This window comes from Colias eurytheme, chromosome 15, assembly GCF_061535395.1.
Source record: "Colias eurytheme isolate Ceu_HAF_F1 chromosome 15, ilColEury1 Martin Lab GWU primary, whole genome shotgun sequence".
In the NCBI taxonomy this organism is placed as follows: domain Eukaryota; kingdom Metazoa; phylum Arthropoda; class Insecta; order Lepidoptera; family Pieridae; genus Colias; species Colias eurytheme.
This window is the reverse complement of record NC_142994.1, coordinates 2994753-3238284: the sequence shown is the minus strand read 5'-3', so window position 1 is coordinate 3238284 and position 243532 is coordinate 2994753. Positions and strand designations below refer to the sequence as shown.

Here is a 243532-nt window from a genome sequence, read left to right as displayed (position 1 = left end):
ACCTCGCTGACCTGCTAACCGAGCAACAAGTGTATTGAGTGGCTGTTTGACATTTAACTGAGCGCACCTATGTTCCAGAACCTTCCTGTTATCCTTATTATGTATTATCTACAGTATCTATGCATTGGTAATATACATATTTTCATCTTGCTATTACAACAAGTGTATTGAGTGGCTGTTTGACATTTAACTGAGCGCACCTATGTTCCAGAACCTTCCTGTTATCCTTATTATGTACTACCTACAATCTACATTATTTTATATCTATCTATTGGTAGTTAATATTGATAATGACAGTATTTATGTATTGGTAGTGCATTTTCGTCTTGCTATTCGTGATGGATTAGACACAAACCTTTATATCTGAGCGCACCTATGTTCCAGAACTTTCCTGTTATCCTTATTATGTACTATCTACAATGTACATTATCTAAAATTGGTAGGTAATATTGATAATGACAGTATTTATGTATTGGTAGTGCATTTTCGTCTTGCTATTCGTGATGGATTAGACACAAACCTTTATATCTGAGCGCACCTATGTTCCAGAACTAACCTATTATCCTTATTATGTACTATCTACAATCTAAGTACATATCTATTGGTAGAATGAATTTCCATCTTGCTATTAGACTTGTGGTATGATGGGTTAGATAACTACTTCTTTATCTGTTGTGCTTTGTTTTGTAAAATTATCCTTTGTTGTGTTTCTTTGTAAAGCTCATAATAATCGGTTTTCAAAATTATTAGATATTATTCTGGATGAGGTTTTTAACAATATTTTTAATTTGATATTTAGTTCTACAGCATTCAAGTGCTTAAAATCAAGAAATCTTTAATGAATAAACTTTTTTTTTATTCAATCACAAGGCAAATCCACATGATCGAAATTTTTCCTATTTATAATTTTATGGAAAAAGTAATTAAAACTGTTATAAAGTTATTTTAAAAGGCTGACAAAATCAAATTTCTCTCTCTCATGCAAGCAATATATGAAGGATACTAATATACTTCATAATTTAATATTTTCAAAATTAAATGAACACACCCTTTGTTTTACTTTTACACTAGGTTCTGTAATCATGTATTAAAATGTCCTCTTATCATAAGAATAACAATAAATAAAGATTTTATTAGTAATTAAATATACTTTTTAAAGATTCTCCGAAGTATTAATAGTTGGAGGACTAATATCTTATAATTTATATTAAACTAGCTTTCCGCCAGCAGCTCCGACCGCGTTTTCAAAGAAAAACCCGCATAGTTCCCGTTCCCTTGGGATTTCCGGGATAAAACCTATCCTATGTGTTAATCCAAGTGACCCTCTATATGTGTGCTAAATTTCATTGTAATCGGTTTAGTAGTATTTGCGTGAAAGAGTAACAAACACACACACATCCTCACAAACTTTCGCATTTATACATGGTTGGGTTTAAAATAGGATGTTATAAAATGCAACTTGATAAAAAAATAATATACAGAAGCAGGTCTGTTTATTAGTTATAAACTATTACTGTATGCTTCTATATTTAACATTTATTTTTCTTTATTTTTAAATTAACATAATATTATAAAGACCGCTTCCTTGGTATTACAGGTGTTTACGCGTGTGCGTAGAACCGAGGGGCCTGGCCCCTGGGTTCGATTCCTGATGGAGGAAAAAAATTTATCGGTCTGGCAGGAACAGAAAGCTACTTGTCACTAAAGGAAATCGATCACTGAAACAGGTGTATGAATATTGCGTCTGCCCCTTACCTCTATAGGGGACACGGGACTTCAATATTTTTGTAAAAAGATCAGTTTCTTTAGGAAGTGTACAGCGGTTTACTAGCTATTCTGTGAGAATAATTGCATGTAGAAAAAGCCTTACGGTGTGTTCATTCACAGCTTCAAGGCGGCGGTGTGCGTCAGGCTGCCAAGGACACGGCCTCCGCTACAACCTTACATTGTAGTTTGGGAGCTACGCTCAATTGTTATACGGAAATCGGTAAAACGGTCTTTTACTAAAAAATTGTTTAAATTAAGTAATATCTAGGGGTAATATTCATTTAACAAAGATAAAAATATTAACATAAGGATAAATTAAACCTTTATAAACAAGGAAAAAATAAAAAAGCTTCTCAAATTAATCTTAAGTATTTATAAGATAATCCAACATGAGAGCCAATTATTATTAATCGTTTAAAATTTTAATTTGTTTTACCTTCAGTTATTCTGAAGCGATCCTTATCTGCTGTGTGTTTCCATAGAAACTTGTGTATGGAAAATACGAGTATTTTAAGTCATATTTTCTTGATTTTTTAATTTTTTGATAATTCATTGATTATTATTAAAACTTAAGGACACTACAATAGCTCTTACACTACAAAGCTAACGTTTCACTATTTGAGCGCCCTGTTTTCGGCTACAGCGTGTAACGTTTTATGTTACGACAAAAATAGCTTCAGGGCTAAAAATTTTATCTATCCTCTATCGTTTTTTGGACCTGCCTAATTTCCTTAGTTTTTACTTTTCCGCCTTTAATGACGTCAAACCTTTATAATATACTGCTGGCGTTAGGTGCTTAGAGTAAATTGGAGTTCGTGATGTTGTATTTTAAGACGTTACGTCTGATGTAAAAACAAAAATAGTTTTAATAATATTTATTAAGGTTGAAAAATAACAAACCTTAACTTAGAAACCAGGACATTTCGTTATAATAGTACCTACCTTTAATTTTTTATGTGTGAACATAAGCGTGAGTATATGTATGAAAGCTATGAAGAGCTTTTTTTTCTAGCCTTTTCAGAAAATCACAATCATCCTATGTAGTTAAATCCTTAAGGGATAAATATTGTATTGATTAAATATATTAACTGAGGCATGAAAAAAATGTAGGTTTCTCCCTAATTGCATTTACTGTAGTGGTTGCATTTATATAAAGTACGCGTATATTACATGTCTATTTATATAATATAAACCAGCTGTGGGTTGGCTTAGCTTAATTGAATTATCAGCAAAGTACGCAGGCTATTCTAAAATATATTTTATAATTTTAGTTACGTGGAGATTTGTATGTTAAGTTAATTATACGTAATTGGTATTCTATTAACGTTACGAGACATATAACATGCAATCCATACTAATCCATACTAATATTAAAAATGCGAAAGTAACTCTGTCTGTCTGTCTGTTACTCAATCACGCCTTAACTACTGAACCAATTTGCATGAAATTTGGTATAGAGATATTTTGATACCCGAGAAAGGACATAGGATGGGTTTTATCCCGGAAATACGGGAACGGGTTTTTTTTTGAAAACGCGGGTGAAGCCGCGGGCGGAAAGCTAGTTATTAATATATTGTCTTTTTAAATTAACTCAAAGAATTACGACCGTCTATGCCATAGACTCTATGGTAACATAAATGTTCATTCAGAAAGTGTTTTTAATTCAGATATCAGCCTATCAGGTATGTGGCTGGAGCTCACTCTTAACCTATAAACAAGTAGAATAAATCACCAATAATGAAACGTTTTTCTTTGTTAATTAATTAACCCTATTTTCTCGTCAACATCATTGTCATTAGTTTTAGTTGCTATTGAAATAAATTGAAACAAATGAATTAAATCAGAATAAGAAGAAAATACGTGAAAATTCAACTGATTCATGCGTGCAAGGCAGATGGCCTCGGCTGCGATGAGCAAGGCTGGCTAAGAATGAACGAGCGCGCGTCACCCTGCGTGTTTCGATTCATGAAAGGGGCTTGCAACCCGGGATGACCCAGTTTTGGATTCCATACCGATTTACCTCAAATGCGAAACGTCGTAACCACCAGTGTTACTGCCAGCGCACTACCATAGGTAAACCCGTTGTATAGACACCATAATGGGCTGATTTTGAAAACTAGGATATGCACTTTTTCTTTTGAAACATACTGCTATGACGTCAGGCGGTGCGGAGAGGGGTTGCAGTGCAGGAATCAGGTCAGTTTCATTCTGAAACAAGTTCGGGAGAAATGGGATGTGGTAGGGGGCATTAGTTGCTATTAATGATTAGGAGTCATGGCTGTTGCTAAGAGATCGCTGGAAATATTTAATCGATGGCTTGTAAAAAAAACAAAATCGCTCCTTAATTCTAAAAATTTTCCTGTTGGATGCTCATTAATCTAAAATTGATTATATGAAATTTGTGAGTTACTTCTGTAAAATGTAGAATAGATTTTTGTAAATAGGTACTTCTTACCTATAGTAAAAGGTACTTGCTACTTAGATATTAATTAGATATATAACAATTAAATTTATATCACATAGAGTTGTTGGAAAATCAAGTAGTTCTTGCAAGCAAGCATTAACAGTTTAGCACTATTAAAACAATGCATGCATGCAAGTCATGCATGCTATCGCGTTTCCTATGGATCTTCATACCTTTTCAAACAACATTTCTTCGTTGCTTACTTATAATATATCGTCGCGATCTTATTTTTTTAATTACGTGTTTTACTTTTCTTTAAGTTAAAGTACCTTCTATTACTTGTTGTACTTTGCTGTATCTATATTTCTTTGAAAAATTAGTTATGAAAATGTGTTTATTAATAGAGACATGTTAAAGTACATCAATTTTTTCATTTAACTTTGCTCTTAATTTTATGTTTTTATTTTATCAAAAAAATATTTCTAAATCTTTTTGTAACTATCTTAATAAGTTTTAATATGTAACGTTCAAAATGAGTTTATTTTTATACTAGATGTCTGTATTTTTTCGGAACGTTGAGGATGTGTTATAATTATGATCAGAAGAATATCCGATTTGTGTCCAACCGGAAAAATATTACAACTTAATTAGCTGGGAGCCTTTGTTGAAAATCAATGGAAGTAAGCGAAATGGTGAAAGGCTAGTGATAGCCAGTGTTTCAAAGAAAATCCAGAGATGTTGTCTTACTTATACTATCTTAATACTGCTTACATTAGGTATTTTTATAACTTATGTTGTATTTGATATGATGCTATGTTGAATTTCATCCGTGCTTTGAAAAATTTTCACTGAAAAATTAAAATATATTATTTATTTTAATAAGTTAATTAAGGTTACGGAAATGCTTCGAATTTGTATTCAATCACATGCTGGTATACTATGTAAGTTAAAGTACTACTAGTATACTTAAATTATTATTTAATGTTGCCAATTAACATATGATGCCGTTCTTTGGAAGGCAATCGAGAGCAGAAAGCTTATTCTATGGAATTTAACCTAATGCATTCTTGAAAAGGTATAAGTGAGATGTTTTCTTAGAAACTATTTATATAATGATGACAAGAAAAAATAATTTTATAACGTTTATATAAGCCAAAATACTTATCGATTACTTACTTTTGAAAATATATTTCTTAATATGGAAATAATACTTAATCCTAATAGCTCATATACCTACCTGAATATCATTATACTAGGGCTTAAAGAAAAAAAAAAACATTTTATTAATAGCCAATAATATAAAATAAACTCCTATATCCGCAAGGAATAATCGAGTCTATTTTTAGATCCTATCATTGACGCTGTGCATCCTAAAATAGGTGACCCGGCCGGCGCGGGATGTTCTGTGCACGCACGCTGTGACGTCATTCACCCGGCCACACCCCCTGCACCGGCCCCTTTGGAACCTTTTAACCGTTTATTGAATGAATATCTTTTATTGATGAAATTATCTAAGCGTAGCAGAAGTGATAAATGTTTTATGAAAAGTGGTAATGATTTGGCTTAGAAAATATATGCCATGTTGTGTCTCGAAAAACTTTTAATTAACGTCGGATTGGTAGGTTTTTAGTTTTGAACTTTACCTTTTATAATATATTATTTACCTTATTATTTATTTTTTAATAACTGATAAATGTTTATATAAATCTTTCTAGTTTTTATTAATTATGAGTGTAGCTTAAAAGTAAAGCGAGAGGACCCCTCTTCAGTCACTTGCATTTTATATAATTCACCTTCTGTGGCTTGCCAGACGGAGAATTTCCTTATTGTAGCGGCCAATTTATCGAAGATAAGTAGGTATGTAGAGCTTTACTAACCAGAGATTTACCATCCAAGAGAACGCTATTTTTTGACGAAAATGGAATGAAAATCGGTGCATTCGTTGTTCAGTTTATCATGAACAGATAGACAGACAAATAGATCACTGAGGACTAGTAAATAATGTTCAGTGATAATATTTAGTGATTGTCGAACAATCTTCAACGTGACTCTTATTATAAAACTCATGATGCAGTATTGTAATACAAGAAGTAAATGAATCTGAGACCAACCTCAAAAAATAATCTTTCTTAAAACTGCATTTCTATATAAATTACTAAATTTAGGATATAATATAATAGTAACTTTAACTTGAAAATATTTATTGTAACGCCATCTATGAAACCTTACTGCTTTCAGGATGCGAGAGCTTTTAGCGCTATTTGTAGAAATGAAGCAGCGCCATCTATCCGATTTTTCCTGTACTAAGATTAGTTTCACTCAAGTATGCCTGCAAGAAAATGTATTCTATACTTTCAGTTTTCAGGATAATTTAACGATTTTTACTTAGATGTCACTGTACGATACACCTAGACACCTACATATTTTTTAACAATCTTTGAATATTATTAAAACTTGTGTGAAACAAATAGTAAAAGGAGACGAGAAACTGATTAAATAATAGTTATGCATATTTAGGATAAAATATGTTCCTATGGGCAGTTTATGCGCTTTTTTATTTCATTAAAATATATTGTACAGATGAACAGGGACAATATTTTGCTGGTCCACTGATGTAAACGTTAGATCGGGGCCCCTATTTATATTAACTTTCTAAACGAAAAGGGATTTCGTTCCCGATTAAAGTTACAGAAGCCAAATGATAGGTACCTTTACATATTTTATGTTAAATTTGGTTGGTGGTTCAATTGTATTATTAATTATAAAGAGTGTATTTCATAAAACGTAGTAAGTTTATTTTAGAAGTTTAATCGTATGAACTTTGCAACAAAAAGTTCCGTACAATATGTAAATCAGGACTTATCTTTATTTTATTATCAAGTATTGCAGTCTATGTCCCTTTAAGTCCAAGGTCCAATCTGTGAAGTTCGGACTTATCGGTTTATGAGAGTCAATGAATACAGAGAGCATTCGCACACACTGGGGAAATAGATGTCGTTGAGACCATCGTGATCGAATTCCATCTCACTTGATGTAGCTACGAAATTCATTCATTTAAGTAATCGGATAGATACATAGCATAACAACACATGCGTAATTAATTCAATTACCATCTATACTTCTATACTAATATTATAAAGAGGAAAGGTTTGTAATTATGTATGGTTTTCACGCATAAACTACTGGACCGATTTTGATGAAAGGCACAGATAATCTTTAGACCCTGAGAAAGAACATAGGCTACCTTTTATTGCGAAATATGTACCACGGGCGAAACCGGGGCTGACCGCTAGTCTACAATAAAGTAAAGGATTTATTATTGTTATAGTTAACTAAAGTATGCTTTTTTTTATAAGAATTTTAATATTCTTTCTAGACTGACTAGAAAAAAATAATTCAATTTAACAAAGTTTTGAAATAACTAACCTAACGTGATAACAATTAGTTTTGCAAAGAAATATTGCCAAATAATATGGAACATATCAGTCAATGATGCGAAATATAAACTCTAAGAGCACAGATGTTTCGTGAAAATTAAATTCCACTTTATTACAAATGTTTGTTGAAGTTATAATTGGATTCCAAAGCTAATATTAACTGTTTATCTGACACTTAAACATTTTCACGTTGTTATCTTTCAAATATTTTAAATTACGGCCAGATGTGTTTTATTATTTGATCTAGAATATTAATAAGCAAAAATATCTCAATTGTATACCATTTTTGTTTCTATAATAATCTCTGTTCACTAACTAGATGTAGCTTACCGTGTCAAAATATTAAACGAAATAAAGAAATGCTTTTCCAGTGTATATGCACTGATACATAATTATAATATTAGCTGTATACACTGTCTGTAAATTTTTGGCACTGAAGAATACGTTGAAATATGAGGTGCTACGATCGTCTTAATCTACGACCCGTTGTTAAAATCCGATGTTCACACCTATTTATCAACATATACCTACACATACACATTTCCTTACCGTTATTATTATATTATTATAATGTTAATACTTAGGTACTTATACACAAGCGCGGATCCAGGGGGGGGGTCACGGGGTCATGACCCCCCCCTGGGCTAGGTCCACGACCTAAGTGGACCACTAATTTAATATTAACTTTTTTAAATTAACAAATTAATACTGTTCAACATGATGTTTTTATTGAATTTTGAGACATAAAAGTAATATAGAACAATGAAATCAATTACAAACGGTAACGGAAGAGAATATAACAAAAATTATAGAAAAAGTTTATTAGGGTCGACCTGTGGTCGTAATTAAAGGACAAAAAACAGGTTTTTCGATTTTTGAAAAAATCTATAACTGCGGAATAGTGTAATGGTAAAGTTGTAGGTATGTAATTAATTTTTTTTTTACAACTTTTGCTGTTACACTTTTCACACAAAACCTCAAATATCGAAATATCCCAGTTCGTGGATAAGACATAAAATAGCAATTTTTTTTTTAAATGAACAATAGAAAATACAGTCAAATTACAAAAAAAATGCGCGTCGGACTCGCGCACCGAAGACTCCGAGCAAACATATTATACATATTATTTTCATTATGTTGTATCTTACAATTTTGTTTACTTAAAGGATTTTTTTCTTTATCTGTGCTTACAAGTAAGTGCTTAAGTCGTTGCTTTTAACTAAATTTCAAGACTGTGTTCACGGGAAATACCTTGTAGGTTTTGATTGATGGTTGCGAATTACAGAATATGCGGCTCTAATTGCTTTTTCTTCAGATTGCGTTGACATAGAATTTGAATTAAATAACAGATTTAAGTTATTATAGACCTGAGTTCTGATGTGAATATCAATTAAATACATGCATATTTTTATTTAATTTAATTAAATAATTAGGGTTTTCGCAGTTATTACTACATCTGTGCTATAACACGATACTTTTTACTCAATTTCAAGACTGTGTTTACGGGACAGGGTGCTCCCTGCAGGTATTGATTCCCTTGCTAATGTCAAAATCCTACGGTCTACGGTCCCTTGATGCTGTGAAAAATTCAAACGTTTTAGCCAACGCAATCAAAAGATGCAGCTGTAAATGCTGAAATTTTTCGCAAAATTCGACACTCCCTAAGAAATCAAAACCTACAGGGTAGTTCCCGAGTACACAGAGTCATGAAATTTAGTACAATCAAACGTCTTATAACGCAGACTAGCTTACCACCCGCTTCGCCCGCTTTCTCTAAATCCTTATAAATTATATACTATTCCCCTTGAATCACTCTATCTTTAAAAAAAAACTGCATCGAAATTCGTTGCGTAGTTTTAAAGATTTAATCATACATAGGGACATAGGCACAGAGACAATGACTTTGTTTACTAATTGCGAAAAGCATGAATTTTTCCTTAGATTATAATATAAAAAAATATTTATAAATTTTTTAACTTAGGTACAACCCTGTTACTCATGAACGCCGTATTAACTGACATGTATTAACTTGATATTCATACCAAAAACTCAAGTCTATAATACCTTTACGCTATAATAAAACTTCTATGTCAACGAATCAGAATATACAGCCGTAAATGCCGAAAAATTTCGCAAATTTCGACATTCGCAAGGGAATCAAAACTCAAAACCTACAGGGTACTTTCCGTAAACTCAGAATCTTGAAATTCGGTACAAAGCAACATCTTATAGTACAGATACAGGAATTATTGCAAAAAATATATATTTTTCAAGTTTGTCTGCCTGTCAAGACCCTTTTTCTCAGGAACACGTGGAGGTATCAATCTGAAATTCATACCGAATACTCAAATCTACGGTTCCTTAAAGCTGTGAAAAAATCAAACTTATAAGCCAACGCAATCAAAAGATACAGACGTTTATGCTGTAAATTATCGCAAATTTCGACATTATCGCAAGGGAATCAAAATCTATAGGTATTGTACTAAGCTTCCCGTGAACACAGAGTTCTGAAATTTGGTTATAAGCAATGTCAGCACAGATGGAGGAAAAATTGCTAAAACATACATTTCATGCTTTTCAACATTCGCAAGTGTTGCCAGGAATCAAAACCTAGAGGGTACTTCCCGTGAACACAGAATCTTGATATTTAATCTTTATTTAATAGAAACTTACGTCTTATAGCACAGATAAAGGAAAAATTGCAAAGAGCATAAATTTAATATTAAAACATATAAAAATGTGTACGGGGGTCAATCAATTTTTAAAGGTCCCGATCATCATTTTCTCGTATTTTTTTTTTTACTTAATTTTCAGCATTTTACTATTTCATTTAGAAGATAATTCTTCGTAGATTAAGATTATATAAGCAGCAGTGATGTTGATTAAATACATTTGTGGATTTAACTTCACGAACCAATCTACTCACGGGAAATAATGTTCTTTGGACAACTTAAACAATAGTACTTTTTTAAATGTTAAATTCCCTTAAGAATTAAAACAAATTCTTCTAATATTAAATAATAAATAATATTTTGATATTTGTTCTATTTACACCCAAAATACGAAATATTTTTATTAAAATTGAAACGAATGATGTCTTTTGAACAACCAGATAATGTTTCATATATAAAAAAGTTTCAGTAAAGCGGAAATAGTGATATTTTTTACAAAAAAAATATTAAGGCGAGGTTGTTACGTATCGTATTATTGATTTTACTTAATTAAAATGAACTGATTCTCGAAATAACTGAATGAATGAAGTATAATGTGATTTTCATATGGGGACATCTTAGTTGTAGTAGTAGCGTCTTGATTTTTGAAATGTTAAAATTACAATTAAACTAGACATAAAATCGCGTAATAAAAATGTGTTCCCGAAACAGCCGAGTAATAAACAAAACATGAACTATTTAACTGTTAAAGTATAAGTTTTATATAATTATTGTCCTAGGGAGTTAGGGACAACCAAATTGTCCATGGTACAACCACTTTGGTTGGCCAAGTGACTGGTTGTCCGCGGGACATTTTTAAAATTTTGAGCCGCTAAGCAAATACTATTGTTATTTTATATATTAATCTCAGCTCACACTAAATTATAGACGAAAGCGCATCTCGTGTAGTATAATTGATAACAATGCATCAAGTACTTATGTTTTAATCACAGTTGTCTGACGGACTGACAATAAAGCCACCCCACACTCACCAACGTCGCTCTGACGACTGTTGCCGTGATTTTATACAAATCAAAATGGCGTTTGAGCCCGACAGTTAATTATTGTGTTTAGCTTGTTGTTTAGGAATCTACCGCGCCATTTGTGTTTTGTTTCCATAACTAAATTACGGTTGTCTGTGAGACCTGTGCCATGTAGATGATTTATGGGGACAAAAGTAAAATGCCTGAAAATCGTATTATATCCAATAAAAAAAAAATTATTTGTATGTTTATATGTCAATTAACATGAACTGAAACAAGAAGTGTATTTGGTATTTATGGTCGTGATAGTATGTGTTCGTGATGCGAAGTTTGTTAATGCATTGTAGCTTGGGGACAAATGTGATAGTACTGGAAAATTGCATTTAGTCTCTGGACAACCATGAAACTACGCACAAATTAATAAAACAAGTAAAATATTGTTCACAATAATGTTAGAAAATATTAAAAGGAATATAATTAAAACCAATTTAACTCTTTATGATTTAATGTTTATTAATTATCGTTCAGGGACATGATGCGTGTACCGTCGGACCATTAAAAGTTGATCGACCCACGGAACTCTTGGTTCGCGAATCCGACTCGCACTTGACCAATTTTTTTTAAATCTACGTATCAATTAAATTACCAAAATATAGCTTTTGAAAATTGCCCACGTCTATGTGACCCCCCCCTGGCACTAAGGCTGGATCCGCCCTTGCTTATACACATAATAAGATGTTTAAACAATCGTGACTTGATAAATCGCTGAGACTGCCAGACAGATATTCTCAAATTTTATTTCAAACGTTCCGATTACTCAAGGGTTTAAAGCTATTTCACTGAAATACGTAGAAAATGAAGCCTGGAAGGAAAATTACATTTTCGCGAAAGTCTTGCAAAATAAATATGTACCTTTAAACGCAGGCGGTAGGCATCTTGTAACACTCAATTTAGGTTTAATACATTTTGTTTAAGAAACAATAAGCGAAAAAGACTTTTTTCTTACAGAAAATATTATTTGAAAGCTAATGGAATTGGATTAGGTAAATGTGTGGGAAATTATTTTTTATTGCTTTTACTTTTGGTTAAAATGTTTTGGGCGTTATCTTAAAGTAAATAAAAGTGTCGTAATGGTAAGTGACATTAGACTAACTAAATAATGGTTGAGACAATTGGAAATAAAGGATTGGGGTTCAACAAAGTTGTAGGATAGGAAGAAATATATTAGCTAGTGATAAAAGTAAATTTCCTTTACCTTCGTGGGGAATGGGGAAGATAGGTATATTTAACACGTACTTTATAGATCTTTATTTTATGGGAAACTGCGTGATCTGATTTTTTTAACACATCGAGAATTATCAGTCTCTCCAAAAAAATAAATCAAACTTAAACCTCATTCTTAATACAAAGTTACAGTTCGATTTAGACAAAATCAAAAAGAATACAAACCTGATGCTTTTATTAGAATTTTATATAATCTACTAGATTTCCGCCCGCGGCTTCGCCCGCGCAGTCAAAGAAAAACACACATAGTTCCCGTTCCCGTGGGATTTCCGGGATTGCGTCATTTTCCCGGGATAAAAAGTAGCCTATGTCCTTTCTCGGGTATCAAAATATCTCCATACCAAATTTCATGAAAATTGGTTCAGTAGTTTAGGCGTGATTGAGTAACAGACAGACAGACAGAGTTACTTTCGCATTGTTGATAAAGTCAATGATAGATATACTTTAACCAACTTCAACACATATTAATTTGTCATATTCAACAGAACATAATATCTAGAATGAGTGAACTCTATCTATATATAGTAGTCACGAATTCACTTGTCGTATTGTGTGTGTTATCGATAAAAAACATACATAGAAATACAAACTACAATACACTTACCCTGGATTTTCACGAAACATTGTTTTATAACAAAGATTGTTCAATCCAATTAAAATGTAGTCTTCAGCGGTACTAAAATGTACTTAAAAGGCAGTTAAAAATTTACGAGCGGATCCTTCGATGAGGGGACTTTATCTGATCGTCGACAAGAACCCTATAAAATTGTCTAATAGGCCATAATTTTAAATCTATTTACTTCATTCCATAACCGAAATATATACTCATACATATTATATTTACCAAATTGATGACATTGTACTTACACACTACAAAGTTACGTACCTATAAAGTTTTGTATAATTTATCTTTATCGTTGAAATATTATTATGTATGTGATATGTCTGGATAAAGGTATTAATTTATAGCTGACTAGTATATTATAATATACCTATTACATTGTTTTATTTTATTTCAGTACTACTACTGACTTGCTTTTAAAAAGCTTAGGCAAATGATTCATAGTATAACAATGCTTGAAAATTGTCGTCTTCATTTAGAGTATTTTATATTACCGAATTTGTTACCTTTTTTCATAAGTATATAGAGGATATAAAGTTCAGCTGTCCTCGATAGTGTCATAAATTATATTTTTAATTTTATTATTATATATTTTTTATATTTTTAAAAATGGTTTTATTGCACTACAAGATTAAAGTTATGACTATAATAATAACAACTTCAATATTAATTTATAAACATGTCAAATGAAATTGGCAAGGCCTCAAATCTGTACTGCGTTCAATTAAATATTATTTTAGTATAGAAAGTCTCGAACAATTAATATTTAAAGCTGGTGAAAGATATATAATACGAGCTATAATGTGCTATAACGACCTCATTCTTTCTGCCGCTATTTTTGGCGCGCTCTGTGTAAACCAATTTTATTACTCACTTTTGACAAACGAGGCATCTTTAACTCGATTAGAATGATGTAAACGACGTTATTGTAGATTATGTATCCAAAAATACTTATTATTAGCAATATATTTTCATACTAACCTGCTATTTAGAACTTCCCGCTATATAAATCCAGAGCAAGTATTAAAATGAACCCAGGAGGGCTTTTAAAATGAACCCTGAATGGATTTAGCTAAATAATAGGGATTACATCCATAATTCTACGGGTTTAGGGTAAGCTCATAGTTATGGACTTTGAGTGTTACCTACCTGAGTAATGAATGCAATATCGTATAGTTTATGCGTATTAATAAAACATTTCCGTAAACTGAAAAATAAACGTAGGTACATTAAAATATCTATAATAATTTAAATTAATTACTTATTAAAAAATATACATGGATGATTCACATGTGTATGGAATTTAGGTTGTCTGGAAGAGCCTTAGCGACAAGACCGCCTGTTATGCTCTTCTGTGTGAATATGTATTTAACTTACTTTTATTTTTTTTATCTTTTGCACAATAAATAAACTTTATTTGTTTGTTTGTAGTTAATGATCCTTAACTTAAAAAAAAAACCTTTAAATTAGCAACCATTTAGTTCGAAGACTAAACATCAGAAAAACAACTAAAATTATCGTAATAAAATACTTTAGTTTTAATGAAATATTTTTGAGATTTAATATATTTAATGTTTACGGATTTACGTGACACCCTATACCCCTTTAATCCTTTATTACGTCACATGGTAAAAAATACATTTTGTATTTTTTTTAAGACCTGTTCGTTAAAAAGGGACCTCTTTGTAAATAAATGTTAATTGACTCGGGATATTTCATCAAAGAGAATTAATTTAAATTCAAATTACGCTCACGTTTTATAATTGCTATTTATTGATACGCTATAATTTATTTATTCCAAACAAAATGGAGTTTATTGAAAAATACGTTTTTATACAATATTCGTTAAGTCAGATGTTTTAATATTTTCTGCAATAAATTTATAAAGCGAAATCAGGTAGGTACCAAGCTTTTAACTGTTGTTCATTTTAATTTTACACAAAAAAATGGCATGCTTACAATATAATCGTGTTAATAAATATAACTATAAATAGAGATATACAGGCCTCATAATATAACTATAAACAACCAACCAAACAAAAATATTCTTCAGTTTTATAATAATATTATTAGTAATGATTGTTCTTCATTACGTTTAACATACTTCCAATTAAGCTTTTATTCACCTTATGATACTTATTGCCTAATTTATATTTGAACTTGAAAATTCGTCTTAAATAATAGACAAGTATAAAAGTAGTTTTCTACAGAAAGGCAAGTTTAATTAAAGCTGTGGAACTCATTCGAGCGGTAAGGTCTCGGTTTCCAAGGCGATCGATTTTTCGTTCAGTATTCTCTTGAGTGAGATTTAGTACTATCCAGATATCCTTAAATTGCTTACAGATTGTAAAAGTCCATTGAAAGTTGATCATTGTTTGCTTTGGTGGTATAATTTATGAGGGATAACAAGGGCGATTACTTTGTCAGCTCATGGTTTGTTTGGTCGGTAACCGATTATATTAAAGTATAGAAATGTTTTTATTAACATTGTAGTGTTATAATATGATAAAATAACATGCCGATTTTCGTAGGATCAATGTTCAGAAACTATGCAACCAATGATTCCAATCTTACTTTTCTTTCCAAGTAATCCTTAATCCCATAAAATATAGGCAACATATTTCAAACCAAGTGTTACAGATAGCCAGCTCTATTGTAAATACCATTATGAGTGCATATTGCGTTGTCTACAATATATAAATAAAAAATAATTACTTACAAAATAAGTCGCATTCGTAACAGCACTTAAAATTAAAAAAATACTGAACTGATTTTAATGATTTTTATTTTTTGTAGGATCTAAATGTGAATTTCATTTAAACTGTTAAAATTTTGAAAAGATTATAAAATAAAGTGAACCTAGACGGTGCTAGGTCGTTTATTTTGTATTTGTACCCTTTCTTGATAGAATATATAAAAACAACGTTAAACTTTTTACATCATATTTTCAAGCAAGGACAAAGTGTAATATTTTACATTGTATAATATTAGCACACACAAGCTTGAGATATTCCCTGAAAGAGTGTATTCTCAGCTAAATTACGTCATCGTAGTAATTATTGTTTTAACGACTACGCTCGGTTATTTTTAAAGTTTAAAACAGAAAAAATTTAAAACGGTGTTAGCCTAAATATATTAGGTATATTTCATTTATCTACATTCGTTATAGAAATTATTCTGCCTATTAGAATGGACTATTGCCAGTAAAACATAAATACGTTGAACCAAAATAAATTGAATTGCACGAATAACTATTGCATACGTCGCTAGCTATTTAAAATTCCATTCGTCGTGTGCATAGTAATGCCTCTCTGACTTAATAATATCTGTTCTACGTTACAATGTAGTAATAAGGACATACATAATTACTTGTGTTGTTATATGAAGAAACCGACTACCTACTAATAAGCTTATTTTACTTTTGTTTTTAACGGTCTTTGAAAGTCTAACAAGTTTAGTCGAACAAAATAAACGTTAAGTATCTTTGTAAATAACAAGTACTAGCCTACCGCCCGCGGCTTCGCCCGCTTTGTCTAAATCTAATAAATTATATACTAAAACCTTTCTCGTGAATCACTCTATTTATTAAAAAAAACCGCATCAAAATCCGTTGCGTAATTTTAAAGATTTAAGCATACAAAGGGACATAGGAACAGAGAAAGCGACTTTGTTTTACACTATGTAGTGATGTCTTTTAATTTTCTTTAAATCGTTTTTTCTGGATATTTGTGGCCAGTTTGTCTTTTAATTTAATTCAAATTAATGTATTTTTAAATTCGGCGCGGAGTGATCAAAGCTCTTATTATATTAATTACGACCTGAAATTGAGGTCAATGCAAGCTGCATACCTATAGTTACATTAATTTTTGTTTGAAAGTTCATGTAGAGTTTTCGTAAAGAAAAATGTTGCTCATAATTATTTCTCTTACGTAAAGAGAGTAAAAAAATTGGCTTAATATACCATGATACAATAAAAAAAAGACGGTTTGCACTCCGGGAGTGCCGGCAGAAGTGAAAACTTGATTATTAACGTTCAGCATGTTTGATATTTTGGAATGGTATCCGTCTTACGCATGGAATATAAGGGCTAAAAAAAAAAAACATCCGTCTTACGCTTTTTCGATCAGGCCACGTGTCCTGACGCGAGTTTAAGATTTTATACCCAACGCCGCTAAAGAAGTTTTCACTCCAACAAGTACTTTTAAATATAACAACCATTAAACATATAAATATCTGAACTGCCCTTTTTTAACACTGAAGTGTCCATCCAAACTAAGAAAACATACTGTCTAAAAGCAAAATTTCGTTTCATTTCTACCAAAGAACCCTTTCTGTGAAATTTAAAGTAAACGAAGTTGGTACTAAACTAACTTTTTTGAAGTTAACAAAGTGAAATTGGCCAGCGGCAGGAAGGGCCTCCTTGGGAATCGCAAATTGTTCATGCTAGTTTAGGGTTAATAGTTTACACTGAACTCGACAGGGGTGACCCTTTACATTAATAAATTTATGCTGAATGATTTACAACATCGATAAAGAATTGGTTCCGTAAATTAAATGATGTATAATGTTGATACGATTAGCAGGAAAGAGTTCAGAATTGTATATTTTCAAGATATTTTGATGGAATGCGTTCGTAACGCGTAATTTGGACTACTTAATTATTATCCGTACGTAATGATTATTAGTTAAGTCGGCTTAGAGCATTTTCGGTTGTCCCACATTTTTTTGTATCCAGTACCAGTGAATTTGGATTGCATTAATGAATAAATATAATACATTATTGATTTTACGTTTAAAATTATAAGAAATTACAGAGTGATATGCTCATTAAGTGAATAAGCCCGCAGTTAATAAAATTGATAAAAATTCTTGAAAACCAACTGCTTTCTTTCCAAAAGCTCTTATTAAAACGAAAACGTAACTTGGTATATTATAACCATTACAGATACTTAATTTTGGCATGGAAATAATAAATTAAATCTTTAATAAGTCGCTAACAGAGCTCACATAATATGAAAAATAAAAATAATCTTTTTGAAACAGACTAAATTATAAGGTGGCAATAAATTATGATGACTTAAGTCTAAATATTTTTATAAAAGATTTAAACAACAACGATTTATAATGGTGTGTTCATTTCTTATTCAAAAAAAGGTATGTTTTTATTTCATTAAAGAAAATAAACAATAGTTTCTTTTCTGTAATAAGTTTTTACAAGTTACCTACCTGAAAGGTACACTAAACTTAATGATATGTTAAGACCTGGTTTATATCTCAATGATAATGTAATAAGTATATTTATCGCATATATCTATGTTAATAATTATTATTTAAAGTTTTCCATGTGGTAACAAGCGTTCTCACGAAGTTTACCTCATCAGCGGCAGCAATGTTTACGAGATATCTCAGTTTCAGACTAGAGCTTGAATGTTATTTCGGTGTTGGTGTCAAAACGACACTGCTCTAAAAATGTCTGTGCGGAAAGCGCGTAGGGTTGTCACTTCATGAAAATATAGTATTTCACTGACACGTGTGCTCGCCATTTGTATAATGAAATTAAATCCCTTTGGAATACCTTCGTTAGATAATAATTTAATATTCGGAATATATTGCTCTACAATATTCTGTACTTCTATAAGCTTATAAGTTATTATCTATTGATAATCAGATTTCCTACTTTTACTACATTACATTGAGTGTAATATTTTTAATACATACATGCTTCTTATAATTTTTAATACTTTTATCGAGGTAATTATTATTAGACCCATATAACGCATACATAGAGTTCTTAATATAACCAGGAAAAGACCGAAAAATAAAATCATAACTCTTTCAATTTTGTAGAACCTAAGCACATTAGTGTATGAAGTGATGAGTGAATTCTTCTTATCTTATTTAATTATATGGTTGGCAGCCCTAGCACAGGTAGCTGAAGGGGCGCGGGGCGCTGCGCCCACGCACGGCCCGCCGCGCCTTGCCGCCCGCCTCGCGCCAGTCAGCAGTTGTGGCTCGTGTTGGCTGAACCATCTTAGGGCCATCTCCTTTTTCCTATCGTAGGTGAGTTCCAGTGAAATTATTCTTACCAAAATTCACGTTTAACAGTGCATTAGTGAAGTGATTTGTCAATGTCAGCGTAAAGGATCGTGATGCATCGCTCGGAGCGCTCGGAAGATTATTGGAAATAAATGTGGCTAAAGTTTAAGTTTTTGACTTGGATATAAGATTACATACGTGACGTCACAGCATGTTTTTGCCGTTCCGCTAAATCGGTAACTGACATTGAAAGGGAATGACTTTATCAATGCAACTGATCGATTTGTTAAAACTTGATTTTATAGCTCATGTGTTTAAAATTAATATATCTAAAAAGAAGAGCTACGATATAAATTAAAACAGTTATACACGTTGACATACTACCCACATTAACTTCTAAATTATATAACCACTTTTACAATGTGCTATACCAACTTTCCTAAATAATATAAATCGTAAGATATACAAATTACAAAAAGTTAATATTACTTAAGTTAACGTTATCGTCATACATTCCATGTTACTTCAGTACTGTGACGTCACAGCTGAAATAGTTTCTTAACCGCGACGTCCGTTACGTATGATGTCGAAAACTCATGTAACCGAAGAAGCGTGGTCGCGACCAAATTAGGATGCGCGGGAGTGGCTCCGGGCCTATTTCAGTCGCGCTCGCTCTGGACGAAGCGAACCGAATACTCGACTCTCTGCGATGCTTTTTGTATAGCTACAGCTATCGTTTCTAATGGAAAATGACTTTTTCCCGCCAGCCGATGTAATATAATTTTAAACGTGACCTAATTTAGGCCGGGAGTGCACTCCGCTACGAAAATATTCAATTTGTAACGTGTCGCTTTAAATCCCATTAAATTTCACTGATAAATTATACATTTTTTGGGACACATTTTACGTAGATTTTTTTAAGGGTATCAAATATCAGTTGTACATAAAATGGCATCATGCCAAATAGGCATGTTGGATAATTTCAAAGGACACGTTGATTGATCAGTTTAAATATTTTTTATATTGAAAGATATAAAATATAAGATGATAAATAAAAACTGATAATGTAGTTAATATGAAGTAAATAGGGTGGAACATTTTTATCGATAATCTTATAACGAGGGCCATGAAAAACGGATGAAACGTGATTGATTAAATTGACCTTGATCGGTTGATAAATGAAAAAGGTATTGTTTATGAAATTGAGATTTAGCTGAAGTTACTTTCATATCTTATTACGGGATACATAAATATAACGGTCGTAGGCGTAGCCGTGAACCAGGTTTTTACAGCTAATATTAAACTTTAGTGCTTTTTAAATAAGTTTTACATTATCAATGGATGTTTTCTGGTAATTCGAATTAATATACTAATGTATACTTATTATAAAGATCGAAGATTGCCAGTTTCCCATGTTACCTATCGAAATAATTAATGGAATAAGCGTTTTTCCATAGAAATAATAAATACATACGGCTAGATCCTTCTTTTTCTTAGATATTTATCGTTTAGAAACTTTATAATAAACATGTTTTCTTTATTACAGACACCGAAAAGAACTAAATCACAATGGCGGATGATGAAGTAAGGTAATGTATAAACCAAATGAAATACATTAAATTTCTCACAAATTTTGGTATAGAAAATGAAAATGAAAATAAATTAGAATTTGTATTTCGTATTCTGAATTTATAAATAAAAGTAAATTTATAATAGAACAAATGAAGAGGCAGCTTGCTTGAACATAAATTTAATCAAATAAACTATTCGAAGTCGGAAGTGTTGTTTAAAATAAATGTAAGATTTCACACAAACAGGTTTGTATGGAATTTAAAGTTAAATAAAACTAGTTTATATATTTTAGTTTTAATTTAAAAAGGATGCAGATACCACCTCGTTTTAAAAACATTAAATAAGACGAGACTCATTTAGTTTTAACTTGACAGCGTTGTATGAAGTCATATTAAAACCACGGCTTAGTAAACAAACTTGTTTATTACTGAAAGCTAGTATTCATTAAATTCTGTAGTGTTCATTTAGCTTAATTATTTTATTAAGGAACAGAATATATTCTTTTTAAAGCTGGTTCATAATAGTTATTCTCAATCTTGGAGTTTTTAAGCTTTGTTGTTTCTTGTTTTCATCACAATTTGTGTAGGTACATTTGTGTTAGTTTTAAAATACATATTAAAATGTTTAAATAAATTAAAATTCCATATAATTTTATACAGCATTCATTATTGTTATTTATAATGTTTTTTAATAAATAATTAGAGATTTATAAAAGTGAATTAATAAGGATATTCGTTACCATTTTTTTTTATTATAGACTTACTAGCGGGGCATTAAACTAATTTACGCTTTTTCTCTATATTCCATGTTCTGATTCCTGGGGTTATCTTCAACATCGTGGCTTCAATTGAACATCAACAGTATTAGATACGATACCTCCTTGAGACTAAGGTAACTATACTAATGATCTAACATACAAACACACAATTAAGGCGAGTGCACATTACGATCATCCCAAATGTGAAACGATAAACGTGTGGACGTGTGTTTTCAGATCACTCCTGATACACTTTAAAATTTCATTTTATTAAGATATTGCATAGCTTCTATCGCGGGCCTTGAGCGAATCGAGAAATTCGGTAACGAAAAAACCTCACGCTCCCCACTCCGACGGGCTCGGAGGTGTGGCTTGAAGGCATGCTATGCAATAGCTTTACCGCGGCAGTCTCCGAGTGCCACACGTCTTTTTTTTATTTCTTTTGCAATTTTATCATCGTCAATATAAATTGCAAAATAATCATCATGTGTTATAGAGATGGATGGGTACCACTGTAGCCGCACCAGTGGAAACTGAAACCAGTTTTTTAGTTAAAAAAACAGGGTTTGCGATTTTTAAATTTCTGACGATTTTTCATTAATGACGAGATATAACGATCGTCACAATGATACATAAAAGATTTTCCATTTTACAGAAACACATTCTGTTAATGTGCACTCACCTTAATTTCACATTTTAATACTTCCAGTAAACAACACGAAAAAACAAAAACACAAAATAATTACTTTGATTCAAAGGAAAGCCGAAAGGTTTCTTGTTTCATTACACTCATTATGAAAAATATTCCATTTAGAAAATATATTTTCATGTATGGAATATAATATGAGTAGGTATTTGAATAGGAACAAAGCAAATCCAAAGGTGGGATTTCTTGAATAAATTGAGAATTGTAAGTTCAAACCATTTGCCTTTAAAGAAGTATATTTGAATTAATAATAATAATTAATTAATTAAAATAAAAATATTTAGCCAGCATTTGCGTAAAATCTCCATATTACTCATACATATTTACAAAACTTTATACACAATTTTAAGTATATGAAATAAAATAAAAAAACTATAACAACATGCTGATACTATAACACACTACCACAAAAGGCTTACACTTACGCCAATCTAAACATAATATAATATTATAATAGCAGCTATAAAAATATTAATATTTTGAATATAAAATTAAGCCATTGTATCTCCTGCCTATAATGCAGAAACGTAACTGCTTCAATGTTGTATTAATAAATAACTGCCAGTGTTTTTGTTTATTTGTACTATATCATGTTGTTTTTTATTTTTACAGAAAAAGCGTCTCGAGGAGGTAAAGTAGAGAAGAAGGCGACCGGACACACACTAAATATAAAACACACATACATACATATTACATAATATTAATAACATACATATAAACAAACAGCACTTTTGGTTTATTAAAATAATGCATTATTTGAACTCTATTACAAAAACATATATTAAAAAAGTCTTTCGTTTTTATACACACACAGACAACTTAATAAATGCACATGATTACGAAGTATTATGTCTTTAGGCGAAGAAGGCCAAACAGGCCGAGATCGACCGCAAGCGCGCTGAGGTGCGCAAGCGCATGGAGGAAGCCTCCAAGGCCAAGAAGGCTAAGAAGGGTTTCATGACACCTGAGAGGAAGAAGAAGCTTAGGGTGAGTATTTAGAAAATGGCCCTAATGTTCTATAAATAAAATCTGAACAATTAAACTTATAGTCAATTCTCGATACAGTTGCTCCTGCGTAAGAAAGCCGCCGAGGAATTAAAGAAAGAACAGGAACGCAAAGCAGCGGAAAGGAGGCGTATCATTGAAGAGAGGTGCGGTAAACCCAAAAACGTTGACGATGCAAACGAAGGTAAATATTACGTATTCTGATTCATTGTAAGATTATTCAATACGAGATCCCCACACAATTGGCAATGAAGATTCATCACTCCATAGTGGCTGCAGAATCTAAATTTCACTTTCATTAACTGGACACTCGTCCTCACTACACTCTACAGCAATCGCGTGGTTCGTGATTGCTTATTATTTGTACCCATATAAATTGTTTGTGTCGCGTTATAGATACTATTTCGAGGGTTTGCAAAGACTACCACACCCGCATCGGCCAGCTCGAGGACCAAAAATTCGATCTGGAATACATCGTTAAGCGAAAAGATATGGAGGTAGCGAAACCAGCCACGATGGGGGCGCTGTCCTTTGATAAACTCACAAAACTTACATATCTTCTATCCTTGAATTTTTGTATGATGTCGAAGTGGCGTGATCTCTCTATTCATCTTTTAACAACGATTAAGCCACTACCTTCAACCGGCCTTATAATTTCTAATGCGTCTCTTCTAAGCTACAAATAAAATATTTAACATACGTGCAAACTTACCTTCTTGAATTGTTTGAAACTGTTACTTGACTCACACTCTCGCTGTTGATACTATTTCTTCAGATCTATTCACGTGTCGATGTTGGTGACTAGGGGTAGGAACGTAGGCAGTAACCATTCGTTAATGTTGTAGCCGCTCTCACGAGCATCATTACCGGTTATCATCAGCGTATCGCCAAGCTAGAAGAGGAGAAGTACGATCACGAGATGGAAGTTACCCGTAGAGAACTTGAGGTCTGAACTGCTTTGGGTACTTCGCAATTTACACAACACTCTTTGTTTGCGTAGATCATGCAAGCGCCGATAATGTAACTAGTAAAAATTATTGTTTTGTTTTCGCAGTCAACTCATTTTTATCATATGACGGAGCTGAAAATTACATTTACCAACATACCTTAACTTATGTGGATAACCAATTTTAATCGCTGCAATAACAACGTTCCAATTTGCAACCGCCGGAGCTGCAACGATATGACTATTGTAGATAGCATCGCGTTAGATAAAAGTTACACGAAATGCCAAGTAGTAACATTGGTTACATACTGATATCATGTAGCTTCGCTTTCGCTTCTGTTCCCATTAGACGAGAAACAGTCTCGTGCAAACGTACACTATCCACATAAAGCTAGGCCGAGAACGCTACGACGATAATAAAACATTTCCTTAAATGCAATTGTGTTTTTCTTTAGCGGAACTGCAGACGATTTGTCAAATGTACTGGCACAGAATATACAACCTTGAGGGGGATAAATGGGAAGTAGAACGAGCAATCCAAATTAGGAAAATGGAGGTAATCTGCATATTAGGATTGGAAATGCATATGACGTGATATGATTTTGATATTGATATATAGATGTGACAACATGACATAATAGTTGTATGGCTCACAGCACACATGCACACGTCGCTCCCATCGACAGACCAGGTCACAAACACAGATGTCCATGCACATTTTGCAGGCTAAATAATCTGTCTTTCCTTTTTCTCTAGAAATGCTCAAGAGAATTATCCAGGAGTATCATGACCGCGTATATGTGTGTGAGGGCCAGAAGTGGGATTTGGAACACGAAGTCAGGAAAAGAGATTTTGAGGTATTGACCAGTAATGTAAGACCACTGTGAATATCACAATCATCGATATGTTATAACCGTGCCCGTGAAAAAGTTCGTGTTTATACATATTATGTATAATGCTTTGGAAGTTTTCGGCTGTTTGCTGTTGATATTGTAAATAATGTCGAGACGCGGATAACTAGTGTACTCGTAGCAGATCTGTGCATAGGTTGTCGCGTCGCGTGCGAGCTCGGCCAGGGTTGCCATCCAGTAAGACGGTGCAAAATCGAGGCGTCATCCGCCATGGAGCTTACACGTTAACTACACTAACGGCTATAACAGCAACTGCCATCGGCGTAAACACTGCAATCACTTGAACGGGTCGAGCCCGATGCATGAATACGTAACAACCATCAATTCATTAGAGTTTTTATGTCGAATCTTTCTCACCATCCATTGCGCTATCGATATCACTAACGGGCACTTAGTCGGCAGAATAATCGGTATTGAGCTTCTTGGCGGTATATGTAAAGGCTCTTAATATGTCGTAAAAGCTTAATCATTGCATGGTGTAACCGAATAGTAACAATGCTTCAGATCCCTTATTAATATATCCCTGATAGTATGGCACTTTAATATCCGAGGATGATGCGAGCGACAACAATGACCGAGTACCTGCCAACAATCGCCGCAATGGCATTTGTGTGACGCTTATTGTGTGGTGGCGATTAGTGGTATTACTTTACTTTCTCTCTCTTATGTAGCGAGTAGATTTACCGAAAATTATTAATTGGAACGTCAGACTGGTTCCTTTATTAGCACACACAAGTGCTAAGCTTATGAAACTTCTTGTTCCAAATCTCAACCATTCATGAATGAAACAGAGTGATTGTTTGCGAGTTCGATTGCTGTACCTCATACCTTTGATATCCGACACTTGGACAACGAGTTAAAGAAATAAAAGTGCCATGCTCCGGTCGATACCTAAATCCTTTCCCGATGATTCCAAGATAGAGGATCCCTCACCACACCACATTGTCCACAAGATAGGATACAATTCACATGTTATATTTTACCTTTACACTACAACAGACACAAGTACAAACTTGGATGAGTAGATCGATCGATTTTGCACCGCCACTTTGTTAATCTACACATTTGCGACAGCGTTCTTTATATATTCTTGAAAAATTGGATGTCAAAGTGTAGTGGATGTAGTAGGGTCTTTTACAACACAAATTTTATTTGTACAATATAGTACAACTTCGAACTGGTACCCTGTCGATATTTGTAATTACTCATAATACATAGGTTCCTTTGTATATATTGTTTGATTGTTAGCAAATAACTGTACATATACGGCATTAGGTACCAGATGAAATCGGGGATGTAAGATATTGTCCCCGCTGAATATATATGTATATTGCACATGTATTATATCCTGCACTGTATAGAATGGACAGGTGCTGCGAAAGACCAGTTACCGATACGAAGCACAGAGGTTTGCACGTGTATATCGCACAGATATTTTGGATGTTACGATATTGTACATACATTTAGACTAGAACAAAGGCTACGCAAGTATAGGTATTTGGACATCTCTTCGATTTCCACAGAGAATTATCACCACAGATTATTACTTCAGCTCGCAAATAACACTGCCTAATCTATGTCTAGATGCTCATTTCTATTATATTTCCGCTTTAGTTTTACTGCTTTGTGTCTTAATCTTATATGCTTCTTTTCTGAATTCTTACTGCTTTATATGTTCTTCATTTTCTTTTTATGCATGCGTTTTATCTTACGTAGTATATATATGTTTTTAGTATATATTTTTTCATGTTTTCTGTAGAACGCTATGAACTTGGTTTACAAGTATCGTTGTAAGTTTGAACATTCTAATTAGATTTTTCTAATTTTCTTGTCATTATAAAATGTAGAAACTGTGAGCATTGATTTTAAAGTTGAACTATCTATACAATATGTTTCTCTACATTCTATAAATATTTTCAACTTGACTTTATTTCATTATAATATTGGAGTAAAATAACACTATGTACAAAATCTAATTAATTTCCAAATATGTTAATAGATCGCCGACCTGAACTCTCAAGTCAATGACCTCAGAGGAAAGTTGTAAGTATGATATTTAATTTCGTTTATAAAAAATATTCGAGTATAATATAATTAATTAAACATTTCTCGTGAGATCGCTATATTTGCGAATAGCAAAGAAAGCCCTCTTGTGCGTCTATTATTATTATTTATAAAATTTAATTTATTTAATGTGAACACATTTCATTTTACTATTAACTTGATTCCTAAAAATATGACGAAGTAAGAAACCTTATAAGTCATCCAAATTGTTCATACGCGATATTGCATATTCAAGTAAATTCTCTTTAAAATTCGTATTATAAGAGAATGTGACTGTGAATATCACAAAATAATGACTTCCCGGCGCCGAGCGCACTTAACTGCACTTCACTAAAGAGCCTTGTTGTATTCCGAATCGATTTTTTAATTACACCCACGCAACACTCTAATATTGTAAAGGGTCTCTTAGTTTTGTTTATTACAACGAGTGTCGTAAATAATTTAGTGCTTTTGTAATTTCAAGTGTGAATAGAGTTTTTTCCATTCCAAAATGATCTCATTCAATAATAGCACTCTTAATTTATTATTCAGAATTCTTTATTCTATACCTATAAGGTTTATATTTTTAATATTCAAATAAGGGCCCGAGTATCTATCATATCTCTTATATCTCCATTTTGAGATATAAAACATTTTCCATAAAGCAAATTAAAATTTCCTTGAAGTGGAACATTGCGATTTTGTATCAGTTTTACAATATTAAACTGTCAAAATTTATGGTATATTGCACCTTATTCTACATATCGTAACGTTCATTTTCCAGCGTCAAACCTACATTGAAGAAGGTGTCCAAATACGAAAACAAATTCGCCAAGCTCCAAAAGAAGGCTGCCGAATTCAACTTCCGTAACCAACTCAAGGTTGTCAAGAAGAAGGAATTCACCCTTGAAGAAGAAGACAAAGAGGTAAATATTATTAATTTATTCAATAGTTAAAGGTCTTACTATCTCTTTCAAAAAGTAACAACAAATTTTAATCAAAATTTTAACTCATTAAACAATTATTAATTGAACTATTCTTGACGTCTTTCGACTAAAAAAAGTTTTACAAAGACATTTTGTGCGTTGCTGTAATAGCGAAAGTTGGAATGAAAGTGTGGGAACACTTTACAATTTTATTATTTTTTAACCTGAAAAAATGAAATACATGATTTTACCAAATCTCGCAATTACTCCGAAGCACCCTTTTTACTATTATTTGATATAAAATAATTATAAGAAATACAATTAGAGCTAACATTCCGACAGGCTAAGAAGGCAGAGAAAGCTGATTGGGCTATCGGGAAGAAGTGATCCCTACCCCAGTTTCATTCATACAATTCCTTTTACACCAAGATGATTTAATTTTAATTCTCGATTAAATTTTAATAAAATATATTTCTTAACTATACAACGGTTCTTTATTATATGAATGAGAACAAACCATAATAAAGCCAACGAGGTGAGATAGTGTGGGACGCGTATATAGCTTAACTTTTGGCAGTTCCAATGTTCTGTACATAACTCACAATAATCTACACAAGCTTCGGTTTTATTTGGAAGTATATTGGAGTTCACCTGCAAAGCTTTGATCGCCGCAAAAGTCCACAACTGCTATGTTTGACCAGTGACTAACTATATAAATATTTTCGACACTGTTCTCTTACTTTGAAGGCTCCATAAAAATTGACAATCCGATAATACTAAGTAATAGGAATAACTTTTAATCCTTAACTATTACTGACAACATGCCTACATAAGACTAAATTTTCTGCTAATTTTATTAACTTTTAACAATAAAACGTGTTTCACAGGGTCCCGCTGCGAGTAAGGTAAAATATGGGCACAAATAAGATATTTGATAGTGATTTCTTTAGGCATGTAATATACGTCCTAATTCCTTAGCTCAGCGACTACACACCATTGGTGAAATGGTTTTGTTGCCTATGGCAAATTGAATATCTTTTTCGTTATTTCTACAAAAAGTAGAATAATTCGTTCGACTGATTGTACATATATCGCTTATATTTACGAAAGTTGTGCCATAGTGCCACACTTGCATACGATACAATATATTTCCATACTCTTGGAAACTTTATGAAATCCTCTTTTAGTCTGGATGCCTTATTCAACTGAGAACGTTGGCGTTTTACACACGGCTTCGGGACACGGCTTTCCATGTTAGATTTTATTGTCTGCTTTTGATTTATGACATGCTTAATAATTTTGCTATTTCAGTCAAAAGGTAACTGTCGTATGATTTCAGTCCTTGTTTTGGGTTAAGAAATAAAGAGAAAAAGCAAATCCTTAGTATATCCTTAGTATAGATGGCTATCGCTAGATCCCTGGCACCTGCTTATTGCCTTGTACAGCAAGGTTGGCACACGTGAGACTGTTAGAATTAGAAAAATGCGAACAAATGACTACAGATTCAAAAATATTCACACAGAAATAAAGTTGGCATATCTCCAATACCTATAAATAAATGCTATCTCTGGGTACCGAAATTGTTTTAAAGAATGATCATTGTCCACTTTTTTGTGTATGAAAATATTGATTTCTTCTATTCATTTGTTATCGAAATATAATTTTATACCTCGAAATATTGATAGCTTTCATCAATATAACGACAATATATAGCTAATGACGTACAGGCTCGCGAGGTGGGCACCGGTCGTTAGTTAGAGCCGGACGTGTATTGATGATCGAGCTGCAAATAGCTCAAGTTGCCTCAGTCATTTGTTCTCATGCCGCCTATGCATCTGCAACTCACAAAATTACTCTCAACTTTATCTCGGGAAAAAATTGGTCAAAGTTTCAGCAAATTCCAACCGTAATTATGGTGATTAGAGTCGAAATGAGTTTGGCTAATGGCCAGATTGCAGATTCATATAATTAGAAATACACAATGTATAAAATGTTTATACATTGTGAATATTTTAAGCATGCTTTCAATATTTAACACGGACGGAAACTAATGCTCTATATTTTTTACAGAAAAAACCAGACTGGTCCAAGGGCAAGCCTGGCGATCAGAAGGTAAAGGAGGAGGAAGTCGAAGCATGAAGTGTGAATCTTCCCCCCATTGGCCTTTATTTATAAGAACTGTTGCCATAGAAACCACGGTCCATCCTAAAGCATGTGGTTTCACATCCCTTGGCATATTCCTTCATATATATGTAAAAAATTGACCACACACCAACGTCAATATCATTTTATATTATTTATTTATTAAATAAAGTTTTTGTAAGTTAATAAATTAATAAAAATAATTTCTGTATTATGTTATATGTGAGAATGTCATTTCCTACCCTGACCCTGCCCCAACCGAGACCCATGTGTTAAAAACCACTATGATAAATAATCAATCCGTATTTTAATTAATGATCCTTATTTTTGTTCATATCAGTATATTGAAAATTTCACTATAACTGTGCTAAACATTTTATTGTATAGGTAATGAGGTTGACCAATGACCATGTTATAGGTATCTGGTACATATTAGCTGAAGAGTAAGTGTAATGAGTATATAAGAAATTGAAATAATAAGTGGGTGAATAAGAAGGTAAATTAAAATTACGTAATTGTTCAGTTTTACATTAATATTTGGAGAGACAAAAAAAAATTTCACACTTCAAAGGCAAAAAATAGAAAAGAAAAGAAGTACAGAAACAGTTGTAATTTTTTTCATATTATACATAATATTAGATTCTATTGCAGACCACTAAAAATCAGGTACCTACTTATTCTTTAAAATCACCAAAATTTTATAGAAATAAGATTAATCAGCATAGTATAAATACAAATTGAATGCTTATTTATTCATTTTGATGATAATTCAACAGTTAGTGAGTATACAGGGTGTAATCGTTAAGTGTGCACAGGCGATTATTCCGTAACTATTGCAGATATCAAAAAACTTTAAACTGATATCGAAAGCCTAATGAGTAAAATGACAATAATAACATTTTAAAAATAAAACGGGAAATATCCAAAAAAATTACATCAAACCCGCCCATACATTTAATTTGCCATACATTTTGTATTCAAAGCAAATGTTCGGAGTGACATCCTCGATTTGGAATGACATTGTATTCCACATCGAGCTCTATCTACAGTTTCAAAATGAATTTTTAATATAATTTTCGAAGTAATTTAAGCACAAAACCAAAAAAATAACCAATACCTTTCATATTACTTGTTGGGGATAGTCGTATTTCATACTAAATGTGTTTGATGTAAATTTTTTGGATATTTCCCGTTTTACTTTTAAAAAGTTATTATTGTCATTTTACTCATTAGGTAAAGGGCTTTCGATATCAGTTTAAAGTTTTTTGATATCTGCAATAGCTACGGAATAATCGCCTGTGCACACTTAACGATTACACCCTGTATAAATATTATTATTATTGTCATAAGAGTAGGTTAACGATTATAGAAACAGATAATATACCAGATAATACGAAAGGACATTTTGTCCAAACTTGTAATAAACATTGAACTACAAATATATAACGAATCGGCACGCCACGGTTGTGCCACGGTTGCGCCGCCTTTCCAAAGTTCTTTGATACAAAATGTAGAAGAAAGACGTGGTCCAATACAGATTGAAGAGGTGCGCTTATGGCACGCCCGCGCCCGCACCGCTTGTGTTTGACCCGCGCCTAATGAGATATAAGTCATATTTTAAAATGCGAGCGGGCATATAGAGGCGCTGAATGTTTTTACCAATGCTAGATAAATAAATAATACTTTCAAAAAAGCCATTTTCACCACTGAAATGCTTAATTTTAAAATTAAAATCGTTAATTAATATTCGGCTTTATGTAAATTAATGATTTTACAAGCCGTACACGTCGTTGACTTAATGGAAAGGTATTTAATTATTGATGATAAATGTGCTAAATATTAAATGAAAAACGATTTAATTAAAATATCATTCATGTATGAAATTATGCGTTGTTAATTAATTTTAAAAGGTAAGACGTTTTCAGTATAAATAGGTAGGTATGGCAAGCAAATGATGGCTTATTAAAAAGGCTTATTTTAAGATAATACAAAAGCTGTTTATCAAAGCTTTTAGCTCTTAATAACACTTCTCTTCGTTTTAGTGGTTAGTCTATTGTCTTTCTAACCAGCTATTTAAAAATATTGGCTGTTCTGCTTGTTATTTGCATAAAGGGACAACAATTTTTATGTCAATATAGTCTAAGAGATAACTATATTTTTTGCTTAATTGGAAAGTGGATCTTTTTATGCAAATACTCTTCAGCTTATTAATTACTGTAATATTTTAAAATATTAAATATTTTACAGACGGAGGCAGAATCGACGCCTGCAACACCTGCAGGTGAGTTATTGATGAGATTTTTCTGAAAATATTTACTAAAAGTGTATTCTGTAAAATCATATAATAATTCCACTAAATCATATGTACGACATAAATTTTCAGTTCGCCATTTTCGAACAACAAACTTTTTGGAATTAGAAATACAATACAATGAATTGACCACAGATAATATATACATTTTATTAATAGTTTTGACATAGTGTATTTAAAATAAATGAAATGTAGGTATATGCAGTCCATCCAGACTAATTATTAGATTTTATTAATTTATTTTTTATTTTATAGCATCGGCTCCTGCACCAGCTGGTAAGTGTTATTGATTTTACTATGCAACGAAGAAATTTTTTTATGAGCTATTGACATTCGAAGAGACTTGATCATATTAATGCTTTGAACAATTTAGAAAATAATCCTTTTTCAAAGATTGACTTGAAAAATAAAAAAAAAGACATATTGAAACAAAACGAAAAGTAGGTAGGGTAACGGCACCAGTGGTCAGCCAGGCACCAGTGATCAGCCTATTGCGTTGTTTATTGGCCATAAATATCGCTGCAATCAAAATAACCAAATCACGCGCACTTAAATAGAAGCTCTGTTTCGTTATTGGTTCATGCATCACGCGATAGGAGCGACAGGGGGTCAGGGGAGAGAAGTAAACACGTTCGTACAGGTGCTGTCCGCTGACAAGAGCAGAAGTGTCATTTCCGCAATATTTTTTGTTTCACGTGGTGCTCTTTTGAAAGGTGAGAAATAACATATTTTAGTATGAAATGTGATTGTGTTTTATAGATAATAACTTTATAGATTACTTAGAGCATTTAATTTTATGAAATTTGATAAAAAATATTGTATTTTTACTTAAAAATTTGAGGGGCTGACCATTGGATACTGATTTTTTATGAAAGATCCAATGGACAGCCCCTAGGGCTGATTACTGGGATTATTTCCTAATTGTTAGAAAACCAGTATTCAGCCACGATGTTATTGAAATAATATTTTAATTATAAATGCGAATGTTTGTGTTTAAATCTATAAGTAATACTTCATGTTAGTTAAGTTTTACCTGAAATAATGGTATTATGTGTATTCATATCCAAAAGTTATTATTGTTCCCTTTTTTTTAGCTAAAAATGCCGCCAATACAACAGTATCCTCCAGAGAAATCCTCCGAAAGAGATCCTCCTGTGGTTGATTATAATTATATCCATACTAATATTATAAATGCGAAAGTAACTCTGTCTGTCTGTCTGTCTGTTACTCAATCACGCCTTAACTATTGAACCAATTTGCATGAAATTTGGTATAGAGATATTTTGATACCCGAGAAAGGACATAGGATAGGTTTTATCCCGAAATCCCACGGGAACGGGAACTATGCGGGTTTTTCTTTGACTGCGCGGGCGGAAAGCTAGTACCTATATATATATATTGTGGATTATAGATACATCAATAGGACATATTATAAACTAATATCGCTAATTTTTTAAAACAGAATGATTGCTGTTTTTATTATAAGTATTAAGAAGTTCCTAGAAAACAAGAAGACACAAAGAGATTGTAATAGTATGTTTAAAATAATATTTGTATTATGTGCGATACACATTTTTTTGTGCTAAGTGTATCGTTGCTATAAAAATGTGATTAATATAGTTGATTTTGATATAACATTGTTTATTTTGATCTCATTATTAGTTATACTTACTAAAGGCTGAACACTGGGTTCAACATGGCTGTTTATTGGTTTTTAGAGGCTGTTCACTGGGACACTGGGCCATTTTTTGTTTAAAATTAATTATATATTTTACTAAGAGAATTATTGTTTTTGATAAACGTTGATTCGAAACTACAATAAACAATAAATCCAAACATGTTGTACGTTTTTTTATTCGACGATTGTTGTAGAAATGGCAATTGTCAAAACTTCAAAAAGCTGTTATGAGGCTGACCACTGGTGCCGTTACCCTACGTTAAATATTCTTAGCTAAAGAAATACACGTTAAATTGAAGATCCATGTCCCTTGTGTGTTGTGGGGCAGATTTCACATCTGTTTCACTGACATTTTATTCGTTTCCACCGGGAATTGAAGCCGGGACCTCTCTTGTGTTTCGCTAACCACCTTCGTAGAGACCTGCAAAATATTTTGTATTTTATTTATTGTACCCTTATTTAAAATTTTCTTTTCATTACATCTAGTGGTATGTACATACTACATAATTTAAAATGAGCAGCAAACAATTTTACATACAAATAAATATTCCTAACTAATGTTTCTATTATATTTTAAAATTTATTTTTGTTACAGCAACTTCGTAAACAGTTATTACTTTATAAGTTTTATTTTATAACGACTTCAGCATGACTCCGGCGGACAGCGTCTCTCTAAATATATTTTTAATTTAAATAGTTTTATTTCATTTTAATTTGTTAATTTTTTATTATAATGTCAAATAAAATTTATTATTCTTTATTGTTGTTTTATTTAACGAAATTTTCGATAAAATTAATACAAAACATAAATACAATATGACAAGGAATTTATTAAAAACTATTTGATACATAATATAGTATATTGGATTTTTTTATGAAATTCTTACGACTTTTTCATCTTCAAACGATTTCACGTTCAAACATTTTTAAGTCATTTATGTGCTACTAGGTTATGGGTAGGGCGTGTGAATTGCTTTCAGGTGACGCCAGCGTATACATTATGATCATTACCTTACATTTTATTCAAATAACATTTTTCAATTTACCGTTTTTTATGTAAATTAAGAATATTACGTTACCATTGTATTAAAACATTTATGTTTTATGTATAAAAAGAAATCGAATGTTATGCTATCTCTTGAATTAAATTTCTATTCCTGAAAAGAACCACTTTCCACTAAAAAAGTTTTTTAGTGGAAAATTAACTACATCTTCTTCTTATATATAAAAATGAACCGATTTCGATAATTCTTTTTTTATTATATTCCTTGAAGTACGAGGATGGTTCTTATGTAGAGAAAACGTAAATATGTACCACGGGCGAAGCCGGGGCGGACCGCTAGTTATTAATAAAAGTTTAATAACATGTCATGTTGGCTGAGATATGAGAGCTGATAAAATTTGATCGTTCCAACAAACAGTGGTGAGATACCTGAGTGCCTTATTGGCAATACACTTAGCCGAGTTCATTACGTAAATGGAAATCCTAAATTCCTAAGGATTTATCACAATTATCGGAAAAAGCTTAAATGGCTTATTGGGTGTGAGCAGAGGGTTTCCGAATTGTCTATAGGAGGTAAGGACTAAGGATTGTAGCGATTATTTCGGACCTAAATGTCGAATGTACTGACACCACTGGTCGTTTTTATTGCTTAGGCCTTTCTGGGTCTTTTATAGTTATACGCTTAGTCGTATAACTATAAAGATAGGCGGTACACTTTATAAGGAATTATGGCAGATATATTTTGGCTTTCGTTGGTAGGAAACTATCTATGTTAATAGGTTATGTTGAAGGTTAGAAAAAAGAGACTCTGATACAAACTAGGCTAACTGTATTTCCAGGTCACAGGCATTTACATTTCAAATTCCAAGTGAAAAATCTGTATCAATATATTTGCATTCAAATAAATAACTTTTCAAAATGTAAAGATTATTCATTGGCTTCGATCCCTTTCAGAAATATAGTTATTTTAACGAATGAAAACCAATTTACAGCCCATACGATATAAAATTATTTCCAACCTTAATTGGAAGGCCTATTAACGATTGAAATAAAGTCAAGCGGTTTAAATATAAAATTTACGATTAAAGAATAATCTTAAGCCCCTTAATTATTGTACCAGCTTTGTCATATTGTTCTGATGGACATTAAAAATAAATTATCCTTTCAAAACCTTTGAAACAATAATGCGGAAACGACTCTGAATGGGTGATTTAAGTGAGCCACGAAACAAATGTACCTTGTTGTTTATAACGACATTGGGTCTACGAAAACGTAATTAATTTGTGTTAATATAATATTCATGTAGTATTATTTATTAAGGATACAAATGGAATGGCTGTGAGAAACTTGTATTCAGAAGTTGTCGTTGGGGAGGCAATAATTTGTTTGAATAATAAATAAGAAGAAATTAATTATTTATTAATCTCAATTGATTTTATCGCATCATAAATGTGATCTTTCATTTTGCAAAGATATTTCAACTAAATTAGTTTAAGTCCTAGGTCTGTGGAGTAAGGACTGGCCGAAAATGAACACTGGACACACCAACTAGGCTGGAATTCGTTACAAAAGTCTTTTGTAACAGGTCTTCTTTATAATTCATCTGTTATCTTAAATATGAATTTTAGATCAAATACATGAATATTGTTATTATATGTTTGGTGTGGTACTAAAGTTTTATATTACTATATAGCCTATAGGTACAGGTATTTAATAATTTCGTCACTTTTCTCCCTCAATGACCGCAGTCTTCCTGGCTCTTTACAGGGGTTTTAATTCAGGTCAAATATCAAGCTTGTAGAGTGTATAATTGCGTCAGGATCCTTAAATACGGTTGCCACTTTATCGCTATAATAAAAGTACATTCAGTATTTAGGGTTGGAGTAGAAATTTTTAACTCATACCTAATTGTACCCGAAGAAAAAGTATATAGGACGTCAGAGTAGGTACATATATTTTATCGTTCATTGAAAAATGTGTGCTGTATTTGTATTGAGTTTCATTGTATTGTAATTTAAATATTCAGAATACCAGTTTTGGTTTGTGGTGTATCGTAAGCTGTCAACACAATATGTAATAGGATACACAATTAATTATTTAATTTTACAACGAAATATTACTGTCGTAGTATTGTTGTGTTGGAAAAGATCATAAAAAAAAGCAAAATAAAATATTAAACCGTAATATTAAATGCAGCGCCTAGTAAAAAAATCAGTATATGACAATTGACAACCCTACAATGAAAGGATAACAATGATTCTAGAAATTTCGTCAAGTGTGCAAACGTGAAACTGCTTTGACATTAAATTCAAAGATTTTAAAGCGTAGTAGCATAGTGAAGAGCAGTCGTGTGCAGCACATTAACCACGGCAGGGACCGTCCCAGCTTCCGAATGAAATCTCGGGGATAAAATTGCCTTAATCACCCACCATTCTCTTTATCTAAAACCCTACGTTTGTAACTAATGGACGGCATTAGGTTTAATTAAAATCTTCGTGCTTTTTAATCCCGTAATTGTCTGTTTTCTCTTTTTGCGAAGTGATGAAATAAATTAATTCAATTTTTATTGTGTTAAATAGCTTACGGGAATTATCTTTATTTCGTTTTTAGATTTAAAGCCGAGTTTGTTAAAAGCTCCGTGGATCGTCGTTTTGCACAAAATTTAAAACGCATGGTTACTGATATTATTTTGTTGATATTAAAAGATACCAAAACCGTCGCCTTACTCTATGACGTGACGGTATTGCAATGACGCGACATTGAAATTTTACTCTCAACGCGCCTAAAGATGTTTGCTTCACTTTAAAAGAGACAAACAATTTCTTTTAATTTATAAAATAACATAAAATATATTATTTTCAACTCATGAGTAAACAAACTTCCTCATATAGTATTCACGGGAAAGTTAATTAATATCCTAAATGAATATTTAATGTTCGAATAGTCAAAGGAAACCTTCATTTGTATGTAACTTAATTACATATAACGGGTAAAACCACACGACTCTAAGAAAACATAATGAATATTATTTTATAGTTTTTGGTTTCCTGGAATAAGATAAGGAACATATAATATTTCATGCTGAATTTCATTGCGTAAAATGTAATACCTACATTAGATTTTCATTTGTACCTCTATATGTTATTCTTCTATAGGTATCTTTTGATCACAAATAAATTCTCAAAATTCACGATAATATTCACCTTACCTTTAATGTTCTTTTTTTCACTTCAGTGCGAGTTAAGGTGCTTTCCGTAAAAACTTATATCAATAAATACTGTTGCTTTGTATTCGGTTTTTGGCGAACCAGGGTATTGAGAGTTCTCTTTGTAGCTTGCTTTTGATGAGTCTTGGTGACGGTAGTCGATGGACGACTAATAGTATTAAAACGTTTATACTGCTAATTGTAAAGCTCTCTTTGAATAGAGGTGAATTTTAGAAAGCTTCATACGTTTTTAGATAGGCTTTGACCTATACAAAGTTGCAAAAATTTCTGGAAAATAATTTATAAAAAACACAACATGTAAGGAGATTAATTATCTTTAGAAAATTTTTTGAAATGACTTTGTTATTGAGCACGTAGTACCTACCTGAGCCAATAAAAAGCATTTAGGTACCTATTTATGGAAAGAGAAGTTATGTACGTATTATGAATCTAAATGAGTTTTTGGCTTTAGAATCCAGATGAAATTATTTCCATTTATAAATTACTAGAGGTCCGCCCCGGCTTCGCCCGTGGTACATATTTCGCAATAAAAGGTAGCCTTTGTCCTTTCTCGGGTATCAAAATATCTCCATACCAAATTTCATGCAAATTGGTTCAGTAGTTTAGGCGTAATTGAGTAACAGACAGACAGACAGAGTTACTTTCGCATTTATAATATTAGTATGGATTTCTATACAGATAAATGTGTGAATCGTATATAAAATGACTACTTGTGGTGAAATACTTTATACTCCTTAATTTCTACTAGCTCCATCTCGGACTCTTGTATATAAATTGCTTATTATAAGGTCTTTTGAGGTGTTCTTCTGAAAATTTAAAAAAATAATGAGATCTTCATTTCGTAGATATTCCCAAAGATTTGTTTGCACGATTCACATACGCTTTATACAAATGCATTTTATGCTATTTAGCATTCATATTATGACGACGAATTACTTCGATCTGTAGCTTTCTTCATTCATCTTCCTTCACCTGTGAATATAAAATAGGTAAACCCAGTACAAATTAAAAACAAAAACACATAAGTACATTTCACATAAATTATACTTAAATCTAACCGTATTTTCCAGTGCAACAGATCATGCTAGAAACTAGTGCTGATTTTGACAGGTCTTTACAATCCACATACGTACTGCCCGGTCATCCGTTCCTTCGACAATTCTGTGTGATTCGAAATATTTGGAGTTGAAAATTCTGAATCACAGAAATAAAAAAATAAAAAAGAAAATGTGGAGTAGGTCAAATTTTGAATAGTATTGTTATTATATTATCTGTAGAGCATAGAAATCTTATTCTGATGCTATCTGGATAAGACAGATTTCAGATCTAAACAACATTCCAAAAGTTTTGAATGGATTCCGATAGAATTTAAAAAATGATCAAACTTTATACCGGTTACGAGAGAATCGTGGAAAATATAAGCTTATGGAAAATTTTCTAAAATTTTCATCAAGAGCAACACAGCGGGAAGCAGTAATAAATATTTATCAAATTAAGCTCTGAAACTTCAGAGGGTCAAATATCTATGGAATATTTGTGCCTCTCTCAGTTTCTATATACGAGCTATATACCCTACCTATAGTGTTTCCAAATGCATCACTAATAAACCCTAATCCCAAAGGCAACATTTAACTAAAAAAGTCCTTGCACTTCGTGTTCAGAAACGACCCATACATTAAAATATGAGAATAAATTAAACACCAACATTATTGAAAAAGTTCAATAGTTAATTTTAGAACGTAGTATTATTAATCAAAAGTCGCAAAGCAGCAAATTTACATGATTACGCTTCCCAAAAGCGGATTGGTACTGCCACGTCATAATTTCACCGTGAGCTTGCATTTAAATTGAAAATTTGCGTTAGACAAGTCATTGCTTCATATACGAGTCCCGGTACATGAAATATGGGGAAAATGTATACAATTTTTGGATTGTCATATGTAAGTGTGGACATGAGATATGAGATAATATTATACTATACTGTTTTGATGTAGATTCTGTTTTAAACAACTCATTTGTTGATATATTTACATGTTAACTTTATAGCATGAGGAAACAATTTGATATACTTCCGTATAGAAAATAAACTAAGACTGATTAAAGTTAACAGAGATATTTACCTGTAAATTAATAGTTCAGTTTTTCTTTTTCCTGAGCTCAAATTATTTTCATAATCAGTAACATATTTTTCAAAAGTACCTTTGTCAAAGAATCATTTAAGATTAACTGAATATCTATATACATATATAAAACTCAAAGGTGACTGATATAGTGATCTATCAACGCACAGCCCAAACCACTGGGCGTATCGGGCTGAAATATGGCATGCAGGTAGATGTTAGGACGTAGGCATCCGCTAAGAAAGGATTTCCCGAAATTCTTGCGGGAACGGGGGAAAACGGGGATGCACGTACAAAGTCGTGGGCGGAAGCTAGTTTACATATAGGAATACAACCAATTACATTATGAATTCCCAAATATCAATATAAATAAGGCGTCAGAAAACTCAAATAAAACTAGTTACTCTCGCATCCAAGTTAGTGGTAAGTGCTTACCTAATCTAAACTAATGTGATGAGATCGAAGTAACTCTGTTACGCTAAGAGCTAAGCTTAGAATATATTATAAAGGTTAAGAAATGAATTCCGTGAAATATCATGAACAAATATAGTATAAATAAAAGCCAACCAACCAACATCTGCTTAAAAAAGTATCGTTTGAAATCAATCGATTTAGTATCTAATTGTTTTGACCAGAACAATCCCAAATCACAGGAGTATAATATCTGCCAATTTACAATTCAAAATAACAACCAAGATTGCGTAGAAGTCCAATAATTTTTGGCCGTCCCTAGCGGTTTTTTATAATTATAAAAATTTAAGCATTCCAAACATGTATTAAGGGGCATTTTGATGACAGTTCAATATGTATGAATGTCTCTACCTCATCACGTGTGTCACGGCTCATTATACCGCAAACATCCAAATAATCCATCATCCAAATATATTATGATCACTTCTTCCCTCTCGTGACCTATAAAATAAATGTAGCTTCAAATGTCTGACGTAGTTACCAGCTGCGTTTTTACGTATCGATCTGAAGGATATTAAAATTATTGTTTTGTTTACAAATATTCAAAATATTTGGATATTTATGGTAAGCTTTTGACGAATAAGCACTAGATAGAGCAATATTTTAGGTAATTTTTTCTGTGCTTCGAATTTATCAATAAACAATGTATTTTTAAATTGGTAGATTGGTAGAATTGAGAGATTGGACACAAAATTTAAATGATACCTTTCTAAAAAATAATCTTTTTTAAACATTTATTAACGTCATTTTGGGAAAGCGGAAAATCGTTTTTAGCACAATTACTTTCGAACGACTCGAGAAAACTATCATATATACATGATAATTATTTTTGGGTTAGTTACTTGTTTGCATTAAAAAAAACTCATTTCATATCTCGAAGGCACAGGGTGCGGTTATAATAATTAATATACCACACTTAATCCTAATCTTACAAATTCCAATGTAAATTTGCGAAATGTAAGGCTCATTTTTAGTAGGAATAAGATCTCTGTAAAATAAGATACGGTCTCATGTCACAATTTATATTTGCGTCGATTTATCACGCCAAAAAACTGCTCAGACGGGTCCGCTCAAATGTGCGAATCTTATGACACGAAAACGTAATGTTTGATTTTATGATTTAGATATTTTTTTTAGTCTATATCTATAAAAAATATTTCCAAGGTTACATTTTTATTATTATGTACATTTCTGTTGAATTTAATTTGTACTCTGCGCTCGCTAATTGTTAAATGCATTATATTTTAAGTACGCATATAATATGAAGTCCATTGGATAAAATAATTATTTGCAGCTAATCAGATGATCAGTTTAATGTATTCTATGCCCTACAAACTATCGAACCCAGGACCTATTGGTTCAATGCTCACTAGTTTACCAGTCATTCGAATTTCGAGGTTATCGTCTAGAAATAATTAGTTATTAAAAAGCAATCATGAAAGATACTTACAAGGGACTGGTGTTGATTTACAAAAAGTATCGACGTCGTATAGTTGATGGATGAATCTAATCAAGGAACTGCTCTATTTCCTATTTGTGAGTGGATGAAGTTATACCCGAGGGTATTCCGATGTTTGCAAGGATGTTGCTTTTATCATGCTCGCTTTATATTGCCCTTAAATAAAAATAAACCACGTAAAACATCTGTTGCAATTGCTTGACGTTTGTTTGGTACATAATTGAACGAATTATCTAAACACATGCACATATAAATGTAGATATATCTTAATAGATGGTACTAGCGTACTAGCGTAGATGGACTACTTCCTCGAGAATCACTCTATCTATTAAAAAAATTGCATCAAAATCCGTTGTGTAGTTTTAAAGATTTAAGCATACAGGGATATAGGGACAGAAAAAGCGACTTTGTTTTATGCTATTTTAGTGAAATAGAATTTTCCAAATAATGTTGTTGTTTAATAGGACAAAAACATTGTTCTATAGGCATAGCAGTTTTGCCTCCAAATTAACCCCATTTTCGACCTCTGTAAATTGGAACCGATGCAAAACGCAGATAACCTATTTGTACGACAACCTAACTTCACATGGCAAATATTTTGAAACCATGCTCCTATACAGTACGTCAAACACTCGCGTTAGTACGTTGCCTTTTCATGCGGGAAGCTAGCAAACATTCGCCGTATTTCAGTAAGGTTACATGATACGTATCAACATGAATATACATAAATTGCTTACGTAACAAGCCCTTATACGCGAGTTTATTAAAAGGACAATTAGGAAAAGTTGTCTAGAAACTTCGCCTCCGAGAGCTGTACCTCATCACTAATATTATAGAGAAATGATTTGTATTTCTGTTTGTAACAAATAAGTGAAAAACTACTCCATTTAAAAAATCCTTTCATTATAGAACAACACATCTGCACCATAGATTTTTATTACATTGTGTCAACGCGGAGTAGCCGGGACAAGCAGCTAGTTCACTTTACACATATTATACAAAAACTGATTCTGTCAAACAAAGAAAAAGTTGATTCTAACTCAAATAGAAACGGTTTAAATGTTTTTTTAGCTACACCCGTAATTGATCTTAGGTTTCTAAGAACTCTGTCCCCTCTTAAGCCTTAATGTCTGTTCTTAGAAGAAATATACATTATCCTAAATATACAGGACTCATCCTGTAAAACGAGAACATGTTTGAAATAATAATAGCATCCATATCAATTTCCCGTAGGTACATTTAATATTTCCTCCGAAGTGAATATGCGGGCACAATCTAGTTTATTTACTAGCTAAGATAACGCAAAAATATATCGCTTGCTGTTCTTTGAAGCTTTTCAAATTAAAATGCAGTCTATTTTCTTTAATGATATATCTTTATATTGTATTGTCTATTGTCTCTATTTTGCAGGCGCTCGGGTGAGGCAAACGAATATAAGTATTTTATCGTTAGCAAAACTGCATGAAACAAAAAAAAACTTTTTAAAATTAATTTAACGGAAGTGGATAAAAGTAGTGTTAACAGACATTGCGATGTGAGCACTTGACCACAATCTCCATCAGGCGAGATTGATTGAGCTTAGATGCCCTAATTATAATAATACATAATGCAATATGACGAATTGAACACGTTACCAATTGCATGCTTGTACAAATACAAAAAATAAATACTAACAAGTTACACACTTTCTGTATTGAAGTGTTTCTGTAGCCTGAGTTATTTTCTTTTGGTTTTCTGTTTCACACTTGCATTGACCTTTTCTTTTGAAGTCGGTTAAAAGTAATTTAACTGGCGTACAATATCGTATTGTTAGAACACAATACATAATATGGGCATGAATACACGAACAATAGAAAGAAAGTATTAAAAATTTCAAGGCAAAACCTTGACATATTTTTGTTACATCTATAAACTTTGAGGCAAGATCATTTGGGCCTATGTTGTATCGCAACTTGTCACTGATTACAATCAGATATTCGAGTATGATACTTGAATATCTGATTCTAAATATTATATTAGTTAATTATTAATACATTTTTATTTACATAGAGTTACTTAAAGAGCTTTAATTTACCTTTGAGTACCTTTAATACTTGCCTTTAATACTTTAATACACCTGCCTTTAATACTTTTAGGCAATATTTTAATTACATTAGATAATTTCGGTTTGCAATCGTTCATTTTATTACTAAACCTAAATGTAAATAGAACAATTACTAACTATTTAATTTTGAAGTAGGTACGGAGTAGTGTGAAGTAGGTGATAAAATATAATAATTAAAATTGAAGTTAATACAGTTTATACCTAACTATATTAGGAGCCTGGGTCATTAACACATAATGGTGTTAAATAAATGTATTATTTATTGATTCATTCAATTAATAATCTTCAAATTTACATTATAAATAACATAAAATTGTGTTGGCATGGATATAAAGTCTTTTCATTCTGGAATACATACTAAAATTAACAATATGTATCAGATACAAAATTGTGTACTTGAACATCGCACGAAAAGAGCCCTTTCGTCTATTCCACGCTCAACAAAATAGTGAATTTTATTACGTACATAATGCTTTACTGTCAGGATTCTTGACACGAGATCCATTCTACATGTTTAATTTTGTCAATATACGACAAGAATGAATATTCTTCGCGAATCTAGCAAAAACATTCGCGAAAAAGTAAAGCCACGCTTTGTTTTGGTTTCAATTCGTCATTGTTATATACAGGTTACCGTAAAACAAACAAATATATAACTAAAATAAAGCCTAAAATATATTTTTTGAGGAAATAATGTAGGTATGTTTTTTGTTGAATAAGATGATAATAAGACATTTTATTAAATCATAAAATTGATATTTTACGTTAAAATATCAGACTATAAACTTGTTCTTTATAAACAATAAATTATTAAAAGTTTCCTTAAACACTTTTTAAATGGCTCTTTCTTTGGAAACAAGAAGTCGCTAGGAATATAATACAAGAACTACCTCTTAAGATTGTATTTCCATACCTAAGTTAACAAAGAGACAACTTTCTCGAGCTTCGCACGTCTTGTTTTTCAGTAAGACTAACAACTTACACATTCACACTATTTCCTTTGTATTTATTATAAGTGTATGAAAAGAATTTTCTTTTTGAATAAAAAAATGAATTCTACTTTCGTTATACTTTTTAAAATTATTTTTTGAATTGATCCACATACAGAAGAAATCTTTGAGTTTAAGAAAACAGTGGAACATAGAAACTTTAATTAAATCGGTTCATTATTAGAATGCTTAATTATTACGTTTAGGTGTATAGTGGACGTGGTCTTCATATTCAACAGTATGCCGTCATTAAAACGTATAATTTAATAATAACATAAAAATTATTCAATCATCTATAATAAAAGAAAATTCCAAAAATGTAGAGTATAGCGAATATTTGACATAAACAAATGAAGCAGAAAATGATAGCTTTAAAAACAAAGATTTTGAATTTACTTGCGAATACAATAAAAAGAACAATATATACCAGTTAGGTGCAAAACTTTTCTACCAATTACCATGCAAGCAATAAGAACTCATTACACGCAACATTTTCTCTAGTTTTCCTGCCCTTATCTATACAGAGGTTGAGTCTAAATGTTTGATGATAAGGCAACTCCTTGCAATGCAATGAATAGAAATGGGATTCAATGGGTTTTATATCTTGCCAAATAGGATATAGTGCGATTGGAATCAAGCCGACTGTGTAACTATATTTCGTTTGTTTTTTCTTGGGCTTTTGGCGAGTCTTTGAGTAATTTCCTTTGCGGAAGGAAGGGTCAGGTGTAGAATAATCCTCACACGCTACCGTTTGTATAGAATAAACTTGGGATACTTAATCTCAAAATGTTTTCTGTGTACTAGAGAAGTGTTTAGCCAGCTTTGAATAAAATGTTTTATTCCCAAAGGCGCTAGAGTGCAACAGGCATCATAGAATTATTTGTATCTAAATCTTTTAGATTTTTATTGTTGATTTGTTTCTGATTACAAATAATATGTACTATAACTGTATGACGGAAGAAGGGCCCCAAAGGCTATTTTTAAAAAGAGTGACGTCAGCAATTCTGACGTCACCATCATCAGAGCAGGCGCTCATACTCGAAGTAGAACGTCCGTAGGTATTTTACTGCCTTTTTAATCTACGTCGAAATTATAGAGAGAGCTCCGTACGCTCCGACGGCCGGCGAGTGAAGTGAATGTGCTCTGTGCCGTCGGGCGATCGCATTTAAAGCGAACCATGACTCACAAGAATTAGTTTGAGTGTTGCCACTCGAATTTTTACAATGAATTTTCATCAGTTTTAACAAACGTTAATTATTTCGTTAATTTAATTATTTCATTAGTGGTTGATTAATGAATCAACCACTTATTTAAAAAGATCAAAGTAAACTTTAGCTAGTTATAATTATTTAGTAGTTTGAGGGTAGTCGGTTATCGTCGTTGCGCCGACACGGCCATACTGACAGGCGGTGCGCGCTCTGCACCAGCCTCGTTGTAAAAGTCTGTAACAATGTCAAGTTATAATCTTGGCGTGTTTTGTGTCGGTTCTCGGAGAGTCTCGAAGGTTCTCGTAGATTTCCCGGAGGGTCTCGTAGTTTCTCGGAGGTTCTCGAAGATTTTAAGTCTAACACGCCCATACTGACAATCGTACGTCCTCGTACGCCTTTTCTCGTATTACAACACTACGGTAGTTCATCTCGGGATTTCAAAAACACACTGCCTCGGCCACACTGACCTTTCAGAATACTGAACACTCCACATGACAGACACAGTCCGTTCGCGTATCATGTGATCAACACCTACTCATTTGTGATATAGGCAGATTCTCGAAGGTTCTCGTAGATTTCTCGGAGGTTCTCGTAGATTTATGCTTATCACAAAGAGAGGCGCAGCTCACATAACACACACAATTCCTTCGATGAACTACACTCCCGTTACAATTATCCACGTAACAAACTTTTACTTTACACAACGCACGAAAAAACACAAACGCCAGTATGCCGTTACAAAACTACGTTAACGTTTACATTTAAAAATAGAGAGCTTGAATTCTATCCAACTTCTGATGACGGAAGAAGGGCCCCAAAGGCTATTTTTAAAAAGAGTGACGTCAGCAATTCTGACGTCACCATCATCAGAGCAGGCGCTCATACTCGAAGTAGAACGCCCGTAGGTATTTTACTGCCTTTTTAATCTGCGTCGAAATTATAGAGAGAGCTCCGAACGCTCCGACGGCCGGCGAGTGAATGTGCTCTGTGCCGTCGGGCGATCGCATTTAAAGCGAACCATGACTCACAAGAATTAGTTTGAGTGTTGCCACTCGAATTTTTACAATGAATTTTCATCAGTTTTAACAAACGTTAATTATTTCGTTAATTTAATTATTTCATTAGTGGTTGATTAATGAATCAACCACTTATTTAAAAAGATCAAAGTAAACTTTAGCTAGTTATAATTATTTAGTAGTTTGAGGGTAGTCGGTTATCGTCGTTGCGCCGACATGTATATAATGATTAAAATAACCTTATTTATGTGGAATAAAAGTTACAGTTATGGCTTTCCATCACAACACATTGTTGCAGAGTAGAAAATCACATGTTTTATACGTGTGACTCGTCCGTCACACTTAAACATACTATTATCTACCTACTGTCTGAAACTTGTGTAGCCTGTTTTCACTTGATAGCCTATACCTTTTTTAACTCTTATCCAAAATGCATATAAGGTACGTTAATCGGCTGCCATAATATTATAATATGATGAACTAGCTGTGCTCCGCGGTTTTACATATAGTTTTTATATATAGCCTTCCTCGATAAATGGGCTATCTAGCACCGAAATAATTTTTCAAATCGGACCTGTAGCTCCTGAGATTATCGCGTTCAAACAAATAAACGCTCTATAATATTAAGTATCGATAAAGACTTGCAAACAAACCCACATTCACGATTATAATACGCGCAAGGTTCATTTCTTTACTAAGACAATAATATTGGCTGAGTGGTTTGCTTTTACGAATTTACGTAGAATATCAGTTAAGTATCATATGAACCATATTACGAACGTAGCATTCAATAAATTTATACGTGTAATAAGGAAAATGTTTAGAGTACGCACTGCAGAGGATGTCTATCACGTTTGTGGAATTTGTCACAACTAATTTTGGGAGGAAGCTTTGATTTTTGCTTTTCCAAGTCAATTTAGAAGCTGTTTGACTGAATCTTATTATGATATAAAGGTAAGTAGAATATGATGATGTATTTATTTAGGTTTTATTATCGTGATGTTTTTTAACAAGTGTTATGGCTAATCTAAAAAAATAATACATACTTTTTTGTTTATCGCTATAATTACAATAAGATAGATGTTTTCAATTTTGCACATTTGATTTTAATAACTTCTGAAAATGAATAAATTAGTACGAGTTTATTTTACAAAATATCATAACAGTTAGTATTTAGTGCTGTTTGCTCTGTGGTTTGCTCTTACAAAACCAAACAAACTCAGGGCATGCTAAAATCAAATGAGGTTTTAATGTGACATCCACGCTTACATAATTAGAAGGTCCCAAGCACCAAGCAAATGGTAAAGGTCACTGAACTGCAACCAACACATAATAGACAAATGTTTAAACACTTACAAGTAATAATACAAGGTTGTTCATTAATAAAGTTGGATTATAAATACTTAAGAAAATGACGTCGAAAAATGCGTGATTGTTCATTGCTAGTGATTTAGTGAAGCCAATTTACATATATTTTCAGGAATTGCATAAAATTTATATTAACCGTCATTCAATAAATGTTTATTTCTTTCAATGAGGGATTGTATTGCCTATAAGTATATACTTACCTATTAAGCTTTTCAAACATGGCAAAATAAGTAAACAATTCCGACGAATATTAACTACTTGTATTTAACACACTAAACTCATAAGACTTATAACTTATAGCAACAGCATACCGCCATCCTTCGCTAATCTCCAAAACTTTTGACAGCTATCACACGACTGACAGCCTAATGCGCGCAACGTTCATAAATTCACATCGAGAGCCGTAAATAAGAGCACCTGAATACAATTAAATCATACAATTATAACAAAAAGCGACATTACAATTTACAAACGTACACTTCAACACAAAGCAAGCGCCGTGCCTCTCAAACTACTTAACATTCTTTGCGCTTGAGAGAAGAATTGTTACTACGTGTTTTTAAATAAAATATAATTTAATATAGGATTAGTGAAAATTGACGGGAATAACATACTAAAATATTATTTACGAGTTTTCTTTCCCACTAATACATTGTGTTATTAATAATACATATTTATAATTTTATTTTATATTCATAGGGTGGGTTTCACATAGAGATTTTTAAAAATGAATTAATTTAAAACAGTACATAAAATTTCAACGTCTATTTAAATCACTCATATTAATTTGTTTAGTTAACGTATCATACAAAATTTGATGAGAGAAATCCATATCGATATAGGTAGTCAATTCAATAAATAAATAATTAGGCTTTTAGATTATAAATTATGTATTTATAATATTATTTTATGTAATAAATTGCATGTAAACAAAATGTAGAGTTTTAAATACGATCTCTACTTAATAGTATACAATAAAAATATTGCTGGCCACAAAGCGGTCTTATAACTGATTCCGTCTTCAGTAAAAGAAAAATTGTTTTTATTCCTTTGCCATAAATAAATAATTCTAAATTGCGTATACGAACAAGCGCTGCCGGTGACTTTGATTAAGTAGCTTTGTTTTCTTCGCTTTTCAATGTAAATGCGTTGGCTTAAGGGTATTTGGAACAAAAATGAATGCAATCCAATCCAATTCAATTTAATTTTTACTTTTTAAAGAAAACAAAACAAGGGTATAGCCTTGTTGATGTCAATTACTCTCGCGTTGATACATAATATTATTATTGGTATCATAGATATTACTTTTTGGTTATTTTAAATTAAATTTTACTTAAATGAACAATGACAACTTACTGTACCTTACTTTTTAATGAGTCAATTTCAATTAGTTTATGGACATGTTTTTATAACTTTCTATTTTCATTGCATTCCGTTATGTAAATATTTTTCATAAAATGCAATATAAAAAATCTGTAATAAGTAAGTAAATACGTAGATTTGTAATCAAATGTGATCAAAGCCGCAGGCTTACGCTTGTACAATATTAATAATAGGCATCAAAGTTTCAACTAAAGGCCTAAAAATATAGAGAACAAAATTTTATGACTTTGACAATATACGAAAACCTTACGAAAACATTCTTAATAAAGAGCAAAATAAAAATGATAAACGTGTATATTTGTTATTTTATCCATGAAAGTCGTAAACTTAACCGCGCGTACATCACATATTTTTCTTCTAAGAAAAAAAGATTTATCAACCGACTCCAGCTATGAGTGATAGGAAAATCGTTCTCATTTGAATTTCTCCAAAGATGTGTATTTGAGGAAAACGCTTCATAGTACCTTAAAAGGGAAATCCTTTGTATTTGCGTTATTGTTCCTTAATACATTCAAGACTTATATGTATGGAATTCTTGATTTCACAAATGATCTCACAAGGTTTTACGATGGAGACAAAGCGACTCCTGGCATTTTATGTTTTTGTCCCTTCTTCAATATTATCTTTTACAAATTCTTTAAGAAAATTTATAATAAACTTTAATAAATATTTAAAAATAACTGTATATTACCTAAGATATTTGCGAACCTTAATTTTCTTTTTGTATAAAATATCCTGTTAGATCTAAAATTGTTAGTACGCCTATATTAATAAAGGTAGGTATATGTTTTAACTTTTATATAAAACTACACTTCATTTACGAATATTTGCAACATAATTATTAATTAATATACCTACTATTCATATGCTTATAAGCCGTAATTGATACCATTACAGCAGCCCTGACAATTAACGGCCCTCCGAATGTCGCCAATAGGCTATTTCGAAGTCGTTAGTAAACTTGGCATCAAATTCAAATAGAATTAATGAAACAAGTGACCAGAGAGATGGAACTTCCCACAGTCGCATTTTCATGCCGTTGACAGAGAGATAACCCCATACCAATGCACCAATTTTCCAAGACGCTACCACTTTTATAAACAAGACGTTTTCCAATGCGGCATCTTAAACCAACACTTTCAAAGAATGTTACTCTAAGCAGCAATGTAAGTTGAACTCCGTGAAGAATTTGTTTTGTAAAGTATTTAAGGTCGTGATATTGTGCCAGAGCCGTTACTCAGTACGTCCACTCAGTACGTTGGTATCTTTGATAGGGAGTTCACGTGTTTTCGGTGAATGGAAATGAAAATACGATGACTTCGTTTCGTAATGAAAATATCGGGATGTAATTCAATGTTGTATGTGTTGATGTTGGATGGTATATTGTAAAAGTGAAGTTCTCTGGTGTATGAACTTTTGAACTTTGAACTTTTTGTTTGATAGCGATTATAGTTGAGATAAACAGTTGATAACATTTGACATCACTATTGTATACCAGGTAAGCGGTTACAATACCATTCGATGAATCTATTCTATACGTAATGTTTTATTGAATGTTCGTGCAATTAATAATTAAGGTTAAAACGCATTTATTTTCTAAGAAACGAAAAATAGGCATATATTTGCTTTCATACAAGAAAATGTAGAGCAGTAGATTAATTCGCAAAAATATAGATTCGATAATTTTTTACTGGTTATTTATTGGCTTTCTTGGGTTAAAATATTAAAACATATTGAGTAGAGAATAGAGAATTTAAAAAAATATTTTATTACAAAACATAATGACTGATATTTTGTATAAACACAATAAGTATTGCATTTAAATAATTCTCAAGTCAGTATCTAGTGCTCTTATAATCGTCAATACGTAGGATGAAACCTTGAATAATTTGACGCCTAGTTTTTATATTTTCAAGGTTTATTAACAAATATTTTATACATTCATTGCAATTGTAATTTATTTGAAATTATTTTAATATTGTTTTTTCGATGCACTTTATCATAGAATTAAGAAAAAAAACAAGGCTGTTAAAATTTTATTTATTTAAACTTTATTGTCAACGTATTTTAAAAACACTTGGATTCGGTATTGAAATTTGTTATTCACTTTAAATATTACGCGGTAACTTTTTGTTACAATATCAGAATGACGTGATAGAAAAGATGTGCTTTATTTATTAAATTTGTATTCCAATGTTTTGCTATTGGCTTTAAAAAGATCCTAATTTTGTTTTAGTAATTAAGTGACGTTACGAAACAAATTATTTAAGTAATGATGCTTCTATTAGTATGTCAGTAATGTTTAAAAGCAGAGCACGTAAGAATTTACATTGCTTGTGTACATCTGATGGCCTTGAGCTGTTGAACTAAGAGTAAATATGTTTATCGATAAGCTAATTTGAATACCTACTTATAGGACTAGCAAAATGTTAAGATAAGGTATTAATGGTTTATTTAAAATGTTTAAAAAGTAAAGAGAAGTGTATTTAAATTGTGTAACCTTCTAAAATAGCAGTTCTAGCTGACACAAATTGTATTATTTTTAAATTTCGAAGTATTTATTGCAATAAAAATTACCTAGTATAAAAATCAAAAAATAATTTACTAGAAAAGTCAATACTTATACATCTAATATGAACGTGCAAAATATATTGTGTGGTACCTAAATAATTTCCGATCTCCATAATTTTAAAATTTCCCACAGTCCTAATTTTAAAACATTTGTTATTTAGATTAAACGCACAAAACTAGTTGATTGTATTTAATAAATAAATATAGAACTATTAAAGATGCCAGAAATACAACTAAATTTATAGTTTTTATAGCATGTTTAATTATCCGTCTCTTACGCTACATTAGGTCACATACGCGAAGTGCCGTCATGCTCTGCCTATAAACGGCTTGACAGCTCACGAGTAAACAAATTACGATTAACACTAATAGTTTTTTGTTCGATTATCTGATATTTATTTATTTTGCAATGATTTTGACGTAACTTGTCATGTTTTGATCATATTATGACGAATGATACATGATTACAAATATTATACAAAGAGTATCATGCGCCGACTCTTGATTAAATCAATAGTACTATTAGTTTATAGTACTTATCACTACTAGTACTAAAAATTAGTGATTTATATTATGAAAAATCTGATTTTTTAATCATCAAATCAATTTTTTTATTACCTATAACACGTAGTATATTATTATTAGTCTGTGCTATAACTAACGGTTAAACATCAAAAACAGTCCGAATTCAACGTTAAATCTAGATTTTCCCTTCTATACTACCTATATACCTAAACCTCTTTGCGAAACATTTAATAAATAGACCGGGAGATACTGACACAAAATTTCGAGTCATTTGTAACAGGATGGCGGTTCTACAGGGTTCTTAGTACGCAATGACAAAAAGAAAAATGATGGTGTGAACGCTGGTACCGGCGGCTTAGTCGCGTGGGCGTTAGTCGAACTCGTCGGAAAATAGCGAAAGTCAAACGATTTGTAACAGTATGGCACTTATTTTTCCTGTAAGTTTGAGGATCAACGAATATAAATACAAAATTTCAAAGATCTAGGTGTTGGAAATCTTCACTTATATAAATTAATAATAAATTTATTTTTCAAGTATGACAGCACTTTTTCCCCCTACTAGAAGTATGGCAAATATAATAATGCTCACATTTTATCAAATACTCTCCAAAAAGCCAAATGCAATACTGGTACAAAAAGATAGGCGAAATAAAAAAATTTTGCAGATTTTCGGCGGTATGGCGACCATTTGGAATCGTCCGAAAAGTATGGCATGGCGATTTTCGTAAATGGCTGCACGACGATGGTTACCTGTGCAAAAGTTAGCTTGGTACAAATGGCTGAATAATTGTTTTTTTTTAAATCAACACATTCGCGTCGGTATGGCGGGCTGTAAGTCATACCGGAAAAGTATGGCATGACACTACCGCCTACTTCTTTTTTATGGGCTATCGGTAAATTCTAAAATTTTTGTGTTACAAATCGTTTGACTTTCGCTATTTTTCCGACGAGTTCGACTAACGCCCACGCGACTAACCCACCGGTACCAGCGTTCACACCATCATTTTTCTTTTTGTCATTGCGTACTAAGACCCCTGTAGAACCGCCATCCTGTTACAAATGACTCGAAATTTTGTGTCAGTATCTCCCGGTCTAAAAGAGCTATCAAATGTTATATGGTTGATAAGAAATCGCTTTGTTCCCAACAAATGGCACGTGTTAATGGAAGTTTTTTAAGCTCCTAAATAAAATACGTGTTCACGATAGAAACGAGCAGAAGTTAATTATTTAAGAAATTTTGTTCTGCCCTAGAATATAGAGGCAGTACAAAATATAAAGTTTTAAAGGTCAACATTTCTCCACGGGGGCATTCGTTTCGCAGATAATCTTTTGTTATAAATGTTTGTGTAAAATCTCACTGAAAAACCTTTTAATAGCGTCTTCTTACTAACAAACCCTGGATATTTCGTGTACTGGCAATCTAGATCCAATTTAGCTGTTTTAGCATTTATAGTGGGTAACTCGTTCCTTACCGACCTTTAATGTTTATAAAATTTATTTTTCGGACCTATTTCTACCTACTATTGTTATTTGTTATCAAACAATATTATTTAAGTATTTAACGTCTCTTTTTATTCAATCTAGATATAATATTTTCAAGCCTAACAGACATTTATTTTGCAGGATTGATTTCAACAGTTACATTTCTTTACATTGCATCAATATGAAATCAGAAAGATAACAACACTATATAATGAATTCACTTAGATACGTCCATTCTCATACGCATTCAGCGTCTCTAAACAAAAAATCGTAATAAAACCTTATCTATAAAACCTTAACCCAGTGACCGCGTAAACGTCAGCCGGCATCATAGTTGACTATATGTGACTATATTATTCATTGTCATTGTCTCAGACATACGTCGCTTTGAGATACTCAGCCCCTGTAGCCGTAGGCGTATACTGTATACATATATGTATCATATAGTGTACAGTATACAGAATTACCGCAGGAAATATTTTCCCCTTTGGCACAACCACTGGGTTTCCGTAACAAGTCTTTATATAAAAATACAAGCTGGTAATATACAAGGTCATCGAGAGGAGCAATTGTATAAATATCAAGATTCATCCCCTTATGATAATATGCGAATGTATTATGAGATGAGGGCAATGTTTATATATTTTACATTTGTTAATGGTTAAGTGCTTTTTGTAAAACAAATCTTACAAATATTTAAATGAAGAGATAATTGTGACGAGAAAATTAAATATAAGAAGGTACTTATTCTTCAAAACAAAGAAATTCAATGAATTAAAAAAAAAACTAGAACAATCTTTAACAAAAGTTTAAATGAGTTTCCATGTAAAGGTTTCGAGCATCGAACTTTCTTTTTACCAAAGTTTTTTTTAACAGAAACTTGACTAAACTAACAACCTGGCGAATTGAAAACATGCTCGATCTCTTAAAATGTATGAATAATGAGCAAAAAAGTACAAAAGGTCTGTTTTTATCGAAACAACGGTAGAAGTTTAATCCATGAAGCGTAACTTTGTTCCTCGAAAGAATTTTATCGTTCCAATGATCAATAGGTTGGGTTTAATATTATTTTAAAGTACTTATAAATAGATCTGACGGTTTTGGCCGGCCATGTGGCTATTTGAGTGGCGTTATTGGAAATGATGACTAATTTTGTACCTTTTAATATGAAATTTATTAATAGAATCAGGATCATAGCTCTGGAAGGGTTAAATACTTCAACTAAACCATAGTGTTTATTTGAGTATTTACGTGTGTCTAGCCAACTTCAAATAGCTGGCGCCGCCGCCCGGAAGATGTATTTCTATAAATAATATTGAAATACATTATAATTCATTAACTGATGTACACTCTGTATAAATCTCTCTAATACCATGGACTAATAAAATACATATGACATGATTCCCATTGCATGTAATAAATAGCAAGATATATAATGAAACTGAAGAGATACTTACAGGAAAAATTGGTTATATTATGTACTTACGTACATGTTTTCTCAATATAAACAATGCCTTGTGCATATGCAAATATCATTAATTGTATGTTTTCTTTAATAATTTAAACACACGTAAATGAATTCATACGTCATAACAATAATTTCCAATACACTTAGAAGAGCCATAATAATAATTATTTGCAGGTGTTATTAATAATAGAGGGATTATCATTACTTAAATTGAATTTGGCATGCGTAGGGAATTGTGGGACAGAAAGATAAAGATTGAGTCAGTATTTGACCCTTGGATTATTTCGATATGAATTTATATCAATTACCGAATTGAAATAATTGTTTTGAACATGTTTATAAAATTTATAACAATTATTATTATCATTATGAATTAAATAAATTTGTCCGTGTATTTATTTATTAATTGATCCATGTAAAGCAAAAACTTTGTACGTACCTCTTTTTATGAAAGCAGACGGAGCAGTATATTTTTTCACACTTATATCTAGTAGCGAAGCAGTGCAGATTGCCGATATTTTTTTTGTTATATCCATATATTAAATTATTTAAAAACAAACATAATACACACTACCATAATTTGACATGCACGTGTTAAGATTATATTCAAAACATAGACTAAAAAGAATGCAACATTCGAAATTTTTGAATAAAGAATGTTGACCACTGCGGGTCTACTATCTGGTATTATTATTTTAGTTTATGGTATGTATGGTATTGCAACATGAAAAATACCTAACAAAATACATCGTGAAATATAATAGCAAAAAAATAACCGCCATATCAATTTCCAATTATTAGAACACAAAAAGATAAGGAAGTGAATTTGCGTAGGCATGTATGCTATTCATTAGCGACTATATCATATCGAATTGTGTAATTTCAACGAATTTCTTGTTAAAATTATAAGGAAAAATCGATGATAGATCCATTCATGTGGTTTAATAACTTAAAGAATATATGCATTTACATAGAATATGTTACTTAATTCGAACCAAACCTATTGTGTTATTGAAAAGAAACGGCGCGTTTTTTTAAACATCAGCTATTTTAAGCGCATTCATTATACGCGGTTTTGAAACTGCCATAAACAATGCTGTCTCCAGATTGAGTCGTTAAGACAACATCATAGCGCACACTTCTTATTGGAGCAAATCCAAGTGAATCCATAAACGGACAACTCTAGGATTTCATTTGCTCTATGGATGTGACATTTGGCAATTTAGTTGCAATTTCAACAGACTATCCTACTCTTGGCGGCTACATTAAGTAATGCAAGTGCTTTTGACAGAATTTCAGAATTTGGAGCGAGTTTGCTGATCGTTGAATTACCTAAATTGAGCCTCTAAAACTTTATTGTACAGAAAATTCAACAATCTTTTTAGATAAGTTTTAGATATTGTTTTGAAAATGTAATATAAATACTCATTAAAGTTGTTTGATTTATAATAGGAAAGAATATGTAGTTATGGTAGTTACGTTACTTTTTAAGTGTCTTTGTATTCCTTACAACGTTCGCACATTTGTTAAAGATGAAATGTGCATATTTCATGATAACTCTGGAAGATCGGAATAGTAGCTTCTATTGCGCACGTTTTCAGGAAAGTAATAATTGACTTATTATTTCTTTAGTAAAATCGAAGCGAAGCGCCAGTTGATAGTAGAATATAAATTTGATAATTTCGTATTCTACCGTAATTTTATGCCTTCGTTATATTATATTATTGTATAGTCTTTGTTATAGGCGGTATTACATACGACAAAGACGTTACAAATTCGCTTAGTAATTAATGATCCTTACTATTGTATCAGATAATGTAGACTAGAAACTCTAGGTGTAGGATTATCAGTTTATCAATAGGTTAGATTCCATAGCTTACGTAGTTTGTAACTAAATTACACTTTGAAATAAGTCCCTAGTTTAATAATTTATTGATAAATTAATTTACAGGTTAAGAGGATTCAAAGTAAGTTTTTAATAAGAATAAAACAAATATTTTGTGAAGTGAAAAGATTGTAAGTTTCAATATGTTCCGATGAAGACAGGCAAAGTTACAGAAAGTTCGTTCGGCACACGAACAACACGTACCGTCAATATTTATCCGTTTGCACAGCATTTTGTTATGAAATTGTGCTTTTAATTTCAAAGAGTTCTTGTAAAATAACGAAGATTGAATTTCTTACAGTTGATAAAGAGAAAATAAAAAGCTTATGGTTGAATTGTTTATTTCAAAATTGAGTTTTGCTGAGCACGACAGCAGCGAAATGATTTTTTCATATACTGGAAAAAGAAAGTGATTTCATTTCCTAGAATGCTGAGACTATTCACTGATCATATGGATAACCGTTTATGTCAAATATAATTATTTAACAAAACATTCATTATATTTACCTATATCAATTTGATGTTGTACGCAACAAACTATCGGATATACCTATCTACCTTTTCTCATTTTCGTATATGTGGAATAGATCGACAAGGTAATTTATTTTTGTTAATGAGTTATGGTTAATTATTTTTCTCATAGTTTTTAAAGTTAACAAATTCATTCTCTTAACGATAAAATTTATTACGAATAATAATAATACCTAACATAGATCGAAGAAAATATTATATCGTTTATCCTTTTAAAATTAAATCCTGTAACCCAGAATTTGAATTGCCAATAAACTAAAAGTACACCTAGAATTTCAGGACCTAATAATATCTGAAGCCCGATTATTATATTTTATGATAAAGCTTCTGAACGACAAAATTAAATTGCTTAGTTGTGTAAACATAGCCAAAGTTTTGCCTGATATGAATATTTTAGAAAATCCTTTGTGACATTTTGCTTAAAACAATTTTGGAGCACTAAATTGGGCGTCTATAAACTAGACGAGACTAAAGTTATTCTTAATATAAAATCAATTTGTGAAATAATGATATCAACCCACTTTGAACATTAAAGGTCCATAATGGCTATTAGTTAATGTTTTTAATTAAAAATAATATAGAATAATATTAATTATTAATGATGTGGGAATCGATCAGTTTTAACAGGCTTTAGTACGAGTTGGGCCAGCTCACATAGTTGGTCTGCGGACGCGGTTCTACCGAATACCCGCGGCCCCGTCAATAAAGCGGCACGGCGGAACACAGTGGAGTTTAGTCGGTAGGACCCTGCACTCAGCAGGGTGAGTCCGACATAACCCAGGGCTCTTCCCCCGAGTGCCCTGGGTATGCCTAAATGCATTCTCCACTATAAAAAAAAAAGCTCACGTAGTTGAAGATACCACAGAAGATTATCGTGACATTCATTGTCGCATGTGAATGTTTCTGTATTTCGTGAGATGAGTGGGAAAGCTGTAGGCCTGTTTCCTTTTCATCGCACTTCCCAGTCCATTCTTTAATTCATGTTGTATTCCCATACTTTATTCTCGCTGTTAATCCTTAAAAGCGGGCATCACATTTGCAGAGCTCTACTTTGAAAATATTCAGGGGTTATCAGGGGAAACATCAGCACGGTTGCACGCTGTAGTATATAAAAGTGATTTTGATTCTGTTGAATTAAACTAGTACGTAATAATGATGGACGAAAATGTATTATACGACATAGCAAAAACAAAACAGATTGATTATTATTCAATTTATTACGAATTACTTAGATATCGATGGTATACGAATAAAAATCTAACAGCTTTTGTTGTGTACTATAACGAAGTTATGTTGATTTCAGTATACAAAACTTACTTTATAAATATTCGCAAAATTTTCTTCTAACCATATTAGCTACTGGTATTCGTATGCAGGCTTTACTATGGACGCAATAAAGTAGAAAAATCTCATAAACGTTATCGCGTTCTTATACCAAAGAACATAAAACCACATGCAAATGTCGGCATAAAAAATTCAAATTCGTACGTATAAACGTGCTGACCCGTATGAGTACATTTTGTTTACTTCTCCGCGGTCAGAGACGGACATTTCAGTATTTATATTGAGAAAAAATATACAGTATTCATTGAGGTACTATTACTATAGAGAGGTCCCAACGAACAAAATCTGTGTAACAAACGCGGCGGCGCCGACTGGCTTGTGAGTAGACACTTTGTAGATATTCTGCCTTTTATTACTTATAAATTAAAACCAATCAATGTAACAAATAAATATTGTTTATCGTATTAAAAAATTTGAATAAAATTACTTATCAATTAAAACCAATCAATGTAACAAAAAAAATGGCTTGAGACGATTGACTCTAACTCGTGTTAGAAATAGTTTAGTAGAGATGCCCTCTCTAGTACGTAGTATGTACATGGTAACTCAATGACAGTATTTTGTATAAAGCCCTGTTATAAAGCTGATATGGGTTGTCATAACAATATCCCTTTCAAGAAAAACAACAAAAGCATATGATATGCCAACACCACTGCAACAATAGTAATTAATTATTTAATCGACAGATATAATAATATGCCAACGAGTATTAATACAATGAAAAATATTACGTTACAACATGTTTGTATTTTTGTTTAAAATAAGAATTTTCCTCTAAAAAGGCCGGTATAGAGTTTTTCTTAGAGCTACTATTTTTAGTAAGATTAATAAAAAATATTTTCTTCATTGCTTTTTTTTCATATTCGTTCGTTATTCGATAAAATTTATTTAATTAAAGCAAAATCTAACCAATTACCATCCGTAATCAAATAGCAGAGAAATCAGTCTACACAATATATCTACTATTATATTTCTAGAATTCCAACATTCCCGGTACAGCTTCGAAATAGAATTATTAGTGAGCTCTATAACTTGCGAAATGCATTAATAGAATCACATTAGCTCAAGACGGAGTTAAATTTGCACGTTACTCAAATACACTTTTCATATTGACTGCTACCGTTTATTTGCGTGATCGTGGAATCTTTGTAGTTTTCATAAATGTATGAAGGTTATAGAAGCTTAAAATACAGCATAGAGAAGATAAACGTGAAATAAACGATGTAATTATCAAAGAAGAATATAGGTACCTGTAAATAACTAACATTACAAACAACGCTTTAAATTTTTAATAAAAAGGTAAGCTATTTGAATTCATTTATAATAAAGAAACAATATAGGTAATATTCAGGATTTCTATGGAATGCTGTCTTAAATTTTCTAATCAATTAAAAAATGTTTCCACTCACTCTACCTTCAACATGACTATTCTAAGCTTTTGGTGCGGTAACATGACGCATAAAAAAGCGTGTGTGCCTTACTCCATGAGTGCCTTAAAATTGCCTTACTCCATGAGGTGACGGTATTGCCATGACGCGACCTTGAAATTTTACTCTTAACGCGCCTAAAGAAGTTTCACTTCAATATACTTGCAATTTCTACTAAAGGGCATAAGTACATAATATTTTATACGTACATAAGTAGTAACATTATATATCTATCACATTTTACACGCCGTCCGCACCACACTCAACGCTCGTTACCCCAATTTATTGGCCTTAAGTGGAAATTTATACTATTCGCGGTTTCCGTCTTCACACGTGACCGAGAATTATTGTAGCTAAGCTGTGGAGAAAATATTTTAACGTCGTATTATATATAGAGAGTATGCGTGGTTTTCAAAGTAAGAACAAAGATTCAGAGCTTTTATACGTGAAGTTTTTGTTTTCTACGAATTACTATCACGTTTGGTGTCTGTTAAGAATAAGGAGATTATAAAAAAGAACTATAATGATTCGAAAACTTTTTATTAAAAGTTAAGTTTCGATTAGTTGCGATTAACAAGGTCTTACCAAAGAAGATATAATACTATACGTGTCTATTACTTACTGACCAGTAATAATTATTTATATAGCCAATTGTTAAAATATCTGTCCCTTTAACACAATTTTATATGATTTGCAGATTGTAAAGCTGAGTGGACAAACTTTATTCATGTACAGTTCAGAACATTAACTGGCTGGAAGCCTACCCCGGACTTTATTTGCGATTTAATTTACGACCTAAAGAGAAACGCTTCACTGTTTCAGACTATAACATCGTTAAACCAGTTTAGGTAGTTACGGTAATAGAACTTTAACTGAGCCGCAAATATTTTCGTTCGTCCAGTTTGAATAGAATTTCATATGCATCATACTTTTACTTTAATGTGTAGATAGAGACATAAATATTATATTTAACTAGCTGGAACCCACGTTGCCACTCAAGTAGCAAGTTCAAGCGGTTCGGATCGACATTCTTCATCCGAACCGCGAGGGACTGGAACATGCTTCCTGAGTATGTGTTCCCCGACGAGTACAATATGGGATTCTTCAAGCGAAGAGTGAACGGGAACCTTCTAGGGAAGCGCGCTCCATCATAGGCCACATCTCAGCTTACCATCAGACGAGATCGTGGTCAAGCGCTTCCCTATCACACAATAAAATAAAAAAAATCTATTTTATTATTTGCTTTATTTAGTAACATGCTCACGTAAATAGCCAATGTACAAATCCAGACTATAATCTCTGTACGAATTTTCATATTGTCCCGGTCAGTTGTTTTTGCGTGAAAGAGTAACAAACATCCATACTTTCTTACAAAATTTCGTAGTATTTAGTTTGAAGTTTGAATTACGTAGGATATTTATTCAGTTAAGTTTTCAAGTGACATTTTTATCCGAAAAGCATTTGGTAAAGTGTTAACTTCTAAAATACATTTAAATATAATATTGAAAAATATATTCAAGATATTTAAATCTTATTTGAATATGAATGTTACAGAAATACTCAAAGGGAAACACTTAAAATGCCCTATTTCTTGAGTCACAAGTGCTTAGTGTTATTACGATAAGTTTGAGATTCGATCATTTGATAAAAGATCAAAGGTAGGTATCTACATAAAATATAAGTCGAACATAAAAGCACTCTTCGAATTATTTTTATATTTAAGTACATTTACAAGTTACAACCCTCCTGTAAATAATATTATCATGACTGAAAAATGTATAACCAGCAAAAAAAAATAATAATAGTTAAAAAAAACTAAAAAACACGCTTTTAGTTCGGTTTTCTATAAAACGCGTGTTTTTTATTTTTTTTAACTATTATTTATTTTATCAAATTAGTGTATTGTCATCGGTCCTAAATAAATCTACAAAGTTTGAACGAAATCTGGCCGTTTAAAGTGGGTCAAAATCGCGCCCAAAGAAGTTGGTTACAAACATACAGGTGAAGCTAATATAAAGCGTGTAAAAAATATTCACACCACTTCTTTGTTCATGATTGTAATTGTTTCTTTGCAATTTCAATCAGATTACAAAATATTTATGAAATTAAAACTGTTCTTATTATTTATTTTTTCTATTATTAGATTTGCATGATAAACATGCTCTTTTCTTCTTGCTTTTTGTTTCTTGAATCATGCGATCAACGCATTTATTTTTATTTGAAACTAGCGGTCCGCCCCGGCTTCGCCCGTGGTACATGTTTACGTTTTCTCTACATAAGAACCATCCTCGTACTTCAAGGAATATAATAAAAAAAGAATTATCGAAATCGGTTCAGCCGTTCTCGAGTTATGCGCTTACCAACACATTTTGCGATTCATTTTTTACATATAAGATTTCACATTTGAAACGCCGCGCCGTGAACACTTATGTATAATAGGTAACTCGCATTTAATAGTTATTTTTTTTTATTTTAAAACGTGATATTAAAATTATTCAATAACATATTGATTTTTGTTAACACACTCTCGTAATTGAGGCAAAACTCACGCCATAACAATCCAATTTATAAGCAATTAATTTTATTTTTGTTTTGACAACTGCCAATTTATTTCGAATTTTATGCAAACAAAATATAGTACAAGAGTAACCTAAAATACGTTTGTTTACGCTCGATATGATTGTTTAAATATCACTATTTTTATGTTCACAGTGCGTTGGTAATTAAACTTTTTAAATTTTCAAATTTAAATATAAATTAATATAATATGTCTACGATGTACCTACACGTAGTAATCAGTGTAGGCTGATTACAAGGAGTCAAAGGAAAGGAAATATTTTAGATAACTTCTTTATATGAAAAAATGTACATAAGACATGTGAATGCACTTTATGTTTTTAAATTTTATTTTTAATTATTATTATATAAAATAGCTATCTTTTAGATGTCTGTCTCAAATATTAGCATAATTGGTTTCAAAGTAAATACGAGTTTCATTCAAATTCGACGAATTCACTCAGAATAAGATAGTCTATCATTAGTAGTTAGTATTTAGTGATGATGGAGGGTCGTAAGGGTTCAATTTAACAATAGTTAGTTAACATCTGTTTATTTAACATTAAAGTTCGAGCTCAGAACTATTTGCTTAATAAATATTTGTTGTATGATGTATCTATATAAACATTATATGTGGGTGTAGCTATTAGACGTACATATTATGATAGTTAATGTTTCATGAAATATAAAATCAGAATAAGGTTTTCCTATTTTTACATGTTATTAATCAACATACAATAGTTATTAAAAAAATATAAAGGTTGAATAGCTTAAGAGCATGTAAAATTTCATATAATTTTTCATCACATAATTTTTCCTACATATAATTATTATTAGCAGCATTCGCTAAGACTTCCATCACTGCAAGTAATAGAGCCTTACGTCGCTTACCATTAATGCAAAATAGTGTTCAGTTAAGCGACTTTGAGTGAAGAAATTTATGCAAATACGCCGCATCTATGTTCGCTGAAAAGTAGTTTCTTAACAAGTCGAACCTTCCGTTTTATAGTTTTAAAAATATATTTTATGCGCCCAACTTGTCAGGATTAAAGCGCTTGCCTTAAATATGGTACCGTAGTTGGGCAAACTTTGGTATTTTATAGGTTATAGAGTCGTTTGGTGGTGGGATTACTTTCAAATTTGATTTTTTTTTAATGGAAAATATTAGGAAATATGAGTTTTGAAGCTCTTTTTAATATTTTAATACACCAAATTAATTATTTTAACATTTTCACATTGAGTGTAGCAACATTAATTTTATCGCTTACGGGAATTATGGAGCAATTACATCAATAATGGGCTTAAAATGATGTCATTTAAATTATTCCAGATGCCTAGCAAATCCAATATCATTTTCAGCATTCCCACGGGGTGCTAAATAATTATCAAAATGGCAACACTCGCTCAAAAAGGCGGGAAAATTTTCAGCTGCGTTCAATAAGATTTGAAATGTCAAACTTTGCGCTTGTTATGTTGGCAATGCTCCACTGTAACCCGCATCTCTATTCCTCACAAAATAGCACCAAGAACGTGTAGAGAATCGAGTTATCTTTTGAAAGGTATCACATTTTCCACTAGGATTTTTCTTCACTTGTTCAATACTGTCGAGATCGTTTACTTTTAGGTATCGTGTCTATTTTATATCGCGTAGTATTCGTTTTGACATAGTTCGTATTGTTTCCTTTATGGTATGCGCATACGTGACTGAACATATTGATTTAAATAATTTTATTCTATTGAAAGGAAACCTTTTAGAGCCTTCTTTCTTATTGATATTTTTTCATCAATATTGATAATTATTAGTACTGAAAATAGTAACATTTACGAAAATACGCAAGAGAATAAAAGCAGATTTGTACAACTTTCACAACGTTCATGTGTACAATGAGTACCTATTTTAAACCAAATACTTACTTTTATTAAGTGAGTTGCTAACTTAATACTTTTACAAAATAAAAATAGCAGCGTTCACAATCCTATGTAGTTATTAAATTAAGCGCACTAGAGCTCAAAATAAGGAACATTTTATTTCAAATACACGCTATAGTATTACCTCAGTTTCCAGTAAGAAGTAATAGAACAATAGACCACGGGTGCAGTCAATAAATCGTCGTGGCGAACGCTTGGCCACACTTGGGAAGTCGGTGCATCGATCGAGACCACATTATTTTCAAATGTCAAGCCAGCCGAGTAAAACTATAGTGTTAAAGTGTTGATTGGAAATATTACCAGCCTTTTAATCCAGAATGATGTAATGTTATTATGATCGTGACATTTCCAAAACTAAGATGAATGTAGAATTTGAACGTGAATAGGCTTTTCAGTAAAAACGTATTGACAAGTTGTAAGGAAGTTTGATCAACTAATCGTGAATCGTACTTTTATATTAGATAGGTCAAAATGCGACTTACTTAATCGTAGTAACTATAAATGAGAACTTCTAACATGAATAATATAGAACAAAACTAATGCATTTTATTTGAAAGATACACACTACCAGATGAATGGAGATTCAAATATACTATTTTTCAACCAAAGCGGCTGCTGGCCTTTAGATGAACGATGTCACAGTCAAGACAGTTGTTTAATGCTAACTCCGCGATATAAAAATTCTTTTTACTTTGTACTTGTATAAAATCGAGCGCAGATCAAGAACAGCTTGTCTGCCCTATAATTTTGCATAGTCGTTCTATTATTGCTTTGAAGTTCGCTCAACCTTTACTTCTCGTTAGTGCAATGCTTTCTGTACCCATATTATTATTGGAGCGAGATTTATTTTAAATTATAATAAAGGATTGTATAGAAATCTGTAATGAAATAAATAATTTGACTGTTTTCTCTGATTTTAAAACACAGACCATGCCCATTTTAAGATAACACGTACAATATATAAAGAATACTTAATATCTTATGTATGATACAGAGATTGTGTTATCAGTATTCAGTTTTAATAATTATTTTGTGACAAAAGCGCAACTTAAATATCATAGTAGGTACATTTTTACAAAATAATTTCTTAAAAATTTCTCGATTAATTAAACGGGAATTCAGATACCGGCTTGCGATCGAATTCTTTGTCTCGTAGTTTCGAAAATGTCGAGGAAAATGTGATTAAATGCTGCAGTTACGACGTCAGGTTACGGTATGCAATTTTACACTGAACTAAGAACAGATTTTATGCTGTCAATCAAATTTACTTTCATCCCGACAGATCATAGATTGGTTGTGTGAACAGTGTAATGGGTTTCAACATGACAGCTTTAATTAAAACATTTCAATAGCTTGTACATGAACTTGATAAACGCTGTAGTAAAGCGTTTCGCAGGTTTAGTATTAGTAGTGATTGAGTGAGAATGTTATGTCATAACGTAAATTAAAATAAGTAAATGAATCTTATTTTGTATGATGGAGCCAGCAATAACGTAACTAAATTAATATTGTTTTTTTTATACCTTCGCCCGTGGTACATGTTTACGTTTTCTCTACATAACAACCATCCTCGTACTTCAAGGAATATAATAAAAAAAGAATTATCGAAATCGGTTTAGCCGTTCTCGAGTTATGCGCTTACCAACACATTTTGCGATTCATAGTTATTACCTAAAAAAATCACGTGTCGTCTTTATAAAATAGCAAAACATGGGGTCCATCAAAATGGCTCTTCTGCGAAAAATTACATAGGAGATGCATCATACGTGGCACTGTCAGCTTATCATAAAACAATCATAGTTCAGTTCATAAGAGTGATATGTAACTCAATTTTTATTACAATTGTTCTCTTTTGGTAGGTACATTTTATTCCTTTGTAAATCGTTGTTTTATGATGTATTCTCCTAATAAAACAATGCCTCTATGTATTTTCCTTTTTACGAAAATAAGATAATTATGTTAAATAAAGTAACATAATATATGACTAATATACATACGTCATACGGGTTGGGTATAAAATAACATGTAATATTATGTTCGTTATTTATCGCCGAGGTAGGGCGCTTCGACCTTTACATATTTTGCGCATATTATAAAGTTCGTGTTTTCGTGTTTATTTAATATAAGGCTAAGTAATTAATAATAAAATATTTGCACGAAAGTTACAGTGAGTGATATCATTTCTCATTTCGCTGTAAAATTATTTCAAAATGCAGGCGAGGTTTAAATAATTGACCATTTTTTGTATTATGGAAAATGGTATGTTTTATATATAAATAAATCATGTTGGCAATAAAATATGTGCTTGCATATTGATATATTTTATATTAAAGAGTCAATTTACTAAGCGTCAGTTACCACATTTAATAACTGTCCAGTTTTATTTTTTTTTACTTCACGCACAAGGTAGGTAGGTATGTGTTGACTTATGACTACAATTTTTATATTTTGGTTCACAATAATTAATCTATTGTTAGACGTAACTTTTGATTTAATATTTTTGTGGATGAGTAGTTGTCAATATAGTTGTCACTGTTTCCTGTCCGAACATGCTTAGCTATCGCATACTATAAATTGCCGCGTTCCTTTGACTCGTGGCGCATTCGTACGAATCGTGCCTAGGGGCTCGGACGCTGTTTATACGACGTTCGACCCAACTACCCTCACTTTACTAATAGTCGTTGACTAGCTGCGTTTTGTTATCAACTACCTACATCAATTAGGTAGCTGTGTAGAATCGCAGTACATTCTTATTACATTCAAACTAATATTAAACTAACTTCGCATCTTTTTTTCTTATATCAGAAGTGGGATAGAATTCAAGCCCATACTTTTTAAATGTGTTTTAGTTTACGTAGTTTTGTAACGGCATACTGGCGTTTGTGGTTTTTCGTGCGTTGTGTAAAATAAAAGTTTGTTACGTGGATTATTGCAACGGGAATGTAGTTCATCGAAGGAGTTGTGTGTAGTGATCCAAATCGCTAGTCGAACCCTGGCGTTGAGGTATTGTCTAGTCGCTGACGTATCGTAGTGATGTATTTCACTAGTCGAACGAGCGTAGATATACCAAGATACGCGAAGGGAGTGTAGGCACTGTCATGTGGATGTGGTTATTGTTCTGTTAGGTCAGTCTGGCCGAGGCAGGATGGTTGTGTAATCCCAAGATGAACTACCGTAGTGTTTTAATACGAGAAAAGGCGTACGAGGACGTACGATTGTCAGTATGGCCGTGTTAGACGTAACTTTTGATTTAATATTTTTGTGGATGAGTAGTTGTCAATATAGTTGTCACTGTTTCCTGTCCGAACATGCTTAGCTATCGCATACTATAAATTGCCGCGTTCCTTTGACTCGTGGCGCATTCGTACGAATCGTGCCTAGGGGCTCGGACGCTGTTTATACGACGTTCGACCCAACTACCCTCACTTTACTAATAGTCGTTGACTAGCTGCGTTTTGTTATCAACTACCTACATCAATTAGGTAGCTGTGTAGAATCGCAGTACATTCTTATTACATTCAAACTAATATTAAACTAACTTCGCATCTTTTTTTCTTATACTATACTTAATATTATAAAGCTAAAGAGTTTGTTTGTTTGAATGCGCTAATCTCAGGAACTACTGGTCCGATTTGAAAAATTTTTTCGGTGTTAGATAGCCCATTTATCGAGGAAGGAACACTGCGGGTAAAATCGCGGAACACAGTTAATGTTAAATATACTAATATGCGATTCAAAATACAAAATGAAAGGCATGATTCATCCCTAGCCAAACTACGTGTAATTTAGATAACTACGTTATACGTAATGGCAAGAGATTTACTAGCGAAGGTAAACTATCGGTCAGGTGACAGAGAATGTCACACGTCGAATTAACATTCCTCGCATCAGCATCTTGGACCCAATTTACAGTAATTATACCACATAACTATGTAATAGACAAGCCTATATTCTCTTGGTAATTGGGTTTAGGATTGACTGTACTATTTTCAGCCACTATTATCATTTCTTTGATTATTTTTAGCCGTGTTTTCTGGACATCAAAAGAGTCTGTTAACGAATTTCTCGGATATCTTATGGATAAAATGACAGTAGTTTATTAAGGGGCGATTTTTCAATGCTTGGTTAAAACTTATATTATCCGTCCAATAAAGTATTACACGATAATATTAAAATGTCACGTAAACTGTCAAGTACGGGCAATTAGAATACGTTTATTTAAAATGGTAGTTCTATACATTATTCGAAGAATAAGTTTTAACCAAGGATTGAAAAATCAGCCCTAAATGAAAACTCTTCACTTTTTGGAATATAATATAAATATGCTTCTTTTCCGTAATATACTATTAGGCTTCTATTGGGTCATAAAATATTTAACAATAGAGAATAAGGAGAGTTCAATACAATGCATGCTTGATTTTTATGTATTCTTATTTGAGTTTAATAATGGAGAAAAATAAAATCGAACAATAGAATTCTAATATTTCCTGTACTAACTGGGAACTGCTTGAGCTACATTTGTCCGTGTACGTAAGCAATGACTTACCAACACGGTTTAATGTTATTTACGCAAACTTCAACATGTAAAAGTTCCGTGTCACAGACGGGGGTTAACTTCACCCCGGGGTCCAACTTAATTTTTTCTTGCGGCGACAACTTTTCAAAGAAACCAAGGAAAAGCGTACAACTTAACTGCTATTTATTATGATAAGTTTTTTCATCTGATTTTGCTGTATTTACCAAAGGTATATTTTTTAATTGGTGAAAATAGTTTCTATAAAATTGAAGTACTTACATGGTGTGTAAATGGCCTAATGTAGTGGATGTTACACGCCATTGTACTTTTTTATTTTTGCGGGAGCTTATCGTTTTCATTACAATATTTCAAACTGTAAATACTTCGTCTAGTCGAAAAAAAATGTTCGTTAATTTTAGTCTAGTCTAAGCCTCCTTCTCTTATTCTCATCTTTATACTATAACTTCGAAATGAAACTTATTAATCTTAAAGGTGATGACTGATGACATGAATAATTAAAACGTAAAATGATTAGAATCAGACCTTGATAGCTTTTTAATGTTGTCTCGAAAGTAAATTTAATTTAACAACGCCTGGAGCGCCTTTTAAGCTTAACACTGAAAGTAAAGCTGTTTTTATAAATGTTATTATTTTTAAATCAGTAAAAAAGTTTAAAAGCTTAAGGAAAATATGGGTCAAAATTTGTTAATTAATCGTAGTAATGTGTTTTATACGACAAAAATAGAGCTTAGTGTACATTTACCAAAGTGCCTGAGTTATAAATTTAGAAAACAAAAGCCTTTACGTACGTTATTTTAAGTCGCCAGAGCTGGAAAATAGCACAAAAGCAAAGTAGAAAGAGAACCTTGGCTTAAGACTCACACATTATCTGAGTGCATTTAAGCTTCATACGAACTACGAACCTAAGAAAATACTTTTTCACGTCATTTCTGTTATTTATCACAGGGTAGGTTTAATATTGTTTAACGCAGTAACATATAATTAAAATGACATTGCTCTCTATTTATTTATACTTACTTATTTTGCCAAAATAATAATAAAGTATTTATTACCAAAAGAAGTAGCGACAGCGCGGCGTAAATAAAATAAAATTAAATAAATATATAACTACAAGGTATATTTATTTTAATGAAAAGAATTTGAGGCTATTTTGGTTGCATAATGAAACTTATAGTGTGAATTTTGTTTGTCTGTATGTTCAATGATTTAACGGATTACAAGGAACGATATTTTTAAAATTCCGCAGAGAATCTGCAGACCTGAATGGAATATTGGCAACAATAGAGTCTGGAGAGCAATAGTGGCTGAGGAAAAGATATCAAAATCAATACCATAATAAAATTCAACCTATGCAACGCTTAACAAACCGTGCAAAACTAACTTAATGTTTATGAATTTCATATCGTTATCTTTCCATTAAAACTATGAACCTACCCATTTACATAATGAGTTTAATGAATTAAAAACATTAGGGACAAACGCGATACATTTAATGTTAGTAATAAAGATAACAGTAATAGCATAGATACCTTCAATTTGGGATTTTGCAAGATTGCCGTAACAAAATGCAGAGTTTGTTTATCTAACCCAACACTTTTTTGCGAGCCCGATCACGTAGGAGATTGGGAACATCGTTGTCATGATGCTAAATCCAATTAGATTTTTATACTTCCAATTTCAACCCAGTTACAATAGTCTTACGATTCAAAGCTGTTTGCAATGTTTCGGATGTCTCTTAAACAATTAAGGGTAGCTATTAATTAATAGGAGAGGGAGAATAAAACGAAATAAAGAAGATTGTTAAGAATGCTTAATAACATCGTATTTATTATTAGCGATGCGATCTGCCTAAGAATTACAATGGCATGAAGTTTGAGTTATACTCAAACTCAAACGTTTATTTATTCAATTAGACTTCTTCTAGAAGCACTTTTGAAACGTCATTAGATACACATTTTTAACATTTACCACCGATTCGGAAAGCAGTATCTACGGAGAAGAATCGGCAAGAAACTTCATAGTTGCTCTTTTTAATCATGTCAGTTTTACAATTTTACAAATTACATAAGAAATATCATATATTATAGTAATATGCCAAAGAACTGTCCTGTGGTTTTTACGCGACAACCCTCCATGGGTTTTTATCGTCCATAACTACTTCAATACAATTCGTGTGATTTTCATTTTAAAAAAGCCTGTGTAGAATTAGATTTGCAAAATGCCAATAAAAACAGGTTTAAAAGAATAGGAGAAGCTTACACAATCACATTCTTTAAGAATCGAAACGAAACAGAAACTTTTTTATTATAATATGTAAAATTCATAGTTTATTTCTAGCCAGTAAATAATTGTAATTTTTAATTGTTCCATCAATAGCTCTCCATGTATCAAATTTGATATGTTTCATACAAATCTCAAATAATTTGATTTATATTTAATTTATTTAGTACTGTAATCAAATTAAATGTTCTATGAATATTAACAATCTCGTTAAATTAGTTTATCAAATATGATATGACATTAATTAAATCTACGTCTACTAAAGTTGACTAATTAAGTTATATAATATAGTGTCTCATGTACAATGTATATTCGTTGTTTATGTGTGTGCTGTACACATATGTGAGTTCCAGTGATTATTTGCATTGTTTTACATGAAATTTTTAATAATGTATCGTTGTAAATGTGTGCGTGCGTAGTACAGCTATTCATGTGTGTGTTCGAGTAATATTTTGTATCAGTTTTGCATCAAAGTTTAAATCTTGTTAGAGCATATTGGTAGACCATAAAGGCAGAATGGATCCGCAACTCCACGTAATATATTCCGTTCTGTCTCAGGGCTGGCTTTGTTTTACGGTCTGAACATCTGTTGCCGACTGACCGCCTGATAATGTTCGAGATTTACACTATTATTACATTTTGCGAATGTTCTTGGTGTTTTGTGTGATTCAATATAAATAGTGTATCCTTCCAATATTATTAAATGTAGCGAAAGTTTATAAGCGGGTTCGCCCATGGCCTAAATCTGCACGGCCTAGTTAGTGAATTAGTGAGATTTTTAAATTGATACAATACCTACTTTTTTCTTATATACATATTTATTAGAGGCTAAATGTAACTGTTACTACGTCGCCCACGTTTTCATTGTGCTAAAGCCATTTTTAGAGTCGGTATTATTGCATTTTAGAAGCTCTATTTCCTTTTTTACTATAAACGTTTTACTAAAATGGTTTTAAGATAATATGCAAATATCTTCCTTACTATATTTTCTTTCACACAACAAATCTTTTTTTTTTTTGTATTCAAATGAAAGAACATTAGAATAAACATTTAATCGTAACTTCATTTTAATTAGGCCAAATAAAATTCAATCAATCCACCGACATTTTTATGTACAATTAAAATAATATAATTATTATTTGAATATTATTTAAAGTTCGGTTGTAGGATAATTTTCGAAAATCATGAATCGGATTCTTCAGAGGATCGTTTTATTGTTAGAATATTGTGAAGGTAATGTTTGAAAATATATAAGTTTGATAAAAGTAGCATTCATATTTTTACAATTTTGTTACGTAATTAATGCGCCCTAAACTTCTTTAGCCGTTATATTAGCAATACAAAAGTTTATACAGAGTGTCCCACTGTTGGTATACTAAGCTCAAAGGAGTTTTGCATACGCTGAGTACGTAAAAAATACTTATAAAATTCCAGACGCATTTTTTTTTTCAAATAAATGATTTCTTAAAACTTTATGCGTATACCTTCCCATAACAAGCAACCCGCCCAACTTTGCCACCCGCACGTGAGCTAGCTATCGTTTTTTCGTGATCAGTGTATGTAAAACTTTAAGTCCCTTCGCGCTTAGTATACCAATAGTGGGATACCCTGTATATTAATTAATAACAGTTGTATTAAAAACCGTATTATAATGCGCGGTTTTTCATTAAAGCATTGTCGCTGCGTCATGCTGTTTCAAATTTAATGTGACTGTAAATTGTAATATTGTTTAGTTTTGTGGACCCGTACGTGACTTTCATTGTAAATTCGGTTACGCACGTCGTGTTCGCAGTTCGCTATGAAATAATAACAGTTGCTGTTTTAATTTACTCCCATTTATTAATTGCGCTTTGTGATGTATTATATTAAACAAACTCTAGGGTGACTAATTGTTTCTTAAACTTAAACTTTTATAGAACTTTATAGGGGCAAATAACATATAAATCTTTGACTGTATTTATTTTTTCAATATTATTCTCAAGTGATATCGCCTAACGATACCAATAAAAAACAAGCTAAACCCCTGTAAGAGCAATTCCCCTAAATTCACAGTAATTCCTTCCGAATCCTGCCTCATAGAAACACATCCGAAAGTTATAAATATAATAGGATCCCGCAATTATGTAAAGCGCCGTAGAAAGATACAACAATTACATTTCAAGAGGGCTTAACTATTGTTAGCTTTATTATCAAGTTTGTTCTAAAATGGTTACGTGAGATTCCATTATATTGTTATGTACTATAGGCCACTGAGCGCGTATAGTTTGAAAGTCAATGGAAATTAATCTCGATTCTGCGAATTTATACCGTTATTTGTTAAGCTTTTATTCGATACATTCAGTTTACGTTAATCCAAACAAGTTTTTTCAACAACAAACGATTGGACGACAATATAAGTAATCTATAATTATTTCTATACAAAAGCTAACACAAAGGTAAAGCAATATATTGAGGTTATTTTTAATATGTTTTTCTCTATCTATGAAACTATATTATGTTTTATATATCTACATTATAATGATTAATTATTTCGTCCCGACAACATCGACGCAATGCGGGATTATATTGAAGCAAGTTGCCAATGCATTGAGATTTGTTGAAAATTCAATAAACTTTGAAAATTATTGCAATAGTTCGTTACTAACTCCAAACAAACTTTTTTCTTTTCCACAATAAATAAAATATCTGTATATTTTTACCTACTGTATGCCTTTGGCGATGGTTGAATATTTTTTGTCGAAAGCGCTTATTCATTTTAGATCAAAACGAATTCAGCCTAAGGCTGGATAGCTGACGGAATATCGTATGACCATAAAAATATGTTCAAAGCCAGTTAAAAGGTAAACATGCCTTGCGAACGTTATATCAGACAACTAGTATTATATTACCATAAAATTTTGTGAAAATTCTCTATTGAAATAATGCGGATACCAATATTGTGTCCATTCGCGAGACCCAATCTTCATTTTATTTCTTGCAATATCTTTTATAGTATTTTTACGATTCAGTGTGTCTATAAAATTTTATATTTAAATAATCGGCCGTCAAACTTAGCCCCGATATGAAAATGAAACGTTTTTTATGAAAACCATGTAACGTAATTTCAGGATAAAATTTTGTTCATTTATAACCCAAAACTGTATACCTACATGTATTTACTATTGGAATAAAAAATACACACAAACCAAACACTACTACAAAAGCTTTGAAAATGACACTCCAATTTGGTCACGTAAAAACTCTGTTAAGATCGTCAGGATTTTTTCTGAAATCCTTTCATGCATAATATTGTGTATGTGCAGTAAAGTGTAATCAGTATGGAACAGCGGGTAAAAATGCGAAAAACTCTTTATATGGAAGTTAATCGAGCTAATGTATTGGAAACCAACTCATCAGGATGTGAAGGGAGCTCAACAAATTAAGCCCGCTATCAATCGGACCATATTTTTTTATAATCAATATTATTTATTCGAGACACGAGTACCCTTTACTTATCTTGCGGGTCTTCATTATGATTTATTTTTTTTTAATTATGGTAATTACGGTTATCCAAATATACAAATATTTTCTTTCGTTTTTATTTTCTATGTAAACAATTGAAAATTGAATAATAAACGTACTATTTTTACATTAAATGCATCCCATATATACCTTTTAAAACTCCATACATTTAAATTAAACAAGAGAATTGTCATTCAATGGGGTAATGTAAAACAAACAAGGCAATAACCAAATATAACAAAGATTCGCATGAAATGAATTGCCAATTTGAATTACCGAAACTTCATTTGCAGAAGTATTTAAACCGGCGATACAATCAGTTTGGAATTGCTTATAGCACGTGTTGCCAGTAATGGCATATTATTTACTGGTAAGTTTTGTCCACAATTGGCTACAAATTGTCTCTACTGTTTGTTCTGTTGAAGTTTATAATTCAACCTATCCGTTATTCATTTAAGCCTGGTTCCATTAATGATTTTCAAATATATAGGAATTAGGAACTAAATTCTAAGTCTCTCGTGTGACTATATTTATAAGTAAAGCATTGTGGAATAAAACACACTTGATCCTATAGTACCAAGGCAGGTTAAGTATGAATATAATAATAAAATATGTTGTAATATCCTTTTAAAAACTTCATCAACGCTTATTCGCGAAACAATTTTCGACACTTAATTGTTTTATCGCTCTTTTAAATCGTACCATTCTTTTTTAACAAAATAAAAGACTGTCGAGCCTACTTTTAACGAGCTGTTAAATATGATTTACGTAAAGTTAGAAATGTAAACGACGGAAAGAAAGTATTTATTTCCGCGTTTCGTTAAAATTATTTCGCGCCGTGTAATTTCACCAAAGTGTCGAGCTCTAGGTACTTTAAAATGGGCCAATTTGAAAAATTAAATAATTTTCCGTATATATGGTGCTATATAGCTTTATGAAAATGTTACGTAATTTACGAAAAGTGTGAAATTGTTCGCGATATCTGATTTTTGTTCGCGTTTCGATTATTCATCCGTGCGGTTATGATGCTCGTAGTGTGACGATTAAACTCTCTCGTTTTATTTTTATTAATGCATTATGATCTTTATTTCCTTTAATAAAATGCTATGTGAGGTTTTAAATGTGCTATAAAATTCAGAGTTCAATTTTTATGAATTACTTAATTGTGGGCAGAATACGTCGAGTTAAAAAAAAGTCTGAAAAAATATTGTGGGGTAAACAAATCATTTCTTTTTTGGTCTCTGATATATCGTTAACTTATAAAGATTTTTATTACACAACATAAAGACATGAAACACCGAATTGAAAACCGATACGAATTGAATGATGACATTAAAAAAAAATTCATCGCGTGATACTTGTTTTCTTTCCATTTCTCATACTACATACACTCAAAACGTTCACTAAGCGAAAACGATATAACGATTGAGACAAAACAAAGTTGGCAGCGTTGACACGTTTTCTCAGTTAATTAGAACTAATTAATTAAGCTGGAGGTCGCAGATTCTTGTTACAACTCTCACGAGGATTCCGATTCTCTCTAATGATCTCGCACCATTTGTCTCAGTTTTCCTACGAGCCGATTAACACAAATGTAGGCAATTATGGCCAGACTACTTGTACTTTTTGCTATCACAATAGTAACTAGATAGTTGGATACGTTGCTTTGTTCGCCACATGTCCTCTCAGATTACGAAAGGCGGCAAAGCTTTATTACTTTTATGTATTTTGCTTGTGACGATTTTCTACTAATCTATAAGATTGTATATAGGTCACTTTACATGAATAGAATAGCTACTTTATGTGGTCTTGATTCTTTCAAATATTTTTCAGTCCATGTGAAAAATGGTTACCATTTAAATTGTCATGTTATTGCGCAATTTAAACATTACTAATTTGTTTTGAAAATTTTACTTCGGAGTATTTTTAAATACAAAACGAATATCATCAATGTTTTAAATGCAATATTACTTATCCCTACTGTAATTGAAATATTTTCACGGTCAAGTTTACGTCGTGCATATACTAACCTTGCGGTAAGTCTGATAGACGGACAGAACATAGCAATGTCAATGCGATGCCTGCCTTGGAACCGCGATAACCGCAAGCGTGTTGTAAGTTAATTAGCGAATTGCAATAGGTATTAACATCAATCCATTGTATGCTATTTTATTATTGCTTACAATAAAACAAATTTGTTCCCCCGTCCCCGACGAGTACAATATGGGGGTCTTCAAGCGTAAAGTGAACAGCCCCCCTAGTCAAGTGGCTTTCTGTTAGCGTAGCGTTCAATGGAATAGACTACGAATGTATGAGATTGACGTAGGCTGTAGATAAACGTAGCTACAGGTTACGTCAATCTCATACATTCGTAGTCTACTCTATTGAACGCTACGCTAACAGAAAGCCACTTAACTAGGGGGGCAGGTACCTTCTAGGAAGGCGCGTACCATCTTAGACCATCTTAGCTTAACATCAGGCGAGATTATGATCAAACGCTTCCCTATTCTCAATAAAAAAAAAAATGTATCTTTAAAGTACGTGTAATATTATTAATTTTGCACTATATTTGATAAAATAGCACAGGATTTTGTTTGTTAAATAAAAATGAAACCAATTTTTCTTTTACTGCACCGCGACATGCAATAGCGGACATCAATTTATAGATGCTGCGATGCTGCGTAGGACGTTAGTTATAAAAAAAGATTCTTATGAATATGAGTCTGTATTTGAAATAGCATTATCTGTAGTTTAAGTAAACACAGACTCAAATTCATAAAATACGGCAACGTTTTGACTTGTACTTTCAACTAGGCCGTATGCCGTAGTACCTATCCTTTCCATAATTAAGGAACCTCAAGGAACATATTCATGTTGAATGCTTCTGAATTACTGTATTTGTAAATAATTTGTCGTCGTTATCTTATGAAAACTTTATTATGCATTATATAAAATATAAAATAGCTATATATCTACATCCTCAATTTAACTACGTAAAATATACGTGAATTCGTTACAAAATTGTACACAGTAATTTACTACAAATTTCCCGACAAAGGATATATTTCACGGGAACAGTTTTCAGCTCCTTATCTTCGTCTAAAAGCGGTTAATGCTCGAAGAAAACATAAAGCGGTTTCTATTTGCTGTTTGTCGAACTTACTGAAGTCTAAAATTGCATTTGGAGTATACATTTTGTGATGAATCAATTTTATTTTGCTTGTACTGCGAATGTAATGAATTTAAACTCTGTTCATCAAATCGAAATGTTATTTGTATGATGGATAGGTTTTCATTGCCAAGTAGAAAAAGAAACAGGTTTTCGTTATTCTGCATAGGTATTCATAGTCTGTTAAAGATTAATTATTTGCAAAAAAGATAATTCAATATTCTCAGGTGTATTTATATATATATTGATTGCTTAAACTTTAATATATAGTTTTAAACCATTCAAATGCTTGATAAATGATAATTATTTATAGCATAGAGCTTTGCTTAAACTTTGTTTAAAACTAAATTTTCTATAAAATGGTACGAAAAATATTTATATTTAATTCCCACTATTATATGTAAAAATGAATATTTTGTAAGAGAGATGCTCTGATTAATGGTTAGCATGCTTTAGCACGATGTGGGTCACGTCGAGGTTACCTTTACAAAATACCAACGTTAAGTTTAATAAACATGATGCAAATAACTTTGAAAACCTCATATTAATTCTATAACGTGTGAATGTTGCTTTCGCTGTTGAACTGATGGACCGAATTTTATGATATTCGACATTCAGTTGATTGTAGAGCCTTAGTGTAGAGCCATGATAAAATGTGTGTCTTTCAAATTCTAAATATGATTTTTTTTTTGCCAGAATGTGTGTTTATGTGAAAAATTTCTATGAGAATTATATATTTTATTGGGGGTAAATGTGCAAGAAGATCATGAAACAAGAACTACTTACACTTTACTGCGATGTTTAAATGAGTCTCCATTTTAATTACTCGTGCGTACATAATCTTTTATATTCGCAATGTATCTGCTTGTATCGATTTAATTATAACGTATTGATTACTTTCTATCCTATCATTTCATTAAGACTTTCGCCTTATATATAATGTAAGGAGAGTAGTATCAGAAATTGTCATATTTATTAAAATAAATAAAATTATTTTTGCAGAATATCTATATCTACTTATAACACATCCTTCATTTTTGAATTATTAACTTGTTTTGAACGTAAACCGAATCATAGTATCCTATCTTATCTCACAAAATAGTAATTATTGTAATAGTACAAACGTTTTATCGATATATTTCATTTTATTGCTCAGTGAATGCTTTATGATGACTCATTAACGAAAATAATTATAAATAAAAATAAATAAAATAAATATTTCAGGACAATTTTCACACACGGCACAATCTGATCCCATACTAAGCATTCGCTTGTGTTATGGAAACCAGATGGCTGATAAACATACTATTTTATATACTATATAATTTTTAAATAAATACTTATATAGATAATTAACATCCAGATACAGAGCAAACATCTATGTTCATCACACAAATATTTGCCCCGGGTGGGAATCGAACCCACGACCTCTGGCTAGGAAGGCAGGGCCACTACCAACCAAGCCAACCGGTCAGTCAGATTGATAGCGTTGTTTACACTTAACAGTATAGTAATGAGAACGTTTGTTACAATATCAAAGTATCATATTGTAGGTAATTTCCTCCGTTTTTCCTCATCCTTAATAATAAAGGAAAACAACGTCCAGAGTCAACCTTTTATATAAAAATATGTAACATTGATATTAAGCACATATATAACGAATATTGTATTTAGTAGTATTCTGTGTTAGTTATGGTTGTACACGTGTAATAAATATATAATTAAGTGACGAACATGATATAAAATAAATGTACTAAAAATTCAGTTGTAATTAGCTACATATTTATCATATCATAATAAGACATAATAAGACCTTCTGGCTCCTATCAATTCCTATTTCCTACTTCATATTTCATACTTTAGTATTTATTTTAAAGATGAAAATACTAAAGGACTTTTGTAGTGGCATGTATAATATTAGTAAGAATTGCTTTAGCCCCTACTCTATATTCAATCTAGTCGTTTTTAGTCATCGCTACATATTCCAATTTTCTTCGTTCGGTTTCTAATAAAACCTTAGTGACCTTATGTAACAGATTCATGTCATAGCTTCGCAATACTGTCAACTTGACTAACGACTCTTTAATCCGGTGCCACATATGGCACGCATTATGAAACACTAGCATTTTGCCCCACTATACCTCTAGTGATTAAGTGTTTGTTCTTGTTGGTGATATTGTTTATTTTGCGGTGCCTAAAATGTATGTCATGTCACTTAGTAGATTCCATAAATTGTATGATAAGAAAGAAAAAAGAAAGTTTGGATGCAGGAAAGAGAACATTTGTTATTTCAATTGTTTACTATGCTTACAATTAAATACGTCTGTTCACTAATACAGGGAACTTTTTAGGCTGTTAGATATATGTAGCGCATAATATATCGCTGATTAATAAAGGATATGGTGTTAAAATAATAAAAAAGTAATTCTTATTAAATAATTTAAAAAATAACCCGTTACTATTTATTTTTTTATATTTTTCACCGATTAAACCTTCCTCAGGAAATGATTTTTAAATGATCATGAACCAAAATTACCTAAATCGACCCAGCGTATCTCGAGATTTAGCGTGACTGACGAACAGCAATTGATTTTTATATATACAGGATTGTCCCAGCGTCGTTGTATGAATGATAGATGATAATAATCAAAACAAAGAATACACATTAATTATCACTACACACAAATCAAATAAACAATTTTTTAGCTTAATAATTAATAGGCTCGAGTACAAGACAAAATAATTGCGTCGACATTTGGTCAGGAGGTCTTAATTATTTCCTTTGTTCAAACTATCTCTTGAGACGGTGCTGTTAATGAAGTAGGTTCTGTAGAAAGTACAGACATACATACCCACGAGCTATTTCCTTATGCTTTTATTTTATAAAATAATAATAAATAATAATAATAATTCCTTTATTTAACAAGACAGGATTATTACAATATGGTGTATAAGAATATTTCCTTTTACAAATAAATATACCTACGTCAAAATCCATACTAATATTATAAATGCGAAAGTAACTCTGTCTGTCTGTCTGTTACTCAATCATGCCTAAACTACTGAATCAATTTGCATGAAATTTGGTATGGAGATATTTTGATACCCGAGAAAGGACATAGGTTACCTTTTATTGCGAAATATGTACCACGGGCGAAGCCGGGGCGGACCTCTAGTAATTTTATAAAAGAAAGAAACTTGACGTGTTTTTTATTGAATGGTTTTACTCCATAAGTAACCATTAATAAAACTATCCAGAAAGGTGCTGACGACATCGAAGTCATAATATTTTTACGCAATAATTTTTTAGATATACCTAGGTATTTTTTGCCATTCTTGAAAAATATCATACGTTTCGTCACGTCACACTGATTTCGATATGATGCCCTTCAGAGAGCCTAATTTCAAACTTTTTGCGCAAATTCTTTATAGTAGCTTTTTAGGTTTTGGCCTTATTTATCTTGTCATCTATTATAACACAATGAGGCATTAACATTCCGAACTTGCGAATATAAAGCTCTCATAAATCAAAGTGTCGAGTCTGCCCTTGTTTTTCATAATTTCAGCTAGATAGCCGTAAATTTTCTTTGTAAGTTATACCTAAATAGTTTTGGAAGCTTTGTAGATTATTTTATGATATGCATAGGTAATATCGTAAAAAAGTTTGTTAGCTAAATACATTTTCTCTGAGATCTAAATAAATGAAATGAATAGCTAGATTTATACTTTCATAGTTTAATTAAAGCCGTAGACCAATTTACGTGAACTTTGCTTTGGTGCCAACATTGCCGAGAAATAGTCATCGCCATCACCACAAAAGTATTAGGAAATAGGACCCAAATTCAAAGTTATTGCTAAGAATTTATCAAAGCAACACAACATACCGAACCAAATCTTAACCTAACTGAACAGTAGTGTTCATACAATTATATTTGTGACGATACAATTTCTATAATAATTGCTATAATAATCAAATTATTTCTAACAATCAATTTCGAAGCATACGTCTCGCGGGACTGGATTGCTCTCAAATTATGCAAGAGTTTAGGAAATGCGATGAGGAATTTTTCGATTAAGCTCGCCACTTCAGCCATCTTCAATCTATCTCGATGACTCAACACATCTCAGATATTTACGTTCTTATTCGGATATATTCGATTGTACTTATATTGGAGAAATTTATTTTAATTTTCTTATTAATAAAGTTTTTTTTCGTTTAATTTAAGAAGCTGTGGTCTATTTAATATTTCCTAAAGACGTCAAATATGTAACATTTAATAAGTCAAAAATGGCAACATTTCGTTAAGTTTCACTCAATTTTATAAGCACACAGGCACATACAGTCATACAGCCTACAGGTATTCATATTAAAATTGTCAGACTGGAAAGATATCTTTTTATTCCGTGAGTAATACAAACTAGTAAGCGTTCCCGTAGTAAGCCCTTTATCTGCCTGTAGGTTGGCTGCATGCCAAACAAATGCTTTTTTATGTTGGTACACCAGTAGTTGGTTAAAAGCTGCGTGTTCGGCAAAAAAATATTAAAACACTTTTATACAAATTCAAGTTTTTCGTGCGAACAGCACTGATTAAAAGTTGCGAATGCTTTACTGTCTGTGTATGTTTATTATATTGTAAAAATATATATTTTCATGGACCGAAAATTATGAGGCAAATTTTTTAATTCATTTTTAAGATTGATTTGCTACAACGAATTTTTGCTCCTTACTACGTGGAACTGTAAATGAAATAGTACACCTACATATAAATTAATAGAAATGCCTACTTCAAAACAACAATTATTACTTATTGTGTTAATTACTTAATTTTCGTGTTTGTTTTTCCAGGTACTTACCACAAATGCCATACAATCAGGTTTGATGAAAAGACTTATTTTGAAAAACATCTGAAAGGCCCGTAACATTAAAATGAAATTTATATTTTATAGCCTTTTCTTTTGTTATTTATAAAGCATTTCTCTGTATATCTGAGACCAGATAGTATTGTAGGAGACTCATTAGTAAAATATGAAACTTCAAAATATCTACATGAGTGCCGCTAATGAGTTTCAGTTGATTCAATGAAAAATTAACAAACGAGTCGAGCGACTGAAAGAGCGATGAAAGTTTGGTGACTATTACGCTACCTAATGCGTAGAAACAATCAGAACGAACTATATGAAGAAAAATTAAGATAAGTTTTAAAGAGTATTATTGTGTAAAAAAATAACATTGTTAGAGTAGTAACGTGTAATAATTGTCAAAATGGCCAAACTACCATTTCTTATTAAACTCTACTACGATTGAATTTAACATTATTAAATTTTATATAGGTAATTAAATATTTTACCTTCGTCTTCTCTTTAATAGGGACTCCAAAAATAATTAAATATAAATACATAAATTGTGACTTGAATTTTAAACATTCGATGTTAAATCTTCCTGAATAAGTTACCAAGATAAGGAACAACCCGGAACGAAAGGCTTATATACTATTTTTAGAACTCGCAAAGAGATGCAAAGTCACGTCTTATCATTGAATTGTCAAAGTATTTTGGTAATAATTTATGAAATTTCCCTTTCCGTTTAATTAAAGTAAACAAAAAAGTTAATAATCATTATATTGCCTTTATACTTTAATCACGATCGTTAATTTGTTTCTTAAACGCGCACAACCATTAATATCCAGTTTTCTACTTTATATGGAAAACATAGAGAAGAGTGAAAAGCCTTATCCGTTGAACTTGTTCGCAATGTAAGTATTCCCTTTTTCGTATTTCGGTCTGGTGTGAAATCGGAGTCCGCTTTCTACATGATTTCATTAACAAAATGAAACACGCATCTCTTGTGAATACGACAGAAAAGTACGGGATCATAGTGGAATGATATTGATTTGTAAATGTTAGTTTTAATCCTGAGCCATCGCGTCATGCTATGGTTAACATTCTTCTGATTATTATTATTTTACAAATTATATCATACTAGCTTTCCACCCGCAGCTTCGCCCGCGCATTCAAAGAAAAACCCGCATAGTTCCCGTTCCCGTGGGATTTCTGGGATAAAACCTATCCTATTTCCCGGGGTAAAAAGTAGCCTATGTCCTTTCTCGGGTATCAAAATATCACAAAACCAAATTTCATGCAAATTGGTTCAGTAGTTAAGGCGTGATTGAGTAACAGACAGACAGACAGAGTTACTTTCGCATTTATAATATTAGTATGGATTATAATACTCGCCATTTCTTACGAATTTCTCGGATTAAGCTGTGACAAAAAACAATCAAGCTTATCCTAATACGATTGAAATCAAATCTTTAAAACAGATTTAGTTTTTAGTTAAGATTTAGGACGAAATGCGTTGCAGATTTACTTTCTTAACGTTCTGTTCATAATATCCAACATAATATACTGCGATATTATATCTATAAGTTATTACTTACAACTACACCCTTGACTCTACAGCAACAAGGAATTTACGATCTCCATTCCATTTTGAATAGCCATAAATGAAGCGTTCATCTTAAAAGCCAATCTTGCGGTGTAACGATGAAACTCAAGTTCGGTATAGAAAAGGGTTAGTCATATATTTTAATGGTTTCAATCTAGTGAAAAATATTATGGGAAAAATAAGTGTATCTTGGAGTAAAAGCTTCCGTAAAAATGGCATGGACAGAATTTTTATATATAAGTAATAATAATATTTCAGGACAATTTTCACACACGGCATGATCTGATCTTATCTAGATACCTAATTGACACCCAGACACAGAGCAAACATCTATGTTCATCACACAAATTTTTGACATGGTAGGAATCGAACCCACGACCTCTGGCATGGGAGGCAGGACCACTACCCACCAAGCCAACCGGTTAGTCAAAAAAATAAAAATAAATGAATTAAAGACTTTTATTTGATTAAAATTAAAAGCTGTTTAATTTGTCTTTATGCTTTTGAATGTATCCCTTAGTTACTACACTAGCTTAAAAATAATATTTATAAAAATCTGATAACGTATACCTTCTGAATACATTGCTTTTTGTGTCTAATTGCTAATTGAAAATATCTGATATTTAAAGGGATGAAAGTACTTAAAATATATTATACAATATTTTGTCATCATGATGTATTCAGAGAGTTATATAAACGACCCCAGGTGGCACAAAGAATATTTCCTAGAAGTACAAAATGGGTCGTTGCTTTGGGAAAATGAAAAACAGGGTTCATGAAAATTAAAACATTTTTTGCATACTTTTAATTTAAGGACAACCGCCTCCTCGGTACAGTGGTTGACGCGTAAGCGTAACACCGAGGGGTCCTGGGTTCGATTCCCGGTGGAGACGAGGAAAAAAAATGTCTTGGTCTGGTAGGACACAGAAGGCTATTCACCTACTTGTCCCTAAAGAAAAATCGATCAGTGAAACAGATGTATAATGCATCTGCCCCTTACCCCACTAGGGGACATGGGACTTCACTTTAATTTAAGGATAGAAATGTAGAATATATATCCAAATAAAGGTACAGAGTCAAATATTTCACACAAATTCTGAGTAGAATCAAATATCAAAGAGAATATAACTAGTAACGTATTATCTGTGGTATTATTATGGACAATGTTCGCCGCCCACGATATAGCAGTAACCATAATTTTAGGTATACAAAGGTCTAACTGAACATTGTTCATAACATGACCTAATAAATATTGATATATATATACGTTTAAAATTATACGTATAGATAGAAAATAAATTATAAATCGAAAATAATTACAAAGTGAATTACACACAATATAACATGATGAATATGCAATTATAATAATATATTGAAAATTTTGAAATAACTACGGATTTAACTTAAATACGTGGAACGGAGTTAATTTAGCGACTTAATTCTCATGGACTCCCATTGCAATTAAAATATGGAAAATTCAATTTACTCTCCCTATTACATCATATCTGTTAGCAAAATTAATATGAAAGGACATGCTAGCTCCATCAGTAGGTATACAGGGTGTAATCGTTAAGTGTGCACAGGCGATTTTTCCGTAAGTATTACGTTAAGTATTCTATTCTATTCTATTCTAAAATGGCCGTAATAAATTTTTAAAAATAAATCGAGAAATATCAAAAAGATTATCTTTAAACCCTCACATACATTAAGTATGAAATATGAATATCCCATATACATTTAATATGAAAGATTTTAGCTTTCTTTTTCTTTTTTGGTTTTCTGCTTTAATTACTTCGCAAATTTGAAGTGGCATTTTCCACACTTTTTCCGGACATTTTCACGCATTTTCCGGATATTTTCCGGGGATTTTCCGAGCATTTTCCGGGGATTTTCCGAGCATTTCCCGGGGATTTTCCGAGCATTTCCCGGATATTTTCCGGAAATATTCACGCATTTTCCAGGCGTTTTCCAGGGATTTTCCCACGGTTTTTCCGGAAATTTCCACGCATTTTCCGAGCATTTCCCAGGCATTTTCCGGTTATTTTCCGGGAATTTCCCTGGCATTTTCCGGGAATTTTCCAGACATTTTCCGGGGATTTTCCGAGCATTTCCCGGGGTTTTTCCGAATGTTTTCCAGACATTTTCCGGACATTTCCCTGGCATTTTCCGGGGATTTTCCAGACATTTTCCGGGGACTTTCCCACGGTTTTTCCGGAAATTTCCACGCATTTTCGGAGCATTTCCCAGGCATTTTCCGGGAATTTCCCAGGCTTTTCCGGGGATTTTCCGAGCATTTTCCGGGGATTTCCCGAGCATTTCCCGGGGATTTTCCGGATGTTTTCCAGACATTTTCCCGACATTTAAGAAAGAAAGAAAGAAAGAAAGCATTTCCCTGGCATTTCCCTGGCAACATTTCCCTGGCATTTTCCGGGGATTTTCCGAGCATTTCCCGGGGATTTTCCAGATGTTTTCCAGACATTTTCCGGACATTTCCCTGGCATTTTCCGGGGATTTTCCAGACATTTTCCGGGGACTTTCCGAGCATTTCCCGGGGATTTTCCAGACATTTACAGGCTATGTCAGGGAAATGTCCGGAAGATGCCTGGAAAATTCCCGGAAAATATCCGGAAAATGCGTGAAAATGTCCGGAAAAACGTGAAAAATGTCACTTCAAATTTGCGAAGTAATTAAAGCAGAAAACCAAAAAAAGAAAAAGAAAGCTAAAATCTTTCATATTAAATGTAGGTATATGGGATATAGACTAGAGTAGATAATTTTTGAAACAAAAAAAAATCGCAGTCGGATGAAACCCATAAGAAAAGGAGGGGAATATGATAAAAATGTAAGGAAAAATAAATTACGGTCAATCCGAGTTCGGGAAGCGGGAGGGGGGAGCTTTTAAGAGAAAAAAATGGTTTCTCTCGATTTCCGACAAAACTACAAGTCCTATAGAAAAAAATTCAATGGCAAAGTTGTAGGTAATTAAAAGTTCTACAAATTTTTGTATTCACAATTTTTTCACATAACCTAAAAATTTAGGTGAAAAATTCAAAAAACCAAGTTTTTGGTCTTTTATTTCTATCTACATCACAGAAGTGTGTCTGATTTAGTAAAAACTAATTTTCAGACTGTTTGTATGCATTTCCTGAGAACATTTACTATGGTGGTGTTTATTTTTTTTACACCATATGAAAGTAGAGATTTCAATGAATAAAAGGCACCCCAAGTTTTTGAAAAAAGCTGATATTTTGACGGGTGACTTTTCGATTGAAAATTAGGTTGTTTTTTTGGTATTAATTCAAAATAAGGCTAAAAAATAAATATTTTCAATCAAATAAATTACAGTGTATTTGGGACAAAATAAAGTAAGTTTCCACCAAATTTCGTAGAAAAAAAATAAATTTTGAAGTAGATAGAAATAAAAGACCAAAAACTTGGTTTTTTGAATTTTTCACCTAAATTTTTAGGATATGTGAAAAAATTGTGAATACAAAAGTTGTAGAACTTTTAATTACCTACAACTTTGCCATTGAACTTTTTTCTATAGGACTTGTAGTTTTGTCGGAAATCGAGAGAAACCATTTTTTTCTCTTTAAAGCTCCCCCCTCCCGCTTCCCGAACTCGGATTGACCGTAATTTATTTTTCCTTACATTTTTATCATATTCCCCTCCTTTTCTAATGGGTTTCATCCGACTGCGATTTTTTTTATCTTTTCATTATTTTCAAAGGCTTCTACCCCAGTCTAATATTCATATTTCATATTTCATGTATGGGAGGGTTTAAAGATAATTTTTTTGATATTTCTCGATTTATTTTTAAAAATTTATTACCGCCATTTTACTCATTAGGTTAAGTACTTTCGATATCAGTTTAAAGTTTTTTGTTATCTGTGATACTTACGGAAAAATCGCCTGTGCACACTTAACGATTACACCCTGTATATTCTGAGTTCATATTTTGTTCATTTGCGGTTTTTCTTTAACAAATATAACTAAGTCTATACTATACTTATAATAATGGTGAAGAGTTGTTTGATTACATGTTTGTTTGTACGCGCTTATCTCAGAAACTACTGGTTCGTATGGAAAAAAAAACATTTTACTTCCTACTGGATAGACATTTATCGAGAAAGGCAAACATTACGCTCCGACCAATAGCAGTAGAACAGCAATGAAAAATGATGCAATAACGGAAAAAGTATCCCTTTTGAGAGCAGACACATGGGTCAGCTAGTCATTTATAAAATAAACTATAATATTAACTTTCATGCAATATCCCATCTAAGTTTGTAGTATGGAAACTCTAATCTGTTTGTCCACTGCAAGCTGAGCCTGAAATGTGTACTAACCACAGATTATCACAGTTATTACTTTGCCGTTATTATGAGCAAATTAAGCTTAAGACGTGTAATTAGGTTTGGTGTTCATGTTATAATAAATGTTTTTATTCGAAACTAGCTTTCCGCCCGCGGCTTCGCCCGCGTTTTCAAAGAAAAACCCGTTCCCGTAGGATTTCCGGGATAAAACCTATCCTATGTCCTTTCTCGGGTATCAAAATATCTCTATACCAAATTTCATGCAAATTGGTTCAGTAGTTAAGGCGTGATTGAGTAACAGACAGACAGACAGAGTTACTTTCGCATTTATAATATTAGTATGGATGTGTGATGTAGATGATAGACTACAAGCCGGCATATGAAGAAAATATGGGTCAATTGAACCACCAGGGGACATATCTAGAACGATGGAAGAGCATAAAATAATAAGATTCATCACTATGCCGTCACTTGTAAGCTGTCCAACTGAGTGCAGATGAGAATTCAAAAGTACAGGTAGACTCGGTAAATTTTGGTCATATATTTTTGTACGGCATTCTTAACCATCGATAGATCCATTAAAAATAATAAGAAATCGCTCAGTGCCGTACAAAAATGGTGGTCCACAAAGTCCGAATTTTTATTTAATTTCCGAGAGTTACCGGGGGTAAATTTGGTCATTTGACCATGTACGGCATCTGTGTCATACTATTGCTATACTGCTTTTAATCCATTATTCCGCAACGCCGTACAAAAATCATGGGGACAAGGGGAAAAAATCGAGAGTTGCAATCCCCTCTCTTTTACCACTCCAGGGGGTCATTTGACTAAGTACGGCTTCGGTTCCAAAACATTATCTAGCACTCAAAAGTACTTTTAGAAGCAATGCCGTCAAAAAATAATTGTTCTTTTGACCCATATTTTTTTCCTATGCCGGCCTGTAGTCTATGAGAAAAACCTATAAATTTTATTAATGACTAAGTAAGTCTTTTATTATAATATGTTTGTAATATTTTTTGTAGCAAAACTTCTTGAGTAAAATTTCAAGGATACGTCATGGCCATGGAGTAAGGCGTAGATTTTGGTATTTTTGAAACTTGACAAGAAGTTTCACTTCTGACACGTGAGCTTGGCAGACCCTTTTCTTAATCTTAAACGGAGCATCCAAGATTAACGAAATGCATACTTGATGTATATATATATGTTGTATGTATCTCGTTAATTTTGGAATATGAAACACAACATTAATAAGTATAGACCGCCTACTGTAATATGCATTATTAAATATTCAAAAATGATTCCAGATTTCCAAAGAAAATTGTAACTTATATGCATTAACATTAGGTCGAAAAGCAGGTGCATGAAACAAACACATAAATATTTATCACGAATATATTTCTTATTAATGAGGAAAGGCCCGTCTTGTATAAAAGAAAAATGTTATGGTCACAGAACACCGCAAGGCTTTATTCACAAAGAAAATATATTATTATGCCTCGGGAAAATGTTTCCGTGACGAATATGTAACATTTCCGTGCTTTATTTTCATAATTTTCTACGATTAAAATATACAAATACACAGAGAATCATAATATGTACATTAGACCGTACAAAAAAAAGCGTCAATATTAAACTATTTTTTGCCATGTATTAGTTTCTTACATGTTACAAATAAGAGCGTGAGCTTAAACCTCGAAAAGGAATAGAACAGCATAACAAGAAAAAAATTATATCAAAACAAGACATCGCTATAATCACTCGTTTAATTAATAGCAATCGTAATCTCGTACTCACATTGATTTGTCAATCAACGTTTGTCTCACTAAATAAATTATAATTATTATTGTACAGTAATCATTGTACGCAAGTTCAAGGATTTTATAGCATGTATTAGATCTTGACTAACCTAGTACATGTATTACTCTAACAGAGAATAGTCGTGTACTTAGTCATATCGATATCGAAAAAGTTTGAGATTTTTTTTTACTTTTAAATAGGTTAGTGAAATATTTATGAGTGTTTAGTGATAGTTTCATATTGCGAGACGTAAGTAATTTAACAAGTACCTAATGTAGAAGTTTTCAATTGAATATTATTTTGTTAATCTGATAAATAGAGACAAATGGCAGGAGATCGAGACAAATGGCGTAAAATAACTAAGAAATCACAACTCCAAAATGATCACGACCCTCAGCAGTGAGGATTTCGACTTAAGGAGGAGGAGGGAATCTGATATTATGAACCATTTATGTCTACTCTCCCTTTATTATTGTTAAAATAATGACTTTTAAACTGATCTCGTGTTTATAAATTAACGCAGTGTAGCGGCATTACCGATAACACACACATCTGCGAAAACTAACCATAAGCAATTACCATAGAGTAGAAATTTAGCTAAACCTCGAAGGAACATGTGCAGTTAGCCAATAGTTATAAACATTGACCTTGTTTATACTATGGTATAACATGCGTGTGATAATAGAAACTATTGGTTTATGTGTGTCAAATTATACTTTAAATATCGACTACTTGATAATAAAATATTGTAGTAGGTAAATATTTGTTCGCAAAAATACGCTCAGCATCTTAATATCACGTTTTACACGACTGGAGAAAGATTATTCGGTACTTTTTTAATAATGGATGTAGAGTCCCTTAGAAATGGCCTATAATTTCTGTGTCTGCGGAGCAAAAATATTAGGGTCCAAGGTAGGGTCCAGCTCATAATTCATGCAATTAAATTTAATGTTCGCAGGCATTTTTCGCGAGTTGCGTAGGTACTTATATTTCGGTATAAAGTATGAAAAATAAATTGGAGAGGCGGTGAACGGTGTAGTCCTTAATTTCTTAACTTTGGTAAAGAATTGAGTTGTCTCATACAATTTGTATTTAAGATATTATTTCCATGACGAGCCTTTATTCATCTTTAAATATTTTTCCATCGTGACTTATTTTAACTGCTATGAATCTAATGTTATTTTTAAATAGGTACCTCCAATGTTTTTCTTTATGTTTTAAGTAATTAAAAAGAACTATTTGACCATTCTGTAGAGACCTCAATAACCTTAGAATAAGGGCAGCCGAGCATTATCTCGTGAATGCGAAGGAATTCCACACAAACCCTTGAGGGTTTCCCATGTCCCCAACATACCTTAGCTTTGAATTAATTAAGGTCTCAACTTTACCTACACTTCACCATTATGTGTATGACTGGCTTTTGTAACTTCAACGATGGATTGAAGTGTATGTTTTTAACTTTATACTTAGATTTTGTTCCAAGGACTAATTTTAAGAATTATTATTTATTTTGAATCGTCATTTAGTGTAGATAGTAGATATTATGTCAATTAAGCTTATTATCTTTAAAAGTTCATTTTATTTTATTTTGCTCAATTTTTAACAGTTTAAAGTTTGAAACGGAAAGCTGCCGGAAAAGTCTTTTGTGCATAAAAGACCAAGCCTTCAGAAACGAACCTAAAGGATTTATCCAACGCTATGATTCATTTGAAAATAACACAAATCCGTTTATGAACAATCATTTAATTGCATCTGGCTGAACACGTGTGTTCCTGAAATAGCTGATCAAGGCGGAACTATGGTTGACGTTACTTTAAATAAATAGGTTTGAATCGGATTAATTCTTTAATGTACCATGACGGTTTAAATGGATTATTGTTTATTAAATTGCTAATGTGATTGTTAACGCTTACCTAGAAACAAAATATATGAATGTTAGTAGTTGGTACATATATATCTAGCTGGATTGAGAGTAAAATATTATAACTACTTATGTTGAAAATAACAAAGGTAGAAATAAAAATCGCTCGTTAAAATTTCTTTGATCTGACTCCTGCAAGCGAGCCTACACAATTTCACGCACAATTCAAATTACGCATATTTACCAATTCATTAATAACATGTCTTGCACAACGGTTTAATTATCATCATTAAGAGCCAATTTCGTGCTATAAATAAAGCTCCTGTTCCAAATAATGAATCGAAACAGAACACTCGTTTATTACCGTATTTTCATTTCGACGCTGTCTCACGAATTATGTGCATTGCTCACTGAAAACGCGGATAGTCATTACGTTGGCTATACGAACTCGACATGAATGCTTCGTAATTTAAAAATACTTCAGACATGATAAATGGCATTTGATATTTGCTGTGTATCTGCTGTTGTTATTTTACAATGTCCAGCGCGCCGTAAAATCTGGTAAACTTGTTTTATTTATGTGGGAAAAATTACTTTGACTATGACGTTTTAAAAAAGAGGCAATCGCAAAAATCGGATTTGTTTGTATATTGGATATCTAATTGTTATAAGTAAAACTTATACATAACTGACTTTAATATTCCTAACGAGTCAAATCTTGCGATTCATTTGACACAAAACATATTTATGTAATTTAACAATATTTTAATTATTTTATAAACAACTAGCTGCTCCGCGCGGTTTCACCCCCGTGGCTCCACTCCTGGTGCCCGTAGCGTGATGAAATATAGCCTATAACCTTCCTCGATAAATGGGCTATCTAACACCGAAAGAATTTTTCAAATCGGATCAGTAGTTCCCGAGATTAGTGCGTTCAAACAAACAAACAAACACACAAACAAACAAACTCTTCAGCTTTATAATATTAGTATAGATAACCAATTATGATAATACATGTATTTCATAGATATTAATCTGACCTTCCAGGTGAATGAACTTACTGCTTGGAGGCTGGTATAATTCGGCTAACAATATTACGTCGCGTCGCCCGAGCAGCATGTAATGACATTGAATGTCTATTACAATGTCAATCCAAGCCCATCACGTACATTTACGCGTACATTAGAATTATAAGTACCATACATTATAACGTTTATATCTCGTAAAATTTGTTTTATCATATTATTTGCGTGAACTAAAATCCATACTAATACATATTATAAATGCGAAAGTAACTCTGTCTGTCTGTCTGTTACTCAATCACGCCTAAACTACTGAACCAATTTACATGAAATTTGGTACGGAGATATTTTGATACCCGAGAAAGGACATAGGCTACCTTTTATTGCGAAATATGTACCACGGGCAAAGCCGGGGCGGACCTCTAGTAACCTATAAGTTTTCTAACTTAAAGCTCGAAATTTTACTCCTTTTAGTGTTTTTCACAATATTTCTTATGTTGAAGTCAATCTTGAATACTGTTTACATTGACATTTAACTACGTTAAATTCAACCCATCATCTAAATACTTATACATATATATTTATAGATTATTTAAAATACACATAAACATAACATTAAAGACATTTCTATTTTGGGAAATTCCGTAAATTGGCAACACTCAACACCCGGAAAGTTGCGTGTATTTCACTTCATTCATTACATTCCGTGATTCGAGCTCGCCTCTTTGAGCAATCTACATCGGCCTTAATTTCCGGAGAAAAAATCTTCGAGAATCTTCTTTGAAAATTAGGTGAGATATTTCGCGGGATAAAAGTTCCTAAGGCATGAACAATGGGAGATAAATACCTATACTGCGGTGAAAAGTTCTTGAATAAATTTTAATTTTATTATAAGTTCAAGATTTTAACATACATTGTGGGAAAAACACAAATAATTAGAAAAAAATACTGAAAAAATGTTTAGGTATAATGGCTTGAAACCTTAACTTGAAACAACTGTACTATTAGGATTATTATAGGTACGTTATATCCGAGTGTGATTTATTCTATATTCATGGTTATAGGCGCATAATAGCAGCTTAGAAGCAATTGCTTCAAGAAGCTGCTCACTCTATGGGGACCAACTTATGACATTTTATTCTGTATAGTTTACAGAAACACCCATATTTAACTGACATAAGAGAAAATAATAAATCATTTAATAAAGCTAAAAATATTATTTTTCAAAATTACACAGTCAAAGAAAAATATCGACATTGAAATAAAATTTCCAAACTCCGTATAAAATACATAGAAAATTGTGTTTCCATTGTTATTTGAACACTTAAAGGCCGTCTATCTAGCCCATTATTTTCAAGATAACACTTTTGCGTTGCAAAAACACTTAAAATAATTGCAGCGTGGAATATTTTATTTTTGAATGCGTTCGCTGTTTTTAATATTATTTTCATTTTCACTTTTATTATGTTCAAATTATAAATTTCAATAAACAAAAACGAGATACAGACTTTTAAGCGTAATCGCATAGATTTTAATAAGCTCTTACTTTATGGTACCAAATTGGGTATACGAGCTTTAATATTTTTTGATTTATTTTCTTATTTATACGTCGAAGTCATAAACAAGTTTACACTAAATTATATCAACACGGGTCTCAATTTTCCAAGTGCCTCTCAAGGATCTATCGCTCAATTCAGTTATTATTGTAATAAAAGTATTCGTTAATAAATTTACTATGTTTACGGAGACTTCTTCAAGAGTGTAGGAGACGCTCGTAAATTGTTATTTTATTAGACATGTTTACTTTACATTGTGTATTCGTTTGATAAAGCGTTGTCCAGGGTATTTTCAAGGTCTACATGTTTACAATTGAAAAAGAATAAGTATTACGTAAATATAATGTGCGACCGCCCCTTTGGTACAGTGGTTAACGCGTTACCGTAGAACCAAGAATTCCTGGGTTCAATACATGGTGTAGACTAAGAAAAAAAAATGACTCGGTCTGGCTACTTGTTCCTAAAGAAAATCGATCAGTGAAACAGATGTATGCATAATGCATCTGCTCCTTACCCCACTAGACGACATGGGACTTCACTAAGGTATAATCTTATATTTTCTCTCCTATAATAAACACTGTTCACAAGCAATAATCAACAACTGAAAATTAGTGGTGTCAAATATTCATTGAATATTGCGAATTTAATGAATCATCGGAATATTTTATCGTATCCATAATCCATTTCAATAGGAAATTACGAGGAAATATTAATGGAAAATATAATTCGAGGATCAGTTTGATATATATACCTATAGTACATACAGTACTCGAAAAAAGTATGAACTGTTCTTTATATGTTGCTTTGATGAAATCGATCATCCACACCTCTTGAATCACCTTGAATGGCAGATGTTCTTAAAAAATCGTTTGATATTTAAATATCACGCTACATTATACGAATATATAAAGAAGACAATACAAAATGTACATGAACTAGAAAATTCCGATGATACATCGCCCCCGCTAAGCTCATAAGAACGTCTTCCAAAGAATAAATCAAGGGTTACAATAAATAGTCTTAATAAGCCAAACTCTGAATTCGGGGAAGGCTATAAAAAGGTCATAGCTTCTTCACACTGCCTTGAGTTCATCAAATCTCCCGGATAAAGGTTCAACTAATACATATCTCGGAAGGGATTGGTTAATGTCGTGTATGACAAAGTTTACCGTTAAGCCCGTGTTTATAGGCATCACTAGATAAACGAACAAGGAATTTTCGTGTGCTAAATGGATCTTAAATTTGTGGATGTCGGCCATGAAATCTCTGGCGTTCATATCTCTATAGAAAACGGGTTGAACAAATTTAAAAAACATTATAAAATTTATTGTAAGTATAAAATATTTTTATAAATGTATTGGCATATTTTATAACTGTATCTTCTATCTTCTTCTATCTTCTATCTTCTATCTTCTATCTTCTATCTTCTATCTTCTATCTTCTATCTTCTATCTTCTATATACTATATTAAGAGGAAAGGTTTGTAATTATGTATGTATGTATGTATGGTTTTCACGCATAAACTACTGGACCAATTTCAAAAATTCTTTCACCATTAGAAAGCTGCATCTTCACTGAGCAACTGAGGCTATTTCAAAAAAATTAGAGATCCTTACCAAAAATGCAATAATGTAACAAAAGGTGTAAAAAATTCATTAATAAAACTTCTGTCATCGCGTGCGCTGTGGAATCCATTCCTTGAAGTACGAGGATGGTTCTTATGAAAAAAAACATAAACATGTACCATGTGGTACCACGGGCGAAGCCGGGGCGGACCACTAGTCTGTTATAAATTGGACACCTTTAGGTTATTTGAACCGTCTAAATAGAATATTAAAAAGTACATCATTCAATTGAAAACATTTTACGAAAAAAGCAAGAAAAGATTTATTCAGCGTAACATTAATAAAATCCAGAGGGTGGAAATCAAATAATGTTTCATATTTGATTTCCAAATATTTACAATGTCATTTTATTAAATATGGGATAGGTATTACGGGTTCTGAAAGCTAAAATTCAACGGACTGTGAAACATCGAGTTAACTATTGTTAATATCCATTATTGTATACCCTGAATTGGTTATTCAAAATACGCCAAAATCCATTTTCTAACAACGTCACGTTAACAATTCGAAAAACTTTCATCAAAAACTACTTTACTTGAACTGTCCAAAATACTTGGAGTGTGAATTGAAAACGAGTTTTATAGAAAACTAATATTTCTTTCGGCTTACTTTGTAATATACTGTGAAATTGCAATGTGAGTGATTTAGTACCACTTTGTTCTATCCAAGTTCTATCATAGAATCTTCTCTGTTTGGACAAATTTTATTATAACTGACATAAGTTTTTCAGGAGTGGATAAACTTTGATTCCCGTATCTTAGTCTTGTACCGTAGTCAGTCATTTGGAAACTTTTATGGAGAACGAATAGATCAAGTACGACGTACGTTCGACGTTTGAGGTACATTAAGGTATTTTGTAGTGAGATATTAAAATTAATCACACTTAATATTAGTATAATTCACTATAACTTCATAAGCTTCTATATAAGTTTTATTCCATTTATGATTCAATAGCTCTGGATACTTTCTATCTCCGCTTACGCAGCTCCCAAAGTTATAGGAAGGATTTGGATTTCCAGTCCCCAACTTTCATCTTCAAACAAAACGCTGCTTTCACAAAACTATGTCAAATTATACGGTTCTTGATTCTCGTTTAATAACTGAACAATTTAATGTATAGAATACTGAATATTATGTAACTTTGTATCGGAACATGTAGTTTTAATAATCAATTAAGTGCCTTTACAAAATTGGTTGTTCTTTGAGTTGATCCAATATTGACAAAACCTTAGATAATAAGTCTCTATAAAAAATATTAGAATATAATTTTTAAGGTATCCAGTAACACGAAATCTTACAATGAAAACTATTCCCTCTCTCCAACATAGTCGAGTCACTGGGAAATTCTCTACAAAGAATGATTTTCGTTTATAACAAAGATTATTTCCAGGAAAGTTCTTCAAAAGCTCGCAACATAGTTTTTCAACTGTAAAACCAACTATCAGGTGTTTCCTTCAGCAAGATCTCTTAAAACTGGAACGTCAATGAAACAACGAGTGTGGAGTCTGACTGGTTTATTAAAAACTGTTAGAACTACCGACAGTGAATTATTACCAAACCACCCTCCATTTTTCCCCTCTTTAAAATACATACATATTTGCATACAAAATACAACTTTAAATAACAAGAACTTAACAAACTTAACATTTTAATTTTTTTTTTACTCGTTACTAAACAACTTACGAGAACGCTCGTAAGCTCGTACAGCTCGAGCGGATGCACCGTCAGGAGGAGGGGTGGGGGAGCGCGTGACTGAATTTGCGGTCGATTTACCTGTATCCTTATCGGTCGCGTCCTGGTCCGCCTCCTCCTCCTCCGCCACATCAGCACATGTCCCGTCAGCACCATAGCTTGCGGGGGCACAATCAGTCGATTTATTCAAATTCGGCCGGGATAAAGAGAATCGACTTTTACGGTTCCCGCTATCCAGTGAAATAATTTGATCTTGATGCCTACGCCATTCGACCCCGTCATCAACCTTCACCTTATAAGAAACCGGGCCGGTCTTTTGCGTCACATTACCCTCGACCCATTTAGGCGACTTACTGGAATAACTACGTACAAGTACGGGATCCCCGTTCTCGAAATTCCTATCCTGACCTCCCTTGTTAGCCATCTGCCGCTGCTGTGCCGTGCGCACCTCTGCAGCGACGTCCGGACGTAACGCGTCTAAGCGACCGCGCAGACGGTGGCCTAAAAGCGCTACGGCCGGCGAAACTTTAGTCGTGGCGTGCTCCACGTTACGATATTGAAATAAAAACTTCGACAGTGCTTTAGAAATATTTTCGCCTTCATAAATAGCCCTTTTAATTACCTTCTTTACCGTCTTAACCGCATTCTCCGCGGCCCCATTACCTTGTGGTCTGTACGGTGCTGACGTTACATGTTGTATACAATTTTTATTACAGTAAGTTTTAAAATCTATAGACGAGAACGGGGGGCCATTATCAGTAACTAGCTGTGACGGTAATCCGAATCTAGCAAAGATAGACCTCAACACTGACACCGTGGATTCAGTGTCTGTTCGTTTCATTGCAATTACCTCAATCCATTTCGAGAAAGCGTCAACTAATATAAAATATTTTACACCCCCACATTCAGCAAAATCCGCATGAACCCTTTGCCAGGGCCCTAGGGGAAACTCCCAAGGATGTAAAGTGGCGTGTGGCGGAGCGTCCCGAACCACTCGACATGCCTCACAAGATCGACACAAATTCTCTATATCTGCATCCAAAGCAGGCCAATAAACGTAATTACGAGCCAGACTTTTCATTTTGTTCACTCCTAAATGCCCTTGGTGAATTTCCTCCAGGACCCTCGCGCGTAGCGGAGGTGGAACAACAAGCCTGTATTTAAAGATCAGACACCCCAATTCGTGTATGATTTCGTCCTTACGTGCGAAATAAGCCTGCTCCTCCTCACAGCTGGCGCGAGCCGGCCATCCAAACAAAACATATCCTTTGATTTTACATAATAATTTATCTTTATATGTCTTCGCCGCAATATCTTTAAAACTTACAGGCAATGAATCTTTAACTAAATCTACATAACTTAACGCTTCCGTGGGGCTCCGCTCACACGGAAGGGGCAGACGAGACAACGCATCCGCGGGACCGTTCTCACAAGATCTCACAAATTCTACCTTGAAGTCATAGGCTGATAAACGCACGGCCCACCTTTGTAAGCGGCTTGCAGCTGTTTGTGGTATTCCACCCTTTTTACCGAAAATATGTGATAAGGGTTGATGATCGGTACGCAATATGAACGATCTCCCATACAAGTATTGATGGTGTTTAATTACCCCAAAATAAATCGCGAGCGCCTCCTTGTCTAACTGACTATAATTCCGCTCCGCCGAATTGAGCGACCGTGAAACACAGCTGATAGGGCGCTCACTCCCGTCTGAGTAGCGATGCGCCAGGACCGCGCCCACCCCATACGCACTGCTGTCCACTGACAACATGAGTTCCCGACCGTCTTCATAATGCGCTAATACTTTATCACAGGTGAGAGCATTTTTAGCTGCAATAAAAGCCTCCTCACATCTCGAATCCCATGTCCAATCGATGTCTTTTTTTAAAAGTGCATGCAAGGGTTGTAACATAATGCTTAAATTTGCAATGAATTTCCCATAATAATTTAACATTCCTAAAAAACTTTTTAATTGTGTAATATTCTGGGGCCTCGGGGCCTCTGTAATAGCGGCTAGTTTATTTGGATCGGGACGTAATCCTGTTTTATCGATGATAAAACCTAAATATTTTACACTTTTTTGTAAAAAACTGCATTTTTCAAATTTAACAGTAAAACCCATAGCCCGTAACCGTTCTAATACTGTACGTAAATTTCTTAAATGACTTTTCCTATCCACCCCGGTAACACAGACGTCGTCCAAGAATACAACGGTATTTGGAACACCCCGAAGGGTTTCCTCCATGATCTTTTGAAACTTCTCCGGGATACACGACAAACCGAATGGCGTGCGACGATATACAAATGTACCGACGTGCGTAGTTATAGCCGTATAACGCTGTGAATCATTCGATAACAAGCATTGTTGATAACTATGTTTTAAATCAATTTTTGAATACTCTTCTCCCCCACTCAGTGAAGCGAACAACTCCTCGATCCGAGGAAGTGGATATGGATCACGCTTAAGAATCGGATTTATAGTAATTTTATAATCACCGCAAATTCTTATATCGCCGCATTCTTTAACCACGGGTACTATCGGCGTCCCATAATCGGATGACTCAACACGGTAAATAATTCCCTCTCGCTCTAACCGCGCCAGCTCGCTCTCAACGCGAGCGCGCAGTGCTAACGGCACGGGTCGCGCGCGCACGTATACGGGCTTCTCATCCTTTACATATAACGTTATTGTTTTTTTACAAGTTCCTAACTTATCCGTAAACACCTCCGGAAATTCACACATTAATTGACTCACAAATGGATCGCTCTTTACATCCACATTAATTTCCTGTAAATCTATGGCTATATTTTTAACTCCAAGAGCGCGTACCCACTCTCTGCCTAACAAAGGACGTCCCCCGTTCTTAATTACATAAAGTTTACAATTATACACGGAGACCTTACCGAGGGTTACATTTACATTAATAAATCCAAGCGAGTTTATCGTCGAACCGACATAACTGCGTATGTTTATATTATTAGGTAATACAGTTTTATTACAAAAATTACGCCTAAAAAAATCTTCGCTTATGGTCGAAATTCGGCTGCCGGTATCGACTTCGAACTCGATTGGACGTCCATCCACTTTAACCATAACTAAATAAGGTTGGTCACCTGTACCGTCCACTTGGATGTTGAAAAATTCCTCGTCTCGCTCATCGTCACTCACGTAATTATGTCGGGCGTTCGCCCGCCCTTTGCCACTCACTGATTTACACATATTTTTTAAATGGCCACGCACACCACACTCATCACAATTATAATTAGCAAACCGGCACTTATCCGGCCGGTGCGGCCTCCCACACCGCCAGCAGCGGCCGGTGCCGCCGGCCCCGCCGCCCGCGCCGCTCCCACCGCCGCCGTGCTGCGCGGGCGGGCGCGCGGCCCCGCGAAGCTGCGAGCGCCGTACGCTCGCCTGGTGCAGGCCTTCGCCCGCCGCCGACCCGCTGCCGCCGCCCACGCCTGCTGCGCTCGGGGCTGCGCTCACCTCTGCGTGTCGTTCCGCCGCCTCCAAGGCCAGAGCCAGCTCCACGGCCTGTTTATAATTTATGTCTTTTTCGGCAAAAATTCGCGATCGCATCGCCTCACTCGCCAATCCAGAAACGAACTGGTCACGTAAATTCTCTTCTAAATTGCTGCCGAAATTGCACGTAGTCGCCAAATGTTTTAAATTATGTAAATATTCTGTGAGCGGCTCGCCGACGAGTTGTCGACGTAAGCGAAAAACATGGCGCTCGGCTATCTCAGAACGCTGTGGTTCTAGGTGTTGTCTCACGAGGTCAACGAGCTCTTCAAACGACTTTGATTCGGGATGCTCCGGCGAACATAAATCGCACATTAGTGCATATGTTGTCTCTCCCACAACAGTAATTAGTAATGGCACTTGCAATTCATTTCTGATTTCGTTCAACAATAAGAATTGTCTCACACGGCGAATATACGCTGGCCATTGTTTGGAGTTAACATCAAACGGCTCCAATTTCCCTATAGGCATGTTCACAACACTTTACTCACGTCACGCGTAGTTCCGACTCGTCGCCAATGGAACGTCAATGAAACAACGAGTGTGGAGTCTGACTGGTTTATTAAAAACTGTTAGAACTACCGACAGTGAATTATTACCAAACCACCCTCCAAAAACTAATTGAGACTGCAACTTGAGAGTTCTTACACTAAACTAACTGACCCAGATGTATATCTTTATAATGGGAAACATTTATCAACAGTTTGTATGAAAAACAAACGCTAAATGACTTTTAATTTCATTGCCTTTTAGTTTTAAATATTCTTTTGAGAAACCTGCTAAGGGTAGGTAATCATTCATTTCATAGGGTACACAGAATTTTTTTCTAAATCCTATATTATAAATTATATTATAGACATATTGTATACATTTACTAAAATTGCTAATTAGTAATAAAACATTTTTAATTCATTTTTACTTTATCAAACATACAATATCCTATTCATTATTATGATATATTAAAAAAAAACTTGATTCCCAACTATCTATTCAGTGCAATTATTTCATCTCTCATAAACCCTAACCATTTACGAGGTCCTTCTGATTAATATACAACATACGTATAGGCTAAAGCACTTCCGGCCGTCATTAACGGAAGTCGAACATTAATTGAGGGTGTAACGAGGTTCCGCTCAAATGAGACCCAATTTAATTAAAATGACCAGAAGCACATGTTGCTTGAAATATCATGTTTAAGTGTACCGCTTTCTAATTAGTGGAGTGTTTCGCTCTTTGTAGGCTGTTTACAGTTTCAACAACACGGCATCAGGGTTTGTTATTAGTTGAATTAATGTAAATACTTCATTTTACAGGAATGGCATAAAACATCACTAATAAAAACACACAGGAAATGTAATTTATATATTATTTCTTACTTTTTTTACACCCTTTTATCGTTACCCATTAAATTGTTATTTTGAAATCGGTTAAAAACACGCTAGTTAATAATTTAAACATCGCATATACGTACGTTTGATTGTTATTTGTTATAATATTTTTGGTTTATATGGGATAGTTATACAATATACACACGACACCAAGTTCTAAATTTACACTACAAATATTTACTTACACAGCAAATTAAAATTATAAAACTCTAACTTGATTCAGACGAAGAGATTCGCTATACTTCCAATCCGACAGCGTCTGTAAGATCTCAAAAGTTGTATGACAAACGCAGTTAAGGTAAAAGCATACATTAGCGGGTAACCGTTTCCAAACTGCTCGGAATATGGAAAAGTTTGTTGCCAAAGTACGTACCATTTGAACAGCATTCACCTGCAAATGCTATTGCTTTGCGCTAATGTAAATTTCGTTGGAAAATTTCATCTATTTACTCGCACAACTCCGGTCTAACTGTAGTCTGTGTAAGTAAATTATGAATATGATATGAAAGTCTTTTTAAACTAGTTTTTACTTGCAGATAGAGATGTCTATAATATATCCAATAGAATGTTGAGTTTGCTTTTGAGCTCTACATAACACATAATATATTACTCAGAAGAATTTCAACTTCACATCGCTCATAAGCATTTTATATATTACTAGCTGTTGCCCGCGACTTCGTCCGCGATTAGGTCGTTTTTCGTCATTCGTCGTTTAAAAAAAATACGTGACACTTTATTTTTGAATGTTCTTAATTATTGTCTCTTATAAAATTTAACTACTTGCATTAAAATTGAACACTCTGATAAGAAAATCTTAAAATCTGAAGAAAACATGAATGAATGTGATTTAAATTCTACATTACTGATGGTTGCCTGGAAGAAATGGCTTATAGCCATAAGGCCGCCCACTGTATGCCGATTGTATCTTTTATTTTGTGTCGTCTTAATCTTGTATTTCCTATACAGTGAAGAATAAATAAATAAATAAATTACTTAGTATCAAAATATAATAATCTAAATTAAATGTAGATTAACAGTTTGAGCACACCATTATAGAATATGTACTTAAGTATTAAATTACGTTAGTTAACATAGTAACTTTACTAAAAACACGATGACTTTCTTTCGCGCTCGGTACCACAAACTAAGCATGTTTGTGGTAAGTGGCCCGCGTGACGCGTCACTTGACCCCCCGCGAGTTCCCCTCCGTTGCTATGCGAAAATACATTCGTTGCTCTATTTTAGGAAAAATTTGTAATACTGTGGCCTGGGCGTTATAACACGTCCAGGGAGTTCCTGAGTGCCGATATCACCATCTTGAGGAAAAGCTTCTAATGTCGATTTAAAACTGCATACATACGAATTAACCTGTTCTAAAATTGTGAAATGAGTTCAGTTTTAAATTTGAGAAATATTGATTTCTTGTATTCCACTATTCGTTGTAGTCGAATACAAAATATACCTATTTAAACAAACTTAGGTTGGCCTACAGGCAAAAGGGATCCTATCAAATGGTAAACTTGACCTTGTATCTTAAAAAAAAGCATGAACGGACCTTCTGATAATTATTGAGCACCAAAGGATCATTTGAAACGCGCTACTATAAGAGCGAATATTGTCTAATAACAGTTTACATTGCACAGTATGTTCCTCTAAAAGTAGTGATTTCAAAGGTTCCGGTGTATCTTCAAATGAAAGCCGGCTCCTTACTACACTTTAAAGCATTACAAAAAGAACATACTACGCCTTTACAGAAGATGATCTGTAATCAATTGTGAGGTTATAAGCAAATCTATATTTGTCAGACCACACCACCGAATTCGTAGATTGTTTACCTCAAGTCATTAAGACTATGACGAAATCTGTCTGCAGTAAGACGGGCCTCTCGCTATTCGTCCGTTTCCAGAGACCGAATAGTTTCAATTCTTAATCTTTCATTAAACAAACTTATTAATCGTTCTTGTCTCATATAATTGTAATATTCGCGTCCTTACTCTAGTCATTGCTTATACTCATGTTCATCTTCAAGAGATCGAATAATATTATGATGCACCCTATCATTTGTCAAACGGTCTTCATATTGAGTAAAGTTTCAGATTCTCGAGATAAAATATGACTGTCGTGATCAGTAGTGAGACGTAATTCCCTCTCAGTGAGGGTTTCGGTCTCACGGGATAGTACAATATGCCGTTTGCGATCAGCTGTGAGACGTCAAACCCTCTCAGTGAAGGTTTCGGTCTCACGGGATAGTAGGGGAGACCGGGTTTGGTTGTCTCACGGGTTGGTTGTCACAGCGGTCTTAACACAAAACTGAACTATCGAATAAGTCTGTTGAACAGCGTGGCAAGAGCGATACAGTGACAACGCTTTCCCCACTTCGCGTCAGACCGCCCCGATCTGCCGTGAGGGCCTCACACGTGTTTATTGTTTTCGCACAGATTTTTTATGATATGAGGACCGAATATGCTCCTCATAACATCACTTTTTGTGAACGAAACGACAGCGCGGTTTAATTTAATGCCAACACCATTAGAAAAAAGGATTATTATTAATTGTGAAAAAATATCATGATTTACACTATTAACACTCTTTTAACATAAAATATAAGTCTGTGAGTGTGTAAAAATAAATCCAGCTAATCACACATCAAACTTATGTTTATAATTAGGTATACGACATGAAAATATATTAATTACCAAGCAATAATAATACAGATAAGCAGTGGTGGCTCAGTGGTGAGACCTCGGACTTCGAATCGATAAGTCCGGGGTTCGAGACCAGGCGAGCGCGCAGGAAATAAATTGATTTTTCAATTTATCTGCGCATGTTGTAACTTCCCCACTGCTCGGACGGTGAAGGAAAACGTCGTGAGGAAATCGACATGTCGAAGAATTAAAAAGTTCGATGACATGTGTCATCCGCCAACACGCACTTGGCCAGCGTGGTGGATTATGGCCTGTACCCTCATAGGAGGCCCGTGTCCCAGCAGTGGGAACGTATATGGGCTGATGATGATGAATAATACAGATAAATACTGAACATAAGTAGGTATAATAGATATTAAGTAGTATTAGTTAAAATATACTTTGACTGTTAGTCAAAGTTTATTTTTACTAACAACATGTAAATGAAGAAGAAATAATAATTACCAACGAACTAACCTTTTCTATAATACTTAACACGGCACATTTTTCAAATTATCTTGCTCAACCCTGCTCAAAAATTTGAGGGTTTTGTTGGAACTTTAATATGTCAAAACTATGATATATCTAAACTACTATACAACTTGCTTGCGGAAATGCTCATTACAATTGTGAATCTAAAGAATAACTAACAACATACTATTCAATTTTATTGAGCTGATGAATATCTTTTGCCTGGAAGAAATCACCGTCGCCTAATAAATATACTGTGTTTTCTTATAAAACCGTTACATAATTTATTTTATCTACTTAAATAATGAAAATGATATTATAATATTTATAAAATATAAAACATATTATGTAAAATGATTAAAAATAAATAAACGAAGCAACTACGATTCAAAGAAAACATCTTTTAGTGTTAAAATGCTCTTAGCAATCCTGGATGATGAACTGTATCATGTACTCTGATCCCAGTACAGTCGGTACCTCGATAGCCATAACGATAAATATTATAATCAGATAACCGCAAAGTCAAAATAAAAACATTACTTGTACAGTTGTGAGTGCAAAATTTACGTTTCATTTGGATTAACATTTTTTTCGGTACTAAAACGTAGTCGTTTGATATGTGGTTGGCTGCCCCTCCTCTCCTTCCTGAAAAATATCCTCCAAAATTTCCCGAGATACTTCCAATGATTGAACCATTGGACGTTGGACATTAACTTCAGTCAAAAATTGACGAAGCGGATGATTACTAATTTCCACTTAATCCTCGCTGCTTACTATCTTTACCATCAAATCATCAATTTTCAAGTGGTGTTGTAAAAATATCAGCAGAAATCGTCTTCCAAAGGCGATATAATTTTATGAGCATTGAATCAGTAAATAACAAAATCAAAAGTTAACTGTAAATCTATAAAAAAAGCTACTTACAAATAAAATTTTATCAAAAACTACTGTTCCCAATGCACCTCAAAATAATAAAAGAATTCATCATTTTATTATTTCATTCTAAAAGTGTAATATAATACCTACCAACAAAAAACATGAATTGCTATCATTATAAAAAATAAATACCTTTAAGTAACAACTTACTTCTTGTGGGAACGCATGATGGTGAAAATTTACAAATCACGAAGATTGCATTTGATATTTTTGGTTTTATGGCATTCAATTGCTTTATAAATATCACTACATAGTATAAAAAAGTCGCTTTCTCTGTCCCAATGTCCCTTTGTATGCTTAAATCTTTAAAACTTCGCAACGGATTTTGATGCGGTTTTTTTAATAGATAGACTGATTCAAGAGGAAGGTTTTAGTATATAATTTATTAGGTTTTAGACAAAGCGGACGAACCCGCGGGCGGTAAGCTAGTAAATTTATAAAATACGAAGATTTTTAAAATTGTAACTAATGAACGCAATCAATATTAGATTAACTGTAGATAATGGTGTCTAGTTTTACTTAAAATAATAAACATCTACCCTCACTTTAAAAAAATGTAGTATATTTATTATTTACACGAAATATACCTTATAGGGAAGGGAAGATATGGGCTAAAGAGTTAAATAGATAACATTATACATATTTAAATTATTAATTTCCAACTGTGTATTCAGTAGTGTTAACATCTAAATTGATTTGATTTTTACGAAATCTCATAGATGGCGCTGTTACAAAATTAACATTATACAACTTACATTCTTTAAACTACGTTTCTCTTCCCAAGTTACTTAAATGGCATAATTAATAGTGTCAATCTAGATATTGTCAAACAACATTTATATATGCGTCATTTGATTATTAATTTCCAATAGTTAACGTGTGTTTGATTTTTCTAACACTTCATAGATGGCGCTGTTTCAAATTTGTCTTTATACTGCTAAGATTCATTTAACTGTTTCTCTGTCCAAATTACGTAAATGACATAGTTTTTATTTTGTAAAGCTAGATAATAGCATGGCTTACTCGAAACCAACATTCAAACATGAGTCTTTAGATTGTACGCTGTCGTAGTACACGGAATATGTAAGAAAAATAAAGGCTCACAGCTCCTCCCCCGAAGATGATATCATGATAATATGTTTAAACTATCCTCACCCGACCTCTTAGGAATATTCATGCAAAATTTGAAGTAAATCTATGCAGTACTTTTCGAGATTAGCTCGGTCAAACATACAGACAAACAGACAAACAGACAAACAGACAAACAGACAAAAATTCTAAAAACTATATTTTTGGCTTCTATATCGATTATAGATCATGGATTATGTATTCTTTTAAAAAAATATTCAATGTACAGTTTTGACTTTCCTACGATTTTATTATATGTATAGATAATACATACTAACTTTTATTTAATTACAATCATAGGTGATTTTCAGATATTTGACATGGCAACTAATTGAATAAAACCTAATAAAACCATTAAACATTGTCTGTATATTAGGGGTCGTAAATTTTGTATTGTAAGTGTAATAAACGAATTGTACAAGGTACCAAACACAGCAGAAAATAAAGAAAAAATACAGACTTAATTAATTGATTACAATAAGGGCATATAACAGACATCTGTGCGCCCGCAGCGAACGGTGAGGAGCGGTCAACTGCACCAGTGCTAATTGCTTGCACTTGCGTGAAACTAAATCTTATTAAGTTGCGAAGATCTTCGTGAATGCAGTTAAATTATAGTATAAACGTTGTCTGAAATATATATTTGATTAGTATTAAGAAGTAATATTGTTCTAGACATTATAAAGAGATATTTTGGTTTCTACGCGAATTTGGTATCATGTTACACTATGAAATTTAAGATATCATAGTTTAGTTTAATTTTTCCTATGTTGTAATTAGGTATTATTTTATTATTCAGAATGTGATAAATTAGTAATATACTAATAATTTATTAGTATTGCGATTATACAGTAATAAAAACATCGAACGTTGTTTATTTTCAGAGTCCTACTATTTTATAGATGTTAGTGAACTTAGCAGATCATTTTTAGCAGATCAAAAAAAAATGTGAGTTCTTATCGCGTGCAGTTGAGTTCTACAGTTCCTGATACTTTTTAGAAATAGTTCTGGCGTTTTTACCTTAAAAAACGACATTTGAAAAAATGATCTGCCAACTTCCCGTAGCAGATCATTTTTAGCAGATCAAAAAAAAAATGTGAGTTCTTATCGCGTGCAGTTGAGTTCTACAGTTCCTGATACTTTTTAGAAATACTCGCGTAAAATGAAACACTAGAAAATTTATTTATGTCATATTTCATCACGCCGTAGCACCATGCCGTAGCAGCATGCCGTAGCATCATGCCGTAGCTTCATGCCGTAGCATCATGCCGTAGCATCATGCCGTAGCATCATGCCGTAGCATCATGCCATAGCATTACGCCGTAGCAACACGCCGTAGCATCATGCCGTAGCATCATGCCGTAGCATCATGCCGTAGCATCATGCCGTAGCATCATGCCGTAGCATCATGCCGTAGCATTACGCCGTAGCATCACGCCGTAGCATCATGCCGTAGCATCACAGCGTAGCATCACGCCGTAGCATCACGTCGTAGCATCGCGTCGTAGCATCACGTCGTAGCATTACGTCTTAGCATCACGTTAAGCCGGGTCCAGGTCGGGTTTTTTCAAATGTCGTTTGTTAAGGTAAAAACGCCAGAACTATTTCTAAAAAGTATCAGGAACTGTAGAACTCAACTGCACGCGATAAGAACTCACATTTTTTTTTGATCTGCTAAAAATGATCTGTTACGGGAAGTTGGCAGATCATTTTTTCAAATGTCGTTTTTTAAGGTAAAAACGCAAGAACTATTTCTAAAAAGTATCAGGAACTGTAGAACTCAACTGCACGCGATAAGAACTCACATTTTTTTTTGATCTGCTAAAAATGATCTGCTAAGTTCACTAACATATTTTATAGCACCAATTTGTAAACTAGAATAACGGTTCCAGTGAAAATTTTCCTAAAAAAAAAACAAAAATATCTTGTCTTTAAAATAATAGGTAACATTTTTAAGTCCTTATTCTTTATTTGGTAGGAGATGCATCCGTTTTTCCACCCGAAGATACTAAAATTAAAGAGATAAATAAAAAAAATACGATACTGATGTTCGAACTAAAAGCTTTCGTTTAAATATGGAAAAATTGCCGAGACAGAAATACTGGATACTGGATAATATCATAACTCGGGATTTCTCAGTACCTAAAGTATAAACTGATTGGATTTAAATTCTAGATCTTATGCTTGACATTTTCATTCCTCCAATTATAGGATGTAGATTTTTAATACACATTTGAACCAATTTTTGTGTCCAGTATGTATGTATGTATGTATTTAGTGAAGAGTCAAAGATTCGCGCTATCTTCTGAGCAAATAGGGCATTTACAGGAAAAAAATATTTAATAGATAGCTCGTATAAATATACAATTATGAGCCATTTTCCGTTATCAGGTATTTGTACTATTACGACGATGGATGTACCTTAGTAACAGGCGATGCTATGAATACCCTACCGAAATTCAAATGATAATTTTCGAAGTTATAGCGCGTCTCATACTGTACTCACACACAATTTAAATTACACGTGCTTTAAGTATCATCTACCGCGGAAATTAATTTAAATAAATTGTCTAACCGGAGATTCCACAAATATTTGTGTTTAACCTAACCCTAATTGCAAATTTACTCGCGGCTCAGCCTATAAGCTTGTCCACACAGAGAGAAAAGCCTCGCGAAGCATTTTCCGCGTGAAGCAGTTCAGTCCAAGTATTATATTATACTAGCTTTCCGCCCGCGGCTTCGCCCGCGTTTTCAAAGAAAAACCCGTTCCCGTAGGATTTCCGGGATAAAACCTATCCTATGTCCTTTCTCGGGTATCAAAATATCTCCATACCAAATTTCATGCAAATTGGTTCAGTAGTTTAGGCGTGATTGAGTAACAGACAGACAGACAGAGTTACTTTCGCATTTATAATATTAGTAGGGATTAGTCTACCTATGGTTCATTCTGTGTGGACGTGCCTTCACAGCACACGCGTTTTCATCGCCGAGTCACGGCACGCAAACAATTTCTTCGCGCGATTTCTTTATGTGGACCCGCTTATCTCAGATTAATTTTGTAACATAGCACATTACGCTCCCATCTCGCATTTGTTTCGTAAAACAAAATTGTATTTAATCATGAATATTTCTACTGACAGGTTTAAGGCTAAAGGCGCGTCAAACCAAATTATCCCCTAAATAAAATTGCCAGCTAGCTCCGGGCTACCAATTTGTCATGGAATAAGAAAATTAATTTTGTTTACACAATACAATAGCTTATTTTAGCAATCAGTGCCTATTTATGTTACATAAAGTACATTTTCATATATAGATAAAGAAAAATAATATAATGTTAAACGCATTCTCATCTCCATAAGTTTGCTTCAGGAATTTTGGCTTGGTGAATTACACAAAACGTAATAGACCTTTATCTGAGTAGGAGAGCGCTCTCAATTAGATATAATATACTAGTAGTTGAAATTATCCGTTTTAATAGATATCCATTACATTCGAATCAGTGATAGCGTAAGTGGAAATTAGTGTTCAAAATCCAATACTATTTAATCGTTATGTAACATTTGATTACATTTGTTATTAGGATATTCTGTGGTTTTAAACAGATTTATTGAAATAATGTAATACAAAATAACAGATACTCATTCTTTATAGAATTTACTAACGTTACAATGAGTGTAATTTTACTACATCTTTCATTTCATGGGACTGATTATCATAATACATTATTAAGGGAAAGATCGTAGTAGAGATATTAGGCTTGCGGCAAACTCGCCAAACTTCTGTGAAATTTCTTATCATCAATTTTCTTGTCTTATTGTTCTTTTAAAGTATCGTAACTTTTCGAATAACTCCAGCGCAAAAAGAACTTTTATCATTAATATTAAAAATGGAAATCAATATTATGCATTCGGACAGGAATTTTAATAAATTTGCTTCAAGAATTTGTGCATTCAGTTCAGTTCTCAACTTATTAGGGATTGTTTCAGTTCATTGAATTCACAGAAAATAGTTCTTGTTGGACTGAGCAATTTGTACAGTTTATTGGATTTCATAATTTGTTAATTTCGTTAGTTAGCTTTGAAAATTTAGAAAGTTTCAATACAGTCTAGATTGTAGAACATCAACTTCAATGTTATAATTTGAAAATTACTGAAGTATTATTACATTTACAGTTAAATATATAAGTTGCTTGTTGCTAGTTTAAAATTTATTTCCTCTAACTGTATTGATTTAGAACTAGAATTTAGTTTCGAATTGATTTAATGTATATGTTATGAATAAATGAATAAAATCAACCATTATTAAACACGTCGAAGTCCCCACAACTTTTCGCGTAGTTTCCGAGAAAACCGATGTCAGTGAGTCAGTGGTAGTGTAGCTTTATATAATAAAGAATATAGAAAAAAATATACCGGCCGAATTGAAAACCTCCTCCTTTTTTCTTTGAAGTCGGTTGAAAAGTATAGATTTATTTTTCTTCTCAGTACACCACCGACCGAACTTTGGTATTAAATTTCCATAAAAAGAACCACAAACAAATACCTTATGCAAATGCATTCAAACTGGAAATTCAAAAAACTTAAATCAGTACATAGCAATATTTAATATTCTTTGCCTGATTCCCGCTCCCGTTTTATAGAAATTTATTTTTCAGAGTCGTAAATGATGAAAAAACAAAGCTTGTTCTACGAAGCGAAAACATGAACCAATAATAGTGTGATATGAAAAGATAATTTAAAATCACATCCATTTAACATTACCCGATTTTGTCCGAACATGAAAACTCTTTTAAAAGCTCAAGCTTTTAATGTGATGAATTCGTTTTACGGAAAGCCTTTTACGATTTTATCCCAAAGTCAGAGCATTAGGAATTTGAAATCGAACCGAAGCGTGTTAAGTGCTAAAACCTCAAGCCATAACTCAAGAACATTAGAATAATTAATATCTTTATTCAAATAAACATATTTTGCCTTTAAAAGTTTCCGCCGAAAACGAATACCTTCGTTCTTAGCGATAGTAAATATGTCCGAAGTTGGGAAGGAATCTAATTTAAATCGTCCCTTATTTTACAAAGGAAACTAATTAAAGTCCAACCTTTGTGGAAATTTGAAGTAAGAGGGAGATGCCTGACTGGTATTCAGTACTCAGAACGAGTACTCGAGGGATCGGAAAGGTTAAAAATATTATTTTTGAAAGTTGTTTAAAAGGGGTAACTTAGAAATAAATTTATTCTGTAATATTATAATTTCGGAATTAATGCTAATACTGAAAATCAGAGTTTATTAATTTGTCCTGAGAATTTATCAATTTTAGGTTTGATAATGTTATTTTCTTGGTATTAATTATATTATTAATCTCATAGAACAGTCCCTTAGTCATCTATTAGATGACCTCGAGCTGTGCCTTGACTGATTCATAATAATTTTAATTCTTAGAAATCGACACATAGTTTATTATACGAAATAGATTTATATCTATTTCCTTGTAATATTATATCCTCTTTAAACTATTTATGTAGTCGTTAATTTAGATGGATTTCATTAGTTTTACATATAACTGTGACTTTATCGTGCATTGTAGTCAAAATTTCTATAATATTCCTACTTATTTTTTCCTATTTCGCAAATACAAAGACGCCTTGATTAAAACATTTCAATTGGCGATTAATCAATTATAGCCTCTCTATCAATCAGAAGCCTAACGAACAGAGGAAAACCGATATAAAACGTCGAGAAAACGTTCATACATTCGTTTCCCAACTAAACGTTTAACGTGCCATTGACACGTGCATTACCCAAACAAATGAGGCCTTAAAGCCGACGCCGTCGATCGTAAACCACATGTTGAATGCCAATACTATAATAAATAGCCTCTGTATCGGACGCAAAAGCCGAATTGCGTCTCGCTAATCCATATATGGGTTCACTGCGGTACAATTGTATGCTTGGCTTGCATGTTAATTATTTGGTTATCATAGATCGACGAACTTAAACAATAAAACTTCCAGCAAAAATAACTGCTTATTTACGTAGAAATTGCCTTCGGAGGCAAAACATCTAAAAATTTATCCGTTTTATGCCCAGTAAAAGTGAACGCACTGACCCAGCAAGTTTTTCAATAAACTTTCAATAAATTTTTCAATAAATTTTCCGAACCGCGAGGGACTGGAACGCGCTTCCTGAATCTGTGTTCCCCGACGAGTACAATATGGGGGTCTTCAAGCGAAGAGTGAACCGGTACCTACTAGGGAAGCGCGTACCATCTTAGACCGCATCTAGCTTTCCATCAGGCGAGATTGTGGTCAAGCGCTTCCCTATCTAGAGTAAAAAAAAAAAAAAAAAAAAAAACTAGGCATTATTGAAGTCATTTAAGACGAAAGTTGTATAATCGTATAAGGCAAGTAGTTTGTGAACTTTCGATGCGAGTTTGTTTGTAAATAGTCGCTTTCGGTGGCCGGTCCAGTATTATCCACCGCCATCATACATATAAGTGTACTTTCTTTGATTTTCTCCGAGTTTTATTATCATATAAACTTTTTTATTTGCAAACTCTTAAAAGGTTTTGCAGAATATATTGTGGACGCAACACTTATATGCTGATCTTAACTGTAATAATATATTCAATACTTACATGATACACTTCTATATTTTTTTGTTATTTTTCCTGTTAACCCTCGTTACTCTTTCGTTATAGGTAGTAGGTAATAAATAGTCTGTATACTTTTATATCCATAATATCAAATTGTCCGTATTATGTCATCATTATCAGCCAATAAAGGGACATAATATAAAACCTTCTATCCTCACAAAGTTAATCATTTTTCTCTACATACATATTATATTTTAGTAACTTAACTGAAAAGGTTATTTAAAGTTTATCACATAATAGTGTGCTATTCTTATGTTACAGTTATTTATAATATAAGTACATTAACAGTAAATACAAAGCAAAAAATACAATCTAAATCTAAATTTATTCGAAAATAAATGAACATTTAAAAGGCGATAGCGAGTACTGATAATTTAAATTAAACTCAGTAAAGATAATAAAGAGTTTCATTTATTCGCTCGTCATCGTTTCCTTTTGGTTTAATTGAAAAATAAAAAGTTTTGTCAAACATAAATGAAAGTGTGTACTTAAATATAAATTTACTTAAAATTTGATTGTATATTTTAAACTCTGCAGTCAAGAAACGTTTTTTTTTATATTTCTAATAAACAAAGAAGTATTTATATGCCCCAGAATTTGAATTAAGTATCCTAAATTAACTATATAGAAAAAATTGTTCCAAACATAAACAAACATTTGTAGAGAGATCGTGAAAGCTGATAGCTTCGATTCGACTGAAAAGAAAATTAAAACACTCCATTCACAAAGCTCGAAAAACAAAATTCATTGCCCCTTCAACATTTAGCCTACAAAAACAATTGTTCCGCTCGAAACTCGAACAGAAATCAATCTGAGATCGAATTTCTATCTGCATATTTTTGTTGACAAACACCAATTTATTTAAAAAGAATATCAAGAATATAGAATAGGTATAGAATATCAAGAGTAATTTAGAAACTTAATATATTTGTTTCCTAAGAACTAAATTATAATATTATATGTATTATTCCATGTATAAAAGTAATTTAAAAGTAATTATATTCCTTTTTATATTATGATATAATTTATTTTCATAACCCGTTATCAACTGTTATTTAATAAACATGTGACGCTAGGATCAACCGCAAAAATCCGTCCGCTGAAAAGCGGTTCATTACCCGCTTCCAATACACAAAGCCATAAAAACATAATTAACAAAGAATTCAAAAACAACAAAGGCGCATAAATTATTAACGTACGTAATCTACAAAGCGTACGCGAACAGACTGCGGAAGGTTTTCCCTACAAATGTGCAGGATTTCCCCTTTGATAGAGCGTTGTTCCGCGAGGCTGCCGCGTTTAAACAGCACTCGAATATCTGTTGTTTTGGGCCTCGAATATTTGCTACACAACTATTTAGTACACGCGTGGGGAATGAGAAAAATCGAATTGGTTACAGTGTTTTCAGCAGAGAATACATAGACTTCCTAAAACGACCATTTAAATGTTGAAATGTAGAAAAATAATAATGAAGCAAGAATCTTCACAAAAATATTTAATATTTGTTTTTTATTAACAGATTAACGACGTAGATTTTATTACTGTTTGAAAAGGTACGTTTATGTAACACAAGATCTATTGTTTAGTCCTAAATTTATCGAAACACTTAATTTCTAAGTGTAAGTATCTATGATTTAGGTATACATCATAAGTCTATTTTTGTTTTATTAACACAGAAATTGTACTTCTTCTACTATAGGTACATATATACTGTATTTTTACAACTTTACTACTTTGCTACAGTTCTGTAGATCCTAATTGGTAAAGCTTCGAAACAAGTCTAACGAATAAATGTTTGAGTTTGAGCTTTAATAAGGTATGCATTTATATTTCCTAGCGTTATAGGTTTGTTAGAACACGTTCATCTTTATACAATACCTTGTATAACGAATGTTCGGAACAACCACTACTACATTTAGTTTTATAATAAGGTTAGTTTCTTAAGAGCCCGGGTTTTAAACTATGTATCTGCTTTAACAAACATTTCTACATCTTGCTTAAAATGTAACTTTAGTGCTTTACATTCTTTGCGAGAGGCTCTTTTATCACATTTAATTTGTTTCTAATGAAATGTTAAAGTTATGATAATAATTTCATTGTATTCTCCTGTTGAGTGTTGTCTCTATAAAGACGAAATTTCTGCATCATATAATTGATATTAATTAATTATCAAACAAAATTTTGCACAAATAATTTAGAAGCATAATCTTATAATCAAACATACATAATACCTATTACCGAAAATTTCATAAAAATGAAAAGTTAATTAAGGAAATACAGCTGGCTCACGGGAAATATTTTTTATTAACAAATAGAAACAGGAATCATATTGTCAACAGGGACGGCTATTGAAATTTTATTAAACATCAGACAAAATATTTTTTTTGTCATATTTATTGAAAACAACTTTATTAATTTGCTGGAGTCATGGTATATTTAATTTAGTGTGAATGTATATATGTACCCGCCGCTTCGCTGTTGCAAACAAAGTAAAACTATCGAAGAAATTTCTAGATATAAACTATCCTATGTCATTTCTCAGTTCTTAAATTACCTTTGTACCAAATATCATCCGAATCGGTTCGGTTGCTGGTATTAAGAAGATTCAGAAAGACAGACAGATGGACCGACAAATATACAAACATTTCGCATCTATAATATACTAGCGGTCCGCCCCGGCTTCCCCCGTGGTACATATTTACGTTTTCTCTACATAAGAACCATCCTCGTACTTCAAGGAACATAATAAAATAAGAATTATCGAAATCGGTCAACCCGTTCACGCGTGATGCCCTGACCAAGGAAAACGGGTTTCATTTTTATAAATATAGAAGTAGATATTGCATTACATTTTTCAATTACCACGTAAAATGTACGCCGAAACATCATAAAAATTAAATATTAATGCGATACAATCGTCTCTCAGACGTTGCAGGTTACATGCAATAATCCTATGCAGTGAATATTTTAGTCTCGCCTGTACGTTAACCTCACAAAAAGAATCTGTTTTTACAGAAATGATTAACGAGCTCACTTTTTGGTACCTTTGTAGCAATGAAATTACGTCCTTTTTCCGATTTCAGTGTTTAACTCATTTATTCTAATAAAAAGTAAGGAATATTAAAATTCTTTCTGATTAACAAATTTATTATTTACATGTTCTATGCTAATTTTGAGTTATAGGTGTATAAGGTCTTTTGGAGAACCTATCAAAACATTTACGTAGGAGCAAAAATAATTATGTAGGTACCTATATCATATTCATGAAACGTTTAATTAAATAGAGAATCCTATGTCTTTGTTTTGTTTGGTTTTCGTGTTATTATTGTATTTCATATGCATAGAGTTTCTACAATTTCACTATTTAGTACGAGAAGTTTTAGAAAACCTTTGATAATATCTACCTAAAAATATATCCAAATACCATTTCAGATTTATCTCTCAACAAAATAATAATCGTTGTATTTGTTCCAATTGACTATCTGTAACAATATTGATGTTTGAACATTTACTCAGGTGATTTATTGAATATATATTGATATTATAATATTGAGTAAATAAGAATAATAATGATTGTTTGCACAAAGCCAGAAAGAATTTAAACTATAGACTAGCAAATTGAAGCCCCATCAATATATTCTAGTAGGTAAGTTTTTAAAGGCTACACCAAATTTTATAAAATTTAAAATATTCATGTATTAAACTTTACACTAATTTCCCTCTCTGGAAAAGTATTAAGTAGGTACTTTTATCAATCTTGAAACTTGAAAATCGTTGCTCTGAAATTCAAATATCAAAAAGACCAAAACGTACACAGGCCGAAAATATATTCATTTTATAACATAGATTTAACAAAATCACATATTTTTTTTGTTTTTAAACAATTAGTATGTAAATATGGTTCAGGATCTTCATCACACCTATTTACTTTGCGTGGAAACACGATTTAACCTTCCTAAAAAAATTAAACGAGGTGCTAAAGACGTTGCTAAGCAACGAGGTCCTCAGGTTCGGTAAACAAATCCCAAGTTTGCATATAAACAGATTTACAAAGGTACACAATAAAGTTGAAGACCTATGCATCCTTGAAAGACCCTTTTAAAAGTAAATAAAGCCTGAAAGAAATTCGCTCGGAAGTTTATTCGTGAAAGAGCCTTTGCAAATAGTTAAGCTACTTAGATGGTCTTAACAGAACGCTGATTTACCTTTTTTCTTGCAAAGTTGGAGGTTAAAAACAACTTCCATAAACCGTATAAGTATAGGAAATACGCTTCGTAAAGAAGATTGTTTATTTTTATTTGATGTGCTATTTATTGATTGTACAATGGTTATCTAATAAACTTCTAATAAATATACATATAATTAAAAAGAACTTTACAGTAAAAGTGTATTTACTCAGATGGTATTAAAATTCATAATATAAGGAGAAGGCTTATAAATTATTTGAATCTTGTTTTTTTTTTTTGTATATTTATATTAAAAATCTTAATATTAGATTTAAATATTTAAATGCAATACGGACAAAAAATGTATGTAAAAAAGAAAACATTCTAAAAAAAATAAAAGCACAACAATTTTATTCAACACTACGGAATGTACAAAGGGTAGTATTAATGAGAGAAAGCATGCAGATACTTTATTTATCGTGCACTGCGGTGTATTCGCGAATTATTCGACGATAAGCAACCAAAAATAATAGTTCAAACAGATACCAAAATATTGTACTATGTATATTTTTAATTCAACTAATGACTTGTCGGTGACTTGTGGCTGCCATTAGTAATTATAAGCCAAGATAATATTTTTAAGGAACGAATCTAAACATTTCGTAGTTATTATTTACAACTACTAAGGGCCGATTTTTCAATCCCGAGATAAACAGTCTAATAACTACCCCTCGAATAGATTTATTCAATTATTTATCTAACTCATAACGGCTCGCCTATTTTTCAATCGTGATTTATTTGATGAATAACTATCTGACCAAATATTTCCATATTGGCAGCTCTGCTCTCGGAGTCGCGAAACAAACATATTAAATTAGTCAGGTTAGAGCGGGATAGAGTCAACTCTTGCAATTTGTCAACAACCGTCATTATGACTCAAGTCAGGAGTGCATTTGTTTTGCTCTTGTCTTCTATGATTGTTGATTGTTGTTTTGATTCGAGTAAAGAGTTTGGTTAAATTTGTGTTTCAATTTATATATTTTACGATGGAAACGACATACTTAAAGGCAGCGTTCGGCAAATTTTCAATGGCATGGTCATCAGTACTATCAAAAACATCAATTTCAATATGATTTTAATTGATAATAATTATATAGAAAGAGGTTTAATTGTTAATAATTCTACGCTCTATGTTATGACATACGAAAATATCCCAAATTTGACGCGTCAGTTGTCAACTCAAACGCCTAACCGTCGAATAGCGCGCTATCTGGCCGTTGGAGCGGCAAATAGATTTATTCCTCAAATAACGTAGTTATTCGATAGATAAGTCCTATTCGTCTATTGAAAAATTGAATATTTTGTTAACTGAAGAATAAAGTCTATCTAGCTGTTTATCTGGGCATTGAAAAATCGGCCCTAAATGTTTAATCTTCACAAATAACGATGTATGATATTATTCTTTAATATTAACGGTATATACAAGAAAAAAAATTAAGTATTTGAATTCATGTTGTTTTGCTTTATATTTATGATAGCAACGCTATTTTCTGAACTTTAGTTGATTATCAATCTCTTAAGATAGACATTTGTATTATATGCTTCATCTTCGATATTTTTCCTGGGTTTAATTCAATATTACAGTTCCTTTCTATAACATAATGAAATTATACTGATAATAAACAATTTCAATGCAGCGGAGAAAAGTTTTCTTTAAGATAACGCCTCTAGCACTCTATCTTGACAAACAATCTGTTTTTCCTTCCTTACTTTAAAGAAAGAACCTTCTTTATTTAACACTTTTAAAGATAGGAGTGAATTAAATTAAAATATAAAACACATTTGGATGTTTTAAATTGTAAAATTTGAATTAGTTGAAATTAAACCTTCTTTCAGGCTATTTATTAATTATCTCTATGAAAATATATCTAATCTTAAAAACATGGGATCTCAGTATTGTTTTATAAGTTCAATTGTATGTTTATCATTGCGACTTAGAAGAGATGTTGATAAAATTGATTATGAAAAAACTTTTTGTCTTTATGATTCCTCTTTTCATACGTAATGCTGATTTATGATGTTTATCTAACTAAGTACAATACCCAATTTGTCTTAAACCGTTACAACTATGGTTACAACGCAGCCTGAACCCTACTAAAAAAAGAAGAGATTATCTACACCTCATTTTGCACGCCTCATAAGCGAAGCGTTGAGGTGGGTACTACTGTCACTTCGCGCAAAACATCTGATTTTTCAAACTTAAAATGTCTTTATGTATCATACATTGCACTTGTAAGATAATACATACACACACATATTAAGAAAAAAAACTATTTTTAACGTTCATGATATTTTTGATGTCATTTTTGTTATTTAAACTAGTTAAAAAACAGTTTAAAAAAGTTCTGTCTTGGACGTCCGTGTGTCTGTATGTGCGGATCCTTTTTCTTGTTAACACGATAGCGACCGAAATACTTTACTAATCGAGTCTTTTTTTTTCTCTTACGCTTGAGTATGCTCAGGAATAGAACCCTTTCATTTTTCAGGGTCTGATTCGACGTGGTTTAATTGTTATTAAATAAACAAAAATAATAATTAATAAATATTTATTAAAAAAAAATTATGAGGCGTGCACTTTTGGATTTTCCAAATTATTTTCTAGATATTCCCGCTCCAAGATCAGCTAATATTTGTAACGGGAAAGGGGTAAAATTTGTTTGGGCATCACTTTTTCACTCAAAGGTTTAATGAGTGTGACCCAGGCCCTTTCCCGGCTTCAACAAAAGCTTCAGTGACAAATAACGACCTTAGTAAAAGGCGGTAAACTAGCGACCCTGTCCACAAAGAATGTGCGGAAATATATTTAAATATAAGAACGGTTGAGGTAATCGATTTAAGTTTTTGTTGTGACAATGTAGGACTATGCAATGGAGTGTTAAAATTACAGTGGTTATTGAAACTACATTATAAAATACAAAATTTTTAAATACCTATTTCATGGAGTATTTCATTAGTTACGAATGATTAAATTAATCAGTGTTAAACGAATGAAAAATAAAAAGACGTGTGGCACTCGGGGACTGCCGCGGTAAAGCTATAGCATGATATAGCATGCCTTCAAGCCACATCTCCGAGCCCGTCGGAGTGGGGAGCGTGAGGTTTTTTCGTTACGGAATTTCTCAATTTGGTCCCCGCGCTCAAGGCCCGCGATAGAAGCTATGCAATAGCTTAAAACCATAATGCTATTCCCACAGATGTGTATCTCTTATTTTATTTTTCGCGAAAAAACTATCCATTTTTCATCCCAATGTCCACTCTAGCCATCTAAGTAGAAACGAACGAATTTGAGTTGAATTGATTTCTAGTATAGTCTTAAAAACGTAAAAGACACACACGTAACAGAGTAACTTTAAGTTTTATAATATCAGCTGGCCTAAAAATAGATCTTAAATACTTCAAACTCTACATAATTGTGGAAAGTTTAAATTTTACTTTTTGTTTACATTTTTACAGGTTACAATTGCAATCTTATAAATATTAACGGTCCGTGTAGAGAAAATACAGAGTCCCCTAGCAATAGATTCACTAGAAAAAATAAAGTTCATTTTGCTTTTTCCTCAATTGTACTGAGGACTAAAGAATACCTCTATATTGAATTATTTATGAAGATAATTCGGATTAGTTATTCCTTTAACACTGCTTTCCTTTGTCTGAATAAAAGTTGCTGCTTTAGAAAAAATGGAATCGATCGTGGAAAAGATTAACAATTTTTCTTATAGTGGTAGACAACTTATTGTATTGCCTTCTTTTTAAGATCCTCATTATTATTATAATCATATTTTTAAACCCTGTTTCATTATATGTTGCTATTTTATTTACAAGCCCACTACCAACAAGGCAGAACTCAACGAATAAATTAACAACTACCTCCGTCTCTCCGTACCTCCGGAATTCGAAGTACTTTAATCATAATTAATTTCGATTGACACTGCACGTTTCCAATAAAGTGAAGTGCCGACAAGAAACCAGCTTTAAAGTTTCAACTGTATCCCCTATGTGGCTCCTACACTCACGGTTAAATGTTTGTGCACTGAGTTCGATCCACATTCGAGCCGTTGACTGTAAACAGCATCGCATTTTATTGGACGGTCTCAATACTGCACTTGGAATCTCCTTTGAACAGTTCGTGTTGAGAGGAATTCAATTTTGACGTAAGGCGCTAGCGGATTACGATAAAACACGAGTGTGAACTTAGCATTTGTTGTAAGTAACAAATGTACCGATATAGCACAAAGAAGGAATAAATAAAACGACAAAATGTTATTTATAAAATATTTAATACCAAAGGAAATAAAACACATCGAACTTCATATATGATTTATTCAAAAAATAAATACCAAGATGGTTTACTTATAACTATTTATTAATACACAAATTGAATACATAGGTTTGACCTGAAAAGAACATTTGCTTCAATATATCAAGTGATATCAAGATAGATGTGACTGTTGCTATGGGTTAGTTATGGTGACGTTTCGCACCCTTGGCAACCAGCCACTAGGTCATCTGTAAATAAAAAAAATAAAAGTAAGTTATTAATTTGGTAAGTATTATTGTGGTACTATACTGGACCACACGAAATTACTACTATTATAAGTATTATAAGTAATAGTAGTAATTTCGTGTGGTCCAAAATCTATCAAAACTTAATAATATCTGACATGATATACAATATTGATATAATATAAACACAAGAGATTTCTTAAATATCAACATTATGTTTTTATATTACAAAAAATAAAACCCAAAAAGATATTCTCAACGTTTTTCATCTTTCCATGATAAAAAATGCTGCCTCCCCGGTCTGGACAGTAAAAATTTATCCAAAGACAAATAACATATCTTAATATATTCTGACAAAAATAAATTTCAGCTGAGTCGCAAGACAGTCTGTACTCGTGAGTTCTTTTATGGGTAAAGACAAATTCAGATTACATAATTTATCTCTTACGCAAATGGCTGTGATATATAAAAGTGAGCGAAATTGTTAGGTCGATGTCAAGGTAAAGATAACTAAAGAAACGTTTTTATTTTTCTTTTATTACATATTGCTGTTAGTATAATATTCGGTGGTTACACTTGAAGTGATATTTTGTTTAATTTAGAATATTTATTTATAATAATAAATCTACGTAATAAATTAAATTAATAAATTAGTTTGATTGGAATAAAATAAATTGTAAGTTCGATCGATCTGCAGTCAATCATCCTAGAACGTTATTATCGATATAAAACACAAGAGAGTTTAACGAAAATGTGTAATTATAAAAATACATTCATCAAGTAAAGTGTAAAATATTGATATTGTGCAATATTTCTACATCTGTTTCATTTCTATGTTACATTTGGAATAAAAACATGAAGTGTTGAATGTATGTAATTTAAAGTACAGGGCCATGCGGTTTATTTTCAATTTCAAATAAAACTAACCATTTAATAGAACAAGAAATAGGTGAGTTGATTTTTCTTAACTAGAGTTTTCTGTAACGATATAGGACGTAAATATTTTATAAGATCTTGAGTAATGATGAAAACTTTTTCTATAAATAGTTACTACATAAATTGTATCTAGTATATCAACACAAGGCACACAGTTCAAATACGTTACATAAAATAAATGAAGATTACGTTTATTTATTTATTTATTTATATAACAAAATATTCTTCATCAACTCCTTGTCTATGCTGAAGTGAGTGGAAAGCAATAAGAACGAATTCATTTCAGATCACGCGTCCGTTGTACCTATCGTACACATATAAATTACCAGTGCTCCTCGAGGACTCAAATTTAATATATCTTTCACGGTAACAAAATAGAAGATTATTTGCAGAAAAGCTTAATATCTGTTCTCGAAGTTTTTGCTAGATTTACGTGTTGTAAATATAAATAAATGAAGCTGATAGTAAACGATCCAGTGTTTTCATAACCTTGTTTTTATACATCATTTAGCCCATTTATCAACTGAGCCTTTACAAGCTATCAAAAAATCGAACTCTTCGTTCTGGAATCATAATAGATCCGTTTTTTTATCACTTGCGCATCAGGTTATAAAAAGTCACGTTTAAATTTTCATTTTAAAGTAGATAATATAATTTCAATGACGAACGCTAGAAATATAAAGTCATCTTTTTAATTTCATTCAATGAATATTAGTAAAAAATACCAAATAAAGGGACTTATTTGGTATTTTATTCACTTGGAAGGCTTACCTACATGAACTTAAACATTTATCCCACGTCGCGATGATACATTTTCTGAGAAAAAACAAAGGACGGAATAAAACATTTTTGTGTTCTAATAATGACAATGTCAAATACAGCAATATGTTAACAAAACAAATAAAGCCTCTTCGAAAGTATACTAAAAGCCTTGTACATAATGCCTCGGAGTCTCGCGTATTATTTACGAAAATTTGAAAATAAACGTAATATAATGACGAGATTGTCTTACCCTACTTTGTTGTTTTACGCAACTTTGTAATTATTATACGTATTTGGAATAAATTCAATTAGAAAATTCCTGTGAGATTTTAATTATATTACATTGAATTTCTAAAGACGCAATTTTTAATAATTAGTAAAGTTATAACCGGTGATTTTTGGAACCAAGGTGTTGTTTATGTCCGAAAGAGCTTAACTGAAGTAACATATTGAAGTGATTTAAAATCCTTTTTTTCTATTTTCAGGTACTTTCACAAATCATACTGCTAGTACAAGAAAAAGGTTTGTAAAATGGGTATTTAATGACTACATGACAGCGTCTTCACGGCAGCTCTTCTGTCCAATAACTTTATCACGCAACACCTAAAAAATGAAATGACCTTTGAAGTCCAAAGAACTGTAAATTTATACATCCATTATTATAGAAATGTGTAAATGATAATATGTATAACTTTTATCACGGTCACCCATAGCCCATAGACAACAGATGCTGAAACCATAAAGTATATCCAGAGACACCGGAATACAGATTAAGTAGCCGTTCCGAAATTCGGAAAACATAACTCATCTTTATGGCCTACCAATCTGCTGCTTCTAAACGCATAGTGACATCGTTAGCTGAATACGATAGGTTATCACACGACTCACTATTTTTGAACGGACATTTATCATGAAGCTCTCGTGGATTTGGGTTACGTAGGGAAATTTGATATACTCTCTAAGGTTGCGTTGTAAGTAAATGTTTGGTATTTATAATGCTTAGGATAAAATACACTTTATTTCACGAATGAACTTATGAAAACGTTTCAAATAACCAATTTGATAATTATATTTTATCAAGCTCTACATTTTTAGATATAGTTTTTCATTAAACTCATGAAAATATACTCTTTCAAGACACTATAATAAAACTTTTTATTAGTATACAATTTCTGAACAACGCTCTTCTAATTGCACACACAACAAGAAATAATAATAAAACACATTCTAAGATAAAGAGCATACTTTTAATCAAAACGTTATACCTTCGGGGCATGAGCACGCCACGATTAAAATAAAGAAAACCTGACTGTACCTTTTTATCAATTAAATTGCGTCTCTTCTTTAATTACCTGCGATAATAATGCTTTGCAAATATATTTTCGTATGTTGTATATTTTGTCGTATGTGTAAATGTATTTGAAATTTACTAGACTTTTAGAGACATTACTAGCAAATAGTCTCTATAGATAAAAATGTATGCTTGTACTAGAGTACACACGTAAGAAGTGAAACTTCTTTATGACCTTAAAAATGTCACGAGTATGGCGTAACGCAAAAATGTCACGCGTACGGCGTAACGCAAAAATGTTACACTAAATTTTTGTCCAACCCCGATAAAGAAGTTTCACTTCAATAACAGATTTAATATAAATCTGCTATCTATTACCTAGAGAGACTATTTGCTAACGTCACAAATTACGAAATAATACTCCGCAATCAATTGGCTTAATTATAACTAACAAAATTTTATAAAAGTGCCAGACGCAGTCGTTTCGATCACGTCAAATTCTTCCATTATATAAATATAAACAATTAATTTAAGGCGGCAATAACTGCCCATAACCGGTTAAAGGCGGTCATAACTGCCCATTACAGGTGTTGCTCTATAACAAAGAAAATACGGTAATATCATTACCTTTATGAGATCGTAAAGTTCAAACCAAGCGGGCTTACTTTTGATGGATGCTAGCTGTACGCGATATTATCTCATTCCAGACGTAAATGGCAGCGAGCCAACTTGAAAAATAACCGAACCCTTACCGTTGTAAGTTTTGTAACGCATCAGTGTTGCTATCGTTGAACAATTTGCAGAAATGTTTATGAAATATGGCTTAATTTATAGAGTGAAAGCTCTGTGCGAATCCGACAATCTAATTTAAATAAATGATGAAGTCATAATTTTATTAAGAAGTCTAGAACAAGCGAATACGCATTGTATAGGAATATATCACTTAAAGCAACTATTTTCCATAACCCTGAAGCTTCTCTAATAAAGTTAGTTCAAATATAGCTCTACTGATAACAACGACAGCTTAGCAGAAGTAGGTATAATATACATTAGGTATAGAAGGAACCCGCAGTCCTCTATGACATTAACTTCAAAAAGTTTAGTACTAAAATTTCATCATTCTAAAATGTAAGGTAAAATTTACATTGCACTAACATGAGAAATCTATACATATAATAAAATCGTAGGAAAGTCAAAACTGTACATTGAATATTTTTTTAAAAGAATACATAATCCATGATCTATAATCGATATAGAAGCCAAAAACATAGTTTTTAGAATTTTTGTCTGTTTGTCTGTTTGTCGGTTTGTCTGTTTGTCTGTTTGTCTGTTTGTCTGTATGTTTGTCCAGGCTAATCTCAGAAAGTACTGCACAGATTTACTTCAAATTTTGCATGAATATTACTAACAGGTCGGGTCAGGCTGTTATATACATATTATCATGCTATCACCTTCGGGGGAGGAGCTGTGAACCTTTATTTTTCTTACGTATTCCGTGTACTACGACAGCGTACAATATAAAGACTCATGTTTAAATGTTGTTTTTGAGTAAGCCATGCTATTGTCTACCTTTACACTATAAAAACTACATCATTTAAGTAATTTTGGCAGAGAAACAGTATAATGAATCTTAGTAGTATAAAGACAAATTTAAAACAGCGCCATCTATGAGATTTCATCTATACATATAATAAAATCGTAGGAAAGTCAAAACTGTACATTGAATATTTTTTTAAAAGAATACATAATCCATGATCTATAATCGATATAGAAGCCAAAAACATAGTTTTTAGAATTTTTGTCTGTTTGTCTGTTTGTCGGTTTGTCTGTTTGTCTGTTTGTCTGTTTGTCTGTATGTTTGTCCAGGCTAATCTCAGAAAGTACTGCACAGATTTACTTCAAATTTTGCATGAATATTACTAACAGGTCGGGTCAGGCTGTTATATACATATTATCATGCTATCACCTTCGGGGGAGGAGCTGTGAACCTTTATTTTTCTTACGTATTCCGTGTACTACGACAGCGTACAATATAAAGACTCATGTTTAAATGTTGTTTTTGAGTAAGCCATGCTATTGTCTACCTTTACACTATAAAAACTACATCATTTAAGTAATTTTGGCAGAGAAACAGTATAATGAATCTTAGTAGTATAAAGACAAATTTAAAACAGCGCCATCTATGAGATTTCATTAAAATTAAATCAATTTACATAATATTAACGCTCCTTGGAAATTCATAATTTAAATATTATGAATTATGATGTTGGTGAGGTTGTTTTTTTTTTAAAGTTAAATAAATAATTCATATCTTCCCAGAGTCCATTTCAGGTGCGCTTATATTTCATGTGAATATACTAAATTTTTATAAGTGAGGGTAGATGTTTATTATTTGATGTCAAACAAGACACCATTACAGTTATATAGGTAATAGACGTAGTATTTGTATTCTCTTTGGGTAATAGTAGATAACAGTGATTGTGTTCATTCGTTACATTTTTAAAAATCTTCGGCTATTTTTTAATTTTCGCCTTCTTGCGTTCCCACAAAAGGTAAGTTGTAGCTTTTATATTTATTGTTTATTATAATTATATAGTTATACTCATGTTTTTAATTAGTTAAAGTTATGACAAAATAAGAAAATGATGAAATTTTATTTTTATGTATAACTTTTACAAGACTATATTATACGCCCAAAGAAGGTCACTTTAGTTCTTGATAAAACTTTATTTGTTAGTAGCTTTTTAATAAAATTAGGTACTTATCTTTTGATTTTTTTTTATTTACAGATTCAATGTTCATAAAAATTGACGATTTGCATGAGGATGTAGTGGAAATTAGTAACCTTGCGCGTGGTCAATCAATACATATAATAAAATTCTAGAAAAGTGATGTCTGTACAATAAAAATATGTAAAAAAAAATAGCAGGGGTTATTATTAAATCGATCCCAAACCCAAAACTGTAGTTATAAATTTTTTTGTCTGTTTGTCTGTATGTTTGTGCACGCTAATCTCAGAAACGGCTTATCCGATTTAGATGCGATTTTCATTAATATATTGTGGTAATCTTCATTTAACATTTAGTGTTTACTAGGTTTCCGCCCGCGGCTTCGCCCGCGCAGTCAAAGAAAAACCCGCATAGTTCCCGTTCCCGTGGGATTTCCGGGATTTCATTTTCCCGGGATAAAAAGTAGCCTATGTCCTTTTTCGGTTATCAAAATATCTCCATACCAAATTTCATGAAAATTGGTTCAGTAGTTTAGGCGTGATTGAGTAACAGACAGACAGACAGACAGAGTTACTTTCGCATTTATAATATTAAGTATGGATTTCATGTTAATCGGTTCGTAAATAAAAAAGTTATTACCATTTAAGTATTCACGGCGAACATTTGCTAAGGCATTCTATTGTACACTATACAGTGTACGATAAAACGTAAGTTATCTGTTATACGCTACAGTTTTTCCTTATAAATGTCCAGGTGATCATATCGAAAGTCCCCAAGGGTGGGGGGGGTAAGCTGAGGTAGTAGGGGGGGAAGGGGTCAAATTAGAATTATGCTTACTTCTAGGTAAATTTTATACATAAAATGTCCTTTAAATTATGTCGTATTATATTTTTAACCCCCGACGCAAAAAGATGGGTGATAAGTGTTTGACCGCTATGTGTGTCTGTTTGTGCCACCGTAGCTCGCTAACAGGTAATACGAATTAGATGCGTGTTAGGCAGCATATTTTCCGACGCTGGTTCTTAGATAAAGTGTATCAAAATCGGTTCATCCATTTATTATACCTAGGTATATAGAGGTAAAAGTGGGAATGTGGGAAAAAATATTAGTTATATTTTTATCCAATTCGGTTTATCCATTTATTAGATTACAGCGGTAAAAGTGGGAATGAACAATAATCGAATGTGATCAAATAATATACTCAAGCGGCATATCAAAATATAAAAGAGCAACGTGTTTTATCGAAATCGGTTCATCCGTTTATTACATTTAGGGGTGACAGTTGTTAGATAAATAAACCAAATGGAGCATCAAACGACAGGATATGACGTGTACATAATACATATAGGTATAATTAGATAATATGGTTTACATCAAAATCGGTTCTGCCATTTACTAGGTGTGGAAAGAGAAGGGTTGAAAGTCTGTTAAAGAAGAGGGGGATATGGGAGCGGGAGGATAGCCACACCCTGGAAATTTTGAATTCTACTCAAAGCCACATAGGCCTGGCTCTTGGCAATTTTTTTTTCCTAAAGATACCAAAAAGATGTCAAGGAGCAACAAACTTATAGATATCAATATGATGTAGGAATGTAATGTAAGTATGTAACCGCAATCGCCGGTACAGCCTGAAAATCAGCGCTGCTTTTGTGCAGCATTTTGCTGAGGCTGTCTCCGTTTGCCCAATTGTAAGATAAATTTTATAATGTGTTTGGCTGTGTTTTTTTTTGGCTAAAAAAAAACACAGCCAAACACAATAATAATAATAATTTCTTTTCTTTCTTTCTTTTTCTTTCTAATATGAAGGTAGAGGTCAAAAACTCACTTGAAAATATCACATGAAATAAGAAACATGAATAAGAAACCGAAGTTAAAAATTTAAAAATTAAAAAGAAAAACCCAACGCAACGAAGGAAAAGGAATAAATAATAATTTTACAAACTTCCCGACGATCTTTAAAATTAAGTACCATTATAAAAAAAATATAATTGTATATGATATTATGATAATGATGGTATGGCAGCCCCGATGACTTTGTTTTTTTAAAGTGAAACTTTTATTACATCGTCTCAAACTTTTTGGTCTGTGTAGCGCATGTCGCGTGACGGTCGGCTGCCGAGTAGGTATAAAGCAGTGTTCGGAACCGTACGATAATTATTATCGTACAAATACGATAATTTTGTGCCTAAGTTTCACTTTTACCGTGGTTTCATAAAACCACACAACATTTTTATTTTTATAAATATTTAAAATGGTATTTATTTTTAAAGATCTTCGGGAAGTTTGTAAAATTATTTATTCCTTTTTCTATGCACTTTTCTTCGTTGCGTTAGTTTTTTTTTAAACGGTAAAATTATCTATAAAAAACTTCAAATACATTGTTTTCTAGGAGCCACCGTTTCTACGAAAAATCTATTTTTTCATTCGTTGATCTCAAAAATAAAAATTCCAATCACCAGAACGACAGGAAATTTTAATAATTTATTTTTAATTGTGTTTAGCACAATTTTGTTAAATTACGACTGGATGAAAATTTTGTTCGTGGTCGTCGTCGTCGTTGGTAAGGTGAACAAATCCTTAGCAAAACATCATACGCTTATGACAATAATTAGTATCGATAGCGGATTCTATTCCTTTGCGTTTTGAAGTTTTTCTCGGCGCTCAGTTGCTGCATGATATATTGTCAAAAACATCCATACAAGGAAGGAAGAAAAATAAATTTGCTCCCTTCCCTCCTGGTGCCTAAAAATAATATGACATAATTTAAAATAAATTTTACGTAGAAAATTAACTAGGCATTTATTTTTTATTTTTTAGCTCAGTTTAGTAATAAATTTTACTAACAGTTCTTTTAATTACTTATGGTAGTACGTGTTTATTCAATAAAAGTTAAGTAGTCACCTACTATGCAGTCACTATTCCACGCGGACGAAGTCGCGGGCACAGCTAGTCTCATATACAATGATTAATTTAAAAAGTGTACTAAAACCGTAATTACACATAAATTTAACATAATTTATTATATTGATAAAACAAGCATGTTTATACATTGAAATAAATTGATATAACGAGGCGTGGGAAATCCTTTTAAGGTCACGAAAGTCTCTCCGGGAAATACAAGATCTGTTACTGTCGTCGCGATGTTCACTATTTTATAGTGATACAAGGCTTCAGAGATTTTCTTTTTAATGTTTATTAGGCGTAGAATTGTGTGAAAAGATTTACTTTGTTATAAAAATGATGTGAATTGAAACAAAGCACACAAATATTTCTGAATTTTGTTTTTATTTATTACATGAATACCAGCTTAATAACTATGTTTTTTCTTCTTTAAAACGATTTGCCAAAGTCTCGATAAATAAGAGCACGTCCTTGATTTTATCATTATTGTTATTAGGCCATTTTACGGAAGAAAATCTATGAGTGTAACAGCTGCGGAATGCGTTCTCTCAATATCCTGAAAAAGGAACGGGACTTTACAAAAGATTTTCTTTATAAACTATGACGACGAATAATTAATTATTGGTATTATGGAGCGGTAGAGATGTGACATCCTATTAAAATTTATTTATCGTAAACAGTATTGCAATTGTCCACATCCAACTTTGTATGCGTTTAATCAAACAATTGAAATTGTAACATCATTCGAAAGGTTTATAGCTTTATTTAACGAATTTCATGTTTCTTTTATTAGGTAATTCGTAATCTATACATGGTTACATATTGCGTTTAATTCGAAGAATTACCAACATTGCACAAATCAGTTTACGAACATTCCAACAGTGAATGAACCGTATTAGTTACGTCAAGTTCTTTCTATTGAGTTAGGATTGAAAGCTGGCAAAATAAATAACGCTCGCTGAGTTTTATTCGCTGTAAGTTTCACCAAAGAGGTTCGAAACTCGGAACTCACTCGATGTGGAATAAAAAATTAAGTTGGACCCCTTGGGTGAACGTGTATAAATTGCTTAAACGCTGGACGAACTTTACGGCGCTTTGATGTAATGATATATTGAAATTTTCATGCTTTCACACGTCTTGCCCTGAAATTAAACACAATTGTACTTCAAACTAAATATTACTAACGACTCTCACCTGCATTGGGAAGTATTTTGATGAAACACATTCCTTTGAAAGAAAACACACACACAATTCTACAAGAAAACCTTTGGAAACAATTACAATTCTTTTGACGTGACAACGTCTTATAATTCGATAGAGCCGGCTGCACGCACGAAAAAACATGACTCATGAGGCGTTACCTCGCTCTGAGGCGTTCCATGTAAGGCTTGAAGTGCAAGCGAGAGCGCGGAACGAACGACAAAGAAGCACAATCGGACGTTGTCACGTTCAACTATCGTCAGTAAACCGACTTTACAGACAACCAATTTTTTTGAATTAAATTACACTTCTACAAAATATTAATTTAATGCTAAAAATAAGCAATGACCTACATAAACTTTATTCCGTTTAACCCTTTGCGAATTAAAAATTAAATTAAAACTTCCTAAACGCCAATAAAAAAGGTCTAAATCACAAAAAGTTTTATCCCAAGGGTACCAAAATCTTACATTTCCTTATCCTTAAACGGCTATCAATTTAATATATTTACGGTTTTTCATTAGTAAGTTCGAAGTTTCATATAATCTTCAATAAAATTATTTGGAAAATACAAACAAATACATGAACTAATATAATGTATTATAAATTTTATCTTAAACAGGATTTCCCGTGTTATTGAGACATATTACTTATCGAAACTGACCAATATAATAGCTATTTCCTGACCAACGGCCCACCTGTGTCCGTAAATCTCGTACAAACTGCTAATAATTTATAGCTCACAATTATAGCCTGGTATTGTGATATCGAAGCTTGATACGCATAATAACATTCATATTTAATACGCTGTAATGAATATTTGCCTGCTTTACGATATTGTTACGATATGTATTTGGAAATAGTGTTCAGAATATTAATACCTAATTAATTTTAAAATTTTCTAGGTTTCTTTGTATAAAACCTAATAAATTATATACTCAAACGTTCCTCTACAATCACTAGAGTGATTAAAAAAACGCAATAAAATTCGTTGCGTACTTTTAAATAGTTTGGAAAATCCAAAAGTGCACGCCTCATAATTTTTTTTTAATTATTATTTTTGTTTATTTAATAACAATTAAACCACATCGAATCAGACCCTGAAAAATGAAAGGGTTCTATTCCTGAGCATACTCAAGCGTAAGAGAAAAAAAAAGACTCGATTAGTAAAGTATTTCGGTCGCTATCGTGTTAACAAGAAAATCCTCCGCACATACAGACACACGGACGTCCAAGACAGAACTTTTTTAAACTGTTTTTTAACTAGTTTAAATAACAAAAATGACATCAAAAATATCATGAATGTTAAAAATAGTGTTTTTTCTTAATATGTGTGTGTATGTATTATCTTACAAGTGCAATGTATGATACATAAAGACATTTTAAGTTTGAAAAATCAGATGTTTTGCGCGAAGTGACAGTAGTACCCACCTCAACGCTTCGCTTATGAGGCGTGCAATATAGGGACAGAGAAAGCGACTTTGTTAAATCAAACACAAATAAAGCAAAGCTTATATTCTCACTGGAAACTAATGTATCAGTGTACAGGTAAAATACCAAATAAAAATTAAATGTTTCCTCGTATAATATTAATGTAAAAGGCTACTTTCTTTACTTAGAATTACTGTCAATATAGAAAGATAGTTCGGTATAAATAAAAATCCTTTTCCAAGAAAATATTTCCCTACAACGCTCACTCGACGTCAACCGATGGCTCCGGAACTTCTGATAAAAGTTACGGTCATATAGTATGTCCAGATTTAAAAATATCCCATAAAACGAGCGTCATGAATAATAAGTTCGATTTATCATCTATACCTAAATGACTATAAAGCACTGGTGGCTATATCAAAACAGTGGATATAATAAAGCAGTGGGCGTTTATCGAATTTCATATCGTGTTCAATGGATAGAGTTTGTTTTAGAACTCAATTAACCTATTGGCCTTTACGCCTACTATTTGACATGATACTTATCTATTGATAAATCAGTATTGTTTTAATTGCTGACCTATGATTTGTAAGAATTTGACTTATGAGTACAATACATCTTAATTTTCATATTGCGCTTGTTAACGTTGATTTAAATATACTCGTTCATATTATTTTTTTTCTATGATTTAAAGCCAGTTTTAACACAATTGATTACTTATTAAATAAGAACAATGCAGTATTAATTGCGATAAATATAAATAGCCAACATATTATATATATTATCCCTCATCATCAATTTGTTCATATAATATCATACAAGATTAATAAAATATTGTGCAAAATATTCTCATTTTAATATACAGTTGTTTTTCCACATTGCTTAATAAATGTAGGTACTGCCGGCGAACAAATTTTCATCAACGCTTCACCACTTTCACACATTACTCTGAAATCATGAATATTTCATGAATTCTTATACAAATAGTCAGTCCACGCGTAGAAACTCATTATACTGAATCACTCAATGACAAATAACTATTTGATGAGAAAACCTTTAAAAGTTTTGTAGAACTAACAAACCATTAATTCGAAGAAATGATGTACTTTTCAGACGTCAAAAAACAAAAATTCTATTGAAAAAAGTACCTTTTGTTTCAAGAATATTCTAGAACTCGGCCAACTTATTCCATTAACAAAAAAGCCGATTCGGCCTTGTCTTATCTATTACATCTACACAAAGACTTTATTTTAAAGCCTTCTAATGATATATTAAAAGACGTAATTATGGGACCGTCTTAGCTCGGTTACACCTGGGACTTGGACTGGTAAATAATTAAAGTAAAACGGCATTAAATTTAGTATTTTCTTGTGTTTGATTTTAAGTAGGTATTAAAGTTCGATTTATTCAGTACTAGCTTTCCGCCCGCAGCTTCGCCTGCTTTGTCTACCTACCTAAATTATATACTAAAACCTTCCTCGAGAATCACACTATTTAAAAAAAACCTCAAAGGCCGGCATCACATTCGCGGTGGCCCTAACATCGCGAATACTTGGGCGGCGGGCATCACTTTCCATCAGGTGACCCGCCAGCTCGTGTGCCTGCTTAAGCGATTTAAAAAAAAAAACCGCATCAAAATCCGATGCACAGTTTTCTCTCGTTATTAAATTAAATTATTATTATACAATATAAAATTTCCACATAGCATATCTCTAGTAAAGAATGTGAGTACAACTCAACTACGTTATCATAATCAGACGCGAACTTTGTTTTACTTTGCTCCTTCCGGGACTGCTAGAAGACAGTGCGAAAGTGGAAACACACTAGAAAGGTAAATAATATCTTGTAACAACGTCACATACTCGCGTTCCTATGTTTGGTTTCTTAAGAATACGATGAGAGAAAATTTTATTTAAATTTGTAATTTTAATTCGACATCAATGAATGCAATTCATAAATTATTGATAGTGTAATGAAAAAATAGGCGCATTATCAGGTTATTAGGCGGTTTGGAATTTGCGTCACCTTTATAAAAAAGTGTTACTGAGACACAATTATTTACGATACAAAACTTTAATAAATTACATCACGAGAATACATTCGAGAATATAAGTAGGTAATTCTAAATTTCATCTTTACCCGCAAAAACGATTGGCGAAGGCGAACACAATCAACCTTTTATCATTCACTTAGTCGAAATGTAATTGGGACTGAAATTTGATCGCATCAATTATCAGTTAATTAATTATTGACTTCATCGTCGCATTTTCAGTAATGAAATACGCTATTAATGGTAATTAATTGATGGTCTGTAATGTGATGCTTCTTATCGCGCCTTCGCACTGGTCAATTATCATGCCATGACGAAATAAACTATAGAATAATATATTGAAGGCATTAATTTAAAGTAGCTATAAAAATTAATTTGTAATATTAGAACATTTTTTTATATTATTTATTATATAGGAATACTACATATTATTTAGGAATACCATTATGGATATCTTTGGTATTTTTCTTCACTTTACTAAAAATAGCGTTTGGTATAGGGTTTTGAAAGCAATGGGAAATATCCGCACGTCCACGTACTTAGAATGAAAACCTGTACCTATATGTGGTGACATAAATATGAATGTACGTATGTCCCAAAATGCTTTACAAAATTCCTACATAAATCTTTCACTCAACAATGTTCAAAAGTTCAATGTTTCATTTTTGTGTTAGTTTTCGTAACTTCATTAAAGCTCTGCAAATCTTGTTATCTCCAAGTAACAACTATTCGGACGAAGTTTTAGTGGACAGACGAAGTTTGCTAATTGCTGCCAACTGAGAATAAACCACTTGTATGTCCGACAGAATCTTGGCCGCCTATTAAATATTATGCAGAACAAAACCCTTAAAAATAAATTGCATGCAAAACTGTCTGCTTCCTACGCCTATGTTACCTTTTTCTCGTTCCGTTCTACGTTCTTCAGGTAATGTGAGTTATTATGCGGAACTATAATATATTCAGTGGAAATTGAAATTAATGTATTGAATCGTTTAATTTGTGTATATTGGAAAGATTAATGATTATTATCAATATATCCTTAAAATATTAGTATGAAATAGATAACCACAAATACGACGGATATAAATTTCATTGAAATTATACATATTTTCATTCAACAAAATTAAGTAGATATTTATTAAAGAGATCAAATTTTTGTCATCATCATCATTATCATCAGCCCACATAAGTTCCCACTGCTGGGATGCATCATTGCATATCATTGAAATCAGCTTATTCTGAAATAAATAATTTTGCAATTAAAACGAACGCACTCAACACAAGTCAACCAATTTATTGGAGAGTACCTGAATTCGGTTCAAGCTATTTTCAATCAACAATTTCAAACCACAGTTTCATTAAATTGACACCGCGAAACCGCATTTCCTCTATGGATGGAATAATGTGTTTCTATGTGTAAATTGTACATTGATATTGGAACGATCTATCACCTCATTTCATATCGTATATCTATTAAAATTGTGAATCAAATTTTAAATCGGTACATAAAGTGAAGTCCGGAAGTCCCTAAGTGAGGTAAGGGGCAGATGCATTATTCATACATCTGTTTCACTGATCGATTTTCTTTAGGGACAAGTAGGTGATCAGCCTTCTGTGTCCTGCCAGACCAAGACATTTTTTTTTCTTCGTCTCCACCGGGAATCGAACCCAGGACCCCTCAGTTCTACGCTCACGCGTCAACCACTGTACCAAGGAGGCGGTCAAATCGGTACATATAAACTACTAAAACTATATCGGCAAACAACTAAAAATATACATACTTTCAAATAAATATATCACGAAATTAAAGCAAGCCTCAAAGTTCGTTAATGGAAGTAAAATTATCCCGCGTCTTAATGATTTTTCAAACTATTTCCTTTTGCTTTTCATCGTTATGAATTATTACTAATTATATTCCGTTATTTTAGCGTCTCGCTTTGACTTTGAAGATCATATATATATAAATTTATAAAACTGAAAGAATAGAATAAATTAGATTGCTCTGGCGGGTCACGAGTGGCTGAATTGGTCAGGCATCCGCCTCGGAATGGCGCGAAAGGATGCGGGTTCGAGTCCCGCCTCGTGATCGAATTTTTTTTTCTATTCTTTATAAATTTATATTTATAAAGCATTTAAATGCCATATAAAATAATAAATATCAATTTCGATCATATATATTTTAATAATTGTGAATACGTAAACCTTTACATTGGAATTACATTGTTTGTATTTTACCTACTCCTCTACGAAACCTACTCAGCCACGGACAAAGACTTATTATAAGTGCTGTTGCTCAATTAAGTAAGATTTAAAATATGCATACACTTTCTATACACAAAACAATTATACAGAAATAAAGCGTATTCCGTATAAATCAAAGTGGTAAATTAACATTATACAATAGAGAAGCCCCAGCCGCGCTAATTGGAACTTAATTCTTGATTAACGCAGTTTGCTCTTTAGGATCATTTATACTTGCTGTTAGTAAGAGCAATACATTTTTAATTATGCGCCGGAATCTACGTAATTTTAATGACTTTTTATTCTATAAAATGATTTACATTTAAACCTACAAAGCTTAGCATTCATAAGAATCCTTTTAAAAATCATTCACAACTATAGAATATCGCTCTAGAACGAAACCAAAAATCATGTTAAATACAAACAACAAGACGTGACAAAAAGGTTTTTTAAAATTAAAATAATGTACGTGGGTTCGATTCCCACCCGGGGCAAATATTTGTGTGATGAATATAGATGTTTGCTCTGTGTCTGGGTGTTAAATATCTATAGTACTTATAAGTATTTATTTAAAAATTATATATGTATGTTTATCAGCCATCTGGTTTCCATAACACAAGCGAAAGTTTAGTATGGGATCAGATCGTGCCGTGTGTTTATTTATAAAATTATTAATCCTGAATTGCCAATTCATTCTTGCAGATCTAATCACCATTCGCAAATTATTTGAGTGCTCGTTCAATAACAAAGGTATTTAATCATAATAAATCGATACTGCATATTCCAAAGTCATTCTTTTCTTTGGTATATAGTATACGTATATTGAACGGCTCCACTAACGAGATTTTCCGCAGAAGTTATTAATAAAATATCCATATTTATAAAGCAAATAGGTAGCTTTGTACAGATTTCTGCGTAATTTATTTCATAAAATGCCTATTAAGCGGGCGAACGTGCATCCCATACTCAATGCCTTTGATGTAAATCTGATTACATTAACTCGAGCAGGTAGACTCGAATGCTGCTTACTTAAATGGCTGGTGTAAATTGCATTAAAATTCTAAGTGAATAAGTGGGAAGAATTATAATCAAGGTACTTGTCTCGAAATTCATTTATACAGTGAATTTAACACAAAACTTCTGCATATTGTTGTTTATAGATAAAAAAAATTCAGTTCCATACAGTGATTTAATTATGACTACCACGCTTTTGCAGCCTGAAGGCTTTTTTAACCAAAGATGATGTATAATGACTTATCATTTCTTCCTTAGAAATATTCTTCGCTTACATATTATGTGATAATCATTGTTGTACAGTATTTAACGTTCAATAGAAACCAAGAAGTTCTTAATTTAATCCCAAGTGTACAAAATCTGTTTCGAGCGGAAGCCGAACAAAAAAGCAAAAGGACATAAGCAAAATAGATATAAAATAAATCAGCCCCAAACCTCTCAAGGGACAAAAGAACTTCCTTTTTACTAAGTGTGATTAATTCCTTCCAAAAATCGATGAAGATTAATTAGTTTCCGTTAAAAGCATTGCTTTCAGAAGAGCTGATGCAATCTAAAACGATGCACGCGTGCTCGGCACAGCCTATTCACTCCTCTCTCGATAATTGGCCCTGCATTAGAACCGTGAATACGTGCTAGTTGTAATCGGAACGATCGATTTAGATTTTCATTAAGCTGTGAGTCTATTCAGTTAACGAAATTTCGAGAAACTCAACAGATGAACGCGACGTTTGGGTTACCAAACTAGTCACAAGCGGTCCATTTTGCCTATAACTTTTCGCAGTATAGACCGTTGTTATAAAGTTTTACGGATTGTCGTAGTTCGGTAGACCGACACTTTCGTAGATCGATACACGTCTGAATACGAAGTTATGTGCCTTATAAATATACCTCATGCTTTTAGTAAATCTCGATGGTAATTTGGAACAAAAATGTGTTCACTTTATAACGATTAACGGCTTAATCTTGCCTTACCTGGCATTTCTTCATACTCCACATTCTAAACTGCTCTAATCTGTACGCTTTACAACCTCTCATGTTTGCCGATATCACACCCTAATTGCTCTCAATGGGTTTTATCTCGGCGCGTCTACGCAAATGACTCTCATCGCGGAATAATGGATTCATGAGCGTCTTAACTGATTTCTCAGAACAACTTTAATACATCCGTATGTTAATATGTCCGAATAATATAAAATGATATTAACATTTCAATTTATGTATCTATATTTCAGTCTTGGTTCATTAGAACCATCTCCTATTAACTTTTACGAAGACATTTCATTTTACTATTCGTATTCTTTAGAAGTATAATTACAACTGTCTGCAGATATATTTTGTTTTATAACGTGCACCTTAAACAGTTTGCATTCTCCAATTTATTTGGATGTGCTATTGTTTCATAGAAATATCTTCTCTCGTAATTTCTTAAGTTTATGTCTCAAAATCAGATAATATTTACGACTGAAAGTTTTCCCACTCCGTTATCGCTATCAAGTATTAAAGTTGGAAACTAAATTACAAAAGAGACGCGTTTTGTGTATCAAAGAACCCTTTGAAATTATTTAAATGCTCTTCGTGCAGACGCCATAGATATGATTTTAAACAAAATAAACATAAAATTATAAGACTCTATTCGAATATATTATAACTTTATTCAAGATATTTTGAAGCTAGACATTTATTGAATAGTACTATCTGGAAGGAAAGTCGATATTAAGTAAAACCGCCATTTACTCCAACGATATAAAAAATCCTTCAGGCAGCATTTCGACGATTATAATATATTGTATAGTCAGTTGAAGATTCATATCGTTATTAATATTATTATGTTCTATACAGGTAAAATATCTACAACAGACCAGGCGATGGCTGCACATTTATACCACTAACTTCACTAACAACACCGGTGACCGTAGCAATTATTTTAGCGTTGCCGTGGTTACGTGAAAGACAGACCGCTACATCGTTGAATACGACTATAATAATGCTATAATCATGGACGTATAAAAAAAGACGGACGGTATATCGCCTAAACATTGAGTGAAGCCTAGTAATGGCGGCGAAACATCCATGTGTGTGTGCCATGTTGCCATGGCAACAGCTGTGTTGATGACAATGGCGGCTGTATTTTTTTCTATAAATTTTGCCGTAATAATTTTGTCATTAAAACATAAAAGGAATAACTTGCTTCCCAGTGGAATGTAATCCCTTGTGTTTTGTTATTTAAAATTGTACTGTTGCGACACCATTTACCACGCAAGACGGCATTTTAAATATTTTTTGTGAAACAGTGACGCAGTTAATCAGTCGGTGGTTCACGACGTAATGGCGGCCGACTAGCTTACTATGGTGAGAGTGTGTGCGTGTTTATTGTCTTTACACGATCGCTAGCTTACTATGGTGGCTTCACGTTGTTTGTTCGTAATACGGTGTCCGTCTTTTTTTATACGTCCATGGCTATAATATTATTCATTTATTGAGCCCCTTTTGGGCCCAAATACATATTTAATCGATATTTTAGGTGTTCGTAACTATCATTGCTATCTTTCGCCACTGTTAAAAAAATAAGCAAACTTTATTGAGTTCACCACAGATTTGTTTTCTTTAACATATTATATAAGCTTGGTGTTATCTATGATTAGTATATAAATATAGTCACAATTAATGAAATCGTCATTAATTATGTAATATTAATATTTTAGTACCTATGCTAGTTCATTTCTGATTCATTGTATCCACAATTATTGTTGTTTACCATTAATATATTAAGATTATCTTATTTCCAATCAAATTTATATAATACTAGCTTTCCACCCGCAGCTTCGCCCGCACAGTCAAAGAAAAACCCGCATAGTTCCCGTTCCCGTGGGATTTCCGGGATAAAATCTATCCTATTTCCCGGGATAAAAAGTAGCCTATGTCCTTTCTCGGGTATCAAAATATCTCTATACCAAATTTCATGCAAATTGGTTCAGTAGTAAAGGCGTGATTGAGTAACAGACAGACAGACAGAGTTACTTTCGCATTTATAATATTAGTATGGATAATTAAACGCGTATAATTTCCAACTTCAATTGATATTGGAACGGTGATAGGAAATTCATTAAGCGTAATTTAAATTGAACAGAGTCAATTAGGATTTGATTTGAATTAAAACCAAAACCCAATATTAATTTGAATACTGCCGAATATTTTTACTGCTAATGTAAGAATTGTTAATTATAAGGGTTTTGAGTGACTGTTAACATATTATTTATGTACATAAATTGAACAAAATAAATTTTAAAACTTAACGAATTATTATTATTGCACAGGGGTACATAGGTTTAATTAACTACAGTTTTTTAATTATATTAAAATGATTAATTCGTTAGTTCATTTGAAGGAAGTAGAGCCTTTGGAATTAATCAAGCATGTTTTTATTCGGCTTATGCCTATAAAACGGCTAATTGTTCTGGCCACAAGTTTCATTGCAATTTGGAAACAAGCCAAATAATAATGCCTACTTAAATCGCCAACTTACTTTATTGGACTAAAGTATCGTAGATAAACTATTTGACTTCAAAAATATATGAAAATAGCGGTCCGCCCCGGCTTCGCCCGTGGTACATATTTACATTTTCTCTACATAAAAACCATTCTCGTACTTCAAGGAATATAATAATAAAAGAATTATCGAAATCGGTTCAGCCGTTCTCGAGTTATGCGCTTACCAACACATTTTGCGATTCATTTTTATATATAAGAAGATAAAACCATAGAATAAATAATGTATCCCTACTAATTTACTAAATGTGAAAGTAACTCTGTCTCTTCTTCACAGCTAAATAATTTAATTGATTAAGATGCAATTTGGTAAAAAGGAATGAAGGATGATATAGGATTTTATATTATGATAGGTCTCATCCTGGAAATGCTGAAATTTCCACGAATTCTTCTGTGACTACTCCAGCAAAGCCACGGGCGGAAAGCTAGTTTTGTATAAATGCTTCTGATTAAAGGGGTTACTAAAAGTTTTCTATTATTATAAGCTTGTGACTAATAACCAACATTTGTGAACTTCTTCAGTCGTAATTTAATTCTGTTTTGCAAGAGTTAATTTGTGACGAAATTTCCATTTGAATCTCCTACAAATATAAGACAGGAAATGAAGGAATTAGAGAAATGTTTGTCAAACTTGATAAGAATGAGACTGTAAAATAACTTTTAATAAAGTATTGCTTTTACTAATTAAAAAGTTGATAAAATGATGAACTTTCCACTCCACTTGTTCTTCACTTCACTTCACTTGTTTTATAATAAGTTATAATATTATAATAGCTATAACCGCTACTAAAATAATTATCTATTTACTAACATGATACTCCATACTCAATGTACACTGTACAGTGCAATAACAATTTCAAAACTGTAGTTCAATTCAAACAAATTCGGCTATTCCATAAATGTTACAAACACCAAAATATCATAACTTTACAAACTTTCTATACATTATATAAATCAAATCTCTAGCCTTCCAACTCCTAACTATCCTCCGTTTACTTTTACTCAATTTGCCGTTGGTGATGTTAAGAAGATTATCTTGTCCATAACTTCGAAGGCCGTTGGCACTGACCGCATTTGCCGTAACATGATCATCCCAATCCTTGATATAATTGTTTCCATCATTACTCACATCCTCAACTTTTCCATTACGTCCCACAGCTTCCCGTCCATCTGGAAAGATGCTCATGTCATCCCCCTACCTAAAAAAAACAATCCAACATCCTTCAATGAGTATCGTCCTATCTCTATCCTACCTTTTCTGTCCAAAGTACTGGAACGCTTAATTCATAAACAGTTGAGCCAGTTCTTGTACAGTCACAACATCCTAAGTCCTTACCAGTCCGGTTTCCGCCCTGGTCATAGCACGGTAACTGCCCTAGTCAAAGTCGCCGATGATATTCGTTTAAGTATGGACAAGCAGCATCTCACAGTTCTAACATTGTTAGACTTCAGTCAAGCTTTTAACTCCGTTGACTTTGAAATCCTGTTGAGTTTGCTAAAATCTATTAATATCTCTCCTCCGGCAATTGATTGGTTTCGTAGTTACCTGATTGGTCGTCGGCAGCGTATTATGAATGATGATCAATATTCATCGTGGTGTAATCTCGTTGCTGGTGTACCACAGGGTGGCGTGTTGTCTCCACTCCTTTTTGCCATTTTCATAAATTCTTTGACTCCTCATATAACGTCTCTCTACCATATGTATGCAGATGATCTTCAAATTTACACTCACTCAGACGCAGGGTCTCTGCCGGAGGCTATCAGAGCGACCAACACTGATTTAGCTTCCATCAGTAAGTGGAGTACACTTTTTGGAATTCAGATCAACCCACGCAAAAGTCAAGTCATTATAATTGGAAGTCCACAACTCCGCTCAAAAATAAGCTGGGCCGATTTACCCCCTGTGCACTTGAATGGAATTGTCATACCCTATAGTTCTGAAGTAAAAAATCTAGGCATAACTTTCGACGAGGTGTTATCATGGGTGCCTCAAGTCAAAGCAGTTAGTAAAAGAGTATTTGCTGCCGCAAACTCTTTGAAGCGCTTGAGTCGTTTCTTGCCTATACCCACCAAAGTTATGCTAGCTCAATCCCTTCTCCTTCCCCTTTTAGACTACGCGGACTCTTGTTACACGAACCTGAGCGAAGATCAGCTCAATAAACTTGAACGATTGCAAAATTTCTGCATCAGATTTATATATGGTCTACGTAAATTTGATCACGTGTCAGAATTTCGCAAGAAGCTCAAGTGGCTACCTATACGCCTGCGTCGGAATGCTCACACTCTCCATCTCCTCTATTCCATTCTTTTTCATCCCAGTACTCCCTCCTACTTGAAATCCAATTTCCATTACCTTGCTTCTGAATCCTATACTCTCCGATCCTCTAATAACTTTCTACTCCGTTTTCCTGTGCATGGTAGTAAATTATTCGGTACATCGTTTACTGTATCGGGTATCCGTTTATGGAATGCCCTTCCTGAAACGATTCGTGGCGCCCAGACGATAAGATCCTTTAAAAAAATGCTTAAAGACTACTATCTATCTATATAAATATTGTATGTATATTGTATATTATATGTATATTGTATATTTTGTATAGTATGTATATATAGTATGTATGTTATCTATTTATAGTGAAGTATTTATATATTGTAATCTTATGTATAATTATGTTTATGCATTTTATATGTATATAAATATAAGTAATTTTTATATATAAATTTATGTAGTATTTATAAATTATGTGTGACGTTGTGCTTTATATTTATTTTATTATTATTATTTTTTTTTTTCTTCAAATTAATTATTTTAAATTTATTAGTTATTTGGCTTCCTAGCCTTTGGTATAATATTATGCTCTGTCCTTTACCTGAAGGTTGCCTGGCAGAGATGGCTTAGAGCCATAAGGCCGCCTTTTGTACATTTAAATCCATTAAGATATTATAAAATAAGATTAAACCTAATGTACAATAAAGAATAAATAAATAAATAAATAAATTATAAGCGGTATATTTCACCGTTAAACATGAATCGTGTAATTATGAATAAGTGAAAGTACTAACTGAAACACGAAACAGTTACCGGAGTTTTATAAATAAAGTGCTTTGGACATAAAATTTCAGTGCAGTTTCGGATTTCACAAAACTTTCTCCGTTTCATAAACTGCGACAACGATTTTGCACTTTGCGCTTGTTTAAACCAGAACTTGTTAAATTATAGGTAATTGACTAAGAATAAATATAATGTTTAGTGTAAATTACAATCAGAAAGTTTAGAGAAGTTAAATAAGAAACCAAATGATAGGTAAAGTTCCACGGATATTAAAACTATTGATAGTTGATACCAAAGAAAACTGATTCAGAATGTTCAAACATCAGTAGAAAATATTCAACTTTTTTTTCATTTATAAATTTAATATCATATGTATGTACCACAATCTCCTACAACAAAGAACCTACCATAACACTCGTAGTCACTACAAAATAAATACGCACAGTATAAAATCTTACAGTTACATAACATTGAATAAAAAGTGTGCTATAATTATAATATGCTAATGCTGAGTGATAGCACTCATAAGTACAAGTCGAGCGGCCAATAAATTGCACTGTTTCCGAGACTCATCTTGTAGAACTTAAAGTCTGAGTGTTACATTTAGTTGGAGTAAGTACTCTAGCTACACTTGCTTTAATTTAAATGGAAAATCTTAGGTATTCTTAAGGTTTATGCTTCATAAATTTGTTCAGGTTCACGGAGAAATCTACGGTATTCAGCTATCAAATTAATTATCTAAAGGAACGGATATGTTAAATTTTGTAAATTAAACAAATACATAATAAAAAATCAGAAACAATAGAAACGTTTTTAAAATTGTATTTTGTGATAATGGCGTTATTTAAGCCTTTATGAGTATAAATTAAATCCATGAAAACCAAAACAAAACGTGTTAATGTTCATCTGTTGTTTATGTATTCTGTGGTATAATTTTTGGCGGGTCCACAGCGTGATACAGATAAAATTCGCATGGAATATAGATAAAATATTTATATATTTTTTTAATAATTTAATTTACATATTATTTGTATTTGACAGATCCATAAGTTAAAACAATTAAAGTGAGTAATTAAATATTTTTCAAAATCTGTAAAATGAACGTCTTTGCCTAAAATACCAGCTTTCTTCAATAGATAGATTCGAAAATAACATTTTTAAAGAGCAATTCTTCTCAATATTTTACTCATCACCTTCAGTATTATAATATCGCATTTCAAGTGTCAAAGATTTCCGATCAATTGCGTCCATTCAATCCAATTCACGGTTAACTGCCCAAGAAATTAAATCAGCTCTTGAGATTATTTTACCTTTAAATATAGTATTTATTCAGCAAAATCTAAGTATCTATTGTATTTATTTAAAGTATCATTAATTACATAAATTGTAGAAACGTTTTTCTTTCAACGAATAAAAAATAATAACATTGCCAATAGTTGAGCGTAGACTTTAGAGCTTAAGAGGATTCCATTGTCATACCAAGGCTTGTTCATCTAAGCGAAAAGCATTACTGGATCCCACTAAAATTATACGCCAGTTGTAGAAAGATTACGTTTCGCTTTTATATCCTTCTTCACAGACATAAAAGGTTTCATTGGCGTGAATCCAGTGTATAGTAAAATTTATGACTATTGTGTGTGATTCGTCGATATAACGTAAGACTAGCTTATATTAAAAACTTTTAAACGGCATAAGTCGTAATAATTTACATAGATACTCAAACTTTAAAGCCCAAAATTTTTATTGTAATTCAAATTCAAATTTCAATATCACATACGTAAATTAAGTGGGAAAGGTAAAGTAAGGTAAGATAAGAAACGTACACATCACTTAAAAACAAAATAATACATAGATATAAATACCTAACAACACTCTCCACTTAACAAACCATGACCACGTGACAGCGCCAACAAAAACTTGGATATTCAAAAAGCCATCCTTTCTGCCGGCTTTAAAAAGGGATGCCCGCGTAAAATATTCGCCAAACCATAACCCTATAATGCTCTCCTTCTTTATTTACGCCAACACATGGTCCCGTCGTGTCACGTACATCTGTGTGACTTAAGAGACATTGTCCTCGGTCACGTATATGCCAGAATCGCCACGAAAATACTACAAATTCAAAGTTACGGGCAATAAATTAACGTAAAAAGCGTTGAGGGTTAGCATTCGAGGCAGAACGGTATTTGTATTTGATAATGTTACGCGAAAATGACGGTATATGATAGGCCTTTTCGATATTCACAGATTTTATTGTTACGGTCTTTGGGTCGAATGTTTTTTTATTATTGTTTCTTTCATATGGCATCGTAGATTCGTATTTTAATATTTTCTCGAATCTCATAAATTGTCCCCTCTTAGCATACTGTAATGTATGATTTCTGAATAACTTATAACACTAATATTATCGAATTTATTATTATTTGACGTTAACACGTGTATCAACAAGCGACGCAATTATAAAACTCGGGGTAAAGGTAAATATGCCATGTTTTCACCTTAATAATGTTTAAACCTGTTTCATAGGTCAAGATGTTTCTTTTTGTATAATATTATATCGTAATATGAAGCTTAGTACTTATCGTAGTCTTTATAAAATTGATTTTACTGATATAAAATAAATTCCATTTTTTTATTTTATTTTATTTACGTAAATTGGTATTTCTCGAATATAATAATCATAGAGTTTATTCATTACATAAAAAAATACTATTCCTAGACACTTGTTAAATAAATACAGAGTTATACAGAGACTCTCTGGAAATGTAACAGCACATTTTATATCATCAAGTACATATATTCATAATTAATTTAATATATCTGAAACGCCAACAAGTGTAACTTTAAAAGTAGGCCAACATCTGACCGTGCCTGACTTCAAGTGTGACACGATCTTGAAGCACCCTTGTTTTAAAGAAGCCTACTCACTGTTATTCAACTCACATAGAAATTATTTAGCTCTGTATTTGATAAATGACTACTTGTCCCTACTTAATTTTCTCAAGAATATGCTATGTTTTGCCCTATTGAAGTGACCAAGAGATTTAAATTATTATTTGTTATCGGTATGTAGGTAGTAAATTACTTATTTTCTTTTAAAACACACAAAAATTTTACTTTTCAAAATATTTTCAATTAAGCTGATGAGCCCCCGATTTTGTTTTGTTGCATATTTTATCCAAAATTAATACTTTACCCAAAACCACCGCAAAGGCTCCTAATGGATTTTTAAAATTCGTTAGCGTTTATTATTACATTATGGGTTTAACATCGAAAATCTGAATTTAATTTCCTTTCCATTTTTGTGTTGGACAAGTATTTGTAATATTTAATATTGACATTACTTTGCAGTGGTTTGTCCGGTGGAATTTACAATATAAGTTCCCGATTCAAAATAGTCTACAACTATTCAAGTCACCAATGGAACTCGGATGCCTTGGCTACCGATTTCAATTACGAATTTTCAGACAGTAAATATATAATTTGACCTCCTTCTTTATGGAAGTAAAAATGGAGATGTAAATCGGTACAAGGGACATCTGAAAATTCAGCTATTCAGTGTTGGTAATAGTACCTACACCAAACTATGCAATGAACTGAAAATTTAATTCCTCCGAAAACAAAGAAAGATTTCTGAATCATGATGAAACATCTGATATAAAAGTTAGCATTCACAAAAACTACAAACCTACACAAAAGTTAGGTACCTGTCAAAAGGTTTTCTCCGAAAAAGCATGATATTTTGTGCGTTTGTTTTTCGAATTCACTTTTATCTTTGCGCATCTGAAATGTCCTAAAAGCTTTGGTATATCGTAAGTTCTCTCGGAAAATGGACCTTTGTAAGCGTTTACTAACAATATCGTAAAGCGTTATTGACAATTCAACGTATAGGTTTATTGTGCTTACACATAAAATAGTATAAACGTCAAACGGTACAAATTTATAGGGCATTTTGACTATTGTACTTATACATGAATCGCCTAGAAACATTTGTTACAGATAAGGATCTGAATATTCGAATATTTCAGGTTACAGGAACGAAACATGCATGAAGTAATGTTATGCGAATTACGCTCTTTATAAGCACCATACACAAATGAAAATATGAATATTAAAAAGTTCATTTATAACATTAGTAAAGTGAATAACGAGGTCATTTCACCAACAAGACCTGGTATATTCGGCCGTTGCCTGATACTTTTTTACCGCAAATTAAAGACGTTTACACCAGCAATTAGAAGATTAATTCAGTTGGAGGTCGCACAGATTCTTGTTAACATTCTCCCGGGGATTCCAATTGCCTCTAACGAGCTTGCACAATTTGTCTCAGTTTTCCTACGAGACTATTAACGGAAATGTAAGCAATTTAAACCCTAAGAATGTGCAAATAGCAAAAGTGCTAGAACGATGTCGTTACTTCTGTACAAAGCTTTTACTTTTAACTGCTTATAATAAGAATTATACAGTCAGCTAAGCGCAAATTTATCCATTTACACCAACGTATAATTATTGTAGTCGTATATAATAACTATAGCTGAAGCAAATCTCGACGGATACTTGCTAACTGCGCAAGAGATGTTATAATACAAGCAAACACGAGTGTATTCCCCATTCAATCATTTTCATTGTCCTCTCCGATGGAAGATCCGAGTTCGACACAACGGAGGGGTCATCGGACGGAGAGCCGACAACTTTACATGCCCTGAAATCTCTGTCTCAACGTTTATAATATAGTACATAGGACTTGACATACGAATAACGGTTGATTTTGATACGTGGAGCTATTAAACAATTAGGTAGTTATTTAATACTAGCCGCTCGTCCCGGCTTCGCTCGGGTTGCGCGGTGATAAAAAAAAAGACGGGTTGCACTCCGGCAGAAGTGAAAACTTGATTATTAACGTTGAGCATGTTTGATATTTTGGAATGGTATCCGTCTTACGCTTTTTCGATCAGGTCACGTGTCCTGACGCGAGTTTAAGATTACCATTACATTACCATTACCCATTACAGAAAAAGTGCTCAACGCCGCTAAAGAAGTTTTCACTTCAAAAATATTATAGCCTAAGAGATAACGAGGATAAAATAATTTTTTAAATCGGCTCTGTAAATCCAGAGATTATCCCCTACAACGTCACCGTATCACAAATTCACAAACTAGCCTTTTATAATATTAGTACCTACATAACTATTAATTCCACTAGTTTAATTTACATGTTTGTCTCTTAAAAGTTGTTCGGATCTGATCGTGCGTAAAATAGGATTTACAATAAAGGGACGGAACATAACTATTTAACCAATTCTCATCACGCTTGTTTACCATGAACAAATTGGGCCTTAAACTTTATATTGGATTGGTTGAATAGAGGGTTGATAACTGCTTCATATAAGTCTGCGATTAAATTAATAGCTCATAACTTTCCTTTTATATCGACATTAATTTGGCGATTCCCGAGAAATATTGTTGACGGCGTATAGTTGTGTGTTTTGTTATGTGATATTGTAATTGATATTGACTTTGTGACTTATGTAAAGGATAAAATACTCTGAAAAAAATATTTTGTTTGAAATAAACGTGTTTTTATATCCATGGCACGCTTTTGCCTTGTTACAACCCAAAATGTGAATACAATATTGATAAAACAATAGTATTCATAAAATAAACATGATATATCATATGAGAAGTTAATTTAAAATAACAAATACTACGAAGCGATATCTTTAATATCTTATTTTAAGATTGAAAGGCAATTTTCCATACTTACCTCTGTCAAATAAAGATATCTTTAATATGAAATGTTTGAACATTGAAATGAAAACCAAATAATAATCTCGTACTCGTTGTTCAAGCAATAATATTGCTCATACGAATGGGGATTTTAACTTGTAGATTGTACATTTCTATATGAAAATAGAATAATTACTTTTGTATTAAAAACCTCGACCATTAATAAATTACTTTTTGCTCCCCAACATTCTCTTTGTGATTTATCTCAGCTTATACATTCAGAATTTCCATATAAATAATATTACTGGACAGACCAATATTACAAACTTCTTTTTAAACAGGCGCCGTTGTTCGCCGTATGTTCAATATCCTGCAAGATTCAGAAGGTTTTTTACGTTGATTCAACACCATTCTAGCACATTCTAGTGAATTCTGTCTTTCGCCACTGTTTCGCGTTGTGATAGCAGATGAAAATCTTTGCATTGTGTATGTAAAATGCAAATTAATGTAAGCGTAACGGTTGGTATAGACCTTTATCGGGTTGTTAGCCTGGCAGCTTGCCAAACGTATTCCGCCTTTATGCGGTTATATCGGGAATAAAATCCTGTTAAATTGAAACTTTAAATATTGGAAATAAATAGAGTACGGACATGTGTTTTAGGAGTATATTTACATGAATTAATTTCACTAAATGCCTTGAAAATAGAATATTTTATTGAAATAGTGTGACAAGAAGGATGACCTGTTTAGTTAAGTTCTACAAGATATGATTAAGATGGGTGTTCCCATTAAATATACCATTCAAATAAACTCGAATAAAAAACGTGTGATAAATTCTAAATTAAGACTAACGAACCAAACCAATTCAAAATATCAGCGGAGAATGAATACCACCATTTCTCAGAAGATTACAATATAAAGAAGCATTTCATGTTTCATCATTCACCTCATAGCGTATGAAAAGAAGAAAAGGATGCCTGATAAAGCACGTTCTAATAATGAACAAATATTACTTGGATTTTATAAGCTATCAGCACATATAAGATATATGAATGTACTTCGAGTGTTAGTTGATATTAACGCGCTACGACCTAAACAAAAGTGAAAAATTGTAACTATATATATAATACTAGCTGTGCCCGCGACTTCGTCCGCGTGGAATAGTGACTGCATAGTAGGTGACTACTTAACTTTTATTGAATAAACACGTACTACCATAAGTAATTAAAAGAACTGTTAGTAAAATTTATTACTAAACTGAGCTAAAAAATAAAAAATAAATGCCTAGTTAATTTTCTACGTAAAATTTATTTTAAATTATGTCATATTATTTTTAGGCACCAGGAGGGAAGGGAGCAAATTTATTTTTCTTCCTTCCTTGTATGGATGTTTTTGACAATATATCATGCAGCAACTGAGCGCCGAGAAAAACTTCAAAACGCAAAGGAATAGAATCCGCTATCGATACTAATTATTGTCATAAGCGTATGATGTTTTGCTAAGGATTTGTTCACCTTACCAACGACGACGACGACCACGAACAAAATTTTCATCCAGTCGTAATTTAACAAAATTGTGCTAAACACAATTAAAAATAAATTATTAAAATTTCCTGTCGTTCTGGTGATTGGAATTTTTATTTTTGAGATCAACGAATGAAAAAATAGATTTTTCGTAGAAACGGTGGCTCCTAGAAAACAATGTATTTGAAGTTTTTTATAGATAATTTTACCGTTTAAAAAAAAACTAACGCAACGAAGAAAAGTGCATAGAAAAAGGAATAAATAATTTTACAAACTTCCCGAAGATCTTTAAAAATAAATACCATTTTAAATATTTATAAAAATAAAAATGTTGTGTGGTTTTATGAAACCACGGTAAAAGTGAAACTTAGGCACAAAATTATCGTATTTGTACGATAATAATTATCGTACGGTTCCGAACACTGCTTTATACCTACTCGGCAGCCGACCGTCACGCGACATGCGCTACACAGACCAAAAAGTTTGAGACGATGTAATAAAAGTTTCACTTTAAAAAAACAAAGTCATCGGGGCTGCCATACCATCATTATCATAATATCATATACAATTATATTTTTTTTATAATGGTACTTAATTTTAAAGATCGTCGGGAAGTTTGTAAAATTATTATTTATTCCTTTTCCTTCGTTGCGTTGGGTTTTTCTTTTTAATTTTTAAATTTTTAACTTCGGTTTCTTATTCATGTTTCTTATTTCATGTGATATTTTCAAGTGAGTTTTTGACCTCTACCTTCATATTAGAAAGAAAAAGAAAGAAAGAAAAGAAATTATTATTATTATTGTGTTTGGCTGTGTTTTTTTTTAGCCAAAAAAAAACACAGCCAAACACATTATAAAATTTATCTTACAATTGGGCAAACGGAGACAGCCTCAGCAAAATGCTGCACAAAAGCAGCGCTGATTTTCAGGCTGTACCGGCGATTGCGGTTACATACTTACATTACATTCCTACATCATATTGATATCTATAAGTTTGTTGCTCCTTGACATCTTTTTGGTATCTTTAGGAAAAAAAAATTGCCAAGAGCCAGGCCTATGTGGCTTTGAGTAGAATTCAAAATTTCCAGGGTGTGGCTATCCTCCCGCTCCCATATCCCCCTCTTCTTTAACAGACTTTCAACCCTTCTCTTTCCACACCTAGTAAATGGCAGAACCGATTTTGATGTAAACCATATTATCTAATTATACCTATATGTATTATGTACACGTCATATCCTGTCGTTTGATGCTCCATTTGGTTTATTTATCTAACAACTGTCACCCCTAAATGTAATAAACGGATGAACCGATTTCGATAAAACACGTTGCTCTTTTATATTTTGATATGCCGCTTGAGTATATTATTTGATCACATTCGATTATTGTTCATTCCCACTTTTACCGCTGTAATCTAATAAATGGATAAACCGAATTGGATAAAAATATAACTAATATTTTTTCCCACATTCCCACTTTTACCTCTATATACCTAGGTATAATAAATGGATGAACCGATTTTGATACACTTTATCTAAGAACCAGCGTCGGAAAATATGCTGCCTAACACGCATCTAATTCGTATTACCTGTTAGCGAGCTACGGTGGCACAAACAGACACACATAGCGGTCAAACACTTATCACCCATCTTTTTGCGTCGGGGGTTAAAAATATAATACGACATAATTTAAAGGACATTTTATGTATAAAATTTACCTAGAAGTAAGCATAATTCTAATTTGACCCCTTCCCCCCCTACTACCTCAGCTTACCCCCCCCACCCTTGGGGACTTTCGATATGATCACCTGGACATTTATAAGGAAAAACTGTAGCGTATAACAGATAACTTACGTTTTATCGTACACTGTATAGTGTACAATAGAATGCCTTAGCAAATGTTCGCCGTGAATACTTAAATGGTAATAACTTTTTTATTTACGAACCGATTAACATGAAATCCATACTTAATATTATAAATGCGAAAGTAACTCTGTCTGTCTGTCTGTCTGTTACTCAATCACGCCTAAACTACTGAACCAATTTTCATGAAATTTGGTATGGAGATATTTTGATAACCGAAAAAGGACATAGGCTACTTTTTATCCCGGGAAAATGAAATCCCGGAAATCCCACGGGAACGGGAACTATGCGGGTTTTTCTTTGACTGCGCGGGCGAAGCCGCGGGCGGAAACCTAGTAAACACTAAATGTTAAATGAAGATTACCACAATATATTAATGAAAATCGCATCTAAATCGGATAAGCCGTTTCTGAGATTAGCGTGCACAAACATACAGACAAACAGACAAAAAAATTTATAACTACAGTTTTGGGTTTGGGATCGATTTAATAATAACCCCTGCTATTTTTTTTTACATATTTTTATTGTACAGACATCACTTTTCTAGAATTTTATTATATGTATTGATTGACCACGCGCAAGGTTACTAATTTCCACTACATCCTCATGCAAATCGTCAATTTTTATGAACATTGAATCTGTAAATAAAAAAAAATCAAAAGATAAGTACCTAATTTTATTAAAAAGCTACTAACAAATAAAGTTTTATCAAGAACTAAAGTGACCTTCTTTGGGCGTATAATATAGTCTTGTAAAAGTTATACATAAAAATAAAATTTCATCATTTTCTTATTTTGTCATAACTTTAACTAATTAAAAACATGAGTATAACTATATAATTATAATAAACAATAAATATAAAAGCTACAACTTACCTTTTGTGGGAACGCAAGAAGGCGAAAATTAAAAAATAGCCGAAGATTTTTAAAAATGTAACGAATGAACACAATCACTGTTATCTACTATTACCCAAAGAGAATACAAATACTACGTCTATTACCTATATAACTGTAATGGTGTCTTGTTTGACATCAAATAATAAACATCTACCCTCACTTATAAAAATTTAGTATATTCACATGAAATATAAGCGCACCTGAAATGGACTCTGGGAAGATATGAATTATTTATTTAACTTTAAAAAAAAAACAACCTCACCAACATCATAATTCATAATATTTAAATTATGAATTTCCAAGGAGCGTTAATATTATGTAAATTGATTTAATTTTAATGAAATCTCATAGATGGCGCTGTTTTAAATTTGTCTTTATACTACTAAGATTCATTATACTGTTTCTCTGCCAAAATTACTTAAATGATGTAGTTTTTATAGTGTAAAGGTAGACAATAGCATGGCTTACTCAAAAACAACATTTAAACATGAGTCTTTATATTGTACGCTGTCGTAGTACACGGAATACGTAAGAAAAATAAAGGTTCACAGCTCCTCCCCCGAAGGTGATAGCATGATAATATGTATATAACAGCCTGACCCGACCTGTTAGTAATATTCATGCAAAATTTGAAGTAAATCTGTGCAGTACTTTCTGAGATTAGCCTGGACAAACATACAGACAAACAGACAAACAGACAAACAGACAAACCGACAAACAGACAAACAGACAAAAATTCTAAAAACTATGTTTTTGGCTTCTATATCGATTATAGATCATGGATTATGTATTCTTTTAAAAAAATATTCAATGTACAGTTTTGACTTTCCTACGATTTTATTATATGTATAGATTTAAATTTAAAACAAACATACACAGCAACATCTCGAAGAAATACATACAATATTTTATTGAACTCTTTGATTCTTTTCCAATTTCGTTCAGACAAATATCTACAGATTATGCTCTGCTATACGAAATTCTGATCAAGTTGCTTCTGACAGCTTTGAGCAAGATTTCCGTTGAACCAAGACTAACCCGATCCTCAGACAATACCTATTTCCCCAATAATATTGAATCCCTTTACAATATGGTTTAGTGCATTATGCAGGATCCTCTTTTGCATTGACATATAAGATAATGCCTTCTATTGTTAACGGATTATTCTATCGACAGTGTATATTTAAGTTAATATTTTTTCATCGCACACTTTCTCTTTTCTTGTCGAGCTCGATATGATTCTTTTGATAGGGAAATGATATGGTGATATTGTTTCTTATTAAATAGAAGATAAAACATTACTTTTGCATATTATTAGTTTCACAACCTTGTCGTCGTCGTCGTCGACATAAATTCTTGTAATAAATACGGACACTATGGAATTTGTGGCCATCTAGCTACAAATCAATCATTATAGGTAGCTAAAAACCATTTAAACTTCATAGAAATTAACATATTCTTATAACGCGGTTAGTGACTGCATCAAGGCCAAATCATGCAGAATATCGATGAGAGAGTGTTGGTTCGATGAATATTGTATTAAGCATACTTATTGGTTCTTGTTCCTGCATACTAAACTGCTGAATAAATGAGCAGACAATCTGAAATTATATAAAGGAATTTATTTATCACAATATTATGAAATAAAATGCGTGAAATGAACATAGGAATAAATACATTATGCTATGTTTACTTTTTGGTATTTTTTTACACTGAGATAAAAGCACCTTCCTTTGCCAAGTCTACTTAAATTCACGTACTTAATTAAGGTACTTGGCTAGTGTAAATAGGTCATAATAAAAGTTACATGAATTTTATTTTTATTTCCAAAACTAAGACAACAAGAAATGTATGTTACGAGAATCGATAAATCATTAATGCGGCTGAAAATCTAATTTTGAAGAATGCCTCTTTCTTTATTTTTCATTTGGCTTCACTACATAGTATAAAACAAAGTCGCTTTCCCTGTCCCTATGTCCCTATGTCCCTATGTCCCTTTGTACGCTTAAATCTTTGAAACTACGCAACGGATTTTGATGCAGTTTTTTTTAATAGATAGAGTGATTCAAGAGGAAGGTTTATATGTATAATAACATCCATTAAATAGCGGAGAAGTACTGTTATTTTTGAGGTTTCTAATGTGATGTAGTAAAAAATTACATTATTTCCGCTTCCATTGCAAACGCAGGCTGAACCCTACGAGTTTTATCAAAATAATGTACTAAGTATTATACACATTGAAAAGGTCTACAGAAAAGTCCGCGATGGTATATGTCTATCTCTTATGGATAACCCACAATAACTTTTTTTTGTCATTTACTTTTTACGACAAATAATGGCTAATTTTCGATGCGATTTTAACCAATACAGCATTAATCCTTAACCAATTAAATACCTTGAATACAATGTTCATTTAATATTGATCTATATGGCCCTTTACACCGAATGATTTAAGTGAATATTTTCGAAGATATTACAGATTTAAAAATTGCGGCACGTAGCGTTTGCGGCGGTACCGGCAGGCCGCCTGGCTATCTATTTTATACCCGTGCGAAGCCGGGGCGGGTCGCTAGTTATATATAAAAGAAACACCAAAAACATCTTAATGTAGCTCGGTTTCTAGGAAGAGACTTAATTTTCTTAAATAATGGTTTGTAAAGATATTTTTCACCCGCATACGCCAAAGGTTGATTTTAGCATTTCCATGACACGGAAGTCTGTAGGTGTAGTAATTGACAATTCTTATCATCATGTTTGACCCTTGTCATTTTGTCTTTGAGGTAAATCGCTTCTGTAATTGTATCAGCTTAGATTATCGTGTTATAATGGTTAGATTAATGCGTATTTCTTAGAATAGAAGGTATTCAGGCTTACGTTTACCAACTTCTTTTACAAATATCCTCCTCCTGCCAGCTTACAATGTGCATATTCAATCGATTTATTCAAGATATATGTATCTTGTAGGATAAGGAGTCTCTTATGAAAAGATGTCTTTGGATAACGAAACAACTTTTTAATAAGCAGAACCACTTCCTTTCAGACACTTCACACAATCTAAGAATGATGAATATGTTTCATTCCTTTGTTGTTCCATAGATGTTTGCTCTGTGTCTGGGTGTTAATTATCTATTATCTATATAAGTATTTATTTAAAAATTATATATGTATGTTTATCAGCCATCTGATTTCCATAACACAAGCGAAAGCTTAGTATGGGATCAGATCGTGCCGTGTGTGAAAATTGTCCTGAAATATTTATAATATTAATTTATTTATTCCTATATTTTTGTTATACGCTTCCGTTCCATTCTTATTAACTCTATATTTACAAAAATAGCATCATTTTGTTTATTGTTTACCCGTTGAATGAAAGCCCGGAAGTATTTATTTATGTTATTTCTAAGTTTGTTATGATCGCAAAAAAAATATTCGACATTATTTCTCCAAACTTCGGCAATGTTAATGCCAAAGGAAAAAACTTTCTATTTCGTCTCAATGTTTGTAAATTGGCAACACTCAAAGCCCACAGGACGTCGTGTTTCCAAACTTTGCGTGTATTTCCAACTTGATTCATTTCATTTCACGATTTCACTTGGTTCTTTGAGCAATCTACATCGACCCTAATTTCCTTTAAAATATCCTTCTGTGAGAATTTTATTTTTTGTACTTTTTTACTATCAGCTTTTCCCTTTCAAATATGGATGATGAATTTCCTTAACCTGTTTTTGTTAGTGTATTTAACTTATTGATTGCCAGAAATAATATCTGTGTTCAACATGAATTAAAAACAAAACATTCTAAATAACAAGATTAAAAATGTTAATGAATGGGTTTTACGATATTGAGCAATTTAAACTTACTAAGTACTTTACAATAATTATAGTATTCATCAGTATAAATACGTTAAATATTAATTTGATAATACTGTACTAATTTCTGAACTGTGTCAGCTTGATAATCAGCAATTCGCATAAATAACCAATTACTATAATTCAGACAATATAACTTTAGATAACCAATGAATTGTTAATGTGATCTGATTGAGCACCTAATATTGGAATAATTAAATAGGTTATTATTTGTCTGTTGTATTGATAGTTAATTATAGACAATTTATACGTTTATGCGTGATTGCGATATCGTATTCGTAATTATTGCAACAAAATTATAACCCTTTATAATAATGATCGCAATCTTTTTGTAAATATTAACAATGATTATTAATACGGTAGTTTATGCAAAAATGAATTGTATCCAAAGAAATAAATAAAATTCAATTCAATAAATAAATTGAAACATCGTAAAATATTTTTAAGCCTACTATTATTAGATAGTATATTTTTTAGCTGCTATTTTCAACAAATATACTTATGTCGTTTGATCGATAAGCGACTTACATATATGTTAAGAATTCATAGACATACCTACTCATAAATAGTTTAGTTCTTCAGAATACAACGGGTAGTGTTAATTGATTATTATTATAAGACTTTCTCACGAAAACTTCCGATAACATGCTTTGATTGGAGGTAGAAAAACTAATAAATACACAAAGCAAACCCACACATGCAAAGCACTTACACCTACATCAAGCGTGAAAAAATTACACCCCTTTTAAGGGCAAGTAAAATACTCTATTATGTAGTCTTTTATGTATCCGTTTATCCTCAATAAATCCTTTAGAACGCTTCAAGATCCACGCTTTATCTTCCTGAAAGTATAGAGGTCTTGAAGATTCTTGAAGCAAGTATGGCTTGTGATGCCATTTTTAGATAATGCCATGAAAGAAAAAAGAAATCTTGTGATATAGCCTGTGAATAAATTTGTAAATTTTTATATTGTATTTTTATATACTTACAAACAAAAAAATTTTTGTAAAACTATACAGCGTAATTGAATAGATAGTCATAAATACATTTCTAGAAATATATATTCAAATTCAAAGTAGGTACTTTTTTGAGCTTCAAACTTCATTTTAAAAACCTGAAAACGGTATCCCGTTTCACAAACTGTAAATAAACTTTTTACATCACCCGTAGGCCATGTATGTTTTAACGAACTAGATATTTGATATATTTTAATGTAATTTTCCATGTTTTAGAAAAAATGCTAACACAAAATTTGTTTTGTCTCATTTACACTTTGAAACTTGAAAGTCACTACATAGTATAAAATATTTTTTATTTAAATTGTTTTTTTAATAGATAGAGTGATTCAAGAGGAAGGTTTTAGTATATAATTAATTAGGTTTTAGATAAAGCAGGCGAAGCTGTGGGCGGTAAGCTAGTTATATATAAATTTTTGTTTTATAAATTAATATGTACTATAGATACCTATATTTACATGAAATAACGAAAAGTGTTGTTGCTTATTAAAAAAATTTGATCTTCGATCTTCTCAGCTCAGATAATAATTATTCTAAGGCCTCTATACAATCATTAAACTAAGTCACAAATCACAATCTTTTTTTATCTAATCGAGCAATTACTTATTATTTTATAACTGAAAGAAAGTCAAGTAACCTATTGACATAATTAATGAAGGCAAATATTCTGAAAACACAAGTTTCGGTATAAAATTATCCCAAATTATAATAATTCTATAGCCTTTATAGGTTTGTTTTGAGTATCTGTAATTAGTATTAGATATCTTAATTATCTAAGCTACAATAACTTACAATACCAACAAAGAATGTGGATCCTACCATATAATTAATTAAAAATTTTCAAACCCTACAAATAAAAAACAAAATCGTAATTCTGCTAAAATCCATCCATCAAACATTTGAAAAGTTAATTGACTATAAATTCAGTAAAATTTTTGTTCTATTAAAATGCAAATGTTCCAAACGAATCACATTTAGAATCGAACTCTTTTAGGTTCACTTACAGGCACCGCTATTCAGATTACTTCGAGTGCGAATTGAATCAAATCTCATTCAATAGAAGAGTTATATTTCAATCCTTTCAGTTTTATCCATAGCGTGGAAACACGCGAAAATGGTTCACTGTAAATGAACAATTTCTAGAAATAGTTTCGGGAAAATATTCGAATTGATTGCGATACTTTCAAATTGATCGTATTTAGTTAATAGAGGAGAAACATTGCAATTATATTGTTAAAATTCACTTTGGTTTATATCAATTGCAATCTGTTATGAATACTCCACATTTAATAATTCTTTCTACGAATATAACAGCTAACAAATCATAAATGATACCTACAAAGATCAAATATAAACAATTCAAGCTTCAGCTTACACATATCCAAACCAGCAAAAAATACCCAACAAAATTACAGCGTTTTCAATAAAACATCAGAATAAGCTGCGCGTTCAAGAATTTTTAAAATCACTTAAAAATGTTGAGATTACGGGCTTTATTCGGTGGTATTAAAAGTCGTGGAGTAAACCCTTGTTAGCTACATCCGCAGCGCTAATACAGCTTTGCATACTTTCGACAATCTCCGCTTAAACAGCTGACTCGCCGAACTCATAAAGCGAGGATTTGCTGACTTGCACAATATCGCGGCCATTGTCGGGCTACGTGTTACTTAATTTATATTGTTTGAGTGCCTTCTGTATACAATTTTTGACACGCTTTTCGTTAGAGTGGATTGATACACGGGTTTTACATTATAGTGAAATATACCTACCTTCCCATGTAGGTTTTTTCGTTAGGTAATAATAACTTTAGACTAATTTCCGTATTAAAATAAAATGTTCGATCATAACATGCACCTACATATAGTTGATCTACATATAAAACATAAACATATAATTTAAATAACATATAAATATAAGTTTCAGTAAAGCTCGCGTTTATTTAACTGTTGCTTCGATATTAATATTTCAATTCAGAAAAAGTATAAAAAGTTTAATATAAAAACAAAACAATTTACTGAATAAATATGTAAGATTAACCAATTAATTTAATTTTGGAGGGTCCTTTCTATCCCAGATGTCAACGGGACGTAGATTGGACTTGAGGGTTAAAATAATACAAAATAGCATTCCATATCCTTATTTATAAATTGTATTAGGTATATATTATAAGAAATATATATATACTTAAATATACCTATTTAAAACTGAGTACCTATAGCTAAAAGTATTTAATATACTTATCTGCGAATGATTTCGTTCATATTAAAATTATAATTACATACTATTCATGTTCAACCAAAGTTTATTTAAGGTTCTTGAATGTAATAAAACGCGTAATACCCTACAGAACCCACAAATATGTGGTATGTTTAGATTCATACATTACTAAAGAGCTATTAGCAAATATTAACGTACACGTGTAGAGGGTCTGTTCCAAAATTTGCGAAATCATAATTTAACTAACATTTCATGAATATGTGTGAATACTTGTCTGAACCACCAATAAATAATAACTTAACCTGTTTCATTCACATGTAAATTGAGGTACTCTTAATATGTTATTCAGGATTATACTTCAAGATAAGTAATACTCTAATCTAGAATTCACCTTGAAATTCATCTAATCTTTCTTATAAGGGCATATTATGCAGAATACCAAATGAAAACTTATATTTTTTATATTCTAAGGACACTTTATAGTACTAGATATTTTATTGTTTTGTTGTACGACGGTAAATGTTATTTATTTACTTACAGCTTTTTCATGCCTATCTGTAATTTATACTTTTTTTACCACTAGTTTTATTATAATTGTATTAAAATATTTTTGATGTACCTACTTCTAAATTACAACAATAATAATTTACTGATGGATTTTTTTTCTGAGATAAATGAAAATTGCCTCAACGCAATTACAATAAAAGATAATAAATGTGGCAGCGAAGCGAAATTCTATTTTCTAAGGACATTCTGTTTACTTTGAAGAAATTCTTTTAAATGTAATAAACTTCTAAGGACCACAATAATGTCAATCTATATGACTCTAAAAGGGGACGTGAAAGCCTTTAATAAATGATCACAGCTTAAAAGAGTTTCTGTGTAAGTACCAAATGCAATAAAATATTTACACACATGAAACGAAATATATTATATTGTATGTTTGATGTCTTTTATTGTTTATCTTTTGTATAAATTATTTTGACAAATTAAAACTGCAGTAAATTGCGTCTGTTGTAATCTGAATCTTCAATATTAAGAATATGTTAAAATTGCGGTGTTATTTATATTACACATATACATACAGGCTATATTTCTTGCCCATAAACAAACAAAATACGTTGAAAACAAAAAGCTAACGTAATAAAGAATATATCTACAAAGATATGGCCGTAAAGCCTAAAGCACGCGTAACTTCATTAAAATATGTTGAATATGGAAAAGTTTTTGCATGGATATGAAACTGTGCCTCATTTTAGCTGAAATTGTAATTCTCCTTTAAAATATTACTTTCGTGACTAAAAGCGTTTTCCTACTTAATATTTATTTATGCGAAAATTAAGGTATATTTCTTTATAAAAAAAGTAGGAAATCTAAACGAATAGTAATTAAAAAATCAATCCTATTCTTATTAATTTATAGTTTAATAGATAATGTTTTTTTTTAATTTACGATTAATATAATTTGCTTTCAAAAAATAAGTCGTAAGATCTACATCGATTCAAGTACCTCATATCTTCAAGTCTCATTTTATTCAATGCAGCATATTGATACAAAAGATGAGTCCCTAATAACAGAAAAGTTTCGCGTTAAATCTGGGTCAAAACTGTTTTTAATTCATAAATATTTTCTTTACTGACAGACAAGGGTGAGGGCGCGTCGGGACAAATTATTCTCTTAATAAGTCTTCCCGAACACTTAAAGCGGACCATTTATCAAAGTTAAGAAGTGAAAACATGAAAATCTTAATATTCCTTATTTCGTATAGAAGTTAATCAACAAATGAACAAGTTTTTTATAAAATTTCACCATAAAAGCAGCGATTAATAAAGCGAGTCTATAGTACATACATAAGGACATAGGGACAGAGAAAGCGACTTTGTTTTATAACATTTGTTTTGCGACTTTGTTTTAAGTGATAACAATATTCTGAAACTACGAAAACGACAATATCGAATAGAAAACTTCTTATTTTAAAGTTACGAAAAGGCTGGACTTTAATTAGTTTCCTTTGTGATGAAGAGACGAATCTATTCCTGTAAAAGTTTCACCATATTTTCTATGGAAGTACGCAAATCGTAAGCGAAAAGTTTTTGATTGTTTTATCGCATTGGGAGTATTTATTGCTTTTGGCTTTCAATAACCAGATGGTTTTGAGTTTTATTTACTCTTTAAAAAACAATTAACAAATGCTACGTATTCCATTATTCAATAGCTTTTGTGATTTATTTTTTAGCATGAAGTAGATGAATTCAAAGCCATTTCTTCCTGTTGAATATGAACATATTGAGGTGACATAATCAGTGATTCATTACTGTCAGCTTTTGTTTTTCGTAATGTATTAAAGGCAGATACCGTGATCATGTCACATTAATAAAATATACAGCAATAAGAGTTCCTACACACCTAAATGCCATGCCTTCACATAAGTATTTTATAATAAGGAAAAGATACTATGTTCGTCATTATTTTTTATCGTATATATTTTATTGTAGATATAGATGCTATATTATTGTATAGCTCTAAATAATGTCACTCGTCCTAAAGTGTACTAAATTACATTGCTTGTCAAATAAACAAGACAAGCGTATAGTTAGCGTGTATATTACACGAAAAGGAATTTGTAATATGTAACAGACATGCAGAAAAGTGCAGCTGACGCTACGTTATGAACTTCTTATTGTATGCCTTAAATCTTCGCAAGTTATTCTCAAGAAAGGAACATTTGCGATGAAGTTTGGTTATTGCCGCTCAAAACTTTAAACTGTAAAAATATTATGCTTTCAAAGATACCAATTTTCTTAGGCTATCAATCAAAAGTTTGGAACTAAAAGGGTTGTAATATTGACTCAAAACTTATAAATTTTTTCGTAAAAATATTTTGTTTCGCTAAAACTAGCCTTGAGAATGATCGTAAACTGAAACAGTCCTTCAGTAAATATTTAAGAATATAATTCTTGGTTAATTTTCATTATTTTTCATTCTTCAACATTTAGATATTGATTTATAAATAGGTAGATTTTAAACGTGCCTTCCGAAGCACTCAACTAAAATAACGCTAACAACTTAGTGGCCATCCATCAAAACGTTGACCGCGCCTTAAAGTGCTTAACCAGTTGATAGTTTATCGATCAGGAAAATGCAACTAACCATATGCAAGTAAATTGCTTAAAAAATCGAGAGGTTTCCGTCTTTTTTTTATGCTATAGGATAGCAAACGAGCAGACGCGTCTCCTGGTGTTAAGCGATACACGCCGCCCATAAGCATCCACTCCACTGGGAGAGGATGTGTTGCTGTCCTCAAAAAGGGAAGAGAGGGATATAACGGGAATTGATTTAATTTTTTTTCCGTCTTTCGTTCGAGAAATAGTCAATGAACATTATTTTTAGAAAATCTTCTTCTTAGCGTGATGGTATATAGCCTATTATAGCTTTTTTCGATAAATGGACTATCTAACACCGAAATAATTTTTCAAACCGGACCTTTAGTTCCTGAGATTAGCGCGTTCAAACAAACAAACTCTTTAGCTTTATAATATTTATTAGTATACATTTATTCAATAGCTTGTTACGTTGAAATAAAAATATATTCTATAGAACTGATATAAAATATTTTCGAGTACATTTCGACATTTGAGGGAATATGCACAATTCGTAATGGCTCATGACTGAAATACACTAACGAGCCCACTTTTCACAAAATGTTACTTCTGTGCCAAAAAATAGTCTGTGAATTTAAAACTAAAGTCAACATTTACCTTTGTTCGGTAAGTAATCAGCTAACATTTGCTGTGCAAGAATTTTAAGATTTGGGATTTCATCAAGATTCCTTTTTATAAAGAATTCAACCGCAAAATTTCTAACGAAATTAGTTCTTTCTTTAAATAATTGCATAAATTTTCTGATGAATATTAAAAAAGAAACTCGAGATAATGTGTATTTTATACGTGTTTTACAGCATATGAAATATATTTTATAATGTAATATTTATACGTCCTCTGTCTCGTTTCAAACTTAATTAGCGTTGTGAAAATACCGCCCTTGGTCTTTTGTGTTATTATTTATTATACCTCAATTTTAATTTTATATACCTCCCTATATTTTATTACGTGAAAATTAATTATTTACTTTATTATTACCTTGTTTAAAAATATTATATACTAGCTTTCCGCCCGCGGCTTCGCCCGCGATTTCAAAGAAAAGCCCGCCTAGTTCCCGTTCCCGTTCCCGTGGGATATCCGGAAATAAAATCTATCCTATATGTTAATCCAAGTTACCCTCTATATGTGTGCTAAATTTCGCTGTTTCAGTAGTATTTGCGTGAAAGAGTAACAAACACACATATACACATCCTCACAAACTTTCGCATTTATAATATTAGTAGGATCAATGACTGAATTAATTGTTGTTGCGTAAAGTTATTGAACGAAAGTTTAAACTATTTTTTATAATAAATATATGCTACATTATAAATGTGATTTTGTAATTAGCAATAGGATTTTCTATATATAAATGAATATACATACCGTAATGCAAGTCTCCTCATAGAATAATAATTGAAGCTCAGGCAAGTTGCATACTGCGGTTATATCCTACTTTACATCCTAAAGTTTGGCACCAACTTATCGGTGGCGTACCTACTAATGTAGGTATACAGAATAAGTTTTCGGTATAATTAAACAAGCGAATAAACAAACAAATAACAACAACTGCTAATAACAAAATTTGCAGTAATATAAAGTGGTAGGTACTGCATAAATTGGTTTTGTGTTTGAAGTTTTTAAGGGTTTTAGTGAGCATATTTTGATGCGATATTGAATTAAAGTTTTACGAGGTACTCTACGTCGGCAAACGCGATAGGTAATCCAATTTAAAAACGTTAATGTGTATGTGCAAATTGCAATATCCATGTTTCAAATCATAATTATCAGCCCATATTGAAAGCCACTGCAGGACACAGGTCATCTATGAACTTTTTGCCATAATCCACCTCACTTGTTTCGTTTGACGGCAGATGTAGAATGTCGTCTAGCTTTTTCGTCTAGGATATGCCGGTTTTCAATTCCAACTGCGTCAACCTTGAAAGTTCATATTGTGAATAAAAATAACAAATACTATATACTTACATTATTAACCCTATATAAAACCTCATATCTTATTATTGTAATAACGTTGAAATAGTCACTTAGGTTGGTTGTTGAGAAGCTTTGGCGTAGTTGCTACGAATGCTACAGTAACGCTACGTTTCCTAGCTAGCGTTTGTATACGACTTGCAATTTTTTCACAATTATAATATATCTTATATTATAATTTACTAATTATATACCCATGACTACTTTCACTTGGAATTTGATAAGATGATTTTATTTCTCGTAATTCTTTAATCCTATTTTTAACGAAAACGTAGGATTGCGCTTTATTATGGTGTAAATAACCATTACTAGAAAAAATAAAATTACAGTGAAATCTCAGATAGACTTCACCTTTAACATCTTCTCTCAATATTTTTCGTCGTTCATTGTTAAGAACAAAATTCTGATATATTAAAAATTCAACCGTATTCATACTTTTTCCAAAAAGTGTTTAAGCATTCTCGATTTAAGAGATTGTTTTCAAGTCGAGAACATTCGCACTCAATAGGTAATTCAATAAATAGTGGTTGCGAACTTTGCGAAAATTTTTAAAATAAATTTCAGCAACGCGATGAAAACTTTAAATTCGACAATCCGATTAGAAAAGCCTTTCAGTTTTATAAATAAATATCTTATTCAAATTCACATTTGACACAAAAATAAGGAACTTCGTTCCAACAAAGGGAAAAAGCTTGCAGGGAAACATAGACACGTCTTATAAATTTTGTTTTTTTTTTCCTTATATGAAGCAATTATGGTTTTATATGAGGAACATGCTCAGTAAAAATAAACTGCATTTACAAATAATGACGAAGAACTAAGGTATCGTAGACAAAGGAATACCGTCTATACTTTCTTAATAATTTTCCTTGTCTTTCGAAATCAAATAGGAAAAGAAAAATCGTTGCAGGGCAAGGAATAAAGAGAATCTATACGTAATGCAATGTTAAACTCAAATACAAAACTGAAGTTTTTTCTGAGAGAATTTGATTCTCATAAATTCCAGGAATTGATTAATTTCGATACTTCGCTCCAGGAATATTGGCAATGTTTGGTTTGTCTTGTTGCGGTATTTAATGTGGCGAGCCTTGCAGGATATTGCTGTTCTGTATTGGGGTAACTGAACTAACTGCATCACCTGGTTTGAAGCTGTATCATAGATACAGCAATTAGTTAGGTACAGAGTTGTTGCTTACCAACATCAATCTACATAGCAAAAGCTTTATATATATAAATCTCGTGTCAAAATGTTTGTCTTCAATGGACTCCTAAACCACTTAACCGATTATAATAAAATTCGCACACCATGTGCAGTTCGATCCAACTTGAGAGATAGGATAGTTTAAAGTTTAAACATGTAGGTACCACGGGCGAAGCCGGGGCGGACCACTAGTAGCTTAATATAGATGCAATGCAATTCTCTACTAAACATATTTTTTTTATTGGTAGTCTTTAATCAGAGAAAATTTAATTTATTTCAATTATGTAAGTAATCACTGCATTAAATAAAACAAAGTCACTTCTCGCTGTCTGTCTGTCCCTATGTCTGCTTAGATCATTAAATTTACGCAGCGGATTATGATGCGGATTGTATTAATAGATAGACTGATTTAACAGGAAAATTTTAGTGTATTAAGCTATTGCATAGCTTCTATCGCGGACCATGAGCGCGCTTTACCGCGGCAGTCCCCGAGTGCCACACGTCTTTTTATTTTTAAAGTTTTAGACAACCCGGGTAGAAAGCTGACATAAAATAAAATAATAATAAATTACAAAATACAATACATACTAAAGCTTAAAAAAGAATAATAAAGAAAATGTACTCTAAAAGTGTTGTGCCCGTTGCGAACGTGACCCATTTCAAAGCATGCACAACTCCCATGTGACGAAAACAATATTGTTGGACATTTCCTGGACGTTCCTTATTTTAAGACATGTTAACCGTCACTTTGATACAATTGCCACTTGTAACAACGGGCTACCCTCTGTAAACTTGCCATCCCTTGTTTGGGGGTTGTCAAAGCTATGTCGGATACTCCACTCAAATTATAAATTTATAAACGTATAGGTTAAGATATTATTATTTTATGGTGGTATTGGATCATTTAGGATGTTAGATTAATAAACTACACTACAATCACTTAACTAATTTCGTTTGTTAATAAATAACTAACTGTTCGGATGATAAATACCCAAGAAGTATGAAATGACCACAAATATTTAATTTGTACTAAAAATTTAAATGTTATATTTTATTATGTTCTAATGGATATCCTTTATTTACAGATTCCTTGCAAATATTCGAATCAGGCACCATTCATACACCTTTATGTAAGTTTATATCCATAATTTTAACGCATATTATATTTTAAGTATACTGTTCTTCTCTAGTCAAATTAATAAAACCGTACAAAATGTTTACATTTCAAAATAATAAAAACCTCAGCGCATTAAAAACATACGCTTTTAATTCTTTAATTGTATAGAATATGGCGCTCAGATTTGCATCAAAATTGCAGTATAAGCCAAATGTGTGGTGCATGCGAATAATAGTTAAAATAAAACACAATATTTATATTGTTGTATGAAAAAGAGGGTTCACCGTCCGCATGCAAGTTTCATGCTATAATCCTTACACTGTGAATATTTTAGCCCGTCTCGTCTACCTACGTTTTAACCTCGCTGGATGCTTTTTGTAATTTTGCACGTTGATTTAATGTAAGTACATACGTTTCAATGCTAATAGTATTGCAGAATAGAGTCCTGTGACAGCCTTTATGATATAGGATAGGGTATTTTGTCTCTCAGATTGATCTTCATTAGATTGTGACTTTTTTGGTTTATCTCCACTGAGAATCAAATCCAGGTACCCTCAGTTCGATATTCAGACATCAATATCACGTAATATCATGTAGGCTAGAAAAAGGGCCATTCTTGTAAATTATCTTATATTATCTTCTATATATGTATATTACACAAGTTATTTCATAAAATAATTATAAAAATTATCAACAAAAATAAAATACACACACGAATTAAACTAATCTTTATGTATTTGGAGGAATGTAGGTATGTAATGTGTAGTAATGCTTATACGTGTTTGACGAACAATTTCTGCGTTGAATCCAATTCCACTACTTCTCAACTTTAAAAAAATCGCACGCGAAACTAGAAAAACTGGTACATATTTTAATTGAATGTCCATCAAAAAGTGGAATCCATCAACTTGCTGCACCAACAATTATTTATGATGGATTGTAGTACATAAATAAATAAGGAAGGAAAACTATCGTCTATCATCGTGTTAAATACATTTCATGTCTTTTTTAATAATCCTATTTTTACAAAATAAATATCGATGCACTTCATTTAATATTTTGATACGTATAATGAAACAGATATACAGACGTTCATATTTTTTCATGACTCATCTCTTAGTGGACATAGTTCTAGAGAAATCTAGGTTTAGGTGTGTATTGAAAGAACCTTTCAAACGGACTTATATAAAAGTACATGTTAGGATTAATTACGTGTGTTGTTTCAAGCCCTAATAAAGGCGTAATTAATTCTTAGTGTTCTAACTGTAGCTATAAATCATCTTCAAACATAACGAATTACTTCTAACTGGGGTCCTATGTAATTAATATCCAAATAAGAGGAAAATATAAAAGGGATATAGGCTCAGATTTATTGCATACTAAATACGGATGGTTCGTTACGAAAACAAAAACCAAATTTATGCAATAGATATTTTACTCTCATAGATTCTTTCCTTTTTCTTTAATATTTAAATGCAAAATTACAATAAACATCCTATTTTATTTAAAGATGGCTGTGTCAGGGTATGAATTAATTTTACATACATTACTCAAAGTATGAACTCTATCCTATATTTTGTTTTTTATTATTAAACTAGCAGTCCGCCCCGGCTTCGCCCGTGGTACATGTTTACGTTTTCTCTTCAAAAGCGAACCATCCTCGTACTTCAAGCAATATATATAAGTTAACAAAATCGGTAAAGCCGTTCTCGAATTATGCGCATACCAACACAGTATTGCGATTCATTTTTATTTATTAAATAATTCCACTCAGTAAAATGAAACTACAAAATATAATTAAAATTCCCAAACAGTTACTCGTTGACTTGTCTTTATATTAACAAATCTTATAGTAGAGTTCAAACGATTAAAATAACAATTAAACGAAGCACAGTTTTATCTTGTGCTAAATAACACTCGTGAGAGCTTTTGGTGTCAAGAGAAATAAAAATAGTTCACACAATTTAGAACTATACTTACTTACTACTATGGTAACAATTTATGATACCGCTAATAATGTATGTTGTTAGACAATCTTGCTTCAAGGAATAATTAAACGTTAAATAGATAATAAACACAGTTAATAACTGTTGTACCTACTAGTAATAACAAACCTTTATAAAATATTAAATAATCCAAATACTGAACTTTAACATTGTAACAATGTGTCATTTACAAAAAAAGTGTGATTTACAAAACATTGCACGAATTTTGGTGTTTGTCATTGCTCACAATAAGAAATATCCCAATGTTTTACGAAAGCCATACACTGATTTACCTAGAAAAATAAAACCGCAAAAGTAGGCTAAGATCGGGCTCGTGTCGAAGTTTTCAAGGCCGTTTCGCTTTGTTTTACATCTATCGCCAAAAGCTATATCAAAACAAAGGAGAATGCGGGTCACTTAAAGAGGCGACATAGACCTTTTGTAGAACATTATACAGTATCTTTGTGCGTCTAGGACTATGATCTCGGAAAGTTCTTTCTGTTTCTACTTACAATGTATTCAGCGTCTGTAAACTATACTCTTTGTTGTTTGCCTTTTTCAGTACCGTACGTAACAATAATTATAATATGACTTCCTTGCTATTCAAATACACAAATAATTGTGGGAATACCTACAAATTACTGTTTGAATAGAGTATAAAAATCATATTTAAATGAATTCCTTCTCTTCACCGAATTCATAAGGATTACCGTCAATGGCTTTCTAATTATTTTCGATACCCCCGTTACGTACACGTTACCCATCTTTATCCGCATTGTTAAACACCATAAAATTAAACACTGCTCTTTTGTAATAAAACCCCTTCATTGATCCCAAATCAAAAGGGTATCAAAATCAGAAACAAAGTTTTCTTCGAACCGAATGAAAGGATTCCGTTACATTCTCAGTTCAAATTGTCAAACTTTATCAATAAGGTTTTAAAATAATTATTGCTAAGATTAATTTTGTCTAAAGTACACGAAGATTGTTAAGAACAATGGGTTATATCTATAAAATAAAGGTTCATCCTTTTATCCTAAATGTTTCCTTTTTAAATACACAATTATCAACGGTATTGTTATCTTCATAAACTTTTATAAATTTGCAGTTAGATTTTATGAAATAGAAAATCAATGATAGTCACTAATCAGTTTGTAATTTAGTTGGTAACAAAATCAAACGTTTATCTCGAGAAAAAAAGAGCGCCAAAAGTGGTTTATCGCAGATAAAACCAAAACTAAAAGTAATTACACAAAATGCTCTGACAAATATCTTGCAAATGTTTTAATATAATTGTTTATGAAAAAAAAATCATAATAAGTATTACCATGTCAAGTAGAAAACGTAAAAGTGTGAAAATTAGAGCTAACTTGGTGATTTTTTTTTATCGAGTAAATTTTAATATTTTATGTTTTTGATTAAACAGAATCGTTGAACATATCATCTAGTTTGATATATATTTTATTTTTTAGATTTGGTTTTGCATATTACACGTATCATCTAATAGAAGATTGGTTACTTTGCTTTATGCGCCCCCTTAAAGGAAACAAAGAGCTGTAATTACCTACTGCAGCAAATCGCTTCATGCAACTCGCCTTACTATAACGTAAATAATTTCTAGTTTCAGATATTTCAAGTGGCTTACAATATTCTATTTCCACCAAGTGGACCAACCATTACCGTTTGGCGTATCCATAATCGAATTTAGAAATTGAATTCAGTTGAAAAATAATTTGGAAAATCCAAAAGTGCACGCCTCATAATTTTTTTAAATAATTATTTATTAATTATTATTTTTGTTTATTTATTGTATTATGTATTATCTTACAAGTGCAATGTATGATACATAAAGACATTTTAAGTTTGAAAAATCAGATGTTTTGCGCGAAGTGACAGTAGTACCCACCTCAACGCTTCGCTTATGAGGCGTGCAATACGCAGAATATAAAGAAGTAGCTACAAAATAAAATTCTAAAACCTTGTCGTTATTTAACGAATATAAATTTATCAATACACCTTTTATTATAGATTACGGTTTTTTGGGACCTATTAAAGACGAACAATAAGCACACGAAATATTTCAATGTAAATTTAATTAATTACCAACAAATTAACAACCGCGTTGAGACACGACCTATTTTCTCGACTCAGGCAGGAGATATTACATGTCACATACTCGTATCTTAATAAGACTGTGTAATCTAACAAGATCAGTGAGTTCGAGCTGAAAAAAGCAAATGATTCTACCAAAACATTCGTAACCCTAACACGTTTCTAAAAGATGTTTTCAAGTTTCGTCTAAATACTCCCATCATTGCCGATGATTAGGGACGACGTACTACCGTACTTACCCAAACATAGTTTACGGCCCCATTAACTTCTGCCTCCTAAATCGTATTATATAAATTATAGCCTGAATAGTGGTCGAACCACTGGGCGTTAGTAATCAAATGTACCATTGTTCTGAACACGCTTGATCCGAATCCCTTTTAGTGAACATAGTGTGGGAGGTACATTGCATTGCAAATAGGGGATTATTTAAATTGCTACAGCACTCTACTCTGAAATCATGAAGTCCTATAAGCACTAAAAATGTTTGTGTTTACTTTTAAAAGTGGATTTTCAGTAAGCGGATGTTTTAATATAAATTGCTTTGATGTTTCTTTGGGGTTGGTATATTAGTATTGAACTGTTGCACTGTAACACAGAGACTAGTAACACTTTCATACTTTTAAAAAAAGATAAAAATAATTATAAATATTTATTTATTCCAGAAAGCAATGTGTTAAATTACCTAATGTTACATTCATATCATGCGTCTTTTTAAAAAATATAGAACGCGTAGATTTCGTGATTATAATTCAACCAAAAACATAAAGTACCAACATAATATTATATAAGTAATACGTAAATATTAATTCGAAACTAACTTATACGCATATTTTATGTTTGCAAATACACGTCAACGTAATTATGCAGATACTGCTTGAACAAAATTCGTTTCATGTTTCGCTTTGCAAACCATATTAACAAATGATGTCTGCTCAGTTATGAGACACATTTGAGCAGCATTTTCCGGAAAATTCCTTCAACGAAAGGGCTTGCCATCTCCCATAAAAGCTGCTTTGTGAACAAGTCGCTTTGAAATCCCAACTAACAAAACTCTCACATCACTTTCACAAATTCAGATATAAGTATATATTATCTTACCAGCTTTCCGCCCCCGGCTTCAAATTCTTTGTCTAAAACTAAACAATTAACTTACCTCAAGAACCACTCTATTTAAAAAAATTACGTGTTGTTTAAAGATATAAACATACACAGGGACAGATAGAAAGACTTTGTTTTATACCGTGTTAAATGAAGGATTAACAATTCTTTTATTTTATAATTAATGAACTAAGTAAAAATTTTCAAGTGAATTAACTCGAAAAGATTTGTAAATAATAAATACCATAATTCTTGCTTCTTCAGATTACGGTCGACTCAAACTTAATTACCTTAGCGAGAGAAAGAATTACCCTAATTATTAATTAACCACCAAGTAGGTAGGTACTTACATAAATAGCATAATTTATTGCTTTCGGGATATTTTATATAAATATATTATTGCAAATAAATATAATTAGAATTATAATATAGACTTTAACAGGGTCATCTCTGCTCAGCCTTCATAGACCAATTTTTTTATTAATTATTCTGACATTGGTCATAAGCTAAAAAGCTTATATGTAGTAGAATAGTCCTTTTAATAATTTATTAATATTTATTGAATATGGATATCATGTAGATAACTAAATAAGTAGGTACATTCAAATTTATTTTGTAGGAAGTGTCAAGAAAAAGTGACTTATTGCTACACATTCACGGAGAAAGTGAACAATACAATAATATTAACATACGAACAATTGGTACAATAGATTTCCTAGCCCAAAAGTGTTGTAACAAATGGCTGGTTATTTTCCGAGCGGTTTCAATTGCGATCTCAATAAATATTGGTTCGGAGTCGGTGCAGGTGTTACACTGCCCCCTGGTGGGAGATTTGAGAAATTCCTCTTCGCTTTGTTTGCTCGCCAATTGGAAAATAAATTGTGTATGCGCGTGTTTTGCTAAATCATAAAGGTATTACAGTTCAATATTACTGAATTTACTTTTGAGGAATTCGTTGAAAACATGCTTTATATTTTATACGAACAATTCTAATGTGGTAAACTTTCTAACTTTGCATGTGTGTAGGGATAATCTTTGTAAGTACTTATGTGGTAGGTACTGAGCTCATCAAGAAAATTCGTTGAGTATTAGAACACTAATACTACTTCAATTGAAAAATAGCCTATGTCATTTCCCAATTTAAAAGTGACACAGGCTAGTGTAAATTAATATATCTGTATGAAACTATATTCATATTCATATGTATGGCAATATAAATACTATAAAAATACTTTCTTTTACAAACTAAAATCTGCAACCAAACATATCTTAAACCCTATTTACTTAATCTAAAAGCTACATTCAAGAATAGTTCGAATGTATTATGTAATATTGAAATATGGAATGTAAGTAATATTATTCCGCCTTTCCCATGATTATAATTCAGTTCAAATATCCTCGGATCAGTAAATTCCAAAAAATATTATGATTTGTTCAATTGATATTCATGAACGAACGGACCGTAAAAAGTAATATCGAATTATCCCTAAAATGACAATTTTCATCTCATATTCGTTGAAAAGTATTCATTTCATACAAATATAAATGGAGAGAGGCTGGGGGATATATTGAAATATTCATTGTTACTTTGTAAGGAACAACTTGATAAGGGTAGTCTACTAGCTGATAGTACAGGCATCGCTGATATGAGCCTGGTTAACTAAACTGAATACGCTTTGAATATATTATTTAAGTTGATGTTACCTTACAGAATCTTTTACAACTTTGCTTTTAAATCATTTTTTATATTTTTCTCACATCATTAATTAATTATCTATAGTATAATTTTATTAATACTTAAAAAAAATCAGGTAGTCATTTCTTAACGTCGTGTATTTAACAAATTGTAATATTTTGATTGATTTAATTTACTTACACAAAAAAGTCGGATGTTGAAGGCTATTAGTATAGACAAGTGACTTTCATTAAACTTTAATTAAGACAGCTTATTGCACGCCTCATAAGCGAAGCGTTGAGGTGGGTACTACTGTCACTTCGCGCAAAACATCTGATTTTTCAAACTTAAAATGTCTTTATGTATCATACATTGCACTTGTAAGATAATACATACACACACATATTAAGAAAAACACTATTTTTAACGTTCATGATATTTTTGATGTCATTTTTGTTATTTAAACTAGTTAAAAAACAGTTTAAAAAAGTTCTGTCTTGGACGTCCGTGTGTCTGTATGTGCGGATCCTTTTTCTTGTTAACACGATAGCAACCGAAATACTTTACTAATCGAGTCTTTTTTTTTCTCTTACGCTTGAGTATGCTCAGGAATAGAACCCTTTCATTTTTCAGGGTCTGATTCGATGTGGTTTAATTGTTATTAAATAAACAAAAATAATAATTAATAAATATTTATTAAAAAAAAATTATGAGGCGTGCACTTTTGGATTTTCCAAATTATTTCATTTAATGAATAATTATTATTCATTATTAGCAATCAGTTATATTAATTATAATTTATATTCGAACATATTCGACGAATATGACCAATATCTATACTCCAATCAAGTTCTAATAACAGCATAATATACCGAGAAACTGCAATCATATACACGGATTTTGTTAGAAGCTATGAAGCAAACTATTCCCTTCAACATACGAGTGTACCAAGTGGAATTCAATTTCGAGCTAAGGCTCACAGCATCGAATGCCACCGCATTACGAGCTACTGACGAGAATGTCTACTTACAGATACAAAAGGCTTTTACAGTGGTACCGGAATGTTCTAGCACGTTCTAGGCTCTTGCAAATGTCTGAGATTGTTTATAAAAAACTTACAATACTTGTTATTAAAGTATGTTGACTGTAAAGCGCAGTGTTTTTATCTTTATTTTCATAATGTTGATGAAAAAGTATTATTTTTCAAGACAATATTAAAATTTTAATTACCTATCACATAAGCGACCTATTTATAGTATTACTTACCAATTTTACTATCGATCAAATTGTCATTTGCTTCAGAAAGAATTATCCCTTTAAATGCGAAATTATTTAAATAACTACTAGGTACCTACTTATTAAAAGTAGCAGTATTAAATCGCTAGAATATGAATCATATTGAAAAACTGCTCCATTTAATTGCATACAACAGACCTGTTTCCAATATCCAAGTAAAATATCTCAATATATGAAGCGTTATGTAAGGCACTCGAGTTTAATGGAGCAGAGTGTACGCCGTGCACGCTGCATCACAATGTCTATGCGTTTGTCACAAAGCTTTGCTTCGAGAGACACTCGATTTCCTTACATGGAAGCCGCAGTGTTGAATAAAATGGCTCGTAGATTAATAGGACATTGTTGGGGATATAGGGATATAGGTACTACACTATTATTGCGGCTTTGTTAGACCAAAATTTAATAAGTAAAAAGCAGCCAATAATGTAGTTCTGTGAATGAAATGATAGTAATAAAAAGTGCAGTTCTATTCTATCAACGAAAATCTAATTAACTTATAAAGTATCTGTTTCAGATTTCAATATTCATAATATTGTGTTGGTTGCCCAAAAAAAAACAAGCTCCTTTTTCGCAAAATATTTTCAGTAGCAAAATTGATAAGTCCCAATTAAGATAACAAGTTTAAAATCATGAGAATGTTTGAATATCTACGCGTACTTGTTAAAAGTTTGCATTGTTCTATATTTTCACTTTCAGCGTTAATATTTCACAACTGTAGCTTCCGCCCATACAATAGCCCGCATTGTAAAGCATCGTTTATTATTCATCCACTAAATTTTCAGTACGATTATACATTTCAACAGTTGTTCCGCGAATTTTTTTACTGTACAGAAGAATATTTCACTGAGAATAGCAGACGAAGATTTTGTTCTAATGACATTTAAATTTTAATAAGTTTGCACATTGCGGTATTATTTGCAGTTTTAAAAATGTTAACCATAACATTTATTTCGTATTTAGAAAAAACATTTCTTCAATATAGAAACCCAGTAATAATTTTGCTTTACGTACATATTTAGATTTACATATGTATTTCAAATGAGATGCGACATATTAGGTACTATTCTATGTTAGATAAACTTCAGTCTTCCATAATACCAATAAATTCCCTTCCCAAACTGTGCCATCAACGCTTATAGCAGGAAGGCTTACTGGAGCCTAAAACAATCCTTGCGTAGGCAAAGGATTAATGTGTGGACTCCGGACAAATAGACAAAATGGATAGAGCAGTATTTTATACTGGCAATTCTGAATATCAAGTTGAATTTGGAATAACGAATAGAGCAAAAGCATTGTGTAACTAAAAAGTTTGCGAAGAGAAAAGGTTAGATTCAAAGTTGTCTTTATTTAGGTTTAGGGTTTAACGTTAACTAGTAACATAAAAAATATTGTAGGTTTGTGGCAGACATATTGTACGAGTAATTTTTATAACCGTTACAATGTTCAGAATTAATGATCGATAGCCAAACATTGTTCGGATATTTTACACAATATTTCTTGAATATTTCCCTCGGCATTTCTATGTACTAATTTGTCATTGTCACCGAAAATCGTTCGAGAATAGAATGGAACAATGAATACGCCATTTTGAGTTTTGGGCACGCAATTAAACAACTGCTCACATTGTTGATCAAATATATTGAAAACATTGTTTGCCGAGCTTGGAAGATTTTGTATAAAATATAATGTCTACACAAATTAAGCACCTGGGTACATTGAAACATTGTTGGTAAGCAATAAGGTTTTGTTCCTATTTACTTTTTCTGTAGTTCTTTTTTTTTTTGTAAAAATAACGAAAAATAAATTATCTATAATAATCTGTAATAATAATATTATACCTATATTTTCGTGTGATTGGGAAATACCAACCATAAACTGGTAAAAAGATACATTAAATAGAAATTCAAAAATGTGTTGAAAGATTTTGCAGTAGTAGCGATTTTGTAGCTTTCTAACGCCTTGAGCATTCAGCTGTTTTCACCTTACATTTTTATCAGATCGTCCACCCCACCCGCTCGAGATAAGAGGAAATCCTTAACACTAGAAAATACAAAAATATATTTATATCTTTCACTTACAAAGATTATGGTGATTTTCCTAAGTGGATTGCTGTTGTGCTCAAAATATGTTTTAAGAAATAATTTACCTTAAGTTAATTTTGTTAAAGATGAAGTGTAGGTACATTAAAATAAGGATTATCTATTGAATAAAAAATATTTAAGTGTTTCGGTTGCTATTTTGGGACTATAAAATAACCTATTGTTTCATCTTAAAATACATTGCCATTAAAATTATGGAATTAAAGAAATTTCCAGTTTAAGTAAACAATGGTAAAAAGGCAGATACCTAGGTACTACTTTCGTAAAATTTTGTAAATTACACGTATATTCATATTCCTTACGCAAATTTTATTTTACATTCAAACTTTTATCGTATTTGCTCAGTAAATTTCGTAATTTGTCTTTGCTTTGGTTTCCGGCTATGAAGATTAAATCTTGGCCCTCGAGATAATTAAATTAAACATGAAAAAAAATCTGAAATATAAAGAGAAATGGCTGTTATAATAACTAAACGCTCAATTTTTATACCTACTTGTATTACATTACAGTACCTACTATAGTCTTTTATTTAGTGTAGGTACTTACTTATATTTTGAAAGTAGCTTTTCTGATTAATTAATTATCAAGAAGCACTTAAGTTTTCCGATTTTTAAACATAAAATAAAAAAGCTTCAAATCAGTGACGTAATTTCACTAACCATAAACAAGGAAACGTATCTTTCTAAAATAGTAATATAATCTGTGTAGGTACCCCGGAAATGGGAGAAAGGAAAATCCTTCACATCTCACCGAAAAGCACGTTTGTAGAGATAATAGTTTAGTTGTTTACAAAAAACACGGAACGAGGAAAACAGTAATATTCAGGCTAATAATTTATCAAATCATACGTAGACAGACCTATCAATTTTGATCCTTTTAATGCTTTCATGAAAACTAGTTGACTCCATAAAGTATCTAGGTACCTACTTCCTATTCTAATATTGTGCGACAAGAAAATAAAATTGGGTCTCTACTCTCTATATTTCAGTCATAACAATTTTGGACATAAAATAAGACAATTTAATTAGGTTAAGTAAACATAAGCTACCGTAGATAGTTAAAATAAACAAGAGTTGAAAATTTCGTGGATATCAAAATAAATAGCTCGACTACCGACTCCATTTGATAATTGGGTACCCAGGCTATTCTCTCTAGATAATTACGACGATTTAATCACATTTACAATTTAACATGTTTACAAGAAAACTATATAAGTACTTCGCTAATTATTTACTTAATTAATTTTGGAAAGATAATTCGTCTTAACTCGCCAAAAATCCGCCTGAGTTGTTAAGTAATTTCTTCCAGTTATTTTTTGCAATATAATAGATAATTCAACGCTACGTGCACATAAATAATAAAAATAAAAATGTGCTCTTATCGAGGGAACCAATGTGTCATCGTCATTGTTCGGAATATGAGCGTAAAACAATAGGGGTAATTGAGATCGCTGCCTACGACTCAGCGAAACTTGTGTACTGCCTGCGCAATATATCACCCATTGCTGACAGTGTGAAAAGACCAAGTGCATAATATTTATTATATTAAAAAAAACATTGTCTCTCTTGCCAGCTCTTTGAATTAACGACGAGCGTCCTTTCGCCTGACGGACATGGATAATAATTAATTAATTGCTATTGCTAATTATTAAAAGATGAACTAGAGATCACCATTTCCTAAACTTATAACTTTGATTCCTCCAATTTGTCTTAAAATTTGAAGACAAACTAAAACGATGTTGTTAACAGATCCGATATCATCAAAGACTGTCCCAAGTCCCAACTCATAACAAAGTTAAACTGCACTTAAGACGGACTCAAATCACCGTCTTACTTCGACCATAACTATACAGGGATTTGAAATAAAAAAGCTATACAAGATCCACTTACCTATATATTGAACAGGACGAATAAAGCAGCAAAAGCGCTTATATAATTCTTATATTGCAAAATTATAATTACAGAGCTACGCAGTGAGTTAGACGAATAAAAAGAATACCAATTTTATTCATGTCGGATATTTTATTTACATACATTTTACTTGTCCTTATCTTTCATTGTTCCTAATTAAATAAACTGACAGTACTAATTTCAAGGGGACTTCTTACAATCTTTTTTCGAGCAATTTGACAGTATATTTTTTTTATAATATAGCGTTATTGAATGTTCTTCCCAGAAATCTCAAGTAAGTATTTATTAACCTGAACACGCCTCAACATATTAGGTATAAACAGAAAGAAATAGCCTTACAAAAATCAAAAAATCTCAATCAATAAACGGAAGTCATTATAACTTGTGAATAAAACGGGAATTAAAATACCAGATATTAAATAGATATCTCGACTGGCTTCGAATTAGTAATTAAAAAGACTAATGAGAATGAACTCAGTCTGTGGAATGATAAAAATTAATCCGGACGGAATATTAAAATGGGAATTAAAACGCCGAGGGTTGAATTATTTTGTACGCGATCGGCTAATAAGAGAGAAAATATTTTTCTCACACAATTTTATTAAGTACCTAGGTATCCTTTAAAATGTTTGAGTCATAGAAATTATGAGTATAATAATTATTATAAAAAGTGCAGGTGAATTATGTAACTTTTAATAAGTATCTATACCTACTAACAATGTAAAGCTAAAGAATTTGTGTTTGTATGAACGACTAACGAGAATGACTATTGGACAGACCAAAAAAAACTATCACCGTCGGATGTGTTCGTGATCTCTCAATCCCTGAAAGGCTATACAGTGAAACTTGGTTAAGTGGGACCTGGATAAGTGAGAAACCTCCATAACTGGAACTCATGCTGAGGTCCCAACACTTTGGCACTGAATTACCTCTGTTAGTGGGACGAGGTAAACCTCTATATCTGGGATTTGTTCTTTCGATTTATCATAGCTACCTCTATAACTGAGACAGCGAGTAAATTTTATATGCATAAACCTCTGTAACTGAGATAACATTGTTTATTTACTCATTCTTATTCTACCCACAAATTCCACACGTAATTCCAAGTACGTAAGTACAAATTTTGAGCTTCAATTACCTTCAGTTTTAGTTTCGCTTTACTATCATACAGATGTTTATTTGAAAAATGTCAAAACGAAAGCTACAATAGTTATCACCCCTCTGTAAATGAGACAGATATTTATTTATACCTGTATATCTGAGACACTGGGTAAGTGGAATACCTCTATAAGTGAAACGACATTGCAGGTCCCTTGATGTCTCACTTAACGGTTGCACTGTATATGTCGTGGCCATATCGTAGATTTGCTCATTTCATGATATGATCGATCATTTCGTGAAATGGTCGCATTTCATGAAATGCTCGAATGTCTATTGGCCACATCATGATGTGGTTTGGGCAGATCAATGATAAGAAATCGTTTCTCGATATGGCCAACTAAACGCGCGGTTTTTTCATGAAATGATCAAAATTATTTGATCATATCGTAAAATAGTTACATTAATTATTGGTAGAGGCGCTGCAAGCGCTGTGTTTATGTGATACTAGCTGTTGCCCGCGACTTCGTCCGCGATTACGTCGTTTTAGGTCATTCGTCGTTTAAAAAAAATACGTGACACTTTATTTTTGAATGTTCTTAATTGTCTCTTATAAAATTTAACTACATTAAAATTGAACACTCTGAAAATCTTAAAATCGGAGAAAATTGAAAATCTGAGGAAAACATGAAGGAATGTGATTTAAATTCTACATTACTTAGCATTTCAAATAATAATCTAAATTAAATGTAGATTAACAGTTTGAGCGCACCGTTATAGAATATGTACCTAAGTATTAAATTACGTTAGTTTACATAGTAACAAAACAAAAACACGATGACTTTCTTTCGCGCTCGGTACCACAAACTAAGCATGTTAATGGTACGTGGCCCGCGTCACTTGACCCCCCGCGAGTTCCCCTGCTTTGCTATGCGAAAATACATTCGTCGCCCTGCTGTAGGAAAAATTGTAATACTGTGGCCTGGGCGTTATACACGCCCAGGGAGTTCCTGAGTGCCGATAGACGTCCGTCTATCGGCATTTATAACAATCTTATATTAATATCACCATCTTGAGGAAAAGCTTCTAATGTCGATTTAAAACTGCATACATACGAATTAACCTGATGAAACATGTTCTAAAATTGTGAAATGAGTTCAGTTTTAAATTCGAGAAATATTGATAATTCTTGTATTCGACTATTCGTTGTAGTCGAATACAAAATATATTTAAAGAAACTTAGGTTGGCCTTCAGGCAAAAGGGATCCTATCAAATGGTAAACTTGACCTTGTATCTTAAAAGTAAGCATGAAAGGACCTTCTGATAATTGTTGAGCACCAAAGGATCATTTGAAACGCACTACTATAAGAGCGAATATTGTCTAAGAACTGTTTAGATTGCACGTCATGTTCCTCTAAAAGTAGTGATTTCAAAGGTTCCGGTGTATCTTCAAACGAAAGCCGACTCCTTACTCCACTTTAAAGCATTACAAAAATAACATACTACGTTAATATCGCCTATACAGAAGATGATCTGTAATCAATTGTGAGGTTATAAGAAAACCCACTTTTATATTTGTCGGACCCCACCACCGAATTCGAAGATTGATCTTCTATGTTTACCTCTAAGTCATTAAGACTATGCGAAATCTGTCTGCAGTAAGAGGGGCCTCTCGCTATTCGTCCGTTTCCAGAGACCGAATAGTTTCAATTCTTAATCTTTCATTAAACAAACTTAATAATCGTTTTTGTCTCAATTAATTGTAATATTCGCGTCCCTACTCTAGTCATTGCTTATGCTCATGTTCATCTTCAAGAGATCGAATAATATTATGGTGCACCCTATCATTTGTCAAACGGTCTTCATATTGAGTAAAAGTTTCAGATTCTCGAGATAAAATGTGACGGCCGTGATCAGCTGTGAGACGTTATACCCTCTCAGTGAAGGTTTCGGTCTCACGGGATAGTACATGCCGTTCGCGGTCAGCTGTGAGCCGCAATTCTCGTTGTGAAGCGGTTTCAGGTTCTCGGCATAACACGTGTTGTTTTCGGCCTAGAGTATACCTCTAACGATTCTTGAGAACTCTTATTTCTCATTTTCTTAGCTTTGCTCGAATTTCGAGATAAAGATTTTTTAGGTGGCACTGATGCATGAAAATAAAAATTGAGTTAAAACGGACTGAGAGTGTTATAGACAAATATAATCAGAAAGCTTCGAACTCCTAAGCTATCGGAAGTTACACGTGTTATTGTGAGTCAACCATAAAAGATAGACATTTATGATGTCGGGAGATATTTTTTATATAATAAGGAGAACATTTCTTTCATACATGATTTCTGTGTAGCTTTAACCATTAAGGTTGCACACGCGACGAAAGCTTAAAAATGGAGTTACTGCTCTGCTCAGGAATATGAAAAATAATTGTACCAAGTTTCGTTTAAATCCGTCGAGTAGTTTTTGTTTCTATACCGGTTATACGGACAAAAATTTTACTGTTTGCTTCTTTGGCATCAGTGTCGATCCCTAATCACCCCGTGATAGTTATTTAGGAAATATATTTCATGTACAGATTTAATATACCTAAGTATACATAATATATTTAGATTCCAATTTCCATGTAACGTTAAATTCGACTATACAATAACTAACAGACAACGCAGGTTACTCTCGTTTCCGTAAGTTGAGGCGGCTACATATTCGGTCCTCATAACATCACTTTTAGTGAACGAAACGACAGCGCGGTTTAATTCGATGCCAACACCATCAGAAAAAAGGAAATATTTTTAATTGTGAAAAAATATTATGATTTACACTATTTTAATATAAAATATATGGCTGTGAGTGTGTAAAAATAAATCCAGCTAGTTTCACATCACACTTATGTTTATAATTAGCTATACGACATGAAAATATACATATTAATTACCAAGCAATAATCATACAGGTAAATACTGAACAAAAGTACCTATTAACAGTCAAAGTTTATTTTTACTAACATTTAACAACACCCATGTAAATGATGAAGAAATGATAATTATCAACGAACTAACCTTTTCTATAATACTTAACACAGCACATTTTTTAAATTATCTTGATCAACTCTGCTCAAAAATTTGAGGGTTTTGTTGGAACTGTAATGTGTCAAAACTATGATATATCATCTAAACTACGATACAACTTGCATGCGGAAATGCTCATTACAATCAGTGAATTTAAAGAATAACTAACAACAACTATTCAATTTTATTGAGCTGATGAATATCTTTTGCCTGGAAGAGATCACCGCCGCCTAATAAATATACTGTGTTTTCTTATAAAATCGTAACATAATTTCTTTTATCTACTAAATTTTAATAAATAAGTTCTTTTTGTTATTTTTATCTAAAAATGATCTTGAGCTTATATTAGGCAAAAGTATACATTAACTTTTTATAATTTCAGGACCGCACCTTAAATGGGGTGCTCGGAAAATATGCCTACGGATTATTAATAGAGAAATGATACCTACACAACAAAGTTATGTTGGTTCCATTTTATTTATAAAATATAATGAAAATGGGCAAATATAAAACATATTATGTAAAATGATTAAAAATAAATAAATGAAGCAACTACGATTCAAAGAAAACATCTTTTTCAGTGTGAAAATGCTCTAAGCAATCCTGGATGATGAGTAGGTATAATATCATGTACTCTCATCCCAGTACGGTCGGTACCTCGATAGCCATAACGATAAATATTATAATCAGATAACAGCAAAGTCAGAATAAAAATCAAAACGTAGTAGTTTGATATGTGGTTGGCTGCCCCTCCTCTCCTTCCTGAAAAATATCCTCCAAAATTACCCGAGATACTTCCAATGATTGAACCATACGTTGGACATTAACTTCAGTCAAAAATTGACGAAACGGATGATTACTAATTTCCACTTAATCCTTGCTGCCACTATCTTCATCATCAAATCATCAATTTCCAAGTGGTGTTGTAAAATTGTCAGCAGAAATAGTCTTCCAAAGGCGATATAATTTTATGAACATTGAATCTGTAAATAAAAAATCAAACGTTAATAATTGTAAATCAATAAAAAAAGCTACTTACAAATAAAATTTTATCAACAAACTACTGTTCCCAACGCACCTCAAAATCTTGTAAAAGTCAAAAACAATTCATCATTTTATTATTTCATTCTAAAAGTGTAATATAAAACCATTATAAAACCAATAAAAAACATGAATTGCTATCATTATAAAAATAAATACCTATAAAAGTAACAACTTACCTTTTGTGGGAACGCATGGTGAAAATTCACAAAACACGAAGATTGAATTTGATATTTTTGGTTTTATGACATTTATTTTAATTTTATTTATTTATTTATTTATTTATTCAAATGCTTTATAAATATAAATTTATAAATAATAAATTTATAAAGAATAGAAACATTCGATCACGAAATTATGTGGGTTCGAGTCCCGCCTCGTGATCGAATTTTTTCTATTCTTTATAAATTTATAAAACACGAAGATTAAAAATGTAACCAATGAACACAATCAATATTAGATTAATTGTAATGGTGTCTAGTTTGACTTAAAATAATAAACATCTACCCTCACTTTTAAAAATGTAGTATATTCACACGAAATATAAGCGCACCTTATAGGGAAGGGAAGATATGGGTTAAAGAGTTAAATAAATAACATGATTATATTTAAATTATTAATTTTCAACAGTTGTTCAGTAGTGATAACATGTAAATTGATTTGATTTTTACGAAATCTCATAGATGGCGCTGTTTCAAATTTGTCTTTATACTACTAAATTCATTAAACTGTTTCTCTGCCCAAATTACGTAAATGACATAGTTTTTATTTTGTAAAGCTAGATAATAGCATGGCTTACTCGAAACCAACATTTAAACATGAGTCTTTAGATTGTACGCTGTCGTAGTACACGGAATATGTAAGAAAAATATAGGTTCACAGCTCCTCCCGCGAAGGTGATATCATGATAATATGTTTAAACTATCCTCACCCGACCTCTTAGGAATATTCATGCAAAATTTGAAGTAAATCTATGCAGTACTTTCTGAGATTAGCCCGGAAATACATACAGACAAACAGACAAACAGACAAACCGACAAACAGACAAAAATTCTAAAAACTATATTTTTGGCTTCTATATCGATTATAGATCATGGATCAAGTATTCTTTTAAAAAAATATTCAATGTACAGTTTTGACTTTCCTACGATTTTATTATATGTATAGAAGATGGCGGCCGCTGGCAAAAATTTAATTATTTGCAATTTAAAACTTCATAGTTCGTTTTATTACAATATGAAGAAAGTCATAGCAAATAATTTACGATGAAGAGGTTCGAGTACTATGGAAAATGCGGATATCTTATATTGAGGAAAAAATGCGTCTAAAATCCTTTACATAAATATATGTATATATCCTATGTTATTATAATTGTTCCTTTTTTTAAAAAGCGATTCGCTTCTGGCACTCGCCGGCCGCTACCGCGGCACGCTCGCTTTGCTCGCTCGACTCGTGCGTTCTTTATTAAAGTCTAACCTAACCTAACCTAAATGTTTTCTATTGCAAAAACCATTCGCTTCTGGCATTCGCCGGCCACTGCCGTGGCACTAACTTATATGACAATAAACAAGTTCTAAAAATATTCAGAATTTTTTAATGTTTTATGAACTTTATATATTTTATACGATCTGGCCAAATGTGGATGACCATATCGTGAAACGTTGACGATTTAACGATCTGATCAAACCATGTTGGCCATTTCATGAAATGCGACCATTTCGTGAAATGGCCACTCATATCATGAAATGATCAAATCTACGATATGACCACGACATATATACCATCTATATACTTACTTAGAGTTTATATTACAGTATGGTATACGTCCCTGTATATGTCCCTGGGTGTGCGCCCTGGCTTCCCCCGTTGTATATACATATTAGTATGTTTAAACAACGGGGGAAGCCAGGGCGCACAGCTAATATCACATAATAATATATAAAGAAATCTTCCGATGAGGTACCTCGATATGTTAATAAAGTGTGTAATAATTGGTGTTTGGTATCAGCGCCATCTGTTTTATGTCAATTGTACTAAAACAGTTTCCTTGTGCCAACACGTAACGATTAAAAAGTCGCAGCTATGTGTCATTCTTGACTTCTTGTAATTCGCTGTTTGCTATATCATTTATCCATTTACGACCCGGCCATTGGTTAATAGCTGTTTGTTTTATATTACAAAATCTTATAACCAATTAAAAATCGCCATTGATTTTACTGCTGCCACGTTATGTAGACTTCTGTTGTAAATGAAAACAAATTCTTTAGTTTCAAACTGTCATTCAAATGACTGTGTGAGGAGTGTATCCGCCTTTTGATTGTGTTTTTGTGAACAAAGTAAGTAAAAATGTACTCTTATTATTTATTTATAACTCTCTTTGTGTCTTAATAATAGACATATATGTGCTTTATGTTTTAATGATTTAAACTTATACTCAACCCAAGTTGACGTCATTGATTTCCATCACAAAACAAGGTTCGCCCGAGCTATATTTTTCTATAATCAAAAATAATGGGCACATATTTCCTTTATTTTGCAAGAAAATATTGAACTTCCAAATGTAATATAATCATTTTGTAGTGTATCAATAAAATCACTGTATAAATTATCATTAATGTCCAATTTTATCCCGAATATCATATCATATTTAACATTTGCGTTTCAATAACAAGGTTCTATGAAAAACCAGCTTTATGATAAATTTTAAATTAACCTTAAAGTCTGTGTAAGATCTGCTATACCTACATCGATCCAATTTTGTCAATTACCACACATGCTTAATTGGTTTGATTACGAAAATGTGTCAGCTTCTTACAGTGAATAACGCCCTAAATGATATACATAAAACTACTTGCAATTCAAGTTTCACACAAATATAATATTTATCGTGTTATGTGCATAGTCCTTACTTTTCTAGATAACACTGATAAGATAGTGCTTGATGTATCTCTAATACATTTCTACAAAATTAATAATCTGTTTTTTAATATTGTTGTAGGTAAAGGGTCCACCATGACGGCCCAAGTGCAAGCTTTGTATGACTTCACAGGTGAGCCTGGCACCACCGAAATGTCAATAACATGCGGAGAAATCTTAACATTAATAAATACAGAAATAGGTGAAGGATGGTGGGAGGGAAGGAATTCCAAAGGTGAAACAGGCCTATTTCCTGCTGCTTATGTAAGGAAATTAACCCAGGAGGAGTCTGCACCAACAAAAATGGCTCCAGCTGCACCAAGATATGACCAAGCTGCAGATGAATGGGGTGAACAACAGTATAGTGCTGGGGACAACAACTACCAAAGAGGTACATCCCAAGATGACGGCTGGGATGATGATTGGGATGACGACACCTACTCAGAAATTGGGCCAGCATCGCAGCAGAAAACACAATACAATCAGCAGCCATTAGCACCATTACCAGGCATGCCCATTAATGATTATAACCAACATATTGATGATACTGTATCTACATTTGGGTCGTCTGTTGGAACAGTTAGGAAAAATAAATTTGCACCATCTTCTAAAGTTAGCGGAGAGAGCTACCTGTTGGGTACACTGAATGTTGAGGTCTCTGACTCGGAGAAAGTTTATATTGTTCAAGATGAAGATGGTTACATCTGGTCTCCAATCACACAGCCATACAATGTTACCGTAGCTTCACCGAAGAAAGAATCGAAATTCAAGGGGATCAAAAGTTTTATTGCATATCAATTGACACCATCCTTCAATAACATTCAAGTCTCTAGAAGGTACAAGCACTTTGACTGGTTGCATGAGAGGTTACAAGAAAAGTTTACACTCATACCTATACCACCTCTACCTGATAAACAGATATCTGGCCGCTATGATGAGCAATTGATTGAGCGCAGGCGGGTGCAACTGCAGGAATTTGTTGATTGGATGTGTAAGCATCCTGTCCTGTCCAAATGTGAGGTATGGCAGCATTTTCTCACTTGCACTGATGAGAAACGCTGGAAAGCTGGTAAAAGGCAAGCTGAAAGAGACAACCTGCTAGGCTTAAATTATTGTGTATCTCTAGTTGTACCTGAAAAAGCTTTACTTCAATCACAAGTAGATCACATCACAGAGCAATGCCACACTTTCATTGGTAGCATGGATTCATCAGTCAAATCAGTTACCAATATGTGTCTCGCACAAACAAAGAGATTCCAAGGCCCATACAAAATTGACTGTCAAAAGACAGGTGAAGCATTTTATAGTTTAGGGAATGCATTAAGTTTGGATGAAGGTACAATAGTTTCTACATCCAAGCTGACGTCAGCTATCAAAATGACAGGAGGAGCTTATATTGAAATAGGAAGAATGTATGAGGAGCAGCCTAAATATGATTGGGAGCCGCTAGGAGACAAATTTCATCTATACAAAGGCATTGTTGGGTCCTTCCCTGATTGCCTCGGGAACCACAAAGCGGCGGTTCAGAAGAAAAAGGAGTGCGAGAGATTAACAGCTGAGCACAAAATGGAAGTTGCACAATTAAATGAAGTTTTACGACGAACCGACGTCATATCGTATGCCCTTCTTGCCGAAGTTAACCATTTTAAGAGTGAGAGAACTATAGATTTGAAGGCCACTATGCAGAAATTTTTAAGGCAACAAATCACTTTTTATAAAAAAATTGTTGAGAAGCTAGAAATAACACTTCAACAATATGATGAATAGATTGTATTGAGTAAACAAATGTGCTATATTCAAGCTATGAGTACACTGAAAAGTATTCAAAATGGACTTTATGAAATTTAATTTTTATATGTGTAACAAAATTAGGAATTTTAATAATCCAAAGGATTTGTAGAAGATATATAATCAATACAATGTATATGTGATGGAAATTGACTGAAGGTCATTATAAAATACACAATTATAATTTTTTATACGCTGATAAAATCTGTACATATACAAACTTGCGCTTTTCGCCATTTCTACAACATATTTTTATTTTTTGTTATGGATAGTTTTAAAGTTGTACTAATTTTCAAATATTTTGAGACATTGTATGTTTATAGGTTAATAATAATTGTTGTAATATTCCATTTTATAAATAAGGTTGCTATAATAAATGATGAATATGTTCCTGAGTGTTTTTAATACAATTTTATACACAATAAACCTGTATTATTTATGTGAAGACCTTGACCTTATGAAATTGTAAGTATGATGAAATAAATATTACAACCATCCACTTGTACAAAGTCTAATCCAATTCTTTTTTTTTTTCAGGATCTGTGTTAGCATCAGACCGTGCAAGATGAGATAGCCAATAACACCAATTACTAGTTTAAGGCAAACATAAGGCTAAGAAATAATAATAGTATAAAAAATAATGGCAACTGAAAAGAAAGATGGTAATGCACTCTTAGCAAAGAAAAAGAAAGTGAAACCACGAAAATCAAGGGATGCCGATTGTTGCAGTGTTAACTTCCTCAAATGTGTTCTACATATTTTTAATGTGATATTTCTGGTGAGTATATTTACTTATTTTTTTCTGCACCATAATATTATAGATATCTCGATCGACTAAACTGGCCGAGAGTTTCTTGACCTAGGGGTCAGCACAAGGCAATTTATTACTTACAATTCCCGACTATAATTGGTAAAATTTGCTCAAGCCTACCTAGTTCATATCCTCTATTTATATTCAAAAACAGATTGACATCTTCGCCTGTTAAGAATCTATACGGTTATTAATTTATTTCCCTGGTGTTAATAGAATATATATTTTTACCTGGTTACTATCATAAAAATGTAAAGTTTAAATTGGGCGTACGTTTGTTTGGGGAAGAAATAAATTAATATATTTAGCAATAACTATTTGAAAAATAAACTTATAAAACCGGTTGTGGCAATCTAAACTCAATAAATAAAATGTTTATTATTTTTGTATGACAAATAATAAGCTTTCCTTTTAAAATGTGTGTCTATTGGTAAATATTCGACCATATGTTACTTTATATATACAGGTACCTACCAATAAAGTACATAAGGGCATAAGATTAGAGAGGATTATGAGTTTTACCACAAGGTCACTGTATACTTCTCCAACTCTCGTTCAAAAATGAATTTACAAGTTTTGTATCATGATACATGTTATACACAATAGTCATGTATGATGATTTGTAATAATTAGCAGGAAGTAAGGGTGTAATAATAATGCTCATTAGACTAATTATTAAGAAGAATTATTTAGTAGACTCGCGCTAATAAACAACTGCATCTTTTAAAAACCATTTTTTTTCCTGTTATAATATACCGTAATTAGCTTTCATGAACATGTTTAATTTAATAAATTTAACACACAATAAAGTATTTAGCTAATTAAAATTAATTGCCAGATTATGAGTCCCGCTCACATTATAAAATGACGCATGTAAAAACATATAATATAAACGATAGTAATATCTCACGATATGACAAAAAAATATCAGATCCTACAATTACAAAACTAAAAAATCATTCAATCTATCTTCGTTCGTATTGTGACATATCTAAAAACACTATCAAACAATCACAGCATATGAATGCTTTATTTTCATCGAAGCATCCGGCCGTCTACACTCTACAATAATATAATAAGTTGTCTTGACCCCTCGTCGACACTGCACTATTCTAAACAGGCCTACTCCAGATCTTACTCAGTTTCATCCTTTATTATAAATGCGAAAGTTTATGTGTGTGTGTTATGCAATTTTATGATATGATTTCTGTGTCTGGAAATAGTAGTCCAGACTAACAAAGGCTACTTTTTACCAGGGTGAAATATTTTTATTTTATTAATTTTCTAAATATCTCAGTGTTCCCCTTTTTTCCCGTGATACCTCGGGCGATAAGCTTGTTCAAAAATCAAAAGTAACGATTCTCTAGCAACTAGTCAAATTGCCTGTCTAGAATATTATGAAGTAGCAGTAGAGGAAGAATAGACGCTGGATCTCAATATTTTTTTTGTATTCCAATTAGTTAGAACCATATCTTCAGTTTGCAGGTGCCGGAGTGTTCATAGTAGGCGCTTGGACGATCGCAACTAGACACCGATTCGTACCACTTCTGCCAACATTTACTTACCCAGCCATTTCCTACTTATTATGTATTGCTGGAGCTCTAGGCTTACCGCTCTGTGGTCTCGGCTGCTGTGGACTGAAGACTGAAAACAGGACTAGCTTGTTGTGCGTAAGTACTCCTTAAATTATAAAAAAAATCTGTTATTCCACGTAATTCATAATAAAATGTGCCCGCGTTGGTTAAATGGAATTAAAACTGCAAGTTTCATTCTAAAATTAACCAATTTACTTAAAAAAAGGCGCTCAATATTCTTGTATTGTGAATAAACACTTCCATTTTAAAATATTTTTAATCTTTAAATTATATAGATATTGTAGACGGAAGATGGCTCGAGACATGTTTTTATACACAAAAACTTTGCTAAATAAATGACCTTGAAAACACGTTATAATTAGATTTCTAGCAACAGAAAGTAATATAACTTTGCATGACATTGACCCATAGTTATATAAAAATGTTCATTTCTAATGTATTTTTCTCCATAAAACACCGATAATATATTAGTTTTATGAAGCAAAGCTCTGCAATATTTTACTTAATAATAAAAAAAAATTATTATATAAACATAAAACGTAATTTTTCACGATACTTACCTTAATTTCATAATATCGTAAAGAAATCATATTTACGATCATACCTAGTCTGTGAAACTATTTCCTAATCTAATGATATACCTTTCCAGTACACATATTTCCTACTAATAACTTTCATCCTGGAGGTGGGTGCCGGCGGTCTAGCGTATTACTATGAAGTAGCAATAGAGGAGGAATTACGCAATGAACTCAATTCCACATTTATCACAAACTATGCGCTGGACACCGTTGTTACTGATGCAGTTGATACTATGCAAGAAGAGGTAAGAATTTCATTATTTTAGTAAATTTGGAAAAAACAATTTTCTTTGTAAATCTAGTTATTTATCCCGTATGACTAAAGATTGATAACTAAAAAAGAAAATTGTTTTTTCCTAAAATAATGACTAAAGATTATCGTTAAAATGGCAACATTCTCTATGTTGAATTAATTTTTTTTTTGTTGCACCGGAATCACTTAAGATTGTAATAATAGTGGTGTCATTCTATTTTCTAAAAATATATTATCGTTTAAGCATTTTTATTAAAGTAAATATGTTTGTAGACCTTTCACACTTGTAGTGAAATACATTATTTATATCTACTTCCTATTTAATTTAGATAACAGTATTTCAGAATATTTTTTCTCAATCTTGATATACAAATATTGCTAGCCCAATATTGACTATTCTCCTGTTTGTCTTTCCGCAAGCAACCTGTCACTGACTTGTTTCATTTACCAGTTAACTGGATTCCGGAATATTTTAGAAATATACACTCAAATTGAACTTAATATTTGTAAAGTCAGCAAGCAAGCAGTCAAGGTTATCTAGCAGGTGACCTTATTATAATTGCTCAAGATCATAAGCCTAAATTATTTTTATCGACTAGGATTAAAAGTCGTTTTTATAAAAATATTTGTGGGATGCAAATGAAACGCCCATGTCGCCCTATCAAACAAAATTTAATTTTTTAGTTAAGATATATTATTATATTGTACATTGATTCCTAAGATGAAAATCGTTACACAAAATTATTACCATATAAAGAAATTGAAACATAAACACATTAGCAGTTTCTCAACATAGCAACCCCATATTTACAGTTCAAATGCTGTGGAGCGGGTCGGTATTCAGATTGGCGTAAAAGCGCCTGGCATGAACACGACCCCCGACTGCTCGTACCTGACTCATGCTGCAAAACTGTTATACCTCGATGTGGCATGAGAGACCATCCCTCTAATATATACTATCATGTAAGTGTAAATCTATATATATAAAACTCAAAGGTGACTGATATAGTGATCTATCAACGCACAGCCCAAACCACTGGACGGATCGGGCTGAAATTTGGCATGCAGGTAGATGTTAGGACGGAGGCGTCCCCTAAGAAAGGGTTTTGATCAATTCTACCCCCAAGGGGATAAAATAGGGGATGAAAATATGTATCATGTTTATTTATCTTTTCCACGCAGGCGAAGCTGCGGGCAAAAATAAATATTACAGCTAGTAATATTTAGGACTCTTTTCACAGCTTTTGTAAGCTGTCCATTAAAATAGTAATGTAGGAAAATTTACGTCAAAAAGTATCAAATAGGCTATCAGAGATTGTGATGGTTATGATATACATATATTAGATGTGAAACTAGTCCAAAAATGCAATATTTTGAAAGCTACTTAGTATAACAATTAATAGATTTCCTGCTGCTTTTGATGGTAGCTGAAGTAATAAGAACTATTGTTTTCATTCATAAATACGACAGGGATATTTTGTCCTTTTTGTGCACACTATAGTAAAAATAAGAATATGATTTTTTTATGTATGTTCAGTACGATTTGTATAATATTATTATAATCATTATGATAATCCAACAAGTTTAGACTTTAGACTTAATAATTTTCAAGACTATCCAGTATCTTTAGAAATTTATTAAGCAGTTGTATCCTTTTTTCAAACACAATATTTGTTTATATACTTCATATAATGATTACATTTGTAATTACAGGGTTGCGTCCACGAGTTCACAAAGCACATCCGAGACCATCTCGTCATACTAGCGGCCGTGGGGGTCGGAATGTCAGTCATACCAATATTCGGTTTCTTCTTCTCATGTGTTTTGTACGTTAAAATAAAACATGTGATTGACTGACCCCGGCCTAAGGCTGCCGCCGCAAAAAATCGCAAGGTTTTCGACAAATCGGCGTCCGCCGGTGACTTGTCAAAACCGACCAATCGGAGCTCGTACCGCGCGACGAAGTTTCCAGAAAGTTCTCGAACCAAACGAACTGTCAGACGCACGCCATGCCCGTTACACTCAAATTCAGAAAAAAGTAACATACCCATATCGACTATTAGCGATAATGTTAGTATATAAAATACAAACCAAAAAACAGTTTTATACATTCGGTTGGTTCGGTTCGGTTTTTGTATCTATATTTTTCTATTGTAAAAAATGTGTTAACTAAACTTAGCATGCGGTAATCCCACAGACATAGATAGACTACGCAAGTACCGCGATCTGTATGAAAACCAAGCGTGTCATATTTTTTGTACTGACCTTGACGCGTTATGACGTCACGAGCGCTTTTTAGTGATGGTAATTTCATTTTACGCTAAATCGATTAGGACGCCACTCCCGCGGCGATTCTAGTATCGTCCTATCCCATCGAAGTAAATCGAAAGAAATCAGATCAAACTAGATCTATGTCTAAGAGGTAATTAAATAAATGAATCGTAATCGATTACTAAATCGATTCAAGACAGAAAAATGATAATTACCATAGACAGAGGAATGATAAAATAAATTTATAAACCTTTTAATATTCTAACAAGTAAACTAATGTGTTTTAGCTTTTTCTTACATATGCCCATTGAGTTACCGTGTACTACGTACTAGAGAGGCCATCGAAAGAAAGTAATGAAACTGTCAATCAATCAATCTTTATGTCCCGTTGCATCAATCCATTTTTCTTTTATGTTCGGGTTACTTGGAAAACTGAAAAAACAAACATAGTCTAAGCAATAAGGAGTTTTCTTAAAAAACTCCCAAGATGACACTTTAACTAATGGCGTCCATGTCATAATATTTATTTTTAGTACCTTTGTATTAAAATACTTAAAAGTTCTAGGTCAAGTCGTATTAAATGACAAAAAAAATCTATGCCTTTTTTTCTGAAAAATTGCTCCTTCAAATTATCATTTTTCTGTTCGATTATAAAATCGATTAGAATCGAGAACTGTTGCATCAAATGAACATCACTAACCACAAAATTGGACAGAAAAATGAGAACAGAAAAATGAGAAGACGCTATTCATTGCTTGTTATCATACGACTCGATCTTTACCGTGCCAAGTAAAAGCCGCAATGTATTCCGAATCATTTCGTATGATTTGGTATCCGTGTTTGTCACGATCGTTTTCCACAAATATTCTTTATTTGATTTTAAAATAAATAGTGCATATTCTGATTAGAAAATTACTTACCGGTGGAAGGAAACATCTCTGCTAACTCGGCCACTCACAGCTGTGGAGTTTCTACAGTTTATAACGGCGTAATTCGGCATTTTACTTTATTCAGCTTCACGTCTTTCCTTGGCGAACTGCAAGCGCGGACTGAGTGTAGGCCAGCGTCAAGTAAGTTTCATAATCTTAGTTTGGACACGGGAAGTACATACACTCGCTTAGTCTATCTTGATACATGTCTGTGGGTAATCCTATTTAAAATTGAATGTTTAATGCTTGCAAAGTAATAATAATGTACGTGTAGATGTTAGGAACAATGCAATCGAAATCATAATAGATTTAGGTGTAAGAGATGACGGGAATCTCATGAAATATCATTAATTCATACCTTGTGTTCAATGAATGTTATAATGTCATAGATATAAAGTTGTTTGTGGTGTAGTGAACTAAAGAGTAAGTAGTAACTGTGAACGAATTTATATTTTAATATATAAGCAGGAGATGTTACACTGAAAATGTCATATAAATGTAAATGCAAAGGCTTTTTATTAATTAAAACGAATAAATAACAGGTCTATTTTAATTAAAAATAACTAGCTATCTTATGACCGGTGAATCAAAAACACGACCACGAAAATAAACAACAAAACGTAGAGAAAGAATAATTTTGGAAAAAAACTTGTATACTCATCTACATAAAAATATGTGTAACACGTACAATAAATTATGTTGTAGCCAATTAATGTTAGTCATACTATATTATCTTATTTATTTGAATGTGATTACATCTATATGACATTGAATATATACAAAGGTGCTATATTGTTATCAATACCGTTTAATTGTGTACTTAAGTCTAGATTGTATTTGATAAGACTTTGGTGATAGTCAATGTATTATGTTTTATACAGGTATTCGTTAGTAGCTACGAATAATAAAATGTGCTTTTAAAAATTACTGTTATTTCGAAATTAGTACTTATTTCATTTTTAAAACACTTCAATTTATTCATATTTTATCTTTAAATTAACATACTAATTACTATGACGCGATTTTGAATCGTCTTTAACCTAAAACTCAATTCCACTGAATTTAGTTTTTAAAATTCGGACATTCACATGCTCAACCAAAGATTTAAAAAATACAAATTGATTGTGTAAATTTATTCAAAAGCCCCATTATTTGTGACCTTCTACCATTTACTTTTTTAAAATCCTAACACGTATGCTAATTCGAACATCTGTATAAAAAGTCGACGGAACCATCACACTGTTATTGTTACCAAAGCTAATGTGCCTTACATTAAATTAAGAAACGTAATCTGTTATAATTAATTAATTATTATTATTTGTATGTCATTTAAAATGTTTATAATCTCGTTAAAGATCTGTTCTTACTGTGTGTTAGTCATTTTTATTTATTGTGAATTTGTATAGTCAAGTCGTAAAACATTTTTGTGCTTTGTTGTTTTACTAAATATTTTAATTGATGCAAAGGCAATATGTTCAGCCAAATATATTTATAATTTTAGTTTTACGGGTATTTGTACTTATTAAAAAATAATTGTCACAAGATATTAAAATATATTGGTTCTATTTGTTGTTTAATATAATTTTTAACTAAAAACTTGTTTTTATTTCTACATATTTTATTCTTATCTTCTTGTATGAGTGAATTCCATTTACATAGTTAATAAAAAAACATACTCAGTATTCAGGATTTCCCCAAAAGGTTTTAACCTTATTCGTTTAAATAAAAGGTTTTAACCTTATTCGAGTAAGTAAATAATTGTGTGTTTTTTACATTTATAGTCGAGTGTTATTTTACAAATTTATATTTGACATGAATTAAAAGGTAAATGACTATTTGAAGGCTATTCTAAGAATCAGCATTACAGCCGTCATTGAGTCATTATTCCCTCAAACTCAAACACTGCAATCAACCAAAACTGAAACCACTCCAACTTTTTTAGAGTTTTGACTCAACGTTTGATTTTCTAATTAGTCCATATCAGTTTTGACTGGGCACGTCGGTCAAAACCTATATTGACTAAATGTCTAGACTTTAAATCAGTCAATAAGGTTATTGACTGAGGGTGTCGGTCAATAACCTTATTAACTGATTTTGTCAGATAAATAAGGATTTAGACCGACGCCCTTACTTTGATTTGATTGACTAATTTTACCGGTCAATAAGGTTTTGGACTGGTTAAGGGTTTTGACTGTAACATAATATGTAACATATGTATAATATTTATGTCTACACAGGCAAGTTCTCTTGAACTTAGCCTAAAACGGGTGCTACTTGTAAAAGAAACAAACATTAACTTAATTTCTTATTTTTTTTTCATTCATCGTCTTATGTGGTTTGTACAAAGCGATTGAATACGAATCTAATAATTATAATGTCAATTAAGTAATGATCTTGAACATGAGATCATCGCAGAAGATTCTCCGTACAATAACATTTTACGACGTAAATTAACTACTGCGCTTGTAAGTCATTAATTAAAAACATAATATGTAATTACCTATCGTTCTTTACGATTGCATATTTCATAATTTTTCCCTATATTTTATCCATTGAAATAGTAACTAATTGTAATACAATTATACTATAAGTTTTCACAACGAATGTAAAAAGGCCTGTTTTTATGTGAGGATGTGTAGTATGTAACTATTTCCGCGGAAAATTTTGCATTTCGCGCACGTGCAGTCCCGTCTAAGTAGCGTGACGGATCATGGTGCAGTGGGGCATAAGAAAGATTTCTATTTTTCTTTTGACTAAAACATTTGGTTACAAATTATTGCTCTCAACCAAACACAATAGGTGTTTTGTAGCTCTACATTAGAGAAACAAGTAAAAGTTTACCAACTGCACTTTTTTTTTAACTTGTCATCGTAACCGGTGAAATACTGAGTCTTTTGTCCTTCGTTGCCTGGTAGAAATGGCCGTACAGCCATAAACCCGCTAGTTGTATGCGTAATATCATAACTTACTTTAATGCGTGCAATGCATTAAGGGATTAATACAAAAGTAAATAAACTAATTAAATAACAATGGAATTTATTTTGAGTTAAACGATTTTTTTATTTAGTAATTAAATGTTTGCCTATATTAACTAACCTAATTTTATAATTATGCTTACAATATATTCACTAATTAGGTATCTAATTTTTTGTTAATATTTGTTAAATATAAGTGGATGGCAAAGAACTATTATCCCAGTGTAAAGAAAACTATAATATGGTGAAGTGATCTGTAAACGTTCGTTATATTTTGTAACATAGCGAAATAATGACGAAAGTATTTTACGTTTTTATTTTCTTCATCATTTTTATCAATACTGTGCAACCTAAAGAAACTATCGTGGTTTTCCGTCGTGGGCCCGTGCAGCAAAGATGTCTTGAAAACAGAAATTACAACAAGTTAAATAATGTAAGATTGAGAATACCAATAACATCAAGTTACACAACGAACATTGTAAGAAATCCCATACCGCGACACCAAAACATTTTATTATTACCTCATTCAAATCGTATCAGTGAAATTACGGTCATGCGACATGAGCAGGCTTCTGTTAAAAATGTCATGAGGCTAGTGCCAATGCAAAAACGAGTTAGACCACCTCCAACTTTCACGACATATTCTGTTCGGTCAACGAATCGCCCTCGATATGACAGTCTAGGTCAAGTTTCCAGCAAAATCCTACCTAGTCCTGCGGCATACACTAGGCTGTCAACGAATCGTCCCGAATATGACAGACTAGGTCAAGTTTCAAGCCAAACCCTATCCTCCAGTACTCCTACATATTCTGGTATGTCAACGAATCACCCTCATTATACCAGCCCGGGTCAAATTTTAAGCAAAACCCTACCCAATACATATTCTAGTCTGTCAACGGATCCGTCTCAAGACAGACAAGTTTCAAATAATAGTCCGCAAAGTTCTAATAACCCTGGACTTCGCAACATTGACACGACTACAATGCCATACTATTCACCGGCATCAACTGTAGAACCAGTTAGAAGCGATGACCCCAACGACAAAGAATATGGTGAATATAAAATAGACATCCGCGGTGATTTAATATATTGATATTTGAAATGTAAGTAATTAAATCGTGTCTTTTTAAGGACATTCAACTAACTAGTAAATTAGTAAAGTTATATTATTTTTTAATATAAATCTGTTTCACAAATATCGTTGGTGTTAGTTATTTGTTTTTTATATTTTTGATATAGTGAGATTGTGGTTACGTGCATTATCCTCTTCACTTTATTTAAGCAAAATAATGAATAATAGAACAGGTTTGTTCAAATACGAATCTGCTTGGACCGCGTCAGTCGACCGGGAGTCACTTTGCTTCGCAGAACGTGTCGGTCTTTACATAAATAGTGCTTGAAAATATTCATAATGAAAATTAAATCGACAATATTTATTTTTTTAATTGCTGTTTGGAGTTGCAATGGCCATCTGCGGCTCCTTGGTGATATCTTGACAGGTGCGCATGACAGGATACATTCTGGAATTCAAAATGTGGCGGGTGCAGTATTAGGGAATGTACACCATGGACTGGATTTTAACATTGGAGGCCATGTTGGCGCAAATGGTCAAAGACGATCGGATAACCAGGGTAATTCAAACAGACCGGGAGATACGGTGGTAGTAGTAATAAAAGAAGAAGATAATAATAATGACAACTATAGGCCTCCGGATAATAACTTTCAACGCCCCAATGGACCTCCACATAATAATCATCACCATGGGCCCCCACATAATAATCATCACCATGGGCCCCCACATAATCAAAATAACCAGTTTGGACAAAATAACCAGAGACCTAATTACAATAATCCAAATAACTTTATAAACAGACCGCCCAATAGACCCAACTATGGAAATGACTATCCTAATAATGATTATCAAAATCAAGGAAATGGAAACTTCAATAACCGCCCAAACAATCAACAACATGGTAATGGCTATGGACAGAATAACTACCCAAATCAACAGCAAGGTAATGGCTATGGACAGAATAACTACCCAAATAATCAACAACAAGGTAATAATGGCTATGGACAGAATAACTACCCAAATAATCAACAACAAGGTAATAATGGCTATGGACAGAATAACTACCCAAATAATCAACAACAAGGCAATGACAATGGACAAAATAATAATGGATATCCTAACAATCAAAACAATAACTTTAATCGCCCTAATTTTAACAATGACAGACCCGATATTACTGGAAACCCTAACCAACAAGTTGGTCTAACGATACCATTCGATAAAACAACACAAAACCCTGAGAGGCCGTCGACGGAGTTTATTTCGAAACCAGACTATCAGCATAAAGAGGAGTCGACAAAAAAACCAGTTGACAATGATGCACCCTTCTTGGTTCCCCTCAATCCTAATGAGTACTCGTATGGTGGAAATAAAATCAACATAACAGACCCGAAAAGGGATACAAATAATAAAGCAGAATCCGAAGATGAAGATTTTAATATTGACATAAGAATTAAAGATGAATAAACTATAAGTTTTATATTATATATGTAAGTATACAAATGGCATTTGTATTTTCAACTCAAATAAATATATTTTTTTTATAAAAACCAGTTGCTTTTAATGTGTTTTACTAATTAGCTCGATCAATGTAAAATCTAGAGACCATTCGTGTAAAGATATACACTTAGATAGTCCTATTAAAATAACAATGTGCTTCTTTATTATTTAGATTAATTGCTGTAACCATTTCTAAAAAAAAATCTTAAGTACTTTGCTTTAGGTAATACATATAAAAAATATTGGAACATTTTATGAAGAAGTACCTAGGTACTTATAAAAGCATTTGAATGCCATAAAACCAAAAACTTAAATTAAAGTACCTACTTATAAATAAATTTATGTACCTACCTAATCAAAGGAAAAATACTTACCTACACAGTAAAAAGTACCAAATAAATTAAATATCAGTACTAAATAATCCACAAAAGAAGTTATCCTTTAAAAATATATGTATCGTCTCGAGTGCAAGTTTTTGTAATACATATTTGTAATACCATTAACAAACAAAAGAATTACGAACTTAAACTTACTTGATTCAATTAAACATGACGTGTAAGGTATTTTTTCCATCTTAGTTACGTCGGAACTAAAAAGATGAGTAATAAAAATATCCAAGGAATGTCCGCAATATAAACTACATACGTCAGTATAACAATGATAATAATAGAAATAGTTGATACCCATAATCTACTTTATCTTTCTAACCCTTAAAAATCAAAGTGTTGATAATGTTCATTCAATATTTCGGATGACTAATCTAATTAGAATATCCCAATATTTATAGTAGTATGACATTTACGAAACAGACAAACTGATGTACATCTGTATTGTGTTTACGTACAAGGTCAATGTTTTATGTACCTCATAAGACTTCCTTTTTTATTGTACCTATTCACGAAGTAAATTATGAACGTTAGTTCTCGTGGCCTTAAGAGCAAAAAGTGTAAAACAAGTAAACCTAGCGTAACTACTTATTACGCGATTGACAGTCCCTCGATGTACACATTTTGTTGCTTGTTTTTAGAAGGCATTACTTAGTTCATACCATGAACGTACTTGCCAACTATACACATAATTAATTTATGAAGTGTACAGGAAAACCGTCAGTCATGTTGAATCTAGTTATTTTCCTGTGGTCACTGTTAGTGAACTATATTAATAGCCAGGATATCGTTGTCACTCACGTTATAAGGACAGAAACATTGTACGTCCTACAACCGTCTCGAGGTAGCGGTTCAGTGCTCCGTGACAATTCTGACCAGAACGTTTACAACGCAGATAATCGGAATATATCTAATACTGAACAGTCGATAATATCCAGTACGGATCATACAATACAGCGTGAACATAACGCGAATCATCATCGCTCCAATACAACGGAAAACAACAATAAAACAATGGCATCAAAGAAAACTGAGACGACACAAGATAAAGCAAAAGATACCGTTCTAGTTAAAAATCCATTTAAAGTACCCCATGAAGCATCTACAAAGAAGCCCACCACTGCAAGTGACGGAATCGACGAAAAAAAGAAAGCTAAGATACCTTCGCATCCTAATAATATAACTGATGTTGACAACATATCTTTTGAAGACCGATCAGTATTCAATGGTGATCCGTGCCCTACAGGATATACAAGAGTGAATGACAAATGTGTGAAAATTGATACCTAACAAAATTTATTTATATATGTGAATTAAATATAACAAACAAAAGCATTTAGTGGTATAAATGGTATATTAAATTAGATATCGTATTTATTAAAAGAAGATTTTTTTAACTAGTACCTTTATTGGTTTTATTCAACAGGCCAAGTTATTCAAAAAAACACATCTTGTTTAGATAGGTAACTATGCGTACAGGATATAAGTCACGAGCTGAACGCCTGGGTTTTTACCAGATTGTATAAAATTGCATTTGATAGAAGTTTATGATGTGGTGTAATGGATAATGTATAATAACTTTCCAAATTTTAATACCACGTCAAATAGGTAAAACACACACACTCTCAAACTTAAATATGTAATAGGAAATAGGAATGCAGGGCCTGAAATACTTTAACTGTCAATTTTTACAACAAAATAATAATAAAAAAGCAATAAATTTACGTCAGTTAAATAATAATTCCTAAAAAGCCTAAATATTTTTTATTGTTGTAATAACTCAGGCCCCGGAATCACAGACACAATCTAGAAAATCTATTGTGTCGTGGACCGATCGGGCCGTTCGGTAGCAAGAAATAATGCACAATTGATTTCTACAAAATGCTAAATCACCTTCAAATTGTCAAAAATAGACAAAATCTCAATAGAATCAACCGGAAGCTTTCCAATAAACAAAATTAAATCATTAAAATCCGTTCATCTGATAAAAACCTGTATAGTAATAGCACAGTAATAGGTATGTTATATGATGATTTAATGCATTTTAAATAACACCAAATTATAGTCGATCCAGTATGCTGTAATCAGCTCAAAAAGTGGCTCGAATAAATTCCATCAATAGGAAAAAATAAATAGTTAATGTTTCAATCAGTAATTTTTTTTCGGATTCATTCGTTAGTAGGTACCCTTAGTGTTAGTAACTACCCATTATTTTTAGTACCTAAGTATATTATGTATTACAAAACAAGAGTTGATCCCCGGCATGTTAAAAGTGTGTAAGTAATTATTAGCCATGAAGACGATGAGACCTCCATTCATTTTTATAATCACGTAGATAAATGTCACTGTAGATTTAAGTAAAGTCTACTTAAATAGATAACTATCTACCTTCATAATATCATATCTTAGACATCTCTTAAGTAAATGCATTTTTTTTTCTAATATCCAGAAATCAGAAATTCGGCTATAAAAATAATAATGGGTAAGTAGAAGCAATGGGACCGCCCGAGCCCGACCCGAACTACAACATCTCTGCTGGTCTATACATAGGTATATAGGCATAAAATATTTTCGAATGCATAATATATTTAATTAAGTAGGTTTAAAAATAATATTAATAATTATTAATTAACATTAACTACTGATTTATTCAAATACAGATAATGCCATCAAGACTAAAACCGCTACTAGACTAGAGTAGATAATTTTTGAAACAAAAAAAAATCGCAGTCGGATGAAACCCATTAGAAAAGGAGGGGAATATGATAAAAATGTAAGGAAAAATAAATTACGGTCAATCCGAGTTCGGGAAGCGGGAGGGGGGAGCTTTTAAGAGAAAAAAATGGTTTCTCTCGATTTCCGACAAAACTACAAGTCCTATAGAAAAAAGTGCAATGGCAAAGTTGTAGGTAATTAAAAGTTCTACAACTTTTGTATTCACAATTTTTTCACATAACCTAAAAATTTAGGTGAAAAATTCAAAAAACCAAGTTTTTGGTCTTTTATTTCTATCTACTTCAAAATTTATTTTTTTTCTACGAAATTTGGTGGAAACTTACTTTATTATGTCCCAAATACACTGTAATTTATTTGATTGAAAATATTTATTTTTTCGCCTTATTTTGAATTAATACCAAAAAAACAACCCAATTTTCAATCGAAAAGTCACCCGTCAAAATATCAGCTTTTTTCAAAAACTTGGCGTGCCTTTTATTCATTGAAATCTCTACTTTCATATGGTGTAAAAAAAATAAACACCACCATAGTAAATGTTCTCAGGAAATGCATACAAACAGTCTGAAAATTAGCTTTTACTAAATCAGGCACACTTCTCAATGCGAAAGTTTGTGAGGATGTGTGTGTGTGTTTATTACTGTTTCACGCAAATTCTACTGAACCGATTACAATGAAATTTAGCACACATATAGAGGGTAACTTGGATTAGCACATAGGTTTTATCCCGGTTATCCCACGGGAACGGGATCTATGCGGGTTTTCCTTTGAAAACGCGGGCGAATCCGCGGGCGGAAATCTAGTGTAATATAATATGTATAAACTTTATGTTTGTTAATATTTATTATTATTGGTAGTCGGTAATTAGTACATAGCATAGATAGATGCTAAGTAGTTACTATCTAAAGTTGCGGTTAACCATAGAGAGAATACGCGTAAATAAAATTAATTATGTTTAATAAGTCAATTATGTACACGACAAACAGGATATCATATAATATAACATTACAACAGTCAACATATTCATAATAATTATGAAAAGTATGAAAAATCATTGTCAAACAATTAACTAAATTACTAACAACAAGCTTAGGTAAATAAGATACCTACATCCTTGCACAAAGTTCGAATTGATTGTATTCGAATGAATTGAATAGGTACATCATACTTAAAATAATACATATTATAATTACATACATACGCGAAATTATTAAGATTTAAAATCAGGTACTTCACTGTGCGGTGTTCCTATACGTTTATTGTGCATATAATAACTAGTAATTAGTACATTGTTTCAGTTATTTGTTTATAATTAATAGAAGCGATTATAAATTCCATAGATAGGTACCTCTACATAAACACACATAAAGCATGGAGTTACATTCCACGAGATCCTCACAGCATTTACCTGATACCTCGCCAATTTTTGCAACAGGTTTTATTCATATAGTTACATAATAAATAAATAAGCAGGTAACTGTACTTGTGAATACAAATTTAATTTATAATAATTATTGAGTAAACTGTAAAATTCAATTCATGTTTTCACGACATGGACAGCCGCCACGTTCGAGTTCGAAGAAAGTGTAAAAAATCCTCAATGCACACAAAAAAAATTCTCTTCATATTGAAACTAAAGAAACAGGTAAGTAGGTACATTACAGGACGTCGTGTCGTGGTCGGTGTCTTTACCTTCTTTTTTGCACAGCAATACACTATCGCAATACACAATAATTAATTGTCGTGTACATATACAAAATGTATTCTTAGCTTGAGTCTTGTTCTTGTATTTCACTTTTTTTTACGTTTACCTACGCCCATACTCGGTATGGTTCGAAAGTGTGTTTGCGTGATACCACTGTACGCCATTTACACTCATTACTTTTACAAATTAATTTGCAAGTATAGTAAAGTTATTAAGATTTAACAATGACTATTATGTAAGTTATGAACCATATTATAATATACTTAAGTATTATTTCTTTCTTTCGTTCTTGTTGAATCAAATGAAATTAAAATTTCGTTCTCCTAAACATATAGTTTAAGCAAAATATGCCAGAGAAAACAAAGTTATGTTTATAAGCAGGTAACTTTATAACAACATAATATATGTATTTGCATTTGAACAACTAAATTTATTTCAATTATAACATTTTAGCACAAAAAAATACAGCTATAATAGCAACATAAAATAATAGAATAGTGTTTCAACTTGGTTTCAACCAAGTTTCAACACTTCCTGCGTATTATGAATGAACATAAGCAAAAATTTCGTGTAAAATTAAGAAAAAAACATTACCTACTTCAATTAATATCAAATAAATAACAATGTGACACATTCCAAGTTTCCATGTTTATATTAATTCATGCTTCCTATTGAATACCTGTGTTGAATACCTCGCGCTGGCTGGACCGATTTTAATGATTTAACATACATATTATTTCGAAACCTATTTTTTTAATGTATTATGCGCGTTACACACGGTGAAGATACTATAATATTTTATGTTAAGATTCTCTAATATAAAATATTACAGTATCTTAAGGTATCCGGTATCAGCGTTCTGACCATCATTTTTCTTTTTGTCATTGCGTACTAAGACCCCTGTAGAACCGCCATCCTGTGGCCATCCTGTTACAAATGACCCGAAATTTTGTGTCAGTGTTTGAGTGGCTGTTTTCCAATTACAGAGCATAATGCGACTCAGTGGCGCACAATGCCGAATTATGCTGATGCTTAATTGAAACGAGAAACGCACCAGCAGGTTGCGCTTGCCAAGTTAGGTGTGAAAGGGATAAAAAAACATACAGGCGTCATTCAAGGTCATATTTTCTTGTTACAAGTTAATGTTCATACTGAAATCTCCAGTGTATTAGAATATATAAGCTTCTTGGGTCATTTGTAACAGGAGCTTTAAGCCTGTAAAAGATATTTAAATAATAATAATGGAAACAATAACTTAATACAAAGGAATATTTTTATTTTACTATTTGCATGAAAAAAGCATAAAGGTGAAACCATTTTTTAAATTTACTAGTATATCATGAAAAACACCATAATTATTATTACCAACGTGCCTAATAAAATTGGTTCCTTTTAACTAGTAACCACAGTTTTAAAAATGTTTTAATTACTTCTAAGTGCTAGCGCGCACGAGCAACTTTGTCTCCGCAACTATTTTGTCTCTCCCATCAAATTGTATGGGGAGTTGCGTCGCTACGTGCGCGCACTTTCATATTAGCCCATAGGTGGGAGAGACAAAATAGTTGCGGAGACAAAATAGTTGCGGAGACAAAGTTGCTCGTGCGCGCACTGTCTAAGATACATAAATATTGGGTATTTCATAAACGTGCAACTAGTAGCCCTAAATTGAAGCTGCCAACACCGACGAATAATGAAATGACATCTGGCATATTTTCATAATTCATTGCCGGCTGACATTTGTAGTTTCTCTGTCATGCAGGGAAGCCGCAAACCAAGTTTATCACATGTTAAAACGTGTTATAAAAAAAATATTTTTTTTAATAATTAAGAATCCTTAAACTTGATGAAAATCTTACTCTGAGGATATAAAAATATCTTTATTACGCATTCCATTAAGAATTTTGGAACATTTAACCGGACCACGTGTACGGATGAAATAAGTGATTTTTAATAAAATTTTCCACTTATAACTCAAAAATAGAAGTCGCAAGAAACACATTAAGGGTTTGAGTACATCAGGTGCTCATAGAGAAACCGAAACACGTGGGAAAAGTGAAAATGGCACACGCTGAAGGCGACCTTCGTGATGGGTTATCGGCGCGAGAAATCTTCGCAAACAGCGAAGGACTCACCTACAACGATTTCCTTTTACTTCCCGGATACATAGATTTTACTGCTGAAGAAGTTGACTTGACATCACCACTTACGAAAAAGATAAATCTAAAAGCTCCATTGGTATCGACCCCCATGGATACCGTGACTGAGGCTGACATGGCCATCGCAATGGCTTTATGCGGTGGAATCGGTATCATTCATCACAACTGCACCCCAGACTATCAAGCCAACGAGGTCCATAAAGTGAAGAAATATAAACATGGTTTTATCAGAGATCCAGTCTGTATGGGCCCTGAAAATACTGTTGCCGATGTGATAGAAGCCAAAAAGAAAAATGGTTTTACTGGCTACCCTATAACCGAGAATGGAAAGTTAGGAGGTCGACTGATTGGTATTGTTACTTCGCGGGATATCGACTTCAGGGAAGGTGACCCACAACTGAGCCTTAAAGAGGTTATGACACCTATTAATGAAATGATCACAGCTCAATCTGGTGTAACTCTCCAAGATGCCAATTATATTCTGGAAAAGAGCAAGAAAGGGAAACTGCCAATTATAAATGGAGCTGGTGAGCTTGTTGCTCTAATAGCTCGAACAGATTTGAAGAAAGCTCGTAGCTACCCCAATGCTTCTAAAGATTCTAACAAACAGTTACTGGTTGGAGCTGCAATTGGAACTAGAGAATCTGACCGTGAGCGCCTCAAACTTCTTGTTAACAATGGTGTGGATGTCATAGTGCTTGATTCCTCGCAGGGTAACTCTATTTACCAGATTGAAATGATCAAATTCATCAAAAACACTTACCCTGACATACAAGTCATTGGAGGTAATGTGGTGACCAGAATGCAGGCAAAGAATCTCATAGAAGCCGGTGTGGATGCTCTAAGAGTCGGGATGGGAAGTGGCTCTATTTGCATCACTCAAGAGGTAATGGCTTGTGGATGCCCTCAGGCCACGGCTGTTCACCAAGTCTCATCCTATGCCCGGCAGTTTAATGTTCCAGTTATTGCAGATGGAGGCATTCAATCTGTAGGTCATATTGTAAAATCTCTAGCTTTAGGAGCTTCTACAGTAATGATGGGTTCACTGTTAGCTGGTACATCTGAAGCCCCAGGTGAATACTTCTTCTCTGACGGCGTCAGGCTCAAGAAGTACAGAGGTATGGGAAGTCTTGAAGCCATGGAGAACAAGGATGGCAAAGGGTCTGCTATGAGCCGTTACTTCCACAAAGAGTCAGACAAGCACAGGGTTGCCCAAGGGGTGAGCGGTAGCATTGTAGACAAAGGCTCAGTGTTGAGATTCCTGCCATATTTGCAAACTGGAATGCAACACAGCTGCCAAGATCTGGGCGCGAAATCCGTCGCTAAACTACGTGAAATGAGTTACTCTGGAGATCTGAGATTCATGAAGAGAACTTATTCTGCACAGTTGGAAGGCAATGTGCACGGTTTGTTCTCTTACGAAAAAAGATTATTCTAAATAGTCATATTTTAATCCTGCTTTAAACATTTCTTAAGATTGTGATATCAATATTATATTTGTGCATTTCAGAAAGGTATATTGTGTATGAAATAAGCAAAATATGCATAATAAGAGCATAATTATTGTTTTCTAGTATTTGTATATTGAGAAAAATTTTAATGAGTTGTTGACTGGTATATTTTTTGCTAAACAGAAGTATTTCATATTATTGTAAATTTTTAACAAATATCACAATGTTCTTATATGTACTGTAAGATAATTTTCTTAAATAAAGTATGAACTTTAACTTGAAAATTGTTTTTTATTTATTTAAAAATAAGATTTTATATGGTTATTTTACAAAATACCAGAATGAATCAGAATAATGTTAGTTTACATTATTAACTGTAGTTCAGAATTCTCGCCTAAAATAAGCACAAAAAAATTATTTTATCAGTAGGCATCAATATTATAATTATAAAAAATTCATACAATCAGTAATGATAAAAATTCATAACTAATAATTTATGCTTCATAAAGTCGGTTACATTAAACAAAGCCTGCACATGATCTTAAACGACATTTAGGTATATAGGTTGTAATAAAAAATCAGGTTATCAATAACTTATTGTATTCTATGTATACTGGTTACTAAATTTCCTCTAATTGGATAAAGTAAATCTCATTACTTGATTTATTGAAGTGCTTCGTGACCTGCCCTAAATCCCTAATCCCCTGACTGAGTTTGCATGCATATTATGTTAAAATCGCTTTGACCCCAACATTCTAAAAATAAATTATAATTTACATGTAATTTACACGATATCCTACTAATATGGTTATAAAAGTGAAAGTTTGTGTTTGTTACTTAGTCAAGCAAATACAAATTGATGGACGTCGTGAAGTTCTGTACTGTAATCCTATCTTTATAGGATTTTGTAATATATTTGTATGACAAATGATTTACCAATTTGAATTCAGATGGAAGATACTTTAACAGCAACGAGAAGTATTGTTCTGCAATCTGATACTGTACCAAAATAAAATAAAAATAAAACGGGACTCTTTCTATTTTTGTTAAAACTGAATATTACAATGTTGGTGACAACTTGTTTTCTCTCAAGCACGTTAATGCCTAATGGCAAGCGATTTCTACACCTTTTAGACCTATTCGTCTTTAATTATTAATGATATAAAATACTAGCTGCGCTTCGCGGTTTCACCCGCGAGGCTCCGCTCCTGTTGGTCTTAGCGTAATGATATGTAGCCTATGCCCTAGCCTTCCTCAATAAATGGGCTATCTAACACCGAAAGAATTTTTCAAATCGGACGAGTAGTTCCTGATATTAGCGCGTTCAAACAAACAAACTCTTCAGCTTTATAATATTAGTATAGATTATCACATTAGCAGTGGATTCTCGTACAAAGTAAAGTATGTTAGAATTTATTCTCTGGAATAACTACTAAAGGGAAAAATAATAAAACACAAATTATTTCTAATAATCACATTTTAATGGAATTATAATATGCACAAGCTGCAATTGCACGATCATGCATTTAATACAATAAATATCGAGTGCTAAATAACTTAAAAATACAAAAAAATATTAAATGTGCTACAAACTATGTTTTAAGACTGGTGCGTCCACTTTCCTTACATTAATAATAATTGCACGCATGTTAGCCTTCAAGTTCAGTCCACATTCGATAAATACTGATAAATTTCGTCAAATTATTTCAACTAATGCGCGATGAACACTGCTATGTAAAATAACTATAATAATAATTAATGAGAGTGGTCTGTGTTCAAGAACATTAGAACACATTCGATTAAAAAAAACATAAACATAATTTTTAAATGTAAACAAAAAAAAACACAAGTAACCAATTGCAGGATTTAGGCCTATAGACTTATTTTTCTAAAAAAATTGCGAGAAAATACAGAAAGTTGAGAAGTCAAAACCATGATAAAGCAGATCATCGCATTCGTTTTTATGTTATCATGACACAAGCTATAGAGAGCTTATTTTATAAAATAAAATAAATATCATAGAACTTTAACTCATTAACCTAATAGACGTGAAGATTCAAAACATAGCTATAAGTTTATCTTGCTTATGACATATCAAGACAACCTAGCGATAATATTAAAACAATATAAAAATCGTCACTTTATCTCCCGGTCAAGTGTACTAATGATATTTAAATTAGTTGTGCCAGCCGATAAAACCGATATATACATATTATTATATAAAACAATATTCTATAATGAGCACGTTTCTTTAAAAAAATCTTGCTAGGTAACCGTAACAAAGTAAAAAATATTTCCGCAAAATATTTAACTTCCACATTCCACACGCACCAGTCGGAATGCACAAAGTCAAGCGACCAAAGCGTATTAAATGTTGCTAGAGATTACCCTAGGTATAAAAGATGCACTTTCTCACGTGTTCACATATTCGTTAACTTAATTTTTTTTTCTAGTTCTTTTTTCATGAGTATTAACGCTACAAAACTATAGTGCTAATGAACGTCTATGGTAAAAAGCTATAGAGTATAATATATGAGAGTTAATTACCAAAAAATGTCTACATTCCATTATTTTTCTAATTCATAAATTGGCTGCTTATTCTAAATTTAAAATGCTGGCTGAATATTAATGATTAAAACCTACTCAAAACCGGTTCTATTCGATGATTAAAAATTGTAATTCGTATGTCAAGTTCTTAATTCAAAACTACAACTATTTTGTAACACGCAAGAATGTGCCCTGTATTAAATGTCAATAGGGTCGAGTTTTGCGATTACTCCTTGTCGCCTTCGACTTCTTCGGCTGGTTCTTCGAGCTCCCGCTCGAAGTCGGGGCCGGGCGTGGAGTCGTCTTCGAAGATGATTTCCTCGGGATCGGGAGCGCGCGGCAAGAACTCCTCGCCCGGGCAGATCTTCTTGAATACTTGCTCAGCCTGAATTGGTGAAGAAAATTACACAGATTAATAACTACATATTAAAAGTGACCGCCTCCGTACCAAATACAGTGGTTGACGCGTGAGCGAGAGGTCCTGGGTTCGATTTCCGGTGGAGACGAAGAAAAAAAATGCATCGGTCTGGTAGGACACAGAAGGCTTATCACCTACTTGTCCCTAAAGAAAATCGATCAGTGAAACAGATGTATAATGCATCTGCCCCTTACCCCACTCCACTAGGGGACATGGGACTTCACTTTATTAAAAGTGATGTCCTGATCCGGAATACCTCATATAATATGTTAAAAATAAACTAGAACATTATGCTAGGCGTCCATTAGAGACGGATCGGGGCGGGTCGCGTCGCAACGGCCGTCTCTAATGGACGCGCTGTTTGCTCCTGCGTCCACCTGTACGGGGCGCGGCGGACCGCCTAGGCGGATTTTATCTAACAGACGCTCGCCGCTCACATCCGCCTGCCTGCGTCCACTAGACGGGTCGGGGCGGGCCGGGCCGCAGCGCACCGCCGGCAGAAATCCGCCTGCGAAGCGATATCCGCCAATGCGTTGCGGCCCGCCCCGACCCGATCCGTCGCTAATGGACGATGTTTCATACAAAACATAGGCCGGCGTATTTTTGCGTTGCGATGCGGCCCGGCCCGATCCGCCTAGTGGACGCCTAGCATTACAAATAAAAAAACAACCTAAAGTAATAATGATAATAAAATACGTATCGATCTGAATCAAATTTTAATATGACCACTTGCATAAGCTATCATAATGAATCATCAACGATAACACAGTACAAATATAGTCGACCTAAAATTTGATGAAATCTTTCCGAAATAATAATTATTTCTAATATTCACCATTACCCTGATAATATTACAACTTTATATGAGCTTGTCGATTTTGTTAACTTTTCAAACGGATTATGATATGAGTAGAGTGGAGTATTTATAAATTTAAAATGATATGCCCAAATCAAAATTAAGAAGTTAACGTTATATAATGAACAAAAAAATCGGAGATAAAATCTTTAAAAACATTTATATCACTGTAGGGTCAAGTGATTTTCGGTAGTTAGCGCGAAATCAAAGGAAATAATCAGTAGAATTAACATGTGTTGCGTTTTAAATAATACGGTTCCGTAACATTACAGAAAAATTAATATCAACAAAAAAATGTAACGACCTTAAAAGTTATAAATTTGGGGCTTCATATTTCAGGCTTCTCATTCAAACGTTACCTAGTTCATTTTTTGTATTTGCTTTGAGTTGCTTTACATGTTAGGCTGCAAAATGCAACAGGATCATTACACGTGTATTTTTAAAATCAAATATGTACATATTTATATTATGTTATTCTACAACCATAAAAGGGAATAAAGTTATGGATTTGCAACTGATTGGTGACCATTAAATTGTTTAACCCTAAATATAAATATTTACGTTGACTAGATAATATCAAAGTACAATGTTAAAGGTTGACTTTTGTAGTTTAGCTATTTCTCACCTAATACATGTCACAATAGAAGAAAATATGATGAAACAATTAGCTTTATCTAATTTTTAAGCCTCTAGTTTATCGACAACTGTTTACTCGATTCATTTATAAAATACTCCCATATTTTTGCACAATATTATCACAATATTACCGAGAGCATACTTTGTAATTCAAGTTGGAATCTATCTACATGTAAAAGAAAGTCTTATAAGTTACAGCAATTATAATTATTAACTCAAGATCGGATGAACAGATTTTCAATATTTTAGGATCTTGGCTTTGCCTTCATTTGGATGTGGGTAATTGTTTTGAAAAATGGAAAAAATAACAAAAATGTAGTAATTAGCAGTTAAAAACTTCGAAATTGTTATCATATTCAAATTAATTTTTAATAGATTCCCCAATCGATTATAAGAATTCAAATTACTATTTTCAATAAAATGGTTAAAGTACGTAACAGATAATAAAGTTATTTTCAAACATAAACGTCATCGGATATAATTTTAATAATGAGATCTTATATTAAATTATTATCAAAATATAACATTACATTCAACTCTGAGGTGTTAACCCCGTAATTGATATCTAAACCACCAGTAAGACCTCAGTTCTGAAATAACATGACTTTTAGCGCAATATATCTCGCCTATTAGAATGTTATAATGTATTATGAAATATGTATATGCCGTTTATATTAGATTCTATTCATGTTCGTTGGCTTTCCTATTGAGGAATAAATATCTATGAACACAACTTTTTTTTCAATTGTTAGTAAGTAAGTAATTCATCCAATACATAATATTCTCTATTTTACCTTTAAAATATACACAATATTGTATAATATTAATGAATAATGAAATATAATATTAATAGTCTAAAGATTGTCTGTGCCAAATTTCATCAAAATCGGCTGAGAGGTTTAAGCAGGAAAGCGTAACAGACAGACAGACAGAGTCACTTTCGCATTTATAATATTAAGTAGGGATGATGATGTACCCTTAACAAAATAAAAGTAACAGAAAAACCAAATAACGAACATTAGTTATACCGAGACAACTAAACAAAGGGTTCTCTGAAACATTGTAATTATCATAATATTCTACACGAAACACGCTAATGCAAATTGCATTGTGCTACATAATTGATTCGTTTATGAACAATGTCGTAAAAGTCAAACAAACTCATGTTAAGAGCGTTATCTCATAGTTCACTGCCTCCGATTGACACACATTGCAAAAATACATAAAACAACATTGTAAACACATCATAAATATGTAATTATGTACAATAATATTTTCTCTCAGTGCAATCAACTTATTTTATCGTATACTCAGATGACATACATTTACAGACAGTTTTTACTTTAGATATAAACTAGCTTACCGCCCGCGGCTTCGCTCGCTGTGTCTAAAACCTAATATGTAAATTATATACTGAAACCTTCCTCTTGAATCACTCTATCTATTCATCGCATCAAAATCCGTTGCGTAGTTTCAAAGATTTAAGCATACAAAATTACAAAGGGACATAGGGACAGAGAAAGCCACTTTGTTTTATACTATGCAGTGATTTCTCGGCGTAAGAAAAAAGTAAGGATAAATAATATTTCATGGTCTTTCCTTGTAAATTAGACGTACTACGTTGAGTGAGCTAATTTTCCACAAAAAGGATAGAAATTAAAAAAGTACTATGTATTTATATTAAATCAGGTTAATCAAGAAAGTTTTTATATGATTACTTGTGTTAAGAAACGCAAACTGATCTTTGGTACCTTTGCGTCTACACTAAAACAAACAATTAAACAGGTTTTTTATTTATACTACTTTTAGTATAAATTTTACTATTATATATCGCAAAATACTACAGTAAATATGTTCTTTATCTTATTACTTATTATGTTAAATGAAACGATATAATAAAAACATATTCATGGTCACATATGTTAAATGGATCAGGATTCAGGACATGTATAATCCTACGATGTATTATTTCATGTCCTGAATCCTGATCGTATTATAATTTTAATTTTTATAGAAAAACGAAAAATAAATGTAGATAAAATTAAAATATCAGCATATTGAGAATAGTTTGCAAAACAGCAGTCATCACAATTTTAACTTCGTTACTCAGATTTACAAAATACATAATAGTAAACTTAAAAAGTAGGTAACAGATAAATGAATATCAAAAATATGGAGCTCAATATTGCATTACTTTCTGTAATTATACTACCTATATGCGTGTGTGCCTTGCACACGTGTCCGAAGTGAAACTTCTTTGGTAAGATTCAAAGATACCAAAATAGTCACCTCACTCCATGACGCGACCTTGAAATTTTACTCTCAATACGAGGTGCGCCTAAAGAAGTCACTTCAAAAATGTTTTTCTATACAAATATTATAAAGAGGAAAGGTTTGATTTTTTGTTTGTTTGTTTGTTTGTATGAATTGAATAGGCTCCGAAACTACTTGGCAGATTTGAAAAATTCTTTCACTGTTGGAAAGCTACATCATTTCTGAGTGACATAGGCTATATTTCATTTTCAAAAAAAATAGGCATCCTTACTAAAATTACGATAACGTAATCCAAGGTGTGAAAAAAATATCAAAAAACTACCTTACATCGCGTGCGCTGCGAAAACTATTGATGATAGAACAAAATGATATACTACATTTTTTTAGAACACACCATTATCTACAAAAAATCAGCGGCAGCATATCTCTAACTATTACAGTCAACTTACACAATAAGCGTTTTTTTATTGAAAAAAAGAAATTAAAATACCACCGCTACAAAAAGCTCTTTATTTGTACCTTGGTATTAACCCTTATCAAAATAAACGATGTATTATTTAAGACTGCTTCAATATCTTTATATTACTTTTTGAATTATTCGATTCTGACAATCCATTCAAAAGATATCACGAGTTAAAAAAAAATTAAAAAATAAACTGTATTCGGCTAGCTATGCGTTGTAGGCGTCACTCGGGCAGGGGTACGGGAGGGGGGGTTAAGATCACGAAATAAACTTGCCGCGCGGCTTACTCGCGCGGTCGGCTCCCTACGTGATGGACGTGTGCGGAATTTACGCTTGATAATAATTCGTTTAGTAAGTAACTAAACCGATTTAAAAAGTTCTTTTCAGAACTAAACCCATTTATATAAAACTAGCTTCCGCCCGCAACTCCGTCCGCGCGGATGTCGGTCTTCGCGTGGATGGTTTATTTCTCCATTTTGAGTAACTCTGACAATGACATCTTATAAATATCTATTGGACCCAAATACGGCTAGGCCTATAATAATACGGAACGTGTGTTCGCGGTTCTACACTCTACAGAACAACGTCTATGGATAAAACTGAAGAATTAAGATTAATTTTTTTTCTACGTATTTTTCCAGGATAAAAAGTATCCTATTTTACGCCCAGGATAATAAGGTATAATTATACCAAGTTTCATCGAAATCGAACCGTCAGTTTTCCCGTGATGCCTTCACATACAGACAGACAGAAAGACAGACAAACAGACAGACAGACAGACAGACAGACATACAAAAATTTTTTTAATCACATATTTGGGTTTGGTATCGATCCAGTAACACCCCCTGCTATTTATTTTTTCAATATTTTCAATGTACAGAATTGACCCTTGAAGAAAAAAAAATAAAAATAAAGTAAGAAAGAGTGAATTTTTGAATGCACTATCTTAGTTCTTTTGAGATAGTGTAATATTTATATGGGAGATATTGTTCACTTAGTTATTAGCCTAATAAATTACTTGAATATTTTTCATGATTTTCAATTTATTTTTAATAAATAGTAGGTAGTTGTGTACGTTGTAATATATATATGAATACTTTAATTTTGTCATAATATGATATCCTTCTAATCCTAATACTATTATAAAGGCGAAAGTTTGTATGTATGGATGTTTGTTACTCTTTCACGCAAATACTACTGAACCGATTACAATGAAATTAAGCACACATATAGAGGGTAACTTGGATTAACACATAGGATAGGTTTTATCCCGGAAATCCCACGGGAACGGGTTCTTCTTTGAAAACCATTTGAAAACGCGGGCGAAGCCGCGGGCGGAAAGCTAGTCGATAATAAACATAATATAAATGTAACACGATCTGCTCCCGAAATTGATATGTCGCCTATGGGCCCGGCAAGATTGTAACCTGTTATGTGTATTTAATTTAAATAAACTAGCGAAAGTCGAATTTCATCAACATCAGCCCTTGTAATATGGACCCAGCAGGTTCCCACTGCTGGGTCCATAATCCACGATGCAGCAAGATGGCAGATGCCAACAAGCACTTGGTCAGTATCTACCCTAAATAAATAAAAAATAATAAATAAAATCTCACCTGTTCCACAGCGCGGTCAAAGTCCAATCCCGCGTCTGGTCCGGAGCACACGTGCACGTTGTCCACCGTGCTCGCCACCGGCGCGCTCGTGTCGCGCACGTTGTAGAACAGCGACCATAGACACTACGCGGAAAAAAAGAATTTGAATTTGGAACTGTCATGGAATTGTGGTGTATTCGAAATTGGAACATTTTAACGGGGAACGTAGATAGTGCATAGAATAAACATGACATCATGGAAAGAATGCTGTAGTATTAGAATTAGGAACAGTGATCTTAACTAGTTTAGATATTGTTTGTAAGACAGTTTCGGTAGGGAAAGAATTCCTTAATTATGAATTGATCATCATCAGCCCATATATGTTCCCGCTGCTGGGACACGGGCCTCCTATGAGGGTACAGACCATTATCCACCACGCTGGTCAAGTGCGTGTTGGCAGATGTCTTTTTTTCCACTTTATCATTGTTATAATTAATGTAAAACTACTGTCACATTAAGTGTCTTATTATTGGTATTCCTTTTTATTGGCGTATTGTTTTGTTAAAGTTAATTATAAATATTAAATATTGTAATACAAATAGCTGTAAGGAATCTATGTATGTAAATATAAATTAAATAAATAAATAACTTTTGAATCTTCGACATGTCGGTTTTCTAACGATGTTTTCCTTCACCGTTTTGAGCATTCATTATTAATTGCTTGGTTGTAATTGAAATTAAATGATCACAATTAAAAAATAAATATAGTTTAAAAATTACACATTAATAAGATAAACTCATGAAATTATTGATTTCAGAGGCGGCTCGTGACAAAATTTTATGGGTGTTCACTTGAAATAAAACACTGAAAATACATGGTGTAAAGCAGTACAATTTATAAAAAAAATTACTTATAAAGAAAATGCATACGTGATACGTCTTTCTTTTTGGTGTGCAAAAATACCTATAACTTAAAGCGACAAGACCGATAGACGCCAATTGCAGTTCATTCAACAAATGGTACCGAGATTGTGAATGTTTTTTCATCTTGATTGAAAGATGAGCTAAGTCGTCAACGCACGTTTCAGTCCAAGCACTCTCACCTCCGCTGGCCGCGCCCGCTTTAAATAAAAGACACGGAAAACAAAATAGTTTGTTGCTTTCATCACAACCATACAACCACGGTGTTTTCACATATTGTTCAGATTTAAACACACGCGTATATGTTTTCGTTTTTGTCGTACATTTTTGCGTAAGATCAAGTTCAGGCCGTGGCGGTCCCTTAGCTTTACATTCAAGCCGAATTTGTAACGTTTTATCCTTAGATCATTAAGTAATGGATAACACTCGCAGGCGTTTCCCCTTTTGCCGAGGTATAAGATTATTTTCATCGAAAAATCTTATCCTTTCATAAAAACTACTTGCGTAATCGATTACAAGCACTCTGCGTATTCGTAAAACGTCGAACGGACGTCTGCGAGTGCTCCGCTAAAAATGCCGTTTTGTACTGTCAAGTCTTGCAGAAGCAATTCAAACATGTCGAATATTAAAAAAGATGGAATAACCTTTCATTTGTGTATATTTTTTTATTTTTTTAACGTACATTTCTAATAAAATGCAATTTCTAATAATCGTCGATGTATCGTTTAGCGATATGATCAAGAAAAATAATCGAGTCATGTTTACTCGATCATTGATGCGGCCCCACGAGACTATCATGGAAAGAAAATATACAAATTTAATCTTTATGAACTAGGAGATAAAGTTGAATTTAAAACGCCTTAATGAACCGCATTCCTTACGAGACTATCTTGTAAAGAAATACAAATTTAATCTTTATGACCTAAGTGATAAAGTTGAATTTAGAACGCGATATTGAACCCCACTCCACATGACTATCTTGGAATGAAATACAAATTTAATCTTTATTATCTTAGTGATAGAGTTGAATTTAAAAACTCGTCGCTTAAAAGGTCGTAAATTTTTACGACTTTCGTGACACAAATTATTTTTGTGAATGTGTGATTATGTTTCATTGTGTTTCATCAGTGTGAGTTACCCTCCCCGCACCAAAATCAGCAGAAAGTTTAGTTAGAACATTTGCCAGCGTACTCCATCCATTACTTAATGATCTAAGGTTTTATCACACTTTTTAATGAACGCCACATTATAATTATTGTTCATTTTAACACTCACAAGTAATACTGATAACTACAGGCTATTTCAACACGTATTTTATAATTTTAATTAGAAAATTGCATGAATCGCGCGCGAGCATTGAAGTTGACTCGAGTGTTTGTTTATATTATAGAAGTAACTGGCAACGTCGCGCCGCGCCGCGCGCGCTATCGCTGTCCTGCCGGGCGGTAAAAACGAACCGGCAACGTTTGCGGGTGCGCCGCTCCGAATTTTGCTACTTTTCCATAGAAAATCTTTTGTTTCACGCGCAGGGCTTTGGCAAAACCCTCTCTTTCACTCCTATTGGATTTCGTATTAGGAAATGTACTAAATCTTTTTTCATTGGAGCGCAATCGTGAGCGCACCGCTTCGCGCGTTACATAATACAGTAGGTATTATACAGGTGTATGGGATGATGGAATGATGGATATATTCATTGGTATTAACAGTAGTTTTAAAGATTACGATTGATTTTAAATAGTAATAATTAATGGTAATAATTAAATTAAGGACTATGATTTTATTATATGTAATTATTTATGGGAGTTCACTGCACCAGCGCTCCTTAGGGCGAGCCGCCTCTGATTGATTTGTCACCGATACTTGATAAGTGTGCAAATTGGAACATATACATAAAATAATTATTAAATCTATCTGTTTAAGGCGGGTCAAAATCAAGTCTATATGTACATACAAACATATAAAATCGTTAAAAAGAATTTGAAATTATAGTTTACTGTTGTGGAATATAGATAGATTCCAGATTGAAACATTTTACCAGATAATGAAGGTTATGGATGAAGATAACATAATTACAAATAACATAGTGCGTAATGAATGTCGACCCTAAAAAGAAAATGTTGAAATCGAATGTTGTACACAGTGATCATGGAAAATTTCATTAATTACTAATTGCAAGTAAATGAAATTATTCGTTAACAAAAAAACTAAGTATTAAAATCGTATTAACATTCCGTATTCTGATTGTTAATTAATTTTCTGTATATATGTTGCTAAATTAGTAGCAATAGTTTAACAAACAATCAGGTAATTATGTAAACTCATTTCCTTTGACTGATGAAACAATCCGGCCTACGTGGGCCACACTGAAAGTTTTGCGTAACTAATAAATAAAACAATTTATTTGTCTGATATTATATTTACTACTTTTTAAAGTATTCTCCGTTACATTTAAAACACTTTTTAATCCATCAGTCCTCGGAATCACAGACACAATAGAAAATCTATTGTGTCGCGCCCCGATCGGGGCTTACGGTGGTCAATGGGTTAATCCGTTCAAACCATTTCTTGAAACATGAGGACCATTGGTTCGAGGGTATGTTTTCTGCGTGCTGTTTGAAAGCAACCACGGCCTCTTCTGGCCACGTAAATGTCGAACCACTCATTGAATCATAGATTTTTGGGAAAAGGAAGAAATCGCAAGGTGCTAGGTTGGGATTGCGTGCGGCATGAGTCACGTGCTCTATGTTTTCAGAAGCCAAAAATGACTTTGTTTTGTTCGCGGTGTGCGCCGAAGCACTGTCATGGTGCAACAAGATGCGACTTCTAGGTCGCTTTTCTCTTATTTTTTCTAAGACATTGGGCAAACAAATAGTGGTGTACCACTCGGCATTAACAGTCTTTTGTTACTCAAGTGGATAGTGCAGACAGGATTCGTCTTAGAGAAAAATAATGCAATCATTTGTTTGCCGACCCTTCTCGCCTGCCTCAATTTGGTTGGTTTGCTGTCACTTTCAAACACCCACAAAGAATATTGGTGTTTTCTTTCTGGAATAAAACCATGTATTCATATTTTATATCCTGTCACGATATTATACACGGCATTAGAATGTGCGTAATTGTACTTTAATAGCATTTCTTAACACCAATCCTCTCGATGTCGTTTTTGTTCTGGAGTGAGTTGGGAGCGATCCACCGGCAACCAAGCTTCCTAACTTTGAAATGTTCATGTAAAATTTTCTGAATTTGGCTCATACCAATCCCCAAATGTCCTCGAATCTCCTAATAAGTGATAAGGCAATTTTCTTAAATTAGTCGTCTGACGGTAGCCATATTTTCCTCCGTGATCGCAGTTGAGGGTCGACCTTCACGAATTTCATCATGGAGAGAAACACGGCCGCGATGAAATTCAGCATATCAATGCCTCACAGTGCTCAAATGAGGTGCTTCCCTCCCAAAAGTATTTTGAAGGCGAGCAGTGCAAGCTTTCGGAGAAAGCGAACTTCTAAAATCATCAAAAATCATCGCCCTAAAATTGTTTCGTGTTAGTTTCGTTTTTGCTAGGGACAACGAACTTCAACTTGAGATAAAAAAAATTGACAAGCTCTTCCCGCCAAATTTTTTTTTTCCTCAATTTATGAGACTTCATATGTTAAAAAAATATAACATTCGAAATTCAAACATTTATGGGTGGCCAGAAACGCAAAACTTTTAGTGTGCACTAGGTATTAGATATTAAACGAAATCGATTGATCCTTATAATTATCTGTCAAGATTTCAATTTAAATTAAACATCCATTTATTTTCGCTTCCTCAGGTAATAGCTGAAGAGTTAGCTTGTTTCGTTGCTTAGTTAACGTCCTAAGGGCCGATTTTTCAATGCTTGGATAAAACTTATTCGTCGAATAATGTTTTATACATTATTCGACGAATAAGTTAACTACCATTTTAAAAACGTATTCTAATTGCCCGTATTTGACAGTTTACGTGACATTTTAATATTATCGTGTAATACTTTATTGGACGGATAAGTTTTATCCAAGCATTGAAAAATCGGCCCTAATGCGAAAAAATGAACTGCTGGTTCCTTCTAATTGAAGAGATTGTGGTGTACATGGCCCAAAAATAAAATTGCGGCTACTTAAAAAATGTAAAGCTCATATACCATGTTAATGGACTATAACTTTGGCTATAAATTCGTTTAAATTAACACCTATCACTAAAAATCAAAATGGCACAGAATCGATTCTATTCTTTGTCGCATCGCATAGCCTAATACTAATAATATAAACGTGAAAGTTTTTCAGAAATGTTCTCCTTTCATGCTATGCCACAGCACGTATTTTGATTAAACTTGGCAGATATGTAGCTTATGTACCAGAATAATATATAAGCAATAGTTATTCTTGTTTTCGTTCCTCAGAATATAGCAAAATAGCGCATAATCTATAGAAGTTTTTTTCGTCCATAGGAAAATTAAAAAATCCTATAAACCAGAACAGATAAAAAAAAGACGGGTTGCACTCCGGGAGTGCCGGCAGAAGTGTAAACTTGATTATTAACGTTGAGCATGTTTGATATCCATCCGTCTTACGCTTTTTCGATCAGGTCACGTGTTCTGACGCGAGTTTAAGATTTTATACCCATTACAGAAAAAGTGCTCAACGCCGCTAAAGAAGTTTTCACTTCAAAATTCATCCGTATATAACACAATAACACAAGCTTTAGAATAGAAATATATACTAGATGTAATTCATTAGAATACAATACCTTAGGTTTCCCCGTATCAGCGGTCTGGTCACCACCACTCATGTCGAAGATGCGCTCAGCGTACGGCATCAGGTCGCTCTCGGCGTCCTTGGTCTTGTTCGTTATGAAGTACACCACGACTGTGGAATGTATGTGTGGTTAGTTTTTGTTCTGTTTAATGGTGATTTAATATAATTAAAAAATACATAATATTCATTGTTTATGTAGGCGTTCCATGTAGGCTTGAAGTGCAAGCGAGAGCGCGGAACGAGCGACAAAGAAGCACAATCGGACGTTGTCACGTTCAACTATCGTCAGTAAACCGACTTTACAGACAAACAATTTTTGATCTGTTTAATGGTGATTTAATATAATTAAAAAATACATAATATTCATTGTTTATATAATTTTATTTTGTAAGTATTTTGGTAGTTTTAGATGATCTGAAATGCAACTACACAGTCGGTTCATCTCTACTAGCGCTTCTAAAATAAGTAACAAACCCAAGACTGCAGCCTCGTCCGCACTTTCAAAGAAAAACCCGCATAGACCCCGTTCTCGTGGGATTTGCGGGATATGTCTATGTGTTAATCCAAGTTACCCTCTATGTGTGTGCCAAATTTCATGAAAATCGGTTCAGCAATTTTTACGTGTATTTAAAATGAATCTGAACATTTGAGTTCTTTTTTAGGTTCATTTGTTTAGTTCAATTAATTTAAATATGTAATATTACTAGCTTACCGCCCGCGGCTTCGCCCGCTTTGTCTAAAACCTAATAAATTAAAATTATATACTAAAACCTTCCTCTTGAATCACTCTATCTATTAAAAAAATCGGCATCAAAATCCGTTGCGTAGTTTTAAAGATTATTGATAAGCATACAAATTGACATAGGGACAGAGAAAGCGACTTTGTTTTATACTATGTAGTGATTTTACGAGCCTTTATATGTTACAACAATAATTGAATGATCTACATACACCTTTTTTTATATATATATTTTTTTTAAGCTACTTACACCTAACCCATTTTTCTCTCCTCGCGCATCTACGTAGTGACTCAAACATCACGCATCACAAAAACCTACATACAACAATTTTGAGCTATTTCAAAGCAACATTAAAACGTTTACAAAAACTGGAACAATACACAACCCGAACAAAATGAGGTCTCGCGTACAACCTATTTCAATTTAATTACAACATTTCGTTTCGAGAATGTTGAAACTATTACACTATAAATAAATTTATTAAAAATATTGTAAGATTCAACTTCAATATTATAAGATGTCGAATTAGATATTACAATATGCTGTCCTATCCTAATTTAAACACTAATAAGCGGAGGGGAGAACCATTAGACTCTTCTTCCAGGAGGCTCTATAATTTGGAAGCACTTCCGAACATCGGGCGCCTCGGCAATAATGAGGAAATTAGCATACAATATTTCAAAAATCTCGATCAAGTACAGGTTTTAAACATAAAATGAATTTCGTTTTTTTAAAACAGAAATGATATTATGTACTTATTATTTTTTTTAAATCAATATTTCGAAATTAAAGACTTAACGTATTTTAAACGCGACCTTTTTATTAACCCAACTTTTCGTACACTTTTATTTTTGCAGCGAGAGTGGTGACGGAGAGACTGATATTTTACACGTCTCGTAGGTCTTACAAATTTTGTTTTTCGTGAACTACTTCCACTTAATTCTCCGCATTTGCGTATTGTATATGTGTTTACGGTACACACATAAGCAGCGAATGTGCATAGAATACGTATGGCGTGTGTGAATCTCGCGCTCACGTTTGCGTGTGTGTAACTGTACATATGATGCCATGTCGTGTGTGCGCAGTTGTGGCGTGTACAATGTACATGTGTGAGTGTACTTGGTATCAGTGTTTCGTTTATAGATGCAGCGTTTGTGCGTGTATGTGTATATGCGTTGTTGCATAGTCTCATACCGTCCCTTGGGGCAGGAGCTGGTGGCGGAGTCGATGTCGATCAGTATGGCGTGTTTGCGCATTTTTACGTATACGTGTCAGTTGATGTGTTATGTATGTATGTATGCACTCACACAGTCCCTTGGGGCAGGAGCCGGTCGCGGAGCCGACCTCGAGCGCGGTGACGGCGTGCGGCGCGTCGCCGAGCGGCGGGAACCGCACCAGTGTGAGCGGCTCGCGCTCGCTGGACATCATCGTGCCGTTCGTTATGAACACCGCCTGTGCAACATATTATTTGAAATTAAACGTTTTTGACGTGACAACGTCTTATAATTCGATAGAGCCGGCTACACGCACGAAAAAACATGACTCATGCGGCGTTACCTCGCTCTGAGGCGTTCCATGTAGGCTTTAAGTGCAAGCGAGAGCTCGGAACGAGCGACAAAGAAACATAAACGGACGTTGTCACGTTCAACTATCGTCAGTAAACCGACTTAACAGACAACCAATTTTTTGTTGTGATATTATTATGAGGACGATTTATTCTTGATTTTACCGATGGTAGTTAAAAAAGAAGTCCTATTCATCATCATTATTAGCCTACATTTGTCCACTGCTGGACATAGGCCTCAGTCATGGCACGACACTGAGCCCAGTCCTATTCATAGATATGTGTAAATTTTTTAACCGACTTCAAAAAAAGGAGGAGGTTATCAATTCGGCCGGTATATTTTACATGCATAAGTTCGTTTTTGAGTCAGTATTTTTTTTAAGAACCTACTGAAATAGAACCTTATCGTAATATTTAGAACAGAGCAGTTTGATATATAACAACACTATTAAATTTCTCGAAAGAGTAATTCAGTAGATGTCACACTCGCCAGAATTTTAAGTTACCCACAATATAAAAAATCCAATCCTATAAAAGCGAAAGTTTGTAAGTATGGATGGATGGAAGTTCCTTATTCTTTCACATAATATTAACTACTGAACCGATTATAATAAAATTTGGTATATCAGCTACCTATATACCAATAATCGGTTCAGTTCAGTTTCCGGATTAAAAAGTAGCTTATATGGCCCAGAAAGTGATATAGGCTACTTTTTCATTTGGAAAATCACTCAAATACACACCTTCGAGATATCAGTGCACTCAGCGGGCTCCGGCGAGATGAGATCCTTGGGGCACTCATTGATCCCAATAACGAGGTGATCGCAGTTGAGCGTCTTGGACTTGCTGTCGATGACCACCACGGAGCGGCCCTCGTCCAGCACCTTGTGCTCCACCTTGTCGATCGGACGGTTCAGGCAGTACACGCCGCCGAACACCGCGCACAATCTTTAATAAAAGATTGAACATAATTTAGAGTGAATAAATGCACAATCTTGAATAAAAGTTGTTAAAAATTGGAGTTATAGTAGAGCCATTTTAATAGGCAACATTTGACAGTTCAACAAAATTCAACAACGTAACCTAGTAACGACGACATAGAATAACAGATATTTCGTTTTGTTAGAACTGCACATTTGCTTAACTTTTTTTTATTACGATTACATATTTATAATAACGTTGACCGATACAAGTAATTTTAAGATTTGATTTTACTGACAAACCATTTTAGACATAATAAACAATTTCTGATTCAAAGAACTGACGTCGCTACAATTTTGTGTCAATAAACCTTTATTCCTTTTAAATACCAGAGACGTTACTCTAAAAATCGAAATCTGACATCTAGAATCGAATGCATTGATTACTTGTGAATAAAAATCATCATAAATTAATAAATACGTTGTGTTTTTTAAATTATGTAGTTAATTGTCTTATTTTGCTCCTTAAATTTACGAAAGAAAGTATATTACTGGGACAGGGATTCGTCTAATGAATTTTAAAATTGACATGTGTTTCAAGTTCGATTGACAAATGTTCAGTCCGTATCGATTAATTCACTTTGATCGATGTTTTTATGCAGGTTACCTCTCTTCGAAGATAAAATTGATAGACATCAAATGTTGCCTAATTGGCTCGACAATAGTGAATCTAATCATCAAACATCATCATCGTCGTCGTCAACAATGTTAACTTTGTACCCACAAGACTAGAAGGTAACTAAGTAAGATAGTATTAAGTACAAAAGAAAGTACGTAAGAAAGGAATTCAACTACAACATGACAATCGTTAGAGCTGTATAAAACTATGTTGTTTTAAATGTAGGTCATTTTCCTCGAGTGTTTTTGGAATCACTCATTGAGATATTGGAATTTAATAAAAATTAATAAGCCCATCCCTGGATAAGTTTCCGATTTAGGAAGATTCATAATGAATTGAATACTGCAAATATAATGATTGAAATGGTAACTATTTTAATGGTTTCTTTTTTTTTATTGGTAATAGGGAAGCGCTTGACCACAAAATGTTTCTATTTATATTCAAGGTGTTAAACATATTATTTTACCAAAACCTTTGTTAATGATTTTTGCTTTAATACCTACTGATCTAAATCTATTGAAAAAAATAATCGACTTCTAGCCCTCTCTCAATTTTTTTGTCTTTTGAATCTATACTAATATTATAAAGCTGAAAAGTAAAATACTAATATTATATCTCAGGAACTACTGGTCCGATTTGACAAATTATTTCGGTGAGATAGCCCATTTATCGAGGAAGGCGTTATCATTACGCTAAGACCATCAGGAGCGGAGCCACGCGGGTGACACCGCGAAGCGCAGCTAGTAACGGTATATATGTATATAATTATTTCAGATACATTTTATCATATTTTAAATATGTATAACTGAACATAATTATAATAAAATGTAAATATAAAACAATACAATATACCGTTTAAAAATATTTTATAAAGGAGCCGAAACGGTGCCGCATGCAACTGCAATAGAAAGTGATAAATATTTTTGTGTCGAGACTGAACATCTGGGTCACTGAGCGGCGCAATACACTTTATTCCTTTTTCTGAACACTAGCGAGATATTTTATATTACTATACAGTTAATTGACGGACGAATCTACACTGCTGTTTATATTTTAATAAGTACTCATTAATTTTAATTATTTGTGACAACATAAATCTGAGGTATGCTAATTTTGTTCATGAATTACTGCCGATTCTTGAATCGAGACTTCATCACTTAGTAAGTGAGATATATTCATTAAGGTGTTAATAACGGATTTATAGTTAACTAGAGGTCCGCCCCGGCTTCGCCCGTGGTACATATTTCGCAATAAAAGGTAGCCTATGTCCTTTCTCGGGTATCAAAATATCTCCATACCAAATTTCATGCAAATTGGTTGAGTAGTTTAGGCGTGATTGAGTAACAGACAGACAGACAGAGTTACTTTCGCATTTATAATATTAGTATGGATTGTACGCTTTCAGATGTTAAAATGAGAGAAATAATTAAAAACCGTTTAATACATAATTTAAAGTTTTTGTGTTTTCAGGAATTATTTTTTTAGTTCTTCAAAAACGAACTTAAGGGGCGTTGCCATAGCAACCGAGGCTGACAAGATCTCATATTTTTAAATTGAGGTTACACGAACTCTCCTACGCGTATAACTTACCTGCAAAAACGCTGCGGCAGTTCTCTGCTCCCACACGGACCGAAGGGAGCGTTGACATAGCAATCGAGGCTCAAATTCATACTACATCCTATAAGACTCTACTGACCCGTGACCGGTTGGCTTGGTTGGTAGTGGCCCTGCCTTCCAAGCCAGAGGTCGTGGGTTCGATTCCCACCCGGGGCAAATATTTGTGTGATGAACATGATGTTTGCTCTGTGTCTGGGTGTTAATTATCTATATAAGTATTTATCATCTTGTTTCCATAACACAAGCGAAAGCTCAGTATGGGATCAGATCATGCCGTGTTTGAAAATTGTCCTGAAAATACTTTGTTTATAAAACAAACAGGTTTAAACGCCCTAGCTTACCTGCAGAAGCACTGCGGCAGTTCCCCGCTCCCGTACATTGGCCATAGGAAGGGGGTGTTGCCATAGCGACCGAGGCTCATCAGGAACTTCTTCGACTCCTTGACCCCCTCGCGACAGTTCATCTGGTCGGTGCCGCCAGCGATCGCGAACAGCACGTAGTGGATCAGGTTCGGGGTCAGACCCTTGTGGGTCAGGTAGTCCTTGAACGACTTGTCGTTCCAATCTGGTAATAGATATAATGTGTTGTAGCATGTGTTGTATGAAAGTGGTAGGTTACGATTTTAATAAATGTTTCAGTCTCGAGTTTATTAAAGTGAGAAGATTGATTGATCACAAGTGAAAACAAAATAATGAATTTAAAATTCAATTGTATGTGAAATTGAACATATTTATAATTTTAACAATTTAAATACAAGTTCTTTGTAGATGAGTACTTTGGTATATTCATAGGTAACTAAGTAATAAACATTTCTTTCTCATAAAGCTTAATTTAGTGTTCTTAATTGATATTTTGTATGTACTTTACTGAAATAAACACTAAAAAATAATACGTTTTACGGTCCAATAATTTACCTAACCATAGAAAATTCAGTAAGTATTGTTTTAAAATTCATGGTTAAAAGCAAATTATATTTATTACATTTGTATTTTTCCGCGCATCAATCATTTTAACTTCAAATTAAATCAAAACACCAACAAAGGAACGTCATTGGCGGAACGTTTTTACAATTCGCAGTTCACTATCCGCGAAAGGTGCATGGCCGTTTAACTTTTTGCCGCGGTGACGTCACCATGGCAACCGTACCTACTACTTACGGACCAAATTACGAACCTTTAAATTCGTTTTCCATCTCTTCCTCAGTGTTGCCGACTATGGCAGTGAGCATTTTCATGAGCATGCGCTTCTCTAGGATGCTGACGGTTTCGGTGGCGAACACGTCAGCCCGGGAGCAAGGGACTGGCATCAGTTGGTCATTGAGCCACGTGAGCACGCGGGTAACGCAGCGGAACTCCGCGTAGCGAGCGATGTTCGATGAGATCAGTAGTTCGACAAGTGGTCCCCGAGAGAACAGCAGCTGCAGGTTGAATGGACTTTGTTAGGAGTGCTAGTAGTACTGCAGATTTTTTAGAAGTCAGAACAAATTAGTCTGACGGGAACCTAAGGATTTCCTCCTCCTGTGCCACATTTGATCGATTTAATGAATGCGATACACCCGCAGATTCTAAAATTGCTGAGAAATCACGTTTGTTGCCATCAGACATAAATACATAAAGATACTAAAATTCCGATCATGGGTTAACCAATAAAATCATTACGGACCGTGTTTATTTTTATAGGCTGTTCAAAATACTATCTATCAACCAAATTACATTTTTTTACTGCAGGCGTAATTAAATGATACGTAATTTCTAAGAATAAAAGTCTTCAGTGAACTGCAGTAGTTGCCACTAAATCCTAAAATATAAAAAATACAACACAATTGAAAGGAACATTGAAGGTGAACCAAATGAGATATGACATCATAATCGTCGATTCACTTCTTTTGATCATTTTAGCAGACAACATTCTGGTTACTTATGTAGGCTATGATATATTTTTTGACTCTAACGAAATGTATAGTTATATAATATTTTTCCGCCCGCGGCTTCGCCCGCGCAGTCAAAGAAAAACCCGCATAGTTCCCGTTCCCGTGGGACTTCCGGGATTGCGTCATTTTCCCGGGATAAAAAGGAGCCTATGTCCTTTCTCGGGTATCAAAATATCTCCATATCAAATTTCATGAAAATTGGTTCAATAGTTTAGGCGTGATTGAGTAACAGACAGACAGACACAGTTACTTTCGCATTTATAATATTATTAATATAGTATGGATTATTTTAGTGAAGCAAGATCGAATAATGAACATAAATCTACTTCACTCACAAATTCCTATAATGCAAACCTAAATAAACAGTTAACCATACATCAATTTTACATCGCATGCCATTAACTAAATCATAAATTCGTCACAAGATAGTAATAATAATTGTGATAATATTTTTAATGATAGACTCTGTTTCATATTGTACGTTGCTTTAATAAAACAAATTATCGTTAAATCTATGCGAGGTAACATCATGACATTAATCAAAGAAAACTTAAATATATTTTTAAAATTTAATGGAGCAATAAAGAGCGAGGCAGTCAGGCGCCTAATTCAATTTCAACGGAGACGTGAACACGAAAACGTTGTACATAGTATGTACTATTAATATCATATAGAATTAGTTCTCCGTGTTTATTTTGTATAAGACGGGATCGATTTAATGGTTTATTTATTGGATTTATTTCACAAACAATCTGATGCGTCATCGCTTTTTGCCTCTTTTAGATGGACCTTTCTAAACTCATTCAAGATGATCAAGTTTAATTCTATCTATACTAGAACTGGTCCTCAAATGCTACAAGTAATTTCAAATTTATTGTAAAAATTAATCCCCGGGAAATAATTATGTATGTTTGGTACAGGAAGCGGTCGAGTGCGCTATTACGTTTAATAGAAGTGGACATTTTACGCCAGACTCAAGGTGAAATGCAAAAGTGAACTACGATTGTAAACAGAATTTTTATTGTTCCAAAGCGTAGCTCATAAAATAAGAAATGTTTCAGATTCAACAATGTTATCACAAATTTAGACAACACTGCTACATATTGTATTACAACCTTCATTCAAAAGAGATATTAGAATTTCCATCAAAATCATACACCCCCTAAACTGAAATACTAATGTTGAAGATATACAATTATCCTATTTACGAAACTGCCTTACTAGTTACTATCTTCAGGCAAAACTAATGGGCCAGTATCTACAATCGATTGTAGTAATTATCCTGAAAATACTATATATCTACCTACGAATAAGGGTTGTCCTCGACATAAATGATAAAAAGCTAGCAGCCATTGTTCTTGTAAATTATGCATACCTATTCGACTAAAACATTTTTGTATGCCGTAAACTTTTCAGCGTCTATTTATTTTTATCTCTTTTCTGCTCTAATATTATTACTACGTTTCGGTAATCTCTCTATCACGTAAAAAGCTTGATGAACGGTCATTGAAATATTATGAGCGTGAATCATCCGAACCGAGGCGCGAATTCGCATATTTAAAGCAATTTATTATAATGCCTGAATTGAAACATTTGAGAACTTTCTGGCACACAATGAATTAGGCTTTTGCCTTTTGGGTTAAACTTCAAGTTATCCATTAGTACGTATTGTTAAGTCTGAGTACAAGCCTAAATATCTTCTCTAGCTAATGTTTTCGTTATGAAATATACATCGGCTATCGGTATTCCGTTATTTTCGCTGTTCGTTGATAAGTAAAGAGGTCAAAGAAAATATATAATATGTATGTACAAAAATGTTACAGCTAAAGTAGTTTAGCTGTAACATTTTTTGTATAACAAAGTACAAGTTTCAAGTAGGTAGTATTTAGCAGGGTATTTTAATTCGAGGTAGTATTTTCTGAATGCGATATTGATCCAGTATTCCTACTTTATTTTAGCACAAATAGAGCAAAACTGCGCGACATTCTGGGAAACTCGATGCAGATATATTGCGCATCTACGTCCTCGAATGGGATGTAGATTAAATTGTAGAACAGAAAAGGAAGTAATGTTTACTATTTATAGAGATTTTTTTAAGATAATTCATAATTTTGTGTATTATTAAAATTGTGTAATCGTGAGTCTATGTTGCCTCAATAAATAAATAAATCGATGAATTATTATTACATAAAGCAGGTTGTTTAAATAATGAATTAATGTTCTAATCACCCGTTTTCGTTGTTCTGTAATAATTTATCTATCTCTCTCTGGTTTTTTCGAAAGTATTTTAGAATCATATTATACGGTTTAATTTTTGTCTTTTTTGTAACTACCAAAATGTTATATTTTCAATTAAAAATAAAATTATTAATATGTATTATAGAGATAAATATACACTTACACAGAAAAAGAAAGGATCACAAAAACAAATAAAAACCTATATTTAATTACATATTTGTTACTCCATTTAATTTATAGAAATTATTTTGCCTTTCATAGAGAAAGCAGCACACTTCTGCACTAATTATCTTATCTATCAAGTCTCTCAAATCCATACTAATCCATACTAATATTATAAATGCGAAAGTAACTCTGTATGTCTGTCTGTTACTCAATCACGCCAAAACTACTGAACCAATTTTGATGAAATTTGGTATGGAGATATTTTGATACCCGAGAAAGGACATAGGCTACTTTTTATCCCGGCAAAATGACGCAATCCCGGAAATCCCACAGGAACGGGAACTATGCGGGTTTTTATTTGACTGCGCGGGCGAAGCCGCGGGCGGAAAGCTAGTATGTTATATGCAATAGATTTGATCTCATCTGACATAAAGAAAAATAATATAAATGTAAAAGCTTCTAGATTTAGACAGTACATTTAGTAAAGTGTGAATAACATGTATGTTTCAAGTTCTAGCACATGCAATGTTTATGATTATAGTATTGTATTTGTGTTCAGAGATATACATAAGTAATTCAAATTCCTGTTTATTTTTTTTTTAAATAACCAATATTATAAGTTAGCTGTCCACATATATAAGGAAGATGTTCTCATCACTCTTTAATTCCTAGACAATTATATTTTGCTTCCAGTTTTAATTGGATTGGCAATACATCTTCAACTAATTATAGAAAGTACTGTATAGTTAATCGCATCTGCTTAATTTTCTCATCTTAAGAAAAAATAACAAATCCAATAAGTTGCATTTACACTATAACCATATATTTAGAAATTATTATTTTATTGATTTAATTTAGTTTTCAAATTCCCAAATTATTGATTGCATAAAACCAAACACAAAAAGAGACCACTATTAATTCAAACTAAATAGTAGAGGAAAAAACAAAATTTACCTTGGGGGTCATGTCAATGTTGAATTTCCTATATTCCGCAGCAAATCTCGCTTGACTCCATATTTTCTTGGGAGGATCTGCTTTGTCGTCAGTCTTTTCTTCCCCCTCCGCTCCAGGGACTTCCCTTTGTATAAAAATAATAGATTAATTATGTGTATAGACAAATGAGTTAACAATGAAATTGTTGTATGTTTGTTTAATCATTTCTATAGTTAAATCTTTTATTGAAGGATAGAGATGGATTTTCTTGAATATAAAAAGGAACATTAGAAACTAATGTAGTTTTGTGTACACAATGCCCTTCAAATTCTATGAGGACAAAGTAAAATATTATAATATCCTAACAAATAGTTTATAAAAATTAATCCAGGTACAAATTGGTTAATTATGTTTTTAACACAAACAGTAATTACCAATATTATTTTATATCTCCACCATCATACCTTATTACATGAGTTCTTTAATAATATGTAGTAAATTTTACACTCACTTTTCAATATACCATTTCTCGCTAAGATTGTAAACCTGTTCCTGCCTCTTAGGGTCGGAACTGACTTCTTTGATGAACTTTTGAAGTCCATCAAAGTTGTAGGAGGCCCACAAACCCCCGTAGTGGTCACTGGAGTCCAGGTGCAGCACATTCTTACCAATTCGACTACATGCTGCAGCTACTATCGACTCCACCATACCTATGTGAAGGTAATTCATGTAAATATGCCGCATATATGACTACTTCATACTACATTTTGGAAGTGTAATCTGAGTATAAAATTGTTCTTTAACAGTTATTTTCTGAGTCCATCACAAATTATTGAAATCTGTGTAGCTGTTCCTATATTAAAAGTCATGTCTCAGTCATAACTATCTTACTTTTATACATAAAATAGAATACTAAAGTGTTTTTTACTTTGATTGAAATTCTAAGTTAATTGAGATTCATTTATTTAAGTTCTCGGAAATATAAAATTATTGCTACCAGATAAATTATGAAAAAAGGCCCAGATTTTGATCAATCTTCGATACATAAAAATAACCACTTTCAAAGCAATTAAGCTATAATTTCTTATATTAAAAAAATATTTCATTAGTAGTAAAAATTTAAAAAATACTCAATTAAAATAGATTATTTTTATTAACTTATCATGAATAAAAAAACAAATGCATGTGTTATCTAAATAAATTAAAGGGCATAACGAATTGGATATCATTACTGAAAAAATTGACCGAATGAGTAATCTGAAAACTAGGGCGGCGTTTTGAAAATTACCAATAAGAATATAAAATATGAAGGCTCTCAATAGAAACCTTTTCAAAAGCTTTATCAAATTATAATGAATATGCTTCATTGCACTTTTGCGAAAATACTATAGACGGGTTAAGAAAAAATAAGATCGATACATAAGTAGGCTACCTATCGCCATTACGCCCGGTATTAAGTTTTAGAGAACATATGGCATACCTGTCCCAACAACGATGACTTGAAAATCGGTCGGTAAGTCGTCATCCATTTTTGATTCCTAATTTCTTGTACAGTGATTAAAAAAATTAATATTGATAAAAAATTATTAAACTCCTTTGTTGTACAAAGGATTTTACTTTCTCTGACACTACTGACTTGACAGTTCATTGACTTTGACAACCAAGCAGTTTTCGTCCAAAAATGTAATGGTCCCTATTGAATCCGACATTTTTTTTTGTTTCTGGTATATATTGTAATTTGAAAATATTTGATTTTATATTCATGTCATAATGTAACGCTCTAATGTAAAAATAATACATCTAAGAAGCATCTAAGCGATTTCTTAGGTAGCAATATTGTGGCTGTATATAGTTTTATACTGTTTTATATTTAAACTGTATTTTGTACATACTGGCTGAGCCGCGCGGTTTTTCTATTTTTATTTATTGTTCTGATTTATAACCTATAATAACTACTTTAAAATTTCATCCCATCCAGAAGTTTTATCGTAAAAGAGTACCAAACATCCATACATTCTTCCAAATTTCGAATTTATAATACATATATAACAATTACCCTGCTCTGTGTGTGCCAACATAAAAATCGGTTCAGCAGTTTTTGCGTGATGGAGTCAGGAGTAACAAACAAACAAATTAACTTTATAATTTTTTATATTTGTAGGAAGTAGGGTATCTGATTTTGCAAAAGCTGCAATTTGGTGAATTTCCACGAAGGATCTCACGGCCTTATTATATTATGATAGCTCTTCCCGTATTGACCAATTACACATGGCATAGGTAAGTCACAAAAATAAAAAATTCAAATATGTAGGTATTTCAACTTTATATGTGTTTTAATAAAGTTTGATTCATAATTACTCATAATTATAGTAGAGCCATTTTAATAGGCAACATTTGACAGTTCAACAAAATTCAACAACGTAACCTAGTAACGACGACATAGAA

At 32.5% G+C, this 243532-nt stretch overlaps 6 protein-coding genes across 20 annotated transcripts; 5 read left to right on the top strand and 1 right to left on the bottom strand.

Annotated features, from left to right (window-relative positions):
* Positions 1-19178: 19178 nt before the first annotated feature.
* On the top strand, positions 19179-30471 carry wupA (troponin wings up A). 10 transcript variants are annotated; one of them, XM_090109891.1, is made up of 9 exons: positions 19179-19268; positions 20791-20828; positions 22892-22909; positions 23138-23266; positions 23345-23468; positions 24987-25087; positions 27141-27184; positions 27969-28110; positions 30181-30471. In XM_090109891.1, the coding sequence occupies exons 2-9, from the start codon at positions 20814-20816 to the stop codon at positions 30247-30249; spliced, it is 642 nt and encodes a 213-aa protein (XP_089966017.1). In that variant the 5' UTR covers positions 19179-19268; positions 20791-20813; the 3' UTR covers positions 30250-30471. The 10 variants fall into 10 exon arrangements, with proteins under 10 accessions (XP_089966017.1, XP_089966019.1, XP_089966018.1 ...); XM_090109893.1 differs by lacking the exon at positions 24987-25087 and adding an exon at positions 24686-24786; XM_090109892.1 differs by lacking the exon at positions 24987-25087 and adding an exon at positions 24130-24230.
* A 21487-nt stretch (positions 30472-51958) lies between these two features.
* On the top strand, positions 51959-200824 carry LOC149902172 (CD151 antigen-like). 3 transcript variants are annotated; one of them, XM_090110546.1, is made up of 8 exons: positions 52030-52086; positions 118405-118438; positions 173292-173336; positions 195939-196179; positions 197691-197882; positions 198457-198630; positions 199452-199601; positions 200352-200824. In XM_090110546.1, exons 4-8 carry the CDS (start codon positions 196042-196044, stop codon positions 200493-200495), a joined length of 798 nt encoding a protein of 265 aa, XP_089966672.1. In that variant the 5' UTR covers positions 52030-52086; positions 118405-118438; positions 173292-173336; positions 195939-196041; the 3' UTR covers positions 200496-200824. The 3 variants fall into 3 exon arrangements, with proteins under 3 accessions (XP_089966673.1, XP_089966671.1, XP_089966672.1); XM_090110545.1 differs by lacking the exon at positions 118405-118438 and having other exon boundaries at positions 51992-52086; XM_090110547.1 differs by lacking the exons at positions 118405-118438; positions 173292-173336 and having other exon boundaries at positions 51959-52086.
* SH3PX1 (sorting nexin 33-like protein SH3PX1) lies at positions 51993-195791 on the top strand. Of its 3 annotated transcripts, XM_090110544.1 has the most exons (4): positions 52062-52086; positions 118405-118438; positions 173292-173336; positions 193696-195791. In XM_090110544.1, exon 4 carries the CDS (start codon positions 193710-193712, stop codon positions 195378-195380), a length of 1671 nt encoding a protein of 556 aa, XP_089966670.1. In that variant the 5' UTR covers positions 52062-52086; positions 118405-118438; positions 173292-173336; positions 193696-193709; the 3' UTR covers positions 195381-195791. The 3 variants fall into 3 exon arrangements, with proteins under 3 accessions (XP_089966669.1, XP_089966670.1, XP_089966667.1); XM_090110543.1 differs by lacking the exon at positions 118405-118438 and having other exon boundaries at positions 51993-52086; XM_090110541.1 differs by lacking the exons at positions 52062-52086; positions 118405-118438; positions 173292-173336 and adding an exon at positions 192840-193033.
* Positions 200825-205061: 4237 nt separating the features above from the next.
* LOC149902171 (uncharacterized) lies at positions 205062-207435 on the top strand. Of its 2 annotated transcripts, none has more exons than XM_090110261.1 (2): positions 205062-206873; positions 206970-207435. In XM_090110261.1, exons 1-2 carry the CDS (start codon positions 206225-206227, stop codon positions 207350-207352), a joined length of 1032 nt encoding a protein of 343 aa, XP_089966387.1. In that variant the 5' UTR covers positions 205062-206224; the 3' UTR covers positions 207353-207435. The 2 variants fall into 2 exon arrangements, with proteins under 2 accessions (XP_089966387.1, XP_089966386.1); XM_090110260.1 differs by having other exon boundaries at positions 205062-206921.
* A 6492-nt stretch (positions 207436-213927) lies between these two features.
* ras (Inosine-5'-monophosphate dehydrogenase ras) lies at positions 213928-216100 on the top strand. The gene has a single exon (XM_090110029.1). It carries the CDS (start codon positions 214268-214270, stop codon positions 215801-215803), a length of 1536 nt encoding a protein of 511 aa, XP_089966155.1. The 5' UTR covers positions 213928-214267; the 3' UTR covers positions 215804-216100.
* Positions 216101-217275: 1175 nt separating this feature from the next.
* On the bottom strand, positions 217276-242743 carry Rep (Rab escort protein). The gene is made up of 10 exons (XM_090110044.1): positions 242568-242743; positions 241599-241797; positions 241109-241232; positions 236995-237238; positions 236163-236385; positions 233349-233553; positions 232349-232493; positions 230294-230412; positions 224627-224749; positions 217276-218748 (listed from the first exon to the last, which is right to left on the bottom strand). The coding sequence occupies exons 1-10, from the start codon at positions 242614-242616 to the stop codon at positions 218590-218592; spliced, it is 1590 nt and encodes a 529-aa protein (XP_089966170.1). The 5' UTR covers positions 242617-242743; the 3' UTR covers positions 217276-218589.
* Between the last annotated feature and the right edge of the window lie 789 nt (positions 242744-243532).

What these genes read in the sequence shown, in the direction of transcription:
- Rep (XM_090110044.1), bottom strand. Translation starts at nt 242,616, where the DNA reads ATGGATGACGACTTACCGACCGATTTTCAAGTCATCGTTGTTGGGACA. An exon ending in AGTCATCGTTGTTGGGACAG is followed by an intron (nt 241,798 to 242,567) that starts GTATGCCATATG and finishes ACCTTCACATAG; the next exon opens with GTATGGTGGAGTCGATAGTA. An exon ending in CTGATACGGGGAAACCTAAG is followed by an intron (nt 224,750 to 230,293) that starts GTATTGTATTCT and finishes TTTTCCGCGTAG; the next exon opens with TGTCTATGGTCGCTGTTCTA.
- LOC149902172 (XM_090110547.1), top strand. Translation starts at nt 196,042, where the DNA reads ATGGCAACTGAAAAGAAAGATGGTAATGCACTCTTAGCAAAGAAAAAG. An exon ending in ACAGGACTAGCTTGTTGTGC is followed by an intron (nt 197,883 to 198,456) that starts GTAAGTACTCCT and finishes ATACCTTTCCAG; the next exon opens with TACACATATTTCCTACTAAT. An exon ending in CCTCTAATATATACTATCAT is followed by an intron (nt 199,602 to 200,351) that starts GTAAGTGTAAAT and finishes TTGTAATTACAG; the next exon opens with GGTTGCGTCCACGAGTTCAC.
- ras (XM_090110029.1), top strand. Translation starts at nt 214,268, where the DNA reads ATGGCACACGCTGAAGGCGACCTTCGTGATGGGTTATCGGCGCGAGAA.
- SH3PX1 (XM_090110543.1), top strand. Translation starts at nt 193,710, where the DNA reads ATGACGGCCCAAGTGCAAGCTTTGTATGACTTCACAGGTGAGCCTGGC.
- wupA (XM_090109891.1), top strand. An exon ending in AGAGGAAGAAGAAGCTTAGG is followed by an intron (nt 23,267 to 23,344) that starts GTGAGTATTTAG and finishes TTCTCGATACAG; the next exon opens with TTGCTCCTGCGTAAGAAAGC. An exon ending in TCAGGAAAAGAGATTTTGAG is followed by an intron (nt 25,088 to 27,140) that starts GTATTGACCAGT and finishes ATATGTTAATAG; the next exon opens with ATCGCCGACCTGAACTCTCA.
- LOC149902171 (XM_090110260.1), top strand. Translation starts at nt 206,225, where the DNA reads ATGAAAATTAAATCGACAATATTTATTTTTTTAATTGCTGTTTGGAGT. An exon ending in CCCAAATAATCAACAACAAG is followed by an intron (nt 206,922 to 206,969) that starts GTAATAATGGCT and finishes ATCAACAACAAG; the next exon opens with GCAATGACAATGGACAAAAT.